The following is a 252,164-nucleotide window of genomic DNA, read 5'->3' on the forward strand; positions in this document are numbered from 1 at the left end:
CTTAGATAGATAGATAGATAGATAGATAGATACTTTATTCATCCCCATGGGGAAATTCAACATTTTTTCCAATGTCCCATACACTTGTTGTAGCAAAAACTCATTACATACAATACTTAACTCAGTAATAATATGATATGCATCTAAATCACTAACTCAAAAAGCATTAATAATAGCTTTAAAAAAAAAAAAAAGTTCTTAAGTCCTGGCAGTTGAATTGTAAAGCCTAATGGCATTGGGGAGTATTGACCTCTTCATCCTGTCTGAGGAGCATTGCATCGACAGTAACCTGTCGCTGAAACTGCTTCTCTGTCTCTGGATGGTGCTATGTAGAGGATGTTCAGGGTTTTCCATAATTGACCGTAGCCTACTCAGCGCCCTTCGCTCAGCTACCGATGTTAAACTCTCCAGTACTTTGCCCACGACAGAGCCCGCCTTCCTTATCAGCTTATTAAGACGTGAGGCGTCCTTCTTCTTAATGCTTCCTCCCCAACACGCCACCACAAAGAAGAGGGCGCTCTCAACAACTGACCTATAGAACATCTTCAGCATCTCACTGCAGACATTGAATGACGCCAACCTTCTAAGGAAGTACAGTCGACTCTGTGCCATCAGGAAGGAGATGCAAAAGCCTGAAGGCACACACTCAATGACTCAGGAACAGTTTCTTCCCCTCTGCCATCCGATTTCTAAATGGATAATGAATCATGAATATTACATCATTACTTTTGTTTAAATTTCTGCTTTCGCACTGCTTATCTGAATTTAACTATTTTATATATATATAAACCCGACTCTGACTTTTGTCAGGAGAGGGAAACCAGAGGTCCATGACCCAGTGATCATTGGAGGATCAGAGGCGGAGAGAGTCAGTAACTGCAAATTCATGGTTGTCACCGTCTCAGAGGACCTGTTCTGGACCTACCATATCAATATTGTTGCAAAGAAAGCACGATAGCACCTTTAGTTTGTCACGATTTTGTGGAATTTGGTTTGTCATCAAAATCACTGGCATATTAGGTGTGTGGTGTAAAGTGTGCTGACTGGCTGCATTATGGCCTGGTATGGGAAACACCAATGTTTCTGAGTGGAAAATCCTACAAAAGGTAGTGGATTCGGCCCTGTACATCACAGGTGAAACCCTCCAAACCATTGTACGCATCTACATGAAATGTTGTTGTAGAAAATCAGCATCCATCATCAAAGATCTTCACCACGCAGCTCTTTTCTCGCTGTTGCCAATAGACAATAGACAGTAGGTGCAGGAGTAGGCCATTCGGCCCTTCTAGCCAGCACTGCCATTCACTGTGATAATGGCTGATCATACACAATCAGTACCCCGTTCCTGCCCTCTCCCCATATCCCTTGACCCCGCTATCTATAAGAACTCTATCTAACTCTCTCTTGAATGCATCCAGAGACTTGGCCTCCACTGCCTTCTGGGGCAGAGCATTCCACATATCCACCACTCTCTGCGTGAAAAAGTTTTTCCGCATCTCTGTTCTAAATGACCTACCCCTTATTCTTAAACTGTGGCCTCTAGTTCTGGACTCACCCATCAGCGGGAACATGTTTCCTGCCTCCAGTGTGTTCAATCCCTTAATAATCTTATATGTTTCAATCAGATCCCTTCTCATCCTTCTAAATTCCAGTGTATACAAGCCCAGTCGCTCCAACCTTTCAACATATGACAGTCCCGCCATTCCGGGAATTAACCTTGTGAACCTACGCTGCACTCCCTCAATAGCAAGGATGTCTTTCCTCAAATTTGGAGACCAAAACTGCATACAATACTCCAGGTGGGTTCTCACCAGGGCCCTGTAAAGCTGCATAAGGACCTCTTTGCTCCTATACTCAATTCCTCTTGTTATAAAAGCCAGAATGCCATTAGCTTTCTTCACTGCCTGCTGTACCTGCATGCTTGCTTTCATTGACTGATGTACAAGAACACCTAGATCTCGTTGTACTTCCCCTTTTCCTAACTTGACTCCATTTAGATAGTAATCTGCCTTCCTGTTCTTGCCACCAAAGTGGATAACCTCACATTTATCCACATTAAACTGCATCTGCCATACATTTGCCCACTCACCCAACCTGTCCAAGTCACCCTGCATTCTCATAACATCTTCCTGACATTTCACACTGCCACCCAGCTTTGTGTCATCAGCAAATTTGCTAATGTTACTTTTAATCTCTTCATCTAAATCATTAATGTATATTGTAAACAGCAGCGGTCCCAGCACCGAGCCTTGCGGTACCCCACTGGTCACAGCCTGCCATTCCAAAAGGGACCCGTTAATCGCTACTCTTTGTTTTCTGTCAGCCAGCCTAATTTTGCCCACTAATCTCCTATGTGGGACTTTATCAAAAGCTTTCTGGAAGTCCAGGTACACTATATCCACTGGCCATCAGGTAAAAAGTACAGGTACCTCAGAACTAGCACCACCAGGTTCAAAAATAGTTACAAACCTTCAACCATTAGGCTCTTGAACAAAAGGGTATAACTACACTCATTTAAGGACTCTGTTATATTGTTATATTGATAGATGTAATATTGTAATTTAATACTGGTTATTTATTGTTATTTATTTATATCTGCATTTGAACAATTTGTTTACAGCTTACAGTTACCGCTCTATAGATTTTTAAGTACTTCCGCAGAAGAACAATCTGAGGGCTGTATGTGGTGACATGTATGTACTCTGATAATACATTTTACTTTGATCTTTGAATATCCGACTCTCGCTGAAATGAGTGCGAACCAAATGATCAGCACCACGGACAGTCCATTCCGCTTTCAGCACCACGGACAGTCCATTATGCTTTCAGCACCACGGATAGTTCCCGACTCACGCTGCACCAGACCTGCTCTACTTATTCTGGGCCGGAATCTGAATCTGACCCTCGCTTCCTCCTGCCCATCCACCTCTCCCCCCACATTCCTCCCCCACACCCTCACACCCTACACAGACACACACACACACACAGTGGCCACCTACTGTTGTGACTCTGGCTATGGGGTTGCTGCAGATGGAATGCTACATGGCGAGAGAGAGAGAGTAAGAAGAGGAAGGGTCAGGCGAGGGACGGAGGTAGATATTTATTTACATATAAATAAGGGATAAACTGTAGTGAAAGAGGATAGCGAGAGTTACGTGTCGAGTGCTTAATAGATGGGATGAGAGAAGGGGTAAAGTGGTCTACATAGCGAGATAGCTAATCAATAAATAAATAGGGAGCTAGATGGATGGACAAAGGGGCAGGATGGGACGTGGGAGGGAGAGATAGAAGGAGGAGAGGAGGGAGGAAAAGTTGTGTAGGTATTGAGAGAGGACCAGATGGTGACAGATGGTTGAGAGGCAGAGAGATGGGGGTTTCCTTGTAGATCTAAAACCTTGCCCTATCGTGGGACAAAACCTGGTACCTTGTGGAGCTCGGCCGCTGTCCGTTCATCGGAGAGACTCCAGTCGGTGTTGGCGGCACCCGATCAGCTTGAACCGGCGGGCAGCCGGCTGACGTGCCTGGCTGCGAGCTGAAAATTGCTTTGCAGAAATCTGCAAATTTTATTCCGTGCGTTATAATTTTGGGGGGAAGGAGAAAGGGCTTAAAAAAATTATTTTCTTAATAATCATCTCCGCCGGGACTCGAACCCGGAACCTCTGGATTAGAAGTCCAGCGCGCTCGTCCATTGCGCCACAGAGACCGACCCGCTCTCATCGTTCCTGGATGCAAGAATTTGAGTAAATTTTCATCGCAGCGATATTACAATGTAGTGTGGCGCTTGGCAAGATCTGGATGTGGATTTCTTTCGTAACTGGACTGGGATTCAGTGAATCAATGGAGAGGAGAACGATGGCGCTAAATATTGAGGCCATTCGCCCCGTTCCTGTTCCCAACACTACTGTATCTTCAGCTCCATTGCCCCTCACATTTCCATTTACTTCCCCCACCCCCGTTTCTTCCCCTCACCCAAAGAAAATTAACCCATAAAATTGCACATCTCTGAACTGTGGGGGGTGGTGGTGGGGGGATCAGAGTACACGGGGGAAAACCAGGTGGTCAAAAACAAACTCCACATAGACACCGCCAGAGACCTGGGTCGCTGGAACTGGGAGGTAGCGTCACTACACACTACACTTCTACATTGCTCCCATCCATATGAGTTGCTTGTGACCTGCATAATTGGTCACTCATTCCTGAATCTCTCCTGCTGGAACTGAAGGCAGAAAGATGTGCGTCCTAGTGCTGGAACGGTTGGGATTTGAACCAGTATCTGGTGGGGAGAACATGCGAGCGTGGGTTTCCTGACGGGCTTTCGGTAAGCTGCCTCACCAGCCTCATCAACTGCTGGAGTCCAGCGTTCAGCAGAATTTGCTTAAAGCCCAGGTCAGACCATGTTATTAATAAGCCCGACATGAGACACAGTCTGTTCCCAGCTCCATCACGGGCTGACAGACAGAATGACTCAAGAATCTGCTCGAAGTCTCTGTGAAGAAACACAGTATCTCCACTGACTTTCAGACCCACAGCCCAAGTGTAGAGGAAGCTTTCAGGAGAGGATTGGGAATTTGGAGCCACATATCAGGAGCACACAGAGGTCCTATGTAAACAGTGGGGGGAGCCACCCATGCAATCATACACCTCCTGTCCTGTCACTTTCCCAGGGTTGTGGACTCTAAAACTAGAGGGCTGCAGTCTGCTGGAGGAATTCAGGGGTCGGGCAGCATCTATGGGAGGCAAGGAATTTTTGGATCAAAACTCTGTATCAGGACTGGAAGTTGAGAGAGGAAAGATTTAAAGAAGACCAGAGGGGCACTTTTTTCCACTCAGGTGGTGGATGTGTGGAATGATCTGCCAGAGGAAGTGGTAGAGGTGGGTACAATTACAGTATTTAACAGCTATTTGGGCAGGTAGATAGATAGGAAAGGTTAGAGGGTGACAGAGCAAATGGATCAACATATTGGTCAATATGGATGAGTTAGGGTGAAGGGCTTGTTTTCCTGCTGTATTGTATAACACTATGATGCTAAAGCTGGAGGCAATGAGGGGTGCGTGGAAGATGCAGAGAGGCTTCAGAGTGTACGTGGGTGGGCAGGGACAGAACAAGTGGAATATGTGAACTCATCCACTGCAGTGTAAGAAAGTGGGAAACTGGAAGATGTTTTAGACAATGAAGGACAGGCAGTTTTGGCAATAGGAGGAAGCTGGGTGTCCCAGAACCAGTCACCGGATGCCACCCTGCAGGAACAGCAGATTCAGGAGGGTAACTACCCAATGGCCTTTAATGTGTGAAGGTTCAGCTCCAAGAGTAGAGACACATTGCTCCAATTATCCTGGGCTCTGGGGAGACCGCACCAGGATTATTTATTTAGTTATTGAGTTATAGCATGGAATAGACCCTTCCAGCCGCACTGCCCAGCTATCCCCAATTTAAACCTAGCCTAATGATGGGACAATTTACAATGACCAATTAACCTACCAAACAGTATGTCTTTGGACTGTGGGAGGAAACTGAGGAAACCCACGCAGTCATGTTGAGAGTGAACTATCTCTTTACAGATAGTGGCAGGAATTGAACCTGGGTCACTGTAAAGCCCTGTTCTAACCACAGTGCTAACATGCCAACCTAATATTGGATGGGTCTGGGCTCCCCACCTAAGGGAGGATCTACATGTGACAGATGGAGTGCAGTGAAGGGAGAGGGATTGTTTGTCCCATGAGAAGAGATGAAGCAGACTGGGACTGTCCTCTCTGAAGTTTAGAAGAATGGGAGATGATCTCACAGAAATACCCAAACTCTTTAAAAGAGCATAACAGGATGGGTGTGGGGAAAATGTTTCCCCTGGCTGGGGTATCAAGAGGAAAGGATCACAGCCTCAGAATAAAGGCTCGCCTCTGCTATAATAATACCCCACCCTCTCCACTCTCTCTACTGGGACCCCAATCTCTCCTGGGCCGTGGTTACCACAACTGCCCTTAGTGCCATGCTGGGGCCTACCCACTGTTCCTTCTAAGCTGCATAAGTATGAGTCCACACTGTAACCAAGAGGCTCCTGCGCAAAGGCCTTTGTTGCCATGCAGGTGGAAGTTTCTCAACATCTAAACATTTAGAGCGCATTACCATTTTCAGGCCGTATAATAATTTGCTGCTCAGAACAATGGTTGGTCTGTGCAGCTGTAAATAAATTTAGAGGGAATGTTGGGTCTAACTGGCTTGGACACAGTTTCAGCGTCCCCACTCTGTGTTTGAGCTGAAGGACAGTGAACCACCTGTCTTTCTAACCTGAGATTGACTCCCTCATTCGGGGGTGACGTGTTACCAGAGAGGTGAGGGAGGTGTATTTGTGGATACCAACTGCCACCACCTTTCTCCCTGCCCACCGCTCATCTTCCCCACTTTAGATGACACAAAGCAGCCTTGACCTGTTCTCATTGCATAACCTCTCGGTAACCAGAATGCCTGGTGAGGGAGATTGGTGGCAATTAGGTAGGAGGAAAGGGAGAGAGAAGGAGGGGAAGGCAGACAGGCAGAGAGGACAGAGAGCAGAGGTGGAGAGGGGGATGGGATGGAGGGGAAGAGAGACAGGGAGGGGACCAGAGAGGTAGAGGTATGTAAGTGCCAGAAGGTGGGAGTTTCAATATTGAATGATTGACACCTGAGTGACCAATAAGAAGTCTTTAATCCAACACGAGGAAATCTGCAGATGCTGGAAATTCAAGTAACACACACAAAATGCTGGTGGAACGCAGCAGGTCAGGCAGCATCTATAGGGAGAAGCACTGTCGACGTTTTGGGCCGAGACCCTTCGTCAGGACTAACTGAAAGGAAAGATAGTAAGAGATTTGAAAGTAGAAGGGGGAGGGGGAAATGTGAAATGATAGGAGAAGACAGGAGGGGGTGGGGTGAAGCTGAGAGCTGGAAAGGTGATTGGCAAAAAGGATACAGAGCTGGAGAAGGGAAAGGATCATGGGACGGGAGGCCTAGGGAGAAAGAAAGAGGGAGGGGAGCACCAGAGGGAGATGAAGAACAGGCAAAGTGATGGGCAGAGAAACAGAAAAAAAAGAGGAGGGCGGAGAAGGCTAAATATATCAGGGATGGGGTAAGAAGGGGAGGAGGGGCATTAACAGAAGTTAGAGAAGTCAATGTTCATGCCATCAGGTTGGAGGCTACCCAACTTTAATCCAAGTTGTCTAGTTCACTATCATTACTTGGTGCTCTGACGCACAGTCCAATCAGTCAGAGGAGGGTGGCCTGCGTCCAAGGGCGCTGGGAGACCCCTCCTTGCCACAAGGACCTTGCCGCCCCCCGCACCTCCTGAAACTCAGCCCAAAGGGCGGCACAGCGGGATCTGGGCGAAGGAAGAGGGTCCGCTAAGGGCTGCCGATGCTGCAGATACCACGGACTACCCACACCTGTGTCTGGGGAGGGAAAAAGTGGGGAGAGGTCAGATTTGAGAAGCATCCCTGCCCACCTCCCCCTCCCATCAGCCATCCATCCACTTGCCCCTCTCCCTCCCACATCACGGCCCAACTCCCCTCCTCCTCCCACCACCATCTAACTCCTCCGACTCTCCTCTCCCACCTCCCCTCCCAGCTCCATCTCTCCTTTCCCACCAACCTCCCCTCTTGCCTTGCACTCCCTCCCACTCACACCTCCACCAACCTTCCCCTCCTACACATTCCCACTCATTTCTCCACCCACCCCTCCTACACCTTCTGACACACACCTCCACCCACTCTCCCCTCCTACCTCCTACATACTCCTACTCATACCTCCACCACCCTCCCACTCACACACCCACCCTCCCCTCCTATCTCCTACTCCGTCCCACTTATTCCTCCACCCACACTCTCCTCCTACCTCCTACACCCTCTGACACACACCTCCACTCACCCTCCCATCCTACTTCTTACTCCCTCCCATTCACACCTCCACTCACCTTCTCCTCCTACCTCCTACAGCCTCCCGGACACACCACCACCCATCAACCTCCCCCACTCCTCCATGACTCCCTCACTTATCACCCTCCTCACACCCTCCATCCCACCAATCAGAGCCCTCCCTGGGATCTTTCTGGTCTGTACTGACCTTGTCCTGAATAGGACAGAGTGATGGAGGAGGGTCTTCGCCTTGTTCCAGCACTCCACCTCTCTTGGTGATCCACAATCCCATGCGGAGACAGCTCCCTGTGAGGAGACAGGGAGCGGTGGAGTGAGAGATTTGATGAGGATATTGGGTGGACTCACTAAGTCCCACAGAGCCCGTCCCTTCAGCTCACCTGCTGCCTGCTCCAGTCTCCCCCACAACGCTCTGCTGTATTGCTCCACTGGTGGAGGACGCTGGTGCGAAGTCGGGACCCACAGATCGGGGGTGGCTCCCTGACCCTGCCCACAGAGGGGGCGGTGTTTGCGGGCCAGGGCCCCAGGCTGTAGGAGCAGAGTCCGTCCCTGGTGAAGACAGGATGGGACTCAGTCCCAGGATACAGAGAGGGCTGCGCTCTCCAGCTGGGGAGCTGCAGGCTAGGGTGAAGTCATGGCAGTGGCTCTGTCCCGGGGAGCCTGGGCCCTTCTCCCTGTCCAGTCCCAAATTCCAGGGAATCTCTGGGAGTTGGGCCCCGGGCCACAGCAGCATCATATTCCTGCTTGCCTCTGGCTCGACCACGAAGCGACCGTCAGCACCTCGGCAAATACCCTGCAGAGGATGGATGGCATGGGAATCCCGGTTGACGAGTGCACTCTGGGGCGAGCAGCGGACTTCAGGAAAAGTCTGATAGATTGGGATCGGGACCTTCAGCTTCAGGACACTTTCTGGACTGTTGGAGGATCTGGAAAAGGAGAACAGACATTTGATCAACACTGCCCTGCCACAAATTCCTGGAGCATTGATTACATACAGAGTGAAGCTCCCTCTACACTGTCCCATCACACACTCCCAGGACACCGGTCAGACACAGAGTGAAGCTCCCTCTACACTGTCCCATCACACACTCCCAGGACATGGGTTTAGACACAGAGTGAAGCTCCCTCTACACTGTCCCATCACACACTCCCAGGACATGGGTTTAGACACAGAGTGAAGCTCCCTCTACACCATCCATCACACACTCCCAGGACATGGGTTTAGACACAAAATGAAGCTCCCTCTACACTGTCCCATCACACACTCCCAGGACATGGGTTTAGACATAGAATGAAGCTCCCTCTACACTGTCCCATCACACACTCCCAGAACGTGGGTTTAGACACAGAGTGAAGCTCCCTCTACACCATCCATCACACACTCCCAGGACATGGGTTTAGACACAGAATGAAGCTCCCTCTACACTGTCCCATCACACACTCCCAGGACGTGGGTTTAGACACAGAGTGAAGCTCCTTCTACATTGCCCCATCACACACTCCCAGGACACCGGTCAGAGTAAAACTCCCTTTATACTGTTCGATTATACACTTATTGTGCAACTTACTGTGTTTCTGGAGATTTCTGGAAACCACTGAAAATGATAGGAATATCTGGGAAAGTCAAAAGGAAACAGTAGATTTAATTCCACATAATTCCAGTATCTGGTCATGGGACCTAAGGGCAGTGGGGAGATCCCACCTGCACTGTCTGCATGACATCCAACAAGTTCACAGGAAGGATCAGTGAATCACCAGTGTGTGGTCCTGTGGGGTGTAGGGTCTGCAGGGGCAGAGAGAAGGATGGAATGGTATTGTCACAAAGATATGGAGGTGTGTAGGAGCTGGAGGAGTTACAAAGTTAAGGTGGGGTGAGGGGCTGGTGAAGGTGACAGAGAGAGGAGAGGGGTGTACAGGCCAGAGAGTGCTTCGTAGATTGGGAGAGGTAAAGACATGAGAGGTTTACAATTGGCACATGTCAATAGATATTATTGTTTATCCTATGGATGTGTGGCGGAGAATATATTGACTGGTTGCATCACTGGCTGCTATGAAACACTGATGTCTTTGAATAGAAAATCTTACAAAAACTAATGAATAAGGCCCAGACCATTATGGATAAAGCCCTCCCCACCACTGAGTACATCTAATGGAGAACAGGAAAGCAGACTCCATCATCAAGAAACCCCACCACCCAGAAAATGCTCTCTTCTTACTGTTGCCATCAGGAAGATGGTACAGGACTCACACTGCAGGGTTCAAAAACATTTATTACCCCTCAACCATCAGGCTCCTGAACCAAAGGGGATAACTTCATTGCCCCACCATTGAAATGTTCCTACAACCTATGGGCTCTCTTTCAAGGACTCTTTATCTCATTTTCTTGAATACATAAGATTAATTATTTATTATTATTATTATTGTTTTTCTCTTTTGTATTTGCATGGTTTGTTGTCTTTTGCATATTGATTGTTTGTTCATTCTGTTGGACAGGTCTTTCACTGATTTGATTACGTTTCTTGTATCTACTGTGAATTGCCCACAAGAAAATAAATCTCAAGGTTGTATATGCAATCTGATAATAAGACTATAAGACATAGGAGCAGAGTTGGGCCATTCAATGCATTGAGTCTTCTCCGCAATTCCATCATGGATGATTCAGACTATAAGACCACAAGTAAATAATGAACTTTACAGCAGTTTGAAAAGCTTGAGCTTAAAGACATTAAGAAAGAAGATGTGCTGAAACTTTTGGAAAGCATCAAGTTGTTTAAGTCTCCGGGACCAGATGAGATGTACCCCAGGCTACTGTGGGAGGAGAGGGAGGAGATTGCTGAGCCTCTGGCGATGATCTTTGCATCATCAATGGGGATGGGAGAGGTTCCGGAGGATTGGAAGGTTGCAGATGTTGTTCCCTATTCAAGAAAGGGAGTAGAGATGACCCAGGAAATTATAGACCAGTGAGTCTTACTTCAGTGTTTGGTAAGTTGATGGAAAAGATCCTGAGAGGCAGGTTTTATGAACATTTGGAGAGGCATAATATGATTAGGAATAGTCAGCATGATCTTGTCAAAGGCAGGTCCTGCCTTACAATCCTGATTGAATTTTTTGAGTATGTGACTAAACACATTGATGAAGGTAGAACCGTAGATGCATTGTAAATGGATTTCAGTAAGGCATTTGATAAGGTACCCCATGCAAAGCTTACTGTGAAAGTAAGGAAACATGGGATTCAAGGGGACCTTGCTTTGTGGATCCAGAATTGGCTTGCTCACAGAAGACAAAGAATGGTTGTAGATGGGTCATATTCTGCATGGAAGTTGGTCACCAGTGGTGTGCCTCAGAGATCTGTTCTGGAACCCCTTCATGATTTTTATAAATGACCTGGATGAGGAAGTGGAGGGATGGGTTAGTAAATTTGCTGATGACACAAAGGTTGGGGGTGTTGTGGATAGTGTGGAGGGCTGTCAGATGTTACAGCGGGACATTGATAGGATGCAAAACTGGGCTGAGAAGTGGCAGGTGGAGTTCAACCCAGATCAGTGTGAGATGATTCATGTTGGTAGGTCAAATATGATGGTTGAATATACAAACATTTGTAGTACTATTGGTAAGACTCTTGGCAGTATGGAGAATCAAATGGATCTTGGGGTCTGAGTCCATAGAACACTCAAAGCTGCTGCGCAGGTTGACTCTGGTTAAGAAAGCATATGGTGTGTTAGCCTCCATCAACCGTGGGATTGAGCTTAAGAGCCGGGAGGTAATGTTACAGCTATATAGGACCCTGGTCAGACCCCACTTGGAGTACTGTGCTCAATTCTGGTCACCTCACTACAGGAAGGATGTGGAAACTATAGAAAGGGTGGAGAGGGGATTGACAAGGATGTTGCCTGGATTGAGGAGCATGCCTTATGAGAATAGGTTGAGAAATAGGCCTTTTCTCCTTGGAGCAATGGAGGATGAGAGGTGACCTGATAGAGGTGTATAAGATGATGAGAGGCATTGATCATGTGGATAGTCAGAGGCTTTTTCCCAGGCTGAAATGGCTAACATGAGAGGGTACAGTTTTAAGGTGCTTGGAAGTAGGTACAGAGGAGATGTCAGGGGTAAGTTTTTTACACAGAGAGTGGTGAGTGTCTGGAATGAGCTGCCAGCAATGGTGGTGAGGCAGATACAATAGGGTCTTTTAAGAGACTGCTGGATAGGTACATGGAGCTTAGAAAAATAGAGGGCTATGGGTAACCCTAGGTAATTTCTAAAGTAAGTACATGTTTGGCACAGCATTGTGGGCCAAAAGGCCTGTATTGTGCTATAGTTTTTCTATGTTTCTATCTTTCTAACTTACTCTGAGCTTTGAACATTTACAGTGGTACAGTGACAACCCTATCTTGCATATTGCTCACACAATTCAATTCATCTCAATGGTGCATTGAGGCAGCAGCCTTTTATGTTCTGCCCGATTGGAGGGAGTGATGAGAGAATGGGTGGGGTCTTTGATTATGGTTGTTGCTTTACGGAGGCAGTGAGAAGTGTAGACAACATAGGGAGGGGAGGTTGATGCGCTGAGCTGCAGTTTCTTGTGCTCACAGGCAGAACAGTTGTCATCCCAAGTTGAGATACATCCGGGTAGGTCAGTTTCTAGGGTGCATTGGTAAACATTGCTAAGGGTCAAATGGGGCATGCAACATTTCTTTAGATTCCTGATGAACTAGAGGCATTGCTGAGTTTTTTGGTTGGACCAGGATGGGCTGTTGTTGATGTTCACTCTGAGGAACATGGCTGCCCTGTCACTAAGCTCTCCGTCTCCTTCCTGTGTTCTGATTCTGTTTTTTGTGACGGCCCACTGTGATGGGATCACCTGCACCCTTATAGATGGAATAGAATTGGGTGCTGAGCTGAGTTACAGTGACAGAGTGTAGGGGCCGGGGGATTACAGAGAAAAGGTTTAGGGGCCAGGGAGGTGGTTACAGAGATGGGGTGTAGTTGCAGGATGGAGGGGCATTACAGAGAAAGGGTGTAGGGGTCAGTTGGGGTTACAGAAATAGAGTAGGGGACAGGGGGTTACAGAGATGGGACGTAGGGTCCAGGTGGGAGATTACCGAGATGGAGTGCAGGGGCGGGGGGTGGAGTTACAGAAAAAGAGTGTAGGAGTCAGAGGGGGCTACAGAGACAGTGTAGGGGTCAGAGGGGGTTACAGAGACAGTGTAGGGGTCAGAGGGAGTTACAGAGACAGTGTAGGGGTCAGAAGGAGTTACGCAGACAGTTTAGGGGCCAGGGGATGGGGTTACAGAGATGGGGTCTAGTTGCTGGAGGGGGATTACAGAGAAAGGGTGTAGGGTTCAGAGGGAGTTACAGGAAAAGGGTATAAGATTCAGAGGGGGTTACTGAGATGGGGTGTAATAGCTGGAGGAGGGTTGCGCAGATGGGTTGCAGGGGTCAAAGGGAGTTACAGGGAAAGGGTGTGGGGGTCAGAGGGGTCACTGAGATGGGGTGTAGTTGCTGGAGGAGGGTTACACAGATGGAGTGGGTGTAAGCATTAGAAAGAGTTACAGGGAAAGGGTGTAGAAACCAGGGAGTGGGGTGGCTACAGAGATAGGTACAACAGAAAGTGGTGGATTTTAAATGTCTGCAGCGTGGGTGTGGGGGATGAGGGTCGGGATTTGGGCGGTCGAGAGTCTGCAGTACTCCCAAGTGCGGAAGAGCGAGGGGTGCGGTGTGAAGAAGAGAGTCCCTACCATCACCCCACCACCTCACCCTGCCTGCGCCTGGCCTTCCTCCAGTTACTGAGACAGGATACCAGAGCACTGACAGTCACAGCAGTTGCCAGGAAACAGCTGCCAGCGATGACTCCGGCTCTCACTGGGCCATCCAGGGAGGCCCATGGGCCATCCCGGGGAGGAAGGGTCACCACACCTGTGGGGAGACGGGTTTACAGTCAGAGCCAGGGCACAGGGGGGCTGGATAATGGGTGTTGACTCATTACACCTTCATTCCTCTCCTCTCCCCAAACCCACCTCTCCCTCTCCCCACCTCTTCCCACACCCACCTCTCCCTCTCCCCACCTCTTCCCACACCCACCTCTCCCTCTTTCCACCTCTCCCCAAACCCACCTCTCCCTCTCCCCACCTCTTCCCACACCCACCTCTCCCTCTTTCCACCTCTCCCTCTCCCACACCCCACCTCTCCGTCTCTCACACCCCACCTCTCCTTCTCTCCACCTCTCCCTCTCCCCACCTCTTCCCAAACCCACCTCTCCCTCTCTCCACCTCGCCCCACACCCACCTCTCCCTCTCCCACACCCCACCTCTCCCTCTCTCCACCTCTCCCCACACCCACCTCTCCCTCTCCCCACCTCTTCCCACACCCACCTCTCGCTACACCCACCTCTCCCACACCCACACCCCACCTCTCCCTCTCCCCACCTCTCCCTCTCTCCACCTCTCCCCACACCCACCTCTCCCTCTCTCCACCTCTCCCCACACCCACCTCTCCCCCACACCCCACCTCTCCCTCTCTCCACCTCTCCCATACCCACCTCTCCCTCTCCCCACCTCTTCCCACACCCACCCCTCCCTACACCCACCTCTCCCACACCCACCTCTCCCTCTCCCACACCCCACCTCTCCCTCTCCCACACCCCACCTCTCCCTCTCTCCACCTCTCCCCACACCCACCTCTCCCTCTCCCACACCCCACCTCTCCCTCTCCCCACCTCTTCCCACACCCACCTCTCCCCACACCCACCTCTCCCTCTCCCACACCCCACCTCTCCCTCTCTCCACCTCTCCCCACACCCATCTCTCCCTCTCTCCACCTCTCCCCGCACCCACCTCTCCCTCTCCCACACCCCACCTCTCCCTCTCTCCACCTCTCCCCACCTCTTCCCACACCCACCTCTCGCTACACCCACCTCTCCCACACCCACCTCTCCCACACCCACACCCCACCTCTCCCTCTCCCCACCTCTTCCCACACCCACCTCTCCCTACATCCACCTCTCCCACACCCACCTCTCCCAACACCCACCTCTCCCTCTCTCCACCTCTCCCCACACCCACCTCTCCCACACCCACCTCTCCCTCTCCCCACCTCTTCCCACACCCACCTCTCCCTACACCCACCTCTCCCACACCCACCTCTCCCTCTCCCACACCCCACCTCTCCCTCTCCCCACCTCTTCCCACACACACCTCTCCCACACCCACCTCTCCCCACACCCACCTCTCCCTCTCCCACACCCCACCTCTCCCTCTCTCCACCTCTCCCCACACCCACCTCTCCCTCTCTCCACCTCTCCCCACACCCACCTCTCCCTCTCCCACACCCCACCTCTCCCTCTCTCCACCTCTCCCCACCTCTTCCCACACCCACCTCTCGCTACACCCACCTCTCCCACACCCACCTCTCCCACACCCACACCCCACCTCTCCCTCTCCCCACCTCTTCCCACACCCACCTCTCCCTACACCCACCTCTCCCACACCCACCTCTCCCAACACCCACCTCTCCCTCTCCCACACCCACCTCTCCCTCTCCCCACCTCTTCCCACACCCACCTCTCCCTCTCCCACACCCCACCTCTCCCTCTCTCCACCTCTCCCCACACCCACCTCTCCCAACACCCACCTCTCCCTCTCCCCACCTCTTCCCACACCCACCTCTCCCTCTCCCTACACCCCACCTCTCCCATACCCCCTCTCCCTCTCCCTACACCCACCTCTCCTACACCCCACCTCTATCCACACCCCACCTCTATCCACACCCACCTCTTCTCACACCCCACCTCTCCTTCTCCCACACCCCACCTCTCCCTCTCCCTCTCCCCACCTCTCCCTCTCTCCACCTCTCCCCACACCCACCTCTTCCCACACCCACCTCTCCCTACACCCACCTCTCCCACACCCCACCTCTCCCATACCCCCTCTCCCTCTCCCTACACCCACCTCTATCCACACCCACCTCTTCTCACACCCCACCTCTCCCTCTCTCACACCCCACCTCTCCCCACACCCACCTCTCCCTCTCCCCACCTCTCCCCATACCCACCTCTCCCCACACCCCATCTCTTCCCACACCCCACCTCTCCCTCTCTCACACCCCACCTCTCCCACACCCCACCTCTCCCATACCCCAACTCTCCCTCTTCCCACCTCTCACTCACCTCACCTCTCCCATACCCCACCTCTCCCCACACCCCACCTCTATCCACACCCCACCTCTATCCACACCCCACCTCTATCCACACCCACCTCTTCTCACACCCCACCTCTCCCCACACCCCACCTCTCCCCACACCCCACCTCTTCTCACACCCCACCTCTCCCCACACCCCACCTCTATCCACACCCACCTCTTCTCACACACCACCTCTCCCCACACCCCACCTCTCCCCACACCCCACCTCTCCCATACCCCACCTCTCCCACACCCCACCTCTCCCCACACCCCATCTCTTCCCACACCCCACCTCTCCCTCTCCCACCCCACCTCTCCCCACACCCCATCTCTTCCCACACCCACCTCTCCCACACCCACCTCTCCCTCTCCCACACCCCACCTCTCCCACACCCCACCTCTCCCATACCCCAACTCTCCCTCTTCCCACCTCTCGCTCACCTCACCTCTCCCATACCCCACCTCTCCCCACACCCCACCTCTATCCACACCCACCTCTTCTCACACCCCACCTCTCCCCACACCCCACCTCTCCCCACACCCCACCTCTTCTCACACCCCACCTCTCCCCACACCCCACCTCTCCCATACCCCACCTCTCCCACACCCCACCTCTCCCCACACCCCATCTCTTCCCACACCCACCTCTCCCCACACCCCACCTCTCCCCACACCCCATCTCTTCCCACACACCACCTCTCCCTCTCTCACACCTCACCTCTCCCATACCCCACCTCTCCCACACCCCACCTCTCCCCACACCCCACCTCTCCTCACACCCCCTCTTCCCACACCCCACCTCTCCCAGAGCCCACACCCCACCTCTCCCATACCCCAACTCTCCCTCTTCCCACCTCTCGCTCACCTCACCTCTCCCATACCCCACCTCTCCCACACCCCACCTCTCCCCACACCCCATCTCTTCCCACACCCCACCTCTCCCATACCCCACCTCTCCCATACCCCACCTCTCCCACACCCCACCTCTCCCCACATCCCATCTCTTCCCACACCCCACCTCTCCCAGAGCCCACACCCCAGCTCTCCTCACTCTCCCTCACTGATTCTGCCACCTATTAAACAACACATTTGCCCCTGGCAGCACTGATTCTCCTCCCTTTCCCCTCCCAACCCTGACCCTGGCCTCTCCTCTGACAGAGACCCCTACCTCCACCTGAGACCCTCACCACAACCTCTGTTCCAAGAAGAATGAGCCCAGTCTCTTGTCTCCCCCACAACTAAAGCCCCTCGCCCCTGAAACCCCATGGGAAACCCCATGCCCTCACACCTTTCCCACAGCTCGGATCCAGGGTGGACCTGCCCTTGAAGCCTACGCCTTGTCCCCCTGTCAGCAGTGAAGCCGACACTGTGTTGTGCAGTCAGGGTGGGGCTTCCCTTCTCTGTGACAACTGTGCTTCTCGGGTGCCAGCTTCATGCTAGCTGGGAAGTGGGGCCTTTTTGGCAGGCACTACTCACCTACCGTGGAAACATTAACCACCTGGCTGGGCACACTGATCCATGGACCACACTGGGAGCGCAGACGCATGTGGTATAGGGTGTCCTGGAGGAGGAAGAGGAAACACTGTAAGGGAATCTGTCCCAAGGTTGACCCTCTCCCCCGCTCTCTCTGTCTCTTCTCCACCTATCTCTGTCCCCTCCCTCTCTCCCCTCTCTCTCTAGCTCACTGTCCCTCCCGCTCTGTCTCTTTCTCAACATCCTATCTCTGTCTCTCACTCTCTCTAGCGTCACAGGAAGTCATTCCTGCCTGTGGCCATCAAACTTTACAACTCCTCCCTCGGAGTGTCAAACACCCTGAGCCAATACGCTGGTCCTGGACTTATATCCACTGGGCATAATTTACTTATTATTATTTAATTATTTATGGCTTTATATTGCTATATTTCTACACTATTCTTGGTTGGTGCAACTGTAACGAGACCCAATTTCCCTCGGGATCAATAAAGTATGTCTGTCTGTCTCTCCAGCTCTCTGTCCCTCCCTCTCTCACCTTCTCTCTCATTTTCTGTCTCTCTCTTTTTTCCTCACTCCTTCACAGTTCCTCTCTTTCTCTTTTCATTTCACCCTTTATTTTCTCTTCACTCTTCTTCCATCTCTTTCTCCTTCCTCTTTTCCTTTATCTATCAATATGCCTGCCTCTCTTTCTCATCTCTCTCTTTCTCTTTATCTGCCTCTTCCAGTTTTTCTCTCTCTTCCACCCCATTCTCATGGTTGCAGAATCGCAACAGGCCTTTCACTAAGTTTCTGCTCACCTCCGTACTAATCTGCATTAATACCACATCCCTCTGTACCCTGCTCATTGAAATACCCCTCCATGTGCCTCTCCAATGTTACTATTCCTGCCTCCACCCCTCTTCTGGCAGCTCATTCCAGATACCAGCGACACTCTCTGAGATGTCCTGACTTTTGAGCTCAGTGCCTTGACTAACAAAAACAAGCATTCCATAGGACTTTTTAACCACCTTATCAACCTGCGTAGACATTTTCACGGAACTATGAACTTGGATCCCAAGATCTCTCTGCTCAGCAACAACACTAAGGATCAGTGTGCTGTCTCCATGCATTTGCCCTACTGGGGTGCAACACCTCACATTTATCTGAGTTAAACTCCATCTAATTGAACTCTGATCAGCAACCAATCTGGACATCGGAAGTTTGAGAGAAGGGGATTTCACTCAGGTCCACTGACTGAGTAGAAAAAGGGATCAGCGGGTCACAGCATCAGAATACAGCTTTGACTAGCGACCAATCCATGTTTGAGATTGATTAGCAATGGTAAATTAAAGGAAGTCAGGGACAAGCACAGCTTGCTTCCCACTTCCTTTCCTACCTCTCTCCTCTCCCATCATTCCCCTCTCCCCCTCTTCCTTCCCTCTCTCCCTCTCCCATTCCCCTTCTCCCCTTTCCCCCTCTCCCTATATCTCCCCTTCTCTCTACCTCTTCCCCTCCATCTCCCTCTCCCTCTGGCTCTCCACCTCCCCTCCCCCTCTCCCTCTCACCCCCAGAGAGGAGATGGATTCACTCAGGTCCACTGCCTGAGTAGAAAAAGGAAGCAGAGAGTCATGGCAGCATAATACAGCTTTGGCCAGCAAACAATCCATGTTTGAGATTGATTAGCAACAGCAAATTAAAGGAAGACAGGGACAAGCACGGCAGCTGTCGTCTGAGTGGACAGAGTCAGAGTGGTGATCTTGAGGCTTTAGCTCTTCAAGGCTTCAGTGAAGAGAGGCTTCAGTCAGAGGAAGTAATAAAAAGAAAAGCTCCAGGTTAAGCTTTATTTCCCTTCTTTATATATGCTCAGCTTGGACAGTAGAGATGCCAGGCAGGATACTCTTGTGGGATGTAGGAAGGCAGGGAGACCCCCAGTGTCCCTGACGACTACAACTACAAGAAGTGCATCCAGCTGCAGCTTCTAACAAACTGCATTAAGGAGTTGGACCTGGAACTGGATGAACTCTGGATAATTTGAGAGGCTGAAAGGGTGATAGATTCAACATATAGAGAGGTAGTTACACACAAGGTGCAGGACACAGGAAAAAGGTCACAGTCAGGAAAGGGAAAGGGGTTAAGGAGCCATTGCAGAGAACTCTTGTGGCTATCCCCCTCAACAAAAGTATCACTTTGAGTACTGTTGGGAGGGGTGTGGATTGACCTTAACAGAGAAAAGTCACAGTGGTTGGGTCTCTGGCACTGAGTCTGCCTCTGTGACTCAGAAGGGAAGGGGGTGGAAGAGGCACACTGTGGTGATAGGGGATTGGTTAGTTAGAGGAATGGACAGGAGGTTCTGTGGGTGAGAATGAGATTCCAGGATGATATGTTGCCTCCCAGGTGCCATGGCCCAGGACATCTCAGATTAAGTCCTCAGCATTCTTAAGTGGGAGGGTGAACAGCCAAAGGTTTATGTCCATGTAGGTACCAATGACGGGGTAGAACGAGTGATGATATTCTGCAAAGGGAGTTCAGGGAGTTATGTGCTATGTTGAAGGGAGGACCTCCTGGATTATGATCTCATGATTATTAACAGTGCCATGTGCTAATGAGGCCAGAACCAGGAAGATTATTCAGTTTAATATATGGCTAAAGAGTTGGTGCAGGGGAAGGGGCACCAGAATTTTTGATCACTGGGCTCTCTTCCAGTGAAGGTGGGACCTGTACAGAAGGAATGGTTTGTACCTGAACTGGAGGGGGACCAATATCCTAGCTAGAAGATTTGCTAATGCTGTATGGTGGAGTTTAAACTAGAATTGAAGGGGGATGGGGACCAGAGTGCCAGAACAGAGAGTGGAGAGGTTGTGGAGATGGATGCTGACAAGAACTCAGACAAAGTCAGGAATCAAAAGGTTGAGCATGGTGTGACTAATGTCCTGAGCTGCATATATTTCAATGCAAGAAGTTAGGAAAGGTAGATGAGCTCAGGACATGGATCAACACCTGGAATTATGATGTTGTAGCCATTAGTGAGACTAGGGACAGGACTGGCAGTTCAATAATCTAGGGTTCCTTTGTTTTAGAGATGACAAAGCGGAAGGGATTAAAGCGGGAGGGGTGGCATTACTAGACAGGAAAAATGTCATGGCAGTGCTCCATCATGACAGATTGGAAAATATGACTAGTGAGGCATTATGTGTGGAACTGAGAAACACAGGACTGTTATAGTAGGTGATTTTAACTTTCCACATATTGACTGGGAGTCCCACACTGTAAAAGGACTAGATGCAATAGAGTTTGTCAAATGCGTTCAGGAAAGTTTCCTTCATCAGTGCGTAGAAGTCCCAACGAGATAACCTGTGATACTGGATCTGCTATTAGGGAATGAGAAGGGCAGGTGACAGAAGTTTGTGTAAGGGAACACTTTGTATCTAGTGATCACAATACCATTAGTTTCAAAGTAAACATGCAAAGAGATACATCTGGTCTGTGGGTTGAGATTCTAATCTGGAGAAAGGCCAGTTTTGATGGTATCAGAAATGATCTAGTAAGTGTGTATTGGGACAAGCTGTTTTCTAGCATAGGTGTACTTGGAAACTGGGAGGGCTTTAAGAATGAAATTTTGAGATTACAAAGCTTGTATTTGCCTGTCAGAATAAAAGGTAAAGAAAATAAGTGCAGGAAATCTTGATTTTCAAGAGATATTGAGGGCCTGGTTAAGAGAAAAAGATAGATAGATAGATAGATAGATACTTTATTCATCCCCATGGGGAAATTCAACATTTTTTCCAATGTCCCATACACTTGTTGTAGCAAAAACTCATTACATACAATACTTAACTCAGTAATAATATGATATGCATCTAAATCACTAACTCAAAAAGCATTAATAATAGCTTTAAAAAAGTTCTTAAGTCCTGGCAGTTGAATTGTAAAGCCTAATGGCATTGGGGAGTATTGACCTCTTCATCCTGTCTGAGGAGCATTGCATCGACAGTAACCTGTCGCTGAAACTGCTTCTCTGTCTCTGGATGGTGCTATGTAGAGGATGTTCAGGGTTTTCCATAATTGACCGTAGCCTCCTCAGCGCCCTTCGCTCAGCTACCGATGTTAAACTCTCCAGTACTTTGCCCACGACAGAGCCCGCCTTCCTTATCAGCTTATTAAGACGTGAGGCGTCCTTCTTCTTAATGCTTCCTCCCCAACACGCCACCACAAAGAAGAGGGCGCTCTCAACAACTGACCTATAGAACATCTTCAGCATCTCACTGCAGACATTGAATGACGCCAACCTTCTAAGGAAGTACAGTCGACTCTGTGCCTTCCTGCACAAGGCATCTGTGTTGGCAGTCCAGTCTAGCTTCTCGTCCAACTGTACTCCCAGATACTTGTAGGTCTTAACCTGCTCCACACATTCTCCATTAATGATCACTGGCTCCATATGAGGCCTAGATCTCCTAAAGTCCACCACCATCTCCTTGGTCTTGGTGACATTGAGACGCAGGTAGTTTGAGTTGCACCATATCACAAAGTCCTGTATCAGTTTCCTATACTCCTCCTCCTGTCCATTCCTGACACACCCCACTATGGCCGTGTCATCAGCGAACTTCTGCACATGGCAGGACTCCGAGTTATATTGGAAGTCAGATGTGTACAGGGTGAACAGGACCGGAGAGAGTACGGTTCCCTGTGGCACTCCTGTGCTGCTGACCACCGTGTCAGACCTACAGTCTCCCAACCGCACATACTGAGGTCTATCTGTCAAGTAGTCCACTATCCAATCCACCATGTGAGAGTCTACTCCCATCTCCGTTAGTTTGTGCTTTAAGATCTTGGGCTGGATGGTGTTAAAGGCACTAGAGAAGTCAAGGAATGTAATCCTCACAGCACAACTGACCCCATCTAGGTGAGAGAGTGATTTGTGCAGCAAATACGTGATAGCATCCTCCACTCCCACCTTCTCCTTATACGCAAACTGAAGCGGATCCCGGGCGTGCCTGGTTTGTGGCCTCAGATTCTGTATTATCAGCCGCTCCATAAAGGAGGTGCATAGCAGCTATCGGCAAACCAGAACAAATGAGGTGCTTATAGTATACAAGAAATGCAAGAGAACACTTAAGAAAAATCAGGAGGACTAAAAAAAATCATGAAGTTGCCCTCGGAGACAAGGTGAAGGAGATTCTTAAGGAATTCTACAGATATGTTAAGAGCAAAGGGAGTGTTAGGTACAAACTTGGTCCTTTGGAAAACCAGAATGGTAGTCCATGTGTGGAGCCAAAACAGATGGGGGAGATCTTAATGTATTCTTTGTATCTGTATTTACTCAGGAGTCAGAGACAGAGTCTATAGAAGTGAGGCAAAGTGGCATCAACTTCATAGACCCTGTACAGTTTACAGAGGAGGAGGTGTTTGCTACACTGAGGCAAATCAGGTTGGATAAATCCCCAGGTCCTGACAAGCTGACCCTCGGACCCTACAGGAGGCAAGTGCAGAAATTGCTGAGGCCCTAGCAGAGATATTTAAACCATCCTTATCAATGGGACATACTAGAGGATTTGCAGATAGCTTATGTTGTTCTGCTGTTTGAAGAAGGCTCTAAACATAAACTAGGAAATTATAGGCCAGTGAGTCTGACAGTTGTCAGAAAGTTATTGGAAGATATTCTAAGAGACTGGATATATAAGCACTTGTATAAACATGGACTGATTAAGGATAGTCATCATGACTTCGTACCTGGTAGGTCCTGTCTAACCAATCTTATAGAGTCTTTCGAGGAAGTTACCAGGACAGTGGATGAAGACAAGGCAGTGGATGTTGTCTACATGGACTTTAGTAAGGCATTTGACAAGGTCCCACTTGGGAGGCTGGTCTAGAAGGTGCATTTGTTTGGCATTCAAGATTACGTATAAATTGGATTAGACATTGGCTTTGTGGGAGAAGCCAGAGAGTGGTAGTAGGTTTCCTCTCAGACTGGAGGCCTGTGTCTAGTGGTGGGCTGCAGGGATCAGTGCTGTGACCTTTGTTATTTGTCATCTATATCAATGATCTGGATGATAATGTGGTTAACCAGATCTGCAAATTTGTAGATGACATCAAGATTGGGGGTGCAGTGGACAGTGAGGAAGGTCATCGTGGCTTGTAGAGGGATCTGCCTCAGTTGGAAAAATGGGCTAAAAATTGGCAGATGGAATTTAATGCAGACTTGTGCGAGGTTTTGCATTTCAGTAGACCAACCAGAGTGGGTCTTACACAGTGAATTGTAGGGCACTGAGGAGTGTGGTAGAACAAAGAGATCTGGGAATACAGGTCCATCCATAATTCGTTGAAAGTGGCGTCACATGCAGATATGATTGTATAGAAAGCTTTTGGCACATTGACGTTCATAAATCAATGTATTGAGTATAGGAGATGGGATGTTATATTGAAGTTGTGTAAGATGTAGGTGAGGCCTGATGTGGTGTATTGTGTGCAGCTTTGGTCACCTATCTACAGTAAAGATGTAAACAAGGTTGAATACATGCAGAGAAAATTAACAAGGACATTGCCAGAACTGGAGAACCTGAGTTATAAAGAAAGATTGAATAAGTTAGGACTGTGTTCTTGAGAACATAGAAGATTGAGAAGAGATTTGATAGAAGTATACAAAATGAAGAGAGGTATAGACAGGGTAAATGCAAGCAGGCTTTTTCCACTGAGGCTGGGTGGGATAACAACCAGACATCATGGCTTAAGGGTGCAAGGTGAGAAGTTTAAGGGGAACATAAGGGAAAACTTCACTCAGAGGGTGGTGAGTGTGTGAAACGAGCTGCCAACACTAGTCCATGCAAGCTTGATTTCAATGTTTAAGAGAAGTTTGGATAGGTACATGGATAATAGGGATATGGAGGGCTAAGGTCTCAATGCAGGTCGTTAGAAGCAGGTAGTTTAAATGGTTTCAGCACAGACTTCCTGCACTGTATTTCTCTATAATCCTATGCCATTTCTCAGCCCATATCTACAATTGGTCTAAATCTTGCTGTATTCTTTGCCTGTCTATGCCACTATCCACAACTCCACCATCTTGGTATCATCTGCCAATTTACTAACCCACCCATCTACATTTTCAACCAGGTCATTTATATGCATCACAAACACCAGAGGTCCCAGCACAGATCCCCATGGAACTCCACTAATTACAGACCTCCAGCTTGAATAAGTGCCTTCAACCACAACCCTCTGTCTTCTGTGCACAAGCCAGTTCTGAATCCAAACAACCAATTCACTGCAGATCCCCTGCATCTTAATCTTCTGGATTAGCTGCCCATGAGAGACTTTGTCAAACACTTTACTAAAATCCTTGTATACAACATCCACTGCCCTACCCTCATCAATCTCTCTCGTCTCCTTGTCAAAAAACTCACTCAAGTTCATAAGGCTTGATCTGCTATGGACAAAGCCTTGGGTGGTTCTCCCAAATTAGGCCACGGGTTTTCAAATGCTCATATATCCTACCCCTTACAGCTTTCTCCAGCAATTTCCCTACACCTGACGTAAGACTGATAGCCTATAGTTCCCAGGATTTTCCTTTGTTCCCTTCCTAAATGGAGGTACAACATTAACCACTCATTAGTCTTCCGAGACCTCGCCAGTGGCTAGAGAGGATACATAGATACTTTGTCAAGGGCCCAGCAATCTTGTCTCTTGCCTCCTTCGATAATGTGGGATAAATCCCATCAGGCCCTAGGGACCTATCCATCCTAATACTTATTAGGAGGCCCAACACTTCCCCTTCCTTGACCTCTAAATGCCCCAATGTATCTGTACACTCAGCACTGATCTCCTGGTCCTCATATCCTTTTCCTTGGTAAATACTGAAGCAAACTACTCATTAAGTACCTCACTCACATTCTCTGCATTCAAAAAATGTTCCCCCCTTTATCCTTGAGTGGTCCCAGCCTCTCCCTCATTATCCTCTTGCTCTTGATGTATGTAGAGAATGCCTGGAGATTCACCTTAATGTTACTTGCCAAGGACTTTTCATGGCCCTTCCTGGCTTTCCTAATTCCTGCCTTTAGTTCTTTTCTGGCTTTTTATACTCCTCATGTGCTTCATTTGATCCCAACTTCCAAATCTTTACATTCTTTTCCTTTTTCTTCTTGACTAAATTCATCACTTCTCTGGACATCCAAGGTTCTCTTATCTTTCCTTCTGTCTTTTTTTCTAACAGGAACATACCTTTCCTGTACTCTGTGCAATTGATCTTTAAACACCCTGCACATGCCTGATGTGGACTTGCCAGAGAAAAGGTGATCCCAATTAACGCTTCTTAGTTCCCCCCATTGCCCTTGAAATTTGCCCTACTCCAATTTAAAACTCTCCCACAAGGACCAGACCTATCCCTATCTACAGCTATCTCCTGAGAAGCATCAGCAAGCCCCCTCATCCCTCTTGTGCTGTTCAGATCACCCTTTCCCAGGAAAAGGTTCCAATGACCCAAGAACTTGAAACCCTGTCTCCTGCAGCATCTCTGCAGCCACTCATTCATCTGGCTGTCACCCCATTCCTACCTACACTAGCCCATGGCATAGGGAGTAATCGGAGATTACAGCCTTAGATGTCCTTCTCTTCAGCCTTTCCTAACTTTAAATACTCACTGTGTAGGACCTCTTCCTCTTTTCTGCCTGTGTCATAATGTTATAGACCCCTGTCGTGTCACCTCTCAACCTCCTCTGCTCTAGAGGAAACATTCCTGCCTATCCAGTCCCTCTTTAGAACTCAAGCCCTTCTGTCCTGGCAGCATCCTCATAAATCTTTCCTACACCTTCTCAAGCTTCCTAGAACTGCACACAATATTCCAGGTGCAGTCTCACCTTGTACAGCTGTAATGCAAACTCCTGGACTCAATGCAGGCAAGTGTGCCAAATGCCTTCTTCACCATCTCATCTCCCTGTGTTGCCACTTTCAGGGAATTATGTACCTATACCCCTAGGTCTGTCTGATCTACAACACTCCCTGTTGTCCTGTCACCAAAATATATCACTTCACACTTGCCTGAGTTAAATTCCATCTGCCTTTCTATGCCCACTTTTCCTACATGATGTTAAACCTGCTGAAACCTTAGACAACCTTCTTCAGTGCCCGTTATACCAGCAATATTGGTGGCACCTGAAAACTACTAACCACACCACTTACATTCTCATCCAAATTAGTAATAATACTGCGAAGCACAGATCCTTACAGCATGCCTCTGGTCACAGGCCTACAATCTGAAAACCAACTCTCTACCCGCCCCCACTCTCTATCTCTCTATCTATCTCCCCTCCTCTCTCTCTCTACTCTTTCTCCATCTCTCTCCCTACCCTCTCTCACAGTCTCTCTCCCCTCTCCATCCATCTCTCTCCCCCTCTCTCCACCTCTCCTCATTCCTCTCTCTGTCCATCTCTCCACATTCATCTCTCCCTCTTTCCCTCCCTCCCTCTCTCTATCCCCCCACATCCATCCTTCCTCCCTCCCAACTCTCTCTCTCACCTTGACCAGACTGCTCAGCAGAAGCTCCTCCTGGGTGGCTGGGATGGTGCTTTCCATCAGCCTCCAGCCACTCTTTGTCCAGGACTCCAAGAGGTAGGTGGTGGGAGTCAGTGAAGGGGGGAGGGGAGGTTTCCAGCGCAGTAAGATGCCATGCTGCGTCTGATTGGCCGTAGGGGACCTGGGTGGGAGGAGGTGAAATCCCTCCGTCACCGGAGGCCAAGGTGGGCTTGTTGCCATGGGAACATCTGTTGGGGGTGGTGGAAGAGCATTAGATAGGTTAGGAGTGACCCCTTCGTATTACTGGTCAGCTATGAATGTCAGAGGTCAGGTATGCATTTGGAAGTCTCACATTTCTTGCAGTGGTCAGAGAATTGTGGCTGAGGGTCAGCATGGTTCGAGGTTCAACAATGGCTTGAGGTCAGTGCTTGCTTTTGGAGATCAAAAGTCAAAGGTCAGGGCTCAGGATGGTTATTGTGAGATTAGCTGTTGGAAAACATAGCGTTAGGCCAGTGGTATTCTAGGGTTGGAGGTCATGATCCTATCACAGGGGTGAAAAGGGAGTCAGAGGGTGAAGAGATCAGCTAGGCATTAGAGGTTAGAGCTCAGGATCAGCACAGGAATGTTCCTTGAGACGTCCAGGGTCGGATGAACGATCAGAGTCATGGGTCAGCACAAGTCACGGGTGGGCAAAGCTGAGCAATGTTTTGGAGGTGTCAGGAGGGGTAAAAGTCAACGTGGGATTAAGAGTCAGGAATTGACATGGTTCAGAGCTAAGTCAAGTCAAATGTATTACATTTACCTATATAAGGGTATACTGTCAATCAAGATGTTTCTCCGGACCAGGGTGTAAAGCACAGTAATGGACATAACACACATGGTTTAGGATAGTAAGGATAAAAACGACAGATGAATTTTGCATAAATAAGATACGAAACATTAATCATGACACTTCGAATGTGATGCGGCAGGGAATTCAGAAGCTTGAGGGAAAAAACTGTTTCCCACCCTGACCGTCCTTGACTTTATGCATCATAGTCTCCTTCCTGCCTGATGGTAGAGAGTCAAAGGGATGCTGGATGGATGGGTGGGATTCTTTATAAAACTAAGGGCCCTGTGTACATAACACTCCTGATAAATGTCTCCGATAGTTGGTAGAGAGACTCCTATGATCCTCTCAGCCATTCTCACAGTCCTTTTTAGGGACTTCCGGACTGCTCCCATCCCAGAAAGGCATTCTCAGTGGTGCTCCTGTAAAATTCACTTAAGATGGGAGGACGGTGGGAGCATCGCTTGCCTCAATCTCCTTGCCTGAACAATTGGTGCCCTGTCACACTCACCTCAATAATAAGCAAGTGCTTTGAGAGGCTGGTTAAAGATTACACCTGCAACATGCTACCACCCACACTGGACCCCTACAATTTGCCTACCGATGGAACCGGTCTACCGATGACACCACAACCACAGCACTACACACCGTCCTCACTCACCCGGAGAAGAGGGGTGCATACGTTAGAATGCTGTTCCTCGACTACAGTTCAACATTCAACACCATAATTCCCTCCAGACTTGACAGGAAGCTCAGAGATCTCGGCCTTCACCCTGCCTTGTGCAGCTGGATCCTGGACTTCCTATTGGATTGCCGACAAGTGGTATGGATTGGCTCCCTCACCTCTGCCCTCTGATCCTCAACACGGGTGCCCTGCGTTGTGTTCTGAGCCCCCTTTTCTACTCCTTTACACCCACGACTGTACTGCAGCTCCAATCTGCAATTCAAATTCACAGATGACATGATTTTGATTGGACTTATTTCTAGCAGTGATGACACAGTGGTGCCAGGATAACAAACTCTCCTTCAATGTCCAAAAAACAAAAGAGCTGATTGTGGAATGCAGGAGGAACAGAGACAGGCTCAGCCTGATCAACATCAATGGGTCTGCAGTTGAGAGGGTGAGCAGTGAGTAGTTTACACGTCACCAATGATCTCACCTGGACTGTAAACACCAGCTTTGTGGCAAAAAAACCACATCATCTGTTCCACATCAGGTGACTGAACAAGTTCAGCATGAGCCTCCAAATCCTCAAGACCTTCTACTGGGCACCACTGAGAGCATCCTGACTGGCTGTATCACTGCCTGCTATGGGAACTGCACCAATCTTGATCGCTGGGCACTGCAGAGAGTGGTACTGACAGCCCAGCACATCTGTGGATGTGAACTTCCCTCCACTGAGGACATTTACAGCAGCAGGTGCAGAAAGAAGGCCTGGAAGATCATCGGGGACACCAGTCACCCCAACCATAAACTGTTTCAGCTGCTTCATCTGGCAAATGGTACCACAGCATTAAAGCCAGGACCAACAGGCTACGGGACAGTTTCTTTCTACAAGTCTTTTAAATTCACATGTCTGTACATTGCAACAGAGTCATAATGCAAAGATTTTTACTCCCTTGTGTTGTGGGATGGATGTAAGATTTAAATAAATTCTAAATTCTTAGGAAGTGGAGGCGCTACTCTGCCTTCTTGTTCAGGGAGGTAATATTAAGTGACCAGGTGAGGTCATTCATGATGTGAACTCCCAGGAACGGTGCACTCTCTCTACAGAGGAGCCATGCATTTGCAGAGGGGGATTGTTCATCTGCACCTTCTTGAAGTCCACAATGATTTCCTCGGTCTTCTCCATGTTCAGGCTTAGGGTGTTCTTCTCTCTCTAGACCACTAGCTGCTCCATTTCCTCTCTGAACTCCAGCTCATCATTGTTGATGAGGCCAGCTATTGTTGTGTCATCCACAAACTTAAGCAGAGCAATGGAGTTCGTCACAGGGCTAGGTCAGCATTGGGTCAGGGGTCAGTAGGACTGAGAACAGACGGAGCTGAGGTCAGTCTAGGGTCAGCACAAGACTGAGGTCAGGGGTCAGTACTTACGCAGGGTCCAGGCTGTGACGATCTCACTGAAGGGGCTGCTACCGCACACACTCTGGGCCAACACGCTGAACTGGTAGCACGTCTCTGGCCACAGACCCTCCACCCACAGCCAGGAGGCACCCAGTGGAACCTTCCGGTAAACCCAGTCATGGGGTTGTGGAGCTGCCTGACGAAACCTGAGGGGGAGGAAGGGGAGAATGTGTGAAAGAGGGATATAGCATGAGGGCCAGAGACAAACAGAAAGAAAAATGAGAGGATGAAGTAGAGAGAGTGGGGAGAGAAGTTGAGGGAGAGTTGAGGGTTCCAATCCTCACATCATCCCTACACTCAGATGGACAAATGTACAACGACAAGCATTTCCCTAACTGGTGCATTAGACCATCCAAGGAGCCAGCAGGTCACACAGTACTGACGCAGCTAACCTCAGCTCCCTAGGGTCAGCCCACAGGGAACGATGGGTGGTGACAGCAGTAAAGTTGACCACACTGAGGCTCAAGAGGCAGGGTAAAAGGTCAACAGCAGCATTGACCCCCACTAGATCATAGGTCCCCAGCTCTCCTCCACTGACAGTTTGAGGTTGACAAGTCCTGACCAGTGCCCACCACCTCCCCCACAAACCCTCACATTCTCCTGTCACATGCCTTACCAGACAGAGAAGTGTTGCTGGTAACCTCCGTCGAAGCCAGGACACCAAGAGACGTTCACTCGGAAACTTCCAGCGCTAACCATTAGCTCAGTAGGTGGGTGAGGGCTGGTCCCTGGGGCAATGATCAAAGGGCAGAGTTCATCCCACCTGTCCCTGGTGCAACCTCCAAGCCCCCTCTCCAGAGCATGAGTACCACTCTCACAAACACAGACTTCCTCCCCCCCACCTCCCAAATCATAGGGTCCACCTCTCCGCAAGCCCTCTGCAACCTTTATGTAACCTCAACCCTCCTCAGAGAACTCATCCCCCCCCAACTGTGGCTCCCCCTTTGCAAACAGAATGAACCATTCCCCCATCCCTAAAACCCCTCCCCAAACCCTGGGCCTTCCTCCCCCCACCCTGATGAACGTCGCTGCCAGAGCGCTGGGTGGACGGTGACATCTGACCTGTCACCTGGAGCTGGGTATTGCTGGTAACCATGGCGACATCAGTGCTGGCAATGCATTCCCAGAGCCCGTGGTGCTCCCGGGAAACCATCCTTAGCACCAAGGTCCCGTCCTCAAGGACCCGATAGTTGACATTGCCTCCTCCCACCTGCAAAGGAGCAAAGGGAAAGTAGCAGGTACCCTTTTCTCGCCCCTCCTCTCTCCCTCTACCCCTCGCAGTGCATATTTCACTTCTCATCCCCATCACACACTACTCTTCCCAACACACAATCCACATCCCCTCTACCCCGCAGTGCCCACTCCACTCCTCTCCCCCTCCATTGCTTGCAGTGCACACACCTATCCTCCCCACTTCTGTAGCCCTGACAATGCACACACTTCCCCATCTCTCCACAGTGCACATACTCCTCCAATAGCAACCTCCCCTGTTCTATCACCCCTCCACCCCTCTTATCCCTCTGCATCCTTTTCTCTCTTCCTTCCTCTCTATATCTCTCTCCATCTCTCTATCTCTGTCTCTCTCTCCTCCCTCTTTCTTGTGGTGTCAAGAAAACAACCTCTCCCTCAATGTTGCAAAAACAAAGGAACTGATTGTGGATTACAGGAGGAATGGAGACAGGCTAACCCCTATAGACATCAATGGATCTGGGGTTGAGAGGGTAAACAGCTTCAAGCTCCTCGGCATCCACATCACTGAGGACCTCATGTGGTTTGTACACAACAGCACCTCTTTCACATCAGAGGTTGAGGAAGTTTGGTATGGGCCCCCAAATCCTAAGAACTTTCTACAGAGGCACAATTGAGAGCATCTTGACTGGCTGCATCACTGCCTGGTATGGGAACTGTACCTCACTTAATCGCAGGACTCTGCAGAGAGTGGTGCAGACAGCCCGATGCATCTGTAGTTGTGAACATCCCATGATTCAGAACATTTACAAGGACAGGTGTGTAGAAAGGGCCCGTAGGATCATTGGGGACCCAAGCCATCCCAACCACAATCTATTCCAGCCGCTAGCATTGGGAAGCAGTACCGCAGCATAAAAGCCAGGAACAACAGGCTCCGGGACAGCTTCTTCCACCAGGCCATCAGACTGATAAACTCACACTGATTTGAGTGTACTCTATATTACATTGACTGTTCTATTTATTATAAATTATTATAAATTACTATGATTGCACATTCCACATTTAGACGGAGACATAACGTAAAGGTTTTTACTCCTCATGTATGTGAAGGATGGAAGAAATAAAGTCAATTCAATTCTATTCTCTATCTCTCTTTCTGCCTCTCTCTCTCTCATTCTCTCTCTCCATCTCTCTCACTCTCTGTCCTGCTCCCTCTCTCTGTTTGTCTCCCCCCACTCTCTCTCTCTCTCTCTCTCTATCTCTCTTTCCCTTTCAGTCTCTTGCTCACTCTCAGTCTGTCTCTCAGTCTTTCTCTCTGACTCTGTCTTTTTCGTTTCCTCCTCTCCATCTCTCCCTCACCTTTCTCTCTCCTCTTTCTCCATCCCCCACTCCCCCACCTTTCTCCAGCTGACCCTGGGCTGTGGATCTCCTGATGCTGAACAGCCGATCCTCAGTTCCTGCCCCACCTCCTTCTGGTAGCTTGTTGCTGGTCTCTCGACAAACTTCGGTGGGTCCTGAGGACAAAGATTGAGAGTTCAGTTGGGTGGGGAGTTGTGGAGGGTGTGATGGAGGGAGGAGTGAGAGGGAGAGTGACTGCATGAGGTGAGAACCATTTTGGGGACAGGGATGGAAGGGGGTGTAGTGAGTGGGGTGAGGTGGGAGGGGGAGAGTTGGGATGGGTATGGGAGCAGAGGTCAGCAGTGGAGAGGGTAGGAATGGGGAAGGAAGAGGAGTATGGAGGGGTAGAAGTAAGAATGATGGGTGAGGGAGTAGTGCTGTGGTAGGGGTAAAGGTGAGTGGATTAGGGGGCAACAGATTCAGACCTTCAGGATGATGTGGGTGGGTGTAGAACTCCCCATGGTCCCCAGGCTGTTGTATGGAGTGCAGCTGTAGTTCCCTAGAGCTGTGGAGTTCACTGTATCGATCACAATCGCCCCTTCGTCGTCCAGGGACCAACCAGGCAGCTGTTGGAGGTTGTAGAGATATGAAGGAATGGGGAAAATAAGGAGAAAGGGGAGGGCAGGAGAGGGTAGTGGTTGAGAGGAAGGGAGAGACGAGGGAGGAATGTGAGGGATGCGTTTAAGGGAGTGGGGAGATGGGAAGAAAGAGGGGTCCAAGGGGAATAGAAAAAAAAGTGTCAAGGAGTGGGGAATGAGTTGAAGTGAGGGGCTCTGGAGGAGTGAGAGAGGGGATGGGAGTGAGTGAGATGTTGGAATGAAAGAGAGAATGGGAAGTGAGAGGAGAATGGGGGAGTGAGAGGACAATATTGGGGTGAGAGAGGGATGGGGTAATGAGAGAGTGGGCAGGGAGTGAAAGAGGGGATGGAGGATTGACAGAGGGATAGTGGGATGGGGGAGTGAGAGAGCCGATGTTGGATTGAGAGGGGCGATGGGGGATTGAGAGAGGGGATGGGAGTGTGAGGGAGATGATGTTGAAGTGAGAGGGGACGGGGAGCAAGAGATGGGATGTGGAGTGAGAAAGAGAAAAAATAATGAAATAGGGAGATGGAGAGATGGTGGTGAGATTGTGAGCAGATGGACAGATGGTGAGTGACTGGGAGGGGGAGATGGCTGGGCAGGAAGGAGATGACAGGGAGATTGGAGTTTGTGAGCAGATGGACAGATGGTGAGTGACTGGGAGACAGTGGGAAATGAGAGAGCAATGGGGAGTCAGAGACTGGGGACATGACTGGACAGTAGGGAGATGACTGAGAGATGCTGAGATGGTTGGCAGATGAGAGGATGGTGGGGAGATGGCGTGTACACGAGGTTCAAAGGTTCAAAGTACATTTATTATCAAACTATGTATACATTATACAACCTTGATAATTATCTCCTTATAGAGAGCCACAAAACAAACCAAAAAACACTTATATATGAAAAAAAACTAACATCCAATGTGCAGAAAATAAAAAAACCACATCATGTCCATCAGAAAATAAAAGAATAAAATAACCCAGAAAGAGACCGTAGAACACTCAATCTGCAATGACAAAAAATAGATAATGCAAACAGTAACTGCAAGCCAATCGTTTTTCTGAACTGAGATCTGCAGGAGAGTCCCATACTTTAGTGCAGAGTCATGTAAACATTGTGGGACAGCGATTTTATTTGGCCCGTACCTCACCGGTCCCCGTCACCCAGACCTTTCTGACACTCTGAAGTTTCCAATCTGGCTCAGTGCCTAAATTTCCATCCCAACATGGAAATGTATAATACAATATTGTATTGTTTGGCCCACAAAGTTGTGCCAAACATGTACCTACCTTAGAAATTACTAGGCTTACCAATAGCCCTCTATTTTTCTAAGCTCCATGTACCTATCCAAAAGTCTCTTAAAAGACCCTATTGTACCCACCTCCACCACCATTGCTGGCAGCCCATTCCACGCACTCACCACTCTCTGACTAAAAAACTTACCCCTGACATCTCCTCTGTATCTACTCCCCAACACCTTAAACCTGTGTCCTCTTGTGGCAACCATTTCAGCTCTGGGAAAAACCCTCTGACTATCCACACGATCAATGCCTCTCATCATCTTGTACACCTCTATCAGGTCACCTCTCATCCTCCGTCGCTCCAAGGAGTAAAGGCCGAGTTCACTCAACCTATTCTCATAAGGTATGCTCCCCAATCCAGGCAACATCCTTGTAAATCTCCTCTGCACCCTTTCTATGGTTTCCACATCCTTCCTGTAGTGAGGTGACCAGAACTGAGCACAGTACTCCAAGTGGGGTCTGACCAGGGTCCTATATAGCTGCAACATTACCTCTCGGCTCCTAAATTCAATTCCACGATTGATGAAGGCCAATACACCATATGCCTTCTTAACCACAGAGTCAACCTGAGCAGCTGCTTTGAGTGTCCTAAAGACTCGAACCCCAAGATCCCTCTGATTCTCCACACTGCCAAGAGTCTTACCATTAATACCATATTCTGCCATCATATTTGACCTACCAAAATGAACCACTTCACACTTAGCTGGGTTGAACTCCATCTGCCACTTCTCAGCCCAGTTTTGCATCCTATCAATGTCCCGCTGTAACCTCTGACAGCCCTCCACACTATCCACAATACCTCCAACCTTTGTGTCATCAGCAAATTTACTATCCCATCCCACCACTTCCTCATCCAGGTCATTTATGAAAATCACGAAGAGTAAGGGTCCCAGAACAGATCCCTGAGGCAATCCACTGGTGACTGACCTCCATGAAGAATATGACCCGTCTACAAACACGCTTTGTCTTCTTTGGGCAAACCAGTTCTGGATCCACAAAGCAATGTCCCCTTGGATCCCATGCCTCCTTACTTTCTCAATAAGTCTTGCATGGGGTACCTCATCAAATGCCTTGCTGAAATCCATATACACTACATCTACTGCTCTTCCTTCATCAATGTGTTTAGTCACAATCTCAAAAAATTCAATCAGGCTCGCAAGGCACAACCTGCCCTTGACAAAGCCATGCTAACTACTCCTAATCATATTATACCTCTCCGAATGTTCATAAATCCTGCCTCTCAGGATCTTCTCCATCAACTTACCAACTGCTGACGTAAGACTCACTGGTCTGAAATTTCCTGGGCTATCTCTACCTTTCTTGTATAAAGGAACAACATCCGCAAGCCTCCAATCCTCTGGAACCTCTTCCGTCCCCATTAATGATGCAAATATCATTGCCAGAGGCTCAGCAATCTCCTCCCTTGCCTCCCACAGTAGCCTAGGGTACATCTCATCTGGTCCAGGTGACTTATCCAACTTGATGCTTTCCAAAAGCTCCAGCACATCCTCTTCCTTAATATCTACATGCTCAAGCTTTTCAGTCTGCTGCAAGTCATCACTACTATCACCAAGATCCTTTTCCATAGTGAATACTGAAGCAAAGTATTCATTAAGTACCTCTGCTATTTCGTCCGGTTCCATACACACTTTCCCACTGTCACACCTGATAGGTCCTATTCTTTCATGTCTTATCCTTCTGCTCTTCACATACTTGTAGAATGCCTCGTGGTTTTCCTTAATCCTGCCCACCAAGGCCTTTTCATGGCCCCTTCTGGCTCTCCTAATCTCCTTCTTAAGCTCTTTCCTGTTAGCCTTATAATCTTCTAGATCTCTAACATTACCTAGCTCTCTGAACCTTTTGTAAGCTTTTCTTTTCTTCTTGACTAGATTTATTACAGCCTTTGTACACCACAGTTCCTGTAACCTACCATAACTTCCCTGTCTCATTGGAGTGTACCTATGCAGAACTCCACACAAATATTCCCTGAATATTTGCCACATTTCTTCTGTACTTTTTCCTGAGAACATCTGTTTCCATTTTAAGCCTCCAATTTCCTGCCTGATAGCCTCATAATTCCCCTTACGCCAATTAAACACTTTTCTTACTTGTCTGTTCCTATCACTCTCCAATGCTATTGTAAAGGAGATAGAATTATGATCACTATCTCCAAAATGCTCTCCCACTGAGAGATCTGACACCTGACCAGGTTAATTTCCCAATACCAAATCAAGTACAGCCTCTCCTCTTGTAGGCTTATCTACATATTGTGTCAAGAAACCTTCCTGAACACACCTAACAAACTCCACCCCATCTAAACCCCTTGCTCTAGGGAGATGCCAATCGATATTTTGGAAATTAACATCTCCCATCACAACAACTCTGTTATTATTACACCTTTTCAGGATCTGTTTCCCTATCTGCTCCTCAATATCCCTGTTACTGTTGGGTGGCCTATAAAAAACACCCAGTAAAGTTATTGACCCCACCCTGTTCTTGACCTCCACCCACAGAGACTCCATAGATAACCCCTCCATGGCGTCCACCTTTTCTGCAGCCGTGACACTATCTCTGATCAACAGTGCCACGCCCCCACCTCCTTTGCCTCCCTCTCTATCCTTTCTGAGACATCTAAAACCCAGCACTAGAAGCAACCACTCCTGTCCCTGTGCCATCCAAGTCTCTGTAATGGCTACCACATCATATCTCCAAGTACTGATCCACGCTCTAAGCTCATCCGCTTTGTTCACAACACTCCTTGCGTTAAAATAGACACATCTCAAGCCTTCGGTCTGAGCGCATCCCTTCTCTATCACCTGCCTATCTATCTCCCTCTCGCACTGTCTCCTAGCTTTCTCTATTTGTGAGCTAGCCGCCTCTTCCCCAGTCTCTTCAGTTTGGTTCTCACCCCTCAACAATTCTAGTTTAAACTCTCCCCAGTAGCCTTAGCAACCTCCCCACCAGGATATTGGTCCCCCTGGGATTCAAGTTCAACCCATCCTTTTTGTACAGGTCACACCTGCCCCAAAAAAGGTCCCAATGATACAGAAATCTGAATCCCTGCCCCCTGTTCTAATCTCTCAGCCACGCATTTATCCTCCACCTCATTCCATTCCTATTCTCACTGTTGCGTGGCACAGACAGTAATCCTGAGATTACTACCTTTGCGGTCCTGTTTCTCAACTTCCTTCCTAACTCCCTGTAGTCTTTTTCCAGGACCTTTTCCTACCTATGTCATTGATACCAATATGTACCACAACCGCGGGCTGTTCTCCCTCCCACTGCAGGATATTTTAGATGTGATCTGAAACATCCCAGACCCTGGTACCTGGGAGGCAAACTACCATTCAAGTTTCTTTCCTGCGTCCACAGAATCGCCTATCTGACCCCCTAACTATAGAGTCCCCTATCACTACTGCCTTCCTCTTCCTTTCCCTACCCTTCTGAGCCACAGGGCCGGACTCTGTGCCAGAGGCACGGCCACTGTTGCTTCCTCCAGGTAGGTTGTCCCCCCCAACAGTACTCAAACAGGAGTACTTATTGTCAAGCAGTACAGCCACAGGTGTTCTCTCTAGTACCTGACTCTTCCCCTTCCTTCTCCTAACTGTGACCCACTTGTCTGTCTTCCATGACCCTGGTGTGACCACCTGCCTATAACTCCTCTCTATCACCTCCTCACTCTCCCTGACCAGACGAAGGTCATCGAGCTGCATCTCCAGTTCCCTAACTCGGTCCCTTAGGAGCTGCAGCTCAGCACACCGGGTGCAGGTATGGCTGTCCGGAAGGCTGGGAGACTTCAGGACCTCCCACATCTGGCACAGAAAACTGGCCTCACACACATACTACTTCCTTTCTGCAGTTAACGCAGGTAAACCTACCTCACCTCGTCCCATTACTGCCTAAGCCTGTTGAGCCAAAGCCCTGTCACTCTGCAGCCTCTCACTCCGCTGCCCGCTGGATATGGCGGTCTTCTTTTTAAATTTTGGGCTCTGCCGTTTTGGGCACCGATCTGAGACAGCCCAAACCTTACCTCGGGCCCTGACACCCTGACCTTTTCTATCTGGCCCAGTGCTTAAATCTCCGTCTGAACAATAGGTTCTGCCTCTTGGATACGCTGGACTTCACCACTTCCATTCGACCTGTAAATCTTCAACCGTAGATCGTCTGCAGACACATCTGGCGCCCGGACTCTGCAGCTTCGATTCGGCCTGTAAATCTCTGTCTGTAGATTGCGCTCAGCCGTGTCGGGCACCTGTACCTCGTGGTTTTGATTGGACTGTGCCCGATCTTTCATGCTCTTCCATGCTCTCTGTGCTGGGCCTGTCACCTCGTCTTGCCTCAGTTTCACCACCTCGGCTTGCCTCAGTTCTGCCACCTTGCCTCGGTTCTGCCACATCGAATTGCCTCCAAATCCAAAAGGAAGTTGCATACTATTGTGATGACCGCTTACCAGAAAAAGCGTGGTTAACAAAGTATTTAGTTGTTTCCCTTGCTTCATTAACCACTAGCCAGAACTTGCAGAGGTTCACTCATGCCATTTGAAGTCAAATGGGAGATGGTTAGCAGATGGCAGGTTGGTGGGGAGATGGTGGGCAGACAGGAGGATGGCTGGCAGATGATGAGGTGGTGGAGAGATGCTAGAGGGTCTGGGAGACAGCATGGAGGAGTGAAAAGGTGGGCATACCTGGGTGACCTTCAGTGGGTATCCATCCTTGCTCCAGGAGACGTAGCTCAGTGGAGGGTTGGAGACGGCAGGACACTGGATCCGACCCCCTTGACCTGAGACTAACACCGTGGTCAAGGGCATTGCTTGGCTGTAGGCTGGATCTGGGGAGACAGGTAGGAAGACAGTCCCATTCCAGGTTAACCCTATCCTGTTTTGAGTTCTTAAAGCTATCTCCACTCTTTTGAGGGTGATCCAGGCCTGAACAAGGTCTTTTCTTTTATCAAAAATAATACAGCAAATCAAATACAAGACTAATTAACATGAATATTACCATCTTCCTATCTTCAACCAGATTGCAGGTATCCCCTGTAGTGCCCAATGATCCCACAGCATTTCCATGGTGCCTATGTTCTTTCTCCAGGGATACCTGGGATCAAACATATCCCTGGAATATTGCCAAGCAGTCAGCCAGCCCATCCCCAGACCCACTGATAGCAACTTTGGCCAATCCTGGGAGCAAGTTTATCAGGACATCCTTCTTTACCCAGTGCTCCCCCACCCCTTTCCACACTGGGTGACCAAATATGGAGCTAAAATGCAACAGAATTAGGTCCTGTGTATTGATCCGATCTCAGTCAATCCACCCCACCCGATTCTAGGACAAAACTAGAGCAATCCAGAACAGATTTAGAACAATTCACTCAAATTCCTAACCAATCCAAACTCAGTTTACAACCAACGGTCCAGTTCCCAGACAATCCAACTTAATTCTAATACAACCCAAGCTTATTCTAGAGCAAACTGGTTCTAGAGGAGCGTGGTCATAAACTTGGGGGCCCAGCCCTGTTCCAGAGGAACCCAGTCTGGTCTGAGACGGTTCCTGACATGTTCTAGAGGGATGCAGTGATGTTCTAAAAGAAATTGGGTTTATTTTAGAGGGGCTCTGTGCATTCTAGAGGGATCTAATCCTGTCCTAGAGGAAGTTAACCCCTATTCTACATTAACCATTTGTTTTAGAGCAGCCACATACCATTCTAGAGCAATCCTATTGTAGAAACATAGAGCACTACAGCTTAAAAACAAGCCCTTCATCCCATCTAGTATGTAGCAACCCGGTCTTCTCATTAGTTCTATCGACCTGCACCTGGACCATAGCCCTCAATACCCCTCCCATCCATGTACTGATCTAAACTTCTCTTAATTGTGAAAATTAAACCTATATTCACTACTTCATTGGATAACTTGTGCCACACTTGACTGAACAAGTTCTCCCTCAGATTCTCCTTAAATATTTCACCTTTCACCCTAAGCCTATAACCCTAGTTCCAGTCATGTCACAGTTTCGTACAGAAAGCTTTCAGCACACTGGCCTTCATAAATCCAAGTATTGAGTACAGGGGTTGGGATGTTATGTTGAAGTTGCATAAGACGTTACTGAGGCCTAATTTGGAGTATTGTGTGTAGTTCTGACCACCTACCTACAGGAAAGATACCAATAAGCCTGAACGAGTGTTGAGAAAACTTACAAGGATTTTGCCAAAACTTAAGGGCCCTGAATTATCGGGAAGGGTTGAATAGATGAGGACTTTATTCACTGGAGTGTAGGAGAATGAGGAGAGATTTGATAGAAGTATGTATAATATGAGAGGTATAGATAGGGTAAATGCAAGCAAGTTTTTTCCGCTGAAGGTGGATGAGACGAGAACTGGAGGTCATGGGTTAAGGGTGAAAAGTGAGATATTTAAAGGGAATGTGAGGAGGATTTTAGTAATTCAGATGATGGTGAGAGTGGTGGATGCAGGTTCGATTTCAGCATTTGAGAGAAACTTGGATAAGTACATGGATGGGAGGGGTATGGAGAGAGGGTCCATGTGCAGTTCGATGGGACAGAGCTGTACGATAGTTTGTCATGGACTAGATGGGCCAAAGGTTCTGCTACTGTGCTAGTCCCACTCAGCCTGAACAGAAAAAAGCCTGCACATTATCTATATGCTTTATAATTCTGTATATCTCTGCGAAATCTCCCCTCATTCTCCTCCGCTGTAGGGAATGAAGTCACACCCTGTTCAAACTTTTCCCATTGCTTAGGTCCTCAAGTCCCAGCAGCATCTTTGCAAGTTTTCTCTGAACTCTTTCAAGTATTGCTATCTCTCTTGTAGGTTGGTGACCAGAACTGCATACAATACTCTAAATTTGGCCTCATCAACGTCGTATACATCTTTAACATGATATACCATCTCCTGTACTTTGATTTATGAAGACCAATGTACCAAAGCTCTCTTTATGATCCTAAATACATGTGATGCCACTTTATAGGAATTATGTATTTGTATTCCTGTGCTTTACTGCACACCTTCGAACCCTACCACTCACTGTCCTGGACCCTGTCCTGTTCTAGCAGGACTGCTCCTTTATTAAAGAGATCCATAAAAACACAAAATGCTGGCAGAACTCAGCAGGCCAGACAGCATCTACAGGAGGAGGTAGTGACGATGTTTCGGGCCAAAACCTTTCATCAGGAGGATTTCGGCCTGAAACATTGTCACTACCTCCGACTCCTGATAAAGGGTTTCAGCCCGAAAAGTCGTCACTACCTCCTCCCATAGATGCTGTCTGGCCTGCTGAGTTCTGCCAGCATTTTGTGTTTTTATTTATTTCCAGCATGTGCAGATTCACTCGTGCTGCCTTTAAAGAGATCCAGTTGTGTTTTGGAGGATGCCAGCCCTGCTCTGAGTGATGGGAGCCCATTCTGGGGGAGTGGGCTCACAGCCTGGTACAGTTGAGCCATTGACAGGTTAATGGACCAGTGTGAGACATTGTAAGATGTGTGGAGCTCCAGGACCCGGAGAATACAGGCTGCTATGACTAGTTGGATCAGCTCCCATATCGAATCATCCCCTTCCATACTATGGCAGATCTCTCACTCTCGGTCCTTAACCCCAGTATACAGACCCCATCTACCTTTCCCACACCTCCCAGCACAGTGAGGTGGAGCACAGTTCCATTCCACAACCACCCCCCCACCCCACCACTGCCCCGATTCCTGCGGTGGACTGGGCTCACACGCGCTGGTACTCACGGAGAACGGAGAGGTAGGCTCTGGCTCGAGGTGACTTCCCTATTCCGTTACTGGCTGTGCAGGTGTACCAGCCGCTGTCCAGGGGGGTGGGAGCTGTCAGCCGCAGACTCCCATTTGATTGTACCAACACACGGTGAAACAGTTGACTGAGGGCAACATGAGCCAGGGCAGAGGGAAAAAAGGGTAAACGCCATCACTGATCAACACTCAGAAGATATGCTGAACCACACATCAGGTCTGCTCAAACCCAGGGGCCCAGAGACCGGAACTGTGCATGCTGCTTACAATATGGCTCTGACATAGGTATACAGAAATTAGCACTGTACGTGGTCATCCCAGTGTGGGTCTGACCCAGGGATATGGAGACCAGAACAGTGCACAGTACTCCCAGTGTGGGTCTGACCCAGGGATATGGAGACCAGAACAGTGCACAGTACTCCCAGTGTGGGTCTGACCCAGGGATATGGAGACCAGAACTGTGCACAGTACTCCCAGTGTGGGTCTGACCCAGGGATATGGAGACCAGAACTGTGCACAGTGCTCCCAGTGTGGGTGTGACCCAGGGATATGAAGACCAGAACTGTGCACAGTACTCCCAGTGTGGGTCTGACCCACGGATATGGAGACCAGAACTGTGCACAGTACTCCCAGTGTGGGTCTGACCCAGGGATACAGAGCTCCTAGTGTGGACTAACCCAGAGATACAGAGACCACAAACTTGCATGGTGAGCTGGTAACTTGCTGGTGACTGACCTGAGTTGGTGAACGTTTATGCCGTGTTTGGACCAGGCGTATGTTACGTTGACAGGATACGCCTCTGCCTCGCACTCAAAGACTGCATCCTGTGTGACGTTGATGGTGGTGTTTTGGGGAGGGTGCACAATAATTGGTGGACCTGTGGTGCACAGCAAGATCCACAATTACCGTCTGTCCAGCAGCTCCCATGGATTGACTTTCTGTGGACACTCTACTTCCCAAACATTTATCCGGGTATTAATGTGCTTCTCAAGTGTTTATACAGGTATTAAAATGCTTCCCAAATGTTTATCCAGGTATTAATATGCTTCCCAAATGTTTCCATCTGTAGACGTGCTTCCTGACTGTTTTGGCCTTGTTCTTCCTAAGTTATACTTGCCCCTTCCTTCAGATGTTCCCCACTGATCTCCAGTAAATCTCCAGATGCCTCACATGAGACTCTGAAAATCTCATAAGACCTTTCCCTGTCCCACCCTGATGTCCAACCGTCCACAGAGATTGATTGAAATGAGTTTGAGTCAGAGTGATGGAGAAGGACAGAAAAGGGAAGAGAGGAAGAGTGTAAGAGGGAGGGAAAGAGATAGAGAAGGGGGTCTGTAAAAAAGTTCTATTCGAAATGGGGACCTTTCTTGTCATAATTTGGGAGACTTACCTACTAGTTGAGGACATTTGATTGTACTTGGGAATTTGCCCCCTTTTAACATGCATCTGGTTTACCTCACAGGGTGGCTGATGCATTGTAATATGAATGTATTCTGGATCATCCGACATGTTGTGGATGTGTGTGGGCCTTCGCCTTGAAGGAATGCGGGGGTATGGCCGTGAAATGTCCGTACTTGTATCTGTGAAGGGTTGTATTGTAAATACATTAGCTGCCACGGTATGTTCGGGGAGGGCAGGTGAGGGGAGTTTTGTTTAGGGGTAACATATAAAAGTAAAATGGAGGGAAGTGTAATGCATTATGTATTCTGTATTGTGTCATTCCTTCAATAAAAAATAAACTTAAAAGAGAAAAAAAGGGGAAAAAAGAGAGGGAGAGGGGAGAGAGAGAGAGCGAGAGAAAGGGAAGAATCATAGACATATAAACAGGCCCTTCTGCCCATCTCATCCATGCTAAACAATGTACCCACATGAGCTAAGTCCCATTTGTCCACAAGGCTCCAAACCTTTTTATGTCATGGGCCCTTACCATTAACAGAGGGCTCCGTGGACCCCAAGTGGGGAATCCTTGCTCTAAACCTTTCCTATCTGTGTACCTATCCAAACGTAAATATTATAATTGTACTATTCCCTCTGGCAGCTTGTTTCACATAGTCACCAGCCTCTGTATGAAAATGTTGTCCCTCAGATCCCTTTTAAATCTTTCACCCCTCACCTTGTACCTATGGCCTCTAGTTTTAGACTCCCCTACCCTGAGAAAGAGACCATTCACCTTATCTATGTCTCTTACGATTTTATAAATCTCTATAAGGTCACCCTTCAGCCTCCTGCTCTCCATGGAAAACAGTTCCAACCTAGACAGTGTCTCCATATAGCTCAAGCTCTCCAGTCCTGGCAACATCTTCCAGAATCTCTTGGGCACCTTCTCCAGACTAATGACTTGCTTCCTATATCTGGGGTGAGCTAAACTGCACACAATTCTCCAGGTGGAATCTCACCAACACCTTGTTTAGCTGTAACATGACTGCACAACTCCTTTACTCAGTATCCTGACCAATTCAGGTAAATGAGCCAAACGCCTCCTCCGGCACCCTGACCACCTGTGTCAGCACATTCAATGTATTTTCAGCTCTAACTCTGTCTGTTCTACAGTGGTTCCCCATGTCCAGTCATTCTGTAAGACCTGCCCTGCTTTATATCACTTTGACCTTGTCTGAGTTTAATTCCATTTGTCTTTCATTCACTCAGGTTCCTAATTGATCTAGACCCTATTGTAATATTAGACTACCCTTACACTGTCCACTATATTGCCAAGTTTGGTGTCATCTGTGAAATTACTAATCATGTTAACAACATTTTAATCATTGACATAGATAACAAACAACAGGGGACCCAACACCGATCCCTGCGGCATACCGCAGATCAGAGGCCTCCAGTCTGAAAATAACCCTCCTTTCCTACCCTCTGACTCCTAACACAAGCCTGATTTTGTATTCATTTGGTTATTTCATCCTGGATCCCATGTGATCTCACCTTCTAGAATAGTCTACCATGAGGGATCTTGTCAAAGGTCTTGCCAAAGTCCACATAGTCAAACTCCACCATCCTGCCTTGTCAATCTTCTTCCCAGTCTCTTCAGAAGTTCAAAAATAATTATGAGTCATGATTTTCCCCACATAAAGCCAGAGAGAGGGAGAGAAGGAGGTGGAGGGAACAAGGGCAAGACAGAGGCCAGAGAGAGGAGGGAAAGAGGTGAATATGGATAAAGGTGTGTGGATGGAGAAGAGGTAGAATGACTGACAGACAGTTCGAGACAGGGTGGGATGAAAGAGAAGTGAAAAAGTAAGCAGTGTTGGTGTTGGGAGATAGCTGGGTGTCCAGGCTCATCAGTCACTGAACGTTATCCTGCAGGAACAGTAGCGTCAAGGGGGAAACAGACCAATGGCCTTCATTGTGAGACGGTTTGGCTCCAAGAGTAGAGACACCTTGTTCAATTATCCTGGGCCCTGGGGAGACCACACCTGGAATATTGTGAACAGGTCTGGGCCCCACCTAAGGGAGGATCTACATGTGACAGAGGGAGTGCAGTGAAGGGTTCATCCTTCCCGGGATGGGGAGGGGGGGAGGTTCATCCCATGGGAAGAGCTGAAGCAGACTGGGACGATCCTCTCTAGAAGAACAAGAGGTGATCTCACTGAAGGGTCCAGACTCATTACAAGGCTTGGCAGGGTAGGAGTTGGGAGAGTGTTTTCCCTGGATGGATGTAGGGATCACACTCTCAGAATGAGGGATTGGCCATTCAGGTTAGCAATGGGAAGAACTTTCTTCACCCAGAGAAGTCTTGGGAGGAATATCCCCCAGAAACTGTGGGGACTCAGTCACTGAATGGAATCAGTACAGAGATCACAGGGCTGTTGGATATTAACGGATGGGGGGAGGGTGCTAATGCAGAAACTGGTGTTGAGGTAGTGGATCATTCGAGGTCTGAGTGATTTGCCTCTTCAGCTTTGGTTTCTCATGTTCTCCCCAGATGGTTCACTCTGCCATAATTCCCTATCACTGGATATTCCCCAGGTGTCCACCTTCATCTGAGTTCCGCTTACTACTCAACACACATATCAGGACGCTCTCACAGATGCAGTTGGAAACTACAGATGACTGTAGAAATGTCCATGCACATCTCTCCAGATAGCCTCAAATGGCTCTACCATCCATTGTGTGCATCTACCTGGATGTCCTTCAGATACTAAACTCTCCAGATGGACACCTGCCTTAACCATGAAATGTAATCACCGCAGGTATCCTGCTGTTTCCAACTGTCCCTGCTGTTGTCACTGGTGTCCTCATCTAGATGTCTTTAGCCTCCATCCAGATGTTTCTCTGATGCCCTCCCAATTACCAGATGTTTCCCTGATGCCTTTCCCCATTTCCAGATGTTTCCTGGCTACCCTGCAGCCAGGTGCTTACTTCCAGAAATTCTGTGCGAACCCCGTACCAGGCAGCACACAACTGGGGGGTCCCTGATCTGTTCATGGCAATGCCCTAATGGGATGAGGTAGCGGGGGGCTGGGGAGGTACCGACCTACCTATCACCAGGAGGGTGGTGCTGTGATTGATGCTCCCTTCAATGTTGCTAGCTTCACATGTGTACAGCCCTCGGTTCCGTGCATCCACTGGCCCGATCTCCAGCACCCCTCCACTCACCTAAGGGCAGACGGAGGGAAGGGGGGCTGTGTCAATGACTCCTGGTCACAGAAAATTCCCCTTCCCATCCTGGAGACCTACAAGAGACCTGCCAACCTAGCAACCAAATCATTGGCACCTTCTTGTAGATTCTGGTTCAGAGCACCAGATGTTCCTGAGTGTGCATCACAGCTAGTATGGCAAATGTTCTATCCGTGGCCATAAGGAGCTGCAGAGAGTTGTAGACAGAGCTCAGCACGAGACAGGAATCAGCCTCCCCTCAATGGACTCTCTTTACACCTCCAGCTGCTTCATTATAACAAACAGCAAAATCAACCCTAGGCATTTTTAAGTTCCTTGAGGAAGTAACAAGCAGGGTGGACAAAGGACGGGCAGTGGATGTCATTTACTTGGATTTTCAGAAGGTGTTTGATAATGTGCCACATGAGACTGCTTTACAAGATAAAATCCCATGGCATTACAGGAAAGATACTGCCATGGATAGAGGAATGGCTGACAGGCTGGAGGCAGCAAGTGGGGGAAAAAAGGGGCTTTATCTGGTTGGCTGCCAGTGATAAGTGGTGTTCCACAGGGGTCAGTATTGGGACCGCTACTTTTAACATTGCTTGTGTTAATGATTTGGATAATGGATTTGATGGTTTTGTGGCAAAGTTTGTGGATGATACAAAGATAGGTGGAGGGGTAGATAGTGTGGAGGAAGCAATGCGATTGCAGCACGGCTTAGACAAATTGGAAGAATGGGCAATAAAGTGGATGATGGGATACTGTGTTGGGAAACATATGATAATGCATTTTGGTAACAGGAACAATAGTGCAGACTATTATCTAAATGGGGAGAAAATTCAAACATCAGAGGTGCAAGAGGACTTTGGAGTCCTTGAGCAAGACTCCCAGAAGGTTAATTCACAGGTTGAGTCTGTGGTAAAGAAGGCATAAAGAAGTCTGTTGGCATTTATTTCAAGGGGAATAGAATATAAAAGCAAGGAGATAATGTTTAGCCTTTATAAGACCCTAGTCAGGCCGCACTTGGAGTATTATCAACAGTTTTTGGCCCCATATCTCAGAAAGGATGTGTTGTCATTGGAGAGAGTCCAGAAGAGGTTCACGAGGATGATTCCAGGAATGTAGGGGTTAACAAATGAGGAGCATTTGGCAGCTTTGTGCCTGTACTTAATGGAATTTAGAAGAATGTGGGGGGATCTCATTGAAAGGACGAGACAAGGTGGATGTGGAGAGTATGCTTCTTCTGGTGGCGGTATCTAGAACTAGAGGGCACAGCATCAAAATTGAGGGGCAACCTTTTCGAGCAGAGGTAAGGAGGAATTTTTTTTTTAGCCAGAAAGTAGTGACTCTGTGAAATGCTCTGCCACAGACACTGGTGACACCAAGTCCATGGGTATATTTAACGAGGAAGTTGATAGTTTCCTGATTGGTCAGACCATCAAAGGCAAAAAGGCAGGAGTATGGGGTTGAGTGCAATCCCGGATCAGCCATGATGGACTGGCAGAGCAGATTGGAAGGGCTGAATAGCCTAATTCTGCTCCTATGTCTTTTGATCTTATTCTCTCTTGCCATGGCAATGCACGTGCCCTCAGTGTCAAGGACAGCTTCTACCCCACTGTTTTCAGATTCTTGTGTGGACTTCATGTGCAATAACTCTTGACCTCACAATCTACCTTGTTGAGACTTTGAAGGCTGTTTACCTGCACTGTACTTTCTTGGTAGCTTTTTTCCATTTTCTAATGGTTTGCCTCTGTTCTATCTCAATGTACTGTGTAATGAGTTGATCTGTATGAACACACTGCAAGACAAACTGTCCACTGTATCTCAGTACATGTGACAATAATAAAACAATTACTGTGTGTGTGTGTGTGGGGGGGGGGGGAAGGAGTGGGATGGGGCTTGTTCTTCTCAACAGCCAGACTAATCTTGAAATCCCCTCCCATCTTTATAGACCCCTCCCTTTCTCTGCTTCTTTCCCATTCACAGAAAGGAGGCAGAGTTCCTATGGTAGTGTGTCACCTGTTCTCACAGCCCTATGGTTCAAGAATATCTGTCACTGTCGGAGCTGTGGTGACTGATCCAACCTTGAGCCTCACCAGCAAGCAGAACAACTTTTGTGTGCCCCACCTCCAGACACCCCAAGGCGTTTCCCTCATTTACCTGTCAGTTGTGAGATAGAACACTCTCCACTTGCCTGTGCACCTGTGGTAAAACCAGTGCAATTCCTGCAGATGCCCCTCCTCCCAGGAATGTCCCACATACAGCCCGGGGGTGGGAGCTTCCAGCAGAGCCGAGGACACAGCCTGTATGGCAGCAAGATGTCGGGTGCTGAGGTGCAGTGGGTCTGGGGAGTGAGTTTGTGCATTCAATATTGCAAAGGAACGGGATGACCCAGGCAGAAGCACACAGCTGCTGCACTGCCTCCTATTGTCAAACAGCCGGCACAGTGCGTGGGACCTCAATGGATACAGGCAGCTACGGGTTGGTCTGTCATCGGGACGCCTGTCTCCTGCAGGTGCTGCTCGACACCTTCTCACCTGATGCCACACCACAGGTGAGTGGGGGCTCCCCGACGACAGCTCAGCCCCGTCCTTACGCCAGCTCACCTCCGGCTCCGGGATCCCGCCCACTTCGCACACCAGCTGCGCCCGCTCCCCCTGGCGCATCTCCAGCACAGTAGGAGGGGTGCTCCGGAACGTGGGTGGGGCTACAGAGAGGGTGAAGGAGGGTGGAGTGGGTGAGGAAGGGAAGAAAGGATCACAAATTAACTGACATAAACTCCAAGAATGGACTATCACCCCCCCAAAAGAAATAAACCCTAATAGTGGGAGGCTAGTAGAACAAATGTAACCCTCTCACCAGTCTCGTATGCAAACTTGGCTTGTTAGCTAACAACCACGTGACTCAGCAGTGAAAAGGCACCTTTCATAAACAATAAACAATATATATCTCCAGTCTGTATGATTTGGGGTTTAACCAAACCGGAATGTTGTTATGTTCCAATTAAAGAAACCACGATTTGAGCAAATGCTGTGTAAATACTACCCATACCCAATTATCAATTGGCAAAAAATAACAGATCGTACACTGCATAAAATTATAAAGGAAGTATATTTAGTAAATTTCAGCTTTATCAAACAGTTAGTAAGAGGAAGAGAAGAGAAAAATAAAGGAGCCCATTACAGTTAAACCAGTCTAAATATGCAATGACTGATAGAGCTCGTTCCTCCCAAAGCTGAAGATAATCGTTACTCATGGCACTGAACCCATGGTCTGCGTGAAAGCACCAGCCACAATCCAAACTTCCCTTGACATCCATCTTCAGCGACTCGCTCTCTTTCAAGAACGTCGGCCCTTCCTCCTTGGAGCCATTCATCTACATAAAGCACTTCTTGCAACAGGACCTGCTTCCCACGCTTTGTGCGGCAGCTCCCACCAAAAAGAAGCAAACCGGACTTCTGTCCATCACAAATCTCTCTCTGCCCTGCTTTCTCTAGAAATTTCTCCAGATCCCACCATCCTGATTGGCTGACACAACATTCCTACGTAGAAGAACAGGGCTTCTTATCTTAGCTGAAACCAAAATACATTGCAGTAAAAATCCTAACCATGGCATTACACAAGGGAGGGGGAATATTACACAACTGCCGCCCTCATGGACAGGGAACGTCACATTTTGGGAGGGGTAGTGAGGGAGCATTGCAGTGTTAAGAGAGGTTAAAATTCCATCAGAAGCACAGTCCATTCAAACAAAACACCAGTGTTTCAGTGGCGCGTGAATGATGAATTAATTCGTGCCCTGGGAGTGTGTGATGGGACATTGCAGAGGGAGCTTCACTCTGTGTGGCGAGACACTGACTTACTGGTGACAGAGAGGTGAATCCAGCTGCCATTACGGTCTCCGTGGGGTTGGGTAAGGAACAGCAGCCGACATTGGTACCAGCCCTCGTCCTCTTGCCGTACGGCAACAACTTGCAGAGAGGCACCCTTTTGTAAACTCAGGCGACCTGTTGGGATGAAACAGGATTCAGTTCTAACACTGGTTGGCACATCTTCATTCTCTCCCCTTCTCTCCCATGTTCAATTACAGTGAAATAATTGGCTGTGGGAACATCTCAATGAAGGGGCAAGTGAATGTAATTAGTTCCTTTGTTCAAGAGCCTGACAGCTGAGCAGTAGTAAATGTTCTTCAACCAGGTGGTGTGAGTCCTGAGCTCTTGTACCTTCTACCTGATGGCAGCCATGAGAAAAGAGCTTGGCCTGGGTGGTGAGGATCTTCTATGACGGATGCTGCTTTCCTACGACCACATTTCATGTCGATATGCTAAATGATTGGGAGGGATTTACTTGTGATGTACTGGGCAGAATCCACTACCTTTTGTAGGATTTTCTGTTCAAAGGCATTGGTGTTTCCATACCAGGCCGTGATGCAGTCAATATACTTCTGCTAGACATCTTTAGAAGTTTGTTAAAGTTTTAGACATCATGCCAAATCTCTGCAGACTGCTAAGGAAGTAGATGCATTGTCATGCTTTTTTCACAAATGCACTTTTGTGCTGTGTCCTGGACAAGTCCTTTGAAATAATAACACCGATGAATTTAAATTTACTGACTTTCTGCACCTCTGATCCCCCCATCAGGACTGGCTCATGGAACTCTGGTTTCCCTCTCCTGAAGTCTACAATCTGTTCCTTGGTCTTGCTAACATTGAGTGAGAAGTTGTTATTATGACACCATTCAGCCAGATATTCAATCTCCCATCTGTATGCTGATTCATCACCACTTTTGACATGACCTACAACAGCCTTGTGGTGCACCTGTGCTGATGGAAATCATGGGGAAGACATTGTTGCCAACCTCAACTGACTCTAGGATCTACAAGTGAGGAAACCCAGGATTCAATTGCACAAGGAGGTATTGAGGCCCAGGTCTGGGATCTTACTGATTAGTTTAGAGGGGAAGATGGTATTAAATGTTGAGTTGTAGTCGATAAAGACCATACTGATGTGTGCATCTTTGCTGCATAGGTGTTTCAGGGTTGAGTTAAGAGTCAATAAGTTGGCACCTACTGCAGACTTGTTGCTCCAGTAGACAAATTGGAGCAGATCCCAGTCGCCACTCAGACAGGAGCTGATATGTTTCATCAGCAGCCTCTCTTCATCACTGTAAGTGTTCCTGGGTGGCAGGCATTGAGGCAGGTCACTATGCTACTCTTGGGCACTGGTACAGCTGAAGCCTGCTTGAACCAGATGGGTACTACACATACTGGAAGCGAGATCTCAGTGAGCACACCATCCAGTTGGTCAGCTCAGCTCTGGATGCTTTCCATGGATTCACCCTCCTGAAGTCTGACCATGCCATCTTCAGAGACTCATCGAAGATGGGATCATCGGAGGTGTGGGAGTTCGCAATGGTTCCTCCATGTGCTGTTTCGTTCCCTCTCTGACTCATTCACAAAATCTTCACCTCGTTCCTACCCTCTCTACACTCTCCTTTCCCTCTCTTGCACGCTTTGCTGCTCTCACCCCATTCTCTCCGATCCACTCCATTCACCATCACTTATGTTCTTGCCTGCACATTCTCCCCCTCGTTCCATCCTTCTTGGTCCCACACCCCTCTCCCTTTGTCAATGATGTCTCTAGACTGTGCATCAGACTCTCCACTTATGCACAGAACAAGAGGCAACAAATGCAAATCCCCTCAGTGTAGATGATCTTAGTGAATTATCCAAACACCCATGTGAGAGAGAGACAATTCCCAGGTGAGTATCGTCCCTCTCTCATAAAGCTATCTGTTCACTGACTGGTGTCTCTCAGTCTCACTCTTTCAGGGGGATATCTGTACACTGACTAGTGTCTCTCAGTCCCTCTCTCTCAGGGGATATCTGTACACTGACTAGTGTCTCTCAGTCCCTCTCTCTCAGGGGATATCTGTACACTGACTAGTGTCTCTCAGTCCCTCACTCTCAGGGGATATCTGTACACTGACTGGTGTCTCTCAGTCCCTCTCTCTCAGGAGATATCTGTACACTGACTGGTGTCTCTCAGTCCCTCTCTCAAGGGGATATCTGTACACTGACCGGTGTCTCTCAGTCCCTCTCTCTCAGGGGGATATCTGTACACTGATCGGTGTCTCTCAGTCCCTCTCTCTCAGGGGATATCTGTACACTGACCGGTGTCTCTCAGTCCCTCTCTCTCAGGGGGATATCTGTACACTGACCGGTGTCTCTCAGTCCCTCTCTCTCAAGGGATATCTGTACACTGACCGGTGTCTCTCAGTCCCTCTCTCTCAGGGGATATCTGTACACTGACCGGTGTCTCTCAGTCCCTCTCTCTCAGGGGGATATCTGTACACTGACCGGTGTCTCTCAGTCCCTCTCTCTCAGGGGATATTTGTACACTGACCGGTGTCTCTCAGACCTCCTTCGCAGGGGATATCTGTACACTGACCGGTGTCACTCAGTCCCTCTCTCTCAGGGGATATCTGTACACTGACCAGTGTCTCTCAGTCCCTCTCTCTCTGGGAGATATCTGTACACTGACCAGAGTCTCTCAGTCCCTCTCTCTCAGGGGGATATCTGTACACTGACTGGTGTCTCTCAGTCCCTCTCTCTCAGGGGGATATCTATACACTGACCGGTGTCTCTCAGTCATCCCTCGCAGGGGATATCTGTACACTGACTGGTGTCTCTCAGTCCCTCCCTTTCAGGGGATATCTGTACACTGACCGGTGTCTCTCAGTCCCTCTCTCTCAGGGGATATCTATACACTGACTGGTGTCTCTCAGTCCCTCTCTCTCAGGAGATATCTGTACACTGACCGGTGTCTCTCAGTCCCTCTCTCTCAGGGGATATCTGTACACTGACTGGTGTCTCTCAGTCCCTCTCTCTCAGGAGATATCTGTACACTGACCGGTGTCTCTCAGTCCCTCTCTCTCAGGGATATCTATACACTGGCCGGTGTCTCTCAGTCCCTCTCTCTCAGGGGATATCTGTACACTGACTGGTGTCTCTCAGTCCCTCTCTCTCAGGGGATATCTGTACACTGACCGGTGTCTCTCAGTCCCTCTCTCTCAGGGATATCTATACACTGACCAGTGTCTCTCAGGGGATATCTGTACACTGACTGGTGTCCCTCAGTCCCTCTCTCTCAGGGGATATCTGTACACTGACTGGTGTCCCTCAGTCCCTCTCTCTCAGGGGATATCTGTACACTGACCGGTGTCTCTCAGTCCCTCTCTCTCAGGGGATATCTGTACACTGACCGGTGTCTCTCAGTCCCTCTCTCTCAGGGGATATCTGTACACTGACTGGTGTCTCTCAGTCCCTCTCTCTCAGGGGATATCTGTACACTGACTGGTGTCTCTCAGACCCTTTCTCTCAGGGATATCTGTACACTGACCAGTGTCTCTCAGTCCCTCTCTCTCAGGGGATATCTGTACACTGACCGGTGTCTCTCAGTCCCTCTCTCTCAGGGGATATCTGTACACTGACCGGTGTCTCTCAGTCCTCTCTCTCAGGGGATATCTGTACACTGACCAGAGTCTCTCAGTCCCTCTCTCTCAGGGGGATATCTGTACACTGACCGGTGTCTCTCAGTCCTCTCTCTCAGGGGATATCTGTACACTGACCGGTGTCTCTCAGTCCCTCTCTCTCAGGGGGATATCTGTACACTGACCGGTGTCTCTCAGTCCTCTCTCTCAGGGGATATCTGTACACTGACTAGTGTCTCTCAGTCCCTCTCTCTCAGTGGGATATCTGTACACTGACCGGTGTCTCTCAGTCCTCTCTCTCAGGGGATATCTGTACACTGACCAGAGTCTCTCAGTCCCTCTCTCTCAGGGGGATATCTGTACACTGACTGTTGTCTCTCAGTCCCTCTCTCTCAGGGATATCTATACACTGACCGGTGTCTCTCAGTCCCTCTCTCTCAGGGGATATCTGTACACTGACCGGTGTCTCTCAGTCCCTCCCTCTCAGGGGATATCTGTACACTGACCGGTGTCTCTCAGTCTCACTCTTTCAGGGGGATATCTGTACACTGACTAGTGTCTCTCAGTCCCTCTCTCTCAGGGGATATCTGTACACTGACCGGTGTCTCTCAGTCCCTCTCTCTCAGGGGATATCTGTACACTGACTAGTGTCTCTCAGTCCCTCTCTCTCAGGGGATATCTGTACACTGACCGGTGTCTCTCAGTCCCTCTCTCTCAGGAGATATCTGTACACTGACTGGTGTCTCTCAGTCCCTCTCTCAAGGGGATATCTGTACACTGACCGGTGTCTCTCAGTCCCTCTCTCTCAGGGGATATCTGTACACTGACCGGTGTCTCTCAGTCCCTCTCTCTCAGGGGGATATCTGTACACTGACCGGTGTCTCTCAGTCCCTCTCACTCAGGGGATATCTGTACACTGACCAGTGTCTCTCAGTCACTCTCTCTCAGGGATATCTATACACTGACCAGTGTCTCTCAGGGGATATCTGTACACTGACCGGTGTCTCTCAGTCCTCTCTCTCAGGGGATATCTGTACACTGACCAGAGTCTCTCAGTCCCTCTCTCTCAGGGGGATATCTGTACACTGACTGGTGTCTCAGTCCCTCTCTCTCAGGGATATCTATACACTGACCGGTGTCTCTCAGTCCCTCTCTCTCAGGGGATATCTGTACACTGACCGGTGTCTCTCAGTCCCTCTCTCTCAGGGATATCTATACACTGACCAGTGTCTCTCAGGGGATATCTGTACACTGACCGGTGTCTCTCAGTCCTCTCTCTCAGGGGATATCTGTACACTGACCAGTGTCTCTCAGTCCCTCTCTCTCAGGGGATATCTGTACACTGACCGGTGTCTCTCAGTCCCTCTCTCTCAGGGGGATATCTGTACACTGATCGGTGTCTCTCAGTCCCTCTCTCTCAGGGGATATCTGTACACTGACCGGTGTCTCTCAGTCCCTCTCTCTCAGGGGGATATCTGTACACTGACCGGTGTCTCTCAGTCCCTCTCTCTCAGGGCATATCTGTACACTGACCGGTGTCTCTCAGTCCCTCTCTCTCAGGGGAATATCTGTACACTGACCGGTGTCTCTCAGTCCCTCTCTCTCAGGGGATATTTGTACACTGACCGGTGTCTCTCAGTCCTCCCTCGCAGGGGATATCTGTACACTGACCGGTGTCTCTCAGTCCCTCTCTCTCAGGGGATATCTGTACACTGACCGGTGTCTCTCAGACCTCCCTCGCAGGGGATATCTGTACACTGACCGGTGTCTCTCAGTCCCTCTCTCTCAGGGGATATCTGTACACTGACCGGTGTCTCTCAGTCCCTCTCTCTCTGGGAGATATCTGTACACTGACCAGAGTCTCTCAGTCCCTCTCTCTCAGGGGGATATCTGTACACTGACCGGTGTCTCTCAGTCCCTCTCTCTCAGGGGGATATCTATACACTGACCGGTGTCTCTCAGTCCTCCCTCGCAGGGGATATCTGTACACTGACTGGTGTCTCTCAGTCCCTCTCTCTCAGGGGATATCTGTACACTGACCGGTGTCTCTCAGTCCTCCCTCGCAGGGGATATCTGTACACTGACTGGTGTCTCTCAGTCCCTCCCTTTCAGGGGATATCTGTACACTGACCGGTGTCTCTCAGTCCCTCTCTCTCAGGGGATATCTGTACACTGACTGGTGACTCTCAGTCCTCCCTCTCAGGTGATATCTGTACACTGACTGGTGTCTCTCAGTCCCTCTCTCTCAGGGGATATCTGTACACTGACTGGTGTCTCTCAGTCCCTCTCTCTCAGGGGATATCTATACACTGACCGGTGGCTCTCAGTCCCTCTCTCTCAGGGATATCTATACACTGACCAGTGTCTCTCAGGAGATATCTGTACATTGACCAGTGTCTCTCAGTCCCTCTCTCTCAGGGGATATCTATACACTGACCGGTGTCTCTCAGTCCCACTCTCTCAGGGGATATCTGTACACTGGCCAGTGTCTCTCAGTCCCTCTCTCTCAGGGGATATCTGTATACTGACTGGTGTCTTTCAGTCCCTCTCTCTCAGGGGGATATCTGTACACTGACTGGTGTCCCTCAGTCCCTCTCTCTCAGGGGATATCTGTATACTGACCGGTGTCTCTCAGTCCCTCTCTCTCAGGGGATATCTGTACACTGACCGGTGTCTCACAGTCCCTCTCTCTCAGGGGATATCTGTACACTGACCGGTGTCTCTCAGTCCCTCTCTGTCAGTGGATATCTGTACACTGACTGGTGTCTCTCAGACCCTTTCTCTCAGGGATATCTATACACTGACCGGTGTCTCTCAGTCCCTCTCTCTCAGGGGATATCTGTACACTGACCGATGTCTCTCAGTCCCTCTCTGTCAGGGGATATCTGTACACTGACTGGTGTCTCTCAGTCCCTCTCTCTCAGGGATATCTATACACTGACCAGTGTCTCTCAGGGGATATCTGTACACTGACCGGTGTCTCTCAGTCCTCTCTCTCAGGGGATATCTGTACACTGACCAGAGTCTCTCAGTCCCTCTCTCTCAGGGGGATATCTGTACACTGACTGGTGTCTCTCAGTCCCTCTCTCTCAGGGATATCTATACACTGACCGGTGTCTCTCAGTCCCTCTCTCTCAGGGGATATCTGTATACTGACCGGTGTCTCTCAGTCCCTCTCTCTCTCAGGGGGATATCTGTACACTGACTGGTGTCTCTCAGTCCCTCTCTCTCAGGGGATATCTGTATACTGACCGGTGTCTCTCAGTCCCTCTCTCTCAGGGGATATCTGTACACTGACCGGTGTCTCTCAGTCCCTCTCTCTCAGGGGATATCTGTACACTGACCGGTGTCTCTCAGTCCCTCTCTGTCAGGGGATATCTGTACACTGACTGGTGTCTCTCAGACCCTTTCTCTCAGGGATATCTATACACTGACCGGTGTCTCTCAGTCCCTCTCTCTCAGGGGATATCTGTACACTGACCGATGTCTCTCAGTCCCTCTCTGTCAGGGGATATCTGTACACTGACTGGTGTCTCTCAGTCCCTCTCTCTCAGGGATATCTATACACTGACCAGTGTGGCTCAGGGGATATCTGTACACTGACCGGTGTCTCTCAGTCCCTCTCTCTCAGGGGATATCTGTACACTGACCGGTGTCTCTCAGTCCCTCCCTCTCAGGGGATATCTGTACACTGACCGGTGTCTCTCAGTCTCACTCTTTCAGGGGGATATCTGTACACTGACTAGTGTCTCTCAGTCCCTCTCTCTCAGGGGATATCTGTACACTGACCGGTGTCTCTCAGTCCCTCTCTCTCAGGGGATATCTGTACACTGACTAGTGTCTCTCAGTCCCTCTCTCTCAGGGGATATCTGTACACTGACCGGTGTCTCTCAGTCCCTCTCTCTCAGGAGATATCTGTACACTGACTGGTGTCTCTCAGTCCCTTTCTCAAGGGGATATCTGTACACTGACCGGTGTCTCTCAGTCCCTCTCTCTCAGGGGATATCTGTACACTGACCGGTGTCTCTCAGTCCCTCTCTCTCAGGGGGATATCTGTACACTGACCGGTGTCTCTCAGTCCCTCTCACTCAGGGGATATCTGTACACTGACCAGTGTCTCTCAGTCCCTCTCTCTCAGGGATATCTATACACTGACCAGTGTCTCTCAGGGGATATCTGTACACTGACCGGTGTCTCTCAGTCCTCTCTCTCAGGGGATATCTGTACACTGACCAGAGTCTCTCAGTCCCTCTCTCTCAGGGGGATATCTGTACACTGACTGCTGTCTCAGTCCCTCTCTCTCAGGGATATCTATACACTGACCGGTGTCTCTCAGTCCCTCTCTCTCAGGGGATATCTGTACACTGACCGGTGTCTCTCAGTCTCACTCTTTCAGGGGGATATCTGTACACTGACAGGTGTCTCTCAGTCCCTCTCTCCCAGGGGATATCTGTACACTGCCCGGTGTCTCTCAGTCCCTCTCTCTCAGGGGATATCTGTACACTGACTAGTGTCTCTCAGTCCCTCTCTCTCAGGGGATATCTGTACACTGACCGGTGTCTCTCAGTCCCTCTCTCTCAGGGATATCTATACACTGACCAGTGTCTCTCAGGGGATATCTGTACACTGACCGGTGTCTCTCAGTCCCTCTCTCTCAGGGGATATCTGTACACTGACCGGTGTCTCTCAGTCCCTCTCTCTCAGGGGGATATCTGTACACTGACCGGTGTCTCTCAGTCCCTCTCTCTCAGGGCATATCTGTACACTGACCGGTGTCTCTCAGTCCCTCTCTCTCAGGGGAATATCTGTACACTGACCGGTGTCTCTCAGTCCCTCTCTCTCAGGGGATATTTGTACACTGACCGGTGTCTCTCAGTCCTCCCTCGCAGGGGATATCTGTACACTGACCGGTGTCTCTCAGTCCCTCTCTCTCAGGGGATATCTGTACACTGACCGGTGTCTCTCAGACCTCCCTCGCAGGTGATATCTGTACACTGACCGGTGTCTCTCAGTCCCTCTCTCTCAGGGGATATCTGTACACTGACCGGTGTCTCTCAGTCCCTCTCTCTCTGGGAGATATCTGTACACTGACCAGAGTCTCTCAGTCCCTCTCTCTCAGGGGGATATCTGTACACTGACCGGTGTCTCTCAGTCCCTCTCTCTCAGGGGGATATCTATACACTGACCGGTGTCTCTCAGTCCTCCCTCGCAGGGGATATCTGTACACTGACCGGTGTCTCTCAGTCCCTCTCTCTCAGGGGATATCTGTACACTGACCGGTGTCTCTCAGTCCCTCTCTCTCAGGGGATATCTGTACACTGACCGGTGTCTCTCATTCCTCCCTCGCAGGGGATATCTGTACACTGACTGGTGTCTCTCAGTCCCTCCCTTTCAGGGGATATCTGTACACTGACCGGTGTCTCTCAGTCCCTCTCTCTCAGGGGATATCTGTACACTGACTGGTGTCTCTCAGTCCCTCTCTCTCAGGGGATATCTGTACACTGACCGGTGTCTCTCAGTCCCTCTCTCTCAGGGGATATCTATACACTGACCGGTGGCTCTCAGTCCCTCTCTCTCAGGGATATCTATACACTGACCAGTGTCTCTCAGGAGATATCTGTACACTGACCAGTGTCTCTCAGTCCCTCTCTCTCAGGGGATATCTATACACTGACCGGTGTCTCTCAGTCCCTCTCTCTCAGGGATATCTATACACTGACCGGTGTCTCTCAGTCCCACTCTCTCAGGGGATATCTGTACACTGGCCAGTGTCTCTCAGTCCCTCTCTCTCAGGGGATATCTGTATACTGACTGGTGTCTTTCAGTCCCTCTCTCTCAGGGGGATATCTGTACACTGACTGGTGTCTCTCAGTCCCTCTCTCTCAGGGGATATCTGTACACTGACTGGTGTCTTTCAGTCCCTCTCTCTCAGGGGGATATCTGTACACTGACTGGTGTCTCTCAGTCCCTCTCTCTCTGGGGATATCTGTACTCTGACTGGTGTCTCTCAGTCCCTCTCTCTCAAGGGATATCTGTACACTGACTGGTGTCTTTCAGTCCCTCTCTCTCAGGGGGATATTTGTACACTGACCGGTGTCTCTCAGTCCCTCTCTCTCAGGGGGATATCTGTACACTGACTGGTGTCTCTCAGTTCCTCTCTCTCAGGGATATCTCATGGGCTGTGTAATCTCTCTCTCTGTCTCTCTCCCTCTCCCCCTCTCTGCTTGCCCAGGATTCCCACATACCGAGGTAAGAAGCATCAACCCGTGGAGGATATATTCCAAACTTGAGGAAGATTGGGAGCACATGATTCCGGGAAACCCATTCCACCACAGTGGTGGTGGGGTCATCCTGTTCCTCATGAAGTTCACAGCCCAGGACAGTAGATGCACCCTCTGTCACACTCACTGCCACTGGTGGGGTCCGGTCCGCCAACGAACCTGCAACTAAGAGGAGGAGAGAGGGAGCGTGATAGAGAACGGTGGGAGGAAGAGAGGATGACGGAGAGTATGGGGTGAGCCATACGAGGGTGAGGGTAATGGACAAAGGTGTGGGAGCAAGGGTGATCAGCGGAGAGGAATGTGAAGGAGGAGGTTATGGGAAAGTGGAGGAATGGAGTTGGGAAAGAGGGTGTGATTAGAAGAGAAGGTGATGTCAGTACCTGCCTTTGGTTTGTCAATCCCTGATCTCAGTACCAAGGCCTCCCAGACACCAGTGTATCACTCCCTCAGACTGGGCCCCCAGTGGATCAACCATTCTTGATCGAGATAGCAGGCTCACCTGGCCTGTGTCACAAACCTCCACAACCCATGTCATTCACATCCCAATCCTCCATCTGTCCCACCATCCCTCAGGATACCCATCTCTCTCACCACGCTCCAGACACAATCACACTCACACCTGGACCCCATTACACCCACCCTTGGACATTCATCACTCCCATCCCCAGACATCCATCTCTCTCACCTCCAGACACCCATCATTTACATCCAGGGACACCCATTACTTTCACCACCAGACATCCATCACTCCCACCCCTGATATCTATCACTCACACCCCTTGATATCCAACATTCACACTTCCACCCCTGGATACCCATCACTCCCACTGCCAACACCCATCACTCCCACCCCCAGATATCCAACGTTCACTCCCAAGGACACCCATCACTCCCACCCTCGGACACCCATCTCTCCCAATGCCAACACCTGTCACTCCCACACCCAGATACTCATCATTCCCACACCAAGACACCCATCACTTCCGCCCCCAGATATCTAATATTCACACCCAGGGGCACCCACCACTTCCACCCTGGACACTCATCATTCCTACCTCTGGATACCCATCACTTTCGTCACCAAACACCCATCATTCCACCCCCTGATATCCATCACTCCCACCCCTCAATAACCAACATTCACACCCAGGGACACTCATCACTCCCAACCCTGGATACCCAGCACTTCCACTGCCAACACCCAACATTCTCAAACCCAGATACTCATCACTCCCACCCCCGGACACCCATCACTTCCACCACCAGACACCCATCACTGCCTCTGCCCAACAACCATCCCTTCCATCCTTGGTCCCTATCACTCCTACCCTTAGAATCCATCACTCCAATCCCACCCTTAGACACCATCACACCCACCCCACCCTTAGACAGCATCACTCCACCCTTGAACCCCTTTCATTCACATACATGGATCCCCATCACTCCCACCTTCCCAAAACCCATCATTCCCAGCCATCCCAAACTGCAAACCTTTCCAACCCTGGCCTTCATCAATTCTGGATGTCTGCTTCCGAGGAGACCAGGTCTTCACATGGAACAGAACCTTGGCAACAGTATTGGAACTAAAGGCAAAGACATCCCAGGACCCAATGTCTTGTGCCTGAGGATGGAAGCAAGTGTCCATTGAGACAGTGGAGTTGTGGTTTTACAAACCTCACTGAGCTCCAGGGAGCCTTGTTATTATCATTTGTGATTTTTTGTTGTCACAAGTACCGAGTGCTTTGTTTGGCTTCAACCATACGGACCCTTCTTCAAGAAGGGAGGGAGACAAAATGCTGGAACATGTCTGTGACAGATCCCACTGGCCCAGGTTTGTGGCTGGGACATGTCTGTGACAGATCCCGCTGGCCCAGGTTTGTGGCTGGGACATGTCTGTGACAGATCCCGCTGGCCCAGGTTTGTGGCTGGGACATGTCTGTGACAGATGCCGCTGGTGCAGGTTGGATGCTGTCGATGTGGAGTACTTAGATATGGAGAGGACAGTTGAAATGAGCTGATCTTTGGCAATGTTTCAGGGTCGATCGCGTGAAGTAAGGGATCAGTGGAGCATCAGACCAGAAGTCCGTACAACGAACTGTGAGAACAACTGAGAGGATAATAGGGGTCTCCCTACTATTCATCGAGGACATTTATCAGAAGCGCTGTGTACGTAGGGCTCTTAGTATTATTAAGAAACATAGAAAACCTACAGCAAAATACAGGCCTTTCAGCCAACAAAGTTGTGCTGAACATGTCCTTACCTTAGAAATTACTAGGCTTACATACTGTATAGCTCTCTATTTTACTAAGCTCCATGTACCTATCGAAAAGTCTCTTAAAAGACCCTATCGTATCCGCCTCCACCACCATTGCCGGCAGCCCAGTCCACGCACTCACCACTCTCTGAGTAAAAAACTTACCCCTGACACCTCCTCTGTACCTACTCCCCAGTACCTTAAACCTGTGTCCTCTTGTGGCAACCATTTCAGCCCTGGGAAAAAGCCTCTGACTATCCACACCATCAATGCCTCTCATCATCTTATACACCTCTATCAGGTCACTTCTCATTCTCCGTCGCTCCAAGGAGAAAAGGTCGAGTTCACTCAGCCTATTCTCATAAGGCATGTTCCCCAATCCAGGAATCATCCTTGTAAATCTCCTCTGCACCCTTTCTATGGCTTCCACATCCTTCCTGTAGTGAGGCAACCAGAGCTGAGCACAGTTCTCCAAGTGGTGTCTAACCAGGGTCCTATCTAGCTACAACGTTACCTCTTGGCTCCTAAATTCAACTCCATAATTGATGAAGGCCAATACACCACATGCCTTCTGAACCACAGAGTCAACCTGCGCAGCCGTTTTGAGTGTCCTATGGACTCGGACCCCAAGATCCCTCTGATCCTCCACACTGCCAAGAGTCTTACTCTTAATACTATATTCTGCCATCATATTTGACCTTCCCAAATGCACTACTTCACACTTATCTGGGTTAAACTCCATCTGCCACTTCTCAGCCCAGTTTTGCATCCTATCAATGTCCCACTGTAACCTCTGACAGCCCTCCACACTATCCACAACACCTCCAACCTTTGTGTCAACAGCAAACTTACTAACCCATCCCTCCACTTCCTCATCCAGGTCATTTATAAAAATCACAAAGAGTAAGGGTCCCAGAACAGATCCCTGAGGCACTCCACTGGTGACTGACCTCCATGCAGAATCCCACCCATCCACCCAGCATCCCTTTGACTTTCTCCCATCAGGCAGGAGCCTCCGATGCATAAAAACAAGAACAGTCAGGATGGGAATAAGTTTCTTGCCCGGGTCATTAGGCTTCTGAACTCCCTGCTGCATCATTCTTGAAGTGTCACTGCTTAATCTATTCTGATTCTTACAATATTTAATGTTAAATCACTTTAGTTTGTTACTTATGTGTGATTCATCTGTAGACTTTATCCTTACCTTCGTAAGTTATTGTGTGTGATTTGTGTTATGTGTTTTACACCCTGGTTCAAAGAAATGTCTCATTTCTATATATATTATATACATGTATGTAGTTAAATGAAAATAAGCTCCACTTGACATGAGCATAGTCCAAAAATATCAAGAAGCATGAAGAAATGAAGGTTCAATTAGGATCCATGTCAATGGGATAAGTGGGAGTGATGTGGATGTGATGGGACAGTGTAGATGGAGATGTGACAGGATGATGTAGATGATGACGTGGGAGTGATGTGGATGGGATGGGACGGTGTAAATGGGGACATGGGAATGATGTGGATGGGATGGGATGGTGTAGATGGGGACATGGGAATGATGTGGATGGGATGGGATGGTGTAGATGGAGATAAGTGGGAGTGATGTGGATGGGACAGACGGTGTAGATGGGGAAAGGGAGTGATGTAGTTGTGATGGGCTGTTGTACATGGGGTTGTTGGGTTGATGTAGGTATGTTGGGACTATATAGCTGGGGATGTGGGAGTGATCTGGATGGAATACTCTCCCCGTATATATATTGCCTGCTTTAGGAAAGATGACATTAAGCTGAAAAGTGTTGCTGTTGAGATTAACCAGCGTTTTCCTGGGAATCAATGGACTGTGTTATGGAGAGAGCTTGAGCAGGATGGGAGTGTTTTTACTGGAACATTGGAGACTAAGATTTATCCTATAAAATGTGTAAAATATCAAAGGGCATCAATGGAGTGAATGCACACAATTTCTTTCCAGGGTTTGAGAATGATGAGCCAGAGGGCAGAGGTTTATGGTGATCAGGCAGAGACTTTATAGGAACTTTAGGGGCAAGTTTTTCACCCAAAGATTAGATATATAGATATTATATTGATCCCAAATTAAATTACAGTGTCATAGTGGCATTGTGGGTGCACAGGTATACAAATATTATTAGAGAAGTAAGAGAGAATACAAGTAAGTTACCTCAAATAGTCTGACAGGAGGAAGTCGTCACTCTCTCGGCTATAGGTTGACTCATAAAAAAGTCTCATGGCCGAGGGTAAGAATGACCTCCTGTAGTGCGTAGTCTATTACTAATAGTGCACCTCTGTTCAGCCAACGTGGCATGCAGAGTGTGAAAACCATTGTCTAGAGTTGCCAGGATTTTCTGTAGGGTCCTTTGTTATATTCCAGCCTATAGGGTGTCGAGTTTGATTCCAATAACAGAGCTAGCCTTTCTAATCAGTTTATTGAGCCTGTTGGCATCACCTGTGTTGATGCCATTGCCCCTGCACACCACCACATAGAAGATTGTACTGGCGATAACAGACTGGTAGAACATGTGAAGGAGAGGCCTGCACACTCCAAAGGACCTCAGTCTCCTCAGGAAGTAGAGGTGACTCTGGCCCTTCTTGTACACAGGTTGGTCAGTATCTGGAATGAGCTGTAGGGGAAGTGATTGAAGCAGGAGCATTAACAACATTTAAAAGGTACTTGGATGAGAAATGTTTATCAATGGATGAAACATGGGCACATAGAAACATAGAAAAACTACAGCACAATACAGGCCCTTCGGCCCACAAAGTTGTGCCGAACATGTCCCTACCTTAGAAATTACTAGGATTACATATAGCCCTCTATTTTACTAAGTTCCATGGACCTATCCAAAAGTCTCTTAAAAGACCCTATTGTATTCGCCTCCACCACCATTGCCGGCAGCCCATTCCATGCACTCACCACTCTCTGAGTAAAAAAACTTACCCCTGACATCTCCTCTGTACCTACTCCCCAGTACCTTAAACCTGTGTCTTCTGGCAACCATTTCAGCCCTGCGAAAAAGCCTCTGACTATCCACACCATCAATGCCTCTCATCATTTTATACACCTCTATCACAGGTCACCTCTCATCCTCCGTCGCTCCAAGGAGTAAAGGCCGAGTTCACTCAACCTATTCTCATAAGGCATGCTCCCCAATCCAGGCAACATCCTTGTAAATCTCCTCTGCACCCTTTCTAAGGCTTCCACATCCTTCCTGTAGTGAGGCAACCAGAACTGAGTTCAGTACTCCAAGTGGGGTCTGACCAGGGTCCTATTATAGCTGTAACATTACCTCTCAGCTCCTAAATTCAATTCCATAATTGATGAAGGCCAATACACCATATGCCTTCTTAACCACAGAGTCAATCTGCGCAGCTGCTTTGAGTGTCCTATGGACTCTGACCCCAAGATCCCTCTGATCCTCCACACTGCCAAAAGTTTTACCATTAATACAATATTCTGCCATTATATTTGACCTACCAAAATGAACCACATCACACTTATCTGGGTTGAACTCCATCTGCCACTTCTCAGCCCAGTTTTGCATCCTATCAATGTCCCGCTGTAACCTCTGACAGCCCTCCACACTATCCACAACACCTCCAACCTTTGTGTCATCAGCAAACTTACTAAATCATCCCTCCACTTCCTCATCCAGGTCATTTATAAACATCACGAAGAGTAAGAGTCCCAGATCAGATCCCTGAGGCACTCCACTGGTGACTGACCTCCATGCAGAATATGACCCGTCTACAACCACTCTTTGCCTTCTGTAGGAAAGCCAGTTCTGGATCCACAAAGCAATGTCCCCTTGGATCCCATGCCTCCTTCCTTTCTCAATAAGCCTTGCATGGGGTACCTTATCAAATGCCTTGCCGAAATCCACATACACTACATCTACTGCCCTTCCGTCATCAATGTATTTAGTCACATCCTCAAAAAATTCAATCAGGCTCGTAAGGCACAACCTGCCCTTGACAAAGCCACGCTGACCACTCCTAATCATACTATACCTCTCCAAATGTTCATAAATCCTGCCTCTCAGGATTTTCTCCATCAACTTACCAACCACTGAGGTAAGACTCACTGGTCTATAATTTCCTGGACTATCTCTACTGCCTTTCATGAATAAAGAAACAACACCCACAACCCTCCAATCCTCTGGAACCTCTCTCGTCCCCTTTGATGATGCAAAGATCATCGCCAGAGGCTCAGCGATCTCCTCCCTCGCCTCCCACAGTAGCCTGGGGTACACCTCATCCGGTCCCAGTGACTTATACAACTTGATGCTTCCAAAAAGCTCCAGCACATCGTCTTTCTTAATATCTACATGCTCAAGCTTTTCAGTGTGTTGCAAGTCATCACTACAATCACCAAGATCCTTTTCCATAGTGAATACTCAAGTAAAGTACTCGTTTGATAGGAAATTTGGTTGGCATGGTCAGTTGGGTCAAAGGTCTTGTTTCCTTAATGTCTCCCCGACCCTGGTCACCCTCAAGTTACGCCCCTGTCTTCCATCCCCCATTGTTTCACTCCACTAATCCAACCAACCCCACGGATTGACCCAAGCTGCTCCTACCTGCAGACGAGACAGACAGAGTGCAGAAGGCTGCAAGGACAAAGCAGATGAGATGGCTGCACGTCATTTCACTGTTGACAGAGGAGGGAAAGCCTGAGGTAGTGGGCTAATACTCGAGGGGTTCAGGGCAAAATGTGCACAGGCTGACTTCTTGAATCGCGGGCTGGATCCACCATTCCCTGGGTTGGAGGCTGTCCATCATTTCTAAACTGGGCTCTCAAATCCCCATCTGCGGTCAGTCTGCGACAGTCCCAGTCACTCCCCTCACCTCACTCCCCATCTTGCTCCTCCTCTGTCTCTGTTCCCCTCTCTACTAAATCCCCTCCCTCTCCCTGTCCTAGATGTCTCTCCTTAAACCACTTTAGATCACTATTGTCACTCTTCCTTTCCCACTCCTTCTGCTTGCCCACACTCCTTTCCCACCCCGCTTTCTTCTACCAGGAAACTCCAAATACAAAATCTCCTCTGCCTTTTGTCTCCTTCTCACTCTCTCTCCATCTGTCCTTCTCTCTCTTTCTCTGTCCGCTCTTTTTTTTCTTTCCTTCTCTCTCTCTCTGAGCCAGTCTCCTGCACTTCCTTTCTTTGTCCGTCACTCTCGCTTTCTATTTCTGTGCCCTCTGACTCTTTCTCCCCTCCTTTCCTCTCTCTCTCTCCCTGTCCCTAAACCTCACTGTCTGTGCTCTCTCCTCTCTCTCTCCTTGTCCCTCTCTCACACTTTTCTTTCTCAGCTCTCTCTCTCTCTCTCTCAACACAATCCCGTCCCTCTCGATCTGGGACTCTCTCCCTCTGCACTAGACCCCTGTGCTCCTCCAGTACAACCTCAGACCTGTCCTGTCCCGAATGGTCCTGTGGTGACTGGACTGGCAGTGAGAGTTCCCAGCCAGACTGTAGCCTGCCTCCAGACTGCCAGGGTCCCAAGCCTCGACTGAAATCTGATGTCCTTGCTCTCACATTTCCTCCTCACGCAACCCAGCTACAACAATAGAGCACTGTCCCTCATTCCCCCAACCCCCTAACTCTGTGCTGATGGGAGGGGCCGGGAACAAAAGGTGAGGCTTTATGGCTTCACCCTGCCTGGCGTTGCCAGGGGCAACAGCCTCAGCTTACAGGCAAAATTAGGCCAAAGGCTCGGAGGCCAGCCTGAAGCAAAGAGGGAGCGATGGAGAGAGGAAGGAGGAGGGGGAGGGAGGGGGGAGAAAGAGAGAGAGGGGGGAAAGAGAGAGGGGGAAAAAGAGATGGAGGGAAGGAGGGGGAGGGGAGAGAAAGTGAGGGGGAGAAAGAGAGATGGGAAGAACCCATCTTAGATACAGCCCATCAGAGACCCCGCGCACTGAATCCTCTCTCTGAGCCCAAGGACTTCTTTCAGAGAGGGAGTCTTGCTCTCTCTCTCTCTCTCTCTCTCTCCCCCCCCCCCCCCCCCCCCCCCCCGTTGAGGCACCAGCACTAGATGGGAGCCTCTCTCTCTCTTTCTTTGGCCTCCTAACCCCTGCAGCAAACACTTTGAGAGTCTATGTTTCTCTAAAGCTACTCCTCTCCCCTCAAAGACCGCTAGTTGATTTTGCTCTCGTCCTGTCAGGACAGTCTCCCTCTCACCCCTTCACTTCAAACATGTCCCTCACCCTCCCAGGCACTTCCTTGCCAAAACCCTGCACTTGCCTCTCCTCACCTTCCCTACTCCCTAAGACACTCCGTCTTGCCACAATCCCTCTTCACCTATGACCCTCTCTCCCAAATACCACACTACCCCCCAAACCCACCCCTCCCACCCCAGCCCCTCCCTTGCAAACCAATCCAATCCTTCTCTCTGCCCACCCCATCCCTCCCTCTCCTATCAATGCCCCACTCCCACTCTAAAGGATACTTTCCAGCAGTCAGGCCTCTGCAGATTCCTGACTCTCTCATTGCAGACCGAGCCAACTATTCCATTCATCAGTGTCTTTCCTTGACCACCTGCGGCTCAAGTGCCAACCCAGAAAGGAAAACACATCTCTCGCTGAAGGGTTTAAATCTTTCCCTTTTATTATTTAAAATATTTGCAAAAACAACACCCAATACCCCCAGTGACCAAACCCAGATACAACACGTTGCCCTTACTGTGTGTGGGGCAGTGTGCAGACACAGCAAACAACCAATTACAGCGCTGCTTAATATACACGTGAAAACTCCCAGCCAATTGCAGTGCTGCTTTTTCAAGACACATGTAGACATCCACTTATTATTCATAGTTATATGTATATATTTATAACGTATATGTATATAATTCCAGCCAATCATATCAAACTTTGCAGAACAGGAGTAAGGTTGGGAGGGGTAGTAAGACTTGGCCATTGAGAAACTGAAAGACAAGTGATGCAGATGTCTTCCTATGCTTAGCCAGGGTAGAGGGCTTGCTGCTTAGCAGTGACCATGCAAACATTGATAATGCTGCCAAACTCCAAAATGTGGGAAATACCCGTCACCAAGGCAGACCAGTGATTGTGCGGGTCAGAAACAGAGAGATGCTCCCTCTACACTGTCCCATCACACACCCTCAGGACATGGGTCAGAAACAGAGTAAAGCTCCCTCTACACTGTCCCATCACACACTCCCAGGGTACGGGTCAGACACAGAGTGAAGCTCCCTCTACACTGTCCCATCCCACACTCCCAGGACACGGGTCAGACACAGAGTGAAGCTCCCTCTACACTGTCCCATCACAGACCCCCTGGGCACAGGTCAGACACAGAGTGAAGCTCCCTCTAGACTGTCCCATCACACACTCCCAGGGCATTATTTGGAGGAATAATCTTGAAAAAGCCCAGGTGAGGATGGACATTGCCAATGATGTCTGGTTCCTGGACCCATTCCAATTTACTGGCCCACCCCCTTTCCCTACCCCTCCCCACTGTTTCTCCTGTTCTCTCACAAATAAATCTTTGAACAGAAGGATATTAAACCAATAACTAGACTTAACAGCGATCGTGTTTACAACAGTAAGTTATAATCAGGCTGCACGCTAGGCGTAAGTTTGAGCAAACTCTGGTGGTGCTTGTGCAACAGGAGGAGCCATCCACTCTCATCGGCAGCAGACCAAGGTGCTCTCTACAGATGGCATCTCCTTCTCAACCGCCGGGACCCTTCATTTCTCTTCTCTCCCATGCTCTCTCTCCCCCCTCGCTCCTGCACTAAATGAAATACTCCTTCTTCTCCTCCGAGCTGGAGTGACCCACCTCCGCGTTAATGATGGCTGTGTCAGCATCTGGAGCATCATCCAAGCCCTTAGCCTCATGAGTCAGGTAGGTGCCTGTGGGGGAGAGGGGTTGTGTGTTAGGATGGGAGTCGGTTGTACACTGGCTTTGGAGGCAGTGTGAAAGAGGTTTAAGAGCTTCATTTCGGAGATATAGGGTTTAGCCTCTGAGCAGACACCGAGTTGCCTGGGTCTGGAACTCAGAGAAACAAGAGGGGATCTTGTAGAACAATATCAATTTAGGAGAAGGGTAGATAAAATAGAGACAGTAAAGTTGTTTCCACTGGTATTTCAGACTAGAAATAGGGGACAGAGACTTAAGATCTCGGATGATGATAAGAAGGAACTGCTTTCCTCAGAGAGTAGTGCATCTGAGAAATTCTCTGCCAAGGCTATGGTACCTCATTAAATAGATTTAAAACATGGATAGATTTTTGTACTGTAAGGCATTCTACAAGCATGTGAAGAGCAAGAGGATAAGACGTGAGAGAATAGGACCAATCAAGTGTGACAATGGAAAAGTGTGTATGGATCCGAAGGAGATAGCAGAGGTACTTAATGAATACTTTGCTTCAGTATTCACTATGGAAAAGGATCTTGGTGATTGTAGGGATGACTTACAGCGGACTGAAAAGCTTGAGCATATAGATATTAAGGAAGAGGATGTGCTGTAGCTTTTGGAAAGCATCAAGTTGGATAAGTCACTAGGATCGGAAAGGATGCACCCCAGGCTACTGTGGAAAGTGAGGGAGGAGATTGCTGAGCATCTGGCGATGATCTTTGCATCATCAATGAGGATGGGAGAGGTTCCGGAGGATTGGAGGGTTGCGGATGTTGTTCTCTTATTCAAGAAAGGGAGTAAAGATAGCCCAGAAAATTATAGATCAGTGAGTCTTACTTCAGTGGTTGGTAAGTTGATGGAGAAGATCCTGAGAGACAGGATTTATGAACGTTTGGGGAGGTATATATGATTAGGAAAAGTCAGCATGGCTTTGTCAAAGGCAGGTCGAACCTTATGAGCCTGAATGAATTTTTTGAGAATGTGACTAAACACATTGATGAAGGTAGAGCTGTAGATGTAGTGTATACAGATTTCGGCAAGGCATTTGATAAGGTACCCCATGCAAGGCTTATTGAGAAAGTAAGAAGGCATGGGATCCAAGGGAACATTTGCTTTATGGATCCAGAAATGGCTTGCCCACAGAAGGCAAAGAGTGGTTATAGATGGGTCATATTCTGCATGGAGGTTGGTCACCAGTGGTGTGCCTCAGGGATCTGTTCTGGGACCCTTACTCTTTGTGATTTTTATAAATGACCTGGATGAGGAAGTGGAGGAATGGGTTATTAAATTTGCTGATGACACAAAGGTTGGAGGTGTTGTGGATAGTGTGGAGGGCTGTCAGAGGTTACAATGGGACATTGATAGGATGCAAAACTGGGCTGAGGAGTGGCAGTTGGAATTCAACCCAGATAACTGTGAAGTGGTTCATTTTGGTAGGTCAAATATGAATGCAGACTATAGCATTAATGTTAAGACTCTTGGCAGTGTGGAGGATCAGAGGGATCTTGGGGTCCAAGTCCATAGGATGCTCAATGCTGCTACGCAGGTTGACTCTGTGGTTAAGAAGGCATACAGTGTATTGGCTTCATCAATCGTGGGATAGAGTTTAAGAGCTGAGAAGTAATGTTGCAGCTATATAGGACCCTGATCAGACCCCTCTTGGAGTACTGTGCTCAATTCTGGTCGCCTCACTACAGGAAGGATGTGGAAAACATAGAAAGGGTGCAGAGGAGATTTACAAGGATGTTGCCTGGATTGGGGAGCATGCCTTATGAGAATAGGTTGAGTGAACTCGGCTTTTTCTCCTTGGAGCAATGGAGGTTGAGACATGACCTGATAGAAGTATACAAGATAATGAGAGGCATTGATTGTCTGGATAGTCAGAGGCTTTTTCCCTGGGCTGAAATGGCAAGCATGAGAGGGCATAGTTTTAGGATTGATGGGCCAAATGGCCGATTCCTGTTCATTATTTATGTCCTTTTGGAGAATGGACTGCTCAGACTCTGACACTAAGTAGGCCTGCATTTGCAGGAAGGCCTGACGAGACCAGTCACTTGCTGGGGCCAGGCCCAAATGCAGCCTTCTATCTGGGCAAAAATTCAAGTGCTTTCTCCATTCTAAAAATCCTTGAACATCATGGATGGAGTGAAGGTGGATTTCATAATGGGGCCAGGGCTGAGTTGAGAGATCCAGGGAGTCCTGAGCAAAGACACACACAGGGCCAGGGGTGGGGAGAAGGACAGTGATGCCCACTCCCCTCCACGTTTAATATAGGCAAGGCGCTCCAGTTCACAAGCCCCAAAACACGAGCCACTGTCTGTTCAAAATGAATTGGGGCAGTGAGCCAGCGGGGGTGATGGGCAATGGAGAGAAGCTAGTTTATGGAAGGAAATACAGAGATTAAGCCCTGTGCAACATGGACACCCATGGCCTGGTGAAGGTTGCATGCTGGCATGGCGGAAGGAGGACATTTGTGGCATTTGCAGGAGGGAGCAAGGAAATCCATTCAGAGGGGGTAAGTGCATTCTAATAGACAGGGAGGAGTATAGGGACCAGAGGGTTTTACAGAAACAGGGAGGGGTGTTGGGACTGAAGGGGTTACAGAGACAGGGAGGGGTGTTGGGACTGGAAGGGGTTACAGAGTAAAGGAGGGGTGTTGGGACTGGAGGGGGTTACAGAGACAGGGAGGGGTGTTGGGACTGGAGGGGGTTACAGAGACAGGGAGGGGTGTTGGGACTGGAGGGGGTTACAGAGACAGGGAGGGGTGTTGGGACTGAAGGGGTTACAGAGACAGGGAGGGGTGTTGGGACTGGAAGGGGTTACAGAGTCAAGGAGGGGTGTTGGGACTGGAGGGGGTTACAGAGACAGGGAGGGGTGTTGGGACTGGAAGGGGTTACAGAGTCAAGGGGGGTGTTGGGACTGGAAGGGGTTACAGAGTCAAGGAGAGGTGTTGGGACTGGAGGGGGTTACAGAGACAGGGAGGGGTGTTGGGACTGGAAGGGGTTACAGAGTCAAGGAGGGGTGTTGGGACTGGAAGGGGTTACAGAGTCAAGGAGGGGTGTTGGGACTGGAAGGGGTTACAGAGACAGGGAGGGGTGTTGGGACTGGAAGGGGTTACAGAGACAGGGAGGAGTGTTGGGACTGGAGGGGGTTACAGAGACAGGGAGGAGTGTTGGGACTGGAGGGGTTACAGAGACAGGGAGGGGTGTTGGGACTGGAGGGGGTTACAGAGACAGGGAGGGGTGTTGGGACTGGAGGGGGTTACAGAGACAGGGAGGGGTGTTGGGACTGGAGGGGGTTACAGAGACAGGGAGGGGTGTTGGGACTGAAGGGGTTACAGAGACAGGGAGGGGTGTTTGGACTGGAAGGGGTTACAGAGTCAAGGAGGGGTGTTGGGACTGGAGGGGGTTACAGAGACAGGGAGGGGTGTTGGGACTGGAAGGGGTTACAGAGTCAAGGGGGGTGTTGGGACTGGAAGGGGTTACAGAGTCAAGGAGGGGTGTTGGGACTGGAGGGGGTTACAGAGACAGGGAGGGGTGTTGGGACTGGAAGGGGTTACAGAGTCAAGGAGGGGTGTTGGGACTGGAAGGGGTTACAGAGTCAAGGAGGGGTGTTGGGACTGGAGGGGGTTACAGAGACAGGGAGGGGTGTTGAGACTGGAAGGGGTTACAGAGTCAAGGAGGGGTGTTGGGACTGGAAGGGGTTACAGAGACAGTGAGGGGTGTTGGGACTGGAAGGGGTTACAGAGACAGGGAGGAGTGTTGGGATCAGAGGGTTTTACAGAGACAGGGAGGGGTGTTGGGACTGGAAGGGGTTACAGAGACAGGGAGGGGTGTTGGGACTGGAGGGGGTTACAGAGACAGGGAGAGGTGTTGGGACTGGAAGGGGTTACAGAGACAGGGAGGGGTGTTAGGACTGGAAGGGGTTACAGAGTAAAGGAGGGGTGTTGGGACTGGAAGGGGTTACAGAGACAGGGAGGGGTGTTGGGACTGGAGGGGGTTACAGAGACAGGGAGAGGTGTTGGGACTGGAAGGGGTTACAGAGACAGGGAGGGGTGTTGGGACTGGAGGGGGTTACAGAGACAGGGAGAGGTGTTGGGACTGGAAGGGGTTACAGAGACAGGGAGGGGTGTTGGGACTGGAAGGGGTTACAGAGTAAAGGAGGGGTGTTGGGACTGGAGGGGGTTACACAGACAGGGAGGGGTGTTGGGACTGGAGGGGGTTACAGAGACAGGGAGGGGTGTTGGGACTGGAGGGGGTTACAGAGACAGGGAGGGGTGTTGGGACTGAAGGGGTAACAGAGACAGGGAGGGGTGTTGGGACTGGAGGGGGTTACAGAGACAGGGAGGGGTGTTGGGACTGGAAGGGGTTACAGAGTCAAGGGGGGTGTTGGGACTGGAAGGGGTTACAGAGTCAAGGAGGGGTGTTGGGACTGGAGGGGGTTACAGAGACAGGGAGGGGTGTTGGGACTGGAAGGGGTTACAGAGTCAAGGGGGGTGTTGGGACTGGAAGGGGTTACAGAGTCAAGGAGGGGTGTTGGGACTGGAGGGGGTTACAGAGACAGGGAGGGGTGTTGGGACTGGAAGGGGTTACAGAGTCAAGGAGGGGTGTTGGGACTGGAAGGGGTTACAGAGTCAATGAGGGGTGTTGGGACTGGAGGGGGTTACAGAGACAGGGAGGGGTGTTGGGACTGGAAGGGGTTACAGAGTCAAGGAGGGGTGTTGGGACTGGAAGGGGTTACAGAGACAGTGAGGGGTGTTGGGACTGGAAGGGGTTACAGAGACAGGGAGGAGTGTTGGGACCAGAGGGTTTTACAGAGACAGGGAGGGGTGTTGGGACTGGAAGGGGTTACAGAGACAGGGAGGGGTGTTGGGACTGGAGGGGGTTACAGAGACAGGGAGAGGTGTTGGGACTGGAAGGGGTTACAAAGACAGGGAGTGGTGTTGGGACTGGAAGGGGTTACAGAGTAAAGGAGGGGTGTTGGGTCTGGAGGGGGTTACAGAGACAGGGAGGGGTGTTGGGACTGGAGGGGGTTACAGAGACAGGGAGGGGTGTTGGGACTGGAGGGGGTTACAGAGACAGGGAGGAGTGTTGGGACTGAAGGGGTTACAGAGACAGGGAGGGGTGTTGGGACTGGAAGGGGTTACAGAGACAGGGAGGGGTGTAGGGGCCAGAGGGGGTTACAGAGACAGGGAGGGGTGTTGGGACTGGAAGGGGTTACAGAGTCAAGGGGGGTGTTGGGACTGGAAGGGGTTACAGAGTCAAGGAGGGGTGTTGGGACTGGAGGGGGTTACAGAGACAGGGAGGGGTGTTGGGACTGGAAGGGGTTACTGAGTCAAGGAGGGGTGTTGGGACTGGAAGGGGTTACAGAGTCAAGAAGGGGTGTTGGGACTGGAGGGGGTTACAGAGACAGGGAGGGGTGTTGGGACTGGAAGGGGTTACAGAGAAGGAGGGGTGTTGGGACTGGAAGGGGTTACAGAGTCAAGGAGGGGTGTTGGGACTGGAGGGGGTTACAGAGACAGGGAGGGGTGTTGGGACTGAAGGGGTTACAGAGACAGGGAGGGGTGTTGGGACTGGAAGGGGTTACAGAGTAAAGGAGGGGTGTTGGGACTGGAGGGGGTTACAGAGACAGGGAGGGGTGTTGGGACTGGAGGGGGTTACAGAGACAGGGAGGGGTGTTGGGACTGGAGGGGGTTACAGAGACAGGGAGGGGTGTTGGGACTGGAAGGGGTTACTGAGTCAAGGAGGGGTGTTGGGACTGGAAGGGGTTACAGAGTCAAGAAGGGGTGTTGGGACTGGAGGGGGTTACAGAGACAGGGAGGGGTGTTGGGACTGGAAGGGGTTACAGAGAAGGAGGGGTGTTGGGACTGGAAGGGGTTACAGAGTCAAGGAGGGGTGTTGGGACTGGAGGGGGTTACAGAGACAGGGAGGGGTGTTGGGACTGAAGGGGTTACAGAGACAGGGAGGGGTGTTGGGACTGGAAGGGGTTACAGAGTAAAGGAGGGGTGTTGGGACTGGAGGGGGTTACAGAGACAGGGAGGGGTGTTGGGACTGGAGGGGGTTACAGAGACAGGGAGGGGTGTTGGGACTGGAGGGGGTTACAGAGACAGGGAGGGATGTTGGGACTGAAGGGGTTACAGAGACAGGGAGGGGTGTTGGGACTGGAAGGGGTTACAGAGTCAAGGAGGGGTGTTGGGACTGGAGGGGGTTACAGAGACAGGGAGGGGTGTTGGGACTGGAAGGGGTTACAGAGTCAAGGGGGTGTTGGGACTGGAAGGGGTTACAGAGTCAAGGAGGGGTGTTGGGACTGGAGGGGGTTACAGAGACAGGGAGGGGTGTTGGGACTGGAAGGGGTTACAGAGTCAAGGAGGGGTGTTGGGACTGGAAGGGGTTACAGAGTCAAGGAGGGGTGTTGGGACTGGAGTGGGTTACAGAGACAGGGAGGGGTGTTGGGACTGGAAGGGGTTACAGAGTCAAGGAGGGGTGTTGGGACTGGAAGGGGTTACAGAGACAGGGAGGGGTGTTGGGACTGGAAGGGGTTACAGAGACAGGGAGGAGTGTTGGGACCAGAGGGTTTTACAGAGACAGGGAGGGGTGTTGGGACTGGAAGGGGTTACAGAGACAGGGAGGGGTGTTGGGACTGGAGGGGGTTACAGAGACAGGGAGAGGTGTTGGGACTGGAAGGGGTTACAGAGACAGGGAGGAGTGTTGGGACTAGAAGGGGTTACAGAGACAGGGAGGAGTGTTGGGACTGGAAGGGGTTACAGAGACAGGGAGGGGTGTTGGGACTGGAAGGGGTTACAGTGACAGGGAGGAGTGTTGGGACTGGAGGGGGTTACAGAGACAGGGAGGAGTGTTGGGACTGGAGGGGTTACAGAGACAGGGAGGGGTGTTGGGACTGGAGGGGGTTACAGAGACAGGGAGGGGTGTAGGGGCCAGAGGGGTTTATAGAGACAGGGAGGGATGTAGAGGCCAAAGGGGGTTATAGAGACAGGTAGGAGTATAGGGATCAGAGGGGGTTACAGACAAGAAGGGGTCTGGAGGTGGAGGGTCTTACAGAGATACAGGGGTGTTGGGGCTGGAGAGGGTTATAGACACAGGGAGTGGTGTTGGTATTGCGAGGCAGGGAGGATACAGATTCAGAGAGGATTTCAGGGGCTGATAGGGTTAACAGAGACAGGGTGATGTAGGAGCTGGGGGGGGGGGGAGGAATGTGTTACAGTGACAGGGAGGGGTGGAGAGGCCAGAGGAGGATATAGAAACAGGGAGGGGTGTAGTGGTTACAGAGACAGAAAGAGGTCTAGGGGCTTACAGAGACCGGGTGGGGTTTTGGGGAGGGAGGATTTTACCCTTGTGTCTGATCAGATAGCGGACCAGAACGATGAAGAGACACAGTACGATGAAGACAATGACGGCCACAATCCCACCGATGACAGCGTGGTCAATGCTCGACTGGGTGACCTGTGAAAGAGGATCTGGTCGAGAGAGAGAGAGAGAAAGAGAAAACGGGGAGAGGGAGGAATAGAGAAATTGCAGAAACAGGAATCAGAGCACAGAGCTCTCACAAATTTAGGAACTCCAAATAATATCTGAATTGTGGCATTCCCTCAACAACCCTCCATAACAGGCCCTTCCTCGCCTCCCCTTCCATATCATGGTGCTCCTTCACTGACCCTCACACAATGCAGCACTCCATTACTTCTTCATATCAGTGACCTCCCCACTCTCTCTCTCCCATGTTACTCAGGCTCTGTCCCTGCCTGTGGGCAAATCTATATCCTCTCCCTGTCGATGGGAGGTGAGGGTACCAGGTCCCTAGGTGTAACCAGGACCCCACTAATTCCCATGCTCACCTGTACACTGTCTCTGAGGTATAAACTCAATCCAGGACACTCCCCTACCCTGCATCCCTCTTCTTACTCTGGGACCAATCCTCTTACCCTACCTGTCCCTCATTCACCGTCCCTCTTGAACTCCTGCCATGTCATCTCATTTATGGACTCTCTATCTCAATCGCAAATGTTTGTTCTCTGCCCCAGACCGGGAATCCCATTTGCTCTGTGGCATCCTCAAACCTGGAATTGTAATGACTATCTCATGACTGTGGCAAAGCACAACTGCACCAATCAATTCGCCGACGACACCACAGTAGTTGGTAGAATCTCAGATGGTGACGAGGAGGCAGACATGAATGAGCTAGATTGGCTGGCTGAGTTAGGATACAGCAACAGCCTTGTATTCAACATCAGTAAGACCAAAGAATTTCAGAAAAGGGAAGTTGGGAGAACGCACACTAGTCCTCATTGCAGGGTCCATAGCGGAAAGGGTGTGCAGATTCAAGTTTTTAGGCATCAACATCTCACAGAATTCTTTCTGGGTTCAACATATCAATGCAAAGATGAAAGTGTGACCATCACTATATTTTGTCCAGAGATTGAGGAGATCTGATTTGTCGCCAAACACTCTAGTAAATTTCTACAGATGTACTGTGGAGAACATTCTGACCAAATGACCTGGAGACATTTGCGGGATATTGGAGGAGAGACCAGATCTCCTCAAACTCCTAATGAAGTATAGCCAGTAGAGTGCCTTCTTGCCTTGAGATGTTGACGGCTAGGAATTTGAAACTGTTTACCCTTTCCACTACTGATCAATCAATGAGGACTAGCATGTACCCTCCTGCTTCCTCTCCCTGAAGTCCACAATTAATTCCTTGGTCTTACTGACACTGAATGAAAGACTGGGACAATATTTGAGAAACAATCTGAGAGGCAGGTTTGATGATCACTTGGAAATGTAGGGACGTATTGTGCACCAACCTATTAATGCAGTCACGAAGAAGGCACACCAGTGACTGCACTTCATTAGAATGTTGAGATCTGGTATGCACCAAAGACTTTGGCAAATTTCTGCAGGTGTACATTGGTGAGCATCCTGTCTGGTTGCATTCTGCCTGGTATAGAGGCTCCAATGCACAGGAATGAAAGAGGTTACAGAGTATTTAGACACAGCCATCTCCATAACAGGCACAACCTTCCCCATTATCAATGTCATCTTCACAAGTTGGTGCCTCAAGAAGGTGCCATCTATCTTTAAGGATCTTCACGATCTGGGGCATGCCCTCTTCTCATTACTACCATCAGACAGGAGATACAGGAGCTTGGAGACCCCCACTAAATGTGTTAGGAATAGTTTTACCCCTCTGAACGTTCCATGAACATTAATTCGCTATATCACTTTTGCACCATAAATTTATTTAGTTCTATAGCCACGTAGTAATTTTTTATCTTGCAGTGAACTGCTTAAAGAAAACAACACATTTCATGACAGTTTACAATCCCCAATCACCACTCTTATTTCCTAATATCCCCAAATCCCACTCTCAAACGAACAATCCTACTGGGAATCCAGAATCCCAACCACAGCTTTAGCAGGATTCTACAACTAAATGACATCACCCTAAGTAAAAAAAAAATACAGCCCAGATATGGGAATGCCATTAAAAGGCCATTCTTGCTATGGAATGCAATGACATTTCCAGTTGCACATTCACACAGGAAATTGTAAAATATTTACTGGCTCTGACATCTCAGTCTAGGCCCTGTAAACTAATCCACCTCTCTGTAACCCCATCCAAAACTAATCTACCCTGCAATCAAATCCCAATCTAATCCACCCCTCTGTAAACCCATCCCAAAGTAATCCACCCCAGTAATATCATCAAAAGCCAATCCACCTCTCTGTAATCCCACCCTAAACTAATCCACATCTCCGTAATCCCACCCTAAACTAATCCACGTCTCCGTAATCCCACCCTAAACAAATTCAACTCTCCGTAACCCCACCCTAAACTAATCCACCTCTCCATAACCCCACCCTAAACTAATCCACCTCTCCGTAATCCCACCCTAAACTAATCCACCTCTCCGTAATCCCACCCTAAACTAATCCACCTCTCCGTAACCCCACCCTAATCTAATCCACCTCTCCGTAACCCCACCCTAAACTAATCCACCTCTCCGTAATCCCACCCTAATCTAATCCACCTCTCCGTAATCCCACCCTAAACTAATCCACCTCTCCATAACCCCACCCTAAACTAATCCACCTCTCCGTAATCCCACCCTAAACTAATCCACCTCTCCGTAATCCCACCCTAAACTAATCCACCTCTCTGTAACCTCACCCTAAACTAATCCACCTCTCCGTAATCCCACCCTAAACTAATCCACCTCTCTGTAACCCCACCCTAAACTAATCCACCTCTCCGTAATCCCACCCTAAACTAATCCACCTCTCCGTAATCCCATCCAAAACTAATCCACCTCTTTGTAACCCCATCAAAAATTTATTCACCTCTCTGTATTCCCATTCCTTATTTATTCACCTCTCTGTATTCCCATTCCTTATTTATCCAAATCTCTGCTATCCCATTGCAAAATAATCCACCTCTATGTAATCCCATCTCAAATGAATCCACACCTTTCTAACCCTATCTCAAAGTAATCCGGCTCTCTGTACTTCCATCAAAAACCAATATATCCCCATAATCCCATCCCAAACTAAACCACCACACCATAATCCCATTCCAAACTATTCAACCCCTGACAATCCCATCCCAAACTAATCCACCCACTCTAATCCTATGCCAAACCAATCCATCCCCATAATCTCATCACAGACTAATCCATCTCTCTGTAATCCAATCATTAACTAATCCACCTGCTGTAATCCCATCCCAAAGTAATCCTCCTCTCAGCAATCCCATCCCTAACCAACCCACATCACTGTAATCCCATCACAAACTAATCCAACTCCGTTATCCCATCCCAATATAATCCATCTCCCCGTAACCCCATCCCAAAATAATCCTCATTTTTGTAATCCTGTCCTAAACTGATACACCTCTCTGTAACCCCATCCCAAGCTAATCTACCACCTGTAATCCCATCTCAGACTAACTCACATCCTGTAAACCCACCGCAAACTGATCCACCCCTGGAATCTCATCCCAGACAATCCATATCTCTGTAATCCCATCCCAACCTAATCCACCTTGCTATCATCCCATCCCAAACTAGTCCATCTCTGTGTAATCCCATTGAAAATATGTCCACCTACCTGCAATCCCATTACAAATTAATCAACCCATGTAATCTTATCCCAAACTAATCCACCTTTCTGTAATCCATCCTAAATGGATCCACCACATTCTAATCCCATTCCAATCTATTCAACCCCTGTAATCACAAATCAAACTAATCCACCCCTGTAATTCCATCCTAAACGAATCCACATCTCCATAACACCATCCCAAACTAACCCACCTCTCTGTAATCTCATTGCAAACTAATCCAGACACTGTAATCCAAATCCAAATGGACCCCCCAGTAATCCCATCCCAAACTACTCCACGCTCATGTAATACCATCCCAAAGTAAACCACCCCAGGGCAACGCCGTCATAAACTATTGCACCTCACTGTAACCCTATCCAGATCTAATCCAGCCCTGTAATCCCATCACAAACTCATCCACCTCACTGTCACCCCAATCCAAACTCATCCATCTCTCTATAATCCAATCACAGACTAATGTACCTCACTGTAATCCCAACTCCATCTAATCCTCCTCTTCATAGTCCCATTCGAAAATAATCCACATTTCTGTAATCCACACCTGTAATTCCATCCTAAACGAATCCACATCTCCATAACACCATCCCAGACTAACCCACCTCTCTATAATCCCATTGCAAACTAATCCAGACACTGTAAACCAAATCCAAACTAACCCCCCAGTAATTTCATCCCAAACAATCCACATCTCTGTAATCCCATCCCAACCTAATCCACCTCTGTGAAAACCATCCCAAACTAATCTATCCTTCTATAATCCCATCCCAAATGACTCCACCTCTCTGTAATTCCATCCCAAATGAATCCACCTCTCTGTCATCCCATCCCAAACTAGTACACTTCCCTGTAATCCCATCCCAAACTAATCTACCACTTTTATCCCATCCCAAAATAATCCAGCCTCTGTAATCCCTTTTCAAATTAATTCACCCCCATAGTCCCATCCAAAACTAATCCATGCAAAGACATAGTGAGAGACAGACAGACAGACTGTCAAATCACAGAGACCTGGAAAGAGAGCGAGACACAGAAACAGAGTGAATGAGAGTGAGAGGAAAGAGAGAGCCAGACAGAGAGATAGTGACAAGGAGAAGGGGAAACGAGGATTGAGAGACAGAGGGTTTGGTTAGAGAGAGGGAGGGGTGGTTACAGAGAAGTGGTGTGAAAGAGAGAAAAAAGAGAAGGACAGATAAAGAGAAAGAGACCGAGTGAGAAAAAGAGGGATGGAGAGAGAGAAAGAGAGAGATAATTGGAAAATGGACAAAAGAAAATGAGAGAGATGGACAACAATGAAACAAGAAAGAAAGACAGGCAATGAATGAAAGGGAGGGTGAGTTGGAGTGGCAGCATTTAGGGATGGAGTGAAAGGAGAGTGCAGGAAGAGTGAGACAATCACTAGAGAGTGCTCAGTGATGAGCGTAAAGTGTAACAGAGGGAGGTGAAGAATGAGAAAGAGACAGAGTGCCGAGAGGGAGAGCAGTCAGCAGTCAGACTGTACCTGTGTCCGGGGAGGGGCTTGAGGTGGAGACTGATGGTCACACCGATGGATGAAATCAGTGATGGAGAGGGGTGGGGAGTAAGGGAGGGAGTAGGGGAAGGAGAGATGGAGAATGAGGATGAATTGCAATGAAGGATGTGAGCGAGAGTGAGGTAGATGGAAGGGAAAGTGGAGGGGTCGAAGTGGGATATGGTGGAGGTGGGAAAGGAGAGGTGTAGGGGAGGGAGTGTGAAGTCAAGGAAGGGGGAGGTGGAAGGAAGGAAGGGGAGGGAGAGTTGGGCTGGAGGTAGATGGAAGGAAGAGGGAGTGTAATGGGTGGAGCAGGAGCAGGAGGTGTAGGGAGGGAGGGAGGGGTGGAGGGAATGGGGGTTGGGGTGCAGGGAGGGAGGGGTGTAATGAGGACGGGAGGTGGAGAGAGGGAGGGAGGGTCGTGCAGGGAGGGGGGGTGGAGTAAACAATGAACAGAGAAATGTAGACAATGATTGGAGCAATAAAGCATGACTGACATCTTACCATACCAATGAGCACAGAGAGGTGGGACCAGACACCACTGAGTGAGGCTCAGGCAATGAACATGGAAACTCACACTGATATGGGGCAGAAGAAAGAGGAGTAATGGGGAGGATAGGGAAAGGAGAACAAAGTGAGGGGGGAGAAAGAGACAGCACTGGGGGTAGAGTGGAGAAGAAAGGGAGAAAGGGATAGAGGGGGAAAGAGAGTGGAGGAGTGAGAGGGAGAGAGTCAGCAAGGGGTAGAGAATGGGGGAAGAGTACGAAAGAGACAGTGAAGGAAGAGGAAGATAATGGGGAGAGGCTGAGGGAGGAAAGTGGAAGAGAGGCATAGTGAAAGAATTGAGGGGAGAGATAGGGAAAGTGAGGGATAGACAGTGAGAGTGAAAGGAGGAGAGAATGAGAAGCAGAAGGTGTGGAAGAGAGACTAGGAAGTGGATTGACAGTCAATGTGAGAGGGGACATGTAAGACATTGAGAACAGAGAGAGACAGTCAGAGGAAGAGATGGAGACTGTGAGAGGGAGAGAGGTCGAGGGAGAAGGGTGGGGGGACATTGAGAGGGGGAGACAATGAGTGGACAATGAAAGGGTACGGGTGAGGGAGAGTTAAGAAGGAAAGGAGAGAGTGTGAGAATGCAGAGAGACACAGAGAGGGGAGGAGAGAGAATGGGAGTGAGAGGAAAAGAGAGAAGTAGACAGTGAGTGGTGAGATAGAGAGGGAGACGGAAAGTGGTGAGAAGTGAGGGAGAGAAAGAAAAGATGGGGTGAAGTAGAGACAAAGTGGGATGCTGGAGAAGAGCAGGAGGAATTGGGGAAGGGATGGGGAGTTGAGAGGAAAGACAGAGTGATGTTGGGGTTAAGTTTAGGAATGTGACCAACAGACGGTCACACATCTGAGGCCTCGTGTGGTTGAACAGCTAGGACCTCTCCTGAGCTCACCAGTGGTCTGGGACCACCATCCTCACTCAGATTTCCTGCACACCACACCCACAACACTACAAGCAGACCTGCCCACACAAACCTTGGTGCAAGACACAGAGTGACGCGCACATCACCGGGAAAACAGAGAACACTCATCCCCTCCAGCCTCTTCCACATAAACAAAACTGTTGCGATAACTGTAATCATATCTTCACTCACCCCCAGTGAACTTCCACCCCTCTCCAACCCCATCACCAATCCATCTCACTCTGCCCTGGGAACACCCAAAGGCTCTGCTCCTGGGAGGGAAAGAACCCACCCTCTGAGAGAAAACATTTCCTCTTGTCGTCCATGGCCATGACTCCTTGTAATTAAACACTGACTCCTGGTTCTAGAGCCCCAACTAGGGAGAACTCTACCCCACGCCTACCCTGCCCACTCTTCAGAACCCGTCCCATCACGCACTCTCAGGACATAGGTCTGACACAGAGTGAAGCTCCCTCTACACTGCCCCATCACAAACTCTCAAGGGCATGGGTTAGACACAGAGAAGTTCCCTCTAACCCGTCCCATCACAGGACATTGATCAGACAGAGTGAAACTTCCTCTACACCAACCCATCACACACTCCCAGGACATTGGTCAGACAGAGTGAAACTCCCTCTACACCAAGCCATCACACACTCCCAGGACATTGGTCAGACAGAGTGAAACTCCCTCTACACCAACCCATCACACACTCCCAGGACATTGGTCAGACAGAGTGAAACTCCCTCTACACCAAGCCATCACACACTCCCAGGGTACAGGTCAGACACAGAGTGAAACTCCCTCTACACTGTCCCATCACACACTCCCAGGGTACAGGTCAGACACAGAGTGAAACTCCCTCTACACTGTCCCATCACACACTCCCAGGACATTGGTCAGAGAGTAAGCTCCCTCTACACTGTCCTAGCACACACTCCTTGGATGTTGGTCAGTCAGAGTGAAACTCCCTCTACAATTTTATTGGTTCCTTTCTCTTGCACCAAGTTTGTTACTGGCCCAAAGCATGCTTATCTCTAGACAGGCAAGGGTATTGCAAGAACCAATGGGATTGGTCACCTGGCTCTGCCTGTTTTGATTGGCTGGCATTGTCCCCAAGAACAGAGCAACAAACCCCAATTTGCACTGATTCCCCAGCCTATTGGATTCCCTTCAGCCAATCATGTTTACTGGAGCAGTCAACAGGCGACCAACCCTATTCCTGCACCCATGGCCATACCAGGCCAGCCCTACCCCACCCCACTGGTGGAGGGTGGAGGAGTCACGGAGAAAGCAGAAGGGAGTCAGGATAAACCTACCGCCGATGGCCAGTGTCAGGGAGTCATTGACAGAAGCAGGGGAGGAGGTGGGGGCCATCTCCAGGGCGTCCCCTGCGATTGGGTGAGAAGGAAGACACACGCGTGACACATAAGACACAAGGTGATCAGGCACGTGAAGACGCTCGGCACCCACCCTCGAGGGAGACATGTTCACCAAAACACACAGATGGGACTGGAACATCCATATCAGATTAATAACACTCACCCCCACCTAACCCCAGACCCCCACTCACTCCCCACCCAAAGCCCCATCTTCCCATTCACTCACTCCCCACCCCTCCCACTCACTTTCCACCCAAACCCCCACCTCCACCCACTCCCCACCCTCCCATTCACTCCCCTCCCACCCACCCACTCTCTCCCCACCCTCCCACCCAACCCTTCACACCCCACCCTCCCACTCACTCACTTCCCACCCTCCCATTCTCTCCCTACCCACCCAACCAACCCTTCACTCCCCATACTCCCACCCACTCCCCACCCTCCCATTCACTCACTTCCCAGTCTCCCACTCACTACCCTCCCACGCACCCATCCTCACCCTCTCACTCACCCCCTCCTTCCCACCCATCTGTCCCCACGCTCTCACTCACTCACCATCCTCCTTCCCATCACTACCCAACCCTCCATCCTCACACTCAGCACCTCTCCATCACTTCCCTCTTCCTCCATATCTCATTTCTCATCTCTTGCACTGAACTCCCTCACTCACTCTCCCATTCCTTCTCTCCTTGCCTTATTCCCCTCACACCCCTCCTTCTCCACCCCCTCCCCTCCTCCATTCCTCACTCTTCCTCCATCCCCTCCATCACTACCCTTCTTACCCCCCCATATCTCTCTGCCCCTCTCTTGCACTGAGCTCCCTCCACTTCCCACCCTAAATCCTTTCCCTCCTACAAGGGAGTGTTTTTCCTCACTCCTGCTGAATCAGGCGGACCCCGTATTCCCAGACTTATTCCCCCACTCCCCCCTTTATCTTCGCCACCGGAGGGAACCTTTCTGCTTATCCCTGGTGGAGCCCCTTGGCATCTGCAGTTTCCTGAGGCACCCGGCACTCTAAATTGCAGCCAGCACCTGCCTGGTGAGAGACAGCACCCTGAGGTGCACCCAGTCACCCTGTCTGTGCTCTCACCAATACCAGCGGATGGATCCCTGCAAAAGCAGAGACACACTGACAGACTACATGAGTGTGTCCGGACACGCGTGGGAAAGGTGAGACCCTGGTGTGGTGAGGACAGAGACACAGCCGGCTGTGTAAACGGAGAGAGGGGCTGAAGGCTGGGTGGCCAAGGATGTGAACAGAGCAAGTCTCTCCCAGGGCAAGTGGTCAGCTGGTGTTTATCACAGAGGGGAGGGTGTAATAGTGGACAAGAGTCTGCACCAGCAGACAGAGTGTAGTGGGACCTTACCTGGAGCACAGACGTACTGCTACTCTTGTTTAAGAAGGGATCCATGAGAGAGAGAGAGAGACACACACACACAGACAGAGAGAGATACAGATAGAGAAAGAGAGAGAGAGAGATGAATGGACAGAGAGACAAAGAGAGGAAGGTCAAAAGGGAGAAAGAAATGGGGTAAAGAATATTTTTATTTAGAAAGAAAAGCAAACAGAAGTGAGAAAAGAGAGTATGAGACAGAAAGATAGATAGAGAGACAGGGAGAGAGGTGGTGAAACAAAAGGACTTTAAACTGGGGCTTACACACTCGCCAGCTCTAGGAACACCACACCCTATAAACAGCAGACGGCACTGAACTGGTGTGGGAAGGCAGTTACCAGCTCACCATGCACTGTCAGTGTGTAGTTCTTGCCACCAGTCCCAATGATGTTCTTGGCTTCACAGCGATAGACTCCTGCGTCAGTCTTATTCAGGTTAGTGAAGGTTAGGTTCTCGTTCCGGACAAATGCATATTCAGACAGATCCCCGTTAAAACGGACCCAAGTGAAGAAACTGGGTCTGAGGTCAGAAAGAGTAAAGAGTCACCAACAGAAAGCCTAACACCATGCAAGCACATTGACAAAATGCAGCTCCTCTACACTGTCCCATCACACACTCCCGGAGTCAGACACAGAGTGAAGCTCCCTCTACACTGTCCCATCACACACTCCCGGAGTCAGACACAGAGTGAAGCTCCCTCTACACTGTCCCATCACACACTCCCGGGGTCAGACACAGAGTGAAGCTCCCTCCACACTGTCCCATCACACACTCCAGGGTCATACACAGAGTGAATCTCCCTCTACACTATCCCATCACACACTCCCGGGGTCAGACACAGAGTGAAGCTCCCTCTACACTGTCCCATCACACACTCCCGGTGCCAGACGCAGAGTGAAGCTCCCTCCACACTGTCCCATCACACACTCCCAGGGTCAGACAGAGTGACGCTGCCTCCGTACCGTCCCATCACACATCCCCAGGGCACAGGTCAGACACAGAGTGAAGCTCCCTCTACACTGTCCCATCACACACTCCCGGGGTCAGACGCAGAGTGAAGCTCCCTCCACACTGTCCCATCACTCACTCCCGGTGTCAGACGCAGAGTGAAGCTCCCTCCACACTGTCCCATCACTCACTCCCGGTGTCAGACACAGAGTGAAGCTCCCTCCACACTGTCCCATCACACACTCCCGGGGTCAGACACAGAGTGAAGCTCCCTCCACACTGTCCCATCACACACTCCCGGGGTCAGACGCAGAGTGAAGCTCCCTCCACACTGTCCCATCACACACTCCCGGGGTCAGACGCAGAGTGAAGCTCCCTCCACACTGTCCCATCACACACTCCCAGGGTCAGACAGAGTGACGCTGCCTCCGTACCGTCCCAACACACATCCCCAGGGCACAGATCAGACACAGAGTGAAGCTCCCTCTACACTGTCCCATCACACACTCCCGGGGTCAGACACAGAGTGAAGCTCCCTCCACACTGTCCCATCACACACTCCTGGGGTCAGACACAGAGTGAAGCTCCCTCTACACTGTCCCATCACACACTCCCAGGGTCAGACACAGAGTGAAGCTCCCTCCACACTGTCCCATCACACATCCCCAGGGCACAGGTCAGACACAGAGTGAAGCTCCCTCTACACTGTCCCATCACACACTCCCGGGGTCAGACACAGAGTGAAGCTCCCTCCACACTGTCCCATCACACACTCCTGGGGTCAGACACAGAGTGAAGCTCCCTCTACACTGTCCCATCACACACTCCCGGGGTCAGACACAGAGTGAAGCTCCCTCCACACTGTCCCATCACACATCCCCAGGGCACAGGTCAGACACAGAGTGACCCTCCACGTGTACTTTTAACTCACTCTGGGTTTCCTCGTCCAATACAACGCAGCATAAAATCTGCACCTTCCTCAGGAACAGCTTTGGACTCCCGGATCTCAACAGTTGGGGAATCTGTAGAGGAGAGAGGGAGTGATCAGTGCGCCTGTGACCAGTAGACATGGCATACTTCATGGAAACATGGCAAGAAGAGAGGAGGTGCATTGAGTCTAAAATAAAAAGGAATCATATGTAAGATTCAAGAAGATAAAATCAGACAGGACCCTTCAGGGATGTAAAGGTAGCAGGTAAGAGCTCGATGGGGAATTAGAAGTGCCGACAAGGGCTATGAAATGCCCTTGGCAAGTAGGATTTAGGAGAATTTGGACATATTTTATATCACCAAGTGGAGGATAACTAGGGGGAGGGTTGGATCACTCAAGCATAAAGGATAGAATTGAGGACTGAAGCCTGAGGATGTGGACAAGGTATTTTACTTTGGTATTCACAAGGTGAAAGATGTGAAGGACAGTGAGAGTGGTATGGAGGGTGCTAATGAATCAGGCTGTTCTGAGATTGGAAAGGAGGTGGTGCTGAGTCTCTTGAGCTGGATAGTTCCCCAGAGTCTAACAAGATATAGCTCTGGTTATGGAAAGAGGCAAAGGTGGAGAATATGGGGCCTTGACAAAGATCTTCATAGCCTCTCCAGCAACAAGTGATGTGGTGGAGAACTAGAGAGCAGCAAATCTTACTTTGTTCAAGGAGGGAAAATGGGATGATCCAGGTAGTGTTAGCCTAGCAGGTCTCACATCTGTACCAGGGAAGTTATCGGAAAGGATTTCTTAGCAATAACAACTGTGTGCATTTGGAAAGGCATGGCCTAATTGGGGACAGTCAGCATGGCTGTGTGTGGGGCAAGTTATGCCTTATTAACTTAATAGATTTTTTTGAGGAGCTGATAAAGGTGATTGTTGATGGTAGGGCTGTGGATGTTGTCCACATGGACTTCAGTAAAATCTTGATAAGGTCCTCATTGTATGCTGGTACAGATAACATGCATGTGATCCATAGTGACTTGGTAGTTTGGAATCAGAATTGGCTTGCCCAGCGAAAACAGAGCATAGTGATGGAGGAACATTATTCTGGCTGGAAGTCTGTGACTAATGGTGTTCTGTAGGGATCCCTGTTTTATATATTCATTTAGAGATACAACATGGTAACAGCCCTTCCAGCCTAATGAGCCCCTGCTGCCCAATTAACCTCCGAACCATTTGGAATGTCTTTGGACTGCGGGAAGAAACCGGAGCACCAGGAGGAAACCCATGTGGTCACAGGGAGAACATACAAACTGCTTTCAAACAGTGGTGGAAATTGAGGTCAGGTTGCTGGTACTGTAGTAGTGTTACACTAACCAGTCCACCACATGCTCTGTTGTGTGTAATGTATAAAAATTACCTTGATGAAAATGTAGACAGGTAGGTTAGTAAGTTCACAGGCAGCATAAAGGTTAGTAAAGTTGTAGACAGTGAAGAAGATTATCAAAAGATGCAGCAAGATATAGATCAGTAGATATGGGTGAAGAAATTGCAGATGCTGTTTAATCCAGGCAAGTGTGAGATGTTGCACTGTAGAAGGTCAAATGTAAGGGGAAAGTATTCAGTTAATATCAGAACTCTCAAAGGGACTGTGATCTTGAGAGCCAAGTCCATAGATCACTTTAAGTGCCATGCAAGTGGGTAGAGTGGTAAAGGTGTATTCACGTTTGCTTTCACTGCTCAGAACATTTAGAGCATGAGTCAGTGAGATATGTTCCAGCAATAGAAAACTTTGGTCAGGGAACTGTGTGCATTTCCAATTGTCTCACTACAGCAAGGGTGTTGAGACTTTGGAAAGTTTGCAGAAGAGGCTCACCAGGACATTATGGTGGATTTGAAGTTATTACCCACAAGGAGAGGATGGACAAACTTGGGCTTTTTTCTCTGACGTGTTGGAGGGGAGGCATGGACAGGGTGGGCAGACAGAATCTCTTTCCCTGAGGTTGAAATATCACAGACCAGAAAGTATACATTCAAAGTGGGAGGAGGAAAATTTAAAGGTGATGGAGGCATGTTTGTTATTGACGCCGAGAGTAATAGGTGTTGAGAAAAGGCTGCCAGATATGGTAAAGGAAGCAAATGGTGATCATGGTGTTCAGGAGGTGTAATGCCATGGTTAAGATTTTTATTGCTAATGCTGTAGGGTATTTAATTTAGTAGCTTTCTGTAGAAGCAGGGTGTCCTGCTATAGCATGTTTGGGTTTTCAGATAAAGATAAAACGGTTATGATGCTCAACTTAGGAATGTTGTGTCCTTTTATTTTATGTAATAGGCCCTTTTATTTTTTTCCCTTTTCTTTTCCCTACTAACTGTTTGATAAAACTGTTTGTAAATATACTTACTTTATAACTTTATAGAGAGTACAATTTGTTATTTCTTGCCAATCAACAATTGGGTATGGGCAGTATTTATACAGTATTCACTCAAATCAAGGTTTCTTTAATCAGAACATCACAATATTCCTGTTTGGTTGAACCCCAAATCATACCGACCTTAGACGCCTATCGTTTATGAAAGGTGGCTTTTCACTGCAGACTCCCATGCTGTTAGTGGGGCCGGCAAAGATTCAAGTTTCTATTCGAGCCCAGTGAAGGGGCTTCAGAGAATTTTAAATCGGAATGTGAAGGCACGTGGAACAGAACAATATGAATAAACGGATCAAAGAGAGGAAGTTTAATTTGGCACCACAGTCAGAACAGACCTGCTGAACCTCTTGTTCTTGTTCTATGGTCCCTCCCTAGAAACCCACCACAGGACCATACATCAGAGGGCAGTGTCTGTGGAAGTGGGAAACAGTGGGTAGGAAGGGGGATATGGGGATAATTCAGGGGTGCAAGGAATCTCTTATGTCACTATCACCCAGGGCAGAGAGATTCAAAGCAGAGTGGAGTCCCTTTGTACTTTATCAGTTGGACAGTAGGAGTGAATGGGAAGGGGGTGGGGTCTGTTGGGAGTGTGGCTGGTGGAAGTGAATGGAAAACGGGTGGGGTCTGTTGGGAATGTGGACAGTGAGAGTGAATGGGAAGTGGGTGGGGTCTGTTGGGAATGTGGATGGTGGGATTGAATGAGAAGGGGTGGGGTCTATTGGGAGTGAATGGGAAGGGGGTGGGGTCTGTTGGGAGTGTGGACAGTGAATGGAAAGTGGGTGGGATCCGTTGGGAGTGTGGCCAGTGGGAGTGAATGGAAAATGGGTGGGGTCTGTTGGGAGTGTGGATGGTGGGTGTGAGTGGAAAGGGGTGGGGTCCATTGGGAGTGTGGATAGTGGGAGTGAATGGGAAAGGGATGGGGTCTGTTGGGAGTGTGGCCGGTGGAAGTGAATGGAAAACGGATGGGGTCTGTTGGGAATGTGGACAGTGAGAGTGAATGGGAAGGGGGTGGGGTCTGTTGGGAATGTGGATTGTGGGATTGAATGAGAAGGGGTGGGGTCTATTGGGAGTGAATGGGAAGGGGGTGGAGTCTGTTGGGAGTGTGGACAGTGAATGGAAAGTGGGTGGGATCCGTTGGGAGTGTGGATGGTGGGTGTGAGTGGAAAGGGGTGGGGTCCATTGGGAGTGTGGATAGTGGGAGTGAATGGGAAGGGGATGGGGTCTGTTGGGAGCGTGAATGGTTGGCATGAGTGGGATGTGGGTTGGCTCTGTTAGGAGAGCATAGGGTGATTCTCGATAAGGCAACAGTATGGACACTCACAGTAAACTTCAATCTTCTGTTGTGTCCTGTAGTCATTGTTGTCGATGGCCGGTTGGTCCAGTGCACATATGATGAGGGCACCATTGTCCTCCCGTGACACGGTGATGTTCACCAGGCTGAGAACAGAGGTTTGCTGGTCAGTGGACTCCCCCTGGTGGGTGGAGTAACCTGGGCAGGGGGTTGGGAAGGGACAGGGAATGGTTTGGGGGTAACAGATGGTGGGTGACATTGGGAAGGAGGGTGTAGGGGGAGTAGGCAAGACGGAGCAGGGAGAGGCAAAGTAAGGGGGAATGAGAAAGTGAGTGGTGGAGAGCAAGGGGAAGGAGGGGAAGTGAGACGGGTGTGAGGAGAGAGGGGTGTAGGGATGTGAGGGTATGGGAGAGAGAGGAAAGGGGTTTGTAATGACGGGAGGAGTAAAGTGAGCAAGAGGGAGGGAAGGGAGGCCAAGGGATAGGGTTCAGAGGGAATGAGTGGAGAGGGAGAGGGGAGAGGGTGGAAAGAGGGAAGGGGAGAGATAGAGGGAATGAAGGGGAGGGAGGGAAGGGGGGAGGGGTCAATGTAAGAAGAACACAGCAGAACAAGATGAATGAGGGTGGAACAAGGAGAGGTAGAGGGAGGACAGAAATTGTAATGGTGGGAGAAAACAGAGAAGAGAGAAAGAAAGGGGAAGAGACCGATAAAACAGAGACAGATTACACCCACACCCATCCCTGTCTGTCATCCCCATCTGGTCCCTACACCAGTCCTAGCCTCTGTAAAACCCTCTGGCCCTTTCACCATCCCTATCTCTCTAATCCTCTCCAGCCCCTCTATATCTCTGTAACCTCACCCACCCCTGGGCACCATAAGCCCCTCCACCCCCTCCGTGCCTTGTCAACCCTCACTGGTCCCTACATCTTCTGATTCCCTAATTCCTGTTATTCCGCAATATGTCCCCCATGGCCTGTGGTACATACTCCGAAATGCCTGCTCTCCACGATCTTTCCCTCTTGTGTTTCAGGTGCTCATTGACACTCCCCCTCCCACCCCTCTCGCCCCATCACTGCCATGGGATAGGATGTCCTTACTCCGGAGTCAGGTGCCCTCGACAGGACACCAGAGGACGTGGAGAGATACTGTGGGCAGTCTCTGTCATGGAGAGGTATCCCAGAGTGCATGGGCTCACCTGGCAGTTCTTCATTGCCCTTGAACCAGCGGATGCTAGGGAGTGTCCTACTGCCCGTGGTGTTACACATCAGTGTGATCGTCCGCCCTTCTGTAATTGGACCAAGGTATCCCGAAATCTCTGGCTTCTTGGGAACAGCTGATGTGCACAAAAAACAAGGTTATCACACACTCCAGGAACACAGGTCAGACACAGAGTGAAGCTCCTTCTACACTGTCCCCTCACACACTCCCAGGGCACAGGTCAGACACAGAGTGAAGCTCCCTCTACACTGTCCCATCACACACTCCCTGGACACGGGTCAGACACAGAGTGAAGCTCCCTCTACACTGTCCCATCACACACTCCTCTGGTATGGGTCAGACACAGAGTGAAGCTCCCTCTACACTGTCCCATCACACACTCCCTGGACACGGGTCAAACACAGAGTGAAGCTCCCTCTACACTGTCCCATCACACACTCCCTGGACACGGGTCAGACACAGAGTGAAGCTCCCTCTACACTGTCCCATCACACACTCCCTGGACACGGGTCAGACACAGAGTGAAGCTCCCTCTACACTGTCCCATCACACACTCCCCTGGTATGGATCAGACACAGAGTGAAGCTCCCTCTACACTGTCCCATCACACACTGCCCTGGTATGGGTCAGACGCAGAGTGAAGCACCCTCTACACTGTCCCATCACACACTCCCCTGGTATGGGTCAGACACAGAGTGAAGTTCCCTCTACACTGTCCCATCACACACTCCCAGGGCACGGGTCAGACACAGACTGAAGCTCCCTCTACACTGTCCCATCACACACTCCCCTGGTATGGGTCAGACACAGAGTGAAGCTCCCTCTACACTGTCCCATCACACACTCCCCTGGTATGGGTGAGACACAGAGTGAAGCTCCCTCTACACTGTCCCATCACACACTTCCTGGACACGGGTCAGACACAGAGTGAAGCTCCCTCTACACTGTTCCATCACACACTCCCTGGACACGGGTCAGACACAGACTGAAGCTCCCTCTACACTGTCCCATCACACACTCCCTGGACACGGGTCAGATACAGAGTGAAGCTCCCTCTACACTGTCCCATCACACACTCCCTGGACACGGGTCAGACACAGAGTGAAGCTCCCTCTACACTGTCCCATCACACACTCCCCTGGTATGGGTCAGACACAGAGTGAAGCTCCCTCTACACTGTTCCATCACACACTCCCTGGACACGGGTCAGACACAGAGTGAAGCTCCCTCTACACTGTTCCATCACACACTCCCCTGGTATGGGTCAAACGCAGAGTGAAGCTCCCTCTACACTGTCCCATCACACACTCCCCTGGTATGGGTGAGACACAGAGTGAAGCTCCCTCTACACTGTCCCATCACACACTCCCCTGGTATGGGTCAGACACAGAGTGAAGCTCCCTCTACACTGTCCCATCACACACTCCCCTGGTATGGGTCAGACACAGAGTGAAGCTCCCTCTACACTGTCCCATCACACACTCCCCTGGTATGGGTCAAACACAGAGTGAAGCTCCCTCTACACTGTCCCATCACACACTCCCCTGGTATGGGTGAGACACAGAGTGAAGCTCCCTCTACACTGTCCCATCACACACTCCCCTGGTATGGGTCAGACACAGAGTGAAGCTCCCTCTACACTGTTCCATCACACACTCCCCTGGTATGGGTGAGACACAGAGTGAAGCTCCCTCTACACTGTCCCATCACACACTCCCTGGACACGGGTCAGACACAGAGTGAAGCTCCCTCTACACTGTCCCCTCACACACTCCCCTGGTATGGGTCAGACGCAGAGTGAAGCTCCCTCTACACTGTCCCATCACACACTCCCCTGGTATGGGTCAGACACAGAGTGAAACTCCCTCTACACTGTCCCATCACACACTCCCTGGACACGGGTCAGACACAGAGTGAAGCTCCCTCTACAATGTCCCATCACACACTCCCAGGGCACGGGTCAGACACAGAGTGAAGCTCCCTCTACACTGTCCCATCACACACTCCCAGACACAGGTCAGACACAGAGTGAAGCTCCCTCTACACTGTCCGTTCACACACTCCCAGACACGGGTCAGACACAGAGTGAAGCTCCCTCTACACTGTCCCATCACACACTCCCAGACACAGGTCAGACACAGAGTGAAGCTCCCTCTACACTGTCCCATCACACACTCCCCTGGTATGGGTCAAACGCAGAGTGAAGCTCCCTCTACACTGTCCCATCACACACTCCCTGGACATGGGTCAGACACAGAGTGAAGCTCCCTCTACACTGTCCCATCACACACTCCCCTGGTATGGGTCAAACGCAGAGTGAAGCTCCCTCTACACTGTCCCATCACACACTCCCCTGGTATGGGTGAGACACAGAGTGAAGCTCCCTCTACACTGTCCCATCACACACTCCCTGGACACGGGTCAGACACAGAGTGAAGCTCCCTCTACACTGTCCCATCACACACTCCCCTGGTATGGGTCAGACACAGAGTGAAGCTCCCTCTACACTGTCCCATCACACACTCCACTGGTATGGGTCAGACGCAGAGTGAAGCTCCCTCTACACTGTCCCATCACACACTCCCCTGGTATGGGTCAGACACAGAGTGAAGCTCCCTCTACACTGTCCGTTCACACACTCCCAGACGCGGGTCAGACACAGAGTGAAGCTCCCTCTACACTGTCCCATCACACACTCCCAGTGCCTGGGTCAGACACAGAGTGAAGCTCCCTCTACACTGTCCCATCACACACTCCCATGGTCAGACGCCGAGTGATACTCCCTTTACGTTGTCCCATCATACAAACCCAGGACATGGGTCAGACTCAGAGTGAAGCTCCCTTTATTTCTCCCATCACACGGTCACAGGACACGGGTCAGACATAACGGGACTGTTCCTTACCCCAGACCTCCACTCTAGCCACTGCTGTGCGGACAGGCTTGGTGAAGATGGAGCAGGTGTAGTTGCCCTCGTCCTTCAAGCTCATGTTACTGATGCTGATGGTGAGTTCGTGCCATGAGTAGTAGACCAGAGAGATCCGATTGTCTCGCAGTGCTGGAGGCAGACCAGGAGATGGCATTCTGAACGTCAGTCTTACCAAGTCTCCTACTCCCCACTCCTCCCACAAACTCTGCCGCCCACATCCCACCAAGGGGAACCAACACCACATTTGTAGGTGTGAAGTGAGTGGAAGAGTGAGTGAGGAGCAGCTGCAAGGGGAGGGCAAGGCAGTTGGAGTGTTCCTCTGTGTATGATGTGGTGGGAAGGTCATTCTCCACTTTTCCCCAGTGCTGGTGACAACATGGCTGAGTTACTCTCTGCATTGACTGGAATTGCCACAAAGCCCAGGGCTCGGGTGAGACAGAACTTGTTCAGTGTGACCAGTGCAGCCATATGTGGATGGCCCTACTAGAGAGGGGGCCCACACTGGAAATAAGGCTGGGAAAGTGGCTGGGTGTCAGTGGTAGGGACCTGTGACTATAAATCCACATGACATCTAAAGCTGACAATCTTCCATAGATGTGTGGTGAAGAATATGTTGACTAGTTGCATGATGGTCTGATAGGGAAACATCAATGCTCTTGACCCAAAGATCCTTCAAAAATCAGTGGATATGGCCCAGTCCATCACTGGTAATGCCCTCCCCACCACTGACCACATCTACATGGAAGCGCTGTAACAGGAAAGAAGCTTACATTATCAGGGATCCCCACCACCTAGGCCATGCTCTCTTCTTGCTGCTGCCATCAGGACTCTCACAACCAAATTCAGGAACAGTTAGTACTCCTCAACCACCAGGTTCCTGAACCAGGGCTTGAACTTCACTTGCCCCATCAGTAAGCTGTTCCCACAATCTATGGACTCTCTTTCAAGACTCTTCATCTCATGTTCTCCTTACCTATTGCTTACTGATTTATTATCTTTATTACTATTCATCCTTTTTATTTCTTTTGAATTTGCAAAGTTTATTCTCTTTTCAACATTGGTTGTTTGTCCATCCTGTTGGATGTGGTCTTTCGTTGATTCTGTAACGTTCTTGGATTTACTGAGTAAGCTCATAAGAAAACAAATCTCAGGGTTGTACGTGGTGACATATATGTACTTCGATAATAAATTTACTTTGAATTCGAGTTATTTCAATATAATAGAACTGTTGCTCAAGTCAATATCCTTCATTAGCACTGTGATGGTACTAATGTCAATTGCATTACACAAGAACTTGCAAAAGTTGATTAGGACAGGATGTTTGCAAGTCAGAGAGTTTTAAAAGTGAGAAAAAGAGAGTTCAGGGATAACATGCTCTGATTAGAGAGAAAGGCAAAGCTGCAGGATGATGGAAACCTAGTTGATGAGGGATGTTGAGGCTCAGGTCAGGGAAAAAGAAGATGACATGGGTCAGGTATAGGGATATGAGAGCAAGTGAAGGTTCAAAGAATGGGGAGAATCAGGCGGGCAAAAATAGGGACTTAAGATATCCCTGGCAGAGAAGGTAAAAGAGAATCCTAAGACCTTGGGAAGGTGCACTAGTGTGGTTGAGTTGTGGGACCCTAAGCAATGGATGGATTGAGAAGATAGAGGTTAGGTCATGTGTCATGAAGTTTTTTGGAATGGTTCACAAGGCACAGGATCAATATGTCCCACAGAGAAAGATGTTTTCAAATTGCAGGGGTAGGCAACCGTGGCTGACAAAGGTCAACATAAAAGCCAAGGAAAGGGCATATAAGGTAGCAAAAGTGAGTGGAAAGTTGGATGATTGGGAAGCTTTTAAAATCCAACATAAGGCAACTAAAAATGCTATAAGGAGGGGGCAAACTAGCAATATGAGGCCAAACTAGTCAATAATATAAAGCAATATACCAAAAATATTTTCAGTTATATAAAGAGTAAAGGGAGACAAGAGTTGATATTGGATGACTGGAAAATGATTTTGGTGAGGTAGTAATGTGAGGCAAAGAAATGGCAGATGAACTTAATGGGTACTTTGCACTTGTCTTCACTGTGGAAGATACTAGCTGTGTGCCAGAGGTCCATGAGTATCAAGGAGCAGGAGTGAGAGCTATTGTTATTACAAAGGAAAAATGCTAGGCAAACTAATAATCTTAAGGTGGCTAAGTCACCTGGGCTAGACAGACTACATCCCAGAGTCCTAAGAGAGGTTGCTGAAGAGGTAGCGGATGCATTGGTCATGATCTATCAAGAATCACTTGATTCTGGCATGGTATTGGAGGGCAGGAAGATTACAAATGTCACTCCACTCTTTAAGAAGGATGGAAGGCAAAAAAAAGGAAATTATAAGCCAGTTAACCTAACATCAGTGGTTGGGTAAGTGTTGGAGTCTATTATTAAAAATGAGGTTTCAAGGTACTTGGAGACTAATGATAAAATAAGTCAAAGTCAGCATGGTTTCCGTCAAGGCAAATCTTGCCTGACAAATCTGATAGAGTTCTTCAAGGAAGTTACAAGCAGGGTGGACAAAGGAGAGGCAGTGGATGTCATTTACTTGGATTTTCAAAGGCATTTGATAAGGTGCTACACAAGATTCTGGATTAGTTCCTGAGGATTGGAGGGTGGCTAATGTAACCCCACTTTTTAAAAAAGGAGGGAGAGAAAAACCGGGGAATTATAGACCGGTTAGTCTGACATCAGTGGTGGGGAAAATGCTAGAGTCGGTTATCAAAGATGTGATAACAGCACATTTGGAAAGAGGTGAAATCATCGGACAAAGTCAGCATGGATTTGTGAAAGGAAAATCATGTCTGACGAATCTTATAGAATTTTTTGAAGATGTAACTAGTAGAGTGGATAGGGGAGAGCCAGTGGATGTGGTACATTTAGATTTTCAAAAGGCTTTTGACAAGGTCCCACACAGGAGATTAGCGTGCAAACTTAAAGCACATGGTATTGGGGGTATGGTATTGATGTGGATCTTAGCGATTGTAGTGATGACTTGCAGCAGACTGAAAAGCTTGGGCATGTAGCTATTAAGAAAGAGGATGTGCTGGAGCTTTTGGAAAGCATCAAATTGGATACGTCGCCAGGACTGGACAAGATGTACCCCAGGCTACTGTGGGAGGCAAGGGAGGAGATTGCTGAGCCTCTGGCGATGATCTTTGCATTGTCAATGGGGACGCGGAGGATCCAGAGGACTGGAGGGTAGCGGATGTTGTTCCTTTATTCAAGAAAGGGAGTAGAGATAGCCCAGGAAATTATAGACCAGTGAGTTTTACCTCAGTGGTTGGTAATTTAATGGAGAAGATCCTGAGAGGCAGGATTTATGTACATTTGGAGAGGTATAATATGATTAGGAGTAGTCAGCATGGCTTTGTCAAGGGCAGGTTGTGCCTTACGAGCCTGATTCAATTTTTTGGGGTTGTGACTAAACACATAGATGAAGGAAGAGCAGTGGATGTAATGTATATGGATTTCAGTAAGGCATTTGATAAGGTACCCCATGCAAGGCTTATTAAGAAAGTAAGGAGACATGGGATCCAAGGGGACATTGCTTTGTGGATTCAGAACTGGCTTGCCACAGAAGGCAAAGAATGGTTGTAGACGGGTCATATTCTGCATGGAGGTCAGTCATCAGTGGAGTGCTTCAGGGATCTGTTCTGGGACCCTTGCCCTTCGTGATTTTTATAAATGACCTGGATGAAGAAGTGAAGGGATGGGTTAGTCAAGTCAAGTCAAGTCACTTTTATTGTCATTTCGACCATAACTGCTGGTACAGTACATAGTAAAAATGAGACATTTTTCAAAACCATGGTGTTACATGATACAGTACAAAAACTAGACTGAACTACATTTTAAAAAAAACACAGAGAAAGCTACACTAGACTACAGACCTACACTGGACTGCATAAAGTGCACAAAAACTGTGCAGGCATTACGATAAATAATAAACAGGACAATAGGGCAAGGTGTCAGTCCAGGCTTCGGGTATTGAGTCTGATAGCTTGGGAAAAGAAACTGTTACATAGTCTGGTCGTGAGAGCCCGAATGCTTCGGAGCCTTTTCCCAGACGACAGTAAGTTTGGTTAGTAAGTTTGCTAATGACACAAAGGTTGGAGGTGCTGTGGATGGTGTAGAGGTCTGTCAGAGGTTACAGCGGGACATTGATAGGATGCAAAACTGGGCTGAGAAGTGGCAGATGGAGTTCAATCCAGCTAAGTGTGAAGCGGTTCATTTTGGTAGCTCAAATATGATGGCAGAATATAGTATTAATGGTAAGACTCTTGGCAGTGTGGAGAATCAGCGAGATCTTGGGGTCCGAGTCCATAGGACACTCAAAGCAGCTGCTCAGGTTGACTCTGTGGTTAAGAAAGCGAATGGTGTATTGGCCTTCATCAATTGTGGAATTGAATTTAGGAGCCGAGAGGTAATGTTGCAGCTATATAGGATCCTGGTCAAACCCCACGTGGAGTACTGTGCTCAGTTCTGGTTGCCTCACTACAGGAGGGATGTGGAAACCATAGAAAGGGTGCAGAGGAGATTTACAAGGATGTTGCCTGGATTGGGGTGCATGCCTTATGAGAATAAGTTGAGTGAACTCGGCCTTTTCTCCTTGGAGAGAAGGAGGATGAGAAGTGACCTGATAGAGGTGTATAAGATGATGAGAGGCACTGATCATGTGGATAATCAGAGGCTTATTTCCCAGGGCTGAAATGGTTGCCACAAGAGGACACAGGTTTAAGGTGCTGGGAAGTAGGTACAGAGATGTCAGGAGTAAGTTTTTTACTCAGAGAGTAGTGAGTGCATGAAATGGGCTGCCGGCAACAGTGGTGGAGGCAGATATGATAGGGTCTTTTAAGAGACTTTTAGATATACATGGAGCTTAGTAAAATAGAGGGAAAGCCTAGTAATTTCTAAGGTAGGGGCATGTTCAGCATAATTTTGTGGGCCGAAGGGCCTGTATTGTGCTGTAGGTTTTCTATGTTTCATGTTTCTATTTCTCTGACATTAAATGTACCTTTAAAACCTTGAAAAATGGAGGGGTAGGTAGTGCTGAGGAAGCAATGCAATTGCAGCAGGACTTAGACAGATTGGAAGAATGGGCAAAAAAAGTGGCAGCTGGAATAGTGTTGGAAAATGTATGATAATGCATTTTAGTAAAAGGAACAATAGTGCAGACTGTTATCTAAATGGGGAGAAAGTTCAAACATCAGAGGTGCAGAGGGACTTAGGAGTCCTCATGCAAGACTCCCAGAAGGTTAATTCACAGGTTGAGTCTGTGGTAAAGAAGGCAAATGCAATGTTGTCATTTATTTTAAGGGTAATAGAATATAAAAGCAAGGAGATAATGCTGAGGCTTTATGAGACACTAGTGAGGCTGCACTTGGAACATTTTTAAGTTTTGGGCCCCATATCTTAGAAAGAATGTGTTGTCATTGGAGAGAGTCCAGAGGAGGTTCACGAGGATGATTCTGGGTATGAAGGGGTTAACATATGAGCAGTGTTTGGCAGCTTTGGGCCTGTACTCACTGGAATTTGGAAGAATGTTTGGGAAATCTCTTTGAAACCTACTGAATGTTGAAAGGACCAGATAAGATGGATGTGGAGAGTATGTTTCCTATGGTGGGACTATCCAGAACTAGAGGGCACAGCATCAAAATTGAGGGGTGACCTTTTAGAAGAAAGGTAAGCAGGATTTTTTTTCACCAGAGAGTAGTGAATCTGTGGAATGCTCTGTCACAAACTGAAGTGGAGGCCAAGTCCGTGCATACATTTAAGACGGAAGTTGATTTTTTCCTGATCAGTCAGGGCATCAAAGGATATGGCGAGAAGGCAGTGGTATGGAATTCAGTGGGATCCGGGAACAGCCATGATGGAGTGATGGAGCGGACTCAATGGCTTAATTCTGCTTCTATGTCTTATGGTCTTATCTGACGGGAAGTTCATGGATACATGGATTCATGATTGATTATCTGATGGCTGATTTATTATCCCAATTCAACCTCCACCTTAAATACCCACTGACTTGGCCTGCACAGCCAGTTGTGACAATGAATTCCACAAGCTTACTATCCTCTTACCAAAGCAATTTTTCCTTATCTCTGTTCTAAACGGATGTCTCTCAATTCTGAGCAGGTGGCCTCCAGTCCGAGACCCCCACTATAGGAAAAATCCTCTCTACATGTACTCTATCTATACTGACCAATATTCAGTAGTTTTCATAGTTATAGAAAATATGTTTGTACATCACAGAAACAGACCCTTCATCCTTTCTAGTCTATGCTGATCCATTTAAACTGCTCATACCCATCAACTTGCACCTGGACCATAGACCTCCATACCTCAACTATCCATGCTCCTATTCAAACTTCTCTTAAACATTGAAATCAAGTTGGCATGCACCACTTGCACTGGCACCTGATTCCACACTCTCACAACCCTCTCCATGAAGAAATTTTCCATCATATTTCCCTTAAACTTTTCACCTTTAACCCATGGCTTCTAGTTGTAGTCCCACCCAACCTCAGTACAAAAAGCCTGCTTTGCATTTACCCTATCATATCCCTCATAATTTTGTATACCTCTATCAAATCTCTCTTCAATCTTTTATATTTCAGGGAATAAAGTCCTAACTGGTTCAATCTTTCCCTATAACTCAGGACCTCCAGTTCTGGCAACATCCTTGTAAATTTTCTCTGTACTCTTTCAACCTTGTTTACATCTTTCCTTTAGGTAGGTAACAAAAACTGCAGACAATACTCCAAATTAGGCCTCACCAAATGTCTTATACAATCTCAACATAATATCCCATCTTCTGTACTCAGTACTTTGATTTACAAAGGCCAATGTGTCAAAAGTTTTCTTTATAGCCCTATCTAGCTCTACCACCACTTTCAATGAATTATGGACCTGTATTCCCAGATCTCTTTGTTCTACCACACTCCTCAGCGCCCTACCATTCACTATGTAAGACCTATCCTTGTTGGTCTTACCAAAGGGCAACACCTCGCACTAGTCTGCATTAAATTCTATCTGCATTTTTCCAGCTGATCCAGATCCCATTGCAAGCGCAGTTAGTCTTCCTTGCTGTCCACTACACCCCTGAATCTTGCTGATCCAGTTAACCACATTATCATCCAGATCATTGATATAGATGACAAACAACAATGGACCCAGCACTGATCCCTGCGACACACCACTAGTCACAGGCCTCCAGTCAAACAGGCAACCATCTACTAACACTCTCGGGCTTCTCCCATAAAGCCAATGTCTAATACAATTTACTACTTCATCTTGAATGCCAAGAAACTAAACCTTCTTGATGAACCTCCCATGCAGGACCTTGTCAAATGTCAATGTTTCAATGAGACCCCCCCCCCCCACCACCCATTCTTCTAAACTCCAGTGAATATAGGCCCAGAGCCATCAAATAAGCCTTATATGTTAACCCTTTCTTTTCTGGGATCATGCTTGTGAACTCCTCTGGACCTTCTACAATGCCAGCACCTTTTGTTAGATAAGGGGCCTAAAACTATTAACGATACTCCAAATGCAATCTGACCAATGGCTTATAAAACCTCAGCATTATATTGTTGCATTTGTATTCTAGTCCTCTCAAAATGAATGCTAACATTGCATTTGCCTTCCTTATCACTGACTCAACCTGCAAGTTAATCTTTATGGAATCCTGCACAAGGACTCACAAGTACCCTTGCACGTCTGATTTTTGAATTTTCTCCCCTTTTAGAAAATAGTCCATGCTTTTACTCCTTCTCTCGAATTGCATGACCATGCACTTCTGGCACTCTATTCCATCTGCCACATCCTTGCCCATTCCCTTTGCCTATCTATCCTTCTGTAGCCTCTCTACTTCCTCATCACTACCTGTCCCTTCACCTGTCTTCATATCATCTACAAACTTTGCCACAAAGGCATCAAGTCCTTCATCCAAATCACTGACATATAAGGTGAAAGGAAGTGGTCTCAACACTGTCCCCTGTGGAACACCACTAGTCACTGGCAACCAATCAGAAAAGGCTCTCTTTATTCTCATTCTTTGCCTCCTGCCAGTCAACCAATCTTCTATCCAAGCTCATACATTCCTTAAAGTACCATGAGCTCTTATCTTGTTATGGAGCCTTATGTGCATCACCTTGTCAAAGGCCTTCTGAAAATTCAAATCAACGACACCCACTGATTCTCCATTGTCTATCTTGCCCAAAATTTCCTCAAAGAATTCTAACAGATTAGTCAGGCAATATTTCCCTTTGAAAAATCCATGCTGACTTTATCCTATTTTATCTTATGTCTCCAAGTACTCTGAAACCTCATCCTTAATAATGGACTCCATCATCTTTCCAACCACTGAAATCAGGCTAACTGGCCTATAATTTCCTTTCTTCTGCCTCCTTCCCTTCTTAAAGACCCAAGTAACATTTGCAATTTTCCAATGCTCTGGAAACATTCCAGAATCTGGTAATTCTTGAAAGATCATTACGGATGCCTCCACAATCTCTCTGGTGTAGTCCATCTGGTCCAGGTGACTTATCTACTTTCAGACTTTTTAACTTCATAAGCATCTCTCCTTAGTAATAGCAATGACAATCATGTCTGCCCCCTGACACTCTCATATTTCTAGTATTCTGCTCGTGTCTTTCACAGTTATGACTAATACAAAATACTTACGCACTTCATCCACCATTTCTTTGTCCCCCATTACTACCTCTTTGTGTCACTTTCCAGCAGTTCAATATCTACTCTTGTCTCTCTTTTACTCTTCATTTACTCTGTATATCTAAAAATACTTTTTGTATCCACTTTTATATTAATTGGCTAACTTACCTTCATGTTTCATCTTTTCTGTCATTATGGCTTTTTAGTTGTTTTCTGTTGGTTTTTAAAGTTTCCTTCCCACTAATGTTTGCTGTATTATGTGCTCTCTCTTTTGCTTTTATGCTGCCTTTGACTTCCCTTCCCAGCTACGGTTGCCTCAACCTCCCTTTAGAATACTTCTTCATAGTTGGGATGTATCATTCCTGCGTTTTCCAAATTTCCCTCAGGAACTGCAACCATTGCTGTTCTGCCATCATCCCTGCTAATATCCCCTTACAATAAACTTTAGCCTGCTCCTTTCTCATGCCCCTATATTCCCCTTACTCCACTATGATACTGATGCATCTGATTTTACCTTTTCTTTCTCAAACTATTTGTGAAGCCCATCATATTATGATCACTGCCTCCTAAGGGTCCCTTTACCTGAAGCTCCCTAATCAAATCTGGATCATTACATAACACCCAATCCAGAATTGCCATACCCTTAGTGGGCTCAACCACAAACTGCTCTAAAAAGATGTCTCATAGGCGTAGTACAAATTCCCTCTCTTGGGAATTCCAAACCCAATGATTTAGGAAGTGCTTCTTCCCCTTCTTGGTCAGATTTCTGAACAGTCCATGAACATTCCCTTGCTATTCCTTTCTTTTTTGCACTATTGATTTTTGTAGTTTGTAGTAATTTTCATGTATTTACACCATACTGCTGCTGCAAAACAAAATGTCATATAAATCAGTACTTATTGGCCTGGTTTTGTGGTCATTACAGAGACTTTGTTCATTGCCATCCTGGACAATGACTCCCATCCACTCCATAATGTACTGGTTAGGCATAAGAGTACATTCAGCCAGAGACTCATTCCACCGAGATGTAACACTGAGCGTCATAGGAAGTCATTCCTGCCTGTGGCCATCAAACTTTACAACTCCTCCCTCGGAGTGTCAGACACCCTGAGCCAATAGGCTGGTCCTGGACTTATTTCCACTTGGCATGATTAACTTATTATTATTTAATTATTTATGGTTTTATATTGCTATATTTCTACACTATTCTTGGTTGGTGCAGCTGTAACGAAACCCAATTTTCCTTGGGATCAATAAACTATGTCTATCTGTCTGTTGAGGGAAGGGCCGGACCAGCAGCCCAATGGTCCAGGATTCAGATGAGACAGAGAGAGATGTAATGAGGTGGAAAGCTGCTCTACTAACCAGGGAGAAAGTCACAACTGCACTCTGAGTGGACGACCCAGAAAACTTGTCCAGTGAGGCAAAATGGGTCAAGCTTGGGAATAAGAAAGGTACGTATACTCTGATGGGCATATACTATAGACCTCCCAATAACCAGTGGGAGACAAGGGAATAGGTTTGTAGGCAGATCATGGGAAGGACAAAAACAATAAGGTAATTCAGGTGGGTGACCTTAACTTCCTCAATAAGGACAGGAGCTGCCTTAATACCAAAGGCTTAGATGGGGCAGAATTTATTAGGTGCATTCAGAACTTTTTGAATCAGTATGTAGGTAATACAACCAGGGAAAGGGCCATACTGGGAAATGAGCCTGACCAGGTAACTGGAGATTTAGTGGGTGAGGATTTCAAAAAGAGTTGTACTAGGTCTTCATGTAGTTTTGGATAAGGATAAGGCTAATCACCACAGTATCAGGCAGGAGCAGAGCAAAGTAGATCGGGAGAGGATTTTACTGGGTAAGTTCACATCTGATGTGAGAGATGTTTAAAGGGCAGTTGGTCAGAATTTCAGACCTGCGTGTTCCTGTGAGGAAGAAAGACAAAGACAACAAGTTCAGAAACCTCGGATGTTGAGAGAAAAGGAAGCTGAAATCAGACAGGGCCCTTGAGAAGCAGATGAGAAATTAATCAGGGAATTGGGAGGGATAAAAAGAGACATAAAATGTTCTTAGCAACTAAAATAACAGAGAATTCTAAGATATTTAACTGTATATGTATATTAAAAAGAAGTAGGTAGCTAGGGAGAGGGTAGGACCACTCAAGAACAAAGGAGGGAATTAATGTCTGGGGCCAGAGGATGTGGCTGAGGTCCTAATTAAGGACTATCCATCAGTATTCACCCAGGAGAAGGTCTTAGAGATTAGTGAGACCAGGGAGGGGTATGGTGATTTCCAGGACATGTTGATATCAAAAGGAAAATGTGTTAACACCTATTGGGGTTTATTAAGGTAAATGCCCATTGGGATCTATTCCACGTCACTGAGAAAGGCAAGAGGGATGACTGTTGGGAACTTTGACTTTGACAGAAATTCTTGTAGCAACAGATGAGGCCCCAGAGGACTGGAGAATAGCCAGTTTTGTTTCTGTGCTTAAGAAAAGCAGTAACAACAAACCAGGACAATATAGGCCAGTGAGTCTAACATCAGTGGTGAGAAAGCTACTGATGATTCTTTAGGATAAGATCAACCTACATCACAAGTATATTAGGGACACGGTTTGGGGATGTGATCAATGAGGGTAGGTCAGTGGATGTTGTCTAGATGGACTGTAAGGAAGGCATTGGACAAGTTCCCTCCTGCTAGGCTCATCCAGGTGCATGGCGATTCTACTTGATAGAATGGATTCAAAATTGGTTTGGACATAGAAGAGAGGGGGTAGTAGTGGAGGGCTGCTATACTGCCTGTGACCAATACTGTTCTGTATGGACCTATGCTGGGGCCTCTGTTGTTAGTGATATATATAAACGACTGGATGAAAGTGCAGATGGGCTGATTAATAACCTTCCGGGTGGCACACAAACTGAGGAATTGTGAATGTTGAGGAAGAATGCAGATGAGTTGGAAATGTGGGCAGAGAAATGGCAGATGGAGTTTAGTCTGTAAGGTGCTGCTCTTTGGGATGTGAATGTATGAATAATGTATACAGTAAATGGCAGGACCTTTAGGAGGCGAATCTTGGGCTGAAACTTCACAGCTTCCTGGAAGTGGTGACACACGTGAAGAACTTGATGAAAAAGACACACAGAAAACCTGCCCTCCTCAGAGGGGGCATTTGGTAGAAGAGATGGGACAATTGCACAAGATGTTGGTGGAAGAGTCAGGGAGGAGTGAGAAAGGGGTGAGATTGAGGGAGAGAGGAAGGGATGAAGAGCAGGGAAGGGGAGGTGGGGGAAACAGGAAGGAGGGGATGAGGAGGGGGTAGGGGAAGTAAGAATGGAGGAGAGTATGGAGGGGATGAGGAAGATGGTGGAAGGAAAAGGGGAGGAAGGTCAAGGTAGATGGGGAGGGAGAGGAAACAGAGGACAAGGAGGAAAGAGAAGGGGAACAGGAGGAGAGGAGGATAGGGAGAAGGGGAAGGGAATGGGGAGGGGAGAGTTTCTGTAGTCTGGTGTGTATGCTGTAGGTTTACATCTTTGGAGATCCAGGGGAAACATGGATAGTTGGAAGCAGGAGAGGGGCCATGGCCTGGCAGAGATCCTGGCTCCTTGGGCACTATCCTGGCCATGCTTCATCCGCCCATCCCACTCCCTCCGCCTCTTCGCCTTCCCCTCCCCACATCCTCCCTCCCAACTCTCAGCACCCTTCTCCCCACCTCCATGCCCCTCTCCCCTCCTACCTTTCTTGTCATCGAAGTAGAGGGTCTGCTGGGTGGGGTTTGACCACTGTAGGGAGGAGTTGTCGTTCTCCTGGACCGTACAACGGAGGGTCACTGTGCCACGCTCCTGTACCTTCTCGTCCTTGGTGACTGGGCACAGCAACTCGGCCTCTGGGGAGAAAGCAACAGAGACAAGGTCAGCACTGGGAGTGGGGGGGACAATAGGGTAAAGGGGTGGGTGGAAGTAGGTAGGAGGGAAGAATATTTAGAAAAAGTAAGAGTGGGAGATGAGTGAGACAGGGAAGGGGGACAAACAAAAGACAGTATCTGGGGTAGGAGAGAGGAGTTTCAAGGGAGAGTGAAGAAGGGTAGAGGGGACAGAGGCAGGAGAGTGAGTGAGGGTGGAAAGACAAAAGAGAGAGAGGGAGAGACAGACAGGGAGAGAGAGAGAAGAGGAGGAGGTGGAAGGTGTGAGGGGGAGAGGGAGAGATAGAAGGGGGCAAGGGAGAGAGTGCTGGGTACAGAGCAGAGGAGGGATAGGAAGAGGAGGTAAGGCAGAAAATGAATGGAAGTGGGAGGTACAGAGAGAGTGCACGAGTGAAGGAGGAGAAAGAATAGGTTGGAAAGAGGGTAGGAGAGGGGAAGAGAGGGGTGGACAGGCAAAGGGGCAGGGGAAAGGGTGGGGATAGCAAGGGGAGAGAGCAATGGAAAATAATTGCAGAGAAGAACAAAGGAAAGTGGGGGAATAGAGAGGGGGACAGGGGAGAGAGAAAATGAGAGACAGGGAGGTGCAGCAGCAGGAGAGTGAGTGGACAAGAGTACGAGAGTGGAGCTGAGCATACGCTGATGAGAAGTGGGTGAGAAAGGGAGAGAAATGGAGGGGGAAGGGAGAGGGGATAGAGAGAGAAGGGAAGAGGGAGAGGGGATAGAGAAGGAGGGGAGAGAGGCAGAGGAGGAAGAAAGAGGGTATGGGGAGGGAAGAGGGAGAGGCAGAGGGGGAAGAGAGAGAGGATAGAGAGGGAAAGGGAAGAGGGAAAGATGAAGGAGGAAGGGAGAGGGGATAGAGAGGAGAGGGAAGAGGGAAAGATGAAGGAGGAAGGGAGAGGGGATTGAGAGGAGAGGGAAGGAGAGAGGCAGAGGGGGGTAAGGGAAGAGGGAGAGAGACAAAGTAGAGAAGGGAGAGGGGATAAAGAGGGGAAGGGCAGAGGGAGAGAAAGAGATGGAGGGGGAAGGAAGGTGCCTTAAAGAAGAGGAGGAAAGAGGGAGAGAGTGAGATGGAGGGGAAGGGAGAGGCCATAGTGAGGAGGAGCGACGAGGAGGGGGAATGGAGAGAGAATGGAGAGGGGAAGGGAATAGAGGTGGGTGAGAAATGTTGGGATAGAAGTGGGGGAGGTATCTGCCCTCCACCTCTATCCCCTGCTCTTTCTCCCCCACTTCTAGGGAGATAGGAGGGGATAGAGGTGGGGAAGAGAGGAGGTGATAGAGGTGGAGACAGGAGGGGATAGAGGTGGGGAGTGAGAGGAGGGGATGGAGGTGGGGAGTGAGAGGAGGGGATGGAGGTGGGGAGTGAGAGGAGGGGATGGAGGTGGGGAGTGAGAGGAGGGGATGGAGGTGGGGAGTGAGAGGAGGGGATGGAGGTGGGGAGTGAGAGGAGGGGATGGAGGTGGGGAGTGAGAGGAGGGGATGGAGGTGGGGGAGTGAGGAGGGGATAGAGGTGGGGAGTGAGAGGAGGGGATAAAGGTGGGGAGAGAGAGGTTGGAATAGGTGGGAAATAGAGAGAAGGTGATAGAGGTTTGGGGATAGAGGGGAGGAGAGAGGAGGAGACAGAGATCAGAGATGGGGAATAGAGAAGGGAGGAGAGGTGGGGGAGAGAGGTGGGGACAGATAGGGGAGAGAGAGCAGAGAGGATAGGTTGGAGGAGAGAGGAAGGGATAGAGTTGGGCAAAGAGAGGAGGATATAGAGGTTGAGGGGAGAGGAAGCAATAAAGGTGGGTGTAGAGAGAAGGTGATGGGGAGAAAGAGGAGGTGATAGAAGTGTAGGGGAGATAGGTGGGGCAGAGAAGAGGGGATAGAGATGGTGGAGAGAGGTTGGGATGGGGGAGAGAGGAGGGGTCAGAGATGAGGAATAGAGAGGAGGGGAGAGAGAGGTGGGGACAGATAGGGGGAGAGAGACAGAAGGGGATAGAAGTGGAGGGGAGATAGGTGGGCCAGAGAGGAGGGGATAGAAATGGAGGAGATAGAAAGAGAGAGAGGAGGGGAGAGAGGTGGAGAATAGAGGAGAGAGGGAAGATGGAGATGGGGGAGAAAGAGGTTGGTATAGAGGTGGGGGAAGAGAGGAGGGGTTAAATGTGGAGGGGGAGAGGATGAGAGAGGTGGGGGAAGAGGATAGAGATGGGGAGAGAGAGGAGGGGAGAGAGAGGAGGGAAGAGAGAAGAGGGAAGAGAGGAGGGAAGAAAGAGGAGGGGAGAGAGGTGGGGAGAGAGGTGGGGAGAGAGAGGAGGGGAGTGAGAGGAGGGGAGTGAGAGGAGGGGAGTGAGAGGAGGGGAGTGAGAGGAGGGGAGAGAGGTGGGGAGAGAGAGGAGGGAAGAGAGGAGGGAAGAGAGGAGGGCAGAGAGGTGGGGAGAGAGGAGGGGAGAGAGAGGAGGGAAGAGAGGTGGGGAGGTAGAGGAGGGAAGAGAGGTGGGGAGGTAGAGGAGGGGAGAGAGGAGGGGAGAGAGAGGAGGGGAGAGAGGAGGGGAGAGAGAGGAGGGGAGAGAGGAGGGGAGAGAGGAGGGGAGAGAGAGGAGGGAAGAGAGAGGAGGGAAGAGAGGTGGGGAGGTAGAGGAGGGGAGAGAAGGGGATAGAGGTGGGGAGAGAGAGGAGGGGAGAGCAGTGGGGAGAGAGAGGAAGGGAGAGAAGGGATGGGATAGAGGGAGAAATAGATGGAGGAGACGGAGTGAGAGGGCATAGAGGGAGGAGAGGGGCATGTGGGAAGACTGGGTAGAGAGAGGTAGGGTGTCAAGGGGAAATGGAGAGGTTGGGGAAGGGTTTAGAGAGAGGAGAGTGGAAAGGGGAGAGCAGGCCAGGGAAGAGTATAAAAATCGGGGAGAGGTACAATGAGATTAGGGTGAGCAAAATGGAAAGAGGTGACGGGTGTGAGAGATTGACAGAGAGAGCGGGAAGTAGAGAAGATAAGTTATGAGGGGGGATGCGCAGGAGGAGTGGGTGTAGAGGTAGAGGAGGGGATAAAGCAGGGAGGACAGTGTGGGTGAGATGGTGAGATGAGAAGATAAAGGGGGAAAGAGGATGGGTTACAGTGGAAGGGGGTAGGTGGGAATACAGGGAGGAGGAGGAGACAGGCATGATGGGGAAAGAGAGTGGAAGGGGGAGAGAGTGGTGGGGGACAGAAAAGGAGGGAAGATGTGCACGGGAATGGTGTGAAATAGCTGGAGGAGAGAGGAGAGAGATGGGGAGAGGGTGATGGGGAGGGAGATGCGGAGAGTGTTGAGAACAGAGATAGGGTGGGAGGGGTGGGAAAATAGATGGGAAGAGAGATGGGGAAAGATTGGGAGAGGATGGGGAGAGATGCAGAGAGAGGAGAGAGATGGGAAGGGATGGGAAAGAGGCAGGGGTAAAGGGGATGATGAGGGGTAGATACAACAGAAGTGAGAGGAAAGGGAGAGAGGGGAGTTGTGGGGGAGAATGGAGCTGGTGGAGGGGAAGTACAGAGGGGAGAGTCGTGGGATGAAACGGTTGGTGAGAGAGGGAAGAATGATGCTCTGGAGAGTGGTAGGGGACTGAGAGGGGAAGAGAGAGGGTTGCGAAAGTTGGAGAGATGGGCTTGATGGGGATAGTGAGAGGAGGGAATAGCAAGTCAAGAATAGAGAGGTGGAGATCACTGAGGGGGAGGGAAGAATAGAGAGAGGGATAGCTGAGGGGCGGGAGAGAGAGAAGGGGCGAGGAACTGAGAGGACATTAAGAGATGGAGCGGGGATCTTAAGGATCTGAGGAGACTGAGTAGTCGTGGGAGTTTGTGTGAGGAGTCGGGCCCCTACGGTACACTGCCCCTCCCTGCGGCTTTTCCCGTCTCTGCGGCCGGCCTGTCTCACGCAGCGGATGGCCCGTCGCCAACTCCTGCTGCTGCAGCCCAGTACCAGGGTCCCTCCGCAGCCTCCGGGATCCTGCACCTCCTCCTCCCGCAGTGTCGCAGAACGGGTGCTCGACAAGGGCTGCGGATCGGAGGGAGGGAGCGAAAGGATGAAGCAGGGAGATGACGGGATGAAACAGATGGGACGTCTGTCACTGACAGGAAGATAAACAGGCAGCCTCTAGATCATGATCCGGGTTCTCCTTGTCTCCCCCACCCCCCCAGACAGAGCAGACCCCACCCAAATGATCGCAGCCCCGATGACAATGCAGACCCGCTGCACAGTCCCTCTGCTGTAAGATAAACACATTCCTCCTTGAAACAGAATTCCCGTGTTAACATGGTGTCCCCAGCCACAACAGCGCCTTTCACCCCATCACCTTTCACCTCAAAACAAAGGGACCACTCGTCTCCCCTGTAACCACTGTCCTCACCCTCCAGCACAGTCCCACAGCCCACCAAACAGACCGCCTTCAGCGACACATCCCCACGGATACGTCGAGACACAACATCCACACGCACAAGGAATCTACCCCTCCCGAAAAGACACAGTCTCTCTCACAGAGACAAGAGACTGCGGATGCAGGAATCTGGAGCAGCAAACTGTTGGAGGCATTCAGCAGGTTAAGCAACATCCTTCCACTGAACCTGCCGGGAGCCGCCAGCGCACAGTTTCTCATTCCCACCGTTTATCTCCTGCACACACACATTCTCATTCTCTCTCTCTCTGACCTGTCCCTTATCACATACATTCCCTCTTCAACACAATCTCCGGAACACTAACACACACACATACATACACACAATCTCTAACACATATATACAACCTGTAACACATACACACACACACAAAACACACACACACACACACAAAACACACACAACCCATCTCTAACACACACACAAAACACACACAATCTCTAACACACACATACAACCTGTAACATACAGTCGACAAACAAACAAACAAACAACCCATCACTAACACACACACACGGACACTATATCCTGGTCGCTTCCCCAGACCCTGCATTCTCACGCCCCACATCCAGCTCCATGTGAAGACAAAACGCCGAGTACTGGGTGTCCAGAGATGCGAGCAGGGGCGACAGTGAGCGCTGACTGAATATCGCCGCCATTCGATGCATCACTTGGCAAAAACAAGGGCTTTGCGCTCGGGAGCCGCCACTCGCTCCCAGACCCGGGAAACAGCGGGGGAACAATACGGCCGCCCTGTCCCAAATAACTCGGTAACAGGTGGGGGCCACCGCGGTCTGTGGATGCATGTGTTTGCCTGTGTCTAGGTGCTTGTTTGTTTGTTTGTGTGTGTTTGGATGTATGATGTGCGTCTGTCTGTCTGTCTCTGTCGAAGTGTGTGTCTCGTTCCTGTTCCTTTATCTCTGTGAATTTTGATTCTGTGTGTGTGTGAACGAGAGCGAGAGACTGTCGGTCTCTGTGTTTGCGTGTTTTGGGATTGTTGTTGCTGTCCCGGTATCCCGGTTCTCCCACCGATCAGACGGATGCAGGCGAGCTCTGCCCTCCCTACCTTCCAAGCCGCAGTCGACGGGTAAGCTGCAGCGGACGAGAGGCGTCAGCCAGCAAGTCAAAGCGACAACCCGCAGCAACATTGCGGCAACGCGGAGCCGGTCACTGTCCTAGGAGCCGAAGCGCCGAGCCTCGGTATCTGGATGATGGAGTGGAGGGACGGAAGAGAGGGGAGTGGGGAGGGGGCGGAGGGAGGGGCACGGCTGCCAATAAGGCGAGTGGATCCGCAGGAAGGGCGCAGCCGGGAGAGACCGCGCCCCCGCCGAGCTCAGGCAGACGGCAGAGCCAATGCAGCAGCCGTCCGTAAACAGGTCGGCCGTAGATCTGCGGGGAGACGGAGATGTGCCGCATCAGCACCTCCCGAGGCTGCGGGAGAAGGGTGCGAAGGACAATGGGGGACAGAAGGGGAGGTGTAAGAACAGAGACGATAGGGAGAGAGGGAGGAGAGAAGGGGTGGACGGAAAGAGAGGGATAAGACAGAGGGGAGAGGGGAAAGATGCGAAAATGCCGGAGGGAAGAGAGAGGGAAAGGGGTTAGAAGGGAGAACAAGAACTGGGGGAAGAGAGGAGGGGAATTAAGTGAAAGGACGGGAGAAAAGGGGTAAAGAGAAGAGAGGGAGAGAAAAAAGATGTGGTAGGCTGTGGAAGGGGAGGAGATGGGAGGGAAGGAGGTAAGGGCATGGGGGTTGAAAGGGGGAGGAGATGGGAGGGAAGAGGGGGAGTAAGAGCATAGGGGGTTGAAAAGGGGAGGAGATGGGAGAACAGTGAGAGGAAAGAGGGGGTAGGCAAAGTGAAGGGGATGGAAATAGGAAAAGTGGAAGTGGGGGAGTGAGAGGGGAAGAGAGCGGTGGAAGGTAGAATGCAGTGAGAAAAGGACTGGAGAGGGGTGGAGCAGGGTAGACAGGAAAGAGAGGGGGGAATGGAGTAAAGAGGGGTAGATGGGAGAGAGTGGGTAGAGTGGATGGAAGGGAGAGGGGGCAACGGAGGAAGTGTGCAAATGGGAGAGAAGGATAGAAGAGATAATCAAAGGAGAGAAGGGGAGGGGGAGAGCACGAGGAACAGGAGAGGATGAGGAGGGGAGAGAATGGGGAAAGGGATGAAGCACGGAGAGGGGATGAGGCGGTGGAGAGAATGGGAGGGTGGAGAGGGGAGGGAGAGAATGGGGAGAGGTGGAGAGGATAGGGAGGAGAGGAAGTGGAGGGGGCTAGTATGGTGATGGGGAGAGGGTGGGGAGAGGAGGATGGGTGAGATGGTAGGATGGGGAGGGGAAAGATGGGGAGATAGGGAGGGGAGAGGAGGTGAGGGGTATGATAATATGCAGGGGAGAGGATGGGGAGATAGGGAGGGGAGAGGAGGTGGGGGGTAGGATAATATGCGGGGGGAGGATGGGGAGGGGAGAGGTGGATGGGAGGATGGGGGAGGGTGGAGAGGGGAGGATGGGGAGGGGGTGAGGGTGGGGGAGGGTGGAGAGCGGGTAGGATGGGAGAGAGAGGATGGGAGAGGGCGTGAGGAGATGGGAGTGGAGGGGATGGCAATGGGGGAAGGAAAATGAGAGGAGGAATGGGGAGGGAAAGAGAGGAAGCAGAGGGAGGAATGGGAGATGGAGAGCACAAGGATGGAAGAGATGGAAGCAGGGGTAGGAACAAGATGGTGAGAGGGAGGAGGGGAAAGAGAAAAGAAAGGAGAAAGAAGAGATAAGGGCAGAGAAGAATAGAAAGAAGGTGGCACAAGAAAGGGAAGGAAAGAGCGAGGGGAGGGAGAAAAGAAAGGTGAGAAATGACAAAGGCAAGGTGGTAGAGATGATGGTAGAAGCAGAGGGGGAGGAGGAGAAGGTGAGAAATCAGTGGATGAAGATAAAGGTAAAAGAAAGAAAGGGAGAAAAAAGGCAAGAGTGGAGACAGGAGGAAGAGGTAAGGGGGAGTGACAGGTAGACAGTAGGGAGGGAGGGTAAAGGACAGGATGGGTCAAAGGGCAAGAGTAGGAGAAAGATGAATGTTTCCTCTGACCACATCCCTCCAACTCTTATTTCTCTCCCCTCTCTCTTCCCCTCGCTGTCTTTCCCTTTCTTAACTCCGACACACTCTTCCTTCGTCCTCTCCGCTCTATCCCTACCCTCTCCTGAAACCTCTTTTCCCTTCAACTCTTTGTCTGTCTTGTCTCTCCAGCTATCAGATACAGTACCTCTCTCCATCTTGGGCACATTCTTTTGGATGCCTTACTTGCTCTCCCAATTCCCACTTGACCTCCCATTGACACCTCAACCAGTCCACTTTCCCCAGCACCCACCTCCCATATGCCATTCTGTCCTTTCCGATGCCTTTTCTCCCACTCTATTCTCTGCCCTCCTCATTCTTTGCTGCAGTATCTCCAATGATAAAACATTCTGTCCCATCTATTCCATCCCTCTGTCATCCTTCTGAATACCTCCAACTTTCTCACTCTCCATTAGTCAATTCCCACTTTCCCATATTCCCTCCACCATTGTTCATAAAACACTCCCTAACTACAAAACTTTCCACTCTCCTTATTCCCTCAGTTCTGCTCCTACTACTCCTTATCTGTGCCTTCGTCACACTTCCAACTACCAAAACACTCACTTCCTGCAGACTCATTCCCTGCCCAATGACCTCCTCCAACAACTGTTTCCCTCACCCCCGACACATTCCCCTCAACAATTCGCTGTGGTCTATTGCACAGTAGTATGCAGTGATGTACAGGTCAGTGGTGAGGCGTATTGGTCAGTAGTATGGGGTATTGGTCTGTGGTGTGGAGTAGTGGTCTGTGGTGAGGGGTATTGGACTGTGGATTGGGGAACTGGTCTGTGGTGAGGGGTATTCGACTGTTGGTGAGGGGTATTCGACTGTAGTGAGTGGTACTTGTCTGTGGTGTGGGGTACTGGACTGCGTGCGGTGAGGGGTACTGGACTGCGTGCGGTGCGGGGTTGTGGTGTGGGCTATTGATCTTTGGTGTGAGGCATTGGACTGTGGTGTGGGCAATTGATCTTTGGTGAAGGGTATTGGACTGTGGTGAGGGGTATTGGACTGTGGTGTGGGGCACTGGTCTGTGGTGAGGGGCACTGGTCTGTCGTGAGGGGTACTGGACTGTGGTGAGGTGTATTGGACTGTGGTGTGGGGTACTGGACTGTGGTGTGGGGTAATGGACTGTGGTGGGGGTACTGGTCTGTGGTGTGGGCTATTGGTCTGTGGTGTGGGCTATTGGACTGTGGTGAGGGGTACTGGACTGTGGTGAGGGGTACTGGAACTTGGTGAGTGGTACTGGTCTGTGGTGAGTGGTACTGGTCTGTGGTGTGGGCTATTGGACTGTGGTGTGGGCTATTGGACTGTGGTGTGGGGTACTGGACTGTGGTGTGGGCTATTGGACTGTGGTGTGGGGTACTGGACTGTGGTGAGGGGTATTGGACTGTGGTGTGGGGTATTGGTCTGTGGTGTGGGCTATTGGACTGTGGTGTGCGGTATTGGTCTGTGGTGAGGGGCATTGGACTGTGGTGAGGGGCATTGGTCTTTGGTGTGGGGTATTGGACAGTGATGTGGGGTATTGGACTGATGTGGGGTATTCGTCTGTGGTGTGGGGTATTGCACTGTGGTGATGGGTACTGGACTACAGTCTGGGGTATTGTACTGTGGTGTGGGGTATTGGACTGTGGAGAAGGGTACAGGACTGGTGAGGGGAAATTGGTGAGAGATATTGGACAGCGATGTGGGGTATTGGTCTGTGGTGAGGGTTATTCGACTGTGGTGGGGGTATTGGTCTTTGGTTTGGGGTACTGGTCTTTGGTGTTGGGTACTGGACTGTGATGTGCGGTAATGGTCTGTGGTGAGGGTTACTGGACTGTGGTGAGGGGTATTGGAACTTGGTGAGGGGTACTGGTCTGCGGTCAGCGGTACTGGACTGTGGTGTGGGCTATTGATCTGTGGTGAGTGGTATTGGACTGTGGTGAGGGGTATTGGAACTTGGTGAGGGGTACTGGTCTGCGGTCAGCGGTATTGGACTGTGGTGTGGGCTATTGATCTGTGGTGAGTGGTATTGGACTGTGGTGTGGGGTACTGGTCTGTGGTGGGGGTACTGGACTGTGGTGTGGGCTATTGATCTGTGGTGAGTGGTATTGGACTGTGGTGAGGGGTATTGGAACTTGGTGAGGGTACTGGTCTGCGGTGAGCGGTACTGGACTGTGGTGTGGGCTATTGATCTGTGGTGAGGGGTATTGGACTGTGGTGAGGGGTATTGGAACTTGGTGAGGGGTACTGGTCTGCTGTGAGGGGTACTGGTCTGCTGTGAGGGGTACTGGACTGTGGTGTGGGCTATTGATCTGTGGTGAGGGGTATTAGACTGTGGTGAGGGGTATTGGAACTTGGTGAGGGGTACTGGACTGTGGTGTGGGCTATTGGTCTGTGGTGTGGGCTATTGGCCTGTGGTGTGGGCTATTGGACTGTGGTGAGGGGTACTGGAACTTGGTGAGGATTACTGGTCTGTGGTGAGGGGTACTGGTCTGTGGTGAGGGGTACTGGACTGTGGTGAGGGGTACTGGACTGTGATGAGGGGTACTGGACTGTGGTGAGGGGTACTGGTCTGTGGTGAGGGGTACTGGTCTGTGGTGTGGGGTACTGGTCTGTGGTGAGGGGTACTGGAACTTGGTGAGGGGTACTGGTCTGTGGTGTGGGGTATTGGTCTGTGGTGAGCGGTACTGGTCTGTGGTGTGGGGTATTGCACTGTGGTGATGGGTACTGGACTACAGTCTGGGGTATTGTACTGTGGTGTAGGGTATTGGACTGTGGAGAAGGGTACAGGACTGGTGAGGGGTATTGGAAATTGGTGAGAGATATTGGACTGTGATGTGCGGTAATGGTCTGTGGTGTGGGTTACTGGACTGTGGTGAGGGGTGGTCGACTGTGGTGTGGGGTACTGGTCTGTGGTGTGAGGTATTGGACTGTGGTGAGGGGTATTGGACTGTGGTGTGGGGTACTGGTCTGTGGTGGGGTACTGGTCTCTGGTGGGGGTACTGGACTGTGGTGTGGGCTATTGATCTGTGTTGAGTGGTATTGGACTGTGGTGAGGGGTATTGGAACTTGGTGAGGGTACTGGTCTGCGGTGAGCGGTACTGGACTGTGGTGTGGGCTATTGATCTGTGGTGAGGGGTATTGGACTGTGGTGAGGGGTACTGGAACTTGGTGAGGGGTACTGGTCTGTGGTGTGGGCTATTGGACTGTGGTGTGGGGTATTGCACTGGTGATGGGTACTGGACTACAGTCTGGGGTATTGTACTGTGGTGTAGGGTATTGGACTGTGGAGAAGGATACAGGACTGGTGAGGGGTATTGGAAATTGGTGAGAGATATTGGACTGCGATGTGGGGTACTGGACTGTGGTGAGGGTTATTCGACTGTGGTGAGGGTTATTCGACTGTGGTGAGGGTTATTGGTCTTTGGTTTGGGGTACTGGACTGTGATGTGCGGTAATGGTCTGTGGTGTGGGGTTTTGTTCTGTGGTGTGGGGTTTTGTTCTGTGGTGTGGGGTATTGGACTGTGGTGAGGGGTATTGGAACTTGGTGAGGGGTACTGGTCTGCAGTGAGTGGTACTGGACTGTGGTGTGGGCTATTGATCTGTGGTGTGGGCTATTGGTCTGTGGTGTGGGGTACTGGACTGTAATGAGGGGTATTGGACTGTGGTGAGGGTACTGGTCTTTGGTAAGGGGTATTGGAACTTGGTGAGGATTACTGGTCTGTGGTGAGGGGTACTGGTCTGTGATGAGGGGTACTGGTCTGTGGTGAGGGGTACTGGACTGTGGTGAGGGGTACTGGACTGTGATGAGGGGTACTGGACTGTGGTGAGGGGTACTGGTCTGTGGTGAGGGGTACTGGTCTGTGGTGTGGGGTACTGGTCTGTGGTGAGGGGTACTGGAACTTGGTGAGGGGTACTGGTCTGTGGTGTGGGGTATTGGTCTGTGGTGAGCGGTACTGGTCTGTGGTGTGGGGTATTGCACTGTGGTGATGGGTACTGGACTACAGTCTGGGGTATTGTACTGTGGTGTAGGGTATTGGACTGTGGAGAAGGGTACAGGACTGGTGAGGGGTATTGGAAATTGGTGAGAGATATTGGACTGTGATGTGCGGTAATGGTCTGTGGTGTGGGTTACTGGACTGTGGTGAGGGGTGGTCGACTGTGGTGTGGGGTACTGGTCTGTGGTGTGAGGTATTGGACTGTGGTGAGGGGTATTGGACTGTGGTGTGGGGTACTGGTCTGTGGTGGGGTACTGGTCTCTGGTGGGGGTACTGGTCTGTGGTGTGAGGTATTGGACTGTGGTGTGGGCTATTGATCTGTGGTGAGTGGTATTGGACTGTGGTGTGGGGTACTGGTCTGTGGTGGGGGTACTGGACTGTGGTGTGGGCTATTGATCTGTGTTGAGTGGTATTGGACTGTGGTGAGGGGTATTGGAACTTGGTGAGGGTACTGGTCTGCGGTGAGCGGTACTGGACTGTGGTGTGGGCTATTGATCTGTGGTGAGGGGTATTGGACTGTGGTGAGGGGTACTGGAACTTGGTGAGGGGTACTGGTCTGTGGTGTGGGCTATTGGACTGTGGTGTGGGCTATTGGACTGTGGTGAGGGGTACTGGAACTTGGTGAGGGGTACTGGTCTGTGGTGTGGGGTATTGGTCTGTGGTGAGCGGTACTGGTCTGTGGTGTGGGCTATTGGACTGTGGTGTGGGGTATTGCACTGTGGTGATGGGTACTGGACTATAGTCTGGGGTATTGTACTGTGGTGTAGGGTATTGGACTGTGGAGAAGGGTACAGGACTGGTGAGGGGTATTGGAAATTGGTGAGAGATATTGGACTGTGATGTGCGGTAATGGTCTGTGGTGTGGGTTACTGGACTGTGGTGAGGGGTGGTCGACTGTGGTGTGGGGTACTGGTCTGTGGTGTGAGGTATTGGACTGTGGTGAGGGGTATTGGACTGTGGTGTGGGGTACTGGTCTGTGGTGGGGTACTGGTCTCTGGTGGGGGTACTGGTCTGTGGTGGGGGCTATTGGTCTGTGCTGAGGGGTATTGGAACTTGATGAGGGGTACTGGTCTGCAGTCAGCGGTACTGGACTGTGGTGTGGGCTATTGATCTGTGGTGTGAGGTATTGGACTGTGGTGAGGGGTATTGGACTGTGGTGTGGGGTACTGGTCTGTGGTGGGGTACTGGTCTGTGGTGGGGGGTACTGGTCTGTGGTGGGGGCTATTGGTCTGTGGTGTGGGGTTTTTGTCTGCGGTGTGGTGTTTTGGTCTGTGGTGTGGGGTATTGGACTGTGGTGAGGGGTATTGGTCTGTGGTGTGGGCTATTGGACTGTGGTGTGGACTATTGGTCTGTGGTGTGGGGTTTTGGTCTGTGGTGTGGGGTTTTGGTCTGTGGTGTGGGGTATTGGACTGTGGTGAGGGGTATTGGTCTGTGGTGTGGGCTATTGATCTGTGGTGTGGGCTATTGATCTGTGGTGTGGGGTATTGGACTGTGGTGAGGGGTATTGGAACTTGGTGAGGGGTACTGGTCTGCGATGAGCGGTACTGGACTGTGGTGTGGGCTATTGATCTGTACTGTGGTGGGGTACTGGTCTGTGTGTGGTCTATTGGTCTGTGGTGTGGGCTATTGATCTGTGGTGTGGGGGTATTGGACTGTGGAGACGGGTACAGGACTGGTGAGGAGTATTGGAAATCGGTGAGAGATATTGGACTGCGGTGTGGGGTACTGGTCTGCGGTGAGTGGGACTGGTCTGCGGTGTGGGGTACTGGTCTGCGGTGAGTGGGACTGGTCTGCGGTGTGGGGTACTGGTCTGCGGTGAGTGGACTGATCTTTGGTGTGGGGTACTGGACTGTGGTGTTCGGTACGTCTGTGTGCGCTGAGGGGTATTCGTCTGTGATGTGGGGTATTGGACTGTGGAGACAGGTACAGGACTGGTGAGGAGTATTGGAAATTGGTGAGAGATATTGGACTCCCGGTGTGGGGTACTGGTCTGCGGTGAGTGGGACTGGTCTGCGGTGAGTGGGATGGTCTTTGGTGTGGGGCAGTGGTCTTTGGTGTGGGGTACTGGACTTTGGTGTGGGGTACTGGACTGTGGTGTTGGGTACTCTGTGTGCGCTGAGGGGTATTGGACTGTGGTGAGGGGTATTGACTGTGGAGTGGGGTATTGGACTGTGGTGTGGGGTAAGTGGTCTGTGGTGTGGGCTATTGGTCTGTGGTTTGGGGTATTGGACTATGGTTTGGGGGTATTGATCTGTGGTGTGGGCTATTGATCTGTGTAGAGGGGTATTGGACTGTGGTGAGGGGTATTGGACTGTGGTGAGGGGTATTGGACTGTGGTGAGGGGTATTGGTCTTTGGTGAGGGGTATTGGACTGTGGTGAGGGGTATTGGACTGTAGTGAGGGGTACTGGACTGTGGTGAGGGCATTGGACTGTGGTGTGGGGTACTGGACTGTGGTGCGGGGGCATTGGACTGTGGTGTGGGGTATTGGTCTTTGGTGTGGGGTACTGGACTGTGGTGAGGGGCATTGGACTGGTGGTGAGCGGTACTGGTCTGCGGTGTGGGCTATTGGACTGTGGTGTGGGGTATTGCACTGTGGTGATGGGTACTGGACTACAGTCTGGGGTATTGTACTGTGGTGTAGGGTATTGGACTGTGGAGAAGGGTACAGGACTGGTGAGGGGTATTGGAAATTGGTGAGAGATATTGGACTGTGATGTGGGGTACTGGACTGTGGTTAGGTTTATTCGACTGTGGTGGGGTTATTGGTCTTTGGTTTGGGGTACTGGTCTTTGGTGTTGGGTACTGGACTGTGATGTGCGGTAATGGTCTGTGGTGTGGGTTACTGGACTGTGGTGAGGGGTATTCGACTGTGGTGAGGGGTGGTCGATTGTGGTGCGGGGTACTTGTCTGTGGTGTGGGGTATTGGTCTGTGGTGTGAGGTTTTGGTCTGTGCTGAGGGGTATTGGAACTTGGTGAGGGGTACTGGGTCTGCGGTGTGGGGTACTGGTCTTTGGTGTGGGGTACTGGACTGTGGTGTTGGGTATGTCTGTGTGCGCTGAGGGGTATTCGTCTGTGATGTGGGGTATTGGACTGTGGAAGACGGGTACAGGACTGGTGAGGAGTATTGGAAATCGGTGAGAGATATTGGACTGCGGTGTGGGGTACTGGACTGTGGTGTGGGGTACTTTTCAGTGGTATGGGTACTGGTCTGTGTGCGCTGAGGGGTATTGGACTGTGGAGTCGGTATTGGACTGTGGTGAGGAGTAGTGGTCTGTGGTGTGGGCTATTGGTCTGTGGTTTGGGTATTGGACTGTGGTGTGGGGTATTGATCTGTGGTGTGGGCTATTGATTTGTGGAGAGGGGTATTGGACAGGTGGTGAGGGGTATTGGTCTTTGGTGGGGGATTGGACTGTGGTGAGGGGTACTGGACTGTGGTGAGGGGTACCTGGACTGTGGTGAGCGGGCATTGGACTGTGGTGTGGGGCATTATACTGTGGTGTGGGGCATTATACTGTGGTGTGGGGTTCTGGACTGTGGTGAGGGGCATTGGACTGTGGTGTGGGGCATTATACTGTGGTGTGGGGTACTGGACTGTGGTGAGGGGTATTCAACTGTGGTGAGGGGTATTCGACTGTGGTGAGGGGTGGTCGATTGTGGTGCGGGGTACTTGTCTGTGGTGTGGGTATTTGTCTGTGGTGTGAGGTTTTGGTCTGTGCTGAGGGTATTGGAACTTGGTGAGGGGTACTGGTCTGCGGTGTGGGGTTCTGGTCTTTGGTGTGGGGTACCTGGACTGTGGTGTTGGGTATGTCTGTGTGCGCTGAGGGTATTCGTCTGTGATGTGGGGTATTGGACTGTGGAGACGGGTACAGGACTGGTGAGGAGTATTGGAAATCGGTGAGAGATATTGGACTGCGGTGTGGGGTACTGGACTGTGTGTGGGGTACTTTTCAGTGGTATTGGGTACTGGTCTGTGTGCGCTGAGGGGTATTGGACTGTGGAGTCGGGTATTGGACTGTGGTGAGGAGTAGTGGTCTGTGGTGTGGGCTATTGGTCTGTGGTTTGGGTATTGGACTGTGGTGTGGGGTATTGATCTGTGGTGTGGGCTATTGATTTGTGGAGAGGGGTATTGGACAGTGGTGAGGGGTATTGGTCTTTGGTGAGGGGTATTGGACTGTGGTGAGGGGTACTGGACTGTGGTGAGGGGTACTGGACTGTGGTGAGGGGCATTGGACTGTGGTGTGGGGCATTATACTGTGGTGTGGGGCATTATACTGTGGTGTGGGGTTCTGGACGTGGTGAGGGGCATTGGACTGTGGTGTGGGGCATTATACTGTGGTGTTGTGGGCTACTTGGACTGTGGTGGAGGGGCATTGGACTGTGCTGAGGGGTACTGGACTGTGGGAGTGGGTATTGGACTGTGGTGTGGGGTAGTGGTCTGTTGGTCTGTGGTTTGGGGTATTGGATTGTGGTGTGGGGTATGGTCTGTGGTGAGGGGCACTGGTCTGTGGTGTGGGGTACTGGACTGTGGTGATGGGTACTGGTCTTTGGTGTGGGGTACTGCACTGTGGTGAGGGGTACTGGACTGTGGTGAGGGGTATTGGACTGTGGTGTGGGGCATTGGACTGTGGTGTGGGGTATTGGTCTTTGGTGTGGGGTACTGGACGGTGGTGGTGGGCTATTGGTCTGTGGTGAGGGTTATTCGACTGGTGTGGGGTATTGATCTGTGGTGAGGGGTACTGGACTGTGGTGTGGGGTACTGGACTGTGGTGTGGGGTTCTGGACTGTGGTGTGGGGTTCTGGACTGTGGTGAGGGGTATTGGTCTTTGGTGAGGGGTATTGGTCTTTGGTGAGGGGTACTGGACTGTGGTGTGGGGGTATTGAACTGTGGTGTGGGGCATTGGTCTTTGGTGTGGGGTACTGGACTGTGGTGAGGGTTATTCGACTGGTGTGGGGCATTATACTGTGGTGTGGGGTATTGATCTGTGGTGTGGGGTATTGGACTGTGGTGTGGTGTATTGGACTGTGGTGAGGGGTATTGGACTGTGGTGTGGGGTACTGGACTGTGGTGAGGGGTTACTGGACTGTGGTGAGGGGTAGTGGTCTGTGGTGTGGGCTATTCGTCTGTGGTGAGAGTTATTCGACTGGTGTGGGGCATTGGACTGTGGTGTGGGACATTATACTGTGGTGTGGGGTATTGGTCTGTGGTGTGGGGTATTGGTCTGTGGTGTGGGCTATTGGACTGTGGTGTGGGCTATTGGACTGTGGTGTGGGCTATAGGACTGTGGTGAGGGGTATTGATCTGTGGTGTGAGGTATTGGACTGTGGTGAGGGGTATTGGACTGTGGTGTGGTGTATTGGACTGTGGTGAGGGGTATTGGACTGTGGTGTGGGGTACTGGACTGTGGTGTGGGGTACTGGACTGTGGTGTGGGGTATTGGACTGTGGTGAGGGGTACTGGACTGTGGTGAGGGGTACTGGACTGTGGGTGTGGGGTAGTGGTCTGTGGTGAGGGTTATTCGACTGTGGGAGGGTTATTCGACTGGTGTGTGGCATTGGACTGTGGTGTGGGGCATTATACTGTGGTGTGGGGTATTGGACTGTGGTGTGGGGGTATTGGTCTGTGGGTGTGGGGCTATTGGACTGTGGTGTGGGCTATTGGTCTGTGGTGTGGGGTTTTGGTCTGTGGTGTGAGGTATTGGACTGTGGTGAGGGGGTAATTGGACTGTGGTGAGGGGTATTGGTCTGTGGTTTGGGCTATTGGACTGTGGTGAGGGCTATTGATCTGTGGTGTGGGGTATTGAACTGTGGTGAGGGGTATTGGTCTGTGGTGTGGGCTATTAGACTGTGGTGTGGGCTATTGATCTGTGGTGTGGGGTTTTGGTCTGTGGGTGTGGGGTATTGGACTGTGGTGAGGGGTACTGGACTGTGGAGTGGGGTATTGGACTGTGGTGTGGGGTAGTGGTCTGTTGGTCTGTGGTTTGGGGTATTGGACTGTGGTGTGGGGTATTGGACTGTGGTGTGGGGTATTGGTCCTGTGGTGAGGGGTATTGGTCTTTGGTGAGGGGTACTGGACTGTGGAGTGGGGTATTGGACTGTGGTGAGGGTATTGGACTGTGCTGTGGTGTATTGGACTGTGGTGAGGGGTATTTGGACTGTGGTGTGGGGTACTGGACTGTGGTGTGAAGGTACTGGACTGTGGTGTGAGGTACTGGACTGTGGTGTGGGCTATTGGACTGTGGTGTGGGCTATTGAACTGTGGTGTGGGGTATTGGACTGTGGTGAGGGGTATTGGTCTGTGGTGTGGGCTATTGGACTGTGGTGTGGGCTATTGGACTGTGGTGAGGGCTATTGATCTGTGGTTGTGGGGTATTGGACTGTGGTGAGGGGTATTGGTCTGTGGTGTGGGCTATTGGACTGTGGTGTGGGCTATTGATCTGTGGTGTGGGGTTTTGGTCTGTGGAGTGGGGTATTGGACTGTGGTGTGGGGTAGTGGTCTGTTGGTCTGTGGTTTGTGGTATTGGACTGTGGTGTGGGGTATTGGACTGTGGTGTGGGGTATTGGACTGTGGTGTGGGGTAATTGGGACTGTGGTGGTGGGGTATTGGACTGTGGTGTGGGGTATTGGTCTGTGGTGAGGGGCACTGGTCTGTGGTGTGGGGTACTGGTCTGTGGTGGAGGGGGTATTGGTCTTTGGTGAGGGGTATTGGTCTTTGGTGAGGCGTATTGGTCTTTGGTGTGGGGTATTGGTGTTTGGTGTGGGGTATTGGACTGTGGTGTGGTGAGTGGTATTGGTCTTTGGTGAGGGGTACTGTTCTTTGGTGTGGGGTATTGGACTGTGGTGTGGTGAGGGGTATTGGTCTTTGGTGAGGGGTACTGGTCTTTGGTGTGGGGTACTGGACTGTGGTGTGGGGTTCTGGACTGTGGTGTGGTGAGGGGTACTGGTCTTTGGTGAGGGGTACTGGTCTTTGGTGTGGGGTACTGGACTGTGGTGTGGGGTTCTGGGACTGTGGTGAGGGGTATTGGTCTTTGGTGAGGGGTATTGGTCTTTGGTGAGGGGTACTGGACTGTGGTGTGGGGTACTGGACTGTGGTGTGGGCTATTGGACTGTGGTGAGAGGTACTGGACTGTGGTGAGAGGTACTGGACTGTGGTGTGGGGTACTGGACTGTGGTGAGGGGTACTGGACTGTGGTGAGGGGTATTGGTCTGTGGTGAGGGGTATTGATCTGTGGTGTGGGGTATTGGACTGTGGTAAGGGGTATTGGACTGTGGTGTGGTGTATTGGACTGTGGTGAGGGGTACTGGACTGTGGTGTGGGGTACTGGGACTGTGGTGTGGGGTACTGGACTGTGGTGAGCGGTACTGGGACTGTGGTGAGGGGTACTGGTCTTTGGTGAGGGATACTGGACTGTGGTGAGGGGTAGTGGTCTGTGGTGTGGGCTATTTCGTCTGTGGTGAGGGTTATTCGACTGGTGTGGGGCATTGGACTGTGGTGTGGGGGCATTGGACTGTGGTGTGGGGTATTGGTCTGTGGTGTGGGCTATTGGTCTGTGGTGTGGGGTATTGGACTGTGGTGAGGGGTATTGGACTGTGGTGAGGGGTATTGGTCTGTGGTGTGGGCTATTGGACTGTGGTGAGGGCTATTGATCTGTGGTTAGTGGTATTGGACTGTGGTGAGGGGTATTGGACTGTGGTGAGGGGTATTGGACTGTGGTGTGGGGTATTGGACTGTGGTGGGGCTATTGATCTGTGGTGTGAGGTTTTTGTGGTCCTGGGTGTGAGGTAGGGTGGGGGGTATTGGACTGTGGTGTGGTGTATTGGACTGTGGTGAGGGGTATTGGACTGTGGTGTGGGGTACTGGACTGTGGTGTGAGGTACTGGACTGTGGTGAGGGGTACTGGACTGTGGTGAGGGGTATTGGTCTTTGGTGAGGGGTACTGGACTGTGGTGAGGGGTAGTGGTCTGTGGTGTGGGCTATTCGTCTGTGGTGAGGGTTATTCGACTGGTGTGGGGCATTGGGACTGTGGTGTGGGGCATTGGACTGTGGTGTGGGGCATTATACTGTGGTGTGGGGTATTGGACTGTGGTGTGGCTATTGGACTGTGGTGTGGGCTATTGAACTGTGGTGAGGGGGTATTGGACTGTGGTGAGGGGTATTGGTCTGTGGTGTGGGCTATTGGACTGTGGTGTGGGCTATTGGACTGTGGTGAGGGCTATTGATCTGTGGTGTGGTGTATTGGACTGTGGTGAGGGTATTGGTCTGTGTGTGGCTATTGGACTGTGGTGTGGGCTATTGATCTGTGGGTGTGGGGTTTTGGTCTGTGGAGTGGGGTATTGGACTGTGGTGTGGGGTAGTGGTCTGTTGTCTGTGGTTTGGGGTATTGACTGTGGTGTGGGGTATTGGATTGTGGTGTGGGGTATTGGTCTGTGGTGAGGGGCACTGGTCTGTGGTGTGGGGTACTGGTCTGTGTGAGGGGTATTGGTCTTTGGTGAGGGGTATTGGTCTTTGGTGAGGCGTATTGGTCTTTGGTGTGGGGTATTGGTGTTTGGTGTGGGGTATTGGACTGTGGTGTGGTGAGGGGTATTGGTCTTTGGTGAGGGGTACTGGTCTTTGGTGTGGGGTATTGGACTGTGGTGTGGTGAGGGGTATTGGTCTTTGGTGAGGGGTACTGGTCTTTGGTGTGGGGTACTGGACTGTGGTGTGGGGTTCTGGACTGTGGTGTGGTGAGGGGTACTGGTCTTTGGTGAGGGGTACTGGTCTTTGGTGTGGGGTAACTGGACTGTGGTGTGGGGTTCTGGACTGTGGTGAGGGGTATTGGTCTTTGGTGAGGGGTATTGGTCTTTGGTGAGGGGTACTGGACTGTGGTGTGGGGTACTGGACTGTGGTGTGGGCTATTGGACTGTGGTGAGAGGTACTGGACTGTGGTGAGGGGGTACTGGACTGTGGTGAGGGGTATTAGTCTGTGGTGAGGGGGTATTGATCTGTGGTGTGGGGTATTGGACTGTGGTGAGGGGTATTGGACTGTGGGTGTGGTGTATTGGACTGTGGTGAGGGGTACTGGACTGTGGTGTGGGGTATTGGACTGTGGTGTGGGTATTGTCTGTGGTGTGGGGGTATTGGTCTGTGGTGTGGGTATTGGACTGTGGTGAGGGGTATTGGACTGTGGTGAGGGGTATTGGACTGTGGTGAGGGTATTGGTCTGTGGTGTGGGGCTATTGGACTGTGGTGAGGGCTATTGATCTGTGGTTAGGGTATTGGACTGTGGTGAGGGTATTGGACTGTGGTGTGGGGTATTGGACTGTGGTGTGGGCTATTGATCTGTGGTGTGAGGTTTTGGTCTGTGGAGTGGGGTATTGGACTGTGGTGTGGGGTAGTGGTCTGTTGGTCTGTGGTTTGGGGTATTGGACTGTGGTGTGGGGTATTGGTCTGTGATGAGGGGCACTGGTCTGTGGTGTGGGGTACTGGTCTGTGGTGAGGGGTATTGGTCTTTGGTGCGGGGTATTGGTCTTTGGTGAGGCGTATTGGTCTTTGGTGTGGGGTATTGGACTGTGGTGTGGTGAGGGGTATTGGTCTTTGGTGAGGGGTACTGGTCTTTGGTGTGGGGTACTGGACTGTGGTGTGGGGTTCTGGACTGTGGTGTGGTGAGGGGTACTTGTCTTTGGTGAGGGGTACTGGTCTTTGGTGTGGGGTACTGGACTGTGGTGTGGGGTTCTGGACTGTGGTGAGGGTATTGGTCTTTGGTGAGGGGTATTGGTCTTTGGTGAGGGGTACTGGACTGTGGTGTGGGGTACTGGACTGTGGTGTGGGCTATTGGACTGTGGTGTGGGCTATTGGACTGTGGTGAGAGGTAATGGACTGTGGTGTGGGGTACTGGACTGTGGTGAGGGGTACTGGACTGTGGTGAGGGGTATTGGTCTTTGGTGAGGGGTACTGGACTGTGGTGTGGGGTAGTGGTCTGGTGGTGTGGGCTATTCGATGTGGTGAGGGTTATTCGACTGGTGTGGGGCATTGGACTGTGGTGTGGGGCATTGGACTGTGGTGTGGGGCATATACTGTGGTGTGGGCTATTGGACTGTGGTGTGGGGTATTGGACTGTGGTGTGGGGTATTGGACTGTGGTGTGGGCTATTGGACTGTGGTGTGGGCTATTGGACTGTGGTGTGGGGTATTGGACTGGTGAGGGGTATTGGTCTGTGGTGAGGGGATTGGGTCTGTGGTGGAGGGGTATTGGTCTGTGGTTTGGGGTATTGGACTGTGGTTTGGGGTATTGGACTGTGGTGTGGGGTATTGGTCTGTGGTGAGGGGCACTGGTCTGTGGTGTGGGTTACTGGTCTGTGGTGAGGGGTATTGGTCTTTGGTGAGGCGTACTGGTCTTATGGTTGGGGTATTGGTGTTTGGTGTGGGTATTGGACTGTGGTGTGGTGAGGGGTATTGGTCTTTGGTGAGGGGTACTGGTCTTTGGTGTGGGGTATTGGACTGTGGTGTGGTGAGGGGGTATTGGTCTTTGGTGAGGGGTATTGGACTGTGGTGAGGGGTATTGGACTGTGGTGTGGGCTATTGATCTGTGGTGAGTGGTATTGGACTGTGGTGAGGGTATTGGAACTTGGTGAGGGTACTGGTCTGCGGTGAGCGGTACTGGACTGTGGTGTGGGCTATTGATCTGTGGTGAGGGGTATTGGACTGTGGTGAGGGGTATTGGAACTTGGTGAGGGTACTGGTCTGCTGTGAGGGGTACTGGTCTGCTGTGAGGGTACTGGACTGTGGTGTGGGCTATTGATCTGTGTGAGGGGTATTAGACTGTGGTGAGGGGTATTGGGAACTTGGTGAGGGGTACTGGACTGTGGTGTGGGCTATTGGTCTGTGGTGTGGGCTATTGGCCTGTGGTGGTGGGCTATTGGACTGTGGTGAGGGGTACTGGAACTTGGTGAGATTACTGGTCTGTGGTGAGGGGTACTGGTCTGTGGTGAGGGTACTGGTCTGTGGTGAGGGGTACTGGACTGTGGTGAGGGGTACTGGACTATGATGAGGGGTACTGGACTGTGGTGAGGGGTACTGGTCTGTGGTGAGGGGTACTGGTCTGTGGTGTGGGGTACTGGTCTGTGGTGAGGGGGTACTGGAACTTGGTGAGGGGTACTGGTCTGTGGTGTGGGGTATTGGTCTGTGGTGAGCGGTACTGGTCTGTGGTGTGGGGTATTGCACTGTGGTGATGGGTACTAGGACTACAGTCTGGGGTATTGTACTGTGGTGTAGGGTATTGGACTGTGGAGAAGGGTACAGGACTGGTGGAGGGGTATTGGAAATTGGTGAGAGATATTGGACTGTGATGTGCGGTAATGGTCTGTGGTGTGGGTTACTGGACTGTGGTGAGGGGTGGTCGACTGTGGTGTGGGGTACTGGTCTGTGGTGTGAGGTATTGGACTGTGGTGAGGGGTATTGGACTGTGGTGTGGGGTACTGGTCTGTGGTGGGGTACTGGTCTCTGGTGGGGGTACTGGACTGTGGTGTGGGCTATTGATCTGTGTTGAGTGGTATTGGACTGTGGTGAGGGGTATTGGAACTTGGTGAGGGTACTGGTCTGCGGTGAGCGGTACTGGACTGTGGTGTGGGCTATTGATCTGTGGTGAGGGGTATTGGACTGTGGTGAGGGGTACTGGAACTTGGTGAGGGGTACTGGTCTGTGGTGTGGGCTATTGGACTGTGGTGTGGGGTATTGCACTGGTGGATGGGTACTGGACTACAGTCTGGGGTATTGTACTGTGGTGTAGGGTATTGGACTGTGGAGAAGGATACAGGACTGGTGAGGGGTATTGGAAATTGGTGAGAGATATTGGACTGCGATGTGGGGTACTGGACTGTGGTGAGGGTTATTCGACTGTGGTGAGGGTTATTCGACTGTGGTGAGGGTTATTGGTCTTTGGTTTGGGGTACTGGACTGTGATGTGCGGTAATGGTCTGTGGTGTGGGGTTTTGTTCTGTGGTGTGGGGTTTTGTTCTGTGGTGTGGGGTATTGGACTGTGGTGAGGGGTATTGGAACTTGGTGAGGGGTACTGGTCTGCAGTGAGTGGTACTGGACTGTGGTGTGGGCTATTGATCTGTGGTGTGGGCTATTGGTCTGTGGTGTGGGGTACTGGACTGTAATGAGGGGTATTGGACTGTGGTGAGGGTACTGGTCTTTGGTAAGGGGTATTGGAACTTGGTGAGGATTACTGGTCTGTGGTGAGGGGTACTGGTCTGTGATGAGGGGTACTGGTCTGTGGTGAGGGGTACTGGACTGTGGTGAGGGGTACTGGACTGTGATGAGGGGTACTGGACTGTGGTGAGGGGTACTGGTCTGTGGTGAGGGGTACTGGTCTGTGGTGTGGGGTACTGGTCTGTGGTGAGGGGTACTGGAACTTGGTGAGGGGTACTGGTCTGTGGTGTGGGGTATTGGTCTGTGGTGAGCGGTACTGGTCTGTGGTGTGGGGTATTGCACTGTGGTGATGGGTACTGGACTACAGTCTGGGGTATTGTACTGTGGTGTAGGGTATTGGACTGTGGAGAAGGGTACAGGACTGGTGAGGGGTATTGGAAATTGGTGAGAGATATTGGACTGTGATGTGCGGTAATGGTCTGTGGTGTGGGTTACTGGACTGTGGTGAGGGGTGGTCGACTGTGGTGTGGGGTACTGGTCTGTGGTGTGAGGTATTGGACTGTGGTGAGGGGTATTGGACTGTGGTGTGGGGTACTGGTCTGTGGTGGGGTACTGGTCTCTGGTGGGGGTACTGGTCTGTGGTGTGAGGTATTGGACTGTGGTGTGGGCTATTGATCTGTGGTGAGTGGTATTGGACTGTGGTGTGGGGGTACTGGTCTGTGGTGGGGGTACTGGACTGTGGTGTGGGCTATTGATCTGTGTTGAGTGGTATTGGACTGTGGTGAGGGGTATTGGAACTTGGTGAGGGTACTGGTCTGCGGTGAGCGGTACTGGACTGTGGTGTGGGCTATTGATCTGTGGTGAGGGGTATTGGACTGTGGTGAGGGGTACTGGAACTTGGTGAGGGGTACTGGTCTGTGGTGTGGGCTATTGGACTGTGGTGTGGGCTATTGGACTGTGGTGAGGGGTACTGGAACTTGGTGAGGGGTACTGGTCTGTGGTGTGGGGTATTGGTCTGTGGTGAGCGGTACTGGTCTGTGGTGTGGGCTATTGGACTGTGGTGTGGGGTATTGCACTGTGGTGATGGGTACTGGACTATAGTCTGGGGTATTGTACTGTGGTGTAGGGTATTGGACTGTGGAGAAGGGTACAGGACTGGTGAGGGGTATTGGAAATTGGTGAGAGATATTGGACTGTGATGTGCGGTAATGGTCTGTGGTGTGGGTTACTGGACTGTGGTGAGGGGTGGTCGACTGTGGTGTGGGGTACTGGTCTGTGGTGTGAGGTATTGGACTGTGGTGAGGGGTATTGGACTGTGGTGTGGGGTACTGGTCTGTGGTGGGGTACTGGTCTCTGGTGGGGGTACTGGTCTGTGGTGGGGGCTATTGGTCTGTGCTGAGGGGTATTGGAACTTGATGAGGGGTACTGGTCTGCAGTCAGCGGTACTGGACTGTGGTGTGGGCTATTGATCTGTGGTGTGAGGTATTGGACTGTGGTGAGGGGTATTGGACTGTGGTGTGGGGTACTGGTCTGTGGTGGGGTACTGGTCTGTGGTGGGGGTACTGGTCTGTGGTGGGGGCTATTGGTCTGTGGTGTGGGGTTTTTGTCTGCGGTGTGGTGTTTTGGTCTGTGGTGTGGGGTATTGGACTGTGGTGAGGGGTATTGGTCTGTGGTGTGGGCTATTGGACTGTGGTGTGGACTATTGGTCTGTGGTGTGGGGTTTTGGTCTGTGGTGTGGGGTTTTGGTCTGTGGTGTGGGGTATTGGACTGTGGTGAGGGGTATTGGTCTGTGGTGTGGGCTATTGATCTGTGGTGTGGGCTATTGATCTGTGGTGTGGGGTATTGGACTGTGGTGAGGGGTATTGGAACTTGGTGAGGGGTACTGGTCTGCGATGAGCGGTACTGGACTGTGGTGTGGGCTATTGATCTGTGGTGAGGGGTATTGGACTGTGGTGGGGGTACTGGTCTGTGGTGTGGTCTATTGGTCTGTGGTGTGGGCTATTGATCTGTGGTGTGGGGTATTGGACTGTGGAGACGGGTACAGGACTGGTGAGGAGTATTGGAAATCGGTGAGAGATATTGGACTGCGGTGTGGGGTACTGGTCTGCGGTGAGTGGGACTGGTCTGCGGTGTGGGGTACTGGTCTGCGGTGAGTGGGACTGGTCTGCGGTGTGGGGTACTGGTCTGCGGTGAGTGGGACTGATCTTTGGTGTGGGGTACTGGACTGTGGTGTTCGGTACGTCTGTGTGCGCTGAGGGGTATTCGTCTGTGATGTGGGGTATTGGACTGTGGAGACAGGTACAGGACTGGTGAGGAGTATTGGAAATTGGTGAGAGATATTGGACTCCGGTGTGGGGTACTGGTCTGCGGTGAGTGGGACTGGTCTGCGGTGAGTGGGACTGGTCTTTGGTGTGGGGCATTGGTCTTTGGTGTGGGGTACTGGACTTTGGTGTGGGGTACTGGACTGTGGTGTTGGGTACGTCTGTGTGCGCTGAGGGGTATTGGACTGTGGTGAGGGGTATTGGACTGTGGAGTGGGGTATTGGACTGTGGTGTGGGGTAGTGGTCTGTGGTGTGGGCTATTGGTCTGTGGTTTGGGGTATTGGACTGTGGTGAGGGGTATTGGACTGTGGTGAGGGGTATTGGACTGTGGTGAGGGGTATTGGTCTGTGGTGTGGGCTATTGGACTGTGGTGAGGGCTATTGATCTGTGGTTAGGGGTATTGGACTGTGGTGAGGGGTATTGGACTGTGGTGTGGGGTATTGGACTGTGGTGTGGGCTATTGATCTGTGGTGTGAGGTTTTGGTCTGTGGAGTGGGGTATTGGACTGTGGTGTGGGGTAGTGGTCTGTTGGTCTGTGGTTTGGGGTATTGGACTGTGGTGTGGGGTATTGGTCTGTGATGAGGGGCACTGGTCTGTGGTGTGGGGTACTGGTCTGTGGTGAGGGGTATTGGTCTTTGGTGAGGGGTATTGGTCTTTGGTGAGGCGTATTGGTCTTTGGTGTGGGGTATTGGACTGTGGTGTGGTGAGGGGTATTGGTCTTTGGTGAGGGGTACTGGTCTTTGGTGTGGGGTACTGGACTGTGGTGTGGGGTTCTGGACTGTGGTGTGGTGAGGGGTACTTGTCTTTGGTGAGGGGTACTGGTCTTTGGTGTGGGGTACTGGACTGTGGTGTGGGGTTCTGGACTGTGGTGAGGGGTATTGGTCTTTGGTGAGGGGTATTGGTCTTTGGTGAGGGGTACTGGACTGTGGTGTGGGGTACTGGACTGTGGTGTGGGCTATTGGACTGTGGTGTGGGCTATTGGACTGTGGTGAGAGGTAATGGACTGTGGTGTGGGGTACTGGACTGTGGTGAGGGGTACTGGACTGTGGTGAGGGGTATTGGTCTTTGGTGAGGGGTACTGGACTGTGGTGTGGGGTAGTGGTCTGTGGTGTGGGCTATTCGACTGTGGTGAGGGTTATTCGACTGGTGTGGGGCATTGGACTGTGGTGTGGGGCATTGGACTGTGGTGTGGGGCATTATACTGTGGTGTGGGCTATTGGACTGTGGTGTGGGGTATTGGACTGTGGTGTGGGGTATTGGACTGTGGTGTGGGCTATTGGACTGTGGTGTGGGCTATTGGACTGTGGTGTGGGGTATTGGACTGGTGAGGGGTATTGGTCTGTGGTGAGGGGTATTGGTCTGTGGTGAGGGGTATTGGTCTGTGGTTTGGGGTATTGGACTGTGGTTTGGGGTATTGGACTGTGGTGTGGGGTATTGGTCTGTGGTGAGGGGCACTGGTCTGTGGTGTGGGTTACTGGTCTGTGGTGAGGGGTATTGGTCTTTGGTGAGGCGTACTGGTCTTTGGTTGGGGTATTGGTGTTTGGTGTGGGGTATTGGACTGTGGTGTGGTGAGGGGTATTGGTCTTTGGTGAGGGGTACTGGTCTTTGGTGTGGGGTATTGGACTGTGGTGTGGTGAGGGGTATTGGTCTTTGGTGAGGGGTATTGGACTGTGGTGAGGGGTATTGGACTGTGGTGTGGGCTATTGATCTGTGGTGAGTGGTATTGGACTGTGGTGAGGGGTATTGGAACTTGGTGAGGGTACTGGTCTGCGGTGAGCGGTACTGGACTGTGGTGTGGGCTATTGATCTGTGGTGAGGGGTATTGGACTGTGGTGAGGGGTATTGGAACTTGGTGAGGGGTACTGGTCTGCTGTGAGGGGTACTGGTCTGCTGTGAGGGGTACTGGACTGTGGTGTGGGCTATTGATCTGTGGTGAGGGGTATTAGACTGTGGTGAGGGGTATTGGAACTTGGTGAGGGGTACTGGACTGTGGTGTGGGCTATTGGTCTGTGGTGTGGGCTATTGGCCTGTGGTGTGGGCTATTGGACTGTGGTGAGGGGTACTGGAACTTGGTGAGGATTACTGGTCTGTGGTGAGGGGTACTGGTCTGTGGTGAGGGGTACTGGTCTGTGGTGAGGGGTACTGGACTGTGGTGAGGGGTACTGGACTATGATGAGGGGTACTGGACTGTGGTGAGGGGTACTGGTCTGTGGTGAGGGGTACTGGTCTGTGGTGTGGGGTACTGGTCTGTGGTGAGGGGTACTGGAACTTGGTGAGGGGTACTGGTCTGTGGTGTGGGGTATTGGTCTGTGGTGAGCGGTACTGGTCTGTGGTGTGGGGTATTGCACTGTGGTGATGGGTACTGGACTACAGTCTGGGGTATTGTACTGTGGTGTAGGGTATTGGACTGTGGAGAAGGGTACAGGACTGGTGAGGGGTATTGGAAATTGGTGAGAGATATTGGACTGTGATGTGCGGTAATGGTCTGTGGTGTGGGTTACTGGACTGTGGTGAGGGGTGGTCGACTGTGGTGTGGGGTACTGGTCTGTGGTGTGAGGTATTGGACTGTGGTGAGGGGTATTGGACTGTGGTGTGGGGTACTGGTCTGTGGTGGGGTACTGGTCTCTGGTGGGGGTACTGGACTGTGGTGTGGGCTATTGATCTGTGTTGAGTGGTATTGGACTGTGGTGAGGGGTATTGGAACTTGGTGAGGGTACTGGTCTGCGGTGAGCGGTACTGGACTGTGGTGTGGGCTATTGATCTGTGGTGAGGGGTATTGGACTGTGGTGAGGGGTACTGGAACTTGGTGAGGGGTACTGGTCTGTGGTGTGGGCTATTGGACTGTGGTGTGGGGTATTGCACTGGTGATGGGTACTGGACTACAGTCTGGGGTATTGTACTGTGGTGTAGGGTATTGGACTGTGGAGAAGGATACAGGACTGGTGAGGGGTATTGGAAATTGGTGAGAGATATTGGACTGCGATGTGGGGTACTGGACTGTGGTGAGGGTTATTCGACTGTGGTGAGGGTTATTCGACTGTGGTGAGGGTTATTGGTCTTTGGTTTGGGGTACTGGACTGTGATGTGCGGTAATGGTCTGTGGTGTGGGGTTTTGTTCTGTGGTGTGGGGTTTTGTTCTGTGGTGTGGGGTATTGGACTGTGGTGAGGGGTATTGGAACTTGGTGAGGGGTACTGGTCTGCAGTGAGTGGTACTGGACTGTGGTGTGGGCTATTGATCTGTGGTGTGGGCTATTGGTCTGTGGTGTGGGGTACTGGACTGTAATGAGGGGTATTGGACTGTGGTGAGGGTACTGGTCTTTGGTAAGGGGTATTGGAACTTGGTGAGGATTACTGGTCTGTGGTGAGGGGTACTGGTCTGTGATGAGGGGTACTGGTCTGTGGTGAGGGGTACTGGACTGTGGTGAGGGGTACTGGACTGTGATGAGGGGTACTGGACTGTGGTGAGGGGTACTGGTCTGTGGTGAGGGGTACTGGTCTGTGGTGTGGGGTACTGGTCTGTGGTGAGGGGTACTGGAACTTGGTGAGGGGTACTGGTCTGTGGTGTGGGGTATTGGTCTGTGGTGAGCGGTACTGGTCTGTGGTGTGGGGTATTGCACTGTGGTGATGGGTACTGGACTACAGTCTGGGGTATTGTACTGTGGTGTAGGGTATTGGACTGTGGAGAAGGGTACAGGACTGGTGAGGGGTATTGGAAATTGGTGAGAGATATTGGACTGTGATGTGCGGTAATGGTCTGTGGTGTGGGTTACTGGACTGTGGTGAGGGGTGGTCGACTGTGGTGTGGGGTACTGGTCTGTGGTGTGAGGTATTGGACTGTGGTGAGGGGTATTGGACTGTGGTGTGGGGTACTGGTCTGTGGTGGGGTACTGGTCTCTGGTGGGGGTACTGGTCTGTGGTGTGAGGTATTGGACTGTGGTGTGGGCTATTGATCTGTGGTGAGTGGTATTGGACTGTGGTGTGGGGTACTGGTCTGTGGTGGGGGTACTGGACTGTGGTGTGGGCTATTGATCTGTGTTGAGTGGTATTGGACTGTGGTGAGGGGTATTGGAACTTGGTGAGGGTACTGGTCTGCGGTGAGCGGTACTGGACTGTGGTGTGGGCTATTGATCTGTGGTGAGGGGTATTGGACTGTGGTGAGGGGTACTGGAACTTGGTGAGGGGTACTGGTCTGTGGTGTGGGCTATTGGACTGTGGTGTGGGCTATTGGACTGTGGTGAGGGGTACTGGAACTTGGTGAGGGGTACTGGTCTGTGGTGTGGGGTATTGGTCTGTGGTGAGCGGTACTGGTCTGTGGTGTGGGCTATTGGACTGTGGTGTGGGGTATTGCACTGTGGTGATGGGTACTGGACTATAGTCTGGGGTATTGTACTGTGGTGTAGGGTATTGGACTGTGGAGAAGGGTACAGGACTGGTGAGGGGTATTGGAAATTGGTGAGAGATATTGGACTGTGATGTGCGGTAATGGTCTGTGGTGTGGGTTACTGGACTGTGGTGAGGGGTGGTCGACTGTGGTGTGGGGTACTGGTCTGTGGTGTGAGGTATTGGACTGTGGTGAGGGGTATTGGACTGTGGTGTGGGGTACTGGTCTGTGGTGGGGTACTGGTCTCTGGTGGGGGTACTGGTCTGTGGTGGGGGCTATTGGTCTGTGCTGAGGGGTATTGGAACTTGATGAGGGGTACTGGTCTGCAGTCAGCGGTACTGGACTGTGGTGTGGGCTATTGATCTGTGGTGTGAGGTATTGGACTGTGGTGAGGGGTATTGGACTGTGGTGTGGGGTACTGGTCTGTGGTGGGGTACTGGTCTGTGGTGGGGGTACTGGTCTGTGGTGGGGGCTATTGGTCTGTGGTGTGGGGTTTTTGTCTGCGGTGTGGTGTTTTGGTCTGTGGTGTGGGGTATTGGACTGTGGTGAGGGGTATTGGTCTGTGGTGTGGGCTATTGGACTGTGGTGTGGACTATTGGTCTGTGGTGTGGGGTTTTGGTCTGTGGTGTGGGGTTTTGGTCTGTGGTGTGGGGTATTGGACTGTGGTGAGGGGTATTGGTCTGTGGTGTGGGCTATTGATCTGTGGTGTGGGCTATTGATCTGTGGTGTGGGGTATTGGACTGTGGTGAGGGGTATTGGAACTTGGTGAGGGGTACTGGTCTGCGATGAGCGGTACTGGACTGTGGTGTGGGCTATTGATCTGTGGTGAGGGGTATTGGACTGTGGTGGGGGTACTGGTCTGTGGTGTGGTCTATTGGTCTGTGGTGTGGGCTATTGATCTGTGGTGTGGGGTATTGGACTGTGGAGACGGGTACAGGACTGGTGAGGAGTATTGGAAATCGGTGAGAGATATTGGACTGCGGTGTGGGGTACTGGTCTGCGGTGAGTGGGACTGGTCTGCGGTGTGGGGTACTGGTCTGCGGTGAGTGGGACTGGTCTGCGGTGTGGGGTACTGGTCTGCGGTGAGTGGGACTGATCTTTGGTGTGGGGTACTGGACTGTGGTGTTCGGTACGTCTGTGTGCGCTGAGGGGTATTCGTCTGTGATGTGGGGTATTGGACTGTGGAGACAGGTACAGGACTGGTGAGGAGTATTGGAAATTGGTGAGAGATATTGGACTCCGGTGTGGGGTACTGGTCTGCGGTGAGTGGGACTGGTCTGCGGTGAGTGGGACTGGTCTTTGGTGTGGGGCATTGGTCTTTGGTGTGGGGTACTGGACTTTGGTGTGGGGTACTGGACTGTGGTGTTGGGTACGTCTGTGTGCGCTGAGGGGTATTGGACTGTGGTGAGGGGTATTGGACTGTGGAGTGGGGTATTGGACTGTGGTGTGGGGTAGTGGTCTGTGGTGTGGGCTATTGGTCTGTGGTTTGGGGTATTGGACTATGGTTTGGGGTATTGATCTGTGGTGTGGGCTATTGATCTGTGTAGAGGGGTATTGTACTGTGGTGAGGGGTATTGGACTGTGGTGAGGGGTATTGGACTGTGGTGAGGGGTATTGGTCTTTGGTGAGGGGTATTGGACTGTGGTGAGGGGTATTGGACTGTAGTGAGGGGTACTGGACTGTGGTGAGGGGCATTGGACTGTGGTGTGGGGTACTGGACTGTGGTGCGGGGCATTGGACTGTGGTGTGGGGTATTGGTCTTTGGTGTGGGGTACTGGACTGTGGTGAGGGGCATTGGACTGTGGTGAGCGGTACTGGTCTGCGGTGTGGGCTATTGGACTGTGGTGTGGGGTATTGCACTGTGGTGATGGGTACTGGACTACAGTCTGGGGTATTGTACTGTGGTGTAGGGTATTGGACTGTGGAGAAGGGTACAGGACTGGTGAGGGGTATTGGAAATTGGTGAGAGATATTGGACTGTGATGTGGGGTACTGGACTGTGGTTAGGTTTATTCGACTGTGGTGGGGTTATTGGTCTTTGGTTTGGGGTACTGGTCTTTGGTGTTGGGTACTGGACTGTGATGTGCGGTAATGGTCTGTGGTGTGGGTTACTGGACTGTGGTGAGGGGTATTCGACTGTGGTGAGGGGTGGTCGATTGTGGTGCGGGGTACTTGTCTGTGGTGTGGGGTATTGGTCTGTGGTGTGAGGTTTTGGTCTGTGCTGAGGGGTATTGGAACTTGGTGAGGGGTACTGGTCTGCGGTGTGGGGTACTGGTCTTTGGTGTGGGGTACTGGACTGTGGTGTTGGGTATGTCTGTGTGCGCTGAGGGGTATTCGTCTGTGATGTGGGGTATTGGACTGTGGAGACGGGTACAGGACTGGTGAGGAGTATTGGAAATCGGTGAGAGATATTGGACTGCGGTGTGGGGTACTGGACTGTGGTGTGGGGTACTTTTCAGTGGTATTGGGTACTGGTCTGTGTGCGCTGAGGGGTATTGGACTGTGGAGTCGGGTATTGGACTGTGGTGAGGAGTAGTGGTCTGTGGTGTGGGCTATTGGTCTGTGGTTTGGGTATTGGACTGTGGTGTGGGGTATTGATCTGTGGTGTGGGCTATTGATTTGTGGAGAGGGGTATTGGACAGTGGTGAGGGGTATTGGTCTTTGGTGAGGGGTATTGGACTGTGGTGAGGGGTACTGGACTGTGGTGAGGGGTACTGGACTGTGGTGAGGGGCATTGGACTGTGGTGTGGGGCATTATACTGTGGTGTGGGGCATTATACTGTGGTGTGGGGTTCTGGACTGTGGTGAGGGGCATTGGACTGTGGTGTGGGGCATTATACTGTGGTGTGGGGTACTGGACTGTGGTGAGGGGTATTCAACTGTGGTGAGGGGTATTCGACTGTGGTGAGGGGTGGTCGATTGTGGTGCGGGGTACTTGTCTGTGGTGTGGGGTATTGGTCTGTGGTGTGAGGTTTTGGTCTGTGCTGAGGGGTATTGGAACTTGGTGAGGGGTACTGGTCTGCGGTGTGGGGTACTGGTCTTTGGTGTGGGGTACTGGACTGTGGTGTTGGGTATGTCTGTGTGCGCTGAGGGGTATTCGTCTGTGATGTGGGGTATTGGACTGTGGAGACGGGTACAGGACTGGTGAGGAGTATTGGAAATCGGTGAGAGATATTGGACTGCGGTGTGGGGTACTGGACTGTGGTGTGGGGTACTTTTCAGTGGTATTGGGTACTGGTCTGTGTGCGCTGAGGGGTATTGGACTGTGGAGTCGGGTATTGGACTGTGGTGAGGAGTAGTGGTCTGTGGTGTGGGCTATTGGTCTGTGGTTTGGGTATTGGACTGTGGTGTGGGGTATTGATCTGTGGTGTGGGCTATTGATTTGTGGAGAGGGGTATTGGACAGTGGTGAGGGGTATTGGTCTTTGGTGAGGGGTATTGGACTGTGGTGAGGGGTACTGGACTGTGGTGAGGGGTACTGGACTGTGGTGAGGGGCATTGGACTGTGGTGTGGGGCATTATACTGTGGTGTGGGGCATTATACTGTGGTGTGGGGTTCTGGACTGTGGTGAGGGGCATTGGACTGTGGTGTGGGGCATTATACTGTGGTGTGGGGTACTGGACTGTGGTGAGGGGCATTGGACTGTGCTGAGGGGTACTGGACTGTGGAGTGGGGTATTGGACTGTGGTGTGGGGTAGTGGTCTGTTGGTCTGTGGTTTGGGGTATTGGATTGTGGTGTGGGGTATTGGTCTGTGGTGAGGGGCACTGGTCTGTGGTGTGGGGTACTGGACTGTGGTGATGGGTACTGGTCTTTGGTGTGGGGTACTGCACTGTGGTGAGGGGTACTGGACTGTGGTGAGGGGTATTGGACTGTGGTGTGGGGCATTGGACTGTGGTGTGGGGTATTGGTCTTTGGTGTGGGGTACTGGACGGTGGTGTGGGCTATTGGTCTGTGGTGAGGGTTATTCGACTGGTGTGGGGTATTGATCTGTGGTGAGGGGTACTGGACTGTGGTGTGGGGTACTGGACTGTGGTGTGGGGTTCTGGACTGTGGTGTGGGGTTCTGGACTGTGGTGAGGGGTATTGGTCTTTGGTGAGGGGTATTGGTCTTTGGTGAGGGGTACTGGACTGTGGTGTGGGGTATTGAACTGTGGTGTGGGGCATTGGTCTTTGGTGTGGGGTACTGGACTGTGGTGAGGGTTATTCGACTGGTGTGGGGCATTATACTGTGGTGTGGGGTATTGATCTGTGGTGTGGGGTATTGGACTGTGGTGTGGTGTATTGGACTGTGGTGAGGGGTATTGGACTGTGGTGTGGGGTACTGGACTGTGGTGAGGGGTACTGGACTGTGGTGAGGGGTAGTGGTCTGTGGTGTGGGCTATTCGTCTGTGGTGAGAGTTATTCGACTGGTGTGGGGCATTGGACTGTGGTGTGGGACATTATACTGTGGTGTGGGGTATTGGTCTGTGGTGTGGGGTATTGGTCTGTGGTGTGGGCTATTGGACTGTGGTGTGGGCTATTGGACTGTGGTGTGGGCTATTGGACTGTGGTGAGGGGTATTGATCTGTGGTGTGAGGTATTGGACTGTGGTGAGGGGTATTGGACTGTGGTGTGGTGTATTGGACTGTGGTGAGGGGTATTGGACTGTGGTGTGGGGTACTGGACTGTGGTGTGGGGTACTGGACTGTGGTGTGGGGTATTGGACTGTGGTGAGGGGTACTGGACTGTGGTGAGGGGTACTGGACTGTGGTGAGGGGTACTGGACTGTGGTGTGGGGTAGTGGTCTGTGGTGAGGGTTATTCGACTGTGGTGAGGGTTATTCGACTGGTGTGTGGCATTGGACTGTGGTGTGGGGCATTATACTGTGGTGTGGGGTATTGGACTGTGGTGTGGGGTATTGGTCTGTGGTGTGGGCTATTGGACTGTGGTGTGGGCTATTGGTCTGTGGTGTGGGGTTTTGGTCTGTGGTGTGAGGTATTGGACTGTGGTGAGGGGTATTGGACTGTGGTGAGGGGTATTGGTCTGTGGTTTGGGCTATTGGACTGTGGTGAGGGCTATTGATCTGTGGTGTGGGGTATTGAACTGTGGTGAGGGGTATTGGTCTGTGGTGTGGGCTATTAGACTGTGGTGTGGGCTATTGATCTGTGGTGTGGGGTTTTGGTCTGTGGTGTGGGGTATTGGACTGTGGTGAGGGGTACTGGACTGTGGAGTGGGGTATTGGACTGTGGTGTGGGGTAGTGGTCTGTTGGTCTGTGGTTTGGGGTATTGGACTGTGGTGTGGGGTATTGGACTGTGGTGTGGGGTATTGGTCTGTGGTGAGGGGTATTGGTCTTTGGTGAGGGGTACTGGACTGTGGAGTGGGGTATTGGACTGTGGTGAGGGGTATTGGACTGTGCTGTGGTGTATTGGACTGTGGTGAGGGGTATTGGACTGTGGTGTGGGGTACTGGACTGTGGTGTGAGGTACTGGACTGTGGTGTGAGGTACTGGACTGTGGTGTGGGCTATTGGACTGTGGTGTGGGCTATTGAACTGTGGTGTGGGGTATTGGACTGTGGTGAGGGGTATTGGTCTGTGGTGTGGGCTATTGGACTGTGGTGTGGGCTATTGGACTGTGGTGAGGGCTATTGATCTGTGGTGTGGGGTATTGGACTGTGGTGAGGGGTATTGGTCTGTGGTGTGGGCTATTGGACTGTGGTGTGGGCTATTGATCTGTGGTGTGGGGTTTTGGTCTGTGGAGTGGGGTATTGGACTGTGGTGTGGGGTAGTGGTCTGTTGGTCTGTGGTTTGTGGTATTGGACTGTGGTGTGGGGTATTGGACTGTGGTGTGGGGTATTGGACTGTGGTGTGGGGTATTGGACTGTGGTGTGGGGTATTGGTCTGTGGTGAGGGGCACTGGTCTGTGGTGTGGGGGTACTGGTCTGTGGTGAGGGGTATTGGTCTTTGGTGAGGGGTATTGGTCTTTGGTGAGGCGTATTGGTCTTTGGTGTGGGGTATTGGTGTTTGGTGTGGGGTATTGGACTGTGGTGTGGTGAGGGGTATTGGTCTTTGGTGAGGGGTACTGTTCTTTGGTGTGGGGTATTGGACTGTGGTGTGGTGAGGGGTATTGGTCTTTGGTGAGGGGTACTGGTCTTTGGTGTGGGGTACTGGACTGTGGTGTGGGGTTCTGGACTGTGGTGTGGTGAGGGGTACTGGTCTTTGGTGAGGGGTACTGGTCTTTGGTGTGGGGTACTGGACTGTGGTGTGGGGTTCTGGACTGTGGTGAGGGGTATTGGTCTTTGGTGAGGGGTATTGGTCTTTGGTGAGGGGTACTGGACTGTGGTGTGGGGTACTGGACTGTGGTGTGGGCTATTGGACTGTGGTGAGAGGTACTGGACTGTGGTGAGAGGTACTGGACTGTGGTGTGGGGTACTGGACTGTGGTGAGGGGTACTGGACTGTGGTGAGGGGTATTGGTCTGTGGTGAGGGGTATTGATCTGTGGTGTGGGGTATTGGACTGTGGTAAGGGGTATTGGACTGTGGTGTGGTGTATTGGACTGTGGTGAGGGGTACTGGACTGTGGTGTGGGGTACTGGACTGTGGTGTGGGGTACTGGACTGTGGTGAGCGGTACTGGACTGTGGTGAGGGGTACTGGTCTTTGGTGAGGGATACTGGACTGTGGTGAGGGGTAGTGGTCTGTGGTGTGGGCTATTCGTCTGTGGTGAGGGTTATTCGACTGGTGTGGGGCATTGGACTGTGGTGTGGGGCATTGGACTGTGGTGTGGGGTATTGGTCTGTGGTGTGGGCTATTGGTCTGTGGTGTGGGGTATTGGACTGTGGTGAGGGGTATTGGACTGTGGTGAGGGGTATTGGTCTGTGGTGTGGGCTATTGGACTGTGGTGAGGGCTATTGATCTGTGGTTAGTGGTATTGGACTGTGGTGAGGGGTATTGGACTGTGGTGAGGGGTATTGGACTGTGGTGTGGGGTATTGGACTGTGGTGTGGGCTATTGATCTGTGGTGTGAGGTTTTGGTCTGTGGAGTGGGGTATTGGACTGTGGTGTGGTGTATTGGACTGTGGTGAGGGGTATTGGACTGTGGTGTGGGGTACTGGACTGTGGTGTGAGGTACTGGACTGTGGTGAGGGGTACTGGACTGTGGTGAGGGGTATTGGTCTTTGGTGAGGGGTACTGGACTGTGGTGAGGGGTAGTGGTCTGTGGTGTGGGCTATTCGTCTGTGGTGAGGGTTATTCGACTGGTGTGGGGCATTGGACTGTGGTGTGGGGCATTGGACTGTGGTGTGGGGCATTATACTGTGGTGTGGGGTATTGGACTGTGGTGTGGGCTATTGGACTGTGGTGTGGGCTATTGAACTGTGGTGAGGGGTATTGGACTGTGGTGAGGGGTATTGGTCTGTGGTGTGGGCTATTGGACTGTGGTGTGGGCTATTGGACTGTGGTGAGGGCTATTGATCTGTGGTGTGGGGTATTGGACTGTGGTGAGGGGTATTGGTCTGTGGTGTGGGCTATTGGACTGTGGTGTGGGCTATTGATCTGTGGTGTGGGGTTTTGGTCTGTGGAGTGGGGTATTGGACTGTGGTGTGGGGTAGTGGTCTGTTGGTCTGTGGTTTGGGGTATTGAACTGTGGTGTGGGGTATTGGATTGTGGTGTGGGGTATTGGTCTGTGGTGAGGGGCACTGGTCTGTGGTGTGGGGTACTGGTCTGTGGTGAGGGGTATTGGTCTTTGGTGAGGGGTATTGGTCTTTGGTGAGGCGTATTGGTCTTTGGTGTGGGGTATTGGTGTTTGGTGTGGGGTATTGGACTGTGGTGTGGTGAGGGGTATTGGTCTTTGGTGAGGGGTACTGGTCTTTGGTGTGGGGTATTGGACTGTGGTGTGGTGAGGGGTATTGGTCTTTGGTGAGGGGTACTGGTCTTTGGTGTGGGGTACTGGACTGTGGTGTGGGGTTCTGGACTGTGGTGTGGTGAGGGGTACTGGTCTTTGGTGAGGGGTACTGGTCTTTGGTGTGGGGTACTGGACTGTGGTGTGGGGTTCTGGACTGTGGTGAGGGGTATTGGTCTTTGGTGAGGGGTATTGGTCTTTGGTGAGGGGTACTGGACTGTGGTGTGGGGTACTGGACTGTGGTGTGGGCTATTGGACTGTGGTGAGAGGTACTGGACTGTGGTGAGGGGTACTGGACTGTGGTGAGGGGTATTAGTCTGTGGTGAGGGGTATTGATCTGTGGTGTGGGGTATTGGACTGTGGTGAGGGGTATTGGACTGTGGTGTGGTGTATTGGACTGTGGTGAGGGGTACTGGACTGTGGTGTGGGGTATTGGACTGTGGTGTGGGGTATTGGTCTGTGGTGTGGGGTATTGGTCTGTGGTGTGGGGTATTGGACTGTGGTGAGGGGTATTGGACTGTGGTGAGGGGTATTGGACTGTGGTGAGGGGTATTGGTCTGTGGTGTGGGCTATTGGACTGTGGTGAGGGCTATTGATCTGTGGTTAGGGGTATTGGACTGTGGTGAGGGGTATTGGACTGTGGTGTGGGGTATTGGACTGTGGTGTGGGCTATTGATCTGTGGTGTGAGGTTTTGGTCTGTGGAGTGGGGTATTGGACTGTGGTGTGGGGTAGTGGTCTGTTGGTCTGTGGTTTGGGGTATTGGACTGTGGTGTGGGGTATTGGTCTGTGATGAGGGGCACTGGTCTGTGGTGTGGGGTACTGGTCTGTGGTGAGGGGTATTGGTCTTTGGTGAGGGGTATTGGTCTTTGGTGAGGCGTATTGGTCTTTGGTGTGGGGTATTGGACTGTGGTGTGGTGAGGGGTATTGGTCTTTGGTGAGGGGTACTGGTCTTTGGTGTGGGGTACTGGACTGTGGTGTGGGGTTCTGGACTGTGGTGTGGTGAGGGGTACTTGTCTTTGGTGAGGGGTACTGGTCTTTGGTGTGGGGTACTGGACTGTGGTGTGGGGTTCTGGACTGTGGTGAGGGGTATTGGTCTTTGGTGAGGGGTATTGGTCTTTGGTGAGGGGTACTGGACTGTGGTGTGGGGTACTGGACTGTGGTGTGGGCTATTGGACTGTGGTGTGGGCTATTGGACTGTGGTGAGAGGTAATGGACTGTGGTGTGGGGTACTGGACTGTGGTGAGGGGTACTGGACTGTGGTGAGGGGTATTGGTCTTTGGTGAGGGGTACTGGACTGTGGTGTGGGGTAGTGGTCTGTGGTGTGGGCTATTCGACTGTGGTGAGGGTTATTCGACTGGTGTGGGGCATTGGACTGTGGTGTGGGGCATTGGACTGTGGTGTGGGGCATTATACTGTGGTGTGGGCTATTGGACTGTGGTGTGGGGTATTGGACTGTGGTGTGGGCTATTGGACTGTGGTGTGGGCTATTGGACTGTGGTGTGGGGTATTGGACTGGTGAGGGGTATTGGTCTGTGGTGAGGGGTATTGGTCTGTGGTGAGGGGTATTGGTCTGTGGTTTGGGGTATTGGACTGTGGTTTGGGGTATTGGACTGTGGTGTGGGGTATTGGTCTGTGGTGAGGGGCACTGGTCTGTGGTGTGGGTTACTGGTCTGTGGTGAGGGGTATTGGTCTTTGGTGAGGCGTACTGGTCTTTGGTTGGGGTATTGGTGTTTGGTGTGGGGTATTGGACTGTGGTGTGGTGAGGGGTATTGGTCTTTGGTGAGGGGTACTGGTCTTTGGTGTGGGGTATTGGACTGTGGTGTGGTGAGGGGTATTGGTCTTTGGTGAGGGGTATTGGACTGTGGTGAGGGGTATTGGTGTTTGGTGAGGCGTACTGGACTGTGGTGAGGGGTATTCCCCACGATTAGTTTCCCCACGATTACTGAGGGCCTGTGCGACTGAACTGGGAGAACCACTACAGCGCATCTTCAACATGAGTCTAGTTCAGAGAAGAGTACCCAGACAGTGGAAAACATCCTGTATTGTCCCGGTACCGAAGAAACCACAACCAAAGGAGTTGAATGACTTCAGACCTGTTGCCTTGACGTCGCACGTGATGAAGACCATGGAGCGGCTGATAATACAGAATCTGAGGCCACAAACCAGGCACGCCCGGGATCCGCTTCAGTTTGCGTATAAGGAGAAGGTGGGAGTGGAGGATGCTATCACGTATTTGCTGCACAAATCACTCTCTCACCTAGATGGGGTCAGTTGTGCTGTGAGGATTACATTCCTTGACTTCTCTAGTGCCTTTAACACCATCCAGCCCAAGATCTTAAAGCACAAACTAACGGAGATGGGAGTAGACTCTCACATGGTGGATTGGATAGTGGACTACTTGACAGATAGACCTCAGTATGTGCGGTTGGGAGACTGTAGGTCTGACACGGTGGTCAGCAGCACAGGAGCGCCACAGGGAACCGTACTCTCTCCGGTCCTGTTCACCCTGTACACATCAGACTTCCAATATAACTCGGAGTCCTGCCATGTGCAGAAGTTCGCTGATGACACGGCCATAGTGGGGTGTGTCAGGAATGGACAGGAGGAGGAGTATAGGAAACTGATACAGGACTTTGTGATATGGTGCAACTCAAACTACCTGCGTCTCAATGTCACCAAGACCAAGGAGATGGTGGTGGACTTTAGGAGATCTAGGCCTCATATGGAGCCAGTGATCATTAATGGAGAATGTGTGGAGCAGGTTAAGACCTACAAGTATCTGGGAGTACAGTTAGACGAGAAGCTAGACTGGACTGCCAACACAGATGCCTTGTGCAGGAAGGCACAGAGTCGACTGTACTTCCTTAGAAGGTTGGCGTCATTCAATGTCTGCAGTGAGATGCTGAAGATGTTCTATAGGTCAGTTGTTGACAGCGCCCTCTTCTTTGTGGTGGCATGTTGGGGAGGAAGCATTAAGAAGAAGGACGCCTCACGTCTTAATAAGCTGGTAAGGAAGGCGGGCTCTGTCGTGGGCAAAGGACTGGAGAGTTTAACATCGGTGGCTGAGCGAAGGGCGCTGAGTAGGCTACGGTCAATTATGGAAAACCCTGAACATCCTCTACATAGCACCATCCAGAGACAGAGAAGCAGTTTCAGCGACAGGTTACTGTCGATGCAATGCTCCTCAGACAGGATGAAGAGGTCAATACTCCCCAATGCCATTAGGCTTTACAATTCAACTGCCAGGACTTAAGAACTTTTTTTTTTAAAGCTATTATTAATGCTTTTTGAGTTAGTGATTTAGATGCATATCATATTATTACTGAGTTAAGTATTGTATGTAATGAGTTTTTGCTACAACAAGTGTATGGGACATTGGAAAAAAAATGTTGAATTTCCCCATGGGGATGAATAAAGTATCTATCTATCTATCTATCTATTGGACTGTGGTGTGGGGCATTGGACTGTGGTGTGGTGTATTGGTCTTTGGTGTGGGGTACTGGACTGTGGTGTGGGCTATTGGTCTGTGGTGTGGGCTATTGGTCTGTGGTGTGGGCTATTGGTCTGTGGTGAGGGTTATTCGACTGTGGTGAGGGTTATTCGACTGGTGTGGGGCATTACACTGTGGTGTGGGGTATTGATCTGTGGTGAGGGGTACTGGACTGTGGTGTGGGGTTCTGGACTGTGGTGAGGGGTATTGATCTGTGGTGAGGGGTACTGGACTGTGGTGTTGGGCATTATACTATGGTGTGGGGTATTGGACTGTGGTGTGGGGTATGGGACTGTGGTGTGGGGTATGGGACTGTGGTGTGGGGTATTGGACTGTGGTGAGGGCTACTGCTCTGTGGTGTGGGGTATTGGTCTTTGGTGAGGGGTACTGGACTGTGGTAAGGGGTACTGGTCTGTGGTGAGGGGTACTGGACTGTGGTGAGGGGTACCGGACTGTGGTGAGGGGTACTGGATTGTGGTAAGGGGTATTAGACTGTGGTGAGGTGCATTGGTCTTTGGTGTTCAGTATAGTAGAAGTGGGACAAAACGTTTGACTGGCTCAGGAATTTTGAAGGGCTGTTATGAATAATTTTAATCCTGTGCACTGTCTGCTTCTTGCCTCCTTTACTAGACGCATATGCTCAATCTGGTGCTCCTGTGCTGGAGTGTTTTTGTCTTCTCCAGGTGACCACGTGCATTTCCCAAGCATGCAGTGGATTTCTCCCACTTCTCCACTATTGCAACGGTTAGTGCCGCGGGTTCTGGTTTGACAGAAGGGGCCGAGCTCGGGATGGGGCAATGGTTGGGACGAGGGGCTTGGCTCTGTGCTGTCTGACACTATCGGAATGAATTATGAACCAGTTGTCCATGTTTAACGAGGTGTCACCGTGTGGGATGCAGGAGGGGAAACGTTTGCTTTTGGAGGGTGGGCAATCACTGGGATAGGGAGCAGTGGGATGAATTGTTGGTCTGGGTTTCAGGTGGTTCGGAACTTAGTGGTTACCATGTCAATCAAATCAGCTGTGATCTGTTTTATGGGGAGCAGGTCTGGGGCTGAGTTAGCTCCTGGTTGGCTTGCTGAAAAAGAGAGGTGGGTGGGTGGTATACAATGGGAACATGTAGCAGACAGAGAGGGGAGAGGAGATGGCACAGGCAGGGACAATACTGACACAACAGATGTCCTCATAAGGTATTGATCTGATTGACCATGAGATTTTGCTTCTGTGCCTGATCCCACAGGCCAGCAGTAGGTGCCACTGACTGAATAAAACTCAGAAAATACTGACAAGAGAAAAGGAACATTTTATTAATGTCCAATCACAGGAAAAGTTTTTTGTGAGTGGAGAGAACATAATCTGAACAGGATATCAGTGAAAACACATCTCACCACTCACAGAGGGGAGGGAAAACACATTGCAAAACGCACATATACACTTCCAACCCATTCCACCCCTCAGAAACTCACCAGGAGTTAGACACAGAGTGAAGCTCCCTCTACACTGTCCCATCCCACACTCCCAGGGTATGGGTCAGATACAGATTGAAGCTCCCTCTACATTGTCCCATCCCACACTCCCAGGTATGGGTCAGATACAGAGTGAAGCTCCCTCTACACTGTCCCATCAGACACTCCCAGGTACGGATCAAACACAGAGTGAAACTCCCTCTACACTGTCCCATCCCACACTCCCAGGTATGGGTCAGATACAGAGTGAAGCTCCCTCTACACTGTCCCATCAGACACTCCCAGGTACGGGTCAGACACAGAGTGAAGCTCCCTCTACACTGTCCCATCCCACACTCCCAGGTATGGGTCAGATACAGAGTGAAGCTCCCTCTACATTGTACCATCACATACTCCCAGGGTATGGGTCAGACACAGAGTGAAACTCCCTCTACACTGTTCCATCCCACACTCCCAGGTATGGGTCAGATACAGAGTGAAACTCCCTCTACACTGTCCCATCACAAACACCCAGGGCACAGGTTATGGTAGTGGTGCTCTTCACAATGTCCCCTTGTATATAAAAGCAGAGAAACAGATGATCCCAATCAACACGATATATTAAAATACATAATCCGCACTGCTCTCAGTGAAAACTATCGTCAGTTCACTGTCATGAAGTTTCAGAGGAATCCACAAGTGATTCAAACAACAAATGAAGATTTCTGTCTGAAGTCACCCTGAGAAAACAAAGGAAGGCAGAGAGCGAGTTAGGCAGCAAGTGGTAAACACACGCTTCAACCCACCGTCTCTGTGCTCCCGAAGTTACTCAAATGAACAATTTCCATGCTGTCTTTCTCCCTTCCCTGCCCATTCCTATGCCTTTCAAATGCCATTATTCTCATCTTTCTCCACCATCTCCTCTGGCACCCACCACTCAACCCCAGATATCTCCTCTAACTCCACCCTGTCATCTTAAATCTATCCAGCCTGGGAGGAAGGCTGGCCTGTCGAGCCTAACTATTCCTCTTGTAACTTCAGTACCCGTTATGTATTTAATATTTCAATAATATTTGAGTAATCTTGAGTATATATTGTTTGATTAAGCATTCTTGTTCCTTTAAATAATTATGGGTTAGGGTTAAATATATGAATTGCCTCACTACAAGTAAACCTGAAGTTAAACTCACATTTCAGACTTCCATGTCTTTTATTTGAATGAATGTTTTGAAGTTACAAAACATAACATACCCCCCCCAGCCTCCGATGCTCCAGGGAAAACAGTCCAGATTTCTCTCCTCGCCTGTTACAGCTCATACTCTAGTCCTGGCAGCATCCCAGTGAACCTCTTCTGCACCCTCTCCATCCCCATAGTGTGGCAAGTACAACTAAACAAAAATTCTAGACTTGATACAGGTGTAAATGTTTCCCAACTTTTATACTCAACACCCAAACCAATGAAGCTGAGCATGCCAGGGCTCCCGCTCTACCTTTCCCACTCTATCTAATTGTGTTACTACTTTCAGGGATCCATGGGCACACCACAACACCCCTCTGAACATCAATGTGTTCAGGGATCCTGCTATTTGCTTACATTTGACCTGACACCTGGCTGGATTTTGTATTTTATTTAGTGACAGAATCGGCCCTTCTGGTCCCTTGAACCACACTGTCCCACAACCCCCGACAGCCCTGACCTAATCACGGGACAACTTACAATAACCTACCCGATATATCTTTGGCCTGTGGGAGAAAACCCACAAATTCCATGGAGAGGATGTATAGAGACTCCTTACAGAGGACGCAGGGATAGAATTCCAAACTCCGACCCCCCCCCCACCCCACATCCCACAAAGGTGTAATAGCGACACACTAACAACTGCATTGTCATGACACTCACAATTAAAACCCAAAACAATTAATGGATTAAACTCTGCCTGCTATTTTCCCATGTAGCTGTTCTTTACCTCTCCCTCCTCCCCACTCCCCCACCCTCCATCCCACCTCTCCCTCCTCCCCACTCCCCCACCCCCCATCCCACCTCTCCACCTCACCCTCCTCCCCACTCCCCCACCTCTCCCTCCTCCCCACTCCCCCACCCTCCATCCCACCTCTCCACCTCACCCTCCTCCCCACTCCCCCACCCTCCATCCCACCTCTCCCTCCTCCCCACTCCCCCACCCTCCATCCCACCTCCCTCCTCCCCACTCCCCCACCCTCCATCCCACCTCTCCACCTCACCCTCCTCCCCACTCCCCCACCCTCCATCCCACCTCTCCACCTCACCCTCCTCCCCACTCCCCACCATCCCACCTCTCCCTCCTCCCCACTCCCCCACCCTCCATCCCACATCTCCCTCCTCCCCACTCCCCACCCTCCATCCCACCTCTCCACCTCACCCTCCTCCCCACTCCCCACCCTCCATCCCACCTCTCCACCTCACCCTCCTCCCCACTCTCCATCCCACCTCTCCCTCCTCCCCACTCCCCCGCCCTCCATCCCACCTCTCCCTCCTCCCCACTCCCCCACCCTCCATCCCACCTCTCCACCTCACCCTCCTCCCCACTCCCCACCCTCCATCCCACCTCTTCACCTCTCCCACCTCCACCTCTCCCTCCTCCACCCTCCATCCCACCTCGCCCTCCTCCCCCAGACACCCCCACCCTCCAACCCACCTCTCACAAAGTCTCCTCTGCTCTTGACGAGGTCTCTCATGGTAGGCTAATCCTGTTGAATCCTTGGATGACCTCATGAACCACAACTACACCAATCTACAAAGTTGCCAATCAGCCCATCTGTTTCGATAGAGCACAGACAACACCGATCTCCATACCAGCAGTGGTCACGGACCTCCAGCCAGAGTGACAGACCCAGCAAGCCGATTCTCGATCGAACAGATCATATCTGTAACTCTGGATCATGCGAGACCTTGACAAGAGCAACTTTGTGTGACGTGGCATGGAAGGTGAGGGAGACTGGGGAAGAGCGGGAGGTGGCGAGTGGTGTGTGGAGAATGTGGGGAGGGAGGGAAAGATGGTGGGGGGTGGGAGATGTGGGAAGGTGGTGAGTGGCAGGGAGGGACGGGGAGACAGGAGGTGATGAGTGGCGGGGAGATGGGGGGGAGGGAGACAGGGGGGTGTGAAAGTGGAGAGATTGAGAAGAGGGAGGGTTAGACCAGAGGACTGGAGAGGTGGCGAATGGGGGAGAAGCAGCCAGAGACTGTTGGGGGGGGGGGTAGAATTGGGATGAGCAAAACACTGACTCCATCTTCCAAAAGGAATCAATCCCTTCCTGGTTAGGACACCTGCCCTCCCACCTCCCCTGTAATCACAGAGCACCCCAATCCCCACACTCACTTCATCTGCTGGTTCTGCCATGGCTGGCTGGCTGTAGATCACTTTTGGTTTGTCACTGGGGGAGAGAACATTGCCACTATGAGAGGGACCATGTTACAGAGACAGGAGGGATGTAGGGTCTGTGGGGGGGACAGAGACAGGGAGGGAGGGGTGTAGGGTCACAGAGAGGGAGGGGTGTTGGGTCACAGGGATGGGTGTAGAGGCTGTGGGGTGAGAGGTCACAGAGACAGGGAAGGGTGTAGGGTCACAGGGAGGGTGGGGTGATGGGGCTGTGCCGGGGGGATTGTCACAGAGACTGGGGGAGAGAATATTGTCACCATGAGAGGGAGCATGTTACAGAGACGGGGGGGGGGGGTGCAAGAACTGCAGGGGGGTGGTCAAAGAGACAGGGAGGGGTGTAAAGGCCAGAGAGTGTTTTAGAGACAGGGAGGGGTGTAGGGGCCAGAGAGTGTTTTAGAGACAGGGAGGGGTGTAGGGGCCAGAGAGTGTTTTAGAGATAGGGAGGGGTGTAAGGGCCAGAGAGTGTTTTAGAGATAGGGAGGGGTGTAGGGGCCAGAGAGTGTTTTAGAGATAGGGAGGGGTGTAAGGGCCAGAGAGTGTTTTAGAGATAGGGAGGGGTGTAAGGGCCAGAGAGTGTTTTAGAGACAGGGAGGGGTGTAAGGGCCAGAGAGTGTTTTAGAGACAGGGAGGGGTGTAGGGGCCAGAGAGTGTTTTAGAGATAGGGAGGGGTGTAAGGGCCAGAGAGTGTTTTAGAGATAGGGAGGGGTGTAAGGGCCAGAGAGTGTTTTAGAGACAGGGAGGGGTGTAAGGGCCAGAGAGTGTTTTAGAGACAGGGAGGGGTGTAGGGGCCAGAGAGTGTTTTAGAGATAGGGAGGGGTGTAAGGGCCAGAGAGTGTTTTAGAGACAGGGAGGGGTGTAGGGGCCAGAGAGTGTTTTAGAGATAGGGAGGGGTGTAAGGGCCAGAGAGTGTTTTAGAGACAGGGAGGGGTGTAAGGGCCAGAGAGTGTTTTAGAGACAGGGAGGGGTGTAGGGGCCAGAGAGTGTTTTAGAGACAGGGAGGGGTGTAGGGGCCAGAGAGTGTTTTAGAGACAGGGAGGGGTGTAAGGGCCAGAGAGTGTTTTAGAGACAGGGAGGGGTGTAGGGGCCAGAGAGTGTTTTAGAGACAGGGAGGGGTGTAGGGGCCAGAGAGTGTTTTAGAGACAGGGAGGGGTGTAGGGGCCAGAGAGTGTTTTAGAGATAGGGAGGGGTGTAAGGGCCAGAGAGTGTTTTAGAGACAGGGAGGGGTGTAGGGGCCAGAGAGTGTTTTAGAGACAGGGAGGGGTGTAAGGGCCAGAGAGTGTTTTAGAGACAGGGAGGGGTGTAGGGGCCAGAGAGTGTTTTAGAGACAGGGAGGGGTGTAGGGGCCAGAGAGTGTTTTAGAGACAGGGAGGGGTGTAGGGGCCAGAGAGTGTTTTAGAGATAGGGAGGGGTGTAAGGGCCAGAGAGTGTTTTAGAGATAGGGAGGGGTGTAAGGGCCAGAGAGTGTTTTAGAGATAGGGAGGGGTGTAAGGGCCAGAGAGTGTTTTAGAGACAGGGAGAGGTGTAGGGGCCAGAGAGTGTTTTAGAGACAGGGAGGGGTGTAAGGGCCAGAGAGTGTTTTAGAGATAGGGAGGGGTGTAAGGGCCAGAGAGTGTTTTAGAGACAGTGAGTGGTGTAAGGGCCAGAGAGTGTTTTAGAGACAGGGAGGGGTGTAGGGGCCAGAGAGTGTTACAGAAATAGGGAGGGGTGTAGGGGCCAGAGAGTGTTTTAGAGACAGGGAGGGGTGTAAGGGCCAGAGAGTGTTTTAGAGACAGGGAGGGGTGTAAGGGCCAGAGAGTGTTTTAGAGATAGGGAGGGGTGTAGGGGCCAGAGGGTGTTTTAGAGATAGGGAGGGGTGTAGGGGCCAGAGGGTGTTACAGAAATAGGGAGGGGTGTAAGGGCCAGAGAGTGTTTTAGAGATAGGGAGGGGTGTAGGGGCCAGAGAGTGTTTTAGAGACAGGGAGGGGTGTAGGGGCCAGAGGGTGTTACAGAAATAGGGAGGGGTGTAAGGGCCAGAGAGTGTTTTAGAGATAGGGAGGGGTGTAAGGGCCAGAGAGTGTTTTAGAGATAGGGAGGGGTGTAGGGGCCAGAGAGTGTTTTAGAGATAGGGAGCTGTGTAGGGGCCAGAGAGTGTTTTAGAGATAGGGAGGGGTGTAGGGGCCAGAGGGTGTTACAGAAATAGGGAGGGGTGTAAGGACCAGAGAGTGTTTTAGAGATAGGGAGGGGTGTAGGGGCCAGAGAGTGTTACAGAAATAGGGAGGGGTGTAGGGGCCAGAGAGTGTTTTAGAGATAGGGAGGGGTGTAGGGGCCAGAGAGTGTTTTAGAGATAGGGAGGGGTGTAGGGGCCAGAGGGTGTTACAGAAATAGGGAGGGGTGTAAGGGCCAGAGGGTGTTACAGAAATAGGGAGGGGTGTAGGGGCCAGAGAGTGTTTTAGAGATAGGGAGGGGTGTAGGGGCCAGAGGGTGTTACAGAAATAGGGAGGGGTGTAAGGGCCAGAGAGTGTTTTAGAGATAGGGAGGGGTGTAGGGGCCAGAGAGTGTTTTAGAGACAGGGAGGGGTGTAGGGGCCAGAGGGTGTTACAGAAATAGGGAGGGGTGTAAGGGCCAGAGAGTGTTTTAGAGACAGGGAGGGGTGTAGGGGCCAGAGAGTGTTTTAGAGATAGGGAGGGGTGTAGGGGCCAGAAAGTGTTTTAGAGATAGGGAGGGGTGTAGGGGCCAGAGAGTGTTTTAGAGACAGGGAGGGGTGTAGGGGCCAGAGAGTGTTTTAGAGACAGGGAGGGGTGTAGGGGCCAGAGAGTGTTTTAGAGATAGGGAGGGGTGTAGGGGCCAGAGAGTGTTTTAGAGACAGGGAGGGGTGTAGGGGCCAGAGAGTGTTTTAGAGACAGGGAGGGGTGTAGGGGCCAGAGAGTGTTTTAGAGATAGGGAGGGGTGTAAGGGCCAGAGAGTGTTTTAGAGATAGGGAGGGGTGTAAGGGCCAGAGAGTGTTTTAGAGACAGGGAGGGGTGTAGGGGCCAGAGAGTGTTTTAGAGACAGGGAGGGGTGTAGGGGCCAGAGAGTGTTTTAGAGACAGGGAGGGGTGTAAGGGCCAGAGAGTGTTTTAGAGACAGGGAGGGGTGTAGGGGCCAGAGAGTGTTTTAGAGACAGGGAGGGGTGTAGGGGCCAGAGAGTGTTTTAGAGACAGGGAGGGGTGTAGGGGCCAGAGAGTGTTTTAGAGATAGGGAGGGGTGTAAGGGCCAGAGAGTGTTTTAGAGACAGGGAGGGGTGTAGGGGCCAGAGAGTGTTTTAGAGACAGGGAGGGGTGTAAGGGCCAGAGAGTGTTTTAGAGACAGGGAGGGGTGTAGGGGCCAGAGAGTGTTTTAGAGACAGGGAGGGGTGTAGGGGCCAGAGAGTGTTTTAGAGACAGGGAGGGGTGTAGGGGCCAGAGAGTGTTTTAGAGATAGGGAGGGGTGTAAGGGCCAGAGAGTGTTTTAGAGATAGGGAGGGGTGTAAGGGCCAGAGAGTGTTTTAGAGATAGGGAGGGGTGTAAGGGCCAGAGAGTGTTTTAGAGACAGGGAGGGGTGTAGGGGCCAGAGAGTGTTTTAGAGACAGGGAGGGGTGTAAGGGCCAGAGAGTGTTTTAGAGATAGGGAGGGGTGTAAGGGCCAGAGAGTGTTTTAGAGACAGTGAGGGGTGTAAGGGCCAGAGAGTGTTTTAGAGACAGGGAGGGGTGTAGGGGCCAGAGAGTGTTACAGAAATAGGGAGGGGTGTAGGGGCCAGAGAGTGTTTTAGAGACAGGGAGGGGTGTAAGGGCCAGAGAGTGTTTTAGAGACAGGGAGGGGTGTAAGGGCCAGAGAGTGTTTTAGAGATAGGGAGGGGTGTAGGGGCCAAAGGGTGTTTTAGAGATAGGGAGGGGTGTAGGGGCCAGAGGGTGTTACAGAAATAGGGAGGGGTGTAAGGGCCAGAGAGTGTTTTAGAGATAGGGAGGGGTGTAGGGGCCAGAGAGTGTTTTAGAGACAGGGAGGGGTGTAGGGGCCAGAGGGTGTTACAGAAATAGGGAGGGGTGTAAGGGCCAGAGAGTGTTTTAGAGATAGGGAGGGGTGTAAGGGCCAGAGAGTGTTTTAGAGATAGGGAGGGGTGTAGGGGCCAGAGAGTGTTTTAGAGATAGGGAGCTGTGTAGGGGCCAGAGAGTGTTTTAGAGATAGGGAGGGGTGTAGGGGCCAGAGGGTGTTACAGAAATAGGGAGGGGTGTAAGGACCAGAGAGTGTTTTAGAGATAGGGAGGGGTGTAGGGGCCAGAGAGTGTTACAGAAATAGGGAGGGGTGTAGGGGCCAGAGAGTGTTTTAGAGATAGGGAGGGGTGTATGGGCCAGAGAGTGTTTTAGAGATAGGGAGGGGTGTAGGGGCCAGAGGGTGTTACAGAAATAGGGAGGGGTGTAAGGGCCAGAGGGTGTTACAGAAATAGGGAGGGGTGTAGGGGCCAGAGAGTGTTTTAGAGATAGGGAGGGGTGTAGGGGCCAGAGGGTGTTACAGAAATAGGGAGGGGTGTAAGGGCCAGAGAGTGTTTTAGAGATAGGGAGGGGTGTAGGGGCCAGAGAGTGTTTTAGAGATGGGGAGGGGTGTAGGGGCCAGAAAGTGTTTTAGAGATAGGGAGGGGTGTAGGGGCCAGAGAGTGTTTTAGAGATAGGGAGGGGTGTAGGGGCCAGAGGGTGTTACAGAAATAGGGAGGGGTGTAAGGGCCAGAGAGTGTTTTAGAGATAGGGAGGGGTGTAGGGGCCAGAGAGTGTTTTAGAGACAGGGAGGGGTGTAGGGGCCAGAGAGTGTTTTAGAGATAGGGAGGGGTGTAAGGGCCAGAGAGTGTTTTAGAGATAGGGAGGGGTGTAGGGGCCAGAGAGTGTTTTAGAGACAGGGAGGGGTGTAGGGCCAGAGAGTGTTTTAGAGATAGGGAGGGGTGTAGGGGCCAGAGAGTGTTTTAGAGATAGGGAGGGGTGTAGGAGCCAGAGAGTGTTTTAGAGATAGGGAGGGGTGTAGGGGCCAGAGAATGTTTTAGAGATAGGGAGGGGTGTAAGGGCCAGAGAGTGTTTTAGAGATAGGGAGGGGTGTAAGGGCCAGAGAGTGTTTTAGAGATAGGGAGGGGTGTAAGGGCCAGAGAGTGTTTTAGAGATAGGGAGGGGTGTAGGGGCCAGAGAGTGTTTTAGAGACAGGGAGGGGAGTAAGGGCCAGAGAGTGTTTTAGAGACAGGGAGGGGTGTAGGGGCCAGAGAGTGTTTTAGAGACAGGGAGGGGTGTAGGGGCCAGAGAGTGTTTTAGAGACAGGGAGGGGTGTAAGGGCCAGAGAGTGTTTTAGAGACAGGGAGGGGTGTAGGGGCCAGAGAGTGTTTTAGAGACAGGGAGTGGTGTAGGGGCCAGAGAGTGTTTTAGAGACAGGGAGGGGTGTAGGGGCCAGAGAGTGTTTTAGAGATAGGGAGGGGTGTAAGGGCCAGAGAGTGTTTTAGAGACAGGGAGGGGTGTAGGGGCCAGAGAGTGTTTTAGAGACAGGGAGGGGTCTGGGGGCCAGAGAGTGTTTTAGAGATAGGGAGGGGTGTAAGGGCCAGAGAGTGTTTTAGAGATAGGGAGGGGTGTAGGGGCCAGAGAGTGTTTTAGAGACAGGGAGGGGTGTAGGGCCAGAGAGTGTTTTAGAGATAGGGAGGGGTGTAGGGGCCAGAGAGTGTTTTAGAGATAGGGAGGGGTGTAGGAGCCAGAGAGTGTTTTAGAGATAGGGAGGGGTTTAGGGGCCAGAGAATGTTTTAGAGATAGGGTGGGGTGTAAGGGCCAGAGAGTGTTTTAGAGATAGGGAGGGGTGTAAGGGCCAGAGAGTGTTTTAGAGATAGGGAGGGGTGTAAGGGCCAGAGAGTGTTTTAGAGATAGGGAGGGGTGTAGGGGCCAGAGAGTGTTTTAGAGACAGGGAGGGGTGTAAGGGCCAGAGAGTGTTTTAGAGACAGGGAGGGGTGTAGGGGCCAGAGAGTGTTTTAGAGACAGGGAGGGGTGTAGGGGCCAGAGAGTGTTTTAGAGACAGGGAGGGGTGTAAGGGCCAGAGAGTGTTTTAGAGACAGGGAGGGGTGTAGGGGCCAGAGAGTGTTTTAGAGACAGGGAGTGGTGTAGGGGCCAGAGAGTGTTTTAGAGAAAGGGAGGGGTGTAGGGGCCAGAGAGTGTTTTAGAGATAGGGAGGGGTGTAAGGGCCAGAGAGTGTTTTAGAGACAGGGAGGGGTGTAGGGGCCAGAGAGTGTTTTAGAGACAGGGAGGGGTGTAAGGGCCAGAGAGTGTTTTAGAGACAGGGAGGGGTGTAGGGGCCAGAGAGTGTTTTAGAGACAGGGAGGGGTGTAGGGGCCAGAGAGTGTTTTAGAGACAGGGAGGGGTGTAGGGGCCAGAGAGTGTTTTAGAGATAGGGAGGGGTGTAAGGGCCAGAGCGTGTTTTAGAGATAGGGAGGGGTGTAAGGGCCAGAGAGTGTTTTAGAGACAGGGAGGGGTGTAGACGCCAGAGAGTGTTTTAGAGACAGGGAGGGGTGTAAGGGCCAGAGAGTGTTTTAGAGATAGGGAGGGGTGTAAGGGCCAGAGAGTGTTTTAGAGACAGGGAGGGGTGTAGGGGCCAGAGAGTGTTACAGAAATAGGGAGGGGTGTAGGGGCCAGAGAGTGTTTTAGAGACAGGGAGGGGTGTAAGGGCCAGAGAGTGTTTTAGAGACAGGGAGGGGTGTAAGGGCCAGAGAGTGTTTTAGAGATAGGGAGGGGTGTAGGGGCCAGAGGGTGTTTTAGAGATAGGGAGGGGTGTAGGGGCCAGAGGGTGTTACAGAAATAGGGAGGGGTGTAAGGGCCAGAGAGTGTTTTAGAGATAGGGAGGGGTGTAGGGGCCAGAGAGTGTTTTAGAGACAGGGAGGGGTGTAGGGGCCAGAGGGTGTTACAGAAATAGGGAGGGGTGTAAGGGCCAGAGAGTGTTTTAGAGATAGAGAGGGGTGTAAGGGCCAGAGAGTGTTTTAGAGATAGGGAGGGGTGTAGGGGCCAGAGAGTGTTTTAGAGATAGGGAGCTGTGTAGGGGCCAGAGAGTGTTTTAGAGATAGGGAGGGGTGTAGGAGCCAGAGAGTGTTTTAGAGATAGGGAGGGGTTTAGGGGCCAGAGAATGTTTTAGAGATAGGGAGGGGTGTAAGGGCCAGAGAGTGTTTTAGAGATAGGGAGGGGTGTAAGGGCCAGAGAGTGTTTTAGAGATAGGGAGGGGTGTAAGGGCCAGAGAGTGTTTTAGAGATAGGGAGGGGTGTAGGGGCCAGAGAGTGTTTTAGAGACAGGGAGGGGTGTAAGGGCCAGAGAGTGTTTTAGAGACAGGGAGGGGTGTAGGGGCCAGAGAGTGTTTTAGAGACAGGGAGGGGTGTAGGGGCCAGAGAGTGTTTTAGAGACAGGGAGGGGTGTAAGGGCCAGAGAGTGTTTTAGAGACAGGGAGGGGTGTAGGGGCCAGAGAGTGTTTTAGAGACAGGGAGTGGTGTAGGGGCCAGAGAGTGTTTTAGAGAAAGGGAGGGGTGTAGGGGCCAGAGAGTGTTTTAGAAATAGGGAGGGGTGTAAGGGCCAGAGAGTGTTACAGAAATAGGGAGGGGTGTAGGGGCCAGAGAGTGTTTTAGAGACAGGGAGGGGTGTAAGGGCCAGAGAGTGTTTTAGAGACAGGGAGGGGTGTAAGGGCCAGAGAGTGTTTTAGAGATAGGGAGGGGTGTAGGGGCCAGAGGGTGTTTTAGAGATAGGGAGGGGTGTAGGGGCCAGAGGGTGTTACAGAAATAGGGAGGGGTGTAAGGGCCAGAGAGTGTTTTAGAGATAGGGAGGGGTGTAGGGGCCAGAGAGTGTTTTAGAGACAGGGAGGGGTGTAGGGGCCAGAGAGTGTTTTAGAGATAGGGAGGGGTGTAAGGGCCAGAGAGTGTTTTAGAGATAGGGAGGGGTGTAGGGGCCAGAGAGTGTTTTAGAGACAGGGAGGGGTGTAGGGGCCAGAGAATGTTTTAGAGATAGGGAGGGGTGTAAGGGCCAGAGAGTGTTTTAGAGATAGGGAGGGGTGTAGGGGCCAGTGAGTGTTTTAGAGACAGGGAGGGGTGTAGGGCCAGAGAGTGTTTTAGACATAGGGAGGGGTGTAAGGGCCAGAGAGTGTTTTAGAGATAGGGAGGGGTGTAGGAGCCAGAGAGTGTTTTAGAGATAGGGAGGGGTGTAGGGGCCAGAGGGTGTTTTAGAGACAGGGAGGGGTGTAGGGGCCAGAGAGTGTTTTAGAGACAGGGATGGGTGTAGGGGCCAGAGAGTGTTTTAGAGATAGGGAGGGGTGTAAGGGCCAGAGAGTGTTTTAGAGATAGGGAGGGGTGTAGGAGCCAGAGAGTGTTTTAGAGATAGGGAGGGGTGTAGGGGCCAGAGAATGTTTTAGAGATAGGGAGGGGTGTAAGGGCCAGAGAGTGTTTTAGAGATAGGGAGGGGTGTAAGGGCCAGAGAGTGTATTAGAGATAGGGAGGGGTGTAAGGGCCAGAGAGTGTTTTAGAGACAGGGAGGGGTGTAAGGGCCAGAGAGTGTTTTAGAGACAGGGAGGGGTGTAAGGGCCAGAGAGTGTTTTAGAGATAGGGAGGGGTGTAGGGGCCAGAGAGTGTTTTAGAGACAGGGAGGGGTGTAGGGGCCAGAGAATGTTTTAGAGATAGGGAGGGGTGTAAGGGCCAGAGAGTGTTTTAGAGATAGGGAGGGGTGTAAGGGCCAGAGAGTGTTTTAGAGATAGGGAGGGGTGTAAGGGCCAGAGAGTGTTTTAGAGACAGGGAGGGGTGTAAGGGCCAGAGAGTGTTTTAGAGACAGGGAGGGGTGTAAGGGCCAGAGAGTGTTTTAGAGATAGGGAGGGGTGTAGGGGCCAGAGAGTGTTTTAGAGACAGGGAGGGGTGTAGGGGCCAGAGAATGTTTTAGAGATAGGGAGGGGTGTAAGGGCCAGAGAGTGTTTTAGAGATAGGGAGGGGTGTAAGGGCCAGAGAGTGTTTTAGAGACAGGGAGGGGTGTAGGGCCAGAGAGTGTTTTAGAGATAGGGAGGGGTGTAAGGGCCAGAGAGTGTTTTAGAGATAGGGAGGGGTGTAGGAGCCAGAGAGTGTTTTAGAGATAGGGAGGGGTGTAGGGGCCAGAGAATGTTTTAGAGTTAGGGAGGGGTGTAAGGGCCAGAGAGTGTTTTAGAGATAGGGAGGGGTGTAAGGGCCAGAGAGTGTTTTAGAGATAGGGAGGGGTGTAAGGGCCAGAGAGTGTTTTAGAGATAGGGAGGGGTGTAGGGGCCAGAGAGTGTTTTAGAGACAGGGAGGGGTGTAAGGGCCAGAGAGTGTTTTAGAGATAGGGAGGGGTGTAGGGGCCAGAGAGTGTTTTAGAGACAGGGAGGGGTGTAGGGGCCAGAGGGTGTTACAGAAATAGGGAGGGGTGTAAGGGCCAGAGAGTGTTTTAGAGATAGGGAGGGGTGTAGGGGCCAGAAAGTGTTTTAGAGATAGGGAGGGGTGTAAGGGCCAGAGAGTGTTTTAGGGATAGGGAGGGGTGTAAGGGCCAGAGAGTGTTTTAGAGACAGGGAGGGGTGTAAGGGCCAGAGAGTGTTTTAGAGACAGGGAGGGGTGTAAGGGCCAGAGAGTGTTTTAGAGATAGGGAGGGGTGTAGGGGCCAGAGAGTGTTTTAGAGACAGGGAGGGGTGTAGGGGCCAGAGAATGTTTTAGAGATAGGGAGGGGTGTAAGGGCCAGAGAGTGTTTTAGAGATAGGGAGGGGTGTAGGGGCCAGAGAGTGTTTTAGAGACAGGGAGGGGTGTAAGGGCCAGAGAGTGTTTTAGAGACAGGGAGGGGTGTAAGGGCCAGAGAGTGTTTTAGAGATAGGGAGGGGTGTAGGGGCCAGAGAGTGTTTTAGAGACAGGGAGGGGTGTAGGGGCCAGAGAATGTTTTAGAGATAGGGAGGGGTGTAAGGGCCAGAGAGTGTTTTAGAGATAGGGAGGGGTGTAGGGGCCAGAGGGTGTTACAGAAATAGGGAGGGGTGTAAGGGCCAGAGAGTGTTTTAGAGATAGGGAGGGGTGTAGGGGCCAGAGTGTGTTTTAGAGACAGGGAGGTGTGTAGGGGCCAGAGAGTGTTTTAGAGACAGGGAGGGGTGTAAGGGCCAGAGAGTGTTTTAGAGATAGGGAGGGGTGTAGGGGCCAGAGGGTGTTTTAGAGATAGGGAGGGGTGTAGGGGCCAGAGGGTGTTACAGAAATAGGGAGGGGTGTAAGGGCCAGAGAGTGTTTTAGAGATAGGGAGGGGTGTAGGGGCCAGAGAGTGTTTTAGAGACAGGGAGGGGTGTAGGGGCCAGAGGGTGTTACAGAAATAGGGAGGGGTGTAAGGGCCAGAGAGTGTTTTAGAGATAGAGAGGGGTGTAAGGGCCAGAGAGTGTTTTAGAGATAGGGAGGGGTGTAGGGGCCAGAGAGTGTTTTAGAGATAGGGAGCTGTGTAGGGGCCAGAGAGTGTTTTAGAGATAGGGAGGGGTGTAGGAGCCAGAGAGTGTTTTAGAGATAGGGAGGGGTTTAGGGGCCAGAGAATGTTTTAGAGATAGGGAGGGGTGTAAGGGCCAGAGAGTGTTTTAGAGATAGGGAGGGGTGTAAGGGCCAGAGAGTGTTTTAGAGATAGGGAGGGGTGTAAGGGCCAGAGAGTGTTTTAGAGATAGGGAGGGGTGTAGGGGCCAGAGAGTGTTTTAGAGACAGGGAGGGGTGTAAGGGCCAGAGAGTGTTTTAGAGACAGGGAGGGGTGTAGGGGCCAGAGAGTGTTTTAGAGACAGGGAGGGGTGTAGGGGCCAGAGAGTGTTTTAGAGACAGGGAGGGGTGTAAGGGCCAGAGAGTGTTTTAGAGACAGGGAGGGGTGTAGGGGCCAGAGAGTGTTTTAGAGACAGGGAGTGGTGTAGGGGCCAGAGAGTGTTTTAGAGAAAGGGAGGGGTGTAGGGGCCAGAGAGTGTTTTAGAGATAGGGAGGGGTGTAAGGGCCAGAGAGTGTTACAGAAATAGGGAGGGGTGTAGGGGCCAGAGAGTGTTTTAGAGACAGGGAGGGGTGTAAGGGCCAGAGAGTGTTTTAGAGACAGGGAGGGGTGTAAGGGCCAGAGAGTGTTTTAGAGATAGGGAGGGGTGTAGGGGCCAGAGGGTGTTTTAGAGATAGGGAGGGGTGTAGGGGCCAGAGGGTGTTACAGAAATAGGGAGGGGTGTAAGGGCCAGAGAGTGTTTTAGAGATAGGGAGGGGTGTAGGGGCCAGAGAGTGTTTTAGAGACAGGGAGGGGTGTAGGGGCCAGAGAGTGTTTTAGAGATAGGGAGGGGTGTAAGGGCCAGAGAGTGTTTTAGAGATAGGGAGGGGTGTAGGGGCCAGAGAGTGCTTTAGAGACAGGGAGGGGTGTAGGGGCCAGAGAATGTTTTAGAGATAGGGAGGGGTGTAAGGGCCAGAGAGTGTTTTAGAGATAGGGAGGGGTGTAGGGGCCAGTGAGTGTTTTAGAGACAGGGAGGGGTGTAGGGCCAGAGAGTGTTTTAGACATAGGGAGGGGTGTAAGGGCCAGAGAGTGTTTTAGAGATAGGGAGGGGTGTAGGAGCCAGAGAGTGTTTTAGAGATAGGGAGGGGTGTAGGGGCCAGAGGGTGTTTTAGAGACAGGGAGGGGTGTAGGGGCCAGAGAGTGTTTTAGAGACAGGGATGGGTGTAGGGGCCAGAGAGTGTTTTAGAGATAGGGAGGGGTGTAAGGGCCAGAGAGTGTTTTAGAGATAGGGAGGGGTGTAGGAGCCAGAGAGTGTTTTAGAGATAGGGAGGGGTGTAGGGGCCAGAGAATGTTTTAGAGATAGGGAGGGGTGTAAGGGCCAGAGAGTGTTTTAGAGATAGGGAGGGGTGTAAGGGCCAGAGAGTGTTTTAGAGATAGGGAGGGGTGTAAGGGCCAGAGAGTGTTTTCGAGACAGGGAGGGGTGTAAGGGCCAGAGAGTGTTTTAGAGACAGGGAGGGGTGTAAGGGCCAGAGAGTGTTTTAGAGATAGGGAGGGGTGTAGGGGCCAGAGAGTGTTTTAGAGACAGGGAGGGGTGTAGGGGCCAGAGAATGTTTTAGAGATAGGGAGGGGTGTAAGGGCCAGAGAGTGTTTTAGAGATAGGGAGGGGTGTAAGGGCCAGAGAGTGTTTTAGAGACAGGGAGGGGTGTAAGGGCCAGAGAGTGTTTTAGAGACAGGGAGGGGTGTAAGGGCCAGAGAGTGTTTTAGAGATAGGGAGGGGTGTAGGGGCCAGAGAGTGTTTTAGAGACAGGGAGGGGTGTAGGGGCCAGAGAATGTTTTAGAGATAGGGAGGGGTGTAAGGGCCAGAGAGTGTTTTAGAGATAGGGAGGGGTGTAAGGGCCAGAGAGTGTTTTAGAGACAGGGAGGGGTGTAGGGCCAGAGAGTGTTTTAGAGATAGGGAGGGGTGTAAGGGCCAGAGAGTGTTTTAGAGATAGGGAGGGGTGTAGGAGCCAGAGAGTGTTTTAGAGATAGGGAGGGGTGTAGGGGCCAGAGAATGTTTTAGAGTTAGGGAGGGGTGTAAGGGCCAGAGAGTGTTTTAGAGATAGGGAGGGGTGTAAGGGCCAGAGAGTGTTTTAGAGATAGGGAGGGGTGTAAGGGCCAGAGAGTGTTTTAGAGATAGGGAGGGGTGTAGGGGCCAGAGAGTGTTTTAGAGACAGGGAGGGGTGTAAGGGCCAGAGAGTGTTTTAGAGATAGGGAGGGGTGTAGGGGCCAGAGAGTGTTTTAGAGACAGGGAGGGGTGTAGGGGCCAGAGGGTGTTACAGAAATAGGGAGGGGTGTAAGGGCCAGAGAGTGTTTTAGAGATAGGGAGGGGTGTAGGGGCCAGAAAGTGTTTTAGAGATAGGGAGGGGTGTATGGGCCAGAGAGTGTTTTAGAGATAGGGAGGGGTGTAGGGGCCAGAGGGTGTTACAGAAATAGGGAGGGGTGTAAGGGCCAGAGAGTGTTTTAGAGATAGGGAGGGGTGTAGGGGCCAGAGTGTGTTTTAGAGACAGGGAGGTGTGTAGGGGCCAGAGAGTGTTTTAGAGATAGGGAGGGGTGTAAGGGCCAGAGAGTGTTTTAGAGATAGGGAGGGGTGTAGGGGCCAGAGAGTGTTTTAGAGACAGGGAGGGGTGTAGGGGCCAGAGAATGTTTTAGAGATAGGGAGGGGTGTAAGGGCCAGAGAGTGTTTTAGAGATAGGGAGGGGTGTAAGGGCCAGAGAGTGTTTTAGAGATAGGGAGGGGTGTAAGGGCCAGAGAGTGTTTTAGAGACAGGGAGGGGTGTAGGGGCCAGAGAGTGTTTTAGAGACAGGGAGGGTGTAGGGGCCAGAGAGTGTTTTAGAGATAGGGAGGGGTGTAAGGGCCAGAGAGTGTTTTAGAGACAGGGAGGGGTGTAGGGGCCAGAGAGTGTTTTAGAGATAGGGAGGGGTGTAAGGGCCAGAGAGTGTTTTAGAGATAGGGAGGGGTGTAGGATCCAGAGAGTGTTTTAGAGATAGGGAGGGGTGTAGGGGCCAGAGGGTGTTACAGAAATAGGGAGGGTTGTAGGGGCCAGAGAGTGTTTTAGAGATAGGGAGGGGTGTAGGGGCCAGAGAGTGTTTTAGAGATAGGGAGGGGTGTAGGGGCCAGAGAGTGTTTTAGAGATAGGGAGGGGTGTAGGGGCCAGAGGGTGTTACAGAAATACGGAGGGGTGTAGGGGCCAGAGAGTGTTACAGAAATAGGGAGGGGTGTAGGGGCCAGAGGGTGTTTTAGAGACAGGGAGGGGTGTAGGGGCCAGAGGGTGTTTTAGAGACAGGGAGGGGTGTAAGGGCCAGAGAGTGTTTTAGAGATAGGGAAGGGTGTAGGGGCCAGAGGATGTTACAGAAATAGGGAGGGGTGTAGGGGCCAGAGAGTGTTACAGAAATAGGGAGGGGTGTAGGGGCCAGAGAGTGTTACAGAAATAGGGAGGGGTGTAAGGGCCAGAGAGTGTTTTAGAGATAGGGAGGGGTGTAGGGGCCAGAGAGTGTTTTAGAGATAGGGAGGGGTGTAGGGGCCAGAGAGTGTTTTAGAGACAGGGAGGGGTGTAAGGGCCAGAGAGTGTTTTAGAGACAGGGAGGGGTGTAGGGGCTGGAGTTGGTTACAGAGACGAGGGGTGTAGAGGATGTGGGAATGTGGTTTAGAGTCAGGGAGGGGTGATAATAACTGTGTGCCTTACCTGGCTCTCTCTGTAGGGTGTGGGTAGTGAACACAAAGAGAAGAGATTAGATCCTGTGATGATACATTTCCATTATCACCCCCCCCCCCCCGATATTTCTCACCCAGAGAACCCATGCCTGTATGCAGCAAGGCCCAGACAGCATTCAGACCCAGGCTGAGAAGTGACAGGTAACATTCACACCACACATGTACCAGGCAGTGAGCATCTCCAACAAGAGAGGGTCTGACCACCTGCCTCTGACATTCCCATTGTCCAGTCCCCACCATGAACACACTGGGGTCACCACTGACCAGAGACTCAACTGGACCAGTCACATCAACACTGTGTCTACAGGAGCAGCTCAGAGACCGGGGACACTGTGGGAGTGACTCACCTCCTCACACCCCATCCACAAGTCAGGAGTGTGATGGAACATTCTCCACTTGCCTGGGTGAAGGCAGATGCAACAACTGTCCAGTAAGTCAACACCATCCATCAGTAAGAGCTCCTCGATCGGCTCCCCCATCCACCTTCTGAAACCGTGCCTCCATCTTCCTCCCACTCCCACTCCTTCTGTTTCCCTACCTGCCTCCGCCCCTCCCTCTGTCTCCCTACATGCCCCCTCCCTCCCTCCGTCTGTCTACTTGTACACCCCCGCCTCTCTCTGTCTCCTACACATCCCCTCCCTCCATCTTACCCACCCCCTCCCTCCCATCCATCTCCCTACATGCCCCTCCCTCTGCCAGTGCACCATCTACAACTTCTATCATCCTTCTCCATCAGACAGCATCTCCTCAACCCACCAAGGAGGAGACACCCAGCCAGGATGTGGGGCCTGTTCCCCACCCTTCACTGCAGAATGTGGTACTTACGCCCCAAGTATCCCTTGCGGTAGGCAAACCAGATGCCAATCCCGAGGAAGGCCAAAATGAGGAGGGCTACGATCACCCCAGCCACAATCCCGCCCACGTTGCTGTCATCTGTGTAGGAAGCAAGGACATCAGCAGGTCATTCGGCCCCTCCACTTCCTAGTACTCCATGACAGGCCCCTCTAACCCCAGTATGCTGGGACAGGAGACATTGAGCCTGCTTTTCTCTAGCCTGTTGGATAGGTACAGGATGTTGGACATTGTATGATCAGGTAGTGGGGAGGGGAGAAGGTTGTAAAGCTAACACACCCACAAACCAACACTTACACACTTCCATGCGAATGGGTGGGCTGCTCTTCACTGGCTGACCGACATTGTTACTGGCCTCACACACATACTCCCCAGCATCAAACTTACTCACTTGGTTAAAGATCTGGAATGTGGAGAAAAGGTCAACATGTCAGTGACACAGATCACCTAATACCCCAACACCCCCAGCCACTTTCGTCAGCCCATCTCCTGAATCCCCATTCCTCACCTCCCAACACCCCCCATGTCACCCACACCCACATCCTTGTCCATAAGACATACGAGCAGAATTAGGCCGTTCACCTCATTGATTCTTCTCTGCAATTCCATCACGGCTGATTTATTATCCATCTCAACCCCATTGTCCTGCCTTCCCACATACCCTTTGACACCCTGACTAACCAATAACAAAACAACCTCCACTTGAAATATATCCTATCATTTGGCCTCTGCAGCCATCTGTGGCAACAAATTCCACAAATTCACTACCCACTGATAGTGAAAGAAATTCTTGCTCATCTCTGTTCTGTTCTAAATGGACATCCCCCAATTCTGAGGCTGCACCCTAAACTCCCCAACTATCGGAAATGGCCTCTCCACATCCACTCTATCTCAGCCTTTCAATATTTGATAGGTTTCAATGAGATCCCCCCCCTCATTCTTATAAACTCCAGCAAGTACAGGCCTAAGGCAATCAAACACTCCTCTTATGTTGACCATTGCATTCCTGGGATCATTCTCATGAGCCTTCTCTGGGCCCTAGCCAATGCCGGCACAACCTTTCTTAGACAAGGGAACCAAAAATGCAGTCTAACCAATGCCTTATAAAGCCTCAGCGTTACATCTTTGCTTTTATATTCCAGTCCTCTTGACATGAATGCTAACACTCCACTTCCCTTCCTCACCACCAGCTCAACCTGCAAGTTAACCCTTAGGGAATGAGGACTCACAAGTCCCTTTGCAACTCTGAATTTTGAATTTTCTCCTCATTCAGAAAATAGTCTACACCTTTATTCCTTCTACCAAAGTGCAAGACCATGCACTTCCCTACCTTCGACCATCTGCTACATCTTTGCCCAGTCTCCCAATCTGTCTGTGTCCTTCTGCAGACTCCCTGCTCCCTCAACACCACCTGCCCCTCCATCTGTATCCAAATCGTCCACAAACTTGGCCATAAAGCCATCAATCCCTTCAACCAAATCATTGACATATAACATGAAAAGAAAAGGACCCCTTTATTCCCACCACGAGTGGAGCTTTGGCTGATCGGCAGAAAGCAGAGAGTGGCAATAAAGGGATCCCATTCTGGCTGGCTGCCAGTTACCAGTGGAGTTCCACAGGGGTCAGTGTTGGGACTGCTGCTTTTTCAATGTATTTCAATGATTTGGATTATGGGATAAATGGATTTGTGGCTAAATTTGCCGATGATATAAAGATAGGTGGAGGAGCGGGTAGTGTTGAGGAAACAGAGAGCCTGCAAAGAGACTTAGATAGTTTAGGGGAATGGGCAAAGAAGTGGCAAATCTATGGTCATGCACTTTGGTAGAAGAAATAAATGGGCAGACTATTACTTAGATGGGGAGAGAATTAAAAATGCAGAGATGCAAAGGGACTTGGGAGTCGAAGCAAGAGGCAGAGAGTGAAGAAGTAAAGGAATCTTGGAGAGAATCCTTTTTTTTAAACTGATCGGGGAACAGAGGCTAGATTGGGCGGGCGCGTGACGTAGCATGCCAAAGGTTTAAAAGAAAGACCGCCATATACAGCGGCCATCGTCGGAGTGGACTGAGGCAGAGTGGGTCGGCTTTGGCTCAACAGGCTTCGGCGTGAACAGGCAGAGGCGAGGGTAGGTTCCAGTAAATTTTGTTTTGTTTGTTTAGAGTAGAGAGAATGCCAGGCAGGATGTTGGAATGCTCTTCTTGCAGGATGTGGGAAGTCAGTGAGACCTCCGGTGTCCCTGATAATGACACCTGCAGGAAGTGCATCCAGCTGCAGCTCCTAACAAACTGACTTAGGGAACTGGAGCAGGAGCTGGATGACCTCTGGATCATTCGGGAGAATGAGGAGTTTATAGATAGTAGTTTCAGGGAGGTAGTTATGCCAAGGGAGCAGCACATAAGTAATAGGTGAGGGAATGGGAAAGGGCAGGCAGAGCAGGGTTCCCCATTGGCCATTCCCCTCAACAACAAGTATACCGATTTGGATACTGTTGGAGGGGATGACTTAGCTGGGACAATCTGCGGCAGCCGGATCTCTGGCACTGAGTCTGGTTCTGCAGTGCAGAAGGGAGTGGGGTAAGAAGATAGTGGTAGTGATAGGGGACTCGATAGTTAGAGGTACAGATAGGAGACTCTGTGGTCGTGACAGAGACTCCTGGATGGTTTGTTGCCTCCCGGGTGCCAGGGTCAGGGACGTCTCTGATCGCGTGCACAGCATTCTGAAATGGGAGGGTGAGCAGCCAGATGTCATGGTACACATCGGTACCAATGATGTAGGAAGAAAGAGTGAGGAGGTCCTGAAGAGTGAGTATAGAGAGCTTGGTAGGAAGTTAAAAAGCAGGACCTCAAGGGTAGCAATCTCAGGATTGCTACCTGTGCCACGTGCCAGTGAGGGGAAGAATAGGATGCTCTGGAGGATGAACACATGGCTGAGGAACTGGTGTATGGGGCAGGGTTTCAGATTTCAGGATCATTCGGACCTCTTCTGGGGCAGGTGGGACCTGTACAAGAGAGACGGGTTACACCTGAACTACAGGGGGACCAATATCCTTGCAGGGAGGTTTGTTAGTGCTGTTGGGGAGGGGGGGTGGTTAAACTAGATTTGCAGGGGGATGGGAACCAGAGTGCCAGAGTAGCTAGTGGAGCGGGGCTGAAAATAAATGATGTTAAAGTTTCATGTAAAGTCACAAATAGAAGGGTTGTGTGTGGTGGTAATAATCTTCTGAGGTGTGTCTATTTCAATGCCAGGAGTATTGTGGGGAAGGCTGACGAGCTGAGGGCGTGGATTGACACGTGGAATTATGGCATTGTAGCCATTAGTGAAACTTGACTACAGGAGGGGGAGGACTGGCAGCTTAATGTTCTGGGGTTCCGATGTTTCAGATATGATAGAGGCAGAGGGATGAAGGGTGAGGAGGGGTGGCATTGCTAGTCAGGGAAAATGTTACAGCAGTGCTCAGGCAGGACAGATCAGAGGGCTTGTTTACCGAGGCCATATGGGTGGAGCTGAGAAACAGGAAAGGTATGACCACATTAATGGGGTTGTATTATAGACCACCCAATAGTCAGCAAGAATTGGAGGAGCAAATCTGCAGAGAGATAGCAGACAACTGCAGGAAGCATAAAGTTGTGATAGTAGGGGATTTTAATTTTCCACATATTGATTGGGACTCCCATACTACTAAAGGTCTAGACAGGTTAGAGTTTGTAAAATGTGTTCAGGAAAGTTTTCTAAATCAATATATAGAGGTACCGACTAGAGAGAATACAATATTAGATCTCCTATTAGGAAACAAGTTAGGACAGGTGACGGAAGTGTGTGTAGGGGAACACTTTGGTTCCAGTGATCATAACACCATTAGTTTCAACTTGATCATGGATAAAGATAGATCTGGTCCTCGGGTTGAGGTTCTAAACTGGAAAAAGCCCAAATTTGAAGAAATAAGAAAGGATGTAAAAAGCGTGGATTGGGACAGGTTGTTCTCTGGCAAGGATGTGATTGGTAAGTGGGAGGCCTTCAAAGGAGAAATCTTGAGAGTGCAGAGTTTGTATGTTCCTGTCAGGATTAAAGGCAAAGTGAATAAGAATAAGGAACCTTGGTTCTCGAGGGATATTGGAACTCTGATAAAGAAAAAGAGAGAGATGTATGACATGTATAGGAAACAGGGAGCAAATAAGATGCTTGAGAAGTATAAAAAGTGCAAAAACATACTTAAAAAGGAAATCAGGAGAGCTAAAAGAAGACATGAGGTTGCATTGGAGGTGAAGGATAATCCAAAGAGCTTCTACAGGTATATTAAGAGCAAGAGGATAGTAAGGGATAAAGTTGGTCCTCTTGAAGATCAGAGTGGTCGGCTATGTATGGAACCAAAAGAAATGGGGGAGATCGTAAATGGGTATTTTGCGTCTGTATTTACTAAGGAAACTGGCATGGAGTCAATGGAAATAAGGCAAGCAGGTTGTGAGGTCGTAGAACCTATACAGATTGAAAAGGAGGAGGTGCTTGCTATCTTGAGGCAAATCAGAGTACCGGTAGATAAATCCCCAGGACCTGACAGGGTATTCCCTCGGACCTTGAAGGAGACTGGTGTTGAAATTGCAGGGGCCCTGGCAGATATATTTAAAATGTCGGTATCTACGGGTGAGGTGCCGGAGGATTGGAGGATAGCTCATGTTGTTCTGTTGTTTAAAAAAGGCTCTAAAAGTAATCCAGGAAATTATAGGCCGTTAAGTTTGACGTCAGTAGTAGGTAAATTATTGGAAGTAGTACTAAGAGATAGGATCTACAAGTATTTAGATAGACGGACTTATTAGGGAGAGTCAACACAGCTTTGTGCGTGGTAGGTCATGTTTAACAAATCTATTAGAGTTTTTCGAGGAGGTTACAAGGAAAGTGGATGAAGGGAAGGCAGTGGATGTTGTATACATGGACTTCAGTAAGGCCTTTGACAAGGTCCGGCATGGGAGGTTAGTTAGGAAGATTAAGTCGCTAGGTATACATGGAGAGGTAGTAAATTGGATTAGACATTGGCTCAATGGGAGAAGCCAGAGAGTGGTAGTGGAGGATTGCTTCTCTGAGTGGAGGCCTGTGACTAGTGGTGTGCCACAGGGATCAGTGCTGGGTCCATTGTTATTTGTCATCTATATTAAATGATCTGGATGATAATGTGGTAAATTGGATCAGCAAATTTGCTGATGATACAAAGATTGGAGGTGTAGTGGACAGTGAGGAAGGTTTTCAAAGCTTGCAGAGGGATCTGGACCAGCTGGAAAAATGGGCTGAAAAATGGTAGATGGATTTTAATGCAGACAAGTGTGAGGTATTGCATTTTGGAAGGCAAAACCAAGGTAGAACATACAAGGTAAATGGTAGGGCACTGAGGAGTGCAGTAGAACAGAGGGATCTGGAAATACAGATACAAAGTTCCCTAAAAGTGGCATCACAGGTAGATAGGGTAGTAAAGAGAGCTTTTGGTAAGTTGGCCTTTATAAGTCAAAGTATTGAGTATAAGAGTTGGAATGTTATGGTGAGGTTGTATAAGGCATTGGTGAGGCCAAATTTGGAGTATTGTGTGCAGTTTTGGTCACCGAATTACAGGAAGGATAAAAATAAGGTTGAAAGAGTGCAGAGAAGGTTTACAAGGATGTTGCCGGGACTTGAGAAACTGAGTTACAGGGAAAGGTTGAATAGGTTAGGACTTTATTCCCCAGAGCGTAGAAGAATGAGGGGAGACTTGATAGAGGTATATAAAATTATGATGGGTAAAGATAGAGTGAATGCAAGCAGGCTTTTTCCACTGAGGCTAGGGGAGAAAAAAACCAGAGGACATGGGTTAAGGGGGAAAAGTTTAAAGGGAACATTGGGGGGGGGGGCTTTTTCACACAGAGAGTGGTGGGAATGTGGAATGAGCTGCCAGATGAAGTAGTAAATGTGGGCTCACTTTTAACATTTAAGAAAAACTTGAAAGGTGTATGGAGGGATATGGGCCAGGTGCAGGTCAGTGGGACTAGGCAGAAAAATGGGTCGGCACAGCCAAGAAGGGCCAAAAGGCCTGTTTCTATGCTGTAATGTTCTATGGTTCTATACCCTAAAGGTTAACCTTCAGGTTGAGTCGGTGGTGAAGAAGGCAAGTGCAAGGTTGGCATTCATTTCTAGAGATATAGAATATAAGAGCAGGGATGTGATGCTGAAGCTCTATCAGGCACTCGTGAGACCACACTTGGAGTACTGGTTGCAGTTTTGGGCTCCTTATTTCCATATAACCATATATAACCATATAACAATCACAGCACGGAAACAGGCCATTCCGGCCCTCCTAGTCCGTGCCGAACTCTTAATCTCACCTAGTCCCACCTACCCGCACTCAGCCCATAACCCTCCATTCCTTTCCTGTCCATATACCTATCCAATTTTACCTTAAATGACACAACTGAACTGGCCTCTACTACTTCTACAGGAAGCTCATTCCACACAGCTATCACTCTCTGAGTAAAGAAATACCCCCTCGTGTTTCCCTTAAACTTTTGCCCCCTAACTCTCAAATCATGTCCTCTCGTTTGAATCTCCCCTACTCTCAATGGAAACAGCCTATTCACGTCAACTCTATCTATCCCTCTCAACATTTTAAATACCTCGATCAAATCCCCCCTCAACCTTCTACGCTCCAATGAATAGAGACCTAACTTGTTCAACCTTTCTCTGTAACTTAAGTGCTGAAACCCAGGTAACATCCTAGTAAATCGTCTCTGCACTCTCTCTAATTTATTGATATCTTTCCTATAATTCGGTGACCAGAACTGTACACAATATTCCAAATTTGGCCTTACCAATGCCTTGTACAATTTTAACATTACATCCCAACTTCTGTACTCAATGCTCTGATTTATAAAGGCCAGCGTTCCAAAAGCCTTCTTCACCACCCTATCTACATGAGACTCCACCTTCAGGGAACTATGCACTGTTATTCCTAGATCTCTCTGTTCCACTGCATTCCTCAATGCCCTACCATTTACCCTGTATGTTCTATTTGGATTATTCCTGCCAAAATGTAGAACCTCACACTTCTCAGCATTAAACTCCATCTGCCAACGTTCAGCCCATTCTTCTAACTGGCATAAATCTCCCTGCAAGCTTTGAAAACCCACCTCATTATCCACAACACCTCCTACCTTAGTATCATCAGCATACTTACTAATCCAATTTACCACCCCATCATCCAGATCATTTATGTATATTACAAACAACATTGGGCCCAAAACAGATCCCTGAGGCACCCCGCTAGTCACCGGCCTCCATCCCGATAAACAATTATCCACCACTACTCTCTGGCATCTCCCATCTAGCCACTGTTGAATCCATTTTATTACTCCAGCACTAATACCTAATGACTGAACCTTCTTAACTAACCTTCCATGTGGAACTTTGTCAAAGGCCTTGCTGAAGTCCATATAGACTACATCCACTGCCTTACTCTCGTCAACATTCCTCGTAACTACTTCAAAAAATTCAATAAGGTTTGTCAAACATGACCTTCCACGCACAAATCCATGCTGGCTACTCCTAATCAGATCCTGTCTATCCAGATAATTATAAATACTATCTCTAAGAATACTTTCCATTAATTTACCCACCACTAATGTCAAACTGACAGGTCTATAATTGCCAGGCTTACTTCTAGAACCCTTTTTAAACAATGGAACCACATGAGCAATACGCCAATCCTCTGGCACAATCCCCGTTTCTAATGACATCTGAAAGATCTCCGTCAGAGCTCCTGCTGTCTCTACACAAACTTCCCTCAAGGTCCTGTGGAATATCCTGTCAGGACCCGGAGATTTATCCACTTTTAAATTTCTTAAAAGCGCCAGTACTTCCACCTCTTTAATTGTCATAGGTTCCATAACTTCCTTACTTGTTTCCCACACCTTACACCATTCAATATCCTTCTCCTTAGTGAATACCGAAGAGAAGAAATCGTTCAAAATCTCTCCCATCTCCCTCGGCTCCACACATAGCTGACCATCCTGATTCTCTAAGGGACCAATTTTATCCCTCACTATCCTCTTGCTTTTAATATAACTGTAGAAGCCTTTCGGATTTACTTCCACCTTATTTGCCAAACCAAACTCGTAACTTCTTTTAGCTTTTCTAATCTCTTTCTTAAGTTTCCTCTTACATTCTTTATATTCCTCGAGCAATTCCTTTACTCCATGCTGCCTATATCTATTGTAGACATCCCTCTTTTTTCGAACCAAGTTTCTAATATCCCTTGAAAACCATGGCGCTTTCAAACCTTTAACCTTTCCTTTCAACCGAACAGGAACATAAAGATTCTGTACCCTCATAATTTCACCCTTAAATGACCTCCATTTCACCATTACATCCTTCCCATAAAACAACTTGACCCAATCCACTCTCTCTAAATCCCTGCGCATCTCCTCAAAGTTAGCCTTTCTCCAATCAAAAATCTCAACTCTAGGTCCAGTCCTGTCCTTCTCCATAATTATATTGAAGCTAATGCTATTGTGATCACTGGACCCGAAGTGCTCCCCAACACATACATCTGTCAGCTGACCTATCGCATTCCCTAACAGGAGATCCAACACTGCCCCATCTCTAGTCGGTACTTCTATATATTGTTGCAAAAAACTATCCTGCACACATTTTACAAACTCTAAACCATCCAGCCCTTTTACAGAATGAGCTTCCCAATCTATGTGTGGAAAATTAAAATCTCCCACAATCACCACCTTGTGTTTACTACAAATATCTGCTATCTCCTTACACATTTGCTCTTCCAACTCACGCTCCCCATTAGGTGGCCTATAATACACTCCTATCAGTGTTACTACACCTTTCCCATTCCTCAATTCCACCCAAATAGCCTCCCTAGAGGAGCTCTCTAATCTATCCTTCCAAAGCACCGCCATAAGATTTTCTCGGACAAGCAATGCAACACCTCCTCCTCTATCACACCTGAAGCAACTAAATCCAGGAATATTTAGTTGCCAATCACACCCTTCCTGCAACCATGTTTCACTAATAGCTACAACATCATAATTCCAGGTATCAATCCACGCTTTAAGCTCATCCACCTTTCTTACAATGCTCCTAGCATTAAAATAGATACATTTAAGATACTCTCCACCTCCTCCTCTCTTTTCATCCCTAGCAATGCATTCAAATTTATTATCCTTTTCTTTCTTCTCCCCTACATCTTCGGGCTGAGCGCATCCCTTCTCCATCACCTGCCTTTCCTCCCTCACACACTGTCTACTTACTTGCTCTACTGGTGAACTAACCTCCTCTCCCATAGTTTCCTCAAATTGATTTCTGCCCCCCCCATCTTACTAGTTTAAAGTCTGCCCTGTAGCCCTAGCAAACCTCCCCGCTAGGATATTGGTCCCCCCAGGATTCAAGTGTAACCCGTCCTTCTCGAACAGGTCACGCCTGCCCCAGAAGAGGTCCCAATGATCCAGAAACTTGAATCCCTGCCCCCTGCTCCAATCCCTCAGCCACGCATTCATCCTCCACCTAATTCCATTCCTACTCTCACTGTCGCGTGGCACAGGCAGTAATCCCGAGATTATTACCTTTGCGGTCCTTCTTCTTAACTGCCTTCCTAACTCCCTATACTCTCGTTTCAGGACCTCTTCCCCTTTCCTACCTATGTCATTGGTACCTACATGTACCATGACCTCTGGCTCCTCACCCTCCCACTTCAGGATATCTTGGACGCGATCAGAAACGTCCCGGACCCTGGCACCAGGGAGGCAAACTACCATCCGGGACTCCCGATCACTTCCACAGAACCGCCTGTCTGAACCCCTGACTATCAAGTCCCCTTTTACTATGGTCCTCTTTCTTCTATCCCTACCCTTCTGAGCTACAGGGCCATCCTCTGTGCCGGAGGCCCGGCCACTGTCACTTCCTCCAGGTAGGCTGTCCCCCCCAACAGTACTCAAACATGAGTACTTATTGTCAAGGGGTACAGCCACTGGGGTACTCTCTAGTACCTGCCCCTTCCCCTTCCTGACCGTGACCCACCTATCTGCCTCCCGTGGCCCCGGAGTGACCACCTGCCTGTAACTCCTCTCTATCACCTCCTCACTCTCCCTGACCAGGCGAAGGTCATCGAGCTGCAGCTCCAGTTCCCTAACTCGGTCCCTCAGGAGCTGCAGTTCGACACACCTGGCGCAGATGTGGACGTCCGGGAGGCTCGGAGACTCCAGGACCTCCCACATCCGACACCGAGAACAACAAGCTGCCCTCACACTCATACTTCCCGAATAACTGAAAATAACAAGGAGAACTAAAAGATAAGCCTACTGTGCCCTCTTCCGCCTAAGCCCTCTGAGCCCAAGCCCTACACTCTGCTCCCGGCTCACTCCGCTACCCGCAAACGAAGCTGCCCGCTGCTTAAGGCTGCGTTCTTTTTATATCTTCCCTCCTTCCCAGGCCTCCTTCACGCGCCTGCGCAGTCCCGCCTCTCAGAACTCCGATCTGAGAAGCAATTTGAAAATGGCCGCCGCCGCACTTCCTCTCAAAGCCTCGCTGTCTTCTTCCAAAAGAGAACTACCTCACTCCTTCTCTCCTTTTTATATCTTCCCTCCTTCCCAGAAGGATTCAGAAAGGATAACTGCCATTGGAGAGGGTTCAGAGAAGATTCATGAGAATGATTCCAGGAATGAAAGGATTACCATGTGAGGAATGTCTGGCAGCTCTTGGGCTGTATTCCCTGGAGTTCAGGTGAATGAGGGGGGATCTCATCGAAACATTCTGAATGTTAAAAGGCCTGATCAGATTAGATATGTCAGTTATTTCCCATGGTCGGGGAGTCTAGGACAAGAGGGCATGACTTCAGGATTGAAGGACGTCCATTTAGAACAGAGATGCGGAGAAAATACTTTAGTCAGAAGGTGGTAAATCTGTGGAATTTGTTGCCATGAGTGGCTGTGGAGGCCAAGTCATTTGGTGTATTTAGGGCAGAGATAGATAGGTTCTTAATTAACCAGGGCATCAAAGAGTATGGAGGGAAGGGCAGGGGAGTGGGGATGACTGGAAGAATTGGATCAGCCCATGATTGAATGGCAGAGCAGACTTGATGGGCCGAATGGCCTACTTCTGCTCCTATATCTTATGGTCTTGGCCTCCCGCCAGTCAGTTAATCTTCTATCCATGCTCTTATCTCGTTGAGCAACCTCATATGCGGCATCTTGTCAAACACCACCTACCCATCCCCACAGCAAAACATCCCCTCTCCCCTTCTCCAAAACACCCGACAATCTGTTTTCCTCTCATACACAACCCCACTCAGCACCCCAACCCCTGTTCACAGTGTCCCGCCCCTAGATCTGTAGTGATACTCACCAACAAGCCCATCTCGGACTGGATGGTGTACGAGGAGTTGCGGAAGGTGGGGCTGCTGGCCGGCTTCTCGGGCATCAACACCTGGTCTCGATACCAGCGGTAGGAGGGCCGTGGGTAACCCTGGCTCTCCGAACACTTCAGCTCTGCCTTGCTACCTGTCGTCACCGAGGTGGGCACGCGGGCTGTTGGGACTGCAGGGGGCACTGGGGGAAGAGGGAAAATGAGACGGTGAAGAAGGAAAGAGGACGGGGGAGAGGGATAGAATGAGAGACAGAAAGGGGGACATAGGAGTCAGAGAGAAAAAGACACAGGAACAGGAGAAGGAAAGAAATAGAGTGAGAGACAGAAGGAGGGACGGGGGAACAGCAGTCAGAGCGAGAGAGAAACGGGGACAGGAGAGAGAGAGAGACACACAGAGGGTGAGAGATGGGGGGATAGACAGATGGGGATGTACAGATTGGGTTCGGAGAGATGTGGAGCAGAAACAGGGAGATAGAAGAGGGAGATGGACGGGAGAAGAGATGGAGGGGGTTAAGAGACACGGAGGTAGGAGACGGGAGGTAGGAGACGGGGAGGGTAGGAGACAGGGGAGATGGAGGGGAGGAGGCAGAGTGTGGGGAGACAGGGGAGTGGGGGAGACGGAGAGGGGGAGATGGATGGGGGAGATTGGAGTGTGGGGAGACGGGGTGGGGAGACAGATAGGGGAGATGGAAGTGGCAGACGGGGGGGGGGGAGATGGAGATAGATGGGAGGACATGGTTAGGAAGAGATAGAGGGAATGAGGATGGGGTGTGAGATAGGGAAAAGCATACATAGCTAGATAGAAATAGAAAGTTAGATTTGTCCTACAGGCAGTGTCTAAAGTTGGAACCGATAATGAAATCTCAACTTTTTTCCTTCCTTCCTTGTCCCTGCCCCTCCTCTGGTTAAACTCCCACCCATAACACAACACATCACTGACCCCAGGCAGAGAGCAGCTCTCCTACCCCACTTACCCTTTACCACGAGGGTGACGGTGACAGAGCCGGACTGAGAGCCGTCAATCGTGTTCACGTCACATTGGTACTGACCGCTGTCCGTCGCCCGGGTTTCCTTGAAGTGGAGAGCACGCGGCGAGAAGTCCACACGGCCCTGATAGTTCTCTGAAACAAAAGTCAGGAGCAATGCAGGGATCATACAGAATGGAAGCAGGAGTCTGTGTGTTTCGAGGTAGGGAGGGGAGGAGTTTGGGGGAGGAAGGTAGGGAGGGAAGATTTTGTGCTTGAGGGGATGGAGAAACTGACTTACTGGTGATCTCTTTGTTGTAATACACGAGTGTTTGTGAGTCCTGGAGGTCCCGGAATTTCCATTCCACCCGCGGCTCGCCGAAATCCGCTGAGTACTGACAGTAAAGTTCCGCAGCTGGCACACAGGGAGAGGTCAGAGGTAAACACGAGAGTCAGTGAGGGCTGTAAACGAGAGCTGCGGTGACAGACAGGCAGTGAGGGAGCTCCGTACGGAGAAAGGGGCAGTCAGCATGTGCTACAGTGAGGGAGCTCTGAGCTGTGGGATGGGCAGTGAGGTTGTTCCATGGTGAGAGATTAGTGGAATGAGTTCCATGCTGTTGGAAGGGCAGCGAGGGAGTGCCACGGTGAGGTAGTGCTGTGCTGTTGGGAGGGGCAGTGAGGGAGCTCTGCACTGTTGGAGGGGCAGTGAGGGAGCTCTGCGCTGTTGGAGGGGCAGTGAGGGAGTGCCATGGTGAGGTAGTGCTGTGCTGTTGGGAGGGGCAGTGAGGGAGCTCTGCACTGTTGGAGGGGCAGTGAGGGAGCTCTGCACTGTTGGAGGGGCAGTGAGGGAGCTCTGCGCTGTTGGAGGGGCAGTGAGGGAGTGCCATGGTGAGGGAGCTCTGCGCTGTTGGAGGGACAGCGAGGTAGTGCCATGGTGAGGGAGCTCTGCGCTGTTGGAGGGGCAGTGAGGGAGCTTTGCACTGTTGGAAGGGCAGCGAGGGAGTGCCACGGTGAGGTAGTGCTGTGCTGTTGGGAGGGGCAGTGAGGGAGCTCTGCACTGTTGGAAGGGCAGTGAGGGAGTGCCACGGTGAGGGAGCTCTGCGCTGTTGGAGGGGCAGTGAGGGAGTGCCACGGTGAGGGAGCTCTCCACTGTTGGAGGGGCAGTGATGGAGTGCCACGGTGAGGGAGCTCTCCACTGTTGGAGGGGCAGTGATGGAGTGCCACGGTGAGGGAGCTCTGCGCTGTTGGAAGGGCAGTGAGGGAGTGCCACGGTGAGGGAGCTCTCCACTGTTGGAGGAGTAATGAGGGAGTGCCAGGGTGCGGGAGCTCTGCACTGTTGGGAAGGGTATTGGGGAAGCTCTGCGCATTTGGACGGCAGTGATGGAGTGCCACGGTGAGGGAGTTCCACACTATTGGAGGGGAAGGACAGAGAGGGAAATGTATGCGATAAATGTTCTCTAAACGATCTAATTGCTGGGACCACCAACTGAAACACTACCCTCACCTGCTCCAAGCGACACTTTAACATTTGGAGTACTAGTTGTCACCGAGAAGGATCTTGTCACAAGCACTGTCAAAAAAACATAGGGCATCAGCTACAGAGTACTAATCGCCTCATTCTTTCAGTGTCTCTCAGTCCCTCTCTCTCAGGGGATATCTGTACACTGACCAGTGTCTCTCAGTCCCTCTCTCTCAGGGGGATATCTGTACACTGACTGGTGTCTCTCAGTCCCTCCCTCTCAGGGGATATCTGTACACTGACCGGTGTCTCTCAGTCCCTCTCTCTCAGGGGATATCTGTACACTGACCGGTGTCTCTCAGTCTCTCTCTCTCAGGGGGATATCTGTACACTGACCGGTGTCTCTCAGTCTCTCTCTCTCAGGGGGATATCTGTACACTGACCGGTGTCTCTCAGTGCCTCTCTCTCAGGGGATATCTGTACACTGACCAGTGTCTCTCAGTCCCTCTCTCCCAGGGGATATCTGTACACTGACCGGTGTCTCTCAGTCTCTCTCTCTCAGGGGGATATCTGTACACTGACCAGTGTTTCTCAGTCCCTCTATCTCAGGGGGTTATCTGTACACTGACCAGAGTCTCTCAGTCCCTCTCTCTCAGGGGATATCTGTACACTGACCAGAGTCTCTCAGTCCCTCTATCTCAGGGGATATCTGTACACTGACTGGTGTCTCTCAGTCCCTCTCTCTCAGGGGGATATCTGTACACTGACAGGTGTCTCTCAGGGGGATATCTGTACACTGACCGGTGTCTCTCAGTCCCTCTCTCTCAGGGGGATATCAGTACACTGACCGGTGTCTCTCAGTCCCTCTCTCTCAGGGGATATCTGTACACTGATCAGAGTCTCTCAGTCCCTCTCTCTCAGGGGATATCTGTACACTGATCAGAGTCTCTCAGTCCCTCTCTCTCAGGGGGATATCTGTACACTGACCGGTGTCTCTCAGTCCCTCTCTCTCAGGGAGATATCTGTACACTGACCGGTGTCTCTCAGTCCCTCTCTCTCAGGGGATATCTGTACACTGACCGTTGTCTCTCAGTCCCTCTCTCTCAGGGGGATATCTGTACACTGACCGGTGTCTCTCAGTCCCTCTCTCTCAGGGGGATATCTGTACACTGACCGGTGTCTCTCAGTCCCTCTCTCTCAGGGGGATATCTGTACACTGACCGGTGTCTCTCAGTCCCTCTCTCTCAGGGGGATATCTGTACACTGACCGGTGTCTCTCAGTCCCTCTCTCTCAGGGAGATATCTGTACACTGACCAGTGTCTCTCAGTCCCTCTCTCTCAGGGGGATATCTGTACACTGACCGGTGTCTCTCAGTCCCTCTCTCTCAGGGGGATATCTGTACACTGACCGGTGTCTCTCAGTCCCTCTCTCTCAGGGGGATATCTGTACACTGACCGGTGTCTCTCAGTCCCTCTCTCTCAGGGAGATATCTGTACACTGACCAGAGTCTCTCAGTCCCTCTCTCCCAGGGGATATCTGTACACTGACCGGTGTCTCTCAGTCTCTCTCTCTCAGGGGGATATCTGTACACTGACCAGTGTTTCTCAGTCCCTCTATCTCAGGGGATATCTGTACACTGACCGGTGTCTCTCAGTCCCTCTCTCTCAGGGGGATATCTGTACACTGACAGGTGTCTCTCAGGGGGATATCTGTACACTGACCGGTGTCTCTCAGTCCCTCTCTCTCAGGGGGATATCAGTACACTGACCGGTGTCTCTCAGTCCCTCTCTCTCAGGGGGATATCTGTACACTGACCGGTGTCTCTCAGTCCCTCTCTCTCAGGGGATATCTGTACACTGACCAGTGTCTCTCAGTCCCTCTCTCTCAGGGGGATATCTGTACACTGACCAGAGTCTCTCAGTCCCTCTCTCTCAGGGGATATCTGTACACTGACCAGAGTCTCTCAGTCCCTCTCTCTCAGGGGATATCTGTACACTGATCAGAGTCTCTCAGTCCCTCTCTCTCAGGGGGATATCTGTACACTGACCGGTGTCTCTCAGTCCCTCTCTCTCAGGGAGATATCTGTACACTGACCGGTGTCTCTCAGTCCCTCTCTCTCAGGGGATATCTGTACACTGACCGTTGTCTCTCAGTCCCTCTCTCTCAGGGGGATATCTGTACACTGACCGGTGTCTCTCAGTCCCTCTCTCTCAGGGGGATATCTGTACACTGACAGGTGTCTCTCAGGGGGATATCTGTACACTGACCGGTGTCTCTCAGTCCCTCTCTCTCAGGGGGATATCAGTACACTGACCGGTGTCTCTCAGTCCCTCTCTCTCAGGGGGATATCTGTACACTGACCGGTGTCTCTCAGTCCCTCTCTCTCAGGGGATATCTGTACACTGACCAGTGTCTCTCAGTCCCTCTCTCTCAGGGGGATATCTGTACACTGACCAGAGTCTCTCAGTCCCTCTCTCTCAGGGGATATCTGTACACTGATCAGAGTCTCTCCGTCCCTCTCTCTCAGGGGATATCTGTACACTGATCAGAGTCTCTCAGTCCCTCTCTCTCAGGGGGATATCTGTACACTGACCGGTGTCTCTCAGTCCCTCTCTCTCAGGGAGATATCTGTACACTGACCGGTGTCTCTCAGTCCCTCTCTCTCAGGGGATATCTGTACACTGACCGTTGTCTCTCAGTCCCTCTCTCTCAGGGGGATATCTGTACACTGACCGGTGTCTCTCAGTCCCTCTCTCTCAGGGGGATATCTGTACACTGACAGGTGTCTCTCAGGGGGATATCTGTACACTGACCGGTGTCTCTCAGTCCCTCTCTCTCAGGGGGATATCAGTACACTGACCGGTGTCTCTCAGTCCCTCTCTCTCAGGGGGATATCTGTACACTGACCGGTGTCTCTCAGTCCCTCTCTCTCAGGGGATATCTGTACACTGACCAGTGTCTCTCAGTCCCTCTCTCTCAGGGGGATATCTGTACACTGACCAGAGTCTCTCAGTCCCTCTCTCTCAGGGGATATCTGTACACTGATCAGAGTCTCTCCGTCCCTCTCTCTCAGGGGATATCTGTACACTGATCAGAGTCTCTCAGTCCCTCTCTCTCAGGGGGATATCTGTACACTGACCGGTGTCTCTCAGTCCCTCTCTCTCAGGGAGATATCTGTACACTGACCGGTGTCTCTCAGTCCCTCTCTCTCAGGGGATATCTGTACACTGACCGTTGTCTCTCAGTCCCTCTCTCTCAGGGGGATATCTGTACACTGACCGGTGTCTCTCAGTCCCTCTCTCTCAGGGGGATATCTGTACACTGACCGGTGTCTCTCAGTCCCTCTCTCTCAGGGGGATATCTGTACACTGACCGGTGTCTCTCAGTCCCTCTCTCTCAGGGGGATATCTGTACACTGACCGGTGTCTCTCAGTCCCTCTCTCTCAGGGAGATATCTGTACACTGACCAGAGTCTCTCAGTCCCTCTCTCTCAGGGGGATATCTGTACACTGACCGGTGTCTCTCAGTCCCTCTCTCTCAGGGGATATCTGTACACTGACCAGTGTCTCTCAGGGGATATCTGCCACCTCTTTACCCATTCCCCAAATATGTTGAAGTTCTTGCTCAACATCAAGCCCTGGAGGACACCACTCGTCACTAGTAGGCAACCAGAATTGGTCCTATTTATCCTCAACCCTTCACCTCCTGCCAGTCAGCCAATCTTCTGTCTTGTGCAAGTAACTTTCCTGTAATAAAATAATCTGAAAAAAAAACCTTTTGCTATACTCTTCAATATTTTTGGCTAACTTATCTTGATATTTTATTTTTTCTCTCCTTATTGATGTTTTTTAGTTCCGTCTGTTCCATTTTCAATTGTTCCCAATCACCTACCTTCCCACTAGTTTTTACTATAGTGTACATCCATTTTTTTGTTTTATCCTGTCGTTGACTTGGCTCATCACTTATTTTTGCTCCATCCTCCCTTTAGAGTACTTCGGGATATATCTTTCCTGCCCCCAGAAACTCAGGCCATTGCTGTTCTGCTGTCATCCCTGCCAGTGTCCCCTGTCCAAAAACAAAAGTATCTGGCATGCTGGCCTTCATTGGTGAGAAGTCAGCTTGCAGCCACATAAAATGATGATCAGGCCTTGCTTGTTGTGTGCAGATCTGCTTGTTGATTGCAGAGTATGGAGGCTTTGCAAAAGGTGCAGAAGAGTTTCACCAGCATATTGCCTTGTTATGGAGAAATAACTGGAAGGAACGGTTGGGCTCTGTGTCTGACCCCTGTCTTGGAAGTGTGTGATGGGACAGTGTAGAGGGAGCTTCACTCTGTGTCTGACCCATACCAGGGGAGTGTGTGATGGGACAGTGTAGAGGGAGTTTCACTCTATGTCTGACCCATTCCCTGGGAGTGTGTGATGGGACAGTGTAGAGGGAGTTTCACTCTATGTCTGACCCATTCCCTGGGAGTGTGTGATGGGACAGTGTAGAGGGAGCTTCACTCTGTGTCTGACCCATGTCCTGGGGGTGTGTGATGGGACAGTGTAGAGGGGGTTTCACTCTGTGTCTGACCCATACCCTGTTGAGTGTGTGATGGGTCAGGGATGATTTGTTTACCAGAAGAAATTGTGGAGGATGAGCCTGGTTTAGAGTGGGTGTGAGGTGGAGCTTAGGGCCGTTAATGCACAGTTCAATAGTAAGATGTGGCAAGGCCTGTTCAGCTACATTCCTGAGCATTACAAGCAGGTTGAATGGATCAGAGAACATAAAACAATATAGCACGTGACCTCTGTGTGTGGAAAATCTCACCTAGTACATACTCTTTAAACCTTAACACTGTCTCTAATCTATAACTCATTTCCACCTTGGGAAGAGGACACTGACTGTCTACCCTCTCAATGCCTCACATCAGCTTATGCACTTCCTCACTCCTCAACCTGTGACGCTCCAAACAAACAGCCCAATTGTCCAACATCTCTTTCTAGCTAGTGCTCTATAATTCTGCTAACATCCCTGTGAGCCTCTTCTGTCCCTTTCCATAGTCTCCACATCTTTCCAGTGTCATATTCCAAATGTGGCCAACCAACATTTTGTACAGCTAGCTCATCACTTGTATATTCAACACTCTAACTAATAAAGGCAATTGTGCCTTCTACTTGTGTTCCTCTTAGGGAGCTATTGACACACCCCATGATGCCTCTGTCTAAGGTCCTGCACTTTAATGCACTTTCCTCTTGCATTTGATCTCCCAAAGCACATGTGCAGCACATCACACTGATCTGCATTAAACTCTTATCTGCCATTTCTCCACCATATTTGCAACTTATCTCCATCCTGCTAAATCCTTTTGACTGCCCTCTTCACCATCATCTACAGCTCCACCAATTTCTGTATCATCTGAAACCTGACTCATCACCCCAAGGGCATTTCTGTACAGGTCGTTTATATATATTACAGGACCCTACGGAACACCACTGGCCACATATCTCCAGCCAGATGTTATCCTTTGTCTTCTATGGCCAACACAATTTTGAACTCAATCTACGAGGATTGTTGACAACATCCACTGCCCTACCCTCATCAATCACCTTCATCACCTCTTTGGAAAACTCACATCATTTGTAGGACAGGTCTTCTCCTGCACAAAGCCATGTTGATTACCTCCAATAAGTTTTTGCTTTTGCACATAATCAAATCTTATCCCTAAGTATATCTTACAATAGATTCCCTACCACCGATGTATGGCTCACCAGTCTACAATCTCCCTTCTTCAGCAGAAGAACAGCTATTCTCCAGACCTGGGACCTCAACTGTGGGTGAAAAGGATACAAAGATCTCTGCCAACTCCCACAATCTCCTCTCCTGCCTTTCCCAATATCCTGGGAGAGATCCCATTGATCCTTCGGGACTTATCCACCTCAACATTCTTCAAGAGACCCATTGCTAATTCCTTCTTATGACCTCAGATTTATCAGCACATCACTCTGTAGTCTCACTGACCTCTATGTTCGTCTCATTAGTGATACTGATGCCAAATACACGTTTAGTACTTCATGCACATACACGGACTCCAAGCATCAATTCCTTCATTTGCCCTTGAGTCATCTTACACACTCCCTAGTCCTCTTCCTGTTTCAAATTACATATAAAGGGATTCTCTGTAATTCTAGTCACCAAGAACATTTCATCGCTCACTTTATCCCTCCTGATTCCCTGTTTAAGTTCTACCTACTCCTCAAAGGCCCAGTTTGATTTCAGCTTCCTAAACCTTAGATGTGCTTCCTTTTCTCTCGATATTTAAGGATTCCGAAATTGCCGTCTTTGTCATTCTTTCTCACAGGAAGATGCTGGTCCAGAATTCTGACCAACTGCCCTTAAATAACTCCCACAACTGATAAAATCTGCTCTCAGTCTACTCTGGCCTGCTCCTGCCTGATACAGCTTGAATTATCCTTCCAACCCACCACTCCCAGGGCACAGGTCAGACACAGAGTGAAGCTCCCTCTACACTGTCCCATCACACACTCCCAGGGTACGGGTCAGACACAGAGTGAAGCTCCCTCTACACTGTCCCATCACACACTCCCAGGGCACAGGTCAGACACAGAGTGAAGCTCCCTCTACACTGTCCCATCACACACTCCCAGGACACGGGTCAGACACAGAGTGAAGCTCCCTCTACACTGTCCCCTCACACACTCCCCTGGTACGGGTCAGACACAGAGTGAAGCTCCCTCTACACTGTCCCATCACACACTCCCAGGACACAGGTCAGACACAGAGTGAAGCTCCCTCTACACTGTCCCATCACACACTCCCAGGGTACGGGTCAGACACAGAGTGAAGCTCCCTCTACACTGTCCCATCACACACTCCCAGGGAATGGGTCAGACACAGAGTGAAGCTCCCTCTACACTGTACCATCACACACTCCCAGGACACGGGTCAGACACAAGAGTGAAGCTCCCTCTACACTGTCCCATCACACACTCCCAGGACACGGGTCAGACACAGAGTGAAACTCTCTCTACACTGTCCCATCACACACTCCCCTGGTACGGGTCAGACACAGAGTGAAGCTCCCTCTACACTGTCCCATCACACACTCCCAGGGAATGGGTCAGACACAGAGTGAAGCTCCCTCTACACTGTCCCATCACACACTCCCCTGGTACGGGTCAGACACAAGAGTGAAGCTCCCTCTACACTGTCCCATCACACACTCCCAGGGAATGGGTCAGACACAGAGTGAAGCTCCCTCTACACTGTCCCATCACACACTCCAAGGGAATGGGTCAGACACAGAGTGAAGCTCCCTCTACACTGTCCCATCACACACTCCCAGGGTACGGGTCAGACACAGAGTGAAACTCTCTCTACACTGTCCCATCACACACTCCCCTGGTACGGGTCAGACACAGAGTGAAGCTCCCTCTACACTGTCCCATCACACACTCCCAGGGAATGGGTCAGACACAGAGTGAAGCTCCCTCTACACTGTCCCATCACACACTCCCCTGGTACGGGTCAGACACAAGAGTGAAGCTCCCTCTACACTGTCCCATCACACACTCCCAGGGAATGGGTCAGACACAGAGTGAAGCTCCCTCTACACTGTCCCATCACACACTCCAAGGGAATGGGTCAGACACAGAGTGAAGCTCCCTCTACACTGTCCCATCACACACTCCCAGGGTACGGGTCAGACACAGAGTGAAACTCCCTCTACACTGTCCCATCACACACTCGCAGGACACAGGTCAGACACAGAGTGAAGCTCCCTCTACACTGGCCCATCACACACTCCCAGGACATGGGTCAGACACACTGAAGTTCCCTCTACACTGGCCCATCACACACTCCCAGGACACGGGTCAGACACAGAGTGAAGCTCCCTCCACACTGTCCCATCACACACTCCCAGGGTACGGGTCAGACACAGAGTGAAGCTCCCTCTACACTGTCCCATCACACACTCCCAGGACACGGGTCACACACAGAGTGAAACTCCCTCTACACTGTCCCATCACACACTCCCAGGGTATGGGTCAGACACAGAGTGAAGCTCCCTCTACACTGTCCCATCTCACACTCCCAGGGCACGGGTCAGACACAGAGTGAAGCTCCCTCTACAGTTTCCCATCACACACTCCCAGGGTATGGGTCAGACACAGAGTGAAGCTCCCTCTACACTGTTCCATCACACACTCCCAGGACACGGGTCAGACACAGAGTGAAACTTCCCCTACACCGTCACATCACACACCCCCAGGACACGGGTCAGACACAGAGTGAAGCTCCCTCTACACTGTCCCATCACACACTCACAGGACACAGGTCAGACACAGAGTGAAGCAACCGCTACACTGTCATATCAGAGTCAACCCCAGTCAAATTTTAGTCGGTGTTGTGATGTGAGTGTGTCCTGCTGATGAACCCACTGGAGACAATCACAGTCTGTCACGTAATGAATTAGCCTGCCCTGGCTTCCTGATGGGCCTCTCCAGACCTTCTGCAGGGGAAGGGGGCATTAGACGTGAGAGTATTCCTATCCCTCTCGACCTTCTGGCCTGACCCCTCCCTCCACTTCCACCTGGTGAGGAGACACTAGGAACACACAATGCCTGGACAATACCGTCTTCCAGATCCTAATAGGCCATGTTCAAGAAAACTGGCCCAATCCCTCACACATCCTTCTCCCTAACCCGTGCACTGGGCATTAGGGTTAGGATCCACCACGTGCCCCCCCCCCGCTCTCTCTCTGTCCCCACCCCTCTCACTCCCCACATCTATCCCTGTCCACAGCCCTCTCTTCTCCCCTCCCTCTACCCTACCTCTTGTTATTGCTCTGTCTCCCCATCTCCACCCTCTCTCCCCATCCCCAGCCCTCTCTCCCTCTACCTCACCTATTTTCCCCATCCCCACCCTTTCTCCCTGATGCCTCTCCCTCCTATCCCTCTTTTTTTCCCAACTTCCACCACTGGCCATACCCTCTCTCCATTCCCAATCTCTCTGACCTCATCCCTCAGTTCCTCCTCTCTCCTACCTCTCCTCACCCTGTCTCCCCACGTTCTCTATCTCCCTGTCCCTCTCTTGCTCTCTTAATCACTGTACACGTGTGAATAAGCGAGTGTATTTATTATTCTCATATCCACTATTTACCAAAGTTCAGTTCTAATTACTCTAGTTTATCAATGTTCAACATTAGTATAGTATGTCAATATTAACTCTAGTTAATTTCTGACCACAATGATCACAATCACAAGTAGGCAGGAATTCAACTCTACTTCAAACATGCCCCAGTAAGATTGTAACACTTACTGAGGAGAGAGACCGGCTCAGATGGCAGAGGTCAGAGGTCCTCTCTCTTGGGCAGCAGGACCACAATGTCCTGCACCATGAGAAGGGCATCTCCCCAGTCATCAGCCTTTCCCCTCAAGACCTCTGTGTGGTGTTGTGGCACCCCCCCCAAGAACTCTGTCTGCCCCTGCAGCACAGCGGATCTGCCCCAGATGAGGGCACTTGGCAGCTGTTACACTCTGTTCTACCTCAGTGCACTGTGTACAGAAAGAGACTGCAAGACATGCTTTTTGCTGGATCTCAGTACGTCTGACATAAATAAACAAACAAGCTCTGTCTGACTTCAGCTTCCTAAATCTTACTTAGATTTCCTGTTTCTTTTTGGCTGAATTCACTACTTATCTCAACATCCACAATTCCCTTAGCTTGCAATTCTTGTCCTTTCATCCAACGAGAACATATTAGCCCTGTACTCGGTGCCATTAGTCAAACCCCCCACATCGCAGATGTGGTCTTGCCCAAAAAAATGTTCCCAATTTACTCTCCCTCTTTCCTAACACTCTCATATTAGGCCAATTGGAGGTGAAAGGGAAACGGTTAGGTCTGTTCAAAGTTCAAAGTAAAATTTATTATCAGAGTACATACATGTCACCACATACAACCCTGAGATTCTTTTCCTGTGGGCACACTAAGCAAACCTAAAGAACAATAACTGTAAAAATGAACAATGGACAACAAACTGTACAAATGCAGATATCAATAAATAGAAATAAATAACAAGATAAAAGAGTCCTTAAATGAATCCTTTTGCTCAACAGCCTGATGGATGAGGATTCGGAACTGTTCTTGAACCTGATGATGAGAGGCCTTGGCGGGCAGAATTAAGGAAAGCCCCAAGGCATTCTACAAGTATGTGAAGAGCAAGAAGATAAGAGGGGAAAGAGTAGGATCTATCAAGTGTGACAATGGGAAAGTGTGTATGGAACCGGAGGAAATAGCAGAGGTACTTAATGAATACCTTACTTCAGTATTCACTATGGAAAAGGATCTTAGTGATTGTAGTGATGACTTTCAGCAGAATGAAAAGCTTGAGCATGTAGATATTAAGAAAGACGATGTGCTGGAGCTTTTGGAAAGCATCAAGTTGGATAAGTCACTGGGAATGGATGAGATGTACCCCAGGCTACTGTGGGAGGCGAGGGAGGAGATTGCTGAGCCTCTGGCGATGATCTTTACATCATCAGTGGGGACGGGAGAGGTTCCTGAGGATTGGAGGGTTCCAAATGTTGTTCCTTTATTCAAGAAAGGGAGTAGAGATAGCCCAGGAAATTATAGACCAGTGAGTTTTACCTCAGTGGTTGGTAAGTTGGAGAAAATACTGAGTGGCAGGATTTATGATCATTTGAAGTATAATATGATCAGGAATAATATGAGTAGTAGTAGCCAGCATGGTTTTGTCAAGGGCAGGTTGTGCCCTACTGCCTGAATTTTTTTGAGGATGTTACTAAACGCATTAATGAAGGAAGAGCAGTAGATGTAGTATATCTGGATTTCAGCAAGGCATTTGACAAGGTACCCTATGCAAGGCTTATTGAGAAAGCAAAGAGGCATGGGATTCAAGGAGACATTGCTTTGTGGATCCAGAACTGGCTTGTCCACAGAAGGCAAAGAGTGGTTGTAGACGGGTCATATTCTGCATGGAGGTCAGTCACCAGTGGGGTACCTCAGGGATCTGTTCTGGGACCCTGACACTTCGTGATTTTTATAAATGACCTGGATGAGGAAGTGGAGGGATGGGTTAATAATTTGCTGATGACACAAAGATTAGAGGTGTTGTGGATAGTGTGGAGGGCTGTCAGAGGTTACAGTGAGACATTGATAGGATGCAAAACTGGGCTGAGAAGTGGCAGATGGAGTTCAACCCAGATAAGAGTGAAGTGGTTCATTCAGGGATCTTTGGGTCAGAGTCCATAGGACGCTCAAAGCAGCTGCGCAGGTTGACTCTGTGGTTAAGAAGGCATATGGTGCATTTGCCTTCATCAATCGTGGAATTGAATTTAGGAGCCGAGAGGTAATGTTGCAGCTATATAGGACCCTGGTCAAACCCCACTTGGAGTACTGTGCTCAGTTCTGGTCGCCTCACTGTAAGAAGAATGTGGAAACCAAAGGATTTTGCCTGGATTGGAGAGCATGCCTTATGATAATAGGTTGAGTGAACTTGGCCTTTTCTCCTTGGAGCGACGGAGGATGAGAGGTGATCTGATAGTGGTGTATAAGATGATGAGAGGCATTGATCATGTGGATAGTCAGAGGCTTTTTCCCAGGGCAGAAATGGCTGCTAGGGACATGTAGGGGCAATGTTCAGCCTGTATTGTGCTGTAGGTTTTCTATGTTTCTAATGGTTGGGAGGGTTTTACCCGTGATATGCTGGGCCAAATCCACTACCTTTTGTAGGATTTTCCGCTCAAAGGAATTGGTGTTCCCATACCAGTCAGTCAGCACACCATCCACCATACATCTTAGAAACATAGAAAACCTACAGCACAATGCTGGGTCGAACATGTACTTACTTTAGAAATTACCTAGGGTTACCATAGCCCTCTATTTTTCTAACCTCCATGTACCTGTCCAGGAGTCTCTTAAAAGACCCTACCGTATCCGCCTCCACCACTGTCGCTGGCAACCCATAATGCACTTGCCACACTCTGCATAGAAAACTTACCCAACATCTCCTCTGTACCTACTTCCAAGCACCTTAAAACTGTGCCCTCTTGTGCTAGTCATTTCAGCCCTGGGAAAAAGCCTCTGACTATCCACATGATCAATGCCTCTCAACATCTTATACACATCTATCAGGTCACCTCTCATCCTCCATCACACCAAGGAGAAAAGGCCGAGTTCACCCAACCTATTCTCGTAAGGCATGCTCCCCAATCCAGGCAACATCCTTGTAAATCTCCTCTGCACCCTTTCTATGGTTTCCACATCCTTCCTGTAGTGAGATGACCAGAACTGAGCACAGTACTCCAAGTGGGGTCTGACCAGGGTCCCACATAGCTGTAACATTACCCCTCCGCTCCTAAACTCAATCCCACGATTGATGAAGGCCAATGCACAGTATGCTTTCTTAACCACAGAGTCAACCTGCGCAGCAGCTTTGAGCATCCTATGGACTCGGACCCGAAGATCCCTCTGATCCTCCACACTGCCAAGAGTCTTACCATTAATACTATATTTCGCCATCATATTTGACCTACCAAAATGAACCACCTCACACTTACCTGGGTTGAACTCCATCTGCCACTTCTCAGCCCAATTTTGCATCCTATCAATGTCCTGCTGTAACCTTTGATAACCCTCCACATTATCCACAACACCCCCAACCTTTGTGTCGTCAGCAAATTTACTAACCCATCCCTCCACTGCCTCATCCAGGTCATTTATAAAAATCACGAAGAAAAGGGGGTCCCAGAACAGATTTCTGAGCACTCCACTGGTGACCGACCTCCATGACCCATCTACAAACACTCTTTGCCTTCTGTGGCAAGCCAGTTCTGGATCCACAAAGCAATGTCCCCTTGGATCCCATGTCTCCTTACTTTCTCAATAATCCTCGCATGGGGTACCTTGTCAAATGCCTTGCTGAAATCCATATACACTACATCTACTACTCTACCTTCATCAATGTGTTTAGTCACATCCTCAAAAAATTCAATCAGGCTCGTAAGACACGACCTGCCTTTGACAAAGCAATGCTGACTATTCCTAATCATATTATGCCTCTCCAAATGTTCATAAATCCTGCCTCTCGGGATCTTTTCCATCATCTTACCAACCACTGAAGTAAGACTCACTGGTCTATAATTTCCTGGGCTATCTCTACTCCCTTTCTTGATTAAGGGAACGACATCTACAAAATCCTCCAGAACCTTTCCCATCCCCATTGATGATGCAAAGATCATTGCCAGAGGCTCTGCAATCTCCTTGCTCAACTCCCACAGTAGACTAGGATACATCTCATCCGGTCCCAGAGACTTAGCCAACTTGATGCATTCCAAAGGCTCCAGCATATCCTGTTTTTTCATGTCTGTAAGCCCAAGCTTTTCAATCCACTGTAAATCATCCCTACAATCGCCAAGATCATTTTCTGTATTTAATACTGAAGCGAAGTATTCAGTAAGTACCTCAGCTATCTCCTCTGATTCTATACACATTTTTCCACTGTCACAATTGATTGGTCCTATTCTCTTGCATCTTATCCTAGAATGCCTTGGGTTTTAATCCTGCTTGCCAAGGCCTTCTCAGGGCCCCGTCTGGCTCTCCTAATTCTATTCTTAAGCCCCTTGCTGCTAGCCTTATAATCTTCTAGATCTCTATTATTACCTAGTTTTTTGAACCTTTCATAAGCTTTTCTTTTCTTCTTGACTAGATTTTCAACAGACTTTGTCCACCAAGGCTCCTGTACCGTACCATCCTTTCCCTTTCTCACTGGAATGAACCTATGCAGAACGCCTCGCAAATATCCCCTTAACATTTGCCACATTTCTTCCATACATTTCCCTGAGAACATCTGTTCCCAATTTATGCTTACAAATTCCTGCCTGATAGCCTTATGTTTCCCATTACTCCAATTAAACACTTTCCTAGCTTGACTGTTCTTCTTCCTCTCCAATGCTATTGTAAAGGAGAGAGACTTGTGATCACTATCTCCAAAATGCTCTCCCACTGAGAGACCTGACACCTGACCAGGTTCATTTCCCAATACCAGATCAAGTACAGCCTCTCCTCTTGTAGACTTATTTACATATTGGGTCAGGAAACCTTCCTGAACACACCTAACAAACTCCACCCCATCTAAACCCCTTGCTCTAAGGAGATGCCAATCAATATTTGGGAAATTAAAATCTCCCACCATGACAACCCTGTTATTATTACTCCTTTCCAGAATCTGTCTCCCTATCTGCTCCTTGATGTTCCTGTTATTATTAGGTCATCTATAAAAAAAACACTCAGTGGAGTTATTGACTCCTTCCTGTTTCTAACTTCCATCCACAGAGACTACATAGACAATCCCTCCATGTCTTCCTCCTTTTTTGCAGCCGTGACATTATCGCTGATCAGCAGTTCCATACCTCCACCTCTTTTGCCTCCCTCCCTGTCCTTTCTAAATCCTGTCACTCTAAGTAACCATTCAAGCCCCTGAGCCATCCAAGTCTCTGTAATGACCACAACATCATAGCTCCAAGTACATAAACAGGCTCTAAGTTCATCCGCTTTGTTCATGATGCTTCTTGCATTAAAACAGACACATCTCAAACCATCGGTCTGAGAGTATCCCTTCTCTATCACCTCCCTCTTGCACTGTCTCCAAGCTTTCTCTAATATATAAGTCAACTGCCCCTTCCTCTGTCTCTTCAGTTCAGTTCCCACCCCCAGCGATTCTAATTTAAACTTTCCCCAAAAGCCTTATCTCTCCTAATCTATAAATGGGAGTGCAGATGGGGAGTGAATGGGAGGGGGGTTATATATGTTGGGTGTACAGATGTGGAGAGTGAATAGGAAGGGACTGGGTCTCGTTGGGAGTGAGGATGTGGAGAGTGAATGGGAAGGAGTTGGGTCTCACTGGCAGTGCGGATGGGGGAGAGAATGGGATTGGGATTATATCTGCTGGGAGTGCAGGTGGGGCAAGTGAACAGGAAGGGGTTGTGTCCATTGGGAGTGAATGGAAAGGGGTTGTATCTGTTGGGAGTGCGGATTGAGAGAGTGAATGGGAAGGGGTTAGGTCCCATTAGGAGTGTGGACAGCAGGAGTGAATAGGAAGGGGTTGTGTCCATTGGGAGTGAATGGGAAGGGGTTGTATCTGTTGGGAGTGCGGATTGAGAGAGTGAATGGGAAGGGGTTAGGTCCCATTAGGAGTGTGGACAGCAGGAGTGAAAAGGAAGGGGTAGTGTCCATTGGGAGTGGGGTTGGGGAGAGTGAACGGGAAGGTGTTGGGTCTGTTGGGAGTGTGGTTGAGGAGATTGAACAGGAAAGGTTTGTGCCTGGGAGTGCAGGTAGGGAGAGTGAACGGGATGATGTTGGGAACATGACTGCAGATGGGGAGAGTGAATGGGAAGAGGGTGTGTCTGTTGGGAGTACAGATGGAGAGAGTGAATGGGAAGGGGTTGTGTCTGTTGGGAGTGCAGATGGAGAGAGTGAATGGGAAGGTGTTGTCTCTGTTGGGAGTGCAGATGGGGAGAGTGAATGGGTAAGGGTTGGGTCATTTGGGAGTGGCAATGGGCAGAGTGAATGGGAAGGTGTTGTCTCTGTTGGGAGTGCAGATGGGGAGAGTGAAAATGAATGGATTGTGCCTGTTGGGAGTGTAGACAGTGGAAGTGAATGGAAAGGGTTGTGTCTGTTGGGAGTGTGGATGGGGAGAGTGACAGGAAGGAGTTATGTTTGTCGGGAGTGTGGATGGAGAGAGTGAATGGGAAGGGGTTGTGTCTGTTGGGAGTGAAAGGATTCAGAGATCCTGGACCAGAAAGAGAATGGGATGGGGGGGGGGGAGAGAGGAGAGGGCGCGTGCGCAGGACAGGTGGGAGAGGGAGAGGGAGAATGGGACAGGAAAGAGAGAGCATTAGGAACAAAAAGGATAGAGATGGACAGGCAGCAGAGAGACAGTGAGAAATAGAGTATGGGAGACGGAGATGGTGAGAGACACAACAGAAAGGGTCTCTACGTAAAAGAGAGGGATAATCAAAATCCAGGAAGCACTTTTGAAATGTACTATGAACCAGACAGCCATTTGAGATCTCAGCCTCCAGCCTGGTAATCTCACACTCTCCTGGTACCTGGCTGAGAAAAATCCTTGTGGATATTGGGAACAGACAGCCCTCCCTCTGTCCAGCAGTACCTTCTTCCTCCACTCATCTTTATTCTCTCCCCACCCCACCCCAGAAACTGAAGTCACCACACAATGTGACTGGTCACCGAAACTGATGAACCTAATTTCCCAAACACTTCCTGCACAGGAATCACGTCATCCTCGAAATCAACAGTACACATACAAACCTAGGCCCGACCAATGGACCTGGACCGAACAGGAACACACACACACACACACACACACACACACACACACACACACACACACACACACACACACACACACACACACACACACACACACACACACACACACACACACACACACACACACACACACACACACACACACACACACACCCTGATCCCAGTACAAACCGACCCGCTACACCCCACAGCCCCGATCGCAGTACAGACCATCCTCTACACCCCACAACCCCTGATCCCAGTAAAGACCGACCCGCTACACCCCACAACCCCTGATCCCAGTAAAGACCGACCCTCTATACCCCACAACCTCTGATCCCAGTAAAGACCGACCCGCTACACCCCACAGCCCCGATCGCAGTACAGACCATCCTCTACACCCCACAGCCCCTGATCCCAGTAAAGACCGACCCGCTACACCCCACAACCCCTGATCCCAGTAAAGACCGACCCTCTATACCCCACAACCTCTGATCCCAGTAAAGACCGACCCTCTACACCCCACAGCCCCGATCGCAGCACAGACCATCCTCTACACTCCACAACCCCTGATCCCAGTAAAGACCGACCCTCTACACCCCACAGCCCCGATCGCAGCACAGACCATCCTCTACACTCCACAACCCCTGATCCCAGTAAAGACCGACCCTCTACACCCCACAGCCCCGATCGCAGCACAGACCATCCTCTACACACCACAACCCCTGATCCCGGTAAAGACCGACCCTCTACACCCCACAACCCCTGACCCCGGTAAAGACCGACCCACTACACCCCACAACCCCTGATCCCGGTAAAGACCGACCCACTACACCCCACAACCCCTGATCCCGGTAAAGACCGACCCTCTACACCCCACAACCCCTGATCCCAGTAAAGACCGACCCTCTACACCCCACAACCCCTGATCCCAGTAAAGACCGACCTGCTACACCCCACAACCCCTGATCCCAGTAAAGACCGACCCTCTACACCCCACAACCCCTGATCCCAGTAAAGACCGACCTGCTACACCCCACAACCCCTGATCCCAGTAAAGACCGACCCTCTACACCCTACAGCCTCTGAGCCCAGTACAGACCATCCCCTACAGCCCACAGTCCATGATTGCAGTACAGACCGACCCTCTACACATCACAGCCCGATCCCAGTACAGACCGACCCACTACACCCCACAGCCCCGATCGCAGTACAGACCACCCCCTACAGTCCACAGCCCCTAAGCCCAGTACAGATCGTTCTCTGCACCCACAGTTCTAATTCCTGCAGAAACATATCCCTACAGCTCTTGATCCCAACAGAACCTCACCTCGTCCACTGAGCAGTGCCAGTAGGCAGACCCAGTAAGAAGCCATCTTGTTACAAACAAATTGCATAACTTTCCTCCTGGACATGGCTTCCGCAACCCGTCTCCCCACAAACTACACCTGGCACAGGCCGCGCCCCGTTCCCCAGGTGAATTACATCGCCATCTCCCATTCGCTGGCTCCACTGCATGTCTGTTTTCTCATCGCCTCTTAGACGCCCAGGGCTATTGGCAAAGCAATCTGAGACTCAGATGAAGGATGAGCCTCTTGATTGGTCCTTGTGATTGAACAGAGGAGAGTGCACGATGTTGATTGGATACGCAACACTACTTCTCAGCGGAGGGTTCGAAGTATGAATATGTTGAATTAATACTTCTGAACTATTAGTTTCACTGTACAAACTGTTAATATTAATTAGACAATAGTCCGACTGAAAGGCTGGAAGTGGATTGGATTTCGTGTAGTGACTGATTGCTTTGTTGTTCGTTAAGGCGTCACAGAACACGCAAAAGTGATTGGTTTAAATGGTCATCAATCAACAACAAGGTAGCTCGATGAAAAATAGGGTTTCCAAAGCTATTGGATAAATGTTTTTTTGTAGTTCCGTCCTCTGATTGGTTAGATGAACAAAGTAAAGGTGTTTTAAATGGACCCGAGTTGGTGATTGGTTAAACAGAGACCAGCTAAAACATATTGGCATTACACAAACAAGAGAAAATCTGCAGGTGCTCGAAATCGGAAGAACACACACAAAAACATACAACCCTGGTTTCAGCCCGAAACGTCGACTGTTCTCTTTTCCATAGATGCTGCCTGGCCTGCTGAGTTCCTCTAACATTTTGTGTGTGTATTAGCATTACTGCTGGATTGCGCAGATGACTTTCGGAGTGAAAGGTTTCGTAGTATGTTTGATATCATGAATAAAGTCTATTTTTGAAGTTGCAAATAATGCGTTCGTCATAGACAGAGGAGGGTGAGAAAGGGGAAGAGGACGGGTGAATGAAGGAGTTTTCGTTCGAGCTAATCCACTCCCCTGTTGTTTTGCACTCCTTCCACCGACACAACCTCTACAAACAGACAGACAGACATACTTTATTGATCCTGAGGGGAAATTGGGTTTCGTTACAGCCGCACCAACCAAGAATAGTGAAGAAATATAGCAATATAAAACCATAAATAATTAAATAAAAATAAGTTAATCATGCCAAATGGAAATAAGTCCAAGACCAGCCTATTGGCTCAGAGTGTCTGACACTCCGAGGGAGGAGTTGTAAAGTTTGATGGCCACAGGTAGGAATGACTTCCTATGACGCTCAGTGTTACATCTTGGTGGAATGAGTCTCTGGCTGAATGTACTCCTATGCCTAACCAGTACATTATGGAGTGGATGAAAGTCATTATCCAAGATGGCATGCAACTTGGACAGCATCCTCTTTTCAGACACCATCATCAGAGAGTCCAGTTCCACCCCCACAACATCACTGGCCTTACGAATGAGTTTGTTGATTCTGTTGGTGTCTGCTACCCTCAGCCTGCTGCCCCAGCACACAACAGCAAACATGATAGCACTGGCCACCACAGCCTCGTAGAACATCCTCAGCATCGTCTGGCAGATGTTAAAGGATCTCAGTCTCCTCAAGAAATAGAGACGGCTCTGACCCTTCTTGTAGACAGCCTCAGTGTTCTTTGACCAGTCCAGTTTATTGTCAATTCGTATCCCCAGGTATTTGTAATCCTCCACCATGTCCACACTGACCCCTTGATGGAAACAGGGGTCACCAGTGCCTCAGCCCTCCTCAGGTCCACCACCCGCTCCTTAGTCTTTTTCACATTAAGCTACAGATGATTCTGCTCACACCATGTGACAAAGTTTCCCACCGTAGCCCTGTACTCAGCCTCATCTCCCTTGCTGATGCATCCAACTATGGCAGAGTCATCAGAAAACTTCTGATGAAACGAGAAATTCTGCAATGCTGGAAATCAAAGTAACACACACAAAATGCTGGAGGAACTCAGCAGGTCAGGCAGCATCTATGGAAACGTCTTGGCCCAAAATGTCGACAGTTTATTCTTTTCCATAGATGCTGCCTGACCTGCTGAGGATCTCTCTCCCTTCGGCCACCTTTTCCCACAAGGACCCCTCCCCCCCCACCCCGTGAATCGAGCTTCCTCCAGGGACTCTGTCTACATTTAAGACCATAAAAGCATAAGACATAGGACCGAATTAGGCCACTCAGCCCTTCGAATCTGCTCCACCATTCCATTGGCTGATTTATTATCCCTCTCCTGCCTTCTCCCCGTTGCCTTTGATGCCCTGACTAATCAAGAACCTATCAACCTCTGCTTTAAATATACGTATTGACTCACCACCTTCTACTGAAGAAATTCCCCATCATCTCTGTTCTGAATGGATGCACCTCCATTCTGAGGCTGTGCCCCCTAGTCCTAGACTCCCCCACTATAGGAAACTTTTTCTCCACATCCACTCTATGTCAGCCTTTTAATATTCAATCAGTTTCAATATGATCTTCCCCCCTTCCCATTCTTCTAAACTCCAGTGAGTCCAGGCCTTAAGCCTTTCAATCCCAGAAACATTCTCATCAACCACCCTGGACACTCTTCAGACAGACAGACATACTTTATTGATCCCGAGGGGAAATTGGGTATGCCAGCTCATCCTTTTTCAGATAACAATATGCTAACTGCAGTCTGACCAAGGTATTATAAAGCCTCAGCATCACATCCTTGCTCTAATATTCTCATCCTCAAATCTACCCCATAATAGAAAACATCCTCTCCACATCCACTCTACTGAGGCCTTTCAACTTTCAAAAGGTTTCAGTGAGACTTCCCCATCATTCTTCTGAATTCCAGTAAGTACAAGCCCAGAGCCATCAATCCATCCTCATATGTTAACCCTTTCATTCCCATGAACCTTCTCCGAACCCTCTCCAATGTCAGCACATCCTTTCAAAGAGGCCAAAATCTGCTCACAATACACCACCAGTATTATGAGTATAAGTCACCAGTGCCTTATAAAGCCTCAACATTATGATCCTTACTTCTATATTCTAGTCCTCTTGAAATGAATGTTAACATCGCATTTGCCTTCCTCACCACAGACTCAACCTGCAAATTAATCCTTAGGGAATCCTGCACGAGTCCCTAGTCCCAAGTCCCTTTGCACCTCAGATTTTTGAATTTTCTCTCTGTTTTGAAAATAGTCTAGCCTTTTATTCCTGCTACCAAAGTACATGACCGTACACTTCCTGGCACTGTATTCCTTCCGCCACTTCTTTGCCCATTCTCTCAATCTGTGTAAATCCTTCTGTAGCTTCCTCGACACTACCTACCCCTCCATCTACTTTTGTATCATCCATAAATTTGGCCTCAAAGCCATCAGTTTTATCATCCAAGTCATTGATATACAATGTAAAAAGAAGCAGCCTACAGAACACCACTAGTCACTGGCAGCCAATCAGAAAAGGCTCCTTTTATTCCCACTCTTTGTCTCCTGCTAATCAGCTGATGCTATATCAATGCCGATATCTTTCCTGTAATACTGTGGGCCTTTATATTGTTAGCACCTCATCTGTGACGCATTAACAAAGGCTTTCTGAAAATCCAAGTACTCAACATTCACTGATTCTCCTTTGTCTATCCTGTTTGATATTTCCTCAAAAAATTCCACAGATGTGTCAGGCAAGATTTTCCCTTAAGAAAACCACACTGACTATGGCCTATTTAATCATATTCCTCCAAGTACCCCAAAACTTCATCTTTAATAATGGATTCCAACATCTTCCCAACCACTGACATCAAGTAACTGGTCTATAATTCCCTTTCTTCTGTCTCTCTCCCTTGAAGAGTGGAATGACACTTGCAATTTTCCAGTCATCTGGAGCCATACCAGAATCTATTGCTTCTTGAAAGATCATTTCTAATGCCTCCACAATATCTTTAGTTACCTCTTTTAGAACCCTGGCGTGTATTCCATCTGGTCCAGATGACTTATCTACCTTCAGACCTTTCAGCTTCCCAAGCACCTTCTTTCTGGTAATAGCAACTGCACTCACTTCTGCCCCTTGACTCAATCAACCTGCCAGGATACTGCTACTGTCTTCCACAGTGAAGACTGATGCAAAATACTTATTTAATTCATCTGCCATTTCCTCGTCCCCCATTACTATCTCACCGGCATCATTTTCCAGAGGCCTAATATCTACTCTTGTGTTACTTTTAGTCTTTATATTTCTGAAAAACTTCTGGTACCTTCTTTGATACTATTGGCTAGCTTACCTTCCTACGTTTGGGCAGGTGGGGCTCGTTAGCCTTGGATGGCAGCCCGCTTAGGAGAAGGAAAACTCTGATTTTAAACCTCCGCTGCCTTGCGGCCATACCCACCTGTAGGAAAGGCTTCGGGAGTAAACCCCAAGGAAAATCTGGAGCCAGGATCCCGAAGGCAGTTTGATGTTGTTTACAACTTCACTCTGGCAACCTCTGCAATGACACTGGGACCAAACTGTATTGGCACTTGCCCTTCCCTTGGACTACATCAGTGACGTTGAGACTGATGTAGTCTCATCAGTCTACATCCATGATCCCCTGGGATCAACTGCTGCCTACAAACTTCATATTTAACCTTTTCCTCCTTTATCACTTTTTTAGTTTCCTTCTGTTCATACTTGAGTTTCCCAATCCTGTAACTTCCCATTAATTTTTGCTCTATAATATGCCTTCTCTTTTGCTTTTATGTTGGCTTTGACTTCCCTTGTCAGCCACATCATCCTGCCTTTCCAATACTCCTTCTTTGAGAAGTATTTATCCTGTGCCTTCCAAAAAATTCCCAGAAACTCCAGCCATTGCTGCCCTGGCATCATTCCTGCTAGTGTCCCTTTCCAATCAACTTTTCCCAGCTCCTCTTTCATGCCTCTGTAATTCCCTTTACTCCATTGAAATACTGATACATCTGACTTTAGCTTAACCCTTTCAAATTGCAGGGTGAATTCTATCATTTATGATCACTGGACCTGAGGGTTCCTTTACCTTAAGCTCCTGTATCAAATCCATGCAGAATCGCATTTCCCCTAGTGGGCTCAACCAAAAGCTGCTCATAAAAGCCACCTTCTAGGCATCTTACAAATTCTCTCTCTTGGGATCCAGCACCAACCTAATTTTCCCAATCTGCATACTGAAATCTCACATAATAATCGCAACATTGCCCTTTTGACATATACAACACGCTGGAGGGACTCAGCAGGTCGAGCAGCATCCATGGAAAGAACAGTAACCCTTTTCACATGCCTTTTCTATCTCCTGTTGTAATTTGTAGCCCACATCCTGCCCACTGTGCAGGAGCCCTTATATAATTCTCATCAGGGTCTTTTTACCATTGCATTTTCTTAACTCTACCCAGAATGATTCAAAACCTTCCGACCCATGTCACCACTTTCTAAGGACCCAGGTTGGCGGCATTCGGCCCCCGATCAGCAACGTTCGGACCCGGGTTGGTGGTCACTCTTTTCGGAAGGACTGAGTTTGTGCAGCTGCCCTCCTCGTATGCAGACGAAAACACATTTCCCATATTCTGAGATTCATGTGATTATTGGACTGTATTCAACATTGATTTCCTTAAGTGTTTAGGTGTTTTCTTTCTTGTGGCCGAATGGCAGGTGGGATTTTGTGGGTGGAAGGGTTGGGGGTTTGGTGCTACTGCTGTTCTTTTCTGCGAGTGAGAGGGTCGGTGCTTGCTTTGTCGCAGTTTTTTGCTGCAGGGAGGGGGAATTTTGGGGCCCCGAGTTCTGTTTTTTTTCTTTTTTGTGCCAGTGGGGGAGATTTGATATCATTTCTTTCATCGACACCCGCAGTCTTTCTGTATTTTACGGCTATCTGGAGTAGATCAGTATCAGAGTTGTACATGCGTACTTTGATAATAAAATAAACCTTTGAACCTTTGATTTAATTTTTTACCAACAAGGCCATCCCACTCCCTCTGCCTACCTGTCCTTTTGATACAACATGTATCCTTGGATGTTAAGCTCCTAACTATAATCTTTTATCCATGACTCACAATGTCATACCTACCAGTTTTTAACTGCACTATGAGTTCATCTACCTTATTCTGTATACTGTGTGCATTCAAATATAACACCTTCAATCCTGTATTCATCACTCTTTGATTTCCTCTCCCTTTTACACTGCAACTCATCCCACTGACAGCAATGTACACCATACGTACAGCGCCTCAATAGCCTGGATGAGTACCCTGCCCATGAGGGTTGGCATAGTAAAAGGCACATCACAGAAATAGAAAGGTTCTGGATGACGTGGCCAGCCTATCCTGGGAACTGATGTGCATGGCCTCTGTGTTGGAAACACTGGCCAATGAGATGGCCATAACACTCCAGGATACAGAGGATGCACTAACCAGAGTGTCAGCTGAGATTATGGCTATTTGGATGGTGCCCTTGCAAAACGGAATGGCCTTGGATTACCTGTTCGTGGAGAAAGGTGGCGCCTGTGTTATGATTGGTCAGGAGAGCTGCACCAACATCCTCAATGAGTGTGGGGAACATTACTTACCTGACTGATCATATCCAACAGTCAGTAAATAAGATCAGGGAAGAAGGAGGCCAGCTCCATAACCACTATACCCTAGGGGGAGGTCTGTAAGTCGGGAGTTTGGTGGACTTCTGTAAGTAACTGGACAGCAGCTCGTAAACTGGTAATTCTGGGTATCATAGTGTTGTGTTTAGTGCGTAGGTATGGTGGGGTGCTCACAGGGATTATACTAGTCTGCGGGCTGAGCATCACAATGTTGTGGCTTTTGTGGGCTGGAGTGTTGCACTAAGTGTCATTCCTACCTGTTCATCGAAAGTCACTCCCCCATGCTAGTTAGGGATTGGTCTGTATAAGGAGCATTGCAGCCTTTCCACTGGCTACCATTTGGTGCCAAGGTGCTGGCTGATGTCATGGCGCCAGTAGTGTATATATCTAGTCTGCTAAAGGCACCTGGTCTCTTTTTTCCTCTCTGGACCGTTAATGGGCAGGGTTGCCACTGTTGCCACGGGAACAGTGGAAGTGTGCTGCAGTGAGAGAGGGCCCAAATGTGCACTATACATCAGAGCAGAGGACTCCAGTTAATTGGGCCATTGGTTAATCAGGGCAGCCCCTTATCTGGACAACTCTTAGAGAAGAAGAAGAAGAAATCAAGAAAATAACTGGGGTTCCCTGCATTTATTTATGACACTATGCTGTTTAGTTGAGCCGGGAGACTTGCCAAACATTTTCTAACTAGTGTCAGTCGCTGTTAAACACTACACAGTGCTTAAATAGTATCACTTACATGAGTTTGTGTTCAAAAAGCAGTGAGTTTTGTCACTGATCGTTGGCAAGTAATAAACAATAAGACAACTCAGAACTGTTTGGCACACTGCGGTTTCAAGCATTCAGTCCTGAAGATACCAGGAACAATTTCACTACTTCAACAAGTTAGGAACTATGATAGTGACAATCATCTTGAACGTTAAAATTAAAATGAAGATTTGGAGGATGCAGTCATCAAAAGCATTTTCTGAAGGCAAACAACTATCTGCACTGATTTTGTTCATTTACAATCAATCAAAAGAATGAGTCAGCATATATAGAATAAATTCCTCTGACAATAACTACATAGTTTTATTGTATAGTAATATTGATAGTGTTCAAGTTTGTTCTCTGTTTTATTTAAATACATAAATTGTTACTCAGTTAAGAAGCAGCTTGTCTTTTTTTTCCTTTTAACTATTTCCATAAAACTTCAATAATTGGGCAGCTCTAATGTATTGGTGGTCCTGGTGTGTCCCAATTAACCTGAATCCTCTGTAACTGGGAGTAACTTGAAGGGTTTACTGAATGTTTAGTGTCCTGTAAGTAATTAACTTACTTACTGGTAGTGGGTGCTTTCTCTCTCCACTCACTGAACCTGCAAACCTGATTCCACACAACAAGAAGTCAACACAACACCAGCCCCTTTCCTTCATTGCTCCATCTTTAACATTGGTGTACGTCAGCAGGCTCTTCAGAGCAGCACCAGCAGACAAAATCTGAGACTGAGAAAAATCTGCAGGTGATGAAATCCGCAGCAACAAACACAAAATGCTGAATGAACTCAGCAGGCCAGACAGCATCTATGGAAAAGAGTAAACAGTCAATGTTTTGGGCCAAGATTGGAAAAAAATTTGAGAAGTCCATCAAGAATATATGTAGAGTTTAGAGCCAGTGAGGTAGCATCAGTTGTTGACCTGTTGTAGCAGTGAGAGGTATCCAGGTCACTCTGAGACAGGAGTTATATACAGAAAGATGCCAGATAACGGCCAGCAATATCTCACCCACCCTACTCATAGACTGTTTGTCCCACTCCCATCAGGGAGAAGGCTACGTAGCATCAATGTCTCAATAACACCAGACTCAAAAACAGTTACTTTTCCCAAACAGTAAGGCTGATCAACACCTCCCCCTCTGACCCACCCCACCATGCCATGCCCCCGACCACCACTACTTTATCATTTCCTGTCAGAGTCACCTAATGTAGAGACACACCTGTACCTAGTATCACTTTATGGACATACAATCAATCTATGTAAATAAGCCACCTTATGTATTTATTCTTATGGTGTTCTTTATTTCATTGCGTGTGTGGTTTTTGTGCTGCATTGGAAAAGGAATGACAATTATTTCATTCTCCTTTGTACGTGTATGCTGGAAATAACACTAAACAATCTTAAATCTAGAACCTTAAGTTGATTTGTACCATAGCAAACCTCCAGAAGCACTTCCTGATCTATGCCTTCTCCATGTGGGAATCCCCTAGGTAACCTCACACATCAAAATACCATTCAGATCAGTTGGTTATTTGTCCCTGGTGTGTGGGTGAGGGGTGGATTACAGGAGGCATATAGACAGGCTAACCACTATTGATGTCATGGATCTGGGGTTGAGAGGGTAAACAGCTTTAAGTTCCTCAGCATCCACATCACCAAGGAACTCAGCGGTCTGTACACACCAGCTGTATGGTGAAAAAGGCACAACAGTGCTTCTTTCACCTTAGACAGTTGAAGAAGTTTGGTATGGGCCTCCAAATCCTAAGAACTTTCTACAGGAGCACAATTGAGAGCATCCTGACTGGCTGCATCACTGCCTGGTATGGGAACTGTACCTCCCTTAATCGCAGGACTCTGCAGAGAGTGGTGCAGACAGCCCGATGCATCTGTAGTTGTGAACTTCCCATGATTCAGAACATTTACAAAGATAGGTCTGAAAAAAGGGCCGGAAGAATCATTGTGGACCCCAACCAAAATCTATTCCTGCTCCTACCATCCGGGAAATGGAACTGCAGCATAAAAGCCAGGACCAGCAAGCTCTGGGACAGCTTCTTCTGCCAGATTAACTCGTGCTGATTTGAGTGTATTTCTATGTTACATTGACTGTTCTATTTATTATAAATTACTATGATTGCACATTGCACATTTAGACAGAGACTTAACGTTACTTCTCATGAAAGATGTAAGAAATAAAGTCATTTCAGTTATTTCCCCTATTATGCAAAAAGCTATCTTAAATATATTTACTGAAGTAGTCTCCACTACTTCATTGGGCAGAGAATTCCACATACTTACCACTCTTTGGGAAAAGCAGATCCTCCTCATCTCCATCCTAAATCTACTCCCCTGAATCTTGAGGCTATGTCCCCTTGTTCTAGTCTCACCTACCAGTAGAAACAACTTTTAATCACTTTCATAATTTTATATGTTTCTATAAGATCTTTTCTCATCCTTCTGAATTCCAGTGAGTACAGTCCCAGGTGACTCAATTTCTCCTCAAAGTCTAAGCCCCTTATCTCTGGAATCAATCTGGTGAACCTCCTCTGCACCACCACCAAAGCCAGTGTATCCTTCCTCTAGTAAGGAGACCAGAACTGCACGCAGTACTCCAGGCGCAACCTCCCCAGAAACCTGTTCAGTTGCAGCATAACCTCCCTGCACTTAAATTCAATCCCTCTAGCAATGAAGGCCAACATTCCATTTGTCTCCTTGATAGCCTGTTGCCCCTGCAAACCAACCTGTTGTGATTCATGAACAAGCATTCCCAAGTCCTTCTGCAAAGCAGCATGCTGTAATTTTTTACCATTTATATAATAATCTGATCTTCTATTTCTCCTTCCAAAGTGGATGACCTCACATTTAGCAACATTGTACTTCATCTGCCAGACCCTTGCACACTCACTTAACCTATCTATATCTCTCTGCAGACTCTCCGTATCTTCTGGACAGTTTGCTTTTCCACTCAATTTAGTGCATCAGCAAAATTAGATACACTATACTCGGTCCTCTCTTCCAGATCGTTAATGCATATTGGTAACGTTGTAGGCCCAGCACCAACCCCTGCGACACACCGCTCACCACTGATTGCCAACCAGAATAACTCTGCTTTCTATTAGTTAACCAATCCCCTATCCATGCTAATAGATCACCCCCCAACTCTATGCATCCCTATCTTATGGATGTCTTTTATGTGGCACCTTATTGAACACTTTCTGGAAATACAAGTAAATAATGTCCATCTGTTTTCTTCTATCCACTGCACTAGTTTTATCCTCAAGGAACTCCAGTAAGTTTGTCAAACAGGACCTGCCTTGCCATCTCGCCAAATCCATTCCCACACCTTCCCGTTCAGTCCCATCCAGGATGTTGGCGTGTCCATTCTGACACCACTTGTCATTACAGCTAACACCCTCTGTCCTATGCTTCACTTTCTCTGCCTTCCACACTCCCAACCCCGCTATCTTAGAAAAACCTACAGCATAATACAGGTCCTTCGGCCCACAAATTATCCTCCCCACCTTCCCCTGACATCTCCCCACACCACCTCCCTCATTCCCCTCTTCTGACCCCAATCCAATCCCTGCTGGTTTCCACCATCCCTTCACCTCCACTCCCCTCTCTGATGCTGAGTAGTCAGTCCTCAGCAAAGGGCTCACTTTGCACCTCCACCTCACCAAGTTCCGGGCTTTTCCATCCCCTCCCTCCCTATTTCCTTGGCAAGGAATCCTCACCCCCTCCCCACTGCACTCCACAATGAATCCTTTTCATGCCTCCAATACTCCCGGTCCTTACTTTACCTACTCTGGTCACATCTACTTCCTCAGGAGGCTAAAGCCATCATTCTATCATCTGGCTTGGTGCGGTGACTGCTTGAACAGTATGCAAGAGAAGCTTTCAATTATACCCTGGTACATGAGGCAATAATGAATCAATACCAATTCTAATGCTTTTGAACACTTCTTCCAGGCCTCTTACCCTCTGTCAATCTTCTCAACTTCAACTGCAGCCATGTGCAATTGGATCCCGGATTTCCTCACTTGTAGACCCCAGTCAGTTCAGATTGGCAGCAACATGTCCTCCACAATCTCCATCAGCAGAGGTGCACCTCAAGGCTGTGTGTTTAGCCCCCTGCTCCACTCACTTTATACTTATGACCATGAGGCTAAGTACAGCTCCAACACAATTTAAGTTTGCTGAAAGCATTAGTAGGCCGAATCAAAGGCAGTGACTTACTAACATTTAGGAGGGAGATTGAAAATCTGGCAGAATGGTGCTAAAACAACAACCTCTCATTAATGACAGCAGGACCAAACAGCTGATTATTGACTTCAGAAGAAGGAAAGCCGTGAAGTGAAGAAGGTACAGGAGCTTCAGGACTCATGCTCCCAGGTTCAGCAACAATTTTTACCCCTCTATCATCAGGCTCTTGAACTAAAGGCAATAACTTCACTCAACATCACTTGCCCCATCATTGAAATGTTCCTATAACCTATGGACTCACCTTCAAAGACTCTTCATCTCATGTTCTCTATATTAATTGTATATTTATTTATTATTATTAGTTCTATTTTTACCTTTGTATTTGCACAACTTGATGTCTTTTGCAAGTTGTTGTTTGTCCATCTTGTTGGTGCAGTTTTTCATTGATTCTGTTATGTTTCTTGGATTTATTGAATACGCCTACAAGAAAATTAATCTCAGGGTTGGATATGGTGACGTATATGTACTTTGATAATAAATTAGATAGATAGATAGATAGATAGATAGATAGATAGATAGATAGATAGATAGATACTTTATTCATCCCCATGGGGAAATTCAACTTTTTTTCCAATGTCCCATACACTTGTTGTAGCAAAACTAATTACATACAATACTTAACTCAGTAAAAAAATATGATATGCATCTAAATCACTATCTCAAAAAGCAGTAATAATAGCTTTTAAAAAGTTCTTAAGTCCTGGCGGTTGAATTGTAAAGCCTAATGGCATTGGGGAGTATTGACCTCTTCATCCTGTCTGAGGAGCATTGCATCGATAGTAACCTGTCGCTGAAACTGCTTCTCTGTCTCTGGATGGTGCTATGTAGAGGATGTTCAGAGTTTTCCATAATTGACCGTAGCCTACTCAGCGCCCTTCGCTCAGCTACCGATGTTAAACTCTCCAGTACTTTGCCCACGACAGAGCCCGCCTTCCTTACCAGCTTATTAAGACGTGAGGCGTCCCTCTTCTTAATGCTTCCTCCCCAACACGCCACCACAAAGAAGAGGGCGCTCTCCACAACTGACCTATAGAACATCTTCAGCATCTCACTACAGACATTGAATGACGCCAACCTTCTTCGAACTTTCATCTTTTATGTATCATCAAGGGGACTTTTCTGGTTAGCTGCCAGTGACTAGTGGTGTTTCTCGGGTCAGTGTTGGGATCACTGCTTTTCACATTGTTTGTCAATGATTTAGATAATGGAATTGATGGGTTTGTGGCAAAGTTTGAGGATGATATGAAGATAGGTGGAGGGGTAGGTAATGCTGAGGAAGCAATGACATTACAGCTGGACTTAGACAATTTGGAAGGATGGGCAAAAAAGTGGCAGATGGAAAACAGTGTTGGGAAATGTTTGATAATGCATTTTTGGTAAAAAGGATCAATAATGTCGACTATTATCTAAATGGGGAGAAGGTTCAAACATCAGAGGTGCAGAGGGACTTAGGAATCCTTGTGCAAGACTCCCAGAAGGTTAATTTACAGGTTGAGTCTGTGGTAAAGAAGACAAATGCAATGTTGGCATTCATTTCAAGGGGAATAGAATAGGTGACTATGCTGAGGCTTTATAAGACAATACTCGGGCCGCACTTGGAGTATTGTTAACAGATTTAGGCCCCATATCTCAGAAAGGGTGTGCTGTCATTGGAGAGAGGACAGAGGAGGTTCACAAGGATGAAGGTGTTAACATATGAGGAGTTTTTGACACCTTTGGGCCTGTACTCACTGGAATTTAGAAGAATGCCAGTAGGGAGGGACCTCACTGAAACCTACCGAATGTTGAAAGGACTAGATAAGTTGGATGTGAAGAGGATGTTTCTGATGATGGGGGTATCCAAAACTAGAGGGTACAGCCTCAAAATTGAGGGGCAACCCTTTAGAACAGAGGTAAGGAGGAATTTTTTTTAGCCAGAGAGTAGTGAATCTTTGGATGCACTGCCACAGACTGCGGTGGAGGCCAAGACCATGGGTATATTTAAGGCAGAAGTTGATCATTTCCTGATTGGTCAGGGCATCAAAGGGATATGATGAGAAGACAGATGTATGGGGTTGATTGGGGTTCAGGATTAGCCATGATGGAATGGCAAAGCAGACTCGATGGGTTGAATGGCCTAATTCTGCTCCCATGTCTTATGGCCTTATGGTTATCATGGAACCCCACCATTGAGACGCTACTCTTTTCTCCCTGCTGCCATCAGAAAGAAGGTACTGGAGACTCAGGTCCCACAGTACCAAACTCAAGAACAGATTTCACTCCTCAGCCATCAAGCTCTTGAACCAGAGGGGGATAACTTCACCCAACTTCACTTACCCCATCAGTGAACTGATTCCACTACCTGTGAACTCACTTTCAAAGACTTTTCCTCTCATGTTCTCGATACGTATTACTTATTGAAGATTCAAGATTGTTAAATGTCATTTCCTGTACTCAGGTGTAAAGAAAATAAGATAATTGTTACTCCAGGTCCAATGCAGCACAAAAAAACACAAAAGATAAAAAACACAATAATAATACTACAAAGAAACACACAAAACATTATGCACATAGATTGATTGTATGTCCATAGAGTGATGCTAGGCTGCACATAGGGTGACAGACTGAAACTAATACAGTAGTCGTGGAGTTGGTGGATGAAGGTGTTGATCAGCCTTACTGCTTTTTGAGTCTAGTGAGAATGCTACATAGCCTCCTCCCTTATGGGAGCGGGACAAACAGTCCATGAGCAGGGTGTGTGGGATCCTTCATGATGTTACTAGTCCTCTTCCAGTACTTTTCTGTATCTACATTACGTCCTTGATGTCAGGAAGGCTAGTGCTGGGAATGCATTGGGCATTGTAGAGGCTTCCTGTTTGCCACTGTGCAGCTTCCATGGTGAGCACTGATGCAGCTTGCTAGGATGCTCGCTACTGTGCATCTGTAGAATGATGGGAATATAGATGTGCAAAGTCCAGCTCTCTTCTGCCTCCTCAGAAAGCAGAGGCATCGCTGAGCTTTCTTGGCTGTGTAAGACGTGGTCTGAGACCAAGTGGTTGTGTGTGATGGACACTCCCAGAAGTTTAAAACTGTTTGCAGTTTCCACTGTTGATCCACCGATATAAAGGGGGCTGTGAGTGACACGAGTTCTCCTGAAGTCGATAACCATCTCCTTTATCCTGCTGACATTGAGGAAGAGGATATTTGTTTGGCACCTGGCCTCAAGCTCTCCCATCTGCTCCCTATAGGCCATCTCATTGTTGCCGGTGATGAGCCCCACCACTGTTGGTTATGTGATTACTCAGGTGTTTGACTGTGCCCTCATGTGTGAGTAGAGTGTACAAAACACAGCCCTGGGGGCACCCATGTTGAGGACGATGGGGAGAGAGGAGTGATTCTACATCCTGACTATCTGAGGTCCAACACCCTGTTGCATGGTGGTGTAATGAGACTGAGAAATAGGAGTTTGTCCATGAAGGTCTGTGGGACAGTAGTGTTGAGTGCTGAACTGAAATCCAAAAACAGCAGTCTGACACCAGATTTATTTTGTATATTACTGTAATACCCTGGTTTATGACCATGTTCTATTTTCGTTTACGCCATTGGGTATTTTATTTTCTGCAGATTTTCTCAAAATGCAATAGTTCCTTTATACAATTGAATATTTCATTTTTTCTGTTTAAAATAAAAATTCAGTTGATTGATAAGTTAGACTTCTTTAATTATCCAATAGGATTTGTCTTGGGAATACTCCAGGTGCGGGAAAAAGAATGGGGAGCCATTTTTCTAGAGAGAGTGCGGGATCGATGAAGGGGAAAGAAGGAGAATGGAAACAGACAATGAAGGTCACAGAAGGACATGGTGAAATGCTGACAGAACCATTTGGAAGGACAGATACCGCTGTCGGAAAATCTTCATGCAGACAACAGTCTCACAGAGCATGTACAGATAACCTGCATCTGTGGCAAGTTAGCACATGACCTTGGAGAAAGTCTCGGCATCTTGTCCTTGGATGTTGCATCAATACTTATTTATGTCTCACCTGAACTGGGTTGTCTGGAAGAATTCTTCGTCACCATGAATAAACAAAGTGAGGCAAACCGCCTGCTTGTGCAACAATGAGCTATAATGATTACGTGCACATTATAGACTAATATTTTTATATATGTGATTGACCCTATTCATTATTTTGTATTATATAATATTATTGTGTTTGTTAGTTTAAAATGGTTTGTTAATACAATTTCAATTTAAGTGTACACTGGTGTGAGTTAAATTATTGTTTTCTGGTGAACAGTAAATTTGTATGGGTTGTCAGTGTTCAGACAAGTAACAGTACTACTTTCCCTTAAAGGGATATGCAAACTTTTATATTTGTGTTTACTCAAATCATATTTACTCTAAACATGTTTATATTGGAAATGACCTTTTCATCATTATTCCCATGCATTGTGGTGCTATGTTGCTATGAGCTTGTATTCACAGTAATAGTTAACTTATTACGAGCCCAAGGTGAAAGGGTTAAATTTTTGCAGGCTTGACCAGGATGGAATGCTGTATGAATGCTGTATTACAGCTGTATAAAGATTCAAAGGTTTATTTATTATTGAAGTGTACAACTGTGAAATTCTTCTTCTCCAAATAGCCTCGCAAACAAGAAAGAAAAGACTAGTAGTTTAATCATCAATCCCCAAATCCCTCCTCCCCACACAAAAAAATTAACAAAAACATAACATGCACACCAACCCCCAAATCACCCTCCCCCCCACACAAAAAAACATAAGAACATAAGAAATAGGAGCAGAAATCAGTCATCAGGCCCGTCGAGCCTGATCCATCATTCAGTTAGATCATGGCTGATCTGGCCATGCGCTCATCTCCACCTACCTGCCTCTTCCCCATGATCCTTAATTTCCCTACTATGCAAAAATCTATCCAACCTTGTCTTAAATATATTTATTAAGGGAGCCTGCACAGCTTCATTGGGCAGGGAAAGATCGGACAAAATCACAGAATATAAAAAAACAATAATGCTGAAATAAGTCTGTAATCCAAGTCCATATCCAAAATGCAGAAAACATGGGTAACATTCTCCAGATACAGTGGAAGGCCTTACCCTCCCCGTAGCAGAGCAATCTCACCAGCGATAAAAACACAATCTGTCCTCTCCATACCAGAGCGATCTCACCAGTGATAAAAGGCAGTCCTCCCTCTTCATAGCAGAGTGATATCACCAGTGATAAAAGGCAGTCTTCCCTCTTCATAGCAGAGTGATCTCACCAGTGATAAAAGGCGGTCTTCCATCTCCATAGCAGAGTGATCTCACCAGTGATAAAAGGCAGTCTTCCCTCTTCATAGCAGAGTGATTTTCGTCATTGTCGTTAGGTCGCATCTGGAATTTCCATTTGGCGGACGATTCCCTCCACGCTGCTCTGACACATTGGGAAATCGTGTACTCGGCAGGTTACAGCAGTGGTTTGCCTTTGCCATCTGCCAGGTGAGTTTAAAGAGATCACCACCTCTTGCAGTGGATGACCAGGACGTCTAAGTGCCTTGTCATGCTCTTAGCGCTCCACAAATGCCTGCAGGCCTGCCTTCTTGACTTTTGGACCATTAATTGGTCTCTTCCGCTCAATCTGCCAGGGTCAGACTTAATGTGCTGGGATAGGCAGATCCCCTACCTCACCGAGGGTCAAAGTCCCATCAGCTACCCTCACCTAGTTTGGCCCGTCTGCCGAGACAAGTTTACTGGGGTGTGGCTGCTGCGCGTGTTACAGCTAGTTGGAGCCACAGGTGAGAGCTGAGCGCCAGGTGGGGACCAAAGGTGGACGAGCTGCCCTGAAAAGGGCATAGCAGGCCCCCCATCAGAGGTGCTACCCCTTCCTAGACACCCCATACACCCCAGTTGGTGATTTTACCAACGATAAAAAGGTAGTCTCTCCTCTCCATAGTAGCGCGATCTCACCAGTAAGTTCCCTCACACTGCCTGTCTCTCAGACACTGCAGAACGCTAAACCACCCAGATGTTCTCCCAAATGCAAATCACAAGCTCTAACAGTTCCAGAAACAGATTCAAGGTGAAAAACAAATGTAAAAATCATTAAAAAAATGAAATATGTGGCTTCATGGTCTATCCAGAAGATGTCAACTGAAGGACCAAAGTTATGAAGGAGCGAATGAATGGATAGCCTGTTCATTTGTGTTCAAGCCAGTGTTACGCTAGTGTCATTAAGTGTATCATAATTAAGGAACTGTGATGTGGATGCTGCCAAGGGTTCTTGACTGAGGACAAGCCTGGGATTTTCTGTTACCAATGTGGAGAAGATGGACTTTTTAAGCAAAGATTGTGGGGAGCAGGAAAATCTTTGGAAAACAACTAGTGGTTAATCGATGTGGAAAAAGATGGGAAGCTACAGAGGGACCCTGTAATAGAACAGACATCCCAGAGAAAATATGTTCCAATCAGCATATCAATAGAATACTAAAGTGTAAAACACTATTTGTGAAGACTTAGTGGGGATAACTTCTGATGTATCCATACAGATTGAAGGTATACTTGATGCGTGTTGGTGCATGGCCAAGTGGTTAAGACGTTCGTCTAGTGATCTGAAGGTTGTTAGTTCTAGCCTTGGCTGAGGCTGCATGTGTGTCCTTGAGCAAGGCACTTAACCACACATTGCTCTGTGATGACACCGGTGCCAAGCTGTATGGGTCCTAATGCCCTTCCCTTGGACAACATCGGTGGCATGGAGAGGGGAGACTTGCAGCTTGGGCAACTGCTGGTCTTCCATAAAAAAAACCTTGCCCAGGCTTGCACCCTGGAAACTTTCCAAGGTGTAAATCCATGGCCTATCAAGACTAATGGAGGCTTACACACACTTGACACAGGCACTCTGCAGAGTTTTTACAATAGGAATTTGATGCATTTACCATTGATTTCTATCAGTGCCCTTGAGATTTGGGGGCTTAGTGCTGATGATTACCCTTATACTGATTACTTCTCATTGAAACTGGAGTTTTCAGAAGCAGATAACTAAGACTATTTATACACCAGTGTTAGTTGGCCCAGATCCAGTCGTAAAAGGTAAAGTTTCCATTCTTACAGGAACAAACACTTCCCTAGTGAGAAGGCTCATGGAAGCACTTAAAACGAGGAGAGAGAGCTTTCTGAGAACCCTGAGTATTCATTCTGTACTGAGAGACACTTTAGAGAATGTGCAAGTTTCTCCTGTGCAGGATGATGAGAATGAAAAGAGGAGCTGTGTGATATACTGTCGGTTGCTCCAAGAGCACCCACCAGACTATCAGAGTGACATTGAACATACCTTTCCGAGAGAGGTCTTGCCGGTTATCACCAGCGAGATTGAAGATATTAGGCAGCACCTGCTGAAACTCAAGGAAGCTGGAATTACTAGTGAGTCAAGAAGTCCCTATGCATTGCCCAGAGTTGTTGTGAGGAAAGGAAATGGGAAAATACAAAAATGTGTTGATTATAGAACACTGAACAGATGTACAATCCCAAACAAATATACCATTCCACAGATTGAGGATGCTCTAGCCTGCTTAAGTGGAAGCAAATGGTTCACAGTGTTGGATCTACAGACAACGTGCAGATAACCTTTAGTTAGCTAGTTAGCACAAAACCTTAGAGAAAGTTCAACGCCTTGTTCCTTGGAGGTGGGGTGGATATTTATCTGGTCGGTGATTTCAGGCAGAACTTCGGTACTGTGAGTAAATAAAGTGAAGCAAACCAGATTGATTGTGCAACAATGAGCTCCAACGGTTATGTGCAATTTATAGACACTTACTTTGGATGTGATGGCAAGAAGATCCAGATATTTTAAACTGTTACATGTATAGTCCAAGAGAGCATAGTAAATATGGGTTTGTTTGAATTGTCCTGAATTTTCTTTGATCTTTAGCATATAAATTGTGAGTAACACACACAAAATGCTGGAGGAACTCAGCAGGCTAGGCAGCATCTATGGAAAAGAGTACAGTCGACAGTCCGGCCAAGTCCTGATGAAGGGTCTCGGCCCAAAGTGTCGACTGTACTCTTTTCCATAGTTGTTCCTGGCCTGCTGAGTTCCTCCAGCAATTTGTATGTGTTGCTTGGATTTCTAGAATCTACATTTCTCTTGTTTGTGATTAAATATAAAAGGTGTGTAGTGTTCGGCACAGGCAGAACTTTCCACTGAAAGTGTCGCAATATGATATCTGCTGTATCTTGCTTTGTCAAATAGAAACTGCTTCATAACTACCAGAACTTTTCTCTGGTTTCTTCATTCTCTAGACATGTTTATTTACTGGAAATGGCCTTTTCATTGTTATGTCCATGCATTGTTGAGTTACGTTGTCATTCGCTTGTACTCACAGCAATAGCTAACTCAGAACGAGCCTACAGTTGGAGGGTTACACTATTATTTTGATTTGCTTTTTTCTTTTTTGAATGCATTTGCATCATGTATTGTCTTTTGCACACTGCTTGTTTGTCTGTCTTTGTTGTGTGCAGTTTGCCATCGATTCTATTGTGTTTCTTTGTATTTACTGTGAATGCTCATGGTAGTATTTGTTGACATATATGTATTTGATAATAAATTTACTTTGAACTTTGAAATCGTCCATGTTGACCTCTTCACTCCCTTGGCCCGTTCCAACTTCACCCCTCTGAATGTGCAAGCACTTCATATCAATCACAACTGCACTGCCGAATGAGGGTGGTGCCATTGTGAACTGGCATATTGACTATGACAGATCTCAGACACCTTGTCTTACCAGCCCTTGCAGAATGACAAACACCTCCTGATCTCATTATATCAGCAGGTCTCCCCTTCGCACCCTCTAATCCTGTACTTTCCACTTCTATCTCTTCCACAAACACGACTATCTAGGTAGGCCCATTGTTTCTGCTTCTCTGCCTCACAGAACAGACCCTATCTGAAACCTTCACCTCTACCACTCCCAGCTCTTTCTCCATTACATCAATGACTGTATTGGTGCTGCCTCCTGCACCTACACAGAAGCTGTCAACTTTATCCCCTTCACCAGCAGTTTCCACCCTGCTCTCAAACTCACATGGACCATTTCTGACACTTCCCTCCCTTCTCTGGATTTCCTCGTCTCCATCACAGGAGACAAACTGTCTACTGATATTTATTTATTTAGCAATACAGCATATTGTAAGCCTTGAGCCATGCTGCCCAGCAACCCCACACCACCAATTTAACCCTAAGTTAATCATGGTAGAATTTACAATACCCAATTAACCCACCAGTTATGTCTTTGGACTGTGGAAGGAAACTGGAGCACCCGGAGAAAACCTATACATTCCATGGGGAGGATTACAGAAAGGCACTGGAATTGAACTCTGAACTCCAGAATGCTCTGAGCTGCAGTAACATCACACTAACCACTACACTACTGTGGTACCAATGGATATTTACTATAAACCACCGACTCACAGCTACAGAGGCTACAACTCTGTTTCTTGTAAAGAAGCCATTCCTTTCAACTTTTTCATTGCCTCTGCATCTGGTCATGAAATGGGAACATTTGAGATGATTCAGGACGTCTGAAATGCCTTCTTTTAGAAAGCATGTCTTCCCTTCCAGTGTGGTTGATGGAGCCCATGCTCTCTGTTTCTCACAGATCTGCTCTCACCCTACCACCTCCCAGACAGAACAGAGACAGTTCCCCTGGTCCTCACCTTTCATCCTATGGGTCTATGCAATCACACATCATCCTTTATCAGTTCCACCTTCATCCAGAACCCTTGCTTTGCCACTAGGGACGGTTGTATGAAAGTTTTATCAGTGATCAAATCTGATGTTGACACCCAGGAATTCCTCTATATCAGCAAGAACAAACACAGACCTGGTGACCATTTCGCAGAACACCTGCATTCAGTCTGCAGTGGCCATCCTGAGCTCCCAGAAACAGTTCCAGCTGTTGGGCTGGGATCCAAATTGTTTTTTCTGTTGTTAGTTTTCTTGCTGCCATCAGGTAGAAGGAACAAGAGCCTCAGGACACACACCACCAGGTTCAAGAACAGTTACTACCCCTCAACCATCAGGCTCTTGAACGAAAGGGGATAACTACACTGACTTGCCCATCCATTGAGATGTTCCTGGAACCAATGATCTCACTTTAACATCTCTTTATCTTGTTATTTCATGCTCTGGTTATTTATTGTTATTTATTTACATTTGCATTTACACAGTTTGTTGTCTTCTGCACTCTGGTTGATCTTCCATTGATCCTGTTATAGTTAATATTCTATAGATTTGCTGAGTATGCCTGCAGGAATATGAATCTCAGGGTTGTAAGTGGTGACATATACCTACTTTGATAATAACCATTGAACTCTGTAGTTGAGCTTACTTCATGTATGCTTGTATGTTTGTAGATTTTCAGTCATTTGTAGTATAGCTACCTCTGCACTGGTATAATTTCCTTGTGAGCCGGAGATGTCATGACAATGTACTTGGTGTTTCACAGATTTTCTTAATCGGTGAAGACTCCATTCTCCAATCAGCTTCAGCTAGTTTGCAAGATCCAGTCCTTGCCCTTTCTCACTTGCAGCTGTTAGTTATTGGTACAAGTTAAACCAGTCTGATGAAAATAATGAAAACAGTTGTAACCTAAGACATGCGCCTCATTCATGACTTCTGAAGACCCTGCAGGACTCCATCCAACCCAACAAAACCCATCTCTACTCATAACTCAAGCTTTCCAGTCCTCATAACATCCAGGTGATTCTTTTCTGAACCCGCAACTAAATTTATGTTGTATGCTGTTATGCTCACCCCATTACAGGAAGGATGTGGAGGCATCTGCACTTCCCCGTGTGGGAGCTGAACTGCCAACCTTCACACTGTAATTCCTGTAACATACAGGGTACTTGCACTCTCCTTCTCAATCCCTCTTCCTCTCCCTCTTCCCCTCTCCATCTCCCCCTCCCACTCTCCCCTCCCATTTCCTTCTCCAACTCTCCCCTCCCCTCTCTCTTTCTCCCTCTCTCTCCCCTCCCCCTGCTCTCACTTCCCTTTCTCTGACCTTTCACTCCCCGTCTGTACCTTTTAAACACGGATATATGGTACAAATCATGCACACTTCTCTTTTCAAACAACTGTTTTTTATTCATGTCCTTATGTGAAGCCCATTGCCATGTACATGACCAACCCCCAGCCCCATCACCGATCCGTCTCCCTCTGCCGTAGGAACACCCAGAGCCTCTGCTCATACTGCCCTGGGAGGGAGAGGTTTCCAGCAACTGTCCAACTAGGAGAGAGAATGTTTCTCCTTGTTTGCCCCACACTGATGACCCCTTATGGTGAAACACTGATTCTTGGTTCTGGACCACCCCACACTCACTCTGTCCACCCCTGAGGATATTATAGGGGTCTGCATCACCTATTGACTGACTGTAGCTAATCATGATTAAATGCTGGTTCTGAGGGCAACAGGAGTTGTTCAGAAGTTAAAGTTGGGGGGGGGGGGTGGTGGACTGTTCTGTATTGGGAACTAAAGTTCAGGGGTTATTCTATGTTTAAGGATTGGGGTGAAGCTTGGGGGGTTTGGTGAAATGTTGGTGCCAGTTGATTTTCCTGAATGGGCGGGTGTCACCTTTGACCTTCAAGTTGATTTTGGACAAGAGTGAAGGCTATTGCAATTGATTAGACTAAGACTAGGGCCATTGTGAAAAGTAGGGGGTGGAGAACCTTCTGAGTTTATCGCTTAGGGGTGAGAGGGGATGAGGGTGAGGCATTGGTCAGCATTCAGCTGAGGGATGAGGATTTAGGTATGTTTTAGGATTAGAATGGGGAAGGACTGGAATTCAGGATCCCAGTTCTTGGAGATGAGGTCAGGGGGGAGTGGTTGGGTCAGGGTCATGAGTCAATTGAGGTATGGGCTTCAGAGTTCAAGGACGTTTCCATGTCAGAGTTGGGGTGAGGATTGGTGGGGACAGGTGGATTCAGGATTAGGGTGAGATTGGTTTCTTGGTCCAGGTCAGTGTAACATCAGAAAATGCCATCCAGCGTTCCTCATCCGCCCTGCACAGGGATCGTTTAGTCTTCACCTTCCCACTGCTGAAAGCCTCCTTTCAAATTCAGGGCCCTACAGGCAGATAAATAGAGAAAACACAGGAGTAATTACCCAGGAGTGTATGACACAATGGTACCTGTGGACAGCATGTGTTCTGTCTCCAAGGTGACCAGGACATGCTGTCAGCCCAGATGGAACCTTCTGCAGCCTGCCTCTAGGATCCATGGATAGCTATCTTGGCCAATCACAAGCAAATTTACTGGGATATCCTCCTCCTACCTTGTTCCCTCTCAAATGAGAGGACACATAATAGAGCAAAGATTAGTGGGATGTTAAGAGTATTGGGAAGCTTTTAAAAACCACCAGAAGACAAGTAAAAAAGCATAAAGAGAGAAAAGATGCAATAAGAAGGTAAGCTAGTCAATAATGTAAGAGGATACCACAAGATTTTTCAGAAAAATTAAGAGGAAGTGAGAGGCGAGAGTTGATATCGGACCACAGGAAAATGACGTTGGAGAAGTAGTAATGGGGGACCAAGAAATGGAGGATGAACTCAACAAATATTTTGCATCATTCTTCACTGCAGAAAACACCAGCAGTGTGTCAGAAATTCGAGTGTCAGGAGGCAGAAGTGAGTGTAGTCACTATTACTAAGGAAAAGGTGCTTGGGAAGTTGAATGATCTGAAGGTAGATGTGTAAGTCACACGGACGAGATGGACTACACCCCAGGGTTATGAATGAGGGAGTTGATGAGATTGTGGAGGCATTAGTAATGATCTTTCAAGAATCACTAAATTCTGAAATGGTTCTGGAGGACTAGAAAATTGCAAATGTCACTCCACTCTTTAAGAAGAAAGGGAGACAAAGGAAAGAGAACTATACAGTAGGTCAGCTAGTCTGACCCCAATGGTTGGGAAGATGTTGGAGTCGATTATTAAGATTTCATGGTACTTGGAGGCACATGATCAAATAGGCTGAAAGCAGCATGGTTTCCTTAATGGTCTTGCAGGACAAATCTGTTGGAATTCTTTCAGAAAATAACAGACCGGATAGACAAAGGAGAGTCAGTGCATGTTGTTTACTTGGACTTTCAGAAGGCAGTTGACAATTTGCCACACATGAGGTTGCTGAACAAGATAAGAGCCCATGGTATTAGAAGAAAGATACTAGCATGGAAAGAAGATTGGTTGATTGGAGAATAAAGGGAGCCTTTTCTGATTGGCTGATGGTGACCACGGTGTTCCACGGGGGTTGGTGTTGGGACCACTCCTTTTCACCTTATATGTCAACAATTTGGATGATGGAATTGATGACTTTGTAGCCAAGTTTGCGAATGATGTGAAGATAGATGGAGGGGCAGGTAGTGTTGAAGAAGCAGGGAGGCTTCAGAAGGACCTGGACAGATTGGGAGAATGGGGAAGAAGTGTCAGATGGAATATAGTGTCAGGAAGTGTTTGTCAAGCTCCTTGGTAGAAGGAATAAAGGTGTAGATTATTTTCTAAACAAGGAGAAAATTCAGGATCAGAAGTGCAAAGGAACCTGGGAGACCTCATGCAGGAGTTAACTTGAAGATTGGATTGGTGATCCAATCTTCCAAACTTGAAGATTGGATTGGTGATCAGGAAGGCAAACAAAATGTTAGCATTCATTTCAAGAGGATTAGAATACAAGAGTAAGGATGTATTGCTGAGGTTTTATAAGACTTTGGCTCTTTGCGGGAATGGGACCTGCTCTCATGAGCCTCATGACCGACGGCTTTTTGACATCCCAAGGATGCGGCCTGGAAGACAAGTGCCCCTTCAGGGTGCTGGATTTTCGTGGTTCTGGAAGTGGACTGATTCAAGGCTGGTGGTGCCGCTGCCAACTGATGCATCATGGGAGAACAAGAAACCTGAGAAGTAGCGGGCTTGCTGTTGGCTGTGTGCCCGGCAGCACAGAGCTCGAAAAATCAACGCAACAGACTTTTAACATCATAAACCAGTGAGTTGCTTTGTTATGTCTCCCCTCTCACTGTGAAACAGAGACATCTCTTCCTCCCTTGTTAGGGAGAGAGAGAGAGCCTGTGGTATGTCAGGAGGCATTGGATCCAAGAGGAAATTAATTTGTGGATCCAGAACTGGCTTGCCCACAGAAGGTAAAGAGTGGTTGTAGACGGGTCATATTCTGCATGGAGGTCAGTGACCAGAGGAGTGCCTCAGGGACCTGTTCTGGGACCCTTCCTCTTCGTGATTTTTATAAATGACCTGGATGAGGAAGTGGAGGGATGGGTTATTAAGTTTGCTGATGACACAAAGGTTGGAGGTGTTGTGCATAGTGTGGAAGGCTGTCACAGCGGGACATTGATAGGATGCAAAACTGGGCTGAGAAGTGGCAGATGGAGTTCAACCCAGGTAAGTGTGAAGTGGTTTATTTTGGTGGGTCAAGTATGACAACAGAATACAGTATAGTATTATTGGTAAGACTCTTGGTAACGTGAAGGATCAGAGGGATTTTGGGGTCCGAGTCCACAGGACACTCAAGGCTGCTGCACAAGTTGACTCTGTGGTTAAGAAAGCATACGGTGCATTAGCCTTCATCAATCATGGGACTGAGTTTAGGAGCTGAGAGGTAATGTTGCAGCTATATTAGGACCCTGGTCAGACCTGACTTGGAGTACTGTGCTCAGTTCTGGTCGCCTCACTGTAGAAAGGATGTGGAAACCATAGAAAGGGTGCAGAGGAGATTTACAGGGATGTTGCCTGGATTGGGGAGCATGCCTTATGAGAATTGGTTGAGTGAACTCGGCCTTTTATTCTTGGAGCGACAGAGGATGAGAGGTGACCTGATAGAGGTGTATAAGATGATGAGAGGCATTAATCGTGCAAACAGTCAGAGGCATTTTCCCAAGGCTGAAATGGCTAACATGAGAGGGCACAGTTTTAAGGTGCTTGGAAGTAGGTACAGAGGAGATGTCAGGGGTAAGTTTTTTACTCAGAGAGCGGTGAGTGTGTGGAATGGGCTGCCGGCAACAGTGGTGGAGGTGGATATGATAGGGTATTTTAAGAGACTTTTGGATAGGTACCATGGAGCTTAGAAAAATAGAAGGCTATAGGTAAGCCTAGTCATTTCTCAGGTAGGACATGTTCAGCACAGTGGACCAAAGGGCTTGTATTGTGCTGTAGGTTTTCTCTGTTTCTATGTTGAATACCGGGTGAACGAGTGGTCTTTGGGGTACTGCAAGTCTGTGTCTTTATTGATGTTTTGCTGCATGCTTGAGTGGTGGAGGGCACCAATGCTTTTTTTTACTGGTGGGGGCTGTCATTGCCTTGCAGTTGCTTGTGTGTGGGATGGGGGAGTTGGGGGTCTTCGGAGTTCTGATGTTTAACTGTCATTCATTCTTTGGGGCACTCCTCTGTTTTTGTGGATGTTTTGTGAAGAAAAAGAATTTCAGGATGTATATTGTATACATTTCTCTGACATCAAATCTACCTATTGACAACATTAGTCAGACTGCACTTTCAAATTGTATTGTGAGCAGATTTGGCACCTTATCTAAGAAAGGATGCATTGGTTTAGGAGAAGGTCCAGAGGTCATGAAAATGATCCTGGGAATGAAAGGGTTAACGTATGAAGAGTGAGTGATGGGTCTAGGCCTGTATTTGCTGGAGTTCAGAAGAATGAGGGAGGATCTAATTGAAACCTATCAAATATTGAAAGGCCTAGACAGAGTGGATGTGGAGAGCATGTTTCCTGTAATGTAGGAGTCTAGCAGCAGAGGGAACAGCTTCAGAATAGAAGGTTGTCCCTTTTGAACAGAGATGAGGAAGAATTTCTATCTCTAAAGAGTGATCAATCTATGGAATTGACTGTCACAGGCAGCCGTGGAGGCCAAGTCATAGGGTATATGTAAAGGAGAGGTTGATGGGTTCCTGATTATTCAGGGCGTCAAAGGTTACAGGGAGAAGGCTGGAGAATGTGTTTGAGAGGGATAATAACTCAGCCATGATGGAACGGTGGAGCAGACTCAAGGGACCGAATGGCCTAATCTGCCCCGTGTCAGGTATGAAGAGGGTGACTGACCCATTACCCTGGAAGTGTGTGATGGGACAGTGTAGAGGGAGCTTCACTCTGTGTCTGACCCATTCCCAGGGAGTGTGTGATGGGACAGTGTGGAGGGAGCTTCACTCTGTGTCTGACCCAGGCACTGGGAGCATGTGATGGGACAGTGTAAAGGGGGTTTCATTCTGTCTAACCAGTGCTCTGGGTTGTGTGATGCAACAGTGTAGAGTGAGCATCACTCTATGTTTGACCCATGCCCTGGGAGTGTGTGATGGGACAGTGTAGAGGGAGCTTCACTCTGTGTCTAAGGTAGAAGGAGACGAGTTAACACGAGAAAATCTGCAGATGCTGGAAATTCAAACAACACATACAAAATGCTGGTGGAACACAGCAGGCCAGGCAGCATCTATAAAGAGAAGCACTGTCAATGTTTCGGGCCGAGACCCTTCGTCAGGAAGTTAATAACTCATCACAGGTGATTGATAAGTTCATGGCCTACAGTAGGAGATGAGTTATTAACTTCAAACTTTCTGCATAATCACTCAAAGAGCTGACCTGCATGTGCATGTAATGAGAGCTGTATAACTCACCTCCTTCTACCTTTGGCCACAAACTTATCAATCACCCATGCTGTGGACACTTTTTGGAGGTCCAGGATCCGTATGCTCCACAACCGCTGGACTAAGTGTGTAAATGTAGGAGGGGACTATGTTGAAAAATAATTGTGCTAGGTTTTCTAACACTGACTCCTTCTACATTAGGCCACAAACTTATCAATCACCCCTCGTATGTCCCTCTCCACGGTTACCCAGCATGGGCATGCCTGCAGAGCATCACCAGGCAATTTGTCCAAGTAGCACATTCCATTGCCTGCAGACCTGTGGCCCGGGTGTGTGACAGGACAGGGCAGAGAGCGGCATTACCCACTTTCAGTCCACCCACCTGGTGTATCCCAGTTCCTGAGCAATCAACGTTGCATTGGCCCCTCTGCGCCCCAACTGACAGTGAAACACAACTGTCGACTCTGGGTTCGGCTTCTCAGCCCCAAACTCTCTCTGGAATGTCTCTGGATCCAAGGAGAAGGCCTCTTTCACCTTGTCCACTAAAAGAGAAAGAAGAAGTGAGCATTAACTCCCATTTGCAGACACAGGGGGTGGGGGGTGTTGCTAGAATTAAAAGCGATTCATATCTGTGTCTGCACCTTCAATGTTGATGGATCCAACAATCTTCCCTTTTTCCAGCTCATCGGGTCTGCGGACGTCGATAATCGGCACCTTGCCTTCCACCATCATCTTCTCCAGATCTTCACAGGTGATCTCAGAGGCTGCGGGCAGCCAGACCATGTGTCAGACAGAGTGAGGGGGAACAGCGCGAGAGATCGGCATGACAGGAGGGGGCAGAGAGAGAGATGGGGCTAGTGGTAAAGGGAGGGGTAGTGAGAGAGAAGCATGAGAGGGAGGGGAGAGAGAGAGTGGGTCAGGGTATATAGGGTGAGAAAGGTGGGGAGAGAGTAAGACACAGAGGAAGGTGGGGATAACGACAGAATCCCAGTGAAAGATTCTCCCTCCCCCGACACAGCTCGCGTGAGATCAGGAGCCCCACCTGCCGAACTCATTCTCATCGTAAACAGAGGCTTGGAAAATGAAACCACTCCGGGATTACAACCTGTTCACCGCAGGGACAGTCAGGTGATCGGAATGTGGATCACCGAAACCTAGCAACCCAGGAGAAGCTGCATGCATCAGCAAGGAGGGTGGGGGGAGGGCAGAGAGAGAGGACTCCAGGAAGCAATGTAGAGGAAGTGGGTAAGGTACCGAGATAGGGAGGGGTGTAGGGACTGGAGGGGGTTACAGAGACGGAGGCGTGTAGGGACTGGAGAGGTTACAGAGACGGAGGGGTGTAGGGGCTGGAGGGGTTACAGAGACGGAGGGGTGTAGGGACTGGAGGGGGTTACAGAGACGGAAGGGTGTAGGGGCTGGAGAGGGTTACAGAGACGGAGGGGTGTAGAGGCTGGAGGGGTTACAGAGACGGAGGGGTGTAGGGGCTGGAAGGGTTACAGACACAGGGAGGGGTATAGGGACTGGAGAAGGTTACAGAGACAGGGAGGGGTGTAGGGAATCACAGAGACAGGGAGGGGTGTAGGGATCAGAGGGATCACAGAGTCAGGGAGGGGTGTAGGGGCTGGAGGGGTTACAGAGACAGGGAGGGGTGTGGGGGCCAGAGGGTGTTACAGAGACAGGGAAGGGTGTAGGGATCAGAGGGGGTTACAGAGATGGGGTGTAGGGATCAGAGGGGTTACAGAGACAGGGAGGGGTGTAGGGGCTGGAGGGGTTACAGAGACAGGGAAGGGTGTAGGGATCAGAGGGGGGTTACAGAGACGGAGGGGTGTAGGGATCGGAGGGGTTACAGAGATGGAGGGGTGTAGGGATCGGAGGGGTTACAGAGACGGAGGGGTGTAGGGATCAGAGGGGTTACAGAGACAGGGAAGGGTGTAGGGATCGGAGGGGGTTACAGAGACGGGGTGTAGGGATCAGAGGGGGTTACAGAGACGGGGTGTAGGGATCAGAGGGGTTACAGAGACAGGGAGGGGTGTGGGGCCCAGAGGGTGTTACAGAGACAGGGAGGGGTGCAGGGATCGGAGGGGTTACTAGGACAGGGAGGAGTGGAGGGGCAGGAGAGGTGGGGATGGAGAGAGAATAAGGGAAGGAGAGAGGATGAAAGATGCGGCATAGAGGGAGGGAAAGGTGAAAAATGCAGTACTGTATAGATAGAGGGGGGAGGGGCGTTAAAGCAGACTCCCAGATTCAGTGAGTAATCCTCCCTCTCCGACCACCAGCCCACCCACACCCCGCCACAAAGATGTTGCGAACTTGCGTGAGATCAGGAACCTCACCTGCTGAACTCATTCTCGCTATAAACGGAAGCTCGGGAAATGACACGGGTTCGGGATTACAGCCTGTTCACCACAGGGCGAGGCAGGTTATCAGAATGTGGATCGGCGAAACCCAGCAACGCAGTTCAAGGGGAGGGGTCAGAGGGAAAGGGGAGGGAATTACTGAGACAGGGAGGTGTGAAGCTGCGGAAGTTAGAAAGGATCATTGAAACGGGGAGTGGTGTAGGACTGGAGGGGATAATAGAAACGGGGAGTGGTTATCAATAACTCTCCGAGACGTGAGGTGAGATATTGGCTTTTATTGACTGGAAGAAAGAAGAAGTAGTAATTGACCACCATACTACATCCTGGAGACTGAGGGCAGGGCTCAGGCCTCAATCGCCTTTATACCGGGGTCTGTGGGAGGAGCCACAGGAGCAGTCAGCGGGGGGGGGTGTCCAGACAGGTATATGTAGTTCACCACAAGGGGTTAACAGAGACAGACAGGGATGGGTGTCTTAAGGGGGTTACTGAGATGGTAGGTGGGGGTTAGGAGTGGGTTACGGAAACAAAGAACCATACAGGGGCCAGAGGATTTATAGAGATGGGGAGTGGTGGAGGTCTGCAGGGGGATACAGAGGTAGGCAGTGGTGAGGGATACGGAGGGTTTTACAGAAATGAGGAGGGTGGGGGTCCAGAGGGTTTACCGAGATGGGGAGGGGTGTAGGGGCTGGAGAAGGTTACAGAGACAGAGGGGTGAAGGGGCTGAAGAGGGTTACAGAGGCAGGGAGGGGTGTAGGGATCGCTGGGGGTTACAGAGACAGGGAGGGGTGTAGGGGCTGGAGGGGATAACAGAGACGGAGGGGTGTATGCAGATGTGGGGGTTCGGAGGTGTTGATGGAGGGGAGGGGTGGAGGTCTGCAGGGGGTTACAGAGGTAGGCAGTGGTGAGGGATACGGAGGGTTTTACAGAAATGAGGAGGGTGGGGGTCCAGAGGGTTTACCAAGATGGGGAGGGGTGTAGGGGCTGGAGATGGTTACAGAGACAGAGGGGTGAAGGGGCTGAAGAGGGTTACAGAGGCAGGGAGGGGTGTAGGGATCGCTGGGGATTACAGAGACAGGGAGGGGTGTAGGGATCGCTGGAGGTTACAGAGGCAGGGAGAGGTGTAGGGATCGCTGGGGATTACAGAGACAGGGAGGGGTGTAGGGATCGCTGGAGGTTACAGAGGCAGGGAGAGGTGTAGGGATCGCTGGAGGTTACAGAGACAGGGAAGGGTGTAAGGATCAGAGGGGTTACAGAGACGGAGGGGTGTAGGGATCAGAGGGGTTACAGAGACGGAGGGGTGTAGGGATCAGAGGGGTTACAGAGACAGGGAGGGGTGTGGGGGCCAGAGGGTGTTACAGAGACAGGGAGGGGTGCAGGGATCGGAGGGGTTACTAGGACAGGGAGGAGTGGAGGGGCAGGAGAGGTGGGGATGGAGAGATAATAAGGGAAGGAGAGAGGATGAAAGATGCTGCATAGAGGGAGGGAAAGGTGAAAAATGCAGTACTGTATAGATAGAGGGGGGAGGGGCGTTAAAGCAGACTCCCAGATTCAGTGAGTAATCCTCCCTCTCCGACCACCAGCCCACCCACACCCCGCCACAAAGATGTTGCGAACTTGCGTGAGATCAGGAACCTCACCTGCTGAACTCATTCTCGCTATAAACGGAAGCTCGGGAAATGACACGGGTTCGGGATTACAGCCTGTTCACCACAGGGCGAGGCAGGTTATCAGAATGTGGATCGGCGAAACCCAGCAACGCAGTTCAAGGGGAGGGGTCAGAGGGAAAGGGGAGGGAATTACTGAGACAGGGAGGTGTGAAGCTGCGGAAGTTAGAAAGGATCATTGAAACGGGGAGTGGTGTAGGACTGGAGGGGATAATAGAAACGGGGAGTGGTTATCAATAACTCTCCGAGACGTGAGGTGAGATATTGGCTTTTATTGACTGGAAGAAAGAAGAAGTAGTAATTGACCACCATACTACATCCTGGAGACTGAGGGCAGGGCTCAGGCCTCAATCGCCTTTATACCGGGGTCTGTGGGAGGAGCCACAGGAGCAGTCAGCGGGGGGGGGTGTCCAGACAGGTATATGTAGTTCACCACAAGGGGTTAACAGAGACAGACAGGGATGGGTGTCTTAAGGGGGTTACTGAGATGGTAGGTGGGGGTTAGGAGTGGGTTACGGAAACAAAGAACCATACAGGGGCCAGAGGATTTATAGAGATGGGGAGTGGTGGAGGTCTGCAGGGGGATACAGAGGTAGGCAGTGGTGAGGGATACGGAGGGTTTTACAGAAATGAGGAGGGTGGGGGTCCAGAGGGTTTACCGAGATGGGGAGGGGTGTAGGGGCTGGAGAAGGTTACAGAGACAGAGGGGTGAAGGGGCTGAAGAGGGTTACAGAGGCAGGGAGGGGTGTAGGGATCGCTGGGGGTTACAGAGACAGGGAGGGGTGTAGGGGCTGGAGGGGATAACAGAGACGGAGGGGTGTATGCAGATGTGGGGGTTCGGAGGTGTTGATGGAGGGGAGGGGTGGAGGTCTGCAGGGGGTTACAGAGGTAGGCAGTGGTGAGGGATACGGAGGGTTTTACAGAAATGAGGAGGGTGGGGGTCCAGAGGGTTTACCAAGATGGGGAGGGGTGTAGGGGCTGGAGATGGTTACAGAGACAGAGGGGTGAAGGGGCTGAAGAGGGTTACAGAGGCAGGGAGGGGTGTAGGGATCGCTGGGGATTACAGAGACAGGGAGGGGTGTAGGGATCGCTGGAGGTTACAGAGACAGGGAAGGGTGTAAGGATCAGAGGGGTTACAGAGACGGAGGGGTGTAGGGATCAGAGGGGTTACAGAGACGGAGGGGTGTAGGGATCAGAGGGGGTTACAGAGACGGAGGGGTGTAGGGATCAGAGGGGTTACAGAGACAGGGAGGGGTGTGGGGGCCAGAGGGTGTTACAGAGACAGGGAGGGGTGCAGGGATCGGAGGGGTTACTAGGACAGGGAGGAGTGGAGGGGCAGGAGAGGTGGGGATGGAGAGATAATAAGGGAAGGAGAGAGGATGAAAGATGCTGCATAGAGGGAGGGAAAGGTGAAAAATGCAGTACTGTATAGATAGAGGGGGGAGGGGCGTTAAAGCAGACTCCCAGATTCAGTGAGTAATCCTCCCTCTCCGACCACCAGCCCACCCACACCCCGCCACAAAGATGTTGCGAACTTGCGTGAGATCAGGAACCTCACCTGCTGAACTCATTCTCGCTATAAACGGAAGCTCGGGAAATGACACGGGTTCGGGATTACAGCCTGTTCACCACAGGGCGAGGCAGGTTATCAGAATGTGGATCGGCGAAACCCAGCAACGCAGTTCAAGGGGAGGGGTCAGAGGGAAAGGGGAGGGAATTACTGAGACAGGGAGGTGTGAAGCTGCGGAAGTTAGAAGGGATCATTGAAACGGGGAGAGGTGTAGGACTGGAGGGGATAATAGAAACGGGGAGTGGTTATCAATAACTCTCCGAGACGTGAGGTGAGATATTGGCTTTTATTGACTGGAAGAAAGAAGAAGTAGTAATTGTCCACCATACTACATCCTGGAGACTGAGGGCAGGGCTCAGGCCTCAATCGCCTTTATACCGGGGTCTGTGGGAGGAGCCACAGGAGCAGTCAGCGGGGGGGGGGGGTGTCCAGACAGGTATATGTAGTTCACCACAAGGGGTTAACAGAGACGGACAGGGATGGGTGTCTTAAGGGGGTTACTGAGATGGTAGGTGGGGGTTAGGAGTGGGTTACGGAAACGAAGAACCATACAGGGGCCAGAGGATTTATAGAGATGGGGAGTGGTGGAGGTCTGCAGGGGGATACAGAGGTAGGCAGTGGTGAGGGATACGGAGGGTTTTACAGAAATGAGGAGGGTGGGGGTCCAGAGGGTTTACCGAGATGGGGAGGGGTGTAGGGGCTGGAGAAGGTTACAGAGACAGAGGGGTGAAGGGGCTGAAGAGGGTTACAGAGGCAGGAAGGGGTGTAGGGATCGCTGGGGGTTACAGAGACAGGGAGGGGTGTAGGGGCTGGAGGGGATAACAGAGACGGAGGGGTGTATGCAGATGTGGGGGTTCGGAGGTGTTGATGGAGGGGAGGGGTGGGAGGTCCGGAAGGGATTACAGAGACAAGCGGATGGGTAGGGTTCCAGAGGGGTTTATAGAGACAAGGGGTCAGGTGGGGGTCCAGTGGGATTTATAGAGACTGGGAGGGGTGGGGTCCAGAGGGGTTTATAGAGATTGGGAGGGGTGGGATTCAGAGGGGTTTATAGAGACGAAGAGGGGTGGGGTCCAGAGTGGTTTATAAGAGACTGGGAGGGGTTGGGTCCAGAGGGGTTTATAGAGACGAGGAGGGGTGGGGACCACAGGGATTTATAGAGACTGGAAAAAGTGGTGGCGATCTGGAGACGTTTACAGAGACAGGAGGGTGAAGCTCCGGAGAGGTTTACAGAAACGGGGAGTGATGTCAGAGACAGGGATGGTGTGGAAGACGGCAGTGGGTCGGAGTGCGGAGGTGGGCGTGTGTGCAGACGATAGGGTGGAATGAGGCAGTGAAGGACGGCGAGACGGAGAGTGAGACAGTCGGACAGGGGAAGGCAATGAGGGTGGCGACAAAGAGGAGGAGCCATCGGCCGATTCACACGGACACCTAAACAATCTCCGGCTGTCAGCAATGGCACCGAATCCTGAATGTCTCGCCGTCTGGTGTGGGATTCTCCAAGGTCAGTCTGTGGGGAAGAGAGAGGTGTAAGGGTTAGAGAGGAGGGGAGAAGGAGAGAGACAGAGAGAAGAACTTAGACAAAAGAGAGAGAGAGAGAGAGACCATGTTGTTGATGCAGGGGGAGAGCTGAGTGTCCAGGGATAGCAAGTTCAGGAGAGAAACGTCCCGATGGCCTTTATTGTGGGGATTTTGGCTCCAAGAGTAGAGACATTTTGCTCCAGTTATTCCGCGCTCTTAGGAGACCACACCTGGAATATTGTGGACAGATCTGCGCTCCCCAACTATGCGGGTGGGGGGGGGGGGAGATCTATACGTGACAGAGGGAGTGCAAATAAGGTTCCTCAGATAGATTCCCGAGATGGGGGGGGGGAGGGTATTGTCCCACGAGAACAGATGAAGACTAGGACTGTTAGAAGAACGAGAGATGCCGTCACTGAAATGTCCAAACTCCTTATAGAGCTTGGCAGGGTGAGTGTGGGGAGGATGTTGCCCCGGGCTGGGGTGTCTAGAACTTATGGGAGAATGTGAGACACCCTGTGGGTGTCTGGGGAGGGGGAAACGGCCTGAAAAGAGCGGTCAGCTGTTCAAGACAGAGTTGACAATAAATCCTTGGATATTCTACCCCCGTCACCACCAACCCGGGGAGATATAGGACTGAAACCGTATTGTATACAGGGATATTGTAATTGAGGGACCGAAAGGGGAAGGCAGAGAGAGTGGTCTGTTTCCCAGGACTTGTACTGAGAACGTTTACCAGTTGTTCAAAAAGGGACAGCGTTTTTCTGTATTTGGGCATCGAGGCGTGGAACAGGCAGAGGGACAGGGTGAGGAGCTCAGCATAATTCGCAGATTCCATCCAAACACCGGGGAATGAGGCACAATTTAATGAGTCTGGGATTAATCCAGGGTTTCGGGCAGTTTATACAGAGAATACAGACCCCGGGGGTGGGGGTTACAGTCTGGGATCTAATCCGGGGTTCGGGCAGTTGAATTGAACTGACTTTATTTCTTACATCCTTCACGTACATAACAAGTAAAAATCTTTATGTTAAGTTTCCATCTAAATGTGCAATGTGCAATCATAGTAATTTATAATAAATAGAACAGCCTATGTAACACAGAAATACACTCAAATCAGCGTGAGCTGATCAGTCTGATGGCCTGGCGGAAGAAGCTGTCCCGGAGCTTGGTGGTCCTGGCTTTTATGCTGCGGTACCGTTTACCGGATGGTAGCAGCTGGAATAGATTTTGGTTGGGGTCCCCTATGATTCTTCAGGCCCTTCTTTTCAGACCTGTCTTTGTAAATGTCCTGGATAATGGGAAGTTCACAACTACAGATGCGCTGGCTGTCCGCACCCTGCGATTAAGGGAGGTACAGTTCCCATACCAGACAGTGATTCAGCCAGTCAGGATGCTCTCAACTGTGCTTCTGCAGAAAGTTCTTAGGATTTGGGAACCCATACCAGACTTGCTCAGCCGTCTGAGGTGAAAGAGGTGCTGTTGTGCCCTTTTCACCACACAGCCGGTGTGTGCAGACCACGTGAGGTCCTCGTGATGTGGATGCTGAGGAATTTAAAGCTGTTTACCGTCTCAATCCCAGATCCATTGATGTCAAAAGGGTTTAGCCCATTTCCATTCCTCCTGTAATCCACAACCAGCTCCTTTGTTTTTTGCGACATTGAGGGAGAGATTGTTTTTTGACACCACTGCGTCAGAGAGATGACTTCTTCCCTGTACGCCACCTCATTATGGTTTGAGATAAGGCCAAACAATGTAGTGTCCTCAGCATATTTAATTATCAGATTGGAGCTGTGGGTGGCGATACAGTCATAGGTATCCAGAGAGTAAAGGAGGGGACAGTACACAGCCCTGAGGGCTCCTGTGTTGAGAGTCAGAGGGTTGGAGGTGGGGGAGCCCACTCTTACCACCTGCTGGCAATCTGACAAGAAGTCCAGGATCCAGCTACACAAGGCAGAGTGAAGGCGGAGGTCTCTGAGCTTCTTGTCAAGCCTGGAGGGAATTATGCTGTTAAATGCTGATTTGTAGTCCAAGAACAGCATTCTCACATAAGCATCCTTCTTCTCCAGATGTGTAAGGACGGTACTGCATATAGAGCAGTCGCTTATATAGAGATTACAGACCCCTGGGTGGGTTACAGTCTGGGATCTAATCCGCGCATTCGGGGTGTTTATACAGATCCCCTAGTGGGTTAGACTGGGATCTAATCAGGTCGTCGGGCATTTGATTCAGATTCCCGCAGGTGGGTTTACTGAGATCTAATCAAAGCCAAAGTAAATTTATTATCAGAGTACATACATGTCACCACATACAACCCTGAGATCATTTTCCTGTGCGCATACTCAGCATATCTATAGAATAGTAATTGTAAAGAGGATCAATGAAAGATCAACCAGAATACAGAAGCCAACAAGCTGTGCAAATGAAAATACGTACAAATAAGTAACCTGAGCATGAAATAAGATAGAATCCTTAAGGTGAGATTCTTGGTAGTGGGGACATCGCAATAGATGAGTGGAGTTGTTCCTTTTTCTTTAAGATGGTTGAGGGCTAGGAACTGTTCATTGACCTGGTGGTGCAAATCCTGAGGCACCTGTACCTTCTACCTGATGGCAGCGGCGAGAGAAGAGTGTGGCCTGGGCAGTGAGGCTCTCTGATGGTGGACGCTGCTTTACCACAATGGCATTTCATGTAGATATGCTAAATGGTTGGGCGGGATTTGCCTGTGATGTACTGGGCTGAAACTACTACCTTTTGCTGGATTTTCCATTCAAAGGCATTGATGTTCCCAGACCAGGTCGTGATGCAGCCAGACAGTACAATCAAAGATCTGGGGTTCAGGGAGTTTATACAGATTGCTGATGGGCTGCAGACAGGGATTTAATCCAAGGGTTCAGGAAGTTTTGAGATTACAGATCCCCTGGGTGGGTTACAGACTGGGATCTAATCCAGGTGTTCGGTAGGTAAGTGGATTAACAGACCCCTGGGGGTGGGTTACAGATTGGGATCAATTCCCGGGTTTCGGGGTGTAAGTATATAATATTGGGAGTGGGTTAAGATTGAGAGTGGATCACTAGATTCATGGACCCTGGGATGGTTGGATTTTGAGGAATGCTCCCTACAGACTGATGATGCTCCTGGTTTTCCAGTGCTGAATCTCTGGACTCGGACTACAGGTGATAAATCGATATCCGTCCTGCGCGGATCGAATGTGGAGTTGCCCTGTGACATTCCTGCTGCCGATGATGTCTCCAGACTATACATTGTCTGGAGTGTGACTCCTGCAAATGATGGGGGACCTCCGAGACAGGTCACTGCATGAGGGGCAATTGGAGACTGATCCCAGCTGTTTCCACTCCCACGTCTAATCCCATTGAAACTGACTCACCTCCTCTAATGCCACTGACCCTTATTTGCCCACTCCCATATAATCCCACTGACCCTGACTGATCCACCCCGTCTAACCTCACTGACACTCACTCCCCCACCCCGTCTAATCCCACTGACCCTCACTCCCCCACACCCCCATCTAATCCCACTGACACTCACTCCTCCACCCCGTCTAATCCCACTGACCCTCACTACCCCACCCCTGTCTAATCCCACTCCCACCCCCGGGTCTTAATGTGTCTTTTACCCACAGGTGATTCTGTTTCAGGATGGAGCGGTGATCACAAGCCCCTGGGGCACTGGATCACGGGCCAGATTTGCTGACCACCCCACTCAGAGTGGCAGTGTTGGCATAGAGAGGGTGCAGCAGGAAGACGCAGGGCTCTACCAGTGTGTCACCATCAACCCCGCCAGTGCCCACCACTCCCGTATCCAGACCATCACTCTGCACGTCCTGGGTGTGTCCTAGGGTAGGGGAGAGACGGACAGTGGACAGGAGCAGATGGTGCGAGGAATGAAAGGGGAGACAAGTGGTTGGAGCAAGATGGGGGGGATGGGAAAGAGGGTGTGAGGGGGAGAGAGTGGACAGAGAGCTGAAGGAGGAAGAGATATGTTGATAAGTGGTGAAAGTGGAATAGGATGGAGTGAACAAGGAATGGACTAACGAGAGTGAGAGGGTGTGTGAGAGTGTGGTGGGAATGTGTGTGTACCTATATATGTGGGGGGGGGTGGAAGGAAAGAATGTTGGGGTGTGTGTGTCAGTGTGATTTGGGAGGGTTTGTGTGTGTGGGGGCGAAGTGAGGGTATGTGTGAGTGTGTGGGGGAGGATGTATGTGGGAGGGTGTGGGGGGGATTGCATGTGTGTGGGGGAGGTTGTGTGTGTGAGAGAGAGTGTGGGGGACAGTGAGGAGAGAGGAGGAGAATGAGAGATCGGGTGAGGGGATGGGAGAAGGATGAGAGATCGGAGGAGGAGGATGAGGTTTAGGGTGAGGGGAGAGGAGGAGGATGAGGTTTAGGGTGAGGGGAGAGGAGGAGGATGAGATTTTGGGTGGGGGAGAGGAGGAGGATGAGACTTTGGGTGAGGGGAGAGGAGGAGGATGAGGTTTAGGGTGAGGGGAGAGGAAGAGGATGTTTTGGGTGAGGGGAGAGGAAGAGGATGTTTTGGGTGAGTGGAGAGGAGGAGGAGGTTTAGGGTGAGGGGAGTGGAGGAGGATGAGAGATCGGTTGAGGGGAGAGGAGGAGGATGAGGTTTCGGGAAGGGGAGAGGAGGAGGATGAGGTTTAGTGTGAGGGGAGAAGAGGAGGATGAGAGATCGGGTGAGGGGAGAGGAGGAGGATGAGAGATCGGGTGAGGGGAGAGGAGGAGGATGAGGTTTAGGGTGAGGGGAGAGGAAGAGGATGTTTTGGGTGAGGGGAGAGGAGGAGGAGGTTTTGGGTGAGGGGAGAGGAAGAGGATGAGGTTTAGAATGAGGGGAGAGGAGGAGGAGGTTTTGGGTGAGGGGAGAGGAGGAGGATGAGGTTTCAGGTGAGGGGACAGGAGGAGAATGAGGTTTAGGGTGAGGGGAGAGGAGGAGGATGAGGTTTCAGGTGAGGGGAGAGGAGGATGATGAGAGATTGGGTGAGGGGAGAGAAGGAGGATGAGGTTTAGGGTGAGGGGAGAGGAAGAGTATGTTTTGGGTGAGTGGAGAGGAGGAGGAGGTTTAGGGTGAGGGGAGCGGAGGAGGATGAGAGATCGGGTGAGGGGAGAGGAGGAGGATGAGGTTTCGGGTGAGGGGAGAGGAGGAGGATGAGGTTTAGTGTGAGGGGAGAGGAAGAGTATGTTTTGGGTGAGTGGAGAGGAAGAGGATGTTTTGGGTGAGGGGAGAGGAGGAGGATGAGGTTTAGGGTGAGGGGAGAGGAAGAGGATGTTTTGGGTGAGGGGAGAGGAAGAGGATGTTTTGGGTGAGGGGTGAGGAGGAGGAGGTTTAGGGTGAGGGGAGTGGAGGAGGATGAGAGATCGGGTGAGGGGAGTGGAGGAGGATGAGAGATCGGGTGAGGGGAGAGGAGGAGGATGAGGTTTAGGGTGAGGGGAGAGGAAGAGGATGTTTTGGGTGAGGGGAGAGGAAGAGGATGTTTTGGGTGAGGGGAGAGGAGGAGGAGGTTTTGGGTGAGGGGAGAGGAGGAGGATGAGAGATCGGGTGAGGGGAGAGGAGGAGGATGAGAGATCGAGTGAGGGGAGAGGAGGAGGATGAGAGCGGGTGAGGGGGGAGGAGGAGGAGGAGGTTTTGGGTGAGGGGAGAGGAAGAGGATGAGGTTTTGGGTGAGGGGAGAGGAGGAGGATGAGGTTTCGGGTGAGGGGAGAGGAGGAGGATGAGGTTTAGTGTGAGGGGAGAGGAGGAGGATGAGAGATCGGGTGAGGGGAGAGGAGGAGGATGAGGTTTAGGGTGAGTGGAGAGGAAGAGGATGTTTTGGGTGAGGGGAGAGGAGGAGGAGGTTTTGGGTGAGGGGAGAGGAGGAGGATGAGGTTTTGGGTGAGGGGAGGGGAGGAGGATGAGGTTTTGGGTGAGGGGAGAGGAGGAGGATGAGGTTTAGTGTGAGGGGAGAGGAAGAGGATGTTTTGGGTGAGGGGAGAGGAAGAGGATGTTTTGGGTGAGGGGAGAGGAGGAGGAGGTTTTGGGTGAGGGGAGAGGAGGAGGAGGTTTAGGGTGAGGGGAGAGGAGGAGGATGAGAGATCGGGTGAGGGGAGAGGAGGAGGATGAGGTTTCGGGAAGGGGAGAGGAGGAGGATGAGGTTTAGTGTGAGGGGAGAAGAGGAAGATGAGAGATCGGGTGAGGGGAGAGGAGGAGGATGAGGTTTAGGGTGAGGGGAGAGGAAGAGGATGTTTTGGGTGAGGGGAGAGGAAGAGGATGTTTTGGGTGAGGGGAGAGGAGGAGGAGGTTTTGGGTGAGGGGAGAGGAAGAGGATGAGGTTTAGAGTGAGGGGAGAGGAGGAGGAGGTTTTGAGTGAGGGAAGAGGAGGAGGATGAGAGATCGGGTGAGGGGGAGGAGGAGGAGGAGGTTTTGGGTGAGGGGAGAGGAGGAGGATGAGAGATCGGGTGAGGGGAGAGGAGGAGGATGAGAGATCGGGTGAGGGGAGAGGAGGAGGATGAGGTTTCGGGAAGGGGAGAGGAAGAGGATGAGGTTTTGGGTGAGGGGAGAGGAGGAGGATGAGGTTTCGGGTGAGGGGAGAGGAGGAGGATGAGAGATCGGGTGAGGGGAGTGGAGGAGGATGAGAGATCGGGTGAGGGGAGAGGAGGAGGATGAGGTTTCGGGAAGGGGAGAGGAGGAGGATGAGGTTTAGTGTGAGGGGAGAAGAGGAAGATGAGAGATCGGGTGAGGGGAGAGGAGGAGGATGAGGTTTAGGGTGAGGGGAGAGGAAGAGGATGTTTTGGGTGAGGGGAGAGGAAGAGGATGTTTTGGGTGAGGGGAGAGGAGGAGGAGGTTTTGAGTGAGGGAAGAGGAGGAGGATGAGAGATCGGGTGAGGGGGGAGGAGGAGGAGGAGGTTTTGGGTGAGGGGAGAGGAGGAGGATGAGAGATCGGGTGAGGGGAGAGGAGGAGGATGAGAGATCGGGTGAGGGGAGAGGAGGAGGATGAGGTTTCGGGAAGGGGAGAGGAAGAGGATGAGGTTTTGGGTGAGGGGAGAGGAGGAGGATGAGGTTTCGGGTGAGGGGAGAGGAGGAGGATGAGAGATCGGGTGAGGGGAGTGGAGGAGGATGAGAGATCGGGTGAGGGGAGAGGAGGAGGATGATGTTTAGGGTGAGGGGAGAGGAAGAGGATGTTTTGGGTGAGGGGAGAGGAAGAGGATGTTTTGGGTGAGGGGAGAGGAGGAGGATGAGAGATCGGGTGAGGGGAGAGGAGGAGGATGATGTTTAGGGTGAGGGGAGAGGAAGAGGATGTTTTGGGTGAGGGGAGAGGAAGAGGATGTTTTGGGTGAGGGGAGAGGAGGAGGATGAGAGATCGGGTGAGGGGAGAGGAGGAGGATGAGGTTTAGGGTGAGGGGAGAGGAAGAGGATGTTTTGGGTGAGGGGAGAGGAGGAGGAGGTTTAGGGTGAGGGGAGAGGAAGAGGATGAGGTTTAGAGTGAGGGGAGAGGAGGAGGATGAGGTTTCGGGTGAGGGGAGAGGAGGAGGATGAGGTTTAGTGTGAGGGGAGAGGAGGAGGATGAGAGATCGGGTGAGGGGAGTGGAGGAGGATGTGGTTTAGGGTGAGGGGAGAGGAAGAGGATGTTTTGGGTGAGGGGAGAGGAGGAGGAGGTTTAGGGTGAGGGGAGTGGAGGAGGATGAGAGATCGGGTGAGGGGAGAGGTGGAGGATGAGGTTTCGGGTGAGGGGAGAGGAGGAGGATGAGGTTTAGTGTGAGGGGAGAGGAGGAGGATGAGAGATCGGGTGAGGGGAGTGGAGGAGGATGAGAGATCGGGTGAGGGGAGAGGAGGAGGATGAGGTTTAGGGTGAGGGGAGAAGAAGAGGATGTTTTGGGTGAGGGGAGAGGAGGAGGAGGTTTTGCGTGAGGGGAGAGGAGGAGGATGAGAGATCAGGTGAGGGGAGAGGAGGAGGATGAGAGATCGAGTGAGGGGAGAGGAGGAGGATGAGAGCGGGTGAGGGGGAGGGGGAGGAGGAGGTTTTGGGTGAGGGGAGAGGAAGAGGATGAGGTTTTGGGTGAGGGGAGAGGAGGAGGAGGTTTTGGGTGAGGGGAGAGGAAGAGGATGAGAGATTGGGTGAGGGGAGAGGAGGAGGATGAGGTTTAGGGTGAGGGGAGAGGAAGAGGATGTTTTGGGTGAGGGGAGAGGAGGAGGAGGTTTAGGGTGAGGGGAGAGGAAGAGGATGAGGTTTAGAGTGAGGGGAGAGGAGGAGGATGAGGTTTCGGGTGAGGGGAGAGGAGGAGGATGAGAGATCGGGTGAGGGGAGTGGAGGAGGATGAGGTTTAGGGTGAGGGGAGAGGAAGAGGATGTTTTGGGTGAGGGGAGAGGAGGAGGAGGTTTAGGGTGAGGGGAGTGGAGGAGGATGAGAGATCGGGTGAGGGGAGAGGTGGAGGATGAGGTTTCGGGTGAGGGGAGAGGAGGAGGATGAGGTTTAGTGTGAGGGGAGAGGAGGAGGATGAGAGATCGGGTGAGGGGAGTGGAGGAGGATGAGAGATCGGGTGAGGGGAGAGGAGGAGGATGAGGTTTAGGGTGAGGGGAGAAGAAGAGGATGTTTTGGGTGAGGGGAGAGGAGGAGGAGGTTTTGCGTGAGGGGAGAGGAGGAGGATGAGAGCGGGTGAGGGGGAGGGGGAGGAGGAGGTTTTGGGTGAGGGGAGAGGAAGAGGATGAGGTTTTGGGTGAGGGGAGAGGAGGAGGAGGTTTTGGGTGAGGGGAGAGGAAGAGGATGAGGTTTTGGGTGAGGGGAGGGGAGGAGGATGAGGTTTTGGGTGAGGGGAGAGGAGGAGGATGAGGTTTAGTGTGAGGGGAGAGGAGGAGGATGAGAGATCGAGTGAGGGGAGAGGAGGATGATGAGGTTTAGGGTGAGGGGAGAGGAGGAGGAGGTTTAGGGTGAGGGGAGAGGAAGAGGATGTTTTGGGTGAGGGGAGAGGAGGAGGAGGTTTTGGGTGAGGGGAGAGGAGGAGGATGAGAGATCGGGTGAGGGGAGAGGAGGAGGATGAGAGATCGAGTGAGGGGAGAGGAGGAGGATGAGGTTTAGGGTGAGGGGAGAGGAAGAGGATGTTTTGGGTGAGGGGAGAGGAGGAGGAGGTTTAGGGTGAGGGGAGTGGAGGAGGATGAGAGATCGGGTGAGGGGAGAGGAGGAGGATGAGGTTTCGGGTGAGGGGAGAGGAGGAGGATGAGGTTTAGTGTGAGGGGAGAAGAGGAGGATGAGAGATCGGGTAAGGGAAGTGGAGGAGGATGAGAGATCGGGTGAGGGGAGAGGAGGAGGATGAGGTTTAGGGTGAGGGGAGAGGAAGAGGATGTTTTGGGTGAGGGGAGAGGAGGAGGAGGTTTAGGGTGAGGGGAGTGGAGGAGGATGAGAGATCGGGTGAGGGGTGAGGTGGAGGATGAGGTTTTGGGTGAGGGGAGAGGAGGAGGATGAGGTTTAGTGTGAGGGGAGAGGAGGAGGATGAGAGATCGGGTGAGGGGAGTGGAGGAGGATGAGAGATCGGGTGAGGGGAGAGGAGGAGGATGAGGTTTAGGGTGAGGGGAGAGGAAGAGGATGTTTTGGGTGAGGGGAGAGGAGGAGGAAGTTTTGCGTGAGGGGAGAGGAGGAGGATGAGAGATCGGGTGAGGGGAGAGGAGGAGGATGAGAGATCGAGTGAGGGGAGAGGAGGAGGATGAGAGCGGGTGAGGGGGGAGGGGGAGGAGGAGGTTTTGGGTTAGGGGAGAGGAAGAGGATGAGGTTTTGGGTGAGGGGAGAGGAGGAGGAGGTTTTGGGTGAGGGGAGAGGAGGAGGATGAGGTTTTGGGTGAGGGGAGGGGAGGAGGATGAGATTTCGGGTGAGGGGAGAGGAGGAGGATGAGGTTTAGTGTGAGGGGAGAGGAGGAGGATGAGAGATCGAGTGAGCGGAGAGAAGGATGATGAGGTTTAGGGTGAGGGTAGAGGAAGAGGATGTTTTGGGTGTGGGGAGAGGAGTAGGAGGTTTAGGGTGAGGGGAGTGGAGGAGGATGAGAGATCGGGTGAGGGGAGAGGAGGAAGATGAGGTTTCGGGAAGGGGAGAGGAGGAGGATGAGGTTTAGTGTGAGGGGAGAAGAGGAGGATGAGAGATCGGGTGAGGGGAGAGGAGGAGGATGAGAGATCGGGTGAGGGGAGAGGAGGAGGATGAGGTTTAAATTGAGGGGAGTGGAGGAGGATGAGGTTTCGGGTGAGGGGAGAGGAGGAGGATGAGGTTTTGGGTGAGGGGATAGGAGGAGGAGGAGGAGGAGGTTTAGGGTGAGGGGAGAGGAGGAGGATGAGGTTTTGGGTTAGGGAAGAGGAGGAGGATGAGGTTTAGGGTGAGGGGAGAGGAGGAGGATGAGAGATCGGGTGAGGGGAGAGGAAGAGGATGAGAGCGGGTGAGGGGAGAGGAGGAGGATGTGGTTTAGGGTGAGGGGAGAGGAAGAGGATGAGGTTTTGGGTGAGGGGAGAGGAGGAGGAGGAGGTTTAGGGTGAGGGGAGAGGAGGAGGATGATGTTTCGCGTGAGGGGAGAAGAGGAGGATGAGGTTTAGGGTGAGGGGAGAGGAAGAGGATGTTTTGGGTGAGGGGAGAGGAGGAGGAGGTTTAGAGTGAGGGGAGAGGAGGAGGATGAGAGATTGGGTGAGGGGAGAGGAGGAGGATGAGGTTTAGATTGAGGGGAGTGGAGGAGGATGAGGTTTCGGGTGAGGGGAGAGGAGGAGGAGGAGATTTAGGGTGAGGGGAGAGGAGGAGGATGAGGTTTTGGGTGAGGGGATAGGAGGAGGAGGAGGAGGAGGTTTAGGGTGAGGGGAGAGGAGGAGGATGAGGTTTTGGGTTAGGGAAGAGGAGGAGGATGAGGTTTAGGGTGAGGGGAGAGGAGGAGGATGAGAGATCGGGTGAGGGGAGAGGAAGAGGATGTGAGCGGGTGAGGGGAGAGGAGGAGGATGTGGTTTAGGGTGAGGGGAGAGGAAGAGGATGAGGTTTTGGGTGAGGGGAGAGGAGGAGGAGGAGGAGGTTTAGGGTGAGGGGAGAGGAGGAGGATGATGTTTCGCGTGAGGGGAGAAGAGGAGGATGAGGTTTAGAGTGAGGGGAGAGGAGGAGGATGTGATTTCGGGTCGGGAGAGGAGGAGGATGAGAGATCGGGTGAGGGGACAGGAGGAGGATGAGAGATCGGGTGAGGGGACAGGAGGAGGATGAGAGATCGGGTGAGGGGAGAGGAGGAGGATGAGAGATCGGGTGAGGGGACAGGAGGAGGATGAGAGATCGGGTGAGGGGAGAGGAGGAGGATGAGAGATCGGGTGAGGGGACAGGGGGAGGATGAGAGATCGGGAGAGGGGGAAGAGGAGGAGGAGGTTTTGGGTGAGGGGAGAGGAGGAGGATGAGGTTTAGGGTGAGGGGAGAGGAGGAGGAGGAGGTTTCAGGTGAGGGGACAGGAGGAGGATGAGATTTAGGGTGAGGGGACAGGAGGAGGATGAGGTTTAGGGTGAGAGGAAAGGAGGAGGATGAGGTTTCAGGTGAGGGGAGAGGAGGATGATGAGAGATTGGGTGAGGGGAGAGGAGGAGGATGAGGTCTCGGGTGAGGGGAGAGGAGGAGGAGGAGAGATCGGGTGAGGGGAGAGGAGGAGGATGTGGTTTAGGATGAGGGGAGAGGAGGAGGATGAGGTTTCAGGTGAGGGGACAGGAGGAGGAGGTTTAGGGTGAGGGGACAGGAGGAGGATGAGGTTTAGGGTGAGGGGAGAGGAGGAGGATGAGGTTTCAGGTGAGGGGACAGGAGGAGGATGAGGTTTAGGGTGAGTGGACAGGAGGAGGATGAGGTTTAGGGTGAGGGGAGAGGAGGAGGATGAGGTTTCAGGTGAGGGGAGAGGAGGAGGATGAGAGATTGGGTGAGGGGAGAGGAGGAGGATGAGGTCTCAGTTGAGGGGACAGGAGGAGAATGAGAGATTGGGTGCGGGGAGAGGAGGAGGAGGAGTTTTCGGGTGAGGGGACAGGAGGAGAATGAGAGATTGGGTGAGGGGAGAGGAGGAGGATGAGGTCTCAGGTGAGGGGACAGGAGGAGGATGAGAGATTGGGTGAGGGGAAAGGAGGAGGATGAGTTCTCAGGTGAGGGGACAGGAGGAGAATGAGAGATTGGGTGAGGGGAGAGGAGGAGGAGGAGGTTTCGGGTGAGGGGACAGGAGGAGAATGAGCGATTGGGTGAGGGGAGAGGAGGAGGATGAGGTCAGGTGAGGGGACAGGAGGAGAATGAGAGATTGGGTGAGGGGAGAGGAGGAGGAGGAGGTTTCGGGTGAGAGGGAGTAACGAAGAAAGCAAACGGTTATTATGAAAATCAGAGGGCAGCAGAAAGGAAATTGGGGGAGAGAGATGGAGTGGCACAGGGAGGGCTAAAAGAGTGAGCAGCGTGAGGGTGAATAAAGGGAGAGTGTGGCAAGAGGGGAGATATAGGACAGGCAAGATGGGCGTGGCAAGAAGTTGAATAAGGAAAGGGAGAAGGTGAAAAGGGAGGGTGGGACAATTGGCATGGGAGAAGAAGAGGGAGGGGAAGGAATGAAGGGGTAGGGTGGATGGGTGGGAGGGAAGGAATGGGAAATGGGAGTGAAGAATGTAAGGGAGTCAATGGAGTGGTAGATTGAGGCATTTGGGAGGCACAGAGTGGCAATGAGTGAGAAAAGGACAGAATAGAGATAATAAAGAGAAGGGGTGGGTGAGAAGGAGAGAGGAGAGAGGGAGGATGTGGGAGGAGGAGAGGGAGAGAGAGATGGAGAGGGAATGAGAGAGGGTCAGAAGGAGGGAGGCAGGAAGGGAGAGAGGAAAAGCGAGGAGGGAGCGTGAGGGTGTGGGTGGATGAGAGGGTGAGGGAGAGAGATATGTGTGTTATGCAGTAAGTGATGGGTTGTCCTGTCCTTCACAGATGCTCCCACACACCCCAATTGTGCAATGGAGGGGGAGGAGGTGCTTGGAGGCAGCGTGATCCTCACTTGCGACTCATCCACCGGCAACCCAGCTCCCATGTACAGCTGGTGGAGGGTGGACTCCAATAGGAACCAGATGCTCAACTCCTCACACAGTGAGTGTGTGATGGGACAGTGTAGAGGGAGCTTCACTCTGTGTCTGACCCATACCAGGGGAGTGTGTGATGGGACAGTGTAGGGGGAGTTTCACTCTGTGTCTGACCCGTGTCCTGGGAGTGTGTGATGGGACAGTGTAGAGGGAGTTTCACTCTGTGTCTGACCCGTGTCCTGGGAGTGTGTGAGGGGACAGTGTAGAGGGAGTTTCACTCTGCGTCTGACCCGTGTCCTGGAAGTGTGTGATGGGACAGTGTAGAGGGAGCTTCACTCTGTGTCTGGCCCGTATCCTGGGAGTGTGTGATGGGACAGTGTAGAGGGAGCTTCACTCTGTGTCCGACCCGTGTCCTGGGAGTGTGTGATGGGACAGTGTAGAGGGAGTTTCACTCTGTGTCTGACCCGTGTCCTGGGAGTGTGTGAGGGGACAGTGTAGAGGGAGTTTCACTCTGTGTCTGACCCGTGTCCTGGGAGTGTGTGATGGGACAGTGTAGAGGGAGCTTCACTCTGTGTCTGACCCATACCAGGGGAGTATGTGATGGGACAGTGTAGAGGGAGCTTCACTCTGTGTCCGGCCCGTATCCTGGAAGTGTGTGATGGGACAGTGTAGAGGGAACTTCACTCTGTGTCTGACCCATACCAGGGGAGTGTGTGATGGGAAAGTGTAGAGGGAGTTTCACTCTGTGTCCGACCTGTATCCTGGGAGTTTGCGATGGGACAGTGTAGAGGGAGCTTCACTCTGTGTCTGA

The 252,164-nt window shown here is 50.1% G+C and overlaps 5 protein-coding genes, 2 long non-coding RNA genes and 1 other non-coding gene across 13 annotated transcripts in view; 2 read left to right on the top strand and 6 right to left on the bottom strand.

Moving 5' to 3' along the window:
- Positions 1 to 3,629: 3,629 nt before the first annotated feature.
- On the bottom strand, positions 3,630 to 3,703 carry trnar-ucu (transfer RNA arginine (anticodon UCU)). Its single transcript has one exon. It is a non-coding gene; the product is annotated as a tRNA-Arg (tRNA).
- Positions 3,704 to 6,661: 2,958 nt separating this feature from the next.
- LOC140717077 (protein turtle homolog A-like) lies at positions 6,662 to 67,711 on the bottom strand. The gene is made up of 19 exons (XM_073030257.1): positions 67,428 to 67,711; positions 50,675 to 50,818; positions 49,070 to 49,518; positions 46,691 to 46,808; positions 42,942 to 43,083; positions 42,189 to 42,334; positions 39,128 to 39,270; positions 32,990 to 33,130; positions 32,579 to 32,680; positions 31,041 to 31,188; positions 30,595 to 30,706; positions 29,949 to 30,124; positions 27,028 to 27,272; positions 17,551 to 17,635; positions 13,654 to 13,812; positions 9,468 to 9,513; positions 8,280 to 8,825; positions 8,090 to 8,187; positions 6,662 to 7,419 (listed from the first exon to the last, which is right to left on the bottom strand). The coding sequence occupies exons 1-19, from the start codon at positions 67,492 to 67,494 to the stop codon at positions 7,238 to 7,240; spliced, it is 3,249 nt and encodes a 1,082-aa protein (XP_072886358.1). The 5' UTR covers positions 67,495 to 67,711; the 3' UTR covers positions 6,662 to 7,237.
- Positions 67,712 to 69,423: 1,712 nt separating this feature from the next.
- Positions 69,424 to 115,576, bottom strand: cadm3 (cell adhesion molecule 3). 4 transcript variants are annotated; one of them, XM_073030998.1, is made up of 11 exons: positions 115,400 to 115,576; positions 109,749 to 109,898; positions 97,291 to 97,443; positions 94,365 to 94,502; positions 93,200 to 93,367; positions 89,462 to 89,552; positions 87,929 to 88,101; positions 86,126 to 86,197; positions 83,350 to 83,379; positions 78,064 to 78,189; positions 69,424 to 70,711 (listed from the first exon to the last, which is right to left on the bottom strand). In XM_073030998.1, exons 1-11 carry the CDS (start codon positions 115,479 to 115,481, stop codon positions 70,593 to 70,595), a joined length of 1,302 nt encoding a protein of 433 aa, XP_072887099.1. In that variant the 5' UTR covers positions 115,482 to 115,576; the 3' UTR covers positions 69,424 to 70,592. The 4 variants fall into 4 exon arrangements, with proteins under 4 accessions (XP_072887099.1, XP_072887100.1, XP_072887101.1 ...); XM_073030999.1 differs by lacking the exon at positions 83,350 to 83,379; XM_073031000.1 differs by lacking the exons at positions 83,350 to 83,379; positions 86,126 to 86,197 and having other exon boundaries at positions 115,400 to 115,573.
- Positions 115,004 to 218,717, top strand: LOC140717429 (uncharacterized). The gene is made up of 3 exons (XR_012096543.1): positions 115,004 to 115,110; positions 152,238 to 152,351; positions 218,321 to 218,717. It is a non-coding gene; the product is annotated as an uncharacterized lncRNA (long non-coding RNA).
- LOC140717428 (uncharacterized) lies at positions 152,886 to 156,738 on the bottom strand. Its single transcript, XR_012096542.1, has 2 exons — positions 156,407 to 156,738; positions 152,886 to 153,790 (listed from the first exon to the last, which is right to left on the bottom strand). It is a non-coding gene; the product is annotated as an uncharacterized lncRNA (long non-coding RNA).
- On the bottom strand, positions 171,431 to 203,245 carry LOC140717425 (junctional adhesion molecule A-like). The gene is made up of 7 exons (XM_073030997.1): positions 202,990 to 203,245; positions 185,354 to 185,419; positions 184,151 to 184,264; positions 183,859 to 184,005; positions 182,864 to 183,066; positions 171,797 to 171,902; positions 171,431 to 171,580 (listed from the first exon to the last, which is right to left on the bottom strand). The coding sequence occupies exons 1-7, from the start codon at positions 203,072 to 203,074 to the stop codon at positions 171,450 to 171,452; spliced, it is 852 nt and encodes a 283-aa protein (XP_072887098.1). The 5' UTR covers positions 203,075 to 203,245; the 3' UTR covers positions 171,431 to 171,449.
- A 6,982-nt stretch (positions 218,718 to 225,699) lies between the features above and the next one.
- On the bottom strand, positions 225,700 to 233,713 carry LOC140717430 (thiosulfate:glutathione sulfurtransferase-like). Of its 2 annotated transcripts, none has more exons than XM_073031003.1 (4): positions 233,565 to 233,713; positions 231,873 to 231,995; positions 231,614 to 231,773; positions 225,700 to 226,704 (listed from the first exon to the last, which is right to left on the bottom strand). In XM_073031003.1, the coding sequence occupies exons 1-4, from the start codon at positions 233,575 to 233,577 to the stop codon at positions 226,656 to 226,658; spliced, it is 345 nt and encodes a 114-aa protein (XP_072887104.1). In that variant the 5' UTR covers positions 233,578 to 233,713; the 3' UTR covers positions 225,700 to 226,655. The 2 variants fall into 2 exon arrangements, with proteins under 2 accessions (XP_072887104.1, XP_072887103.1); XM_073031002.1 differs by lacking the exon at positions 233,565 to 233,713 and adding an exon at positions 232,274 to 232,360.
- Positions 233,714 to 237,995: 4,282 nt separating this feature from the next.
- The window catches only part of LOC140717059 (immunoglobulin superfamily member 11-like), a 16,499-nt gene continuing 2,330 nt past the window's right edge, over positions 237,996 to 252,164 (top strand). The window contains exons 1-4 of one of the 2 annotated variants that reach the window (XM_073030242.1): positions 237,996 to 238,323; positions 241,490 to 241,650; positions 241,984 to 242,188; positions 251,265 to 251,420. In XM_073030242.1, the coding sequence (XP_072886343.1) occupies positions 238,275 to 238,323; positions 241,490 to 241,650; positions 241,984 to 242,188; positions 251,265 to 251,420 (571 nt within the window). In that variant the 5' untranslated portion in view covers positions 237,996 to 238,274. The remainder of the gene's footprint in view (positions 238,324 to 241,489; positions 241,651 to 241,983; positions 242,189 to 251,264; positions 251,421 to 252,164) is intronic. The other variant, XM_073030243.1, reaches the window with a different exon arrangement.

Source organism: Hemitrygon akajei, chromosome 27 (genome assembly GCF_048418815.1).
Source record: "Hemitrygon akajei chromosome 27, sHemAka1.3, whole genome shotgun sequence".
NCBI classification, from domain to species: Eukaryota; Metazoa; Chordata; class Chondrichthyes; order Myliobatiformes; family Dasyatidae; genus Hemitrygon; species Hemitrygon akajei.

What these genes read in the sequence shown, in the direction of transcription:
- LOC140717430 (XM_073031002.1), bottom strand. An exon ending in TGGATCCATCAACATTGAAG is followed by an intron (nt 231,774 to 231,872) that starts GTGCAGACACAG and finishes TTTCTCTTTTAG; the next exon opens with TGGACAAGGTGAAAGAGGCC. An exon ending in CAGGAACTGGGATACACCAG is followed by an intron (nt 226,705 to 231,613) that starts GTGGGTGGACTG and finishes ATCTGCCTGTAG; the next exon opens with GGCCCTGAATTTGAAAGGAG.
- LOC140717425 (XM_073030997.1), bottom strand. Translation starts at nt 203,074, where the DNA reads ATGTCCAGGAGGAAAGTTATGCAATTTGTTTGTAACAAGATGGCTTCT. An exon ending in GGCACTGCTCAGTGGACGAG is followed by an intron (nt 185,420 to 202,989) that starts GTGAGGTTCTGT and finishes TTTTTTTGACAG; the next exon opens with TGCTTGTGACAAGATCCTTC. An exon ending in TTACAACAAAGAGATCACCA is followed by an intron (nt 184,006 to 184,150) that starts GTAAGTCAGTTT and finishes CTTTTGTTTCAG; the next exon opens with AGAACTATCAGGGCCGTGTG.
- cadm3 (XM_073030998.1), bottom strand. Translation starts at nt 115,481, where the DNA reads ATGTTGCTGCGGGTTGTCGCTTTGACTTGCTGGCTGACGCCTCTCGTC. An exon ending in GGGCAATGAAGAACTGCCAG is followed by an intron (nt 93,368 to 94,364) that starts GTGAGCCCATGC and finishes CCCCCTGCCCAG; the next exon opens with GTTACTCCACCCACCAGGGG. An exon ending in CCTGACACTGGCCATCGGCG is followed by an intron (nt 83,380 to 86,125) that starts GTAGGTTTATCC and finishes TGTGACCATCAG; the next exon opens with TCTCCACCTCAAGCCCCTCC.
- LOC140717077 (XM_073030257.1), bottom strand. Translation starts at nt 67,494, where the DNA reads ATGACGTGCAGCCATCTCATCTGCTTTGTCCTTGCAGCCTTCTGCACT. An exon ending in CACCACCCTCCTGGTGATAG is followed by an intron (nt 43,084 to 46,690) that starts GTAGGTCGGTAC and finishes TGTGCACCACAG; the next exon opens with GTCCACCAATTATTGTGCAC. An exon ending in GAGACTGGAGCAGGCAGCAG is followed by an intron (nt 8,188 to 8,279) that starts GTGAGCTGAAGG and finishes GTCTCCTCACAG; the next exon opens with GGAGCTGTCTCCGCATGGGA.